Source organism: Leuciscus leuciscus (genome assembly GCF_965113295.1).
Source record: "Leuciscus leuciscus genome assembly, chromosome: 22".
NCBI classification, from domain to species: Eukaryota; Metazoa; Chordata; class Actinopteri; order Cypriniformes; family Leuciscidae; genus Leuciscus; species Leuciscus leuciscus.
Window position 1 is genome coordinate 24,147,157 of NC_138746.1, and position 246,507 is coordinate 24,393,663.

At 39.4% G+C, this 246,507-nt stretch overlaps 2 protein-coding genes across 2 annotated transcripts; both read right to left on the bottom strand.

Moving 5' to 3' along the window:
- Positions 1–5,827: 5,827 nt before the first annotated feature.
- LOC309487010 (zinc finger matrin-type protein 4) lies at positions 5,828–113,345 on the bottom strand. Its single transcript, XM_082154555.1, has 7 exons — positions 113,012–113,345; positions 85,862–85,966; positions 79,556–79,648; positions 60,938–61,097; positions 46,180–46,404; positions 36,297–36,393; positions 5,828–7,652 (listed from the first exon to the last, which is right to left on the bottom strand). The coding sequence occupies exons 2-7, from the start codon at positions 85,964–85,966 to the stop codon at positions 7,631–7,633; spliced, it is 702 nt and encodes a 233-aa protein (XP_082010681.1). The 5' UTR covers positions 113,012–113,345; the 3' UTR covers positions 5,828–7,630.
- A 99,616-nt stretch (positions 113,346–212,961) lies between these two features.
- On the bottom strand, positions 212,962–233,856 carry sfrp5 (secreted frizzled-related protein 5). Its single transcript, XM_082154912.1, has 3 exons — positions 233,052–233,856; positions 224,650–224,727; positions 212,962–215,128 (listed from the first exon to the last, which is right to left on the bottom strand). The coding sequence occupies exons 1-3, from the start codon at positions 233,575–233,577 to the stop codon at positions 214,800–214,802; spliced, it is 933 nt and encodes a 310-aa protein (XP_082011038.1). The 5' UTR covers positions 233,578–233,856; the 3' UTR covers positions 212,962–214,799.
- Positions 233,857–246,507: the final 12,651 nt, after the last annotated feature.

Genomic DNA, 246,507 nt, shown 5'->3' on the forward strand with positions numbered 1-246,507 from the left:
CCTGCACCTGTTCTGTTTTACCTTGATTACTCTCTACGGCTGAATCCGAAATGGCCCCTATACCCTCAAATATGGCATTTTTAGAGGGGACATCCATGTAGTTTGGTCCGAAAGCATAGTGGACGTTATCTAGTGCACTCATTCTATCCCACATTGCACCGCAATAACGAGTGCACAGCCGATGTACACTCAACGGCTGTCCGAATTGGGGGGCTGGGGCTGTAATAGATCTACATTACATGCAATTTTACTGTGAAATACTGTTAAATATACTGTTTTTGGATGTTAACCAAATAATGGGGTGGGGCAAGCCAAAAATGTCAAAATGTCTTAACCATGTAAATCACAAATCACTGGTCAGGAAATTAGCAAGAATTGCACAAATATAGATAAAGTAACTTAGCATGGAGTATCCTTCCCCAACTTGCAGACAGCTTTTACAGGAGAAGAGTCAGTGTTATTCCACTCAATGTTAATGGCTTCAAACAGTTAGTTTTTATACAATGTCTCCCAGTTCATTTGATTTTAATGTGAGACCAAATATTCACTATAGATGTTTTTTTCTGAAATAGCAATGGCTTTTTAAGTAGTGCATTTGCTTAAATTTTGCTAATATCCTGACCAGTAATTTGTGGTCAAACTGAAATATGAATGACACCATCCTCCACTACCAGAATGTCTCCTTTTGAAATTCTAATGGCTAGGCCTATCCCAAACCCATGGGTCAAAGCCTGCGCTGGCATTTCTTCTTTATAGGTGAAATGGAGGTGATCCCGGAAGACTAGGCTATGTCACAGCCCTGGTTGAGAAATAGAATTCTATTAATGGTGATGTCTTGTTAACATTTCCTATTCCCTCAGAAAGATGGGCACATTAGTTTGTGCCCAACCAGCAGATGCTATTTAGTAGCCTGAAACCAGTCAAGGTCAGAGAGCTGAAACTTGGGTCCAGCCACAGTGATTACAGTGACAAGGACGGTTGTGCTGACTGATCTGCAACCGCATGGATACATGCTAGTAGCCTGAAGGCTGCCCCATGCCAAGGGGGACACCAAGAATAACTAGGAGAGCAGACATATTAGGCATAAAGGAGCTGGAGACAAAGCGTTATCTTGATATGCAAGCTGATTAGTTAATCTGGACCAACACAACGACACCATTGAGGACCAAGGAAAGACATAAAGGAAACAACAGTTAATAAAGACAATAACAGTGATAGTCAGCGTGTCAGAAATAATCCACCTAAGTTCTGGACACACCTATAGACAAAACAAGAACTAGGCTTTGGACACACTTATACACTCACACGCAAACGGGAACTCAAGACACGCACATACATTTGAACATCTGACCTCTCTGACTTATTTCTTAACCTGCCAGATATGGTAGGGGTTGATCTTTGAGTACTATGATTGGATGGCCTGGACATTGTGGATGATTTTGCTTGATCTTGTGTATAAATATTACCCATTTTCCTTTAAATCTAAGAATGTTAGGGTACTACACTGTCTCTGTGTCTGCTTGATCATTCTCTCGAGATCTCGTGCTGCTTCCGCTACACATCACGGGTGTTGAGGCGCCTGTTTCCATCTGATGACTGATAGCTTTGAGGCTGCAGATAGTCTACCTGAAAATTAATTAAACAAAAGCTCAGTGTTTAGCCTTTTGGGGCTTGGCCCTTTTTTCCTCCAGCAGTGTATGTTGTTAAATGAATGTTTATTGGATAATTTTTGTAATTTGTGTCAAGTTATACAGGGATTCTTAGCCTCAATGTCTGACCAAACTTGAAAAAGGCTTCAATCATCTTCAAAGGGCGCATGGAATAACTCAAAACATTTGATTCTTCAAAAAAGCAATTTATTGAAAATCTTTCAGCAACAACTTGATCTTATTTTGCTTATTTTCAGTGCTTCAGATGTTTAGCTTAACCTATAAAGAGAAAACACAAAACATATAAAAATATATACGAGTCACTATACACATGATATAATTTAAAGATAATTAACTAATTTAAACTTCAAACAATGTGACTAGAATACTCACAAATCACATAAAGTATAGGGGAGATCGGGGCTCAACAATTTGTATTATAATGATGGTGTTTTGTATTTCTGTGCATGACACTGTGTGCAACTTCTATACCTAAGCTTATGGAAAAGTAGTCTCAGCCTCAGCCTTAACCCCCTCGGACCATTGGAAGAATGTCTGATGCACAAGCAAGCGTGCCACACAAGCCCTGAAAAGTGAAGCCAAAACGTCTCGATCGCCCCCCGGTGACTGGTCCTAGTATAGGCCATAAGCCCCGCCTCCCCGTGTTATTCAACGGGACGTGAGACCAACTAAACAATTAAATTACACTTCAAATATCTTTTTTTCAAAGGTGGTTTCTTTCATTTGCTGTCGTTTTTATCACGCTGATGTAAGTTCAAGTGTCTGTTTCAAAAATAAGTTGGTTTTTAGTTAGTTACGTGATGCGGTGGTGTAACGTCATGATTGACAGCTGTGATTGACAGGTTCTCTGAGCGAAGTAGTCACTGAAGCACCAACGGACATTTTTTCGGGATCTTCGGAGGACTGAGGAGATTGTGTTTACTTTATTTTAACAAGCCTCTTGTCGTACTGCATTAAATTTTTTAAAAAGTGTGCAGAATCCACTCTCCCTGAGTGCATTCTGCGAGAGTGAGGGCGGAGCGTTGATTTCGCGGCTTTACTTCCTGCTCACTACTGCGCAGGTCTGGTCCCGAAATCGCTACTGCGCAGACTCAAGTTCCAATATGTCAGCGCCATATCGGGACTCTGGCGGCTTCAGTTCTCATCAATGGAAGAGAGCGAAGGGGCGTCGTCCATCTTTTTTTACAGTCTATGTGCACAAGACATTCAAAATGGGAAACACTTTGAAACTTTCGAAATCATCATCTGATTGGTTGGATTCTCCAGGATTTCCAGGAGACGTGTGTGTCACATTCTTTAACAGTCCGCCTGGAAACAAAGTCGTCGTGACACCGAACCCCCTTATGGAAGAAGAAAATCATAACTGTGACAACGAGTGCTTATCAGGATCAACAAAATGCTGAATTTTCAAAAATGTTTACAGCACCATTATTGCGCAATTATCTCAGTAAACTTGCAAGACGTTCTTGAATGATTGCACACCTGTCTGTTGTTGTGGGGACATCGACTTTACATTTTCACACCCCTAAACATGAATTTGAACAAAAAAGACTGTGATTGGTTGCTTTAAATGTTGGTCAGATGTCCTCTTGGGCGGTCCTTGGCAAATTAAAGGTGCTATGACCTGCCGTCAGTCTAAAGGTCTGGCTACAAAGACTAGTGGAAAAGCTACTTGTGAGGAACTTTGATTCATCATGTGGTTTTCCCTTTACCACCAGTGTTATTATGGTGGTTGTCAGTATATGTTATGGGTACAAAACTTTTAGCAGCAGCATGGCCTTGTTACTTCAGCATTTTTCTTCACATTTTAATAAATTCTGTTCAACGAAAGAAGATAGTGACTGGGGTCAAGCCTTAAAAATTACAAAAGATGACCATAAAAGTATCATCAAACAAGTCCATATTAATCTCCGGATTCCATTCAACAGTTTTGTGACAAACTGGCAAAAATCTACATTTTGGTTTCCAAATCTCATTTTGTGATTGTCACGGCATAGTGTGACTTTGACAACGTGAAACAATGTTGGATTCTTAACCGAGAATTTAAATTTTTGTGTGAATTAATTCGATGTGCTCTCATATTATTGCTACGAGTAATTGAACTTTTTAGATCTCCAAATGCAATGTTAGTCACAGTATCTTTTAGCACTTTTTTGATAAATGTATCTTAAAATGTAGTTTTGAAAGCTCCAGTTCTGCAGGAAAAATAGACTGTGTGTACAACCTCAATAAGATCTGAACTTACAACAAAGTGCAGCTGGGGGCTAACTGCACGCAGACACATTAACTTTAATAACCCTGAAAGCTTTTACGATCAGTATGGCAACTGCTTACTGATACCCACTGGCTAAACATTTTTTTCATAATTTCCCTTTCCTCCAAAGCACCATCCTTCAGCAGCAATTCACAGCTGATGGGACACTAGTTTACAAAATAATATAATTGTGACGGTCTTGACCATTGATCAGTATCTATCTATCTATCTATCTATCTATCTATCTATCTATCTATCTATCTATCTATCTATCTATCTATCTATCTATCTATCTATCTATCTATCTATCTATCTATCTATCGATCGATCGATCGATGATGATGATGATATTCCCATGTCACAGAAAATAATACCCAGAAACTCGTTAATAGTTTGAAAGTGAAAATAGTCATTATCAAGTGTATTTACAAATGTGCACAGTACAGACTTAATTTTTCACCATTTCACAGGAAATTCACAACTCTTTCCATTTACATATATGCTTTCACACACTGTATTTAATATATGTTTTTATAATAAATATATCATTCTAGCCCACAGCATATATTGACCATAAAATATTTTGTAATCCATTTGTAGTTGAAATTGCATTCCATTTCATGGACAGCAAGACCATTTGCATTTACATGATCAGAAAAAGGCTAAAGACAGAGATGAGGTGAAACAAGAACTGATACAAACTGATACATCTTAACAGCCTGAGTTTGTTCTCGAAGATCCCGCAACTCTGTACTTCACATCAAATTACATCTCTAATGTCCTGTGTCCTGATGCTTTGTCCTGAACTTTCTGGTATTATTCACAAAACAATGTCTACAACAGGGGTCCTGTAATCCTGAGTCCTTTTATACTGTAGCAAACAGCACTGCAAAATATATTTCAGACATTTTTACTGGAAACCAAGACACAAATACTGGCATAGCATTCAAATAACAGCCATTCAGTAGTCTAGCTCACAGTAAATTAAATGTTATTCCTCTATAACTTTCAAAAGAGACATCATTGTGGTTAGACATACATACAGTGTCTTCAATGGCTGTTAACAGATGATTTGTAAAAGCCCAAGGGGTTTCAGGATTTCAGTTAAATCACATATTGATCAGAAAGCAGTACACAAAAATCTTGTCAAGTAGATGTAACCCCTCCGGTTCTACTCACACTGCTCTGAGCGGGATATGAACCGGCTCTTCCGGCGGTTGTGCTAACAAGGACACTATGACCGCAGTGTCTAGCGTCAGTCGCTAGTGCACCTCTTGAGGCCAGGGGAGAGAGGCTTACTCACACAGCTCTTACTGGCCTCCATTTAATCCACAATAATCATCCTGGACTAGCAGTTCAGGGGTAAAACAATATTGTTGTGTATAGGTTATTTACAATTTTTTTTTTTTTTTTTTTGCATTGTTTAACCATACCATTTAAAACATCTGGCTTGGTCGCTACCGTAATACTCTGATTTGCATAAATGTCACACTATTGTGACCGAGGCCTCAATTATTTAATGTACATACTGTATGATCTGATGCAAAAACTCATGGATTTAATCCTATGTTAAAAGAGTTGAACAAACTGGGATTCAATTAATAAATAAATGAGTGACAACCTTTACATTCCCAGGACTATTCTGATATGAATTAGATTTTTGGACAAACGCTAATAATGTAATTGTCAGTGTCTTATTTTTACAACCACTATAACAAAAGACCTGGAATAAGATAACATAACAGGATGTTTTAATATGTCAAGTACACATTTTTGTGAGAATATGATTTTGAATCAGATTATGAGTTGCAAGTAAACATGGTACAAGGAATGAATATAACATTGCAAGGATATTTGTGGGCGTTCTGTAGGATACAAAATGAAGCAGGATGGATTTTTGGGGGGGAATGCTTGCTTGTTAAACATATAGTAAATGCTTATTTGCTCACGTTCAGTGTGATAGCCGCTTTTCCACCATTAGGTTGAACAGTTCTATCAATGGTAAGGAGTGGTTCCAGTTCAATGCTGCGTTTACGGCATGTTGTAATTACCATAAATAAAGTTCCATATGCTTTCAAAATGCTCTCGCATTACTTTGATGTCATACACAGATCGATCTGCACAGCGGTGCTTCTAGTCAAACACACCTTGAATCTGCAGTGAATACAGCAGCCAAGTTGTAGCTCTCAGAAAATTATGAGTTTACATGTTGTAATTACAAGTTCTACAAGCACATGAAGGCTTTTTGCAGTTCAGAAACATTACGGTAATTACGACATGGAGTGAACGTCCACTTGAGCCTGGGACGGCGTTATCGTACCGAAATTATCAGCGCGGTTGGCTAGTAGGTTTAACCGTTCTGGTAGAATGCGTGTAGTGACGTCGCAACTCAGGATTGGTCACTTGTCTGTTGATTGGCTACCAGGTTTTTGTAGCTAGCCAAGCGCACTATTTGAGCGAAGTATAAACAAGTTAATAGTAAAATTTAAATAAATATCTGATCATCCTCCATTAAGTGGACGCTATTTACATCTCATATCGTCTGTAAATGCTGGTGTTAACAAGGCAACAGCTGACAAATTTGTATTACATTCCAAAGAGCTCCGTTATCAGCCCCACAGTGGAAAATGAAACCAAATCCATACTGGCTGGGCCAGATCTGCATGGAATGGAAAGGTAAAGGAAAGAGAACGGTTTGCCCCTACAGTGGAAAAGCGGCTATTCTGTGCACGGATTTATAAATGAGGCCCCAGGTCTGTTTTAGTTTTAATTTAGTAGCTACCATATTGTCTAAGATAACAAGAAAAACACCACATTTTTATTTTTTTATGCCACATCAAAACAAAAAAAAAATACAAAAAAAAAATGCATTCATACATCAAAACAGCAGGCACTGAGCTCTGATCTTACAGGCAGTCATTTTGGCATAGATTTAGATAAAGCTCAGAGCCTGGTTCACACATTTACGTCCATGTGAATCATCCATGATTAAGTCAGAGTGAAAAATGCCAACTCATTGCATCTGGATTCCTTTTTATTGATGGCATATTCCGTTTGACATCAGTGTTTAAGCAGCATCACAGCTCTGTAGGAATGTTGTGCCCTCTGCGGCACTGACTGTGGTGCGAATAAACAGGACATGTGTTTAATCTGTGGGAACAGTGCTGGAAATCGTGCTGAAACATTGTTTTTGACCATAGCTGAAAGAGATTTCACACAAAGGCAGCTAAATTGATTCCTCACTGGCAGCATTCACACACACAAGTGAGACAAAATCACTGGAATAGGGTTGATGATCTCTTTCTGTCTCCGGCATGCCAAAGCAAACGACCAAAGCAGCGGTGACTCGTTTGAAGAGCAGATAAATGACAGGCCACTGCATACAAGAGTTTGAAAGGCAAAAATAAAAGTAGCATGACCATTGCATGTCTATTCAGGCTGGTGCGCTCATGTTAGATGATGGATTTCTCTGGAGTTCATAGACATCCTTTTGCGTTACGCTCATGGAAGGACAGATATTCCCAAAGTAGATTGTGATTGTGAATAAAAAAATAAAACACTTGACATTTGAGGAAACTCAGATATTGTAGATGAACAATTCCTGTTGCCAAACAAGACATCTTTTCTTAGGAGTTCACAATTAGTTTGTGCAGTTCTGTAAATTCCTGAAACGGTCTTTGTGTTCTGTTTCGGCTGGAGTATTCCTTCATTGCTGATGTTGTTTCAAACTGAAAAAGAAAAGAAAAAAATAGTCAATATTCATATTTATATCATGGCCAGTTTCCCAATAATAATAATAATATATTTTTAGTTGAGATTTGAGTGAGGATATAGTAGAAGTGTCACAAAGAATTAGAGGAAGAGAATTCCAGAGTTTCGGAGCCACAGCACTGAATAGATCACCCATTGTTGAAAGATGAAAACGAGGTACAGCAAGCAGTTTTAAGTCAGATGACCAGAGAGAGCGAGGAGGTGAATAATAGTGCAGAAGTTCAGAAAAATAATGGGGAGCAAGTCCATGAAGAGAAGACATTTAAAAGTTAACAAGATAATGTTATACTGAATGCAGAGAGGAACAGGTAACCAATGTAGATTATAGAGCAAAGGGGTAATGCGATCAGATTTCTTGACTTGATTGATGACTCTGGCAGCAGAATTCTGAACATATTGTAGTGTAGTGATGGTTTTAGCAGGTAGCCCAATAAGAAGTGAGTTACAGTAGTCAAGACGAGAGGTTATCAAAGCATTAAAGCATTATCTTTAGTGCTGAGAGCAGGTCGCAGTCGGGCAATATTGCAAAGGTGGTAGAATGCCGTCTTTGTAATAGAACTTAAATGAGATTTAAATGTAAGCAACGAATCAAATGTTACACCCAGATTTTTAACAGTATGGAAGAGGAAGAGCAGAGACAGAGTGAAGGTATATGTAAATTTCCAAGTCATCGTGATAGCTGTGACCATGACTATGGATAATGTGACCAAGAGGTAACAAATAAATATAGAACAGAAGTGGTCCAAGAACAGAGCCTTGAGGGACACCTTGAGAGAGAGAACACAGAGAAGATTTGAAGTTATGGATAAGATAACAACATAAAGCACTACCCGTGATGCCGATAGCTGATAGTAGAGGGGTAAGTATGTGATAAGATACAGTGTCAAAAGCTACTGTTAAGTCAAGCATGATGAGAACAGTAAGACAACCAAAATCAGCAGATATTAGGAGGTCATTAGTAATTTTTACAAATGTTGTTTCAGTGCTGTGGCCTGACCGAAAGCCAGATTGATAGGGATCAAAACGTTTTTTTGCATAGAGATGAGCTTCTAACTGTGAAGCAACTACTTTTTTAAATTAGCTTAGAAACGAAAGGAAGATTTGATATAGGTCTTAAATTATTCTTAAAAGAAGAATCTAGTCCTGTTTTTTTTTTTAAATGGGAGTGACCGCAGCTGTTTTTAATGATAGCGGGACAGACCCTGTAAGAAATAGAAAAGTTGATCAAATGAGAAATTAGGAGATAAGATTACAGATAGGCAGCTTTTAAGAAGTGAGGTAGGTGCTGGATCTAACTGACAAGTAGTTTGAGCAATTTGGCCACTAACAGAGGATGGGCTGATGAGAGTAAACCTAGAGAGGATGTGCTTTATGAGCTGAGGAGGTAAGGACCAGTTAGAGGAAACTTCTGATGAGTTTGATGAAAAGGTTTCATAAATAGATTTTCTGTCAGGACCACTATCGTCGAATACGATTTACAATTAGCATACAGTTTGAATTGGGCAGTGTGATTCTATTCTGGGCAAGAACTCCCTGCGCATCCATGCAGCCTAGCATGGATAAGAGCAAGGGGAGCAGCAATAACCCCCCCTAAGGGTAAGCAGAACAGAACCAACATGAATGTATTACAGATATCATTAATTCAAGATTTTAAAGTACAACATGATTCGAGAATTTATTTTGATTCAAGGGGAATAAGAATGCCAAATCCTGACTGACGAGAGGAGGAGCTGGGGATGGAGGAGGGGAATTGGCTCCTGAGAAACATGATAGCTGCTGGTAATACTGAAGGAGCTTATATATGTATACAGTGATAGGCGTCGTATTCCTATAGGTAGAAGTGGACCAGCTGAGAGAGTCAGCTGATGCGAGCTTGACTAACGTGACCTGCCAGAACTGATGCAACACTTGATTTATTTTATTTTCAAAAAAAGTGGTATACATTTAGGTATACATTTTACTTTTAAGTACTAGTAAATTTTACTTAAACGTTCAACTGTTTTAAAAAATGTGCTCCATAAAATGACAGACAGTCTGTTTTATTTTGTTCTCTTTTATGGGAATTTTTACAGTAAATACAAATTAATGTTATGCTCACTTTTCACTTAAAGGGATAGTTCACACTCTCACAGTTCATTGGAAAGAAACCGTAGCCAAGGCGACATCTATTGTATATCTATACCCGCCCGCGCTCTCAGATCACTTGGACGTGGCTGAGTTCAAGAGGTAAAAACGATATAAAAACTGTTCGTTTTCTCACACAAACCGCTCGTTTCGTGTCTTAGGCCATCAATGTGTACTTAAGATGGGGAATTGTTTAATTTGGACGACGGGGAATTGTTTTAATTTGGACTCTGTGCATGCTGTTTGAGACAAGTGACCATCGACCTGCATTATATGACTGACAGACAAGAACGGTTTGACCTAAAAATATCAAAATTGAAACTACTGCGGAAAAAAAGACACCTACATCTTGGATGCCCTTGAGGTAAGCTAAAACATACCAAAATTTAATTTCAAAGTGAACTATCCCTTTAAATGTCCTTTTTGATGTTTGTTGTCTTTTTGTTAGTAGCTTATATAAACTACTTTTTCAGAACAGTAGTTTGATGGAAAGTTTTTTTTTACAACTTTAAATTGTGTAGCTTGTAACTTCCAAAGCTTACTCAATAATGTCTATGATTATGGAGGATTTAACACAATTAAAGTACCAGGTTTTGTTCAATATACATTTGTAAAAGCTTTTGTGACTTTCTGACTTTCATAATCAATGCAAAAAGAGGTGGAAATATTGGGTCTAAGAGATTTCTTAATTTGCATCTTGACAGTGAAAAAAAAAAATCCAATCCCCCATAAAATGCCTTCATTTGAAACTCGATAAAACCTGCCAAGCTTGAAGAAAGAGTGTGAGATTGTTTCAGGATGGATATTTATTGGCTTGCATGTAATGACACAGTGTAAATATTTACTCTCATATATCTAATCCATCACAGAAGATAAACTATTCCAATGAATATTTCCCTTTCTTTCTTCAAACATCAATTTGCACGCATGGAGATGCCTCAGGAGAAATGCAGAGTCTAAGTCAATCCACCAGGGCTGTCAGTATTGAAATCCAGAGCCTCAGCCCTTACCTCAAGCCTGTAACAGTGACACAGCTGAACACCTGGGGAAGCTTCAGTCTCTAAAGAGGTCATTCTCAGCACCCTTCTTGTGCAAATAGGACTGAAAATAAATCTGCTCATCTGCTAGCTTGCCTGTGGAATAACCTTCCCAAACATGGAGTCTGGCAAACCCTCCGGTTTTATAATCCTTATCTCAGTCGTACCGCAGAAGACTAACTGAAAATACAAGGGGGAAAATGAATTGCGCTGGCTGATAATGTTGTTTATTTGCATGCGTTGTTTTAGCAAATCCACTAAAGAGATTAGGCAAATCAGGTAATTGTGCAAACACGCCCACAAAATAAGTGCTGATAGCAATATATCCTGTCAGTACCCTCAGATGTGCAGCTTTGCACTTTCTCTTCCACTAAAATGTGCAAATTCTTATATTTTTTATTAGAATAGAGGAAACAAAAATGTAAAATGTGATTGTCACACACACACACACACACACACACACACACACACACACACACACACACACACACACACACACACACACACACACACACACACACACACACACACACACACACACACACACACACACACACACACACACACACACATATATATATAAAGAGTTCAGATGCAAAAGCCTCTAAGTGCCATCTGAAATTTTCTTATAGAATGATCATTTTTATCAAGCTTGTATATTTAAGTTCAGTAATTTCACTTAAATGATAATTAATAGGTAATCTTCATTGCCTTTTAAGTGAAGTTATTGAATTTAAATATACGAGCTTGATAAAAATGATCATTCTAGAAGAAAATTTCAGATGGCATTTAGAGGCTTTTGCATCTGAACTCTTCATATATACTGTTCAAAAGCTGGGGTCAGTGATTTTTAAAAAAACTTATTTTTTTTTAAATTAATTAATAATTTAATTCAGCAAGGATGTGTTAAATTGATAAAAAGTGATAGCCAAGATTTATATTTTTAGAAAAATTCTGAATTAATTATTATAATTATATTATAATAATTAATTAACTATTTTGAATGAATTCTGTTCTTTTTCTTTAAATAATTCTGGAAAAAAACACAGGTTCCAAAAAACTGTTTCCAACATTGATAATAAATCAGCATACAGTATTAGAATGATTTCTGAAGGATCATGTGACACTGAAGACTAGAATAATGGCTGATGAAAATTCAGGTTAACATCACATAAATAAATTATATTTTAAAGTATATTCAAATAGAAAACCATTATTTTAAATTGTAATAATATTTCACAATATTCATTTTTTCCTGTATTTTTTTATCAAACAAATGCAGGACTGATGAGCACAACAGACTTCTTTGAAAAACGTTAAAAAATGCAAAGTTCTGGCATGGAACTCTAGGTGGCGCAGGCTAATAGGTCCTTTACTCGCCTGTTCATAATCACATCATCTACAAGGCGCAGCTGATTGGTTCCTGCCGTATCAGTGGCCAATGAGCTCACTGCTCAACCTTCAAATACTTGTGTAGCATTTGCCTTACACTGGTCTGGCAGTGTGTTTTCAGAAACCTTCCACCTTCCCCAGCTCCACCTGTATAGATCTGCTACGGGTAATTCATGTACTCTATACTGTACAGCAGCAGCATGTCTTACTTGCTCACAGCAGCATGTCGTGTATGTATTAGCAAGTCCCGTACTTACTCCACAGCAGCATAGCAGATCTATTCCGCCAAGACCAAACATACAACATTGTCATACCCATTACCATGCCAATCACTCTGAGAGTTGTCATGACAGAAATAGTAATGTTTTCAAAATTTTGACCAGTACTGTATATGTTCACTTGAGGATACAAAAAGGACAACAACAAAAAAAGGTCAAATGTGATTTTTTACCACCATTCACTTGAGGACACACAAATGTAAAATGTGATTTTTGACCACTATATATATATATAGTAGAAATTAATTTGGTGATTAATTCAAGCTGGTGTTTTCACTATCATCTATCATTTGATCCTACTTTGGAATCATTATAAATTGATGCTGCTAATATCCATATAAAAATGTACAAAAACGTACACACGTGTCCCTTTTAAGATTGTTTTCCACTAGCTTTATATGGTAATAAAAATCCTTGCCACTGTTGCCTTTGGCTTGCTCAGTTGGGGATATTTTGGGGATATTTAATTTTATTTTATCAATCAATAAATTCCTCTTGAAATAAACTTTGTTGTATTATTTAAATTTAATACTGTGAAGCTGCTTTGATACAATCTGTATTGTGAAAAGCGCTATACAAATAAACTTGACTTGACTTGACTTGACTTAATAGTACAATAATGCACATGTGGTGCATTCTATAATGAGGCTTACTTGCATAGAAAGGAGGCATGTTTGGCTAAGTAATGTAATAACTTAAATAAGTTATGTAATAACTTCAATCTGCATGATGCAATGCTATACCACAAACTGTAGCGCTTGATTAAGCTGGATTGCAGGTGCCATGCATATAAAATGCAGAGATTGGTATTGAAATACTGCACGCTAAAGTAGCACAACTGTTTAGTCAATTCGCCCACACAGTTATAAAGAGAATATCAAAGCTGCTGTGAGGGAATAGAGTGACTCAGTTCATTGAGCAGACAACAGTGAATAAAATTTGCAGGATTCAGCCCCATACCTAACATAGTTTATTTGATGGCTCATAAATGAAGAATACAGATTTCAATAGAGCAAGCAATAGAAAGAACCTTTCACTACCTGCACCTTACTCCTTCAGACTTTTATGTGCTTTTTTCCTGCTTTGGATTTTTGTTTATTTCCTCAAATATAAGAAATAATTGTCAAACATCTGAGCCACGGATGCTGAGCCACAATATAAGGTGAAATCGGTGAAGGAAAGTTTCAAGACAACAAGAGAAAGAAGACAATCATTAATGCGCAACTCTGAGATTTAGCTTAACTTATACTAACAATTGCAAACAATGTTTCCCTATATACTGAAAAGACCAGCATATCACTAATGTACACATATGTTCAAAAGTTTGGGGTTAGCATGGTTTTTAATGTTCTCTCTTATGCTCACCAAGGCTGCATTTATTTGATCAAAAATATAGTTAAAACTGTGAAATATTATTACATTTTAAAATAGCTGTTTTCTCTTTTAATATATTTTCAAATGTAATTTATTTCTGTCATGGCAAAGCTTCATTTTAGCAGTCAATACTCCAGTCTTCAGTGTCAGTGTTGAAAACAATTATTGTGCTGCTTAATATTTTTGTGGAAACTGATATTTTTCAGGATTATTTGATTTATTTCAAAAGAACATTATCTGTTTTAAATATAATTTATTCAACATTATAAATGTCTTTAGTGTCACTTTTGTTCAATTTGATGCATCATTGCTGAATAAAAAATATGAATTTCTTTCTTATGAATGGAATTTTATATTATATGTAAGCTTTTTAACTAGCTAGTTAATATTAATATTAAATAATACAATATTTGCCCCATAAATCGATTTTCAGGTGCATTTTGTTTTTACTTTTATAAAGGCAATGTTTTTCGAACCCTATTAAATGTACTGTATGTCATGTTTTATGTCAAATTCTTGAAATTCCATTAATTTAATTCTTAATAATCAAATGAAATCAGTTTCAACAAAAGCCATCTTGGCCCTGCAGTGGCACAAGCTGCATCTATGTATTTACACACAGTTTAATGTGGCATGAATGCAATACAATGGCATAAATAATGTTATGAGGTAATGTTTTAAATAAATAAAAAATCAATAGAGAAAATAAATGATGGTACAAATGAAGAGCAGAGACGGAGCGAGCTGATATGTAAATGTGCAAGTCACCGGCATAACAGTGATAGCTGAGACCATCACTATGGATAATGTGACAGAGGTAACATAAATCTGAACAGAAGTGTTCTAAGAATAGAGCCTTGAGGGACACCTTGAGAGAGAGAACACAGAGAAGATTTGAAGTTATGGACAGTAAAAAAAAAAAGTGTCTATCAGTGAGATATGACATAAACCAAGATAAAGCACTGCCTGTGATGCCGATAGCTGATAGTCGAGTGGTAAGTATGTGATGAGATACAGTGTCAAAACCCAGCTGCATATATGTATTTACACACAGTTTAATAAATTTTTTTAATAAATAAATGTTCAATATGATTTTGTTCGCATACTCCCTCTGTCACCTCAGGTAACCCAGTTTGGGAACCACTAACATACTCGATTTGTGCATGTATTATCAAAAGACTTTGTGTGTTTCAATCAAAAATGCAGTAGCACATACGTATTTGTATGGTGTAGGTACATTCTGTGCGTGTTCACGGATCGTGCTGTTTGATGGATACAGCCATCACCTTGGAAACTGTGCCAACCCTGACATCCTAGGTGAAGGGGAACTGCCATCACAAACAGCCATTGCCAAAATGAGTCAGAGGTGTTTGTGTGTGAGGGTGCCAGAGGGGTCACGATCCCCCTGTATCTGCTCCAATCAGCTGGAGTGACAGCAGAAGAAAGAGGAACTGACATCAGCCTTCCCCTTCAGCATTGCTGTGAGGCCAGACGCGCTCTGGACGCTCCTGGGTCCCTATTTACATGAGCTTTAAAAAACCCTGTCAGCTGTTGACTCATCTCTTGAGATCCTGGTGAAGTATTGGTGTACCTTTGGTTCCTTTTCTCTGTCTTTGGCTGAGGTTCGACAGCTCGCTGGCCTGCACATTATCTTAAGGCCCTGACATACTGGCAACTTTTTGAGACTGTGCAGACAGGCAATTTAAGCATGTGTCAGGTGAACAGGGGCCATTTTTAGTTCAGCGATCAATATACCATTGAAACCTATTCATTATAATTTAAAAATATTGCGGTTTTATGTATTTTAACTGGTTTGCCTGTGTAGTAGTAATGGACTACGGTATATCAAACGCTATTATTACTCTAAATTACAATTAGTCATCAACACACGTTCCCATTCAATAATAACATACAACAACTGAATTATGACTGATGTCAGGGATGGGCCACTAAAATCGCTCGATTTTTGAGTCTTAGAATGACTTCTCTATTTTTGGATGCCCTTTTCATTGCACACAAAAAGTGACCAGTTTAACCTTGGTCAAGTATAGCTGTTTGATAGCATAGACATAGGGAGAGAGATGTTTGAAAGTAATTGGAGAGGAGTCTTACTGCACTATTTACTATCTCAAATTATAGTCTATCCTTCATGCTTCTCTACCAGTGCATATTTAAGTGTTGCATGCTGGGCTGAGAGAATTACAAACCCTAAGGAGGGCCCATGCGAGCTAGACCACTTTAGCTTATTTTCCTCTGTCCTCCCCTGAAGTGATAGATCCAGGTGATGATGATGATTGCAGAGTTGCACAATTGCCATAAAGCAATATCATGGAAGACAATATGACGGTACTTCTGTTAGATGCTTCCCTTGGGTTGACAGCACTTTGTTTGCTAGATATGCATTGTGCATCTTTGCCTCAAAAAGTAGCCACTCAGCCTTGACCAGAGTGAAATAGACAAATAAAGAGACACATAGTGTATCATATGTAGTCTAATGAGGATGCAATGAGCCTAGTTATTTATTTCACAACCTGGCATGGTACAAATAATTTTTGATATGGAGTCTTGCTGCACCATTTAGCACCATTCTCAAAACAACCCCTGCTTCAGCTTATGTTCTTCTTCCAATCTAGATGATTACTGAAAGGCGATATCAGGGAATGCTCTGTTAGAACCCTCCTTAGTGAGCACTAACACACACTCTCACCTTTGAAGTACATTTAAACACTAGACCTAACAAGGTGTGAAATCTGAACATAGGTGCTCAGCATCTTGAAGAATCTTTTTCGTAATCACACTGAAAAGAACCACTTCTAATATCCAGCATCCTATAAACTAACTCATGCATCATGAGTAAATGATGAAACTAAAGGAATTTGAGTTGAACTGTTAGCTAATGTGTCTCTCGAATCTATTATGAGGTTAGGAAGCACTCATCTCTCCATTACAAATATGCCAGCGATATTAAGAAGCATTATTCAGGGAAATAAGTACTAAGGGTTTACTAAGTGGGGTTTAAGAGGTAAAATTTTGAGAGTTAAAGAGCTCAGCAGAGCTATTTTTAAAGATTTAACTATACTTTAACATTATAAATGCTAGTGATGCATGCAAGCTTAAAAATTACAATATACATTCTTGTGCTCATTAATCAACATTTCTAAGATGAGAAAAATATAAAGATACTGCACTAAAAGCAACTTCTCTTGAAATGGAATAGAAAATAACAGAATAAAAAAATACAAAAAAAATTGTAACAGTAATTTAATGCATCCTTGCTGAATTATAGTATTAATTTCTGTAAAAAAAAATTAATAATCTTACTAATCCCGAACTTTTGAAAAGTAGTGTATTATTTACCATTGCATGCTGTTTTAAATGCACAGTAAAAACAGATATTTCAGGTATGGGCCACTAAAAATTATGCTCCATTATGGAGTCTCAGAATGACTTCTCTTTATTTGGATGCTAAAAACGTAACTATGCATTAACTTTATGAATGCTTGTGATGTATGTGAGCTTAAAAATGACAATTTGCAGTCTCATGCTCATTAATCACATTTCTAAGATGAAAAATAGCACAGATATTACACTACTAAAACCAACTTGTCTTTAATGCAAAGCCAGGAGTTCTGCGAGACTTTTAAGATACAGCGCGGAAGTTTGAGAGAGCTGAAACGCAATAGAGGAACGCAGTCAGATTAAAGACCCACGCTAACCCCCAATGAAGGACGGAAAGAGAAATCTGTTTTTACAGCCAGTCTCTCTTTATGCCTGTGCAGGGAACTAATCCCAATGACTGTCAGCCGAATACTCGTCACCCCACCAAAGCTCCTTACACGACTCCACGCACATCCAGCAGTGGCCACATCCGCATCAGCTGGCGTCCCGTTGTCCCCTGGAGACGGGATGGTTTAATCCCCAAAGCCACTCTTTCTCTCGACTGGCACCCGGCATCACATTAGGCAGCTCATTCCTGAGTTATATAAGAGCGAGATGAGATGAAATTTATTCTTGACTGTCCATCATGAGCAATCTTCCCTGTCAATGAGTTTCCGCTCCCCTGGAGTGAGCCAGGTGAACTCTGAGACCAGAAACAAATGCAGATGTGAGTGTATGACCAATCAAGCATGCAATCTTTCTACCTGCACGATTATTCAAAATAAATTCTACATGGCTTAGTGTGATTACTGAATCAAAGCAGCAATGTGTTCTTACATGTGAGCAGCTCATGATCTGCCGGTGTTTGCAGCGGCTCAGATGAATTCCATGAATTCCAGTTTAGGTCGCTTTAATGTGCATTTGGGAATGCAACATTCACCAACCATCTTCCTATTCTTGTAATGGGAATCGCTTTTCAACAACAGAGAAGCTTTAACCCTTTCGCACGCAAGCTTTAAATATTCTAGCTGAGCCCCCAGCGTGAATTTTTTAACCGCCGTACGGTCCCACATGTGGGACTGTTATTTCTGTGCCCCTAACATATGGAATTTTAGAATGAACAGTGACATCAAATTTTGCCAGATTCAAATTGGCTTTCAAACTAACATAGAGAGAGGCGAGCTGGATGTCATTCATATTCGCACAAACTCAAACAGTGTTTACAGGCACATGATGTGTTTATTTTATGTCACAGACACTCACATTGTCACAGAAATACCATAACAAAAGTTTATAGGGCATATAAGCACAATAATATCAATATAGGCCTATGAATGAAACGGTCAAGCGATGCGTGCAGCCATGTTTGTTTTCATTAGGTGGCTGAGCGGCTGTCATTTCCGTTCACTCAAACAGTGTTCACAGGCACAATGCTGCATATTACTATAGATAAAAATATAAACATACATGGCTTTCATAGACAGCTAGCATGGCGGTCCCCATCGAGCATTATAGTCAGCTAACATGATAATTATAAAGGTGTTTAAACGACAATATGCATTCACTTACATATATTTGAGAATCTGAATATTAGATGTTTCATGATATGGTTAACAAGTTTGTGAATATTTTTAAATAAAAATAAAGAATAAAAAGCAATACATCTGTAATACATCGCTATTGTGGCTGCGGTGTGTCACGTGACAAGCATGACGCATCATCATGGAAATAATAAGGTGAAACGTTCTAAAATAACACTTGTCTTAAGGGCTCGCTGTGATTTGCACATCCTGATTTTGCAGAGTAAGACAACATATTTAGTTGATCCTGGAACAACATTCCTGTCTAAAAATCGAATCCTAACCATATTTTAAACCTAAACCTACCCATAAGTTATCCCAAAAATCAAAGGGGAAATGATAGGTGAATAACACTGATGTAGAAGCACCTAACCCTGGTTGTAAGCCTAAACTGGACATAAACTGTCATGCCATGCCCTGCCTTTATGTTTGATCACGTTCTGTAAATAAACTGCACTTGGGTTCTCTACAAACTTGCCTTCAGTGGACCATCCTTACAACTTGCCCATTAAATATGATTAATTGGAATGTTGTTCCATTATCAACAAAGATGTTGATCCTGGAACGTTGCACTTGGTAAAATCAGGTTCTGCCTGCGGGATACCGACAAAATAAATATTTGATTTGTGGATTGAATATATTAAGACAGTCATAAATATCAGTATTTTAATTTTACATAAAATAAGATTATTTAAAAAAAATAATATACAATTCTTAGTGCTGCTGACAATCGAAACCGGTATTTATTTTTAACTTATTTACTTATTAAAATAATTAAGTAATAAATAATTATTTAAGTACGGTCACATATCTACTTAGGGCGTTTTTCCACTGGGTTCGTTTGCTGCGGTCCGAACCCGAGTGCGCTAGTTCCCGGCGCCCCCCGCAGCGTTGGTCTGGTTTCACACTCAATTAGTTGTATCGAACCCAGGTGCGTTTGCAGTGATCTTACGTCATCGCAAACGCACACGGAAAACGCATGGAGAATACAACTCGACTGAGCATAGCTGTAATTTGTCTGTTTTTTTGGTGCTATTATGCACAACATAGTGACAGACAACTACGTTTATGTTCATTACATGGTGTAATTCAGCACATATCCAGGGGACGCCGTGTTTCTGGTGCTCGCAGAAGATTTTTCACTGATGCGACAGTGATACGCATGCGCAGGATACTATACTTCCTGAACAAGCACGCACCCGAGTCCGTGTTGCTTGCACATTAACGCGAACCGCGCCACGGTTCGGGAGCAACCGAGCTCAGACCACCTCCTCCAGGTAGTCTCGGGTTCGGTACTCTAGTGCGCACCCGGGTCCGATGACAGCGTTCACATTAGCGATTTTTCATGCGAACCGTGCCCCGGTCCGCACTAAACTGCCAGTGTGAAAGCGCCCTAAGTCACGATCCTCTGCACTTCATTTCCTAGCATCCCTCCTGGTCCCCACCTGCACGTCATCTCCAATCACACACACACACACACACACACACACACACACACACACACACACACACACACACACACACACACACACACACACACACACACACACACACACACACACACACACACACACACACCTGCGTGTCATCACCCTCATCACTGCCACTACAAATGCACACTCCTCACCACAGTGCATTGTCTGACCTGACAGCAATCGCCCTGTCTCCATTAAGATTATCCTTTGGATTCCACTATCCTGCTTACCTCATCACTGCACCTTTATATTATCAATAAATCACTATTCACCATCCATCTTCCTTTCCTATGTCTGAATACTGTAACAAGTATATTATCATATTTAATATACTTAATATACATACGTTTGTCATATTTTTCAAGTTAAAAGTTTGTCTCTGGAAAAAGGGTAAAATGGTAAAGTTTTTAAAAAGTGCCTGAAGTTGCAGAAATATTCACTTGCATCATGAATTGTGTTCTGACTCTTTTTGCAATGCAACAATTGTGAAACTCCAGGTTGTTCAGCTTCTGAGTTTGCATACGTGTACAGTATAAAGTCCTCAGCATATAATGGCTTATTGCAACATCTCAGTCCGTTTTTTTACAGGCTGGAAAGGCAGTCTGATGAGCTCAACAGATAAGCTCTTTCCCACCAGAGACGGCACTGTCTACCCATCCACTGCCCCATTCCCTTGGGTTTCCTCCAATTCGGAGAGAGTGATTACACAGGTAGCGGCAGCCCAATGAGCTGGAACCTCCTTTCTTGTTCCAGGCAGCCCAAGGGATCGATAGCAGGAGGAGAGGGCCTTAACATCAGTGGAGAGGGCTCACATTACACCTCTCAGATTACATCTCTCTCATCTAATCAATCAGCAACGCCTGTTCAAGCAGCCAGCTGTCCTCCTCCTCCTTCTTCCGCAACCTCATTCTCTTGCCGTCTCCCCCCTTTTCCATTTTTGTCACAGGGTGAGACAAAGGTATCTTTACTCAGTCTCCCGTCACACCACACTGTTATCACACCCAGAAAATGGGTCACTGAGCATCCTCCCCAACCTGAGCTCTCACATGCCCCATCCTCACCGTCTGTAGTAAATAGCCACACTGTCAGCAGTCCTGCACTCGCCTGCACTAAATCACTGACTTATCCAACCGCTGGCCACGTCCTAAAAATCTCCTTAAGAGTGCTGACGAGCAAACAGAGCTCAGGTGAAAGCCCAGTCGAGTGATGTAGCGAGGCCGGAGCCGGCCTGACTGTAAGATAAAGGGTGTGTAATCACAGCAGGCCAGACCTGTGTGCTCCTGAGCGGTAAAGGAGATAAGAAAACACACTTAGTGGGAAGAAAAAAGCAGGGAGCGCTGTGTCGATGGCGCAGTATGTGTGCGGACTGGAGCGGCAGATATTTCCCCTCCTCCCTCAAAGTGTTCTGTAATCACTCCGCTCAAGCTCCATTTTAGGTTTTCCTCTCCTCGTCACAACACGTTTAAAGGTCAGAAATCTGGGTTACACTTGTCCACTATATACATTCTACTAACTATAAGTAACTTTGCAACTACATGTCAACTAACTCTCATGGAGTATTAGTAGACTGTAGTAGAGGTAGGTGTTAGGGTTAGTAGAATAAGTTGACATGTAATTGCAAAGTTACTCATAGTCAGTAGAATGTCTGTTGGGGGAGCATCAAAATAAATTGTTAGCAGATATTAAGCAGAGAGTCTACTAATACTTTAATGGCTCGTTGACATGTAGTTTCAAAGTTACCTATAGTTAGTAGAATGTCTAGCCATCGAAATAAAGTGTTACCGAAATCTGTTGCCATTTTCAAACCCCCTGGATGGAAACACTGACATAATTTTTATGCAACATTTGTATTTTTATATAATATTTAACAGACTACACACCTGAAAAGAGAGAGTATTTGGGTTTCCATCCACATATTTTTATGCTAATTCTTTTTTTAATTTAGCATAAAAAAAAAACAAGTTTTGTTTTTGTCGGTGGTTACTGCATGTAATTTATTATGTTTAATAAAAAAAAAAAAATCAATTTCCATTGCTATTTTGGACCAGATGCTATTACTTTATTAACTATCGGATTATGGCCTGTTAAATTGATATGCACAGCTGTATCAGCGCAATCCTGGAGCAACCACTTCTACATTTCCACTCTGTTCATAGACTCTATAGTGGGTGGAGATGGGATCTGGTAAAGAGGATGTGCTTTCACCACCTAAACAAGTTTAACTCTTCTTGACTTTCACCTGCAGCACAACTGGCAATCCAACAACCGAAGTTTATAGTTAGCTAGTCAGATCCATTTTCACCTACTGCTATGATGGAGAACATTAGAGGGAGGGAATGTTATAGATGAGTTGGTGTCTGCAACTGCAGGAGAAAATGAACTGAAATCGGACCGCTTAATGTCTGTTTTGCAGACCACAAGTACCTTAGGTAACATACTTAAAATGCAACTCTGAGCACAATGGATCCTGCTGGAAGGAAAATCACAAATTAGGTCTCTTTAGTGTAGCAGTTGTTTCTTATAGACACCACTGAGATTAAATAAGCAAATATGCTTTAATATCCTGCTTCTCAAAATTTCCTCTATATTTTCTAGTCTATACCAACATATATCATAAATATTAATATAATAAAATGAATATGGATATGGATATATCAATATAAAAATATGCATACTATTTTTTTTTTTTTTTTTTTGTAAAGTGTAATTCTTTAAAAAATCTTAAAAAATAAAATAATTGGAATGTATCTTTTCAATGAAGTGGAAAAAAAACTACTTTTGCCAGGAACTGAGACTACTGTACTAATACACTATTTTTCAAAGGCTTGTGGTCAATATGATTTGTGTCAGGGTTATGTTTGTTTTGCCTTTGTGTTTTTTGATTTTGTCTTCTGTGTTAGTTTGCCTTTGACCCAGTTTCCCCCCACGAATTCCATTTATTCATCCGATTCACCTGTGTCTTGTTAATCACCTCATTAATTATCTCGTTTGCTCCTCGGTTTGCCTGTGTATGTCCTCGGTTTGCCTGTGTATGTCCTCAATCTGGGTTTTTTCCTGCATTGATATGCATTTAGGTGTACGTGGTTATGCTATTCTCCTGTTCATTGTGATTGATGGTAAAATTATTTAATTTGACTTTATTCGTACACTTCCTTCTCAGCCACACACTGTGACAATTTGTCAGAGTTTTTCAGAAATATGTTTTTGAAATTAGTCTCTTATGCTCCTCGCGTTTACATTTATTTGATCAAAATTACATAAAAAAATAACAGCAATATTGTGAAATATTATTACAATAACTTCATTACAATTTTTTTAAATAACTTTTCTATTATAAAATGTTTATACTGTTTAAAAATAAATTATTATACAATTTTCAGCAGTCATTACTGAAGTCTTCACTGTCACATGATCCTTCAGAAATCATTCAATATGCTGATTTCTTATCAATGGTGAAAATATATTTTTACAGTTTTTATTCAAAGGCACACTATGCAGTTTCTGTTTTTCTCAAACAGCGACCCCTAGAGTTGCTGTGGAGTACTTGTATTTAACGTTACTGTCGTAAATACCACTCACGCAGAGCCGTCCCTGCACTCTTCCGACCGCGCTGACGTATATGACATCGTGCCGTAAAGCAAGTCATGATTCTCGCAAGATTTGGCGGGGTGCCACTCTCAAACTTGCATTGCTGGTTTTGCGGGATGATTCGCCCTACTACCAGTTCGTTTACCATCAAAATGATTTCGAAGCTGTTATATTAAGGTACAAATCTTGCATAGTGTGCCTTTAATAATATTTACAGTTGTGCTTTCTGAGATCCAGTTTGCTGTTATTCCGCTTAATTACAAATTGACCTTGCTCATTCTGTGCACACAAAAAACTGAAACATTCTAATTAGTCAAACTCAGAGCCTTCAGTAATGTGTATGGAGCTCTAATTGTCTCTTAACACTTGTCTCATCTGTTTCTATTTTTATGTCTCCTAAGAGGGAGAAATGTGTGAGTTTGAATCCATCTCTGTGTGGTCGATGCAATTTGGCTGACGTGTTCTGGTGGAGTTAAAGTTGGGGTGTGAGTGCTATGGCTCAGAAGAGTCAGTGTGACGCTACAGAAAATGATGGCCCGAGCCTCGGTGGCAGAAAGAGAGTGGCATAATGCTTTTAGAGGACGCAGTGGGAGTGGGCAGCAGATGCAAAACCAGGCAGTCTTCCTCCAGCGGTGCAGTCTTCCTCCAGCGGTGCACCCTAGAGCTCTAAAGAGGGCGACACTGGCCAGTGGCGGGTAAGCACTGCTAACACATCCTGTCAGCACAGCCTGACGTGACCCTGTACCACAAGCTCCCTGGTCACGATGCAGTGAGACTATTACTGGCCACCAACTGCGTTTCAGACACAAGTGGAGCAGACAGACTCTGGTTGGGGTAAAAGCCAGTGAATATGATTGGCTAAAACCTTCATCTCTGTAGGTATCATCTGTCTGTGGCTGATGATGATGACAACCTGTCTGCATTGGTCAGAGGTCAATACTGGGGACACTGAGTTACTGCATCATCCACTTTGGGAAATCACAGCCGGAAGGATGCGCAGACAATCACAGGGTTCCTTGAAGATATAAGAGCACAGCTTGAATCAAACTGCTACTCCTTATCGGCCATATCATTATCCCTAAATTTGGAGTGTGCTAAATGTGCACTGAACAGACACCAATTTAGACCCTAAATGTAGGTCTGGGTAGATGACCTTGTTGAGTGGCTATATTGCACTATATATAAAAAAAATGTTTTGCTTTTTATTGACGGCTAATATATTAAAAGTGAGTATTATTATACGTTCATTTCATTAAAGATTTTAGATTTTATTTATAAAATTCTATAATAATAAAATGTAAAATATTACATGTTTTATATTTTTATAAATATTACATTATTGTAATTAAAGGGTTAGTTCACCCTAAAACGAAAAAGTCTTAATTTACTCACCCTGGTTTTGTTCTAATGCCGTATGTCCTTCTTTCTTTTTCAGATCACATGAGCGTTCATCAGACTCTATCAGCGGCGCAGTTCACTCCAGCTCTCACAGAAAATGCACACAAGTTCTGAGAAATCAAGACTAAGAAAAACGCGACATATAATACAATCTATGTACCTTCTGAATATATATTGCCGTAACAAGTTGTTGTATAATTTCACATATGTCAACAGTCATTCTGACCGTCATCTGAAAGCCGGAATCCCGGTCCGGAGACATTCAATTCAGAGAAGAAAGCACACAGATGCCTTTTTTTGTGATTTCTAGCTGTTTCATGGTGTGTTCTTGTTCATCTTGATTTCTCAAAACTTGTGTGCTTTTTCTGGGCGAGACAAAGTGAACTGCTGCGCTAATAGAGTCTCAAGTTGCACAGTCGGCCAAGGTCAGGATTTGCATTAAATAATACTATACATTTCAGGGTTTTTTTTACCAAACCCTATTGTGTACCCACAGAACACTTGGGGATATATGACATGCGTTGCATGGGACCATTCTATGATACTTTTTTTTTTTTAAGTTTGATGCTGGTCGCTATTCACTGCCATTATATTGACGAGCGACAGCGGGACATTTAAAAATGTAAATAACTCAGAAAAGACGTCAATGAATGCACACGTGTCACCTCATCCACAAATGCACATCTTCTTTGTTGCATGTGCAAATTATGATACACAAATACAAAAGAAAACATTTGTATTTACAAAAACGTCTCTATTTGTACAAATTGCTACACATTCATTTCTGAATTTTGCACACGGAAGAAGGCATTTGGTTGTGGATAGTAAAACATCTGCAACATTTATCAAGTGCATGGATAATTGTGCATGCATGTGTTAATCGTTTTGAGACTAAAGTTTAACATGCATATGTTTTTAATGTATATCCTAGCAGCATTTGGACAGAAAGTAAACAGTCAGGAATCTCACAACACTCAACTAGTATCTCACAAATCTAGTGCACACCAATGTCTTCGCTCCCATTGGTAGAAGTGTTTCTTCTAATTAGCATAGGGTTAAAGTTTTTTTTGCATCCCATCAAGAGGAGCTGTCAATCATGTCACTGGAAATTGCCATCTCTCGCTGAAAATGAATGAAGTGTTGTTGCTACAGATCTCTCTGTGTGTGAACTCCCCATCAGCTGTCCTACAGTGTCACCTTGAAACCAAACTCAGAAATAACAGAGAGGCTAAATGCTGCTCATGCAGAAGAGATGCTGATATTTAAGTGCGCTGAACCGAAAATGCACCGTCTGCGTGGCCACCTGAAACCACTTGATTACTTCCATCGTGATTTGAACCAGGTAGATCAATGAGAAAAAAAAAAAAAGAAAAGAAAAAAAGCGAATTTCACTCATCACTAGATTTTAAAGGAGCTAGTTCACTCAAAAATGAAAGTTTTATCATTATGTTCTCACTGAATTTGTTTCAAGAAAATAACAAAATAACATATAGTATGATGAAAACAACTTTCCTTTTTGGATGAATTTGAATGAATTGCAGTAGTGACAGGTGAAAATGTAACATTGGATTGAGAGCTCATTCCACATACGGGCTACAGCGGGGGGTGCCTGGGTGTGTGACAGCTCTCTCCGCCCACTAAAGCAGGACGTCTCTCTGATGTTCCCTTCCTGCTCTTCAGATAGATAATTATAGCCGTCAGAGTTTGGACTGTCATTGCTGCTTTTCACGGAATGCTTGATTGTGTAATACAAGACTGAACAGTGGAAAAGATGAGGAAAGAGAGGAGAAACAGTCCTGAAGTTAGTGCATCCATCAACAAACTGCTGTCTATGCAGAGAGAAGACAGGCTGAGTGTTTAATCTGCACATTGGTGTCCAATTCCACATTTTTCACCATAAATCAAGAAGCAATAATGTCTAAATTCAGTGGGCATTTCTGGTGAAAGGACTAAAGAGAGAGAGAGAGAGAGAGAGAGAGAGAGAGAGAGAGGGAGGGAGAGGCAGGCAGGCAGGCATATCTTCGATCTTTTATTGCTCACTTGACAAATTTGCAATGAGATTTTGCAAATGATCTTAATAATTATGATAATGACTTCACAGATGAGCTTTAATTCCCTAGAGAAAGAGAGAGAGAGAGAGAGAGAGAGAGAGAGAGAGAGAGAGAGAGAGAGAGAGAGACTACAACTTTACAATACTGAATCTTTCTTTTTTTCAAGCTTTCATTGCTGAACTTAAAGCATATCTTCGATCTTTTTTTGCTCACTTGACAAATTTGCCATGCGATTTTGCAAATGATCTTAATAATTATGATAATGACTTCACAGATGAGCTTTAATTCCCTCAAGTTTCAGAGCTTTATTTAATAGACATCATTAGATATGGAGCTGCTCCTTTTCCCAATTATGAACCATTGATTATTATAGCTGTAATTTTTATTTTGTTTTAGTTTGTATCATGATTGTAGTTTTAGTTAGTTTTATGGTGCTGAAGTATGGTGCTTCCACATTTATTGACCAATTATTATTATTAATATTATTATTTGTATTCTTTTTTTTTTTGTATTTTTGAATTTGGGTTTTAGTTTTAGTTAGTTTTTATGATGCACAAGTAGTTTTTATTTATATTAAAACTACTATTTTTAGATTTTATGTAATTGAGGGTTTCCACCTTTATTGAACACTTTTTTTATTTATTTATTTTATTTATTTAAGTTTATGGCTTTTATTTTGTGTATAGTTTTTTGAAAATATTTTGTATGTCTTACTTTTGCTTTTACATTTCCGTATTACATTTCTATGACTTTTTTGAACTTTCGATTTATTTTTGATTACAGGATAATTTTTTTTTTTTAAGTTGTTAAAATAAAAGATTTTCTACTTATGATTATACAGTACACAACCTTTTTTCCCCCATGGATGCATCATGCATGACACCAAATTACCTTTTTTGAAATTCAAATTCAGTTTTAAGCATCCTGTACACGGCACCACAGCATACTGCAGTCAATGAATTGTGCTATAAATGTGCCATTGCTAAATGTTTAGCAGTTAATTGTAACTTCTGTAACTCTGGACATTTATGATTCAGCAACTTTGACTGGTTTCACTAAGGTCAGTCTCAGACAGCCCACAGAAAACAATGCTCACTGATTTACCAAAATTAACCTTTTAAGTACAAGATCGACACCAGACACAAACAGTTATGCATAATGCAGGTTTATCTTACAGTTGCATTAGTTAATTTTTTTTCTTTTTCTTTCTGACTTTGTGACTCAAATTTGTAGCTTTTAGGTTCGAAACAAAGGAAAAATTGGCATATGTTGTGCTTTTGTTTGTAATAAAGGTTAATTCATATTTCCATTTCAAATATGACCTGTTTTAATAAAAATATGGCCTTATTTAAATAAAATGTAAATAAACAAAGCATGTTAATGAAGATAGCAAGACAGACAGATGCTAAATTAGATGCTAATTGCATTTCATTGGCTGTACAATGACAATAATGTTGAATCTAATCTATTCTATATGGATAACTTTTATGGTATTTTAAAGGACCTTTTTTTGTGTGTCCTTTTGAAGCTTGGCAGTGTATATCATTGTCCACTCTTTGAATGGACATTCAGAATGTAATCTATTGTGTTCCCCAGAAAAAAGAAAATCATAAATTTTTCAAACATCATGAGGGTGAGCGAATTATGAAGAATTATGACATGTTTGGGTAAACTATGTATAAAAACTAAACTATGCGCTTTACCAAAACACTGTAACAGTTCAGACTATATGCTAATGTTCACTACTCTCCTCTGGGGACAATATCTCCCAGCATGCTGGCAATTTCAAATCAAAATGTTTTTTTGTTTTTTTGGGGGGATGTTTCTGCCCTACTGGTGTTTTAAATACACCAGAGATCATTCTCAAGAGACTGGTTCCCTTAGTAGACCATCTAACAGCGTGAGAACTTCTGCCAAATGTGTCACATTGGTTCCGGCTCACAAACAAAAAAAAAACAAAAAAAGTATATAGAATTTAGTTTGGTTCTCGTCCTCCTCATTTCAGCGGGGTTCTGCCCACTACGGTAAGCAGGCTCTGGTTTTGGAACAAGAGGTGAAAACTTTCTTGGTCAAGGGGGCCAGAGAACGTGTTGCTCCACCAGAGAGAGTCCAGGTTTTACAGACGCTATTTCATCATTACTAAGAAGGATGGGGGTTGCGTCCAATTGTGCGGTCAAAAAGCTAGAGTTCAAGATGTTAACTTCAAAGGAAATCGTGACTCAAATCAGATCCGAGGACTGGTTTGTCAGTACTTCCATATATACATCCTTCAGAATCACAGGAAGGTCCTCAGGTCTGCTTTCGGGGGCGAAGCATACCATTACCGGGTTCTTCCTTTTTACCTAGCCTGTCACCTCGCACTTTCACGAAATGCGTGGATGCTGCATTGGCTCAGCCGCATATCCACGGAATTTACGTATTAAATGACATCGATGATTGGTTGATATTAGCTCATTCAGAGTACTTGGCAATTCAGCACAGAGAACCACTTTTCATGGTGTAATATGGGATTTAACGATGATGCAGCATTGGCTGTCTCCTGCACGCATCAATTCAGTCCTCTTAGTCGTGAAAGAACTGAAGCTGGAGGGTGCCCCTTCTGCTGTTAGTGGCTCCTCGTTGTCCAACTCGAGTTTAGTTTTCGGACCTGATATCCCTCCTCGACAGCTCCCCTTGGGAGATTCCGATCAGGAGGAACCTTCTATCTCAAGCGAGGAGCTCAATATTTCATCCTCGCCCAGAGTTTGGAAGCTGTGGGTATGTGGGTCCCCAACTCATAGAGGGTGGTCTCTCAACTGAGGTTATTGAGATCATTCCTCACTCCAGAGCTCCCTCCACGAGGAGACTTTATGCTTTTAAATGAGGATTGTTCTCTTCATGGTACGATATTCGTCATTTAGACCCCGTTAACTGTTAACGTTTCTTGGCAGAGTTATTTAAAGGTGTATGTGACGGCTATAGCTGCTTACCACACTCCTTTGGGTGGTGTGTCCTTGGGGAGGGACCCATTAGTATCTCGTTTCCTCTGTGGCACTTTGAGGCTCAGGCCTACAGCTCACACAAGGGTTTCCGCATGGGATTTGGCCCTAGTACTGGAGGGCTTTTGGCTGCTCCCTTTGAGCCAATCGAGGAGGTTTCAGAAGAATTTCTGACCTTGAAGGCTTTATTTCTGTTGGCCATTACATCTCTCAAAATAATTGGAGACTTACAAGCCTTTTTGGTTTCCCCTTCATGTTTGGAGTTTGCACCTGGCATGGTAAAGGCTTGTCTTCATCCTGTGCCGTGTTATGTTCCTATGGTCCCCACTAATGTGGTGCTGTAGTGCTGCAGGCCTTATGTCCTCCGCCCCTTCATATGTCAGACCAGGAGAAATTAAATCTGCTTTGCCCAGTGAGGGCACTTGGGAGAGTTGCCATGTGGCGTAAGTCTGATCAACTCTTTGTGTGCTTTGGGTCACCCAGAAAGAGGTACCCAGCTTCTAAGTAGAGAATGAGCAAGTGGGTAATTGAGGCTATCTCTCTTGCGTATGAATCAGCTGGTCAGCCTTCACCTTTGGCAGTTCGGGCCCATTCTACTAGGAGTATGGTGGCATCAAAAGCATTGTTTTCTGGGGCTTCTCTTCATGTCGTATGTGCTGCGGTGGGCTGGTCCTCTCCGCACACATTCGTCAGGTTTTATGACCTTGACCTGGGCTCCACTCCAGGCTCCCAGGTCCTGCAATCTTAGTTGTGCTCCAAACAGGATTCATACTAGACACTAGTCAGCATGGCATAGTGGGTATTCACTTTCCCATATGGTTGTAACTTACGATGCAGCGCAAGTTCCCTTGAAAAGGAATGCCTTGGTTACGACTGTAACCTCGGTTCCCTGAAGAGGGAATCAACTTCCCTGTGATCGACTTGCTTTAGCCTATCAGAAGCTGACATTGTTTGGTTCAGGAGTGCTTTAGACCTTCCTGGTCATGCCATCACCCACATATGACGTTCCATCACACCATTGGACTCATTTCGCACCATTGGACTCATTTCACACGTGCTTCAAGACTCAATCACGCGTTCCCAAAGTGTCGTAATGACGCAGCGTCTTGTTCCCTCTTTAGGAAACCAAGGTTACAGTCATAACCGAGGCGTTTCATGACTGAACTATCCATATAAGAAGAAACTATTATAGGTACGTATACATGATAGATAGGACACTGGTTGTCTAGGATAACAGTCAGTTATACAGTTTAGAGTCATTTACACAAATATATCTGACTACAGAATGCCACGGTTGACTAATAAGAATCAAGTATTCCAGAGAGCCTTATAATAATATACTGTTTGTATTGTGTATATTGATGATGTTTACAAATAATAGCCTGTTTTAGATTTATAGTTAGGTAGTTTACATTAGTTCATCAGTTAAATGGGACCTATTAATCAAAATTCACTTTTATAAGGTGTTTGAGTGTGTGTAAACAACCAGCCTATAATGGTAAAAATCCACCCAATACATAATCCCCATATATCATCAATCTCTCAGAACAAGCTGTTTCAAATTTCCCCCTACTCCTACATAAGAGTAACCCCGCCCACAACTGGTGACGATTTGCACTAGATCCCGCCCTGAGTGAGAAGCAGCAGTCCGACATTATAACCGTAAACTAAACGATACCTGCTCTATCTCCATGCAGCATATATTTTCTGGCTCTGTGAGCATCCTAATACAGTTCACAAACAAGCACCTATACAACAGTTTATAGATTAACATGACGGTACAGGCTAGTCGATAAGATGAATCAACTCCACAACAACTAAGTTACGTAAATGTATCCACTAACCATTCAGAAATGTCCATGTACAGTCTAACAGTTGCAGCCTCTTCCTGAGTCTCTTCATTTGTGTCTGACTCTGGTTTTACTCCGCTACTGGGTATTATCGACATTTTGCCTGAGAGAAATTCAGCTGTTATGTTGTTCCTGTATCCGAAGCACATGTAAAGGATCGACTGTCTTCTGAACGGGGGCGGGGCACAGCAGCTCATTTGCATTTAAAGGGACACACACAAAAACAGAGCGTTTTCCCTCACACCCAAAAAGGGGCAACTTTGACGAGCTATAATAAAAAATCTGGGTGGTCTGTGAGCTGAAACTTCACAGACACATTCTGAGGACATCAGAGATTTATATTACATCATGTGGAAATGGGCGTAATAGATCACCTTTAAATATTCTTCTTTTGTTAAGGTCTGCATTCAGTGCTTAATGCAGGTTGGCAAAGCATGTTAACTGCTGTAGACGAAAGTGGTTAGTTTTCAACAAAGAAAGTTAATATTTATGTAGTAGGAAGCTGCTTGTGTTTGGCACGGATCAGAAACGCTGTCCTCCCACAACAGTATCCTGAGCGCTGATGTACTGCAGGGGTTACATGAAAAAACAAACAAAAAAATGCTCTCCTTTTTGCTGTCTTAATGCAAAACAGACCCTTACATAAACTCTTCCTCTCCTTCATCAGAATACGCAGGGACCCGCTGCAGCGACAAGATAGGGAAACATCCTCTTTAATCAATACTCTTCCTGGCTGTCAGTGATTCCTCGTAAGAGAGGATGTAGCTCTAATTACAATTAATGATTGTAAAATAGTAGTGATTTGGATTTCAGCTGGAGTCCTCCTGTCCAATCCAGGCTCCGTTGGCATGTTAATCAATTGGTTTATTGTGAAAAGCAATTAGGGGCTGTTGTCGACTCACGTAGCTAGCAGAAACAGGCCAGCTGCCTCGAAACGAAGACGATGAAAAAGTGCCTTCACAACAGGCTCTAAACCTGACAGTTCCACTTATGAAGTGGGGTTCATTTCTGTCAGTCGTGTGTATGATTGGTTTGGTTTGGTTCAGCTACCAAATCGGACATCAGGAGACTACAACGGACAGTCCGGACTGCAGAGAGGATTATTGGTGCCACCTTGCCAACCCTCCAGGACCTGTACTCTTCCAGAGTGAGGAAGAGAGCAGGTAAAATCATCACAGACTCCACTCACCCTGGACACCCCCTGTTTGAACTGTTACCGTCAGGACGGCGACACAGATCACTGGCCACAAGAACATCCAGGCACAGGAACAGTTTCTTTCCACAGGCCATTTCCCTTCTGAACACTTAACATGCCCCCCAATGCATATGCCTGTAAGTGCAATACTCCCACTGTCTAGTGCAATATTCTATTCTCTAAGTCAGGTGATATTTATATTTATATTATTCATACTACTCAAAATACTGTAAATATGTTCATAATCTGTAACATGCACTAGACTCCCACTGTCTAGTGTAATATTCTCTAACTCAGGTGATATTTATATTTATATTATAATTCATATTACTCAACATACTGTAAATATGTTCATAATCTGTAAATGTTTATTCAGACTAAACCCAACTGTGACCCCTTTTTTGACTTTTTATACTATTTTTATTTTTTTTATATATTTTATTCTTAGAATTTGTATTACTATGTTTCTTGTTGTATTTGTATTTGTATATGTGCACTGGAAGCTTCAGTACCAAGAAAAATTCCTTGTGGGTGCAAGCACACTTGGCAATAAAGCTCTTTCTGATTCTGATTCTGATTCTGATGATTGGACAAACAGTGGGAGCTCTATTACTTCCTCCCTCCCCCCTCTCTCTCTCTCTCTCTCTCTCTCTCTCTCTCTCTCTCTCTCTCTCTCTCTCTGCTTTCTCTTCTAATTCATTCTTATTTCATTAACAATTTGATGGGCATATCCTGCTTGAGGCAGTTGGGTGGATTTGGAGGCAAACGGGGTGGCAGATCAACTAAACAGCGATGCCTGATGCACAGAGGGATCTGCCAGACGGAAACAAGAAGTGACTTTAATTGTTTCTAAGTGCTCACAGGTGGCAATGTTTACCCACCTCTATCTGAATAGAAAACATCATGTTATTTGAACCTGGTTAAATTACCAACATGACTTTCCCTGCTGGTTCAGGCTGTTGTTTAGCCCACATGTTTACCAGCAAACATTAGCTGGTGAAGCTGGCCGACAAAAAGTCCTGCTGGATAACCCTATAACCTTATAAAGCTCACTGTTTCATATTTGATGCACATTTCGAGGGCCTCTAAATTATTAAATGAGCAAAACTTTGCTGAAAAACCTGTTGTTTACATTCTTCTACATGCTTTCTTTTGTTTGATTGATATTTCATACATTTTAGCAAGTAAAATGCCTTTCAGCATAATTGTAAAAACATCCAAATTCAGGTCGTGGTACACGTCTTTTTCCTGTGAAATCTCTACTGGTTTTTTATCAAGTATACTTTAGAATAACTTTTATATTGTTTGTATTTCAACATGAACCCTAACTGGACTGAATTGTTCCACCCAAAATTAAAATTACAGAGCTTTTGTCATAAAACTAAGCAAAACATTTTATAAAAATAAAATAAAATAATAATCCACTGGTTTTATGTCAATAACAATTAATGTATAAAATCATTGATGTGACACCATTTTTTTTTTTTTTTTTTTTGTTCTTTTGGGAACTTGACAGACATGGTTATGGAAACAACCTGGACAAATATTCTTCAGAACCTCTCCTTTAAAAAAACAAAAAAACAAAAAAAAAACAGCTTATGGGTTTTGAATGGCATGAATAATATAATTACAGCATATTTATTTTTGTGTGGACTTTAAGAAAGCAAATGGGGAAGCCAAACCATTGTTCTTAGTAGGGAGCTGTGCTCTGAGTTCAAAGAAAGACTGAGAAACTGATGTTTTAATATGGTAGTCTTAAGTGAGAGCTTTTTAATCACAGATATCCCACCGGTTAGCAGCACACGTAACGGAATCCTGCATGATTAGTCTGTGCAGTGTGGAAAGTTATGGCAGTATCTCAGTGATTTCTATTGAACAGGCAGCAGACCTGAGCGGCTGTGATAACCGAGACCAGTGATGCTCCCGCTGAGGACAGAAGCAGTAAATGGTTATGCATAAGAAATATGACTGATAAGCTGATCTCAGAGAAGACTTGAGGGATGAAAAGAGAGAGGCTGTCCACAATCGCCACCTATAATCTTAAATAGGGCCATATTTGAGGGTATAGCCATTTGTAGGAGTGTCCGAAACCATAGTGGACGTTGTCCAGAGTGCACTCTTTCAATCCCACAATGCATTGCAATAATGAGTATACAACTGATGTACGCTCAATGGCAAGAGAATAGACATAATGCACTGATGCATGATGGTCGCAGCTGAATCATCCATCCATCCATTTTCCAAACCGCTGGTCCAATGTGGCTACAGCGTAATATCATACAGGTATAAATTCCCTTTTAATTGATTATTAAATTGTTTAATTACGGTTTATACATGCTAGTTTCCATTACAGAGTTCAAGATAAATCTTCATCTTACTAGTGGAGCTGCCAGTTTGCTAAGTGTCCGAATTCACTCGTTTTCATTCACTTTTTCAAGTGGACTATATTGAATGGCAATAGTGGCAATAGTCCAATAATACCAGGCAATAGTGAATGAGGGTATAGCGGGCGACTTCGATCACCATTGCTGATTTCTAACACACACTCACTGTGTTCGGCGTGGACTTGCCACTGTCAGAGCAGAAATGAAAGCTGCTGCTCTCCGTATGTTTATCACATCCTTTTGCATTCATAAATAAATTGTGAAAGCTTATTTCGTCCATTAGATCGAAAGATCTCAAAAAGACAATACATTTATCCAGCTATAGACCCTCCCCTTGAAGTAATACGGCCAGAAGTGGTTGAAAGTGGACAAAAGAGACGGATTAAAACACCAGGTGTAAACGGGCATGTGTCTCCCACATGATTCAATCGACCAACACGCATATTAATTCCAGGTGTAAACAGGGCCTTGGAGAGATGTGAAGGAATCATTTAGGACAGAAAATAAATTTACACTCACTTGTTTTGGTGTTTGGAGCCCTGGAGATGTGCGTGATACTGCTCAATGGAGTTCAGGACCACTTTGCAAACGCTGCATGAGTAACTCCGGCGCAGGACTGCAACACAAAGCAAAAAAAAAAATGCAAACAGATTTCAACTTGAAAGCAGAACGGAAACATGTCGCTGCTGAAACGCTCTTAAAAATGTTTTGTCCCTTTTCTCGTTTTCTTTTGAGCATTATTGATTGCTTTTTGTCTTCAAGATTGCCTTGGCTGACAAAGAGCACAGAAATCTATATTTAATCCCTGTTGTTTTGCTTCTCTCGAACTGATGACGGGTTTGTTTGAAGACTCCATTCTCTGTCTGTCAGATGAAAATGCACCAGCTCGTAATATGGCATCTCATTCGGCAGTCTTCTTAGAATCAGAAGTATTTGCAATTTTAGCTTGCTTTTGTCTTGATGGCCTTTTGATTTGGGGGGTTATGCTTCATGATGGTCTTTTAGAGTGGAGGGGAGCCAAGTGCATCAGTCGGGAGGGAGTGAAGCAGATGTGAGCTAATTAAAGGCTTTGCAGGTGGTACCACAAATAACGAACAACGTCAGACCAAAAATAGACGGATGTGAATAATGGGAGAGAGACGTAGAACAGAAAAGCATAGAGGCTCGTTCATTACATGTGGAGAGACCATGTGTGCTCTTTCTGGGCAATATTTCTCTCAGACATCTGCAGAGTTATTTTTGATGACAGTGTTGTCTGTTCCTCGATCTGTTTCACACATTACGTCGCTGTCACACTTTTACATTACGAGCTCTGAAAACAGCTCTAAAACGAGCTCTAAAAACGTGCTTCTAAAGTCAGGTAAGGTGATTACATAAATGTGTAAGAATATATATGTAATTAGTATGCTAATCAGTCACGCTTCTTGATTTTTTTATGCATTGGTACATACATATAGTACTTGTATAACTCAGTTCTAATTTTTTGATGAGCTGCATACTTCAAAGATGCATACTTATGTGACTGCAAATTTTGCTGTTTAGTAATGTGGAAAGTTGCTACGTTGCTTGGAAACTGTAAACAGCTTAGAGTGACACATTTTGGCAAACGTATTAACAGTATCCATGCAGCATTATAGTAGCCTGGAAATCCAGACCTAAATCTGAAAGATTAATGCTCTGGCATCGACTAATGTAAATCGGCAAGCTCGAGGGGCGGCACCAAGCATGCATTTGAAAATCTCACCGCACGCAATTGGATAACACTACGACCAATCACAACAAGCCCCATACACTTAGCTACCAGCGGAGCTAACTGGTAGATTATACTCTTGCCGTATCCGGTCGGCAAAACAGCAAAAACGCCATTCTTGCAAAGGATCGATTCGAGCGCCGTCTTCTATTCCTCTTTTAGATAAAAAGCCAAGTCTACTTCGTTCATTGTAGCGGCCAAAGCCGTTTCAAACAACTGGTGTTCATCCATAGCCATCTTGCAATGTTTACTAATGACTTCGACATCACAGTGCTGTCGTCATCTGTTTAGCTCGCCTCTGGCCCGCCTATATCAGATAACCCGATGTAATTGGTGCAGCTCAGATACAAGGGCATATCTAATGAGCATCATTACTCGACGCCAGAGTAAACTCGCTGAGCAAATTCAACTTGTGCTCTCGCGAGAACTCTGGTTTTCCTTACTCTTTAGTCTTACCAGGTCTGAGGAAATGAGAGGAAACTGAGCAAATTCTGAGAGAACTGCTGAGAGATTCGACACCTGCTTTAATATTTGATGAATTTAAATATGTCATTTAACGTGGCTTTATCAAGGCCATCTAGACTTTATTCATATTTTTTATTGCCAGTGTTTTGTCAGCGTATTGATTTTTACCCAAAGCTAAAGGACAAAACATTATGACTTCCAGCCAAGTTTTAGTGCTTTCATTAGAAATTTATTTTGGAACTTGAAATACAAACACACACGCATGCATGCACACGCACGCACGCACACACGCACACACACACACACACGCACTTGTACGTTTTGGTTTACAGGGTCTCTCCATAGGCGTAATGGAAGTGTCCTTGTAACCCATTTTACGTTGTAATACAAGAATATACAAGAACACACACACATAGCCTACACACGTTCTAATGAGGCTTTCTGGATGCTTTCTGTGAGTTGAGAGTGATGTGATGCATGTTCAAAGACAGCTTGTGGTGTCAGTACACCAAACATATGGTGACAGCAAATATGTGTAATGAATCCAAAACACTATTCATAGCAAGCTATTGATATGAACAGGATGCATGGTATGGCATGACATGACTGACAAATATTCCAATAAAAATGTAACTGACACCATAAAACACACTTTTGCAGGCTGCTTTAGTCTAAGAACAGTTTTTTTTTCCAGCTAAACTCTTGCTACTTCACTATGTCTATTAATTAAGATTTAGCATTTAACTGAACAATTAAAGAGGTAAAACTGGTAGCTGAAGACTACACAAGCACCAGTTTCTTTCAAAGATTAAAAATGTAAAACTTGGCCTTCAGACTTCATAAGTAGCTTTACAGAATGCTTCTTTCAGTTAAAAAGCTCTGTGTGATGGGATTTTCTTTCATAGGACCCATGATGACCTCTTAGTGTGGTACTCATAAACAAGCCTTGGAAGACACTGTGATGGCTTCTAATCCCACTTAATTAAACCGACTGAGTTTCCAAAAGAACCACAGCGACAGACAGAAAGAGAGAGAGAGAGAGAAATGTGGCTCAGGGTATGAGATGAATGTTTACTGGGAGGAGATTAAAGTTTGCTTCTGTCTGCTGGCTTGTGGGAAAGAGGTCACACTTATTTCTGACAATAGGCTATCAATCAGTTTCTCGTCTCTTGCCCAGGAAATTGCTTCCAAATAATGAGGCACTTGTAAAATTCCACTAAATTATTAATTGTGCCCAACCAGACAGACAGAAATACTAGTAAGTGCTATTTTACTCCGGATTTGAGTATTAAATTAGAACTCAGCCAAAAGTGTGACCCTCTTTCATTAAAAATAAGAACACTTTGAAAAGTAGGTCAGAAAATACGTAAATATGATCTGAAGATTGCGTGCAGAAGTATTATCATTAGCTAAGCTGAACTGTGATGAATCCTGAGTCATTCTCTGCTGGAAATAACAGCTTATGTAGCAGTTGCTCATCTTAGGTAGTCTCCCAGACTGGTTAATTCTGGGAAATCAATACTTTAATTCAATACTTTAATTGTTTTTTTTGACATTTCAATCTATTTCTTTCAAATCAATGCTGTTATTTAGAATTTCCTATTCATCAAAAGATCAAGCAGCACAACGGTTTTCAACATTGATAATAATAAGAAATGTTTCTTGAGCAGCAAATCAGCACATTAGAATTAGAACTAATAGCTGCTGAAAATGCAGTTTTGCCATCACTGAAAATAAATTACATTTAAAAATTATCAAAATAGAAAATGGTTCAACTTTCTTTTTTCAAAAGCATGAAAAAAAAAGAGTTTTTACAGAGTTTCCAAACTAGCAAATCTAATGATCCCAAGATGATTCCCAAGATGATTACTGTGACAATTACACACATTTTATGGAGGATACATATCTGTCTTTGTTCATTAAACCCTATTTTTCATTAACAAGACCATATCAATTAAGTCATTAACTGCACTCAGTTCTATAATTCTATCGTTACTTTCAAGAGCAGAAGATTTCTTATAGTCACAACAATAATAATCAAGTGTGAATGTCAATTTTAATCCTGCCTGTCAAGGTGGATATAACGGAACAGGAAGGAGATGCTGGCTTGTCCTTGGCTTTTTACAGATTCTGTGAAGCACATAAACTGCTCTTGCAATTTTAAGCAGGGCAAATCGCTGCACTTTCAATATCTCCCTTCACGAAATGGCAGGAGGCTCTTCAGCACCGAGCTGGTATTTACATCCTAAAGCTTGTCACTCTCCCTGCTTTTTTTGTTTAGGGGGATATAAAAACCTGTTTGCAGCAGGAGAGGGCTGTGCTGTGCACCAATTTTCTCAGCAACACAATTTAGCCTCAGTTGGAAGGCAATTACACTGAAGTGTTCTCCACGAAAATAGCCAAGAGTCTGGGCCAGGATCCGCTAGCAGTCACCTCTCAGATGAGCCCTAACAATGGCTTCCTGTACCCGATGAGAAGCTCAACAGATAATGAATAGCTACATGTCAGTGAAAGCCATTCTGTTGCATTCATCCAATTGCCTTTTCCTTTTTTTTTAAATGGGACATGTGTGTTCATTGCATGTACCCTGTGTTCGTGGGCAGGCTACTAATGAGGATGATGAATGAGAGAGGACAGGATGAAAAAAGTCTTGACAGCTCCCTGAGGGACGACCAAACCAGAGCTGAGGAGATCGAGATGCTCAGGATTGTGGCTAAGAGGTAGGGCAGTGTTAAATACCTTGTCTTGCAAAACCTATCCCCAATTGGACCCCAAAGCGAGTCTGTCCTTATTTACTCATCCTGATGCTGTATATTTTCTAGTGGAATCTTTTCCATACACCGACAGGTCATTGTGACCTCTTGCCAAGCTAAAATAAATAAATAAATAAAAAAACAGCATAAAAGAACCAAGTCTTATGGACTACTTTTATGGCAATGTTATGGTTCTTTTTTAGTTTTCCCCTTGCCATGGTTAATATGAACGGTTGCATTGTGAAAAGATTTCTTCTTTTTGGTTACCTAGAAATAATAACAGCATACATTTTGGAATGAATTAAGAATTTTGGGAGTTTGTAAATATACATATCATATGATAGGAAACTAATTGTATTAATTTATTAGCATATGTACACAGTTAAACCACTTCAGTAGTTCACACATAAACTTTCGTGGAGCCGAGGTAAGTCCACTATAGGGCACTCCTCCCGACTCTTGTGCTATCTTATCATGGAGTACATTTCCCATAACCCATCGCCCGGACTTATGCTTGATTACAGTCTGTTAATTCTGCCTATATAAGCCCTGTGTGTCATTCTCGGTGAAGTCTTGTATTTGAGTTGTTGTATAAAGCTGCATTTGGATCCTCAACAGCGTCAGAGCAGTTCGTAACAATACCTCCTCTTGCATTAATTGGCTAAATTATCTGAACGTTCTCTTCCCAATCTTTGTTAATAAAGCATAATTTTCATAATTTTTTGTCCTTCAGTAAAAAACTATTTCAATCCTCCTGATGTTCTCTTGTAGCCTATTCTAGGTCGCTAGCACCTTTATTTGACACTGATACGTACGTGGCAGCTTTGCAGTTCATGCATTCTGCTTTACACGGATCCTGACCGAAAAGAAAACACAGGAATTTTCTCTGTAAATCCTCTGTGAATTTACATTTGGGCTTTTTTTTTTTTACACTGTTTGCTACTTACATCTTATCTCGCACTTGACCGTAAACTGAAGCATCGAGTCACGCTGCTGAAATTCTGTGAACATAAAGTCCGGCTAGGCAAATATTCTGACATTGAAGAGCAGTGACAGACCAATGAGGCTGAGATGAACACACACACACACACACACACACACACACACACACACACACACACACACACACACACACACACACACACACACACACACACACAGGTTTTCTGACGTGCTCTCTGCTTGGAGCCACTGCGGATTGAGGAACCCGCTGATTATAACAAGACGGGGCGAAGCCGAAGCCGGTTTCATATGTTTTGTGTGCAAAGGCAAGCGCCAGTCAATTTAAAGTATACGCTTAATGGTCCCATGCAAAACAGGGAAAACCGGACATTTTCATGAATTTATATATATAATTTTAAGACTTATACTATTTATACTATATATACTATTTTGAGACTTGTCTACATTGAATAAGTCAAAGTAAACAATATAAACCGTAATATTTGTCTTTCTGAATGGATGCATGATGATGCTATGGTATTGAAGCATCCACTGTAGAGCATTGCAACTCAATGTCTTCGCTTTGACATGTCATGCCCAATGATGACTATAGGTTGAACTGGAAAGAGACAGATCTGAGCGGTCTGCTCTCAATGTTTAGATCAGTGGTGTCCAATCCTGCTCCAGGAGGGCCACTTTTGGGAGTTTAGCTCCAAGCCCAATTAAACACAACTGAACCAATTAATCAAGGTCTTACTAGGCATGCAAGAAACTTCCAGGCAGGTGTGTTGAGGCAAGTTGCGGGTAGTAAAGGGTGCTTAAGGGGCTCATTGTTTACACTTTGGGGGGAAATAAACCCTAGCCTAGAAATCTAGACACACCCTAGCGGCAGCAACATTTATTTTGCAGCTAAGTCTAGCAGCTCTCCGTTGACTTTCGAGCTGGAAAAACCAAACTCAGGTCAGGCCAATCACATCGTGTATAGACTAGGCGGGGCGGGCTTAACATAATGACGACAGAGTTGCGACGGTTCCCTGCTACTTGAAAACAAAGAATGACTGCTGCTGCTGGCGAACAGCGGTCTTTCGAATCGGCTTTGGCCGCGACTTGGAGTTAAGCTTTTCTTTGAGAAAAGAGCAAAGAACAGCACTTAAGTCATTTTTAAAAAAGGAAGATGTGTTCGGAGTTTTGCCGACTGAATACGGCAAAAGTTTAATATACCAACTAGCCTTCTTCGTTGCTCTGATTGGTTGTAGCACTATCCTATTGCGTGCAGAGGGATTTTGAGAGACAACCGTTTATCCCGCCCCTCAGATTGTGCCGTGCCAATGGTGACATCTTGATGTAGGTCTGGCTTGCCAGGCTAGATAAACCCATGAATGGCATACTAATAGTAGTCAAAGAACAGTAAACTGGGTTAAGAGAATGCATTTTGACATACTTCACCTTTAACAGCAGATGTGATGTTTGCGAGTGAGGAACAGCTTTATGAGAGGCTTTTGTAATCAACAGCATTTCTGCTTATATTTCAATTGACATGACATTCACAGTGAAAAGCTCCTGACAAGAGCATCCTGCTGGGGAAAATGATCATCTCTTATGCAGAATGCAAGCGTCAATGTAATATTTTTGTTTTTGTTGCCTCCAGGCTTGAAAAAAAACATCAACAACTGCAGATTCCACAGGATTTTTATTGAAAAAGAAACACTATGTTTCTCAACACTATAAGCAGCGCAACAGGTTTGTGCCCCACCCCCCCCCACCCCCCCATTTTAAATGCATGACTTTATGATGGACTTTATGCAGGATTGTAAACAGTGGTTAAAAATAAGGCATGGCTTCCTGGCTTGTTCGTCCTCTGCATTGTGATTTGTGTGTTTCTATCTCTGGTAATGCAGAAGCTCAATTACCTGCTGAGTCTTGGGGGGTATCCACATGCTCTTTTTGGACAATATTCTTCACTGTGACTGATGTCTCATGAGCCCGAAGCTCTGATTACCCTTGGACTGGTCAGTTTGCTGGTATTTAAGGAAACATTAGGACAGTCTTTCTACCCTTACACATCGGTTATCTCTGTCTCCTTCTTAATAACTTCGGCATTGATGGCAACAGGGTTTTTTTCTGCACGGGATGTTCAAACTGTCTCACTTAAAATAATTGTTCCCCTCCAAGAGCCCAGTAACACTAGTCAATATGATGATGTTGTTATTATTGATGCATTGGAATTATCGTAAATACTAGTTTCCTGGTTAACATTTTTTTACACAAAAGCCCTCTCAAATCAAAAGTAGGACATTTCCGATAGCATGTGAAGGCAGCATAAGATATGGCAAGATTGAACAACATACAGTGCTAGAGTGAAGATACATAGTGAACAATGACTTAAAGGGATACTTCACCTCTGGAAAGATGAATGTGTATTTAAAATAGGTCATTTAAATGTGAAGAAATGTTTGAATTTGGAACTTTCTAGACTGAGAAAAGCCATAACATGTATTTTTGGCTTATGTGGATGAAAGACAACAACTCCCAGAATGCACTTGCTTCGCTGCCCTAGGAGGCCACTCCCAAGCCACGCCTACCGGTTAGAGAGCGCAGTTGAAAACAACAAGGATTAGCTACTAGTGAGTCTCCGTGACGAGTTTGCCGGGGATTTCGAGATCGCTCAAAATGTCCGGGATTCAGCTTTTGCGTTCTACAGTCGCCATTCATCATGTTTACTGTGGCGAGCAGGACGAGGCTGAGGGGCGCGGGAGAACGGCGCGAGGCCGGTGGCGTCATTACTGAGACGCATCGGTCTCCGAGGAGCGGGAATTTTCTTAGCAATGTTAAAACGCACATCAACCGATCACTTGTTTAGCGTTCATGTAAACACTACATTCAGATTCACCAATCGGAATGAATTCAGTTAGATTGAAACAAAAGGTGTGCATGTAAACAATGAATGGCGACTGCAGAAATCAAAAGCCGAAACGCGGACATTTTGGACGGCCGGACATGTCCGGGAAAAAGAGGATGTCCTACTAAAAAGAGGGGCCTCCCTAAAAAGAGGAGGCCCCTACTACTCAGCTTTCTCCTACTACTCAGCTTTCTCCACAGAACAAGAGCCTGCTATTTTAGCTTCCAAAGAAAGACGTCTGACACTGTGTGTACATTCTGTGAGTGAGATCCCACCCTCTATGGGCGGGTTGAACACATGCGGAACAGCTCCTCCTACTGGCTGTAGTCTTTAGCCTCTGGCCAGAAAATCCTCAGATGACGCAAAATGACGTTTTTTGCGTCATCGGAGGATTTTTTCCAGACAAAAAATACATAAATCTCTCGTCTAAAGGGGGATATGAGGGTGGAAAGCATGGTAATTCGAAAATACTACAGGTTTTCTACTAATACAAAGCTTAATGCTAAATCCTGAAGTATCCCTTTAAAAAACTTAGAACATAGTACATGAGTGGTGTGGACCATTTTTATTATGCTTTTATGGTGATTTTATGGATCTAGGCAGTATAAAATCACCATCCATGTTTTGAACATTATGGAAAACAGAAGCTTTTAATGGAACAGTTCACCCAAAATTGAAAATGTCAATATTTACCCATTCATGTTCCAACCGGATATTTTGAAAGTCAATGGGGTCCAAACAACATTGTGTGTGTGTAAATATATAAGTTGAGATGGCAATAACTTTGATCAGTGTTTTCAGGATATCATTTTATGGACAACAAATATCAAAATATCTTCTTTTGTATTCTTCTTTTAGGTCACTTTTTGTGTTTTTGAGTGAACTAAAATAGGTTTGTTAAAATATATATATATATATATAAAACAAATACAAATGACATACTTTGTATTAGTGTTGAAATTGTTTCAGTCTTTAATTTTCATGGTTATGCAGTAAGAATGTCACTGAGTAAGTATTTAAACAACTACTGAACAAAAAAAGCCTGAACCAGACTGACTTGTTCATTTCAGTAGCAGAATCGGAATCAAAGCGCTTTAAGTCTTAGTTCCTAAAGACAAGTGACAAGCCTTTTGCTAATTTGCCTTAGGGAAAGTAACCCTCAAGGCTTATGGATCTAGTTCTTGAGATGTATCCGAAGGCAATACTCGACTCGACCTTGTTGAAAACCCAGAGCAACCACTGCGATGTGACTCACAGTTTATTTGAACTGGCTTATGGGATCTGTCAAGACACCTGTATCACACACTGTATGACTAACATGTCTAGTGATTACATCAATGTGAAATATGCATTTGAAGAGCACAAAGTCACTGACAGGATTCATCTGTGGGAAGCAGAGGAAGGGGAGGTACTGTACTGTATGTGACCTGAAAGATTTCTGGATGTAAGAAACGTGTGCTACAAAATGCATGGACTCTGAACTGCATCCTTGTAGCTCTTTAGCCAGTTTTAGTTTAGTTATTCACTCAAGAGGAAACAAGATTTAGATTTTTTTTGTTAAAATTGAACTTGAACACTCAATTGAAGACTGACCTGTACTTTCGTTGGCATCTAGACTGCCAGCCAGCTGCTCCAACAATCGCGCCCGCGCCGCGTTTCTCTTGTGCTTCTTGCCTTCATAGTGTTGCTGTGCCATCAGTGGGTTGTTGAACCAGGCGCCACACAAGCAGCAGTACTTGCCCGCCTCTCCGTGATTGGTCAGCGGCTGCCACGTGGGAGGGGGTGTGTCTGTGGTCTGAGGGGTTGGCGGGGCCGACTCTGCACAGAACAGAATAAATTTCCATCAATATAGCATCTATGAGCCAATTCAATATCAAAACAAACAATACAGATTCTGTTGAGTGCAGCTGAAACTACCCTGCTGGCAAACACACCGATGGCTCCAAGCCTGATCTATGCAGGTCAAGAGAGGGTCAGCACATGTGGAGATGAAAATTCACCCCTGAGTTAGGTTACCTTCCTCCATCTTATGAGGAAAAAGCAAGCAAATGGATTGATCTTCCAGGTGACACTCTCAAAGAAACCATGGGGATTGTTACCATGGTTACCAACCCCAAATAGCCACAGGACATGACACTGCCGCAGGTTAGAATGAGCTAAACACACTATGATTGTTTACTGCACTTTCAGAGGCCCATTGAAGTAAAATTGCAACAGCTTTTTAAATCAATGAAGTAATGCTTAAGAGCTTTTAGGTTAAAAGTAACAGAAGTTTGCATTCTGTAAATTATCATAGCAACAATGCTTTGAAGCATACACACAACATGATACCATCTATCTATTTATGAAGAATATTACCACATTTTGATTAAAACAGATGGCAATGGTGTCATGTTGTGTGTGTATATAAAATACAAACACACACACACACACACACACACACACACACACACACACACACACACACACACACACACACACACACACATATATATATAAAAAAACACACATGGAATCTCATATTGGACACTGGTTGCTAGGAAGTTGTTCATTTAATTTAGTTGATTTGTAATACTCTTGCAACCAAGAACACCTACAGTAACTACACCTCTCTGTTCTCACCACCCACTTCTCACTCGGATGAGCATGATGATTTATATCACTGTGCATGGATCACTTAAAACCAGCTTTCAGTCTGACAAAACATGCATACAGACATTAGGGTTGGGTCAGGATGCTTGACTATGTCACAATTTGGTTTTGTTTCATGTTATTAGGCTTGTTCGACTTGAACCGACGCTGCACAGACGATCGGTTTATGACATCAAAGTACCGCGAGAGCAATTCAAAAGCATAAGGAGCCGTCTGCTCTCAATTCACTCTTGCGGTATTTTGATGTCATTCACCGATTGGTCTGTGCAGCGCCGGTTCAAGTCGAACAAGCCTCTTGTTTCATGTCTGTCATGTGATTCCATGTTCAAGTCATGTGATCCTGCCATGTGTTCTGTGTTGTCATGTTGTCATTGGTTCATTGTTTCACTGTTCACAGGTGTCCCTTGTCTAGTCATTAGTCTTGTGTGTATTTAAGCCCTAATGTTTGCCATGTGTCCTTGTCAAGTATTGACAAGTACTGTTGGTAAGCGTTCTGGTTCTGGAGTTAATGCCACGTCATGCCTTTGTTTTATGTTTGATCATGCTTTGTAAATAAACTGCACTTGGGTTCTCTACAAACTTGTCTTCAGTGGACATCCTTACAGAGTCGAATGGTGAATTTAGTGTACATGTAGTATTTTTTTAACAATGAATTTAGAGACTTCTCAAGCAGGATTTTTAGCATGCTGACAGTGTGCTACTGTTGATCTGTCAGCAAGTTAAAATCCTCTCTGAGAAGTTGCGACTCTGAATTAATCCGCTTTATCCGATACAGTCATCAAAGCACTGCTTTCGTAACAAATTCACAGCATTCAACAATACATTTCTAAATAATTATGAGGGTTTTAAAAAAGGTGTTTCAAGTTAAAAAATTGTTAATCTATCTCGAGACCCATCTCTTGTGCTCCTTTCAAAAGCAAAAAATAATGCGGTGTAAACATCCTTTCGGCATCTGATCAGGGTCTGTTGGACATCTTGAAACTCTGCATTTATGGTTATAGTGATTTTCATTGTGATTTTCCTGATTCAATATATTTTGTTGATCCAGGAACAACATTCCTGTCTAAAAATGTTGTCCTATCTCTACTCCTAAACCTACCTAACCCTTAGGTTATCCCTAAAGTCAGAGGGAAATGATAGTTGAATAACATGTGTAAAAGCACATAACTCTGGTTGTAAGCCTAAACGACAGAAACTGTAAACTTGTCACTCAAATCTGATTGGTTGTTTGGAAATTTGTTCCAGGATCAACAACGATGTTAATCCAGGAACATGTTGTACTTGATGAAATCACATTCAATATATGCCATATAAAATAATTTTGCATATCCCTAACACACACATCTATGAATTTATTCCTACAGAGCACGGCATGGTGTGCAGAGGCAAATGTTGTAGTTGAACCCCAAAGCAAAGATGGTTTTACAGCTGGAGTGACAAGAAGAGCAGAAAGAGACGGGGGTTGGACAGGTAAAAATCTCAAGGGCAACTCAATCACATCCGCTTCGACTGTCAGCACCGATCCTCGTCTGATGAGTTTTCCCAAGCGAGCAGCACTCTGGATTTTCATGAAGGTTACTTTTGACTCTAATCTTTCCTGAAACCCCCGTTCTACCACTTTCTCTTTAAATTTGTGGAAAAGTCCTTTCATTTTGGTTCGCTAATACTTTATAAAGCTGTCTACTGTGTGATCTCCATCTGAGATTCATCTGTGTCATAAAAGACAAAAAAAACGAGTCAAAAGGGAGCGAATAACCCACAGAACTCTGACTTCAGTGAACTATGATGATTCTCCCTCTCACCATTGAGAGTGTGTTATAATATCTACTGTATGGATAACCAGACACATTAGTGGAATTATTCTAGAGGGCTGTAAGAAACACTACCCTGCATAATTGAAATTATTCCCCCCTTATGACAGGAAATTAAATTCAATAGTCATTGACAGACTAAAGATAGAAACACATGCCACATATTGTCCTGATACCTGAAGTAGACATTTGTGATGTGGTTAAGATCACTTTAAAGTGAACGTAATCAAATATGGGCAAAGAGACTGAAAACATGTTAAAACAAATTTGTCTCACACAGAAAACAGCATCAAGTTTAGTGTTTATTACCGCCCACACTGGTGACTTTCCAAACTGGCAAATATCCAGTGACAAAAGCTCAAGTGATTGAAAGTGTCCATTGCGAATCAATTGTTTTTCACAGTGCAAAATCCAATTAAGGGGTGGATCTGTTCAGGGCACAATGCTGATGGAAATGCACACATCAATTCAAAGTCCCCCCCCCCCCCCCCCCCCCCCCCCCCCCCCCCAAAAAAAAAAAAAAAAAAAATATATATATATATAATAATAAATATAAATATAAATATAAATATAAATAAATATAAATGTAATACAGTGATGTTGTGAAATATTATTACAATTGGACATACTGTAAGTTTTCTATTTGAATATATTTTCAAATGTAACTTGTTCCTGTGATGGCACATCTGGATTTTCAGGATCATTACTACAGTCTTCAGTATCACATGATCCTTCAGAAATCATTAATATGCTGATTTGGTGATCAAGAAAAATTTCTTAGTATTATCAATGTTGAAAACAGTTGTTCTGCTTTATCATTTTTGCGGAAACTGTAATACTTTTTTTCATGATTCTTTGAATACGAATTTCAAAAGAACAGTATTTATTTGAAATATAAATATTTTCTAACATCGCAAATGTCATTACTATATAAAACATGTAGCAATACCAATGTTTCATTTTATTGAATTAAATGCTTCACATAATTAAGGGTACATTTACATGACAACAATGTACTAAAAACGGAAAAGACAACACTGTTGTCAAAACCATCCCCGTTCACATGGATATGTGAAAACGACAAAAAAATGGTGTATTATTCATGGAAGGCCAGTAGTTGGCGATGTCACTTTGTAAAGAAACGTGCCTACAGACTGAACACATAATATGCATATGCATGATGTGGCCATTTTCACAAACGATGTTTTATTAACAAAGTTTGGGAGAAACATGTTCAAATGTTCTATCCAATCAGCATGAGAAGAGGCCTATATACATAATATATATATATATATATATATATATATACAGTACCAGTCAAAAGTTTGGAAACGTTACTATTTTTAATGTTTTTGAGTCTCTTATGCTCATCAAGCCTGCAGTTAAAAAACAAAAACAAAAAAAACAACAACTAATATTATGAAATATTATTACAATTTAAAATAATGGTTCTCTTTTTTAATATACTTTAAAATGTAATTTATTTTTGTGATGCAAAGCTGAATTTTCATCAGCAAGTACTCCAGTCTTTGGTGTCTTATGATCCTTCAGAAATCATTCTAATATGCTGATTTATGATCAATGTTGGAAACAGTTGAGCTGCTTAATATTTTTTTTTATAACCTGAGGTACTTTTTTCAGGATTATTTGATGAATTAAAAGTTAAAAAGAACTGTATTTATTTAGAATAGAAATATTTTGTAACAATATACACTACCGTTCAAAAGTTTGGGAACAATAATTTTTTTTTTTAAAGAAATTAGTACTTTAATTCAACAAGGATGCGTTAAATTGATAAAAGGTGATGGTAATGATTTATATTGTTAGAAATGTTTTTATTTTGAATAAATGCTGTTTTAATGAATAAATGCTGTTAACGTTTTACTCATCAATGAATCCTGAAAAAAGTATTCCAAAAAAATATATTAAACAGCGTAAACTGTTTCCATCATTGATAATAACTGAGTATCAAATCATCATATTAGAATGATTTCTGAAGGATCATAAGACACCAAAGACTGGAGTACTTGCTGATGAAAATTCAGCTTTGCATCACAAACATAAATTACATTTTAAAATATATTAAAAAAGAGAACCATTATTTTAAATTGTAATAATATTTCATAATATTAGTTGTTGTTTTTTTTTTTTTTTTTTTTTTTAACTGCAGGCTTGATGAGCATAAGAGACTTCTTTCAAAAACATTAAAAATAGTAACGTTTCCAAACTTTTGACTGGTACTATATATATATAGGTGAGTGGGATACGTGTATATATATATTTCACGTAAATGGCAATGAAAATTACCTATGAATTGTCATTTAAGTGAAATGACTGAACTTAAATATACAAGCTTGATAAAAATGATCATTCTAGAAGAAAAATTCAGATGGCACTTAGAGGCTTTTGCATCTGAACTTTTCATATATAATATATATATATACGTATCCCACTCACCTATGTTCCTCTGCAGTTTTCTATATCCCTCCACCACGTTGAAAACGGTGTCATGTAAACAGCCCCTTAGACGCTTAATTTCATTATTTTTTTAATGGCTAAAAGCTATACATTATGTCACCTGAGTTTATAAAAATCTAAATAGTAATATATTTGATTCGAGCCACGTTTAAAGCCATTGGAAATTAGTTGATATACGCACACTTGTGATCAGTTGAATATTGTGATATTGCTTGGCAAGTTGGCAACCATAAGCAATCTACAGTTATGCCATGTTTAGTAGGTCGGTGGTAGAGTGGGCTGAAGGTTAGTTAGATAGGTATATGCATGGATCAATGGGCTGATATAGATGCATCAGTGGACTGGCTTGCTCTTTCTTTTTATTTACCATTTAAGCTCAATATTATTTTCGAGTTAGCCTATACATGACATTGACCCTGAGTCACACATATTCACTGCTGCCTCTGGCTCACAGCACTGAGCAACGCAGCATAGATAGAAGCTTTTGAAAGGGAACGTCTCAGGTTACTTGACTGTAACCCTGTTGCCTGAAAAAGCAGGAACGAGATGCTGTGCTATATTGCCACACTGAGGATGTGTCCATACGTCTCTTCAGACAAAGTTATAACTGAAGGCACACCTGTTGCACATCTATTGATAGCCTCTGACAAGGGTGTATTCCAATTATGTTTCAGAGGTTATCTAAGGCCAAGTCCATTGGGGTGTTTGCACACATGCTTCACAACCGGACACACACAATGGTGTTCCCATAGCGCTGAGCAACGAAGAATCTCATTCCCAATGTTTCAGGGAACAGGGTTACAGTCAAGTAACCTAAAACGTTTTAGACTATTTCAGAACTATGCGAGGATTTTTTACTAGTGGCAATGGCAATGACAATTACATTTATATAGCACTATTTACAACCAGATTTTACCAATGTGCTTTACAACAAAATGACTAAAAAACACCAATAACACAAAGATAAAAATATACAAAGCAGTTAATATTATTAATTACATTATAAACATGTGGCAAACATAAGACAAGGACAAGTGTGCTTCAACCAGAATTAAAAGCCTTATTGAACAGAGAGGTTTTTAACTTAGACTTAAAAATAGACACAGAAGAAGCCATTTCAATACAAATGGGAAAATCATGAATAAAAGCATGAATCACTTTCTCAAGGTTTTTAAAAGAAAGAAATGACTTAACTTTAGACAGAAGTCACACTTTATTTTGATGGTCCCTTTTGAACATTCTGTTGACTATAAGCAACTTTGCAACTACATGTCAACTAAACTAACTCTCACTAGATTATTAGTAGAATGTCTGCTTTATCTGAAAACTCTTTATTGTTATGGTCCCCCAACAGACATTCTGCTTACTATAAGTAACTTTGGAAGTATATGTCAACTTATTCAAACCCTAACCCTACCAATCTACTAATACTCTACTAACACTCTAATGAGAGTTAGTAGACATGTAGGTGCAACGTTACTTAGTCAACAAAATGTGTTAAAGGGACCATCAAAATAAAGTGAAACCCAACCTTTTTTTTTTTTTTTACTTTTTAATAGACATGTTTTAAAAGCATTGCTTTTTTTTTTATATATACATTTTTGTTTATTTTACAGAGAAAATACAAAAATGATCAAGACATATACTGAATATCTTCAAAAGTCTGTAAAACACACTACCGTTAGGGGTCATTTATACACAATATAGGCATTAACATTAACTGTTTTTTAACATTGATAATACTAAGAAATGTTAAGCACCAAATCAGCATATTACAATGATATGGGAACTAAAGGAAACAAAACGTCCACTTAGTGATTGTTTGCTTACTGCATCCTTATCACAGTTTTGCACATTTAACAGACTCTAGACTTAGCTACTCAACAGTGCAAAATTATTGTGGCAAGGGGGGTGTGGTTCAGCGAGGTCTGTGACGAGAGACAGAGAAAGGAAACGAACGTAAGTGGGTCAAGTGCAAATGACAAACACCTGTGTCTCGTTTCAGTAATTGGCATGAAGAGACCAGATAAAAGCCACCTGGGAGATGTGAAGCGGCAGAGAGGGACTGGCTGAGACTTGTGAACAGATCTGGTGGAAAGAGTTGGACCGTTTATAAAGCTCTGAAGAGCGCTGGTGGAAAGAGTTAAAGACTGAGTTATGACTATGAGAAGCGCCCACAGCGCGGAAGAGACCAGATAAAAGCCACCTGGGAGATGTGAAGCGGCAGAGAGGGACTGGCTGAGACTTGTGAACAGATCTGGTGGAAAGAGTTGGACCGTTTATAAAGCTCTGAAGAGCGCTGGTGGAAAGAGTTAAAGACTGAGTTATGACTATGAGAAGCGCCCACAGCGCGGATTTATGTTATTGTGTGATCTACTGTTACTGAAATTCACGAGTCTCAGACAAGCCTACCCCGTCTTCTTCCTTCACCTTTCATCTAAATCATACTACAGTGGTGCCGAAACCTGGGAAGGAAGAAGCAGCCGCCGCCATGTAATCTCCGTCAGGGACACCACTTGCAGATGTCATCTTATCCCTCACGGTCCTCCATCACGAACAGCACCAGGCCTTACTGGACATGAGGACCAACCAGGAACGTCAGTTCCAGGCCATTGTCCAGGCCCAACAGGAGGACCGCGAGAGGTTCCGGAGCTGGTTCAGGCAGAAGCCACGGCGCACCAGACCACTCCCACCCACCTGCCGTTGAATAAGATGGGGGTTCAGGACGACCCCGAAGTCTTCTGAGACCTCTTCGAGAAGACTGCAGAGGCAGGTGGGTGGCCACGGGACCAATGGCCGGTGCGCCTCATCCCCCTTCTGTCTGGTGAGGCGCAAGTGGCTGCCCAACAACTGCCTGTCCGGAACCTCCTGGTCTTCGACAACCTGAAACGGGCCATCTTACAGCGGGTCAGCCGGAGCCCAGAGCAACATTGCCAGTGGTTCCATTCCCTGGGTCTGGGCGAAAGTGGCTGACCCTTTGTGATGGCCCAACAGCTCCGGGACTCCTGCTGCAAATGGCTCTTGGCTGAGGGAAGCAACGTCGAGGGAATCATCGACCGAGTGGTACTGGAACAACTCATATCTCGCCTGCCCAGGAGGACCACAGAGTGGGTCCAGTGCCACCGCCCGACTTCGCTGGACTGATATGGTAGGATCATATGGTGGCGTGCCCCGGGGTCGGAGAACCCCTCCCAGCAGTGTCTCTCTCTCTTTCTTCTTTTTTTCTCCCTCTTCCCCTACCTCTTCCCCTCGACCCGTTCCTCTCCCCAGGTCTCGTCCTCCAGGCCCGCCGAGGATGGGGTGGGTCCGGCCTGGACTACGCTGGTGGCCCGCGAGCTCCTCCCAGGGGGTGGCCTTGAGCCACTTCCTACCACTAGAGTGGAAGGTAGGTCTAGGCCGGCCTGTTGGCGTTGCAGGGACCCGGGGCATTTCACTGACAGATGTCCGGTGATGGAGGTGGGGACAATGATCCGGGTCCCGGATGTCCCACAGGCTGCCCCCAGGTCAGGCTGGCTGGTACCAAATACCTGTAAGTATTAAGGGGGGTACCTCTCCGGCTCTGGTGGATTCAGGATGTAACCAAACCTCAATCCATCAGAGCCTGATTCACCCCGAGACATTGGATATGAGCTGCACGGTTCAGGTACGGTGTGTGCACAGGGACGTGGTGAAATATCCTATAGTGACCGCTGTTATCCATTTTAGGGGACAAAAGCATAATGTAGAGGTGGCAGTTAACCAGCACCTCCGACATCCACTAATTCTGGGAACAAATTGGCCTGCTTTTAATGAATTACTGGGGTATTTATGTGCGGATGTCTCTTGTGCAGATAAAAAGCAGGAAAGGAGCGTGGCTGTGCAGCTTGGAGAGGCGGAGCCGGGATCACTGAGATCTGATCCAGGGGAACAGAACGCCACAGAGAGGCTGATCCTCTCGGAGCGTGATGACTTTCCCCTGGAGCATTCGCAGGATGAGTCATCAAAACATGCGTTTGAACAGGTCCATTCTATCGATTCTGTTCAGTATCGCAATATTTTGCACATGCAATTATATCGATACAGTAGCGCAAAGTATTGCAATATTGAATTATAAAATTATCTGTTTTACTTTCGGGTTAAAGGGCTGTGACGGTGGGAGTTTTTTACCACCGCGGTGGGAATGGACCAACTAAAAAAAAAAGTGTTTATTTGAGCAAAAAGTGTTTATTTAAACGTTTATAATCCCCTTAAAAAATGGGTGAAACATGAGTGAAGATTTGGGAAAAGAAACAAGAGATTCCAAGCAGGGATGAGTCACGATTTTTGAATATTCGAGTAGTTTATTTAATTATAGAATATCGAATAGGTTGTGTGATTATTCTCTAAAACAGCTATTCCCAAACTGTGGTCCGCGGACCACTAGTGGTCCGTGAGGGTACTGCAGGTGGTCCGTGGAAAGGCAAAATAAAATATAAAATAATATTTTTTTTTACCTTAATTTTACCAGGAAATTCCCATAAAAAAAAAATTAAAGAATAATATGTAGGCCTATATTGATATAACATTTTAATTAAATTGTCAAGTTATTGTGGCGCAATGGATAAGACACATGCCTTTGGTGTGAGAGACCCGGGTTCGAATCCACTGTGAGACACCAATGTGTCCCTGAGCAAGACACTTAACCCCTAGTTGCTCCAGAGGCGTGCAACCTCTGACATATATAGCAATTGTAAGTCGCTTTGGATAAAAGCGTCAGCTAAATGAATAAATGTAAATGTAAATGTAAATTGTGTGATTACTAAAATAGCCTAGTGGTGTTCGGCCTTGACATTCAAGTTCAGTGCCGTTAGAACCACAACATTGGTTCGGTGGATAGCAACAGGTTCTCTGAAGAGAAAAGGGCAGAGGCAAATATGTTCTCATTATCACATCACACGCATAGCCTTTAATGGTGCGTTCACACCGGACGAAATTTCGCTTCAAACTTTTGTTTTTACGCGCGTCAATTTCGCTCTCGACGCGCGAATTGATACAAAGTGGTCAAGCGTATCACTAGACGCGGTAGGCGAGAATTTGACATATGATCCCTTTTTGAATTTGACGCGCTATTCGCGTCCGGTGTGAACGCACAGTTAGGCATAGGCAGTAACGAAATGTTTATAAATGGAATGAATAAGGCCTGTTATTATTTTAATTTCCAGTTAGTTTCTTGATCTCACGTTTCTGAAATATTTTCCAGATGTGCTGTTAAATGGACAAACTCAAGCCTAGGTACTTTTTGAGGACTTGTAAAACTAAAACTCTGAAGATTAATAATCCCCTAAAATCGCCAAAGGTTTTGAAATGTTGACTATATTCCAGTGTTCTGTATAGATTTCATACTCCATTGCTATGGAAATAAGCCTGTTGTTCAAATGAACCTGATTATGCCCTCGGGCGCTTGAGTAAATAAATAAATTAAATATGTGGCAGCCGTTGTGTGCAGTAAACTTTCTTTTAACAAGCCTGTTGTACTGATGTGATGACCAATGATAGTTTTAGAGCTAGTAAGCCTATTTAGAGGTGCAGATTAATTCAGGTAGGACTCTGTGTAGACATATTTTATTATGTGTATTATGAGGTGGTCCGCGAAAATTCTTGATTACAAATAGTGGTCCACACACACAAAAAGTTTGAAAACCCCTGCTCTAAAATAAAATCTCCATGTTTTCGGTGCTGATGCGGCGACGCGTTCATGTAACCGGAGGGTGACGCTGCCAATAACGCATATAACAGCTGTCACAAAGAACCGGCAAAAGTAATGATTATGAATGTGTCAAATATAGCAAGGAGGCATTTTAATTGTTTATTAATAAACTAGTGTTTTCTGTGTCAGTGTCGGCTGCAAAGATGAAGTTGACGATGCTTACTCATCATCTTTGCAGTGAACGCGCCTATATAGAGAGAAATGCACACTTCTTACGGATTACATAAGCAGAGATTAGGCTAGTCGGTTTCTTTTCATTTTGAATTGTTTAGTTTAAAAGTAGACAATTCAAGCTTTCTATATGGAATAACTAATGGAATATTGTTAAATTCGCTGATAATCAGGTGACCAGATCGCAAACCAGAATTCAAAGCCGACAAGCTTAAAGTTATGGGCTCACGCACAACTCTCTCATTCGTCATGAATCCAAATGTTTCCATGGCTACGATGTAACATTTATTTGCTAACCTATTTTTTTCTTTTGTAAACAAAGCTTTGTGCTTCACTCGTGTCATAATATTAACATAAAACAGCATTCACATACAAAAAAATGTGTTTTGGCGGACCACCGCCAGTGCTACTCAGCCATGGTGGTGCGGTTGTCAAGTTTACCAGCACAGCCCTATTACTATTATGTCTGCATTATGTTACTCTATTGTATTTAACAATATTTAGCAATGTATTTATATTTAGAGATAGAGATAATTACGTCCTGGCCTGTAATAAGGTCTATCCTGAATGTTCAAGGACCAAGTTTTTGCACTATACCCTTCTAAGTTTTTGCACTTCAGTTAATGTGTAGATGTGAACATTATCTAGAATTGAATCTTCTTATTTTCCTATTTTTTTGTAATGCCTTTGAATAATATGGGGGACATGAATCGCAATACATCGCAGAATCGAATCGCAATACTTGCTGTATCGCAATATGTTAAGAATCGCAATAATATTGAATCGTGGCCCAAATATCGCAATACTATCGAATCGTCACATTTTTGCCAATTCCCACCCCTAGTTGGAACCCCTCTTGTTGGAACCCCTCTTGTTTGCTGCAGGTCCCACAAGCCTCCACGGGGTGCTAGACGTCCTGAAGGAAGCTTGGGAGGAAGGACCTTCGGCAAGTCTAAATGAAATTCAGTATGTCCTGGACCGGAGAACAAAACTCCACACATTGGGGCGGCTCTCGAGCGAGAATTTTTTACAGGCCCAGGACAGACAGACCCGGCTATACAACAGGGGAACCAAACTGAGAGAATTTTCACCAGGAGATAAAGTCCTTGTATTGCTCCCTACATCGAGTTCTAAATTACTTGCGAAGTGGCAAGGGCCCTTTGAGGTCACACAGCAAGTTGGGGATCTCAATTATGAGGTAGTTCGAACGGATAGGAATGGGGCACATCAAATTTACCACCTCAACCTCCTTAAACAATAGTGTGAGGCAGAGTCAGTGATGCTAGCGACTGTAACTAGTGCGGAAGATCATCTCGGGCCAAAAGTGAATACGAAAAATCAATCTCTCGCTCATCTGTCGCCGTCCCAGATCACTGATGTAACCAGGTTGTAGGCAGAATTTGCTGACGTGTTCTCTCCCCTACCCAGTCGAACAAATCTCATTCAGCACCATATTGAGACCGAGCCGGGTATGGTGGTGCGCAGCCAGCCATATAGGTTATCGGAACACCCAAAAAAAGTGGTTCAGACTGAATTAGAGGCGATGCTCGAGATGGGGGTAATAGAAGAATCCAACATTGATTGGGCCAGCCCGATAGTTTTAGTACCTAAAACCGATGGCTCTGTTCGTTTCTGTGTGGATTACCGCAAAGTTAATGCTGTGTCGAAGTTTGACGCGTATCCAATGCCGCGGATTGACGAACTACTTGATCGGCTAGGCACCGCTCGCTTTTATTCGACACTGGATTTAACTGAAGGTTACTGGCAGATCCCCTTATCGCCTCTATCCAACGAAAAGACAGCCTTTACAACGTCTTTTGGATTACACCAATTCGTTACGCTTCCTTTCAGGTTGTTCAGGGCTCCAGACACATTTCAGTGCCTCATGGACCGAATTATCCGGCCTCATGCTGCATATGCCGCTGCCTACCAAGATGACATCGTCATTTATAGTAATGACTGGCAGCATCATATGGAGCATGTGCGCGCTGTCCTGAGAATGCTGAGACTGGCTGAGCTGACGGCCAACCCAAAGAAGTGAGCGGTTGGGCGTGTGGAGGTCAGGTATCTGGGTTTCCACTTGGGTCATGGGCAGGTGCGTCCCCAAATTGATAAGACCGCAGCAGTTGCACCTTGCCCGAGACCCAAGACCAAAAAGGAGGTGAGACAGTTCCTGGGGTTTGTGCCTAATTATTCAGACCTTGCCAGCCCGCTGATTGATCTCACTAAAAAGGAAGCACCAGATCTGGTCCAGTGGACGGAGCAGTATCAGCAGGCTTTCACTCAGGTAAAAGCTGCTCTATGGGTGGGCCACTCTTACATTTTCCTGACTTTTCTCTCCCCTTCTTGTTGCAGACTGACGCATTGGACAGGGGACTTGGAGCGGTCCTGTCTCAGGAGATAGAGGGAGAGGAGCGGCCGGTGCTGTACATTAGCCACAAGCTCTCCAAGAGAGAGACTAAGCACAGCACCATTGAAAAGGAGTGTTTAGCCATCAGATGGACGTCCTCACCCTCCGATATTATCTCCTGGGGCGGGAATTCACCCTCTGTTCGGACCATGCGCCCCTCCAGTGGCTCCACCACATGAGGGATACTAACGCACGGATCACCCGTTGGTATCTGGCATTACAGCCCATTAAGTTCCAGGTGGTCCACGGGACGGGGGCTTAGATAGCGGTGGCTGACTTTCTCTCCAGAAATGGAGGATGGCTCCCCGGCCTGAGTCAGGCGGTGGGGGTATGTGGCAAGGGGGGCGTGGTTCAGCGAGTTCTGTGACGGGAGAGAGAGAAAGGAGACGAGCGGTGCGTAAGTGGGTCAAGTGCAAATGACAAACACCTGTGTCTCGTTTCAGTAATCGGCGTCAAGAGACCGGATAAACCTGGGAGATGTGAAGCGGCAGAGAGGGACTGGCTGAGACTCGTGAACAGATCTGATGGAAAGAGTTGGACCGTTTTACAAAGCTCTGAAGAGCACTGGTGTAAAGAGTTAAAAGACTGAGTTTTGAGAAGCACCCGCAGCGCGGATTTATGTTATTGTGTGATCTACTGTTACTGAAAGTCACGAGTCTCAGAAAAGCCGACCCCGTCTTCTTCCTTCACCTTTCATCTGAATCATACTACATACAATTATGTTTCTAGATGCCTTTGTGTCTGTGGATCCGTGCAGTATTCTAGGACGCTCACTGGAGCTTGTGTAAAGCTTCATTACCACTGCACACACAGCTGGGCCGGAGGGCTTAAACAAAGCAGAACTGAACTCTAGGTTGAGTTTCGCGCTCTGGGCTTCAAGCATGAACCAGTCACTATGTTCCTTCAGCTCTGATTCATAACTGTCTGAGCACACCTCTGGGTATCTAATCCACTAATGTACAGTGTCTCTACTCTGCCATTAGTAAAAGTAAAAAAAAAAGAAAGAAAAAAAGAATATTTTATAAAGAAAAAATATTTTCTGCACGTTTTTATGAAGTAATAAAAAATGAAGATTAAATGTCGATTTAGTTTAGCTTATCTTACCTGTGGGTGTGGGCAGACTTGGCGACTCCCCCAGCACCAAGCGCACTCTCTTAGCATGCGTTTTGCCCTGGTAGTGCGACTGAGCCACGATGGCAGATGTGAAGAACATGTTACAGAGCGTACAGCATTTATTTCTGTCCACCTCATTCTCTGCACTGTCCTAAAAAAACACAGAAATACAGGACATATAGAAAATACATAATTTCCAAGGTGGAAAATCATTAACGCATCTGATGCATTTATGATAAAGTGATGATAAAGTGATGATAAAGTGATGATAAAGTATGATAAAGATGTACTCAACTATACCAGATACACAACTATAACAAAAGGTGCAAACATTTACTGATTCAATAAGATCTTGTGGGCAACATATATGTATTTCACCCCCTAGCTTTTATTGCATCATGTTATATAAATGTACATAAAAACATATCAATTCCTAATATCCCTCAGCCATAGAGTCTAGTATTCCATTACTAACTAAATAAAAATATACAAATAAAATCTATCCTGAGATCAGACATTAGTAAAAATGTGTTGGACATTTTGGAATTATTGCTCCAGTTATATATCACATATATATATATATATATATATGATTTACTCCTTTGCAAATAAGGAATATAATGATTGTGTTTGGGGAGGCAGTAACGTGAGAAGTGCTAAAATACAGCATTACAATTTATTTTATTTTTTTTACAGATGGACTTCAAGAATACAAACAAATAAAATATTCAGCCAGTGCTCTTTGGCCATCAACAACTGATCAGATGTACTTTGGATTACAGAATGTAACCACCAGAAGATGTTTTGAATATTCATATGCCAGTATAAACGAGCACAGACAGTGGCACAGACAAGCACAGTATGATTACAGCCACATTGTGTTTGCTGCAAGCTGCTGCCAGTGGCCTGAACTGTCCTTCTCGTCTCTGGAGACTGGACTGTGGATTATGGGGCCACTATCAATTCTAGCACAGACGGGGCCCTTGGCATTCTCCCAACCCCCCGCTGTGAGTCAGGTCCAGATTCAGTCCAGCAGGAAACAGGTCAGCTTTAAGTAAATCAGGCGAAAAAAGAAGCCAAGAACTGTCCCAGTTCACTGACCTGCCTTTCAAAGCAACAATCCAGCTTATCGTCTCTTATAAACACAACAAATTCAGTTACTGGAATGAGCACACCAAACACTACTTTAGAGAATTCTCAGATCAGTGATTCCCAGGCAGGGGAATGTGGACCTCAGGAGATATTTTAGCAATTCTATGCTAACCATGTCCATATCCCTAAACCTAACCCCGCCCATATGTTATCCCTAAAACCAGAGGCAAATATTAGGTAAATAACACTTGAAAGGAGTGGATTTACAATCTCTCTTTTTGTAATATAATAATGATCTGGAAATCATAGTTTTCAAAAAAAAGAAAAAAAAAGTGTACAAATCCATGTATGTTACAGGCAATTTCTGTATTTGGTATCTGAGAGGTGACTGAGGGTCTGACCCATGTCAGGAATGAAGTAACAGTGTTTTCTCATTTAGCCGGCTTACAGAGAATAAGTACTTGTTTTGTAATCAATTAATTTGCTCATGCAACCAAATTAGACATGAAGACATGAAAAGACAACTATGTTTAAGGTTCTGATGGTCAATAACGCACTGCGTGCTCTGTAGGATATTCTGTTCCAGTTAAGTCCTTGGAGGAAAATATATTGTCTGTTCTATCCAATATTAACCCGACAGGGGAACATGCATCACCACTGTCACCTTCCGTAGAGGCTTGTTAGTCCAGATGTGGGGTATTAGACCCCACATTAGTCTAAAACAAGTTATTAATCAATATTTATATTTCTAAATATTAAATTATTTGAATTACTTTTTGGCAAGCAAGTGGGGCCTAGAGCCGTGGGAAGAGAGCGAGGCCAGTGGCATGATTGCTACTGAGCCTCGATTTTCTCACAGGGGAGCTCTGGAAGGATAAAAGGAGGAGTGATGACAGTGCAGGATGAGAGAGGACCAGGCCTGGACTGTTTTTGTGGCAGTCGTCTGTGAGGGGTTGAAAGTCGTCTTTACTTTCGTTTTGATATTTGCTTATTTTATGATTAAAGTATTATGTTGAACGTTCGCCGATTCCCTCATCCTTCTTCCCTGATCCTTTAACATCATTACACTGGTGCCGAAAACCCGGGAGGAAGGAGGAACGCGCTGTCAAAGAGCCCTCACTACTGGGGCCACTCTGGCCTGTCTACTACGTGAGCAATTCACAGCAATTCAAAGCATTTACTTTACTTTTCATCTTACATCACTAGAGAATAATCATGAATATTGTCTGAACCTCTTAATGAGAGAAAGTAGGCTACATCTTATCAGTATGTTTGGGAAAGTTTTCTGATCAGAGCTAGAGCTTGACCAACTCCAACCTGGAAGAAGTTGTGTATCTGTGTGTGTGTCAGTATCCTTTTTTACAGGTCCTGGCTTCCGTGAGGCGAACAAATGGCACTCAGGGGAGATGAAATGACCATCTTTCAGACAAACTGAAGCCTAGAAACGCTGATATGTGGGTCATTTTGAGCCTAAACCAGGACCACTGTCATCCGGATAATCAAAAGAGATGTGCTTTGAACTATATGTCCATTTGTGTAGATTTCCTAAGTTTATGTCTTAACCAATCATAATCATTCAACCTGAAGTAACATAGTTTAGTGACCTGTGTTAAGGGTATAATTGTATTGAGTAATTGTAATGACGGTCTTCATTCACCATACCTGGTCCTCGGGTCTTAACTGTAAATTCCTCTACAGACTAATATAGAAGCACCTAACCCTGGTTGTAAGCCTAAACTTGACATAAACTGTAAACTCAAATTTGATTAGTTGATTGGAACATTATTCCAGGATCAACAAAGATGTTGATCCAGGAACATGCTGCACTTATAGTGAAAACAGGTTCTGCATCATTTCCACCACAACATGTTATTAAAAACGACACATAATTTGAGATGTGGTTAAAATGACACCGTTATCAACACAGTATGTAGATCCACTTTCGGACATTGTGTGTGCAAAAAGTGTAATTATGAGTCTACAGAGAAAAAGCCTTATCTGTATGTAATATATATACCTCTCTAAGATATTTAAAAAATGCTTCTATATATATCTGAAGAAAAATCAAGAGCCTCAGTTCCAACAAGATAAAATCAATAGCTGCTGAACATAATTAGAATCAAAATCTCAGTGAAGAGAGCAGGGAAAAAAAAACGTAAGACTGACTGACTGTTGGCTGTTATAACACGGAATATGGTGTTGTCTGTGTGAGAGATCTTTCCAGATTGATATCAAGGGAATAAGAAATGGAAAACCTGTGAGGGAAGTACGAGGGAAGTCACATGGAGGTTGAGTCTAAAACATTCAGTGATGTTTAAGATGATGAGTGTGTCAGGGAAAATACTGTATATCCGGTTGACAGGTTAATTTTGTGAGTCATGAGTTAAACATACTTCTTAAGTAATAGATCAGTCAAAAATTTAAAATCTAATCATATACACCGGTTCAAAAATGTGGTATTAATATATATATATATATTTTTTTTTTTAGCAAGCACACGTTATATTGATCCAAAGTGACAGTAAAGACAGTTATAATGTTACAAAAGATTTCCATTTCAAATAAAAATGGGTCTTTTGAACATTCTATTCATCAAAAAAGAAATCCCAAAAATATTAAGCAGCACAACTGATTTCAACATTGATAATAATAAGAACTATTTCTTGAAAACAGTTATTTTAAATGTTAATGCATTTTCAAAATATTACAATTTTTACTGTATTTTTTATCAAATAAATGTAGTCTTGGTAGGGATTTAAAAAATATTACTGACTTCAAACTTTTGAATGTATTCACACTCATAATGTTTAAAATCGATATAACATTCTTCTGTGGAGTACAAATGCCCAAACAGCCCAATGTTTACACTGTTCTTTTAAAGGTCCCATGACATGAAATGTTCACTTTCTGAGGTTTTTTAACATTAATATGAGTTCCCCTAGCCTGTATATGGTCCCCAAGTTCCTAAAAATTTCAATCGGTGTAAATCGAGCTTTTGCTATCTTTCTCTGCCTTTGAGAAAATGGAGGCTCATACGCGCTGATCTTGAATCTCCTCCTTATGACGTCATAAGGAGGAAATGTTACCTCCCCTGTCTCTGCTTTGCCCGCCCAGAGAATATTTTCCGCCCATGAGAAAATGCGCTAGGAAGTAGGAACGCGCGCGCGCGATTTTAGTTTGTCCACGAGAGATATCATGGCTTTTGAGCGAGCGAAGCATAACAATTGCTCAATAATTGGATGTACAAATGAACACCGAAGGGTCGATACAGAGCTGGGCTTGCTGAACGTCTGAAACTAAAGTCTGGATCACTCTCTTTGGCTCAGCTACACACCTCGGACAAGTAAGTCAACTAATGATATATAAGTGTGTTGCTTTACTGTTTATGGTTACCTAGATTTTACACGTAGAATGTTGCTGTAACATTAGCTATGCAGCTATGCAGTTTATGTGTGTGAATACACACACTGTAACGCGAGTGTTGTACACGTCTTTGTTATTTGGATAACCGTTTTCCTGTTGGTTATATGGCGCGCGCGATATCCGCATTTCAAGATCGCAGAGCTTGATGTAATTGTAATAAGATAATTAAATACAGACGTTACAGATCTCTCATGAAAAGGCAACAGTAGGTTAGCGTTAGCTACATGATAATAACTGTAAACCATCCGAATAAAGTACCGTATCCAGACATAATATTTTAAACCAACCATTCGGAAACGTCCTGCTGGAGCCGCTGAGTTGCAACTTCTTCATCCGTTGCTTCTCCATCTGGATCAGATTCTGGGTCAAACTGAAATGCTTGAAAGACTGCGTGTCTTCGTGCCATTGCTATATCCAACGTAAACATGCACGCCACGTTACCGTTGCGCAAGATGGTCAAGGCCACACCCACCATCCACCTTGCGCCGCCTTTCTCCTCCTCATTAGTATTTAAAGCTACAGACACCGAAACGGCCTGTCTGAAGGAAGCTCATTCTGGGACTGGCTTGTAGTGGCTATAATTCTGCACCGAGGCTGAATTTTTGGAAAGAGATTTCAGATACAGTACTAGGGACCACTAAGGCCTATATTAAAGCCTACAAAAAGTAGCATGTCATGGGACCTTTAAATGCAATAATACTGAGAATAGAAAAAAGGACAAAAAAGCACCATAAAAGTGGTCTTATGTATTGTACTAAGTCATCTGAAACTAGTTCTGTGTGAGGGAGAGATAAAAAAATGAAAAAGTATTTGTGTGTGTACAATTTTTTATAACAAAGAAAATGACTGAATGCGCCTTTAACATTGCACTAAACATCTCCTTTTATGTTCCATAAAAGAAAGCAGAAAAAAAAACAAAAAAAAAAAACACGACATCTGGTTTGGAACAACATGAGGATGAGTAAATGACAGATTTTTCATTTTTAGAAAAGTATTGCTGCTGATACTGCAAATAGCATCTGCTCAATCGGAATCACACATCAGACAAAAATAAAACTACCATAATTTCATTCCAGAGCAAAATTTTGGCTCAAGCATGTTGTGTCTTAAGCCAGGTTTGTATCTCCGCATTCTGCTCAAACGTCACTGCTGACATTTCTGCACTTAAATAGAGGTGCAAAGTCATGGAAAATCTGAGCTGCACTTCCACTGCAACGTGTGATGGTGAGAGTCTGTTTCTCTTTCCAGATCCATCTCTTTCTCTTTGTGGATATTCTGTCAAATGACTATCCACATCTCTCTCTCTCTCTCTCTCTCTCTCTCTCTCTCTCTCTCTCTCTCTCTCTCTCTCTCTCTCTCTCTCTCTCTCACGCACACACGCACACACACACCCTCGAGGTAACCATCTCACTGACTTCCAGTGCCCGGGAAAAAATCTTTATTGGTATTGACAGCTCTGTTCCTCCTCACCTTGTTCACTAAATTTGAAAACCCGCACATGACTCTTGACAGCATGTAGAAGCAGTGGACACCTGGCCACCACAGCAGGTTTGCCACTCTTTAACCTCTCAACTGTTTCTAATAAACAACCTAAGAGGGTAATCGAGACTTGTTCTTAATGCTCTCCAGCAAAAAAAAAATAAATAAATAAATATTGTATATATATATTCTTAATCAATGTATGTCTAATGTTCCAGTAATAATATAATACACTATACTGTTCCTATAAGGTTGGGGTCAGTAAGATTAAAGTATTTTATGCTCATCAAGGCTGCATATATTTAATAAAAAGTAAAGTAAAAATATTGTAAAATATATATAAAAAAAAAAAAAAAATTATGTTTAAAATGTCATTTTGATTAGGGCTGGGACAATAAATCAATTCATCACGATTCGTGGATAGATTCCAATATTTGTAACAGCAGATGGCGTTCTAGGCTGGTTTTTAACCGCACGCTCAAATGCTCACGAAGAAGAGCGCTCGTGCGTTCTGCTGAGTCTGGGAAATGTACTTACACCGAATGCTTTTATGACACGAGATTAATGTAAACAGCCCACTGCAAACACCCTTAATCAAACTTAACTTCAACCTTTTCAAACTTAATGATTGATTATTTCATAGAAGGTTCAAGTGGTGTGTCTAAGGCATTGGAAGCCAGCAGAGTACGGCTGTTTCTAAAGCATGCAGTGCCATCTGCTTTTAAAAACTAAGCTCAGAATCGAGTCGAGAGAGAATCGCGATGCATTCTGAAAAACTCAGAATCGATCCAGCATAATATCTCGATTCACGATGCATTTACGATCACAATTTATCGTCCCAGCCCTAATTTTGATGCAAACCCTTTTCACAAGATGTAAAATAAATATCTGATGTCCCCAGAGTGTGTATGTGACGTTTTAGCTCAAAATACCCCACAGATAATTTTAAAGTTGTCACTTTTTGAGGGTGAGCAAAAACGCCTCGTTTTGTGTCTGTCCCTTTAAATGCAAATGAACTGCTGCTCCCAGCACAGGGGCGGAGCTTCAAGAGCTTGTGTCCTTAGCAGCTTCGATTACGGCCCTGTCCCAAATGGCACACTCCGGACTTGTGGACTTCCTCAGAGTCCACACTTTGGTGACGTCATGTAGTGCAGACCTATAGGGCCCTTGGCGCGAGTCCACGAGGGCACATTGAGAGGTATTTTTGGGACAGACTCGCTCGGCATGCCGGAAATAACGGTCTGGTTGTTGTTGGACAGGAGAAATCACATTTTTGCGCTCCGACGTCTTATCTGCATGTCCACTACACAGCCTAATTTTACAGTTCTATATTTTGATATTGTGCATATCACCTGGGCATTAGACAATTGATAAATCATGCTTATTTAAATGATGTATACAGTTGTACATAATACATAATGTTCCATTTGAACTAAGATTGCAATTTTAAAACATAATTTAAACATATTTTTTTCAATTTACAGGTTTCAATATTCATACTATGTTTACATATGACTCAGTAAAGCCCTGCCATTCGGTTCTATTTATTTAATGAATCATAATGCGATCGTATTATTAAACACGCTATTATTATGTTTGAGACATCAACCACTGGTCGATGACCATAATGTTTGTATAAACTGTAGGTAACAACTGGTAAAATGTACATTTAGGTCATAAAAACAGTAATATTTTCTTCTCAGCCATGTCAACAATTATCCGTGAGTGAAATCTCCTCCCATCTGTTGTCTGATTGGCCTTTCGCAAGGATTCCTGGGTAGTTAAAGTGCGTGGAGCCTGCATCTATGCGGGCTTCGTGGAAGACCGCTTCAAGGGTACAAAGGGGGCGCTGCTGAGCACACTTCAGAGCGGTAAAATGCTGAATGGGACGGCCTACGGACTCGTAGACTCAGCGAGCACGCGCAATTCAAGTCCACGAGACCGAAAGTCCGCATGAAGTGCGCCATTTGGGACAGGGCCTACCTCACACAGACATGCACTGAAAATTAAAAAAAACCTTTAGCCTTTTATGTTCAAACCGGAGTCAGAAAGATGGAGAGACTCAAGAAGAAGTGACAACATGTAGACTATAGTCTATAAATCGTGTTCCGGGGGTGGAGTTTATGTAAATTTTAGGGTTGGTGATGTCACTAACCCGGCAGGAATGTCGTGTAGTCCCTACCAGCCGTTTGTTGTAGTCCTTAAAAAGCAATTTCTTTAAAAGCAAATATCTCCCTTTGCTTTGCACTTTGAGCGTCTTAACTTTGCAGATGTTGTTCATGCTCAAACAGCAGCATTACACACTATAAAGTTAGGAAAGTGAAATCAAAATCAACCACCCCTTTAATATTTTCATTGAAACCGTAATACTTTTTTTTCTTTGATAAATAGAAACTTCGAAAGAACAGCATTTAAAATAGATTTTTTTTTTTTTTGTAACAGTGCCACTTTTGATCAATTTAATTCATCTTTGCAGAGTAAAAGTAATTAAAAAAGACCCCAAACTTTTGAATGGTAAGTAATAATAAACATCATTAAAACTATTTTACTTTTAACTTTACAAAATTAGACTTTTCAGTCTTTTTTTCATAGAATGTATCTGTAATTAAGTTTATTTTTCTTACCCGTTGGCAAATGTTTTTTTTTTTTTTTTTTTTTTTTTTTTTTTTAAGCATACATCACACTAAATTGAGCTAGATTTATGCTTAAAATAATATATATATATATATACTGTATAAAAAAAAAAATGCCAGTGGGTTAAAAAAAAAAACTCAATTAGTCTTGTTATCTTACACAATTTTGTTTCTCAGGTAAATATTCTCAGCATTCTTAGATTATATTAAATCAATCCTAGATAAAATTTTCTAAGTGATGCTTTTCACATTTATCATATACTGAGGCTCTTTACTTTTACTGCATGACAACAAATGTCTCATTAGTTTCTATTTTTTAATTCTCTAAGGGATTTTAGGAGAAACATCTGAGACAGTAGACACTTAAAAGAAACTGAGAACTTGAGCCCTCTGAGCACTGAAAGTACAACCACTGAGCTATACAATGCTCCTCTGGGTCCTGTTCTACAATATCATTATACAAATTTAAATTAAAACAAGACCCTCAGTCACATTAAACAATACTTCTTGTAGTGTGGTTGAAGTTGATGCGTCGCAATGACAAACAGGCTGTGCTCTGCTTTCACCTTCATTAGAGTAAAATCAGTATTTCAAGGTGAGACCAGCCATATATATCCATATCCATATATACATCTATCCATATATATCCATATCCATATATACATCTAGATCTAGCCATATGTATATATATATCGTTCTTTTTGAGTAAGTGCTGATAAAAAAAATAAAATAAAATAAACTATATATCTCAGCAAAAACAGATTTTCTCTGCACTGGGACCGGTTGCATGCAGCTAAAGTATAAACAGTGATATTGTGATTTTTTTTCAATTTAAAATAACTGTTTTCTATTTTAATATATTTTATAATGTAATTTATTGATGGCAAAGCTGAATTTTCAGCTTACTCTTCCCTGATGGAGAATCATCTTGGACCAGAAACATCTCGGTTATGTATGTAACCCTCGTTCTCTGAAGAAGGAAACGGAGATGTTACGTCAGTGAATGACAAAATGAGGGTTTCGCTTAGAAGCCTATCACCTTCGAGTTCTACAAAACGAGCCAACTAATGCCATGGGTCTGCGGAATTTGCATAGCGCAACTCCGCCCCATTGCGTGGGTATAAAAGGAGCTGCGCAGCAATCTCGCATTATGTTATGCTGAGGAGCCGAGACTGAACTCCCGGCTGTTCCAGCGGTACAGCGGTTGTGGCAGGGGGACGTAACGTCTCCGTTCCCTCCTTTAGGGAACGAGGGTTACATACATAACCGAGACGTTCCCTTTCAGTATGGGGGGTTCCACGAAATGGGGGTTCCAATTCAATTACGCCACAGCGGCTGTCTACCAGTGCCCTGCGCAAGTCTGAGCTCCCTGTCGTGAGACTAGAACGGACAAAGGGCTAGGCTTAACGCAAGAATACCAATGTACACTGGGTAGCATATCCCAGGTGGAATATGTAACACAGCGCCTACCCGTAGGGAGGACTAGAAGACACATATGACCCGAGTATGGAATGCATATGGAAAAACTCAGAGGTATCCAGCCCACAGGGTGGAATGTTTCAACCTCGAGATGGCAAGAGGTCTTGCCGAGGGAAAGACACATGCTCGGTGGAGACTTACCGTGGAAATACACATGTGGGGGTTGCCCAAGCAGGGAACCATGCACATGGAAGCACCTAGCCAATCACGAGGGCTGATCAACCGAGCATGCACTCTGGTGATGGCATCGACAGTGCAGGAGGAACTCAGGGTCTAAGGAGTACTCATCTGAGTGAAATAGCGCACGTATCCAGTCTGTGGAGTGGAATGGCGCAGCAAGCGATGACACCAAGCCGGTCCTACTTACTGGCTAGTGGAAGCGAGTACATGAGAGGACACTGGTTCTAGAATAATTTCTCGAATCGAATTATAGAATCTCGCAAAAGTGTTGGGTGTTGCCCAGCCTGCAGCTCTACAGATGTCTGGATGGAGTGTGCCTTCACCCCTAGGGGGCATGGTCGACCCTGCATCTGGTAAGCCAAGATAATGGCGTTCACTATCCAGTGAGACAACCTTTGCTAGGAGAGCCTTTCCCTTCAGCTTTCCACCAAAACAGACAAAGAGCTGGTCTGAGGTCCTGAAACACTGCGTTCTGTCTACGTAAGCCAAGGCTGGGTCTGCCTCCTCCGAGGGCAGCGCTTGCAGGTTCAACACCTGATCCCTGAAAGGAGTAGTGGGAACCTTGGGCACATATCCAGGCTGGGGTCTCAAGATCACGTGAGAGTTAGCGCCCGAATTCTAGGCACGCTTGGTCAACCGAAAATGCCTGCAGGTCCCCAATGTACCCTTTAGCCACCGCCCCGTCGAGGGTAGAGAAGGCGGAAGAGGTCGCTGAACGATCACGGGAAGCCAATCGTGCCAATTACGGATCGTGCCAATCAAAAGACAATACCTGTCTACCGCACCCAGAAATACATGGGTGAGAAATCTTTAAAAAGAAGTGCCATGTGCAGCTCTTTTAGAGAGGAAAAAACTCACACACTGTTGGCAGATCACTGCACAGACCAGCAGCAGGTAATGTGATCTCGCTGGAACGTGCCGTAACACCAACAGCACTGAAGAGTCGCTTGTCTCGTAAGTGAAGAACTCAGAAAGGCTTGCAGAGGAGTGAAGAATGTTCTTGGCTCCGAAGCAAAAACATAATGCGAGATTGCCGCGCAGCTCCTTTTATACCCACGCAGTGGGGCGGAGTTGCGCTATGCAAATCCCGCAGACCCATGGCATTGTTTTGCCATTGGCTCGTTTTGTAGAACTCGAAGGTGATAGGCTTCTAAGCGAAACCCCCATTTCGTCATTCACTGACGTAACTCGTATAGTGACTGACTGAAAGGGAACAAACCAGCATCCAGATGATCAAGCCAGCTTCAGATGGATCGTGGAACATGGTAGTCCAGCTTGGACCAGCTGAAAGCCAGGTGTATGTTCCAAAACAGAGCTTAAACTGGATTCTCTAGCAAGGATTTGGAACTTAATGGACAAAAAAACAAAATATCCAAATATTGTATTATGCCAAAGCATTGTACAAAAGCATTTGTAGATTTTTATTTAAATAATGAAATAATGTGCCCACTTATACCATAGTAGACACTAGCAGATTATCTACCTGTTGATTGGTATCTACTTATGCTCACACCAGCAGGGCCTCTAAGCTATTATGCTTACATGACACTTCTATCTATCAAGATGTTCATTTTACCTAAGTATTATTCTTACAGTTTTCCTGAATTGTTCAATACCTGAATGCTCTGTCATGTTACGACATACAACTGGTGCAAACTGGCACATTAGAGTGAAATGTGAACCTGTTCTCACTGCACACAAGAGCAGACTCTCTTTTACACATCTGGACCAGAGTGGTCATCTCAGAGCTGTGGTGATGTGTGTGTGTGTGTATGTTTGTTTGTGTGTGTGTGTGTGTGTGTGTGTGTGTGTGTGTGTGTGTGTGTGTGTGTGTGTGTGTGTGTGTGTGTTAGAGGAACAGAGTGTTCTCTGTCACCTCCCTGCTGAAAGGAAACGGACAAATAAGTTCAAACTTCATGGCCTAGTTCTGTTTCCCTGAGCCTGTGACCTGATTCCAGCGAGCTGGCCAGTAGATGTGTGTGTTCTGACTGCTGTTTGCAGGAGAGGTGAGTGTGTAGTTTTCTCTCCACTCACAGATGCGTTTTCCCATCGAATCACTGCTCTGCTCATGTAAAACAGGCTGTTTGCAGTTCACTGTCACAGCTCAGGCTGCACTCATCATTGTATGCGAGTGTGTGCATCTATTATGACGTGTGTTTTAGTGCTTCATGTGATTTCTGTGCAGTGCATGCAACTCATTTCAATTTATTTTGGAAGCACAGGCACTCCACACACTGTGTAAAGCTCTCTGATAATTTTGCAAAGTCATAACTATTGTTAGGGAGATTTTTTTTGTTAAATTTATTGCTATCGAGATTGAATACAGCACCGTTAAAAAATATAAGATCAGTACGTTTTTGTTTTTTAAAGAAATTAATAATTTTATTCAGTAAGGACAATTGACCAAAGTTGACAATAAATAAATTATTTCAAATAAATAAAAAAATGTATCAAAGAATTAAAAAAAGTTTCAGATTCCAAAAAAATATTAAGCAGAACAACTATTTTCAACATTGATAATATAAGAACTGTTTCATGAGAACCAAATCAGAATATTAGAATGATTTCTGAAGGATCATGTGACACTAGAGACTGGAGTAATAATGCTAATTTGCCATGACAGGAATGATCAATTGTAATCATTTTTCACAATATTGCTGTTTTACTGTACTTTGTGATAAAATAAATGCTGGCTTGGTGAGGATAAGACTTTGATTTTTTTTAAGTCTTACTGAAACCAAATTTTTGGAACAATAGATTATATCAGTGGATATTGGATATTTACCCTTTGCCCTCAAAGTTAATCTTTAAAAACACCAATCATTTAATAACACTGGCCAATATAAACATTATCTATTTTCCATACTGTCATACAAAGTCAGGACACTGAGAAAAGTGTTGCTTTAGAGTTTGAGCAGTTTGTTTGAAATAAAGGTTTGTTTGAGTTAAACAAAATCACTCTTTTAAACCATTCCATAGACAATTGTAGGCTGAAAATGATCAGGATATACTGTCATTATTTTATTTATATCACCTGGCCCTAACAGTACAGTATATGTCCTACAAAACCATAAAGAGAATAAAAATAAAACGAAACACTTTTAAAAACCCATCAGGGTTGCAGTGGTTCCCAGCAGGGATGGAAACTGTTTGAATTTGAGATTTTAGTTGGCTTTGTCAGTTTGTTTCCTCCTACTTTTCGGTGATAATTCGATTTTTAGGGATGTGTTCAGTGGTTTTTAGATCCACAGGGCCCGTGCATAGGGATTGCTATGATGATTATGATCCCAGAACCAGGGGAAACATTCGTCCTCATGTAATCCAATAAATAACACTGGGAAAATTGAAGCAGTCAGCAACACCTAAAATAAACCAACCAACCAACCAACCAACCAACCCAGGTGAGAAAGACCAATAGACACAACATTTCTGATAGCATTTGCTGCAGAAAACGAATGCAAGTCTATTTCATATTTACTCTCAGGTTTTCATTCAAACATGCCTTTTTCTTTCTTGCCAATAACTTCACCTACACATTGTCTGAATGCATTTACATATGACCTATTTTAGGTTTGATAACAAAAGCAACGCGAGTGTGTGAGCATGTGTGAGTGAAGGTGGTGGTGTGTGAAGTTGTGAATATGTGTGAGCATGTGTGTGTGTGTGTGTGTGTGTGTGTGTGTGTGTGTGTGTGTGTGTGATGCTCTGGCAGTGTCAGGTCCTGTTCTGTTGTTAACAAAGAGCATTTAATTAGGAGTCTGTTTATCTCTCTCCTCCACTCTCTCATTCCTCTGTTACGTTGGAAAGGGTGTGAAAACAAGCTAAAAATAAGAGCCCGAAGGAGGAAAGTCACAGAAGCACATTAATTCTGCCTGTTAAAAACAGAATACAAAAATATAGATTTAGAAAAATGGAGGACACTAGAGAAGGAGACAAAAAAACTAACAAACAAACAAACACACACACACACACACACAGAGAGAGAGAGAGAGAGAAGAAGAAGAAAAAAAACATTCTTTAACATGCTTTAACTACCTGACGGAGAGACACTAAAGCAAAGAAAGATTTCTTTTTAAATATCTCCGAGCACCTTACCGACCTACTTTCCTCTTTTGTTATTCTCATGCGCATCTGTGTACTTCTGCTTGACACTTTTAAAAAGGAAAATCAAACACTCTCTCCACAGCCTCAGTGCAACTTACTTCCTTCTGATGAAGTCAACGAATCTGGAAAACAAGGCAAGTTTTAAGAGGTAACTGAAAATGAGACTGAGTGTTATTATCAGGGGTGGCTCTGCTTTTACATGCTGGGATGTCTCTGTTATGGCAGCCTGTTGTCACCCAAGTAAAAAAAAAAAAGAAAAAAAGGTAATTGTGAGACAACGTTTAAAATTAGAAATAAATGTCAACATTTGGAAGATATAAAGTCGCTGAGTCATGGAGTTGACGCTATGATCTGAAGCACGTGTGATACACACCAATTTTGATTGGCTACCGCCGTCAGGTGACATAACAGGTGCGCCAGCAGGGTATATAAGGGCACTTAGAGAGAATGTCATCAGCTTCTTTGTCTTCAGGAAGCCGTTTGTTTGTATGAAAGATTTATAACACCAGATGATACACATGAGCTGTCTGTTTAGGAGCGGAACATGCTCGGTCATCACTTGAGGCTCCCAGCTCCCACCTCGCTCTGAGGCTTCTTCCGATCTGGCAGAGAGCTTGTTGTTGGGCCGATCTAGTTCGGTGGAACCAGATATGATGGGAGTTGGGAGGAAATACGCTTGAGTGAGCCCGTCTCCTCCCTTACCCCAACATATGAGGAGCTGGTTGACGTTATGACCAGAAACATGGCCAAACTAAAGTTAGATTGGTCGGCGGAAAAGGAGAATCTGCCCCAGGTGTGATTCCTTGCAGGTCATAAGTGTCTCACTAGAGTGAACCTTCCATTTCTCCCCGATCTCCACAATGAAATGGTCAAGTCGTGAGAGAAGCCATATTCGGCTTATGTTCAAGCCCCTTCTGCAACCATGAAGGGGCTGGCTGAAAACGGGTATATAAGGATGCCCCAGATTAAAGATTCTCTCCTGGTATGGCATCTTCATGGAAGGCTCCAGCATTGCCATTTAAGCTGTGTTAGACTACATCTAGGCTTGTTGGCAAAGCTTATGTGGTGGCGTGTCAGGCTGGTGGGGCTTTGCACACTATGTCAATGTTGCAAGCCTACCAGGCCGATTTATGGAAGGATCTCGATCTGAATGAATGAGGTATTTATATAGCGCATTTCCAATGCACTACTGTACACCCAAAGCTTTTTAAAATCATGTCAGGGGTCTCTCCTTAACCACCACCAGTGTGCAGCCTCCACTTGGATGATGCGACGGCAGCCACAGTACAAAGGCGCCAGTAAGCACACCACACACCAGCTATAAATGGAGAGGAGAGAAAGTGACAGAGCCAATTCAGTTGATGGGGATTATTAGGAGGCCATGATTGATAAGGGCCAATGGAGGGAATGTTGCCAGGCCACTGGGGTTACACCCCTACTCTTTTACGAGAAGTGCCATGGGATTTTTAATGACCACAGAGAGACAGGACCTCACTTTAACGTCTCATCCAAAGGACGGTGCTTGTTACAGTATAGTGTCCCTGTCACTATACTGGGACATTAGGATCCACACAGACCACAGGGTGAGCATCTCCTGCTGTCCTCAATAACACCTCTTCAATCTGGGGAAGGAATTATCTCCAATCCTGGAGCTCTGCCATGCGACAGACCTCCGTGCTACCAAGAAGGCGGCCTGTGCCGTAGGCCGCTCGATTGCTGCTATGGTCGCCATGGAGAGGCATCTATGGCTTAACCTTTCGAGGCTCAAGGAGAAGGACAAAGCTTCCATCTTGATGCCCCGGTGCCGCCTTCCAGACTTTTTGGCACTGCTGTCGAGACAGTGGTCAAGAAGGATATATATTTTATATTGTTTTCTCTCCTGTGTGAGACGGCATTGAAAGGGCACATATTGTCTCTGACTGATTCCAGACTGATAGACGAGCAAATGTGAGAAAGATCTGCTTCAATCCATCTATTATTGACAGGAATCTGCATTGACTTGTAAATATGTGTGGAGTGGACAAAAAAGTTGTGAAAGTTTATGTCAGTGATGGTGTCCGGAATCAGTTTCTTTAGTGTTTCTACTTTCTTCAGCTATGTTCGGTTTTGATTTGAGGTCTGTCAGCTCTCAAACAGAGGGCTTGAAAGTGTCATGGCAAAGCTCTGTCTGGTCCAAGAAGAATTATTCATAAACAACCACACTAATGAGCTCTATACACGAGCACAGACTATGATTCAAACAAAAATGGTAGCTGAGAGGTTAGGTTTCTCTCAATGCTGAATGTTTCATAAATTTATAAACTAACATCTCCACCCCTCAGAGACCCTTCTGAAAGCAATTCCAAGAGCTCAAGCACTTACAAACAAGTCAAAACAATCTGTAAGAGTCAGTGGGCCCTATCTTACACCCGGCACAATGCAGCAGCAAGCGCAATGCAAGTGTTTTTTGCTAGTTTCAGTCCGACGAAATTATCATTTTATGTGTTCTGGCGCATTGTTGGCACATTGCTATTTTGAGGCAACAGAAATAGACTGCGCCATTGACCAACTGAAACCTGGTCTAAAGTCAATGGCGCAATATTATTTTTTTTGTTATTTAAAGAGCACGTTAGTAATGTGTGCCTATAGGCGGGTCCACAACGCGCGTACACTGCATATTACACACACAGGGATGCACATCAGCACACAAACATGCCAAATATTTCAAATAAAAGGATTACAAGTAAAAGATTATTATTGTGTACATAAAGATATGGTGGAATCCGGCTTGTCCCGTAGATGGTCTGCTTGCGCACTTTTACCTCGTGCACGAGCAGTTCCGTTTGCGCTCTGGAGACGGCTTCGGTCTTTCCACTATCAAATTCCATCATGTAAATAGCGAATCTGCCATGGCGCGAGCGCAACTGCCATTTAAAGGGAATGGGAGATGAGACTCTGATTGGTTTAACGCACGTAAATCCCAAAACACACCCATTACTCATAAAGAGAATAGGGACAACCCTTTTAGACCATGCGCCTGGCGTGCCAACCATTTTTCTCATCGTTAAACTAGCAAAAGTGGATTCGGACTCGCCCTAAGTGAACTTGCGCCCTGCGCTTTAGACCATACGCTTAGATCGTTAAAACAGGGCCCAGTGTGTCAAATCATCAATCAGCACAGGGATCATTATTGTATGTTAAGAGCTGTCAGAAAATAATAAAAAGCCCTAAAACTCTTCATTTAGTGGTTAATAGCCTCTTCAAGACGTCTATCTGCTTCAGTGTTAATCATGGCTTAATTCAGAGTCCATGAAGACATTAGATGACTGCTGTGCCAGTCATTTACCTTTTGGGGAAAATGAACATTAACATTCTGTCTCTGAGGAGTGAAAACAACAGAAAAATCTAAGCTCAGTGTCTGTAATCTCCCTCATTTAGCATTTCACTGCAAACAAAAATGGTTTCTGAGGTTTATAAACAAGTAAAATAGATTATTCAAAACAGTTGACATTTACAGTATGTAAAGACATTCAACTAAATGTATAGTAAGAGTATACAATTAAGGTGAAAAATTAATAGCATAGCTCCGATAATTTGATGAGAAATAGTTGAGTTCATTTTGAGATCTCAGACTTTTGATTGCAGACTTTTGTATCTTGGCAAATCTGAGCAGAAACTGAGAGGAGGGTGAGATTACTGGGGTATTTTTCTCAAGAGAAACAATTGACAGCCAGTCTATATACAGTAAATCTCTATTTGCTTTCCATTTAATCTCATTGCTATCTATAAATGATTTTCATATCTTATAGAATATCACCAGGGAAAAGGTAAATGTGAACTTAAATGTCTGACAGATAGGTTTAAAGGTGCAGTATGTATATTGACATTGTAATATTGACCCCCGCTAGAGTGAAAGAGAGAAAGAAGCCCGAAAAGCTCTTTGGGAACATACATTACATGTGTATGTAGTTCAAATATGATTCCTCAGAAAATATGGCATTTATTTTAAAGAGCATTAGCAAAAGCATACTTTTCAAGCAAAACATTTCACAAACATATATTTGTTTGTTTTTAGGTTTTAAAACAGTAGATCATTTGCAGATGCCACTTGGCTTGATATTTTATTATCTAATGCATTTAAATAACATTAAGTTTGTACAGATAATGTACATAAAGAGAGAAAGAGATAGGAAGTCTATAATCTGAAATGAAGTTTTATTTTAAAAGCTTGAGAAAATACCGGATTGTCTGGTCTCAGTCTTTTGGATGGTGGTCCTCCATCTTCTGGGTGGAGCATGTAGAACAGACGCACTTTATTGGCATGCTTCTTGCTCTGTTGTGTGAAAGAGAGAAAGAGACAGAAAGAGTGAGTGAAGTTAGCATAACAGAGATCAAAGTGTTCTCACTTTAATTAACATGAATGTAAAGAAATGACAGACACCCAGGAAATATCCATTTCTGCAATACATGACTGAGCATCCAATTTGCATAATTGAACTATATCGGGCAATCAATAGACAAGTAATTAATAACATAACATAATTTTGCTTTTAGAAAAACTAGCATCAACTGCTTTAATAATTTTGATGCATGCTGACTTTACTGAAAGTATTCAAAATAAACTTTGAGTCTTTTTTTGTGCAGAACTTTTGAGGTTTCTTGTTGCAGTATTCCCTCAACTGTCAAATGGATTTTATAAAAGAGTTTGCAGTGCTTGTAAAGATACATTGTATTGGTTTTTCAAAACTTCTGGTTTCACGTATAACTCCATTCAAACTTTTCAGCCTTAGGTTTTTATCAACTTTTAGGTTTTGTACATTAGGTTTGTTATCCTTATTTTTTAACAAAAAAATGTATGTGGATATGTACCTATATGTTTTCTTATTTCTTATCTACATTGAATATTAACTGCTGTCTTCTGTTACTCCACCCAAACATTTTTATTATTTCATAGGGATCTGAGGATACCAAAGGCGCTTCAACTTTGAAAAATGCATGTGACTGCTTAGCTTTCAAAACATTTACAGCCACGCACATATCAAATAGACAAGGTGGGCCAAGAGAGCAAAGCCCCAATGACCTTCTTTAAAAAAAAACTGCTGCCTGCTATAAGATTCAGTAATGTCCCGGCTATGAACATTTAAGTCTATGACTGACTTGTTTTAGTTTTTTTCATGCACAGCCGGCATCTCAGGTAACAGTTTTATACCTGCCCTGAATGAACCCTTTATTAGATAATAATATGAGATCTGGCCATATGAGAGAATATGAGATGTAAAGTGTATCAAGATGACAAGACTCACATTTATTCCATATTCTCTTTTTAATATAAAACTTACATCTGCTCTTCAATTTGAAGTTGGCCTGCGACAAAACGCTCCACTTCACACAGTTATGCAGAGCCGTTTCCTGAGCTCAGTCAGGGAGGACATATTTCAAAATACTGCTTTAAAATGTAATCGAAAAATGAAAGACTTGCAGTGTGACATTTCAGTTTTGGCTCTTTAAGATCACGATTCAAGAACATATTTACACAGTCAATTACAGAGATGTGCTCCTCAAGCACTTTTAGTTTAGTTTTTACAATTTGAACAGGTAAACAGAAAGTGTTTTTTTTTTTACATTTACATTTATTCATTTAGCTGACGCTTTTATACAAAGCGACTTACAATTGCTATATATGTCAGAGGTCGCACGCCTCTGGAGCAACTAGGGGTTAAGTGTCTTGCTCAGGGACAAATTGGTGTCTCACAGTGGATTCGAACCCGGGTCTCTCACACCAAAGGCATGTGTCTTATCCATTGCGCCACCCCCACCCCCACCCCCACCCCCACCCCCACCCCCTTTTTTTTTTTTGTTCCAAAACCTGAGCTAACTATATAGCATTTTAAGGCATCACAGGCACACTCCGACGTAAAGGCTGTTCCAAACAGTAACCAGCAGCATTATATATATATTTCGATATAAGAGTTAACTACTCAACCTCATTAACTGACTAATTGGTCTAGCACTGTGACCCCTCTCTAATTCAAATGACACTATATTTTTGTGGTCTATGTGTTTATTATTCTTATTTGATTATTGCACAAGTAGTTTAGTAATAAATATGGCAAACTTAGTTTTAAATCATTTGTGAGCCAAATCTCATCTTTGCTTCATGTGTCTGTTTGGTGTTGCAGTGTATAGAAACACTTGCAAGGTTCCGGATCAGGTAGCTGTATATATAGGCAGTACGCAGCAAGGCCGCTCACTAGGTTTTGGAGCGTAGCCGGCGCCGCATTTGCCTAGATAGGCAATCAGGCCTGGACAAATTGTTAATGCTCTGGGGTTTAAGATGAATAGCTTGAATTTGTAATGCAATATGCAATTTGTCTGATATTAAAAACGGGACTATGTGAGCATCTGTGGGTATTAAGCAAGTGCTTAATATAAGTTTTGATTAAGAACAGATTGCAGGTGAGTTCAGCTGGATCAGGAAATGGCTTGGATGAAAACGCTGAGCAATAGCACTGAAGAGTTTTAATATTTTCAGTGTTTATTTAAATGTAAGTTTCAATTTTAGACATTTTGATGTGCATTTGTAATTTATATTTTATTTAGCTTTAATTTGTTTTTATTTCAGTTTCAGTTTTACAGTTAAATTCAGGTTAAATTTTAGTACTGCAAACTTAAAATTGTTTTCAAATTATTTGTGGTTTTTAAAGCTTTTGATCTAATATACATTTTTATAGTTTCAGCTTTATTTCAGTTAACGATTTTTATTTTTTTAGCAGTTTTAGTTTTAGCAACACTAACAACACTGGCAAAAAGGGATAGCTGGTTTTACATTATTTTAAACAAATTATGGTTAAACAAAATTGAGTAGTCAGCGAGTTATTTGAATGATTAGTATAATAGTTACACTTTTTAATTAGTATAAAATGGTTTTCTGAAGCTCTTCGTTTGAATTAATATTTGTATGAAATGTCCATATTAAAAACGTTCCTTTAATCTGTAAGGAATGCGTAGTTTAATCTAAAACATGATTTAATCATTTAGAAAATCTTTCATCAAATGAACTGCAATGAACCGTTGGGTATTAAAAACATTGGCATCTACAGAATCTTATTAGGCTTGTGAGGACACACAAATCACAGAACAATGTGATTAGATGTTAATTAAAAAGAAAATAATAAATGAAGAAAACAAACCCTTACATTTTCAGCGCTCCCAAACCAAAACATTGTTTGAAATTTGTCATTGAATTTGTCACTGAAGACATGCTTAACAGTAGGGAACGAATTTAAAGATGAAACTTCTCAGGAAGGTTTTACTGTGCTTGACAGTCTGTCAGAACACAAAATCCCTCTCAGAATGTTAGTCTCGAAATGTATCCCCCTTTAAAGCACCAGCTAAAATATTAAATCTCTGCAAATATATCTGTCACTGTATAAATCACATACAGTAGCAAGATTTGTACTGGTGGACACATTTTTACCATTCCACAGTATATATTGGCCAGCCCAAATGAGAGTGTGTGGAAGGAGAGAGAGAGAGAGAGAGAGAGAGAGAGAGAGAGAGAGAGAGAGAGAGAGAGAGAGAGAGAGAGAGAGAGAGAGAGAGAGAGAGAGAGAGAGAGAGAGAGAGAGAGAGAGAGAGAGAGAGAGAGAGAGAGAGAGAGAGAGAGAGAGAGAGAGAGAGAGAGAGAGAGAGAGAGAGAGAGAGAGAGAGAGAGAGAGAGAGAGAGAGAGAGAATGACTCTGTTGTCTCCAAAGCAGTTAGACTGGATTACACTGGTCCAGTGAAGAGCTCAGTGCTAAGAGGGAATGAAAGGAGCCGTTGATAAAGACCAGACACTGAGGGAGCATTTGGTCTGGGAGAGATTTGATTTGAGGGTTTAAGAGGAGACAGGGTAAATGACACAGCTATTAAAAATATTGAATATTCATGCCAGTAGTGCATGAGCAGTATGATTGTACATACATGATTGTACATTTGTCTGAAAGTGGTTCAGAATTTTGCACATCTTTGACAATGGATCATTCAAACATATTTATAATATATTACTGTTTTCAGTGTCTTGTTTTTAGTAATGTAAAGTTGTTATGAAAATCTGAATATATTCTATATATTTTCATATATTAAAATGGCTTGTGAAAAATAATGTATAGATAATTAAATAAAACAGATTTTATGTGTTATTATAAAGACAAATTAAATGACTAAATACATTTTTTATTGACTTTATTTCGTGGAAAGCAGTTTGTAAAACATGTCTTGAAAACATGTCTTGATTATGAATATTTACTGTCATGAATATCTGATTAAGTTATGTATCGCCAATCAATCTTCTATCTGCTTTTTAATATAATTTTGGTCATATGGTACACCGATGGCACTTTATTTTACAGTCCTGCTCCCCATGTGCATACAGCTATGTACTTATTATAGTAATTGCAATAACTGGGTATAACTAGGCACTAACCCTTAACCTACCTCTAAACCTATCCTTAACCCATGGCTACCTTATATTACTCAATACTTTCTTATGTAAGTACACTGCAAGTACACATAAGTGCACATGCTTTAAAATAAAGTGCAACCGGTACACCTATAAGTGCCATGTGTGATATTGCAGTATGCATGTTTTTGTTTCCAGACAGGCAGAAACAGCAGGTGAAAAATGAAATAAACAGCGAGGAAAAGAAAAGCAGAATGAAGAAATGGACAGGACAAACAATGCAGTGGTAGAGGAGACAGAAGCGTCCAGTCCAGATTGTAAAGGGCAGCTGACAGGTAACGAGGTTTCTCTCCAGACATTAAACCCAAGCTTTTAGTCTATGTCCGTTAGCTATCCATCAGATTATCAGCCATGCGCGCACACACTCACACACAGCATGAGAAATTGAAAGAGGAAAAGGCCCCGAGATATCCAAAAGTCCATTAAAGTTGCTCTGACAGGTGGAGAGAGTTTGGTGTTGCTTTGTCCCAAGGGAATGGCTCTAATGTGTGCTGTGGTGCGGTGAACTCATGTTATCACATAGAACATCTCTATCTGTCTCTCTGTTTTTCTCTCATTCTCTCCCTTTCCTTCTCCTGGCCTCTCCAGGGAAATGGGCAGTTGATTCAGGGCCTGAAATGAACTGGTCATAGTGACAAGTTCATCCACTTGGAGATTCTTTTAGGACACAGCAGTCTTACTGGATACTGGGGAAACTGTTGTGTATCTGAGGTATAGGGCTGGGGAATATACCAGATAATGCTTTTATTTTTAACATAAAAAAAAAAAAATGAACCAACCAACATATTGGTTATTTTAATGCATCATTATTTGCCCATTAAGTTTCCCAAAAGATGTGGCAATAGACTAGTTTCACACTATTGAATACATTCCTAAATGAATGAGTCTTGTGAATCTTTTATTTTAAGTGAATCAGAAAATTGATTTGGATTCCCATCTCTACTATTGAGATCACTACGGACCTTCGTTTCATAAAAAAAAAAGAAGATTCAATCAAATGATAGTTAAAATTTGACAATTTGGTCTAAAACATCTCGCAACATGCCATTTTTCATGTATTAAAATGCTAATCAATAAAAAATAAATTCTAGAAAGCAAAATTAAAGCAAATTATTTATCTTATTCAATAAATGTAAAAAAAAAATATTGGGTTAAACATATTTAATTAATATCAAGCTAAAATGTAGAAAGTGATTTCTTTCTTTCAAATTTTCCTTGAATACATTAGTATAAAATTAAACTTTGAAATGTAGCTGTTTTGCACAGCTTTAACTGTGGCTCATTTAAACAGCATAGTGGAAAACATTTCTTGATTATTTTTAACTAAATTCTTGGATGAATCATTTCCAGTCTACTTGGCGACAGCTGGTTGAAATGACAGTTTCACTGACTGGCCAAAAATCCCCCATTTAAGTCATTTTTAGGGCTAATACTGTATGTAATGTAATGTATATTAAAGTAAATTAAATCCAGCCTTCGTTCACACGTAATTGAGGACATCACCCTCACGCTGTGACATCTGAGAGCGTTTACTCAAGACGAGTGATCGCAGGGATCAGTGACAGAAGAGCTGAAGTGTTACCGTAAAGCTGAATATATCTTGCTGGCTTCTCTTCGTAAACCAATCTGGCCAAACGATCCTGTTGAACAGACACGTTCCCTCAGCTACACTGATTTTGTGCAAAGGAGTTTGTCCTCATTAGCGCGCTCGTTAATCTAGTGACTGCGTACTCTGTGGTCTCAGGAACCGTGTGTGAGAGATGTAAATAATGCAGAAGGATGATTATTTAATGGTCAATCATTGGGTTACTTATGAAGGGGTTGTGGGTCTGAGGAAAGGTGCACTGCATTACAACTTTAAAAGCAGAGACTGAAAGATACATGAGAGAAGCATTTAGGTTACAAATGATTATTACATCCCTGATGATCAATTGATGAGGCCTGCTTTTAACGTAATGTGTGTCACTGGTATGTGTGTGTGTGTGTGTGTGTGTGTGTGTGTGTGTGTGTGTGTGTGTGTGTGTGTGTGTGAGTGTGAGTGATTACCTCATAGTGTGCCACACGCTGGGACTCAGAGATCAGCTGAGCGTTGCAGATGTTACAGTAGCTCTCGGTGAAGAGTCCTTCATCACCAGCTCCGGCAGACTTCATCTGAACAAATACACACAAAGTGCTGTGAAACTCACAGAACTCATTACATGGATATGTGTATAGTGGTGTAGTTGAAATAAAGGCATTATAGCTCTCACTGCTGGAAAAATGCTTAAAAATCGTATTGCTCCTAGTCAGACAAGTCAAAGATTTGTTGGTTCTAAAGGGTTTTTGGCCACTGGTTATCTGGGGTGTGTTTCCCGTATAACGATGTAACTCACTGTTTAACTACCATAGTACGATGCATCATTGCAGAAATCAACTAGTCACGACTGTTTCCCAAAACCATTTTTCTCAGTTATTTTGCGGATTCAATCATAGGCTTATTCTTACGGGCTAGAGCATGCACAAACTGCTCAAAAACGGTGCTTTAAATTGCTTTTAAATTACATTTGTATATATTTGAAATAAAATTTTGCTCAAATTTTCCTTATTTTGCTCAAGATAAGGATTTATTAAGTCCACGTCATGCAAATAAGAAACTATGCTTCTAACCACAGGTCCGAGAGCAGTTGTTCCAACAGCACAACTTTGCAATGCTTTTTGCGAATGTTCGTAGGAATTATGGTTAATGATGTTTGTTTTTTTCCGGGAAACACACCCCTGGTCAGTCTGTGAGACCAGTTGGCTGACCAGCTAAAACTGGTTTAAGTTTTTGATATTTTAGTTTTTTCCCAGAAGGCTGTTCCAAATCCTTGTGTGCTTCCTCGTCTTCAAAAGCAACATCATTTCCTAATCATCTTGGATCCTAATGTATAACATTTTACTGATTTTAATGTAGTTCAAAGTTAACAATGGCTAGTGATTCTCTTAAAAGTGCTTAACACAGCCAAATAACGAGTAAATGTCTTATTTTTACTTAGATTTTTTTAAATCTGTATTTATACTTGTTAAAAAAATCAGTTTTTTGAAAGCAAACTTGTAATTAAAATGTAAATGTTAAAAATATTAGGTTAAACATTTCATTTGTATCTCAAGTTAACATAGTAGCTTTGACAATCCCCCCCCAAAAAAAACATTTTATAAAGTTTTTAAAACTCCACTATTTTGCATATCTTTGCCCGTGGCTCATTCAAACATATTTATAAATGTATTCATGTTTTGAGTGTCTTGTTTTTATGAATATCTGAATATCTTCTACAATGTATCTTCTATAAATCGTCTGTCTTTTTGATTTCTGTAATTTGGCACACCCATAATATTTCTCTTGACTTTTTTCACTGATCTAATTGCAGTTGCTTTATCCATGAATGCTATATCTGATGCTGCCTTTGAATTTAGCTTGAGTGTGATTTTTTTAAATACTTTTTTAGAAAAACCTTTGCATCTGGACTGGAACGTGCTCACTAGGCTTGGGAACAGAGCTGAAGTGAGCAGTTTCGCATTCATTGCACTAAGGTAGTGAGGCTATTTTTCACTCTCCGCTGAGAAAAGTTGTGAATGTTTTCCAGTCGTTGGCACAGGCTACTGTTAGTGAAGAGCTACAGTATTCAATGTGTAAAATTACCTGCCTTTCTCAAGGTCAAACATACAGTACATTCAGAACGTGACCAACAGTGTACATGGGATAATTTTTACTGATTTTGACTGAGGGTTGAAAATATGTTTCACAACACATTGTTCCTGTACATCAGGGGTGTCAAAGGCTACGTTCAGACTGTCAGTCCAAATCCGATTTTTGTGCATATCCGATTGAAATCTGATCAGATTTAGTTAGTGTGAATGGCAAAAAAAAAAAAAAAAATCACATGATTTTGCGTGGTTTAAATTACTTTCTCATGCCACGTAAAACGTAAACGTCAGACGTTGTTATAGGAAAGATGCTGAAAGTCTCTGCTGAAACAAGGCCGTGTAGTTGCAAAGTGCCAGACGAGCAGAAAATGACAATATAACGGAGACATGTTTGTAAACTGACGGAGACGACACCGTGGGAAAAAGCCGACAACTCTCCATTGCAAACCCCTCCATGTTGCGGAACTTGTTTTTGGCGTATTTCTACCAACGTAATTGCCATAGAAACCAATGCAGATGTTCCGGAAAATGAAAGAGCTGCATGGACACACAAATCAGATCTGAACAGTTGTGATACACAGTGTAGACATCAATAATTTTAGATCAGATTCCAATCGGATACACAAATAATCGGATTTGGACTGACCGTGTGAACGTAGCCAAACTCAGTTTCTGGAGGGCCACTATCCAGCAAAGTGTAACTCCAACCCCAATGAAACACACCTGAACCAAATAATCAAGGTTTTCAGGGTTAAATATTTCCAGGCAGGTGTTTTGGAGCTGACACACTCCAGGAGTGGCCCTCCAGGACCAGAGTTTTACATGTGCTTTTCTAACAAATCCTGAGACTCAAAGGAAGCATTGGAATCGACCATTTATCACAGAAGAAACTACGGTAGGCTCAGGATTTCTCAAGAATGAATAAGATATTCGAGGAAACCACCCATCAAACCAAAACCTCGATCTATAATTGAAAAGCAAAGTGTCATGAGAATTCAACCATCTGTGAGTGAGGGTGATTCTGATGTGCAAAATCAATTATTCACAGTGTTGGAGACACGGCAATCTGTGGTTAGTGTTGAGGAGGTTGCACTTGTGGAATTCAACTGTGGTCTAATCTTGATTCTTGAAGAGCCTGCATGCAGAGCTGAGGAGTTCAGGTGCAGTTCGAGAGCAGGGACTGATGGGTACACATCAGCCTGACAGCATGTGTCACACCGATGACTCAAAGCACCCAATAATCTCAGATAAAGGCCAAAATAATCAGGCACTGACAGAGCATGGAGGATACAATGAGATAGATTGTCGCCATCATGACAGCTGAGAACATACTGGACCTTCTCTTCAGTATCCTTGGTGAATTAAAACAGACTGTCATTATTTGATTGATAGTATGGCGCTAATCGAGAATGTGTCACCTGTGCAATTAAGCCTTACTTATTATATGTGCTGGTATAGCATTTCACTATACATTAAATCTTATTTTTTTACTACTAATTCTTTCCATTTCTATGCAAATGAGACTACTTAAGGCTTTTTTACTGTCAAAATTAACATTGCTATTAATGGCTGAGTAAAGTGGCTGGAAATATTTTATGGAAGCACCGATATTACAGTCGGCATGAAACAGAAGTTGTGATAGTTTTTTTCTTCCCTATATTGTGACATACAGTATCTGAATGAAACAGCTTCTCAAACAAGACAAAAATGTAGGGCAGGACTTTATTTTGTCCACTGGGAATTGATTGGATCATTGTTATTTGCTATGGCTGTGATCTCGAGTGACAGCTTGTCCCGCCCTCGCGCTAGTAAACACGTCATTAAAGAAGAAATAAGATGTCACTGCAGGAGGGAGGGAAAGTTATTGAAATAATAATAATAATGTGCACAGATAAATCACTTTGTCATACCTAATCGATTGTGAATGTTCCTGGTGTTTATTATATGAGATTTCATCGTTTATCTGCGTCAAGCTTCTTGAATCTGGATTATGAAGTCAAGCCAGTGCGTGACACACTTATAATAAATACAGCAATATTCCATAAAAAAATAAGAATGCATATCAAAATTGATTTTTTAATGACATTACAATTCTGGCTAATACAGAGTGCTAATTAGCCTTTCGTCGAGCCCCGCCCTAGTTACTGTTGCTACGTCCGACAAACAAATGGTCAAACACGACCAGCGCGACAGATTGCCATGACGGGAAGAGGTATACCCGTGCGTGTCAGTGACCTTTTTTGGAGCAATACCTCAACGATATCTCCAGATCGAGGCAAAAGTGGTTACAGTATGCAGTGGAGGAATATATTCAAAATATAAAAATACGCAATGAAGGAGACACGACTACTATCGAGGCTTACCGGTCTCAAGCGAAATCTGAGAAACCCCATGACAATCGCAAAAAAATCTCTAATACCCACGCAATCGACATAAACACACTTGCAGACGGCACCTTGGAAGTTTGTGATCAACCAGCATCCGTAGGCATCGTAGACCTCTACTTCTGTCTTGATTTTCTCCGATTTGTTGCAGACAATCGCAGTTATCTGAGCTGTTAGCTATATTTTGCTAATTTTTATTAGCAAATTTGATTTAAATTTTTTTGTTCCAGTTCAGCCCTGCTAACGTTATGTGCTTTGTTCTTGGGGAAGGAAAAAAACTAACGTTAGGGTTGCCAAATGTCCCGTATTTTGGGCATAATTTATTTGTCATAATTAATAATGCATAATTTATATCTCCCTTGTCCTGTTTTTTTTTTTTTTTTTTGACTGCAAAGCTGATACAGCAGCAGTGCTGATCACGACACCTGTTATCATCCTATCAATAATAATAATAATATATAATATATTATGATATAATATATCATTATTTAGGGACAAATCATTGTTTGATTTACCGCTCCGAGCGGGACGGCGAGAGGTCAATTATGTTCATGATATGACAAATCTTTAAATGCAATAGGCCTATGTCACGAAAAAATTGAAGACCGGAAGTACGTCTTTTAGTAGGGATACGGCTCTTCCGGTTAGCTCTTTACAATGGCGGAGTTCGATAGATACCGCTGGACCAAATCTCTCCGCAACCTGCCTGAAGTCACATATGACGCTGTGGTTCGGATGGTAAATGAAAACTCTCAAGTGGAAAAGTGTGAAAGCTGAGTTATGGCTGTCTACGTCCTGACGCAGAGCAACCCGGTACACAACAACAACAGCGGCGGGCCGTTCGCCAGTTAGGTAAACGTTTCTATGGTAACAGCGAGTTGGACCAATCAGCAGACGTTGCTGCTACGCTTAGGATTTTGGGTAGTGTAGTTTTTTTTCATAAGATCGCGGATAAAACATGTTTTTCTTAAAACAAGGTTGATTTCATACGAACTACAGGAGCAAAAACCTTCGTTTCACAACCTCATAGCTCGTGGTCAGTCTACCTCGGATGGTTTAGACATTATGGCTGATAATCTAAATCCTAATGGAGAAATACTGTTGACCGGAAGTTCTGAATCCCTACTCCGCGTTCCGGAAGCAGGGAAGTGTGACATAGGCCTATAGTACTTTGTCTAAATTAAATACAAATAAAAACTAAAATCAGTCATTTTAAAGAATGCTACAAGAGAATTTAGGCATCACAGCATTATAAGGCAGCTTGAAAAATGATTATTCATCTTGAAATTTGCTCAAGTGCGTTACTAAATGATGTTTTTTGGAGATTACGTGAGTGTTGGATGATGGCAAAGGTCATCTAAATGTAAAAATAGGTAATATCAGCATGCACAATTAAATATCTAATATCTGTTCATATTTATTTATGTATTTAATTGTGCATGCTAATTTCCACTTTTCTTAGATTTAGATAACCAATTTGGAACCAATATATTGGGCATCTATAGGAATTTTATTTCAAATAGATGTTTGTGTTCAAATTATAATGAAAACTGCAGTGTTTCATCAAATGATGGAGAAGAGAATAATAACTAAACATATATCCAGACACAGTGTAGTCAAGCACATTTTGGCATGCAAAGGAGCCAATTGAGGTGTGTGGATCACAGCATTGGAACAATGATGAACTGTTGCAGTAAGTGGTCCGTTGCATTCTTTGCAACCAATAGCACTAGGAATCCGCCTGCAAGCTAGGTAAAATCCCATGCAAATTGTGATCAGCACTAATTTTGTAGGCGCCATTACCTAAATTTGCATAATTCCTTTAGTTTATCTGGTGCTAAAACAATGCTGACAATGTGCGCAAATAAACAACGTTATCAGCCAGCACAATTCATTCTTATTGGATTTCTCCCTCAAGAGTCTTGTTTCATACACTCAGTAGCAACTAAATGAGATATCCTTGAGCATATTTCACTTTTACTTTCTGATTTCATATTTACCTGTCCCTAAACGTGACATAAAAAAAAGAATATAAAGTGATTGATCACAATATATTTGGTTCAGACTCTGTAGCCTATTTCTGTGTTAATAGTTCTTAGCCAGAATAAGTTACAAAATTAATCCAATTTTGTCAGTGGTAAAACGTTTAGCTAAGGGACACTTACAGAATGACTGAACATTTGCTTTCACTCCATGGATGCTTTCCTCTACCAGTTGTTAGAATCTTGATTAAAAGAGCCTGGCAGGAAATGATCTTGTGGCAAAATAACGTTAATTTCTGATTCACTCTGTGGCCTCGTTAAAGATTTCTTTCAATCTAAGTTCCAAAAACAAGCCCTCCGTGTGCATTCAGGCTCTGAACTTGTTTCACACAATTTAATTTTCTGCTATAATAATTTTATTTTGACACATCAGTGATCTCTCACAGCACCTCGATGCAAGTATAATTTAATATGCTTGAAATCTTATTTTCATAAAATGACACAGAGAGACTTTAAAGTGTTCAGGCAGTCACAAAATACAATACATTTATCTGCGCCTTTCTATCAAGGACACTACTTACAGAAGGAATGAGCTCTATGAGATTTCTTGAGGTGTGGGATACAACTGCAAGCTATTAAAATAATGTGATTTGTAATATTAATAATGATAACTTCGTACATGTAAATCTTTGTCGCATTATTTTCTAATTAAAATCTCTTTCACAGGGGTGCAATATTGCTTTGCTTACTACCATTGAGCTGAATCTGAAACAGCAAACAGGATGCAGAAAAAAAAAAAGTTCAGGGCCTGGTTCCCCAAAACGTCCTTATCGCTAAGTAGTTCTTAACCTATTCCTTAACCTCTTATGGCACGATTCCCGACACGTTCGTACGCTAAGTATATCTTCTGTAAGTCACACTTTCGTAAGGTTGGTCTGGACCACTCTTAGCTTTACCTTATCACTGTTGCAGGACTATATGAAAATAATTCTGAAGTTTTAATACACCCAGACAGTTCATAGGCTAATTCAAGTGTTTTCATGCAAAGAATAAAATTGTCAATCACACTGATTGTTGTTAGAATTTTAATTATATTATTATTATATATTATATTATGAATTTAATAAAAGAGCGCTTTTAAAGGCCAGTGAAAGCATAGGCTACTGTCAGTTAAGTTCTATTCGGACGCTAATATTGTTTCTCATGGGCTCGTCCGGTATTTTAAACATTTACAGGGGTAAGTCGGTGATTTTAGTGCCGTCCGAATCCATAATATCAGTGTTTTTTCTCACCCAACCCACGTAAAAATCCCTGGCCAAATTAGTACCTACTGTTTTTTGACAAACAGGTCGTGTGGTAATTTAATTGCCATCTGAATCCACATCTCTGAGTTTACAAGAAGAGATTCAAAATTCACTGTTTGATCACTGCCGAGCACCGTACATAAGATGTAAACTTTTATTACTGAAATGCTGGAAAGTATTTACAAGAACAATATTTCATCGCAGCTCCACCTCAGCGAACAAAAATGGGAAAGAGATGAAAGCACGTAAAAATTTTGAAATGGTTATTGTGGCAGCAATATATGATACAATTTTAAAATATGTAGGCTAGGCTATTATAGGCTATTATAGTTTGGATTATTTTTTTATAATATCCAATAGTCCTAATAAATGTAATTTCAACTATTTCTGAAGTGCTTCTTTTATAAAGAACACCGCTTTCTCACATAAACAGCCTCTGCACGAGAGAATAATTGATTCTCGAGCCATCGATATCAACAGATTCAGCAGCATCGCCACGGACAGCACCGGGTAACGTCGCACGTAAGAAGGTATATCTTAAGCAGCTTTCTAAGGTATAGTTCGGGGAACACGACTAGTAATGGTATACCTTTAGTTAAGTTATACCTTACGAGTCTTCGTAGCGCGCTAAGAGACAACGTTATCGGGAAACCGGGCCCAGATCTCCGAACAATTAATTTCTTGTTGACATCAGATTTGAATTTCTTATTGATTTGAGCAGATTGCATGTGTTTTGGCACATGTGTGCAAAAGAGTAAGTACAATTATCTACAAATTGCACAATAACTAATTGCACATGGCTTGGCAAACCCGATAAGATGATTCTCAGTGAAATTGTCATACTCTTCACAACTTCTAAACATTCTTTCATCATGTGAGCAATCACATGCAAAATGATCCATTCGGTGATCAAAATCTGTCAGATATGCATGTATATTCCATAAATATGTGACATGCAATATTTGTAATGTCTGCAAAATTGGAAAATAGTTTGCCATTAATGAAATAGGAATCACAATCTTACTGTACAAATCAGCCAATCAAGTTTGGAATACTGTATATGGAATTTTCCCAGCACAATCACTGTCATTTTTGTACTATAGTATTGACTTTTCCCAGTAAATATTTACCTACTGTTGAAATATGTAAGCTCAGTGTGATGCACAGACAAAACTGTATAGTATATAAAAAAAGAATACAGTGCTGTGCAGACCGATCTGCGGCTGACTTGAAGCAGTACATACCGGTTAGAAATTGTGTCTGACTTGAGACATCTCTGACGACATGTGACTGTGACGTTTGCCATTAAAGTACCACAAGAGCGATTCAAGACCAGCCGGCTGAACCTCACAAATCAGCATTTTTATAACAGTAAAAGCTCTTTTCATGTATGTTCGCGATGTTATGTTGTCATGTTTATCAAAATAAAAACATTTTGCTTCTCTCATCTACACAAAGACGCAGCAGTTGCCATTTTTACAAACCATACATAATTACAAGGAAAAATATTCCACATGAGGGAAATCATTGTGGTGACCATGAAGATGTGAAAAAATAGGCATAAATCTAGCTTACACATGTACCCAAATTATGGCGCAGCCTGACATTTCGTCTACATCGAACGCACATGGCACCCTTTAGCGTCAATATGAGACGCAGATAGAAATGGGCCAGAAGGCGCCTCCTAGCGGTCTAACCCTATCCCTACACTACACCTAAACCTACCCATTACCGAACAAAGCTCTGTGCGTCTCATATTGACGCTAAAGGGTGCCATGTGCGTTCGATGTAGACGAAATGTCAAAAGCGTCAGTATTATGACGCCCAAGGATGAGAATGCGTTGGATAAACGCGCCTGCTCTTAAAGGGAATGTGAGATGACGCTCTGATTGGTTTATTTCACGTTACGCCCAAACCACACATATGAGTAATATCAACCCATTTTAGATTTGCGTCGGGCACAAGAGTCATTTATCCCGCCGACATAATAGCAACAGCGCCCAAGATCCGCCCACAAAGTTACTTGCATTTAGCGTTTGATACTTGCGTTTAGCGTTTGATACTTGCGTTTCAGATTGTTAAAATAGGGCCCATAGAGTTCTGATGTTCCAGTAAACAATTGTGACAATTGCACTTACAGTTTAGAGAATGTTCAAAGTAAAAAAAAAAAAAAAAAAAAAAGCCTTGGTGTTTGAAGGGAAATGGACGGATGGATGTTTGTAATTCATCTCATGATCTCATAATCACTCAGCCACAGGTACAAAACAGCCCACAAGATATTTCTTTCCAGACTCCATCCACGTTTGCTTGCGTAAGTGTAAACGTACCACACATCAGAGACGCGTTATTCGTGCCAATTCTAGTCTGTGGGATGTGGTGCACGTGTCTAGAGCAGTTTACTCATGAAAGTCCTCCTCCTCTTCATCATACCTCCCTCTCCCATCTGCCTCCTGCTCTCCTGACAGCTGGCCACGACTGTGTGGAGGTCATGCCATCATGACAGACATGCTGATGTTGTTCTGGTTTTTTTTTTACACAGCCCATGTGGTGAAACCACCAACAGCTTTATATTCCTCCCCTACATCTCTCCCTTTCTCGCTCCTTTCCTCTCACCTCATGCTACTGTCAGACAGAGGACTAACACACTTGTTTTCTTGATAAAGTGTGGTGTTCTACAGGGGGGAAAGGCAGTGATGGATGATGGGAGAAAGACACGGAGAGAAATGGGCTGCCCTTTCTTTGTGGATGCAGAAGTTCATGCTTTGCTTTAATCACAGCGGACGTTTGATCTTGATCATTTGATCTTCAAAAGAGCACGCAGGTCTAACACAGTAAGAACAGAGTTTAATTTATCTTCACTCCAGGTGGCTCAACTGGCTTTTTAACCACCTGGTCATGTTTGGGACACGATTATGGTCAGTTTTTAATATTTAACCTTGGATTTGTGTAGAGTTTGGCTTTGTTATAAAAAAAAAAAGTTATTTATTATTATAAATAGATCATTATTGTATATAACTGATCTCAGTTTTATAATTTAAGTTGAGTAGAATTTCCCTATAAAATTCAGTCTGTGGAAGTGTTTACTTAAATGTTTAGTTCATACAATTTTTTTTACAAATTAAGTGTTATTTTAATCCGTTTCATATTAATATTTTGAATTAACTTTCATTTTTATATTTTCAGTTTATGTTCAGTTTAATTTTAGTTTCAGTTTTAAAAATTGTGTGTTTTAATTAATAGGTTTTAAAAAAATATTTCAATCTATTTATAGTTTTATTTATTTATTTCATTTTTATTTGAGTTTTAGTTTTAGCTGATGGCACCAAAAGAACACACAGTCTAGCAAGTATCTTAAAATATGACGTGGAAATAAACAGACAAGAAAAATGTCCATTTCACACTTATAGGAGCCCTTGAATAGACTTTATATTATTACGTTTTAAATGCAAAATTTTCTATAGTACAATTACATTTGTAATTTACATGCTGCTACAGGGGAAAAAAGGCAGAATATATAGCTCATCTAGCGCATGTTGCAGGTTCAATGTATTTTATGACACAACACTTCCCCGCCATTGACAGAATTTTCCGGCAATCCATGTTTTCACTGTTATACGGTAGGGGCCACTACACATCTTCTGAAAGAGTACAGAATCCTCCAAGCAAAACATAGGCAAAGAAGCAGAAACAAGCGATAGAAGATTGCTTATGCACTTGTAAAATAGCGTAATCATCAAACATCAAACAGCATATAAATGAAAACTGCCTACATTAGGAAGTTGTGTCCCAGGAAAAGGTATAGGACTGTGCAAGCTTTGATGGACCCGATCAATCTATGTTTTGATCATCTTTGACCAAACCACGATTTTCTCAACTTTTTGCTTAAAGGTGCTCTAAGCGATGTTGGGTGACGTCACTTCTTGTTGACGTTCGAAGTATTGTCAAACAAAACGGAGGCAAGCTCGACGCTCCCTCCTTTATCATCACATCCCCTCCCACTCCCTTCGGTGCTTTTCCGATTTAAATTCGGGACTTTGCGCGTTCCTTCTCCTTTTTCCCGCTTCTTTGCTATTTCTTCATCGGAACGTCAAAATTCAAGGGAATATAATTCTAACGTTAGTCGTTGTCGTTGTCTAGGACACCTCTCCTCTAGCTAACTTTCCTCTTCATGCTTCTCTCTCCTCCACTCCCAAATCATTCTTGTCGGATATTGGCTGGAACAATGTTTGTTATGTTTCGTGGTCCAGGTTGGGCCAGTTTGTTTTTGTTGCCGTTTGTTGTCTGTCTACAGAGACCGTGTTTTTTTACAGTGTGTTCAGAGGACAGGCAGCTAGCGGATAGTGAGGAGATGTTTGCTATATATTTTAATCGGCCTAAAAAACGTGTGACATTGCTTAGAGCACCTTTAAAACATACCCACGTTCAAATGTTGATAAAAAAAAAAATCTATGGAGCTTTGTTTAAAGGCAGAGGCTCTGTTCTTTATTTTGATATTATTGTATGCTCAGATATTCATACAGAAAAATATGATATCATACAGCACAAAAATATCAATACAAAGACCCGAAGTATATCGAAAAAGAATCAGGCCTACTTAGGTCGACTCATGAGTGACCTTCAGAGCTGAACGATAGAGCAACTGCAGACATCTGCAGGCACAGTAAATGAGCTGTAGTTTCCCACCACATGATATCATTAGGCATCTTTAAATAAATGTGCTTATACGCTCTAGAATGGCAATTACAAATACTCTTTTAAAGTAGAGTGTAATGCTCACTGTGCTGCTCTATGTATCAAATGATGCAAAGCATCATGAAGCTGTGCGGTTTTGTGCTTAATATAGAGAGGATTATTTGATTGTCAGCTGCAGTGAAGAGATGCACACCGACAGTCATTCTAAACACTTTCCATGTAATCTGATAATCAGCACTATTATATGCTTTAGCACTCACACTGTAAGGATAAGGGTTACAGTATCAAATATCTTTTTTTTTTTTTTTTTTTTTTTACAGTGGCCCAAATCCACCCAGCAGACCATCAGTCTATATGGGGTAAAAACTCTGATATGAAGGTAGAAAGACATGTATATAAATGAAATTAATGTTGGCAGGCTTGAAGGCCTTAGGCTCCCACGACTGGCACTGAATCCCACAGCCACATCTCTTCAAAGCGACACTACAAAGTTGATGAGAACTTTTTTTTTTTTTTTCGCCCATCCACCAGCACGAGGGAAGCATTAAAAATACATCAGCTAAAAGACGAAAGAGATCTGGGCCTCCGTTCTCCCTTTGCGATCTCTTCCCCCACCAACCCCATCGAGAACAGGAGCAACGTCAGAAATCTCTTCATCTGCTTCGTATTTCTTGTCGCAATTAGGAACATTTCCTGTCCGATTCCATCCCACAGGTTGACTCACTGCTGATTAAAACATCTGAAAGAGAGGTTCTCCCCTTTGCAGTGACATTAAATGATGTGCAGTATTGCTGAAAACACTATCGGCCTGTTTCCATCACTCTTGTGCAGTAAAATAGCAATCACGAACGAAAGCCATGTCAAGTGTGTGAGTTATTTATCTGCCACAGACAGAAACACAAATAACACTGTCCATATACCCCTTGGGCCAGTTTCATTGGCAGAGACTATTTATGGGTGATTTTAAGAAAATAAATTATAGAATAGTTTATATAGCATAAAATGGCCAAATGTTTACCCTTTTCATTTTATTTTCTAGGGGTGTGACGAGATCTCATGCTACGAGATCTCGCGATATTAAAACGTGACGATATTTCTCGTTGAGGTGAAAAGCTGTCTCGCGATATCAAGATAATGATAGTTGAGTTTGTGGCGACCCATTATTTTCAGTCAAATAAAATACTATTCTTCCTCTAGTCATATATTTTGTCATTGAATATAAAAAAAAAAAAAATTACATATCATCTTGTCTCTTTCCCATTATCGTGTATCGTCTCGACTCGTAAACTAAGTGTATCGTCACACCCCTAGAATTTTCAGTTAGCACCAGCTAAGAAAGACTTTTTTGATAAGCTACAAGAAGATATGGTGATAATATGCAAAATTTTTGATTAGGAAAGTTTTGTGATATGTTGGTTTCTTTTGAGTTTTGTAATGAATCGAATTACTGCTGCAACTAAATCCAAATCTTTACTTCATCTCTGCAGCACCCAAAGCTAGGGATGGGACGATTACCGGTTTCACTATAAACCACGATTAAATGTACTGACGGTTAGTATTATCGTTTAAAATTTAATTATCATTAAAACCGTGTTTGATTATCGCGATTTTAATAACTCACTGTAAATCCTGTCCAGCCAGCAACAGCTCTGACGCAGGCGCAGCGCGCAATGTTGTTGTTTTTTCATTCGAGAAGGAATGACGGAAGGCAGTGACCGTGCTCGGGAGATTTTTCAGCCTTTTAAGAGGACCAAATCTGAGGTGTGGTCATATTTTGTCTTTAACAAAAGTCCTGAGTGAAACTTAATCCAGGATGGTCACTACAATGGGGGGGAAACACTTCAAATCTGCCGAGTCGTCTTGTGTGACCATCACCCACTGTTTATAGCGAACGCAAGGCAAGTTAAGTTTGACCTCAATACCAAAACTTACGTTACGTCTGGGAAATAATTGGGCACAAAATGTTGGTTTGAGTTGAAATATTTGATCTCACTCACTTGAAATAAACGTGAAGCTTCCGCGAAGAAAAGTTCGCAACAAGTGCGGCTTTGAGCCAAAGACGAACAAACAAGTTCAAACAAGACTAATAAGAGTGACATTTAAGGGATAAATGTTGTACACTTATTACACCGATTTTTTTTAACCACATAATTACAGGGACATTATTGAACTGAGATTAATGTTTTAAATCTTACCTTATAACTATATATTTTGCACAGCGTACAAAACAATCGTCCAGACAAGATGATCACAACAATATTATCAAACTCTGTAAACAATAAATCAACTCTGATTTCATTTTCAATACAATCAAAAACTGAGACGCAAGACGGCAAGTTGTATTTGAATGAAACGAGAGAGCGCGTCCGTTGTGATCCATGGATGCGCGCTGTCTTAAAATGCGTTGCTATTGACGACGGTCATTATAAGGAAGGAAATGCCACAACATTTTTGCTTAAAAAATTGCATAGAGCTGCTTGTATTATTTGTTGTTTGTTGATTTTCAAATATAAAACTGTTTTCAGTGTGAGCATCAGTTCTTTTTGAACACTTTCATCTCATTTGAACAAAACCGTGATAATATTGATAATCACGATAATTTTGGTCACTATAATCGTGATATGAAATTTTCATATCGTCCCATCCCTACCCAAAGCTGACCCCATGGGATATTTATAAATGGATCATATATATATGAAGAGTTCAGATGCAAAAGCCTCTAAGTGCCATCTGAAATTTTCTTCTAGAATGATCATTTTTATCAAGCTTGTATATTTAAGTTCAGTAATTTCACTTAAATGACAATTCATAGGTAATTTTCATAGCCATTTAAGTGAAATTACTGAACTTAAATATACAAGCTTGATAAAAATGATCATTCTAGAAGAAAATTTCAGATGGCACTTAGAGGCTTTTGCATCTGAACTCTTCATATATATATATATATATATATATATATATATATATATATATATATATATATATATATATATGTGTGTATTGTGTAATATAAATGGTTTTTATTTATTTATTTTACATTTTGTGTGAATTTCATTTGATTATCATTCAAATATAGAAAGAATGCACAGAGAAAATGTTTTTTTTTTTTTTTTTTTTTTTACATTTCCAACTGACTTTTATTAGGATCTTAAATCTTGAATGGCAAACAAGCAGCGAAATTAGACATTGTAGATTCATAATCGTAGCCATATGCTACAGTATATGGTTATCTTAATCGTAGTTATTGGCTCATGCATGTTTTTTCATAGAGGTATATATTTTTTTTCATTTTAGTATAACTGCGTATAATAAATGCTTTTATTTTTATTTTCCTGAAACCAGCAAACTCTATCAGAAAGCAGTGACATTTAAATTTCAAATCGAGCCGCAAATACGGTGTGCTGACCCACCTGGTCATTAAGGCTATTTGAAAAGGCCACCCAGTCAGTGAGCAAATATAGATTATTTCTCACTATTTGCATAGTCAGATACTGTGCTGTATTAACTGAGGACTCCAGTGAGCTACTGTAAGCTTTCATTTCAGAGGGTAATGGACCAGAACATTAGCATCACAAGCTCACTAACAGACTACATACACCCCAGAAGAACGCCTCAGATGGACAGAAACATCATTAAGACCCCAAGACACATAAACAACATTCATTACATCAAAAACACACATTTATGGAAAATGTGCTGTGTTGTGTTCATTAATGAATAATAGGTTAAAGATGCAATGAACTGCAGTAAATCATGCCCCCTGACCCGAAGGTTCATTTTGTAAAGAAAGAAATAGTAAGGAATTAAACAACTGCAAATTAATTAAAATAGTTATTTTGAGGAAACACTATATTAGGACAAAAGATATGCAATTTCATTCCCAAATATGATGCAATACATTTATTTCAATAATAAACGTACACATTTTTTTGTGAAAGGTGAGTTTACATATACTTTTAAAACAAAAATGTGGTTACATATTTTATTCATTTTTATAAAATATCCTACTACTGACAAAACTCATTATGTGTGCCTTTAACTACTCATCATCATTAACCTTAAATACAGTAAGCTTTTAGATGTACAGTATGCATTTGATTCACTAAAAAGATTCAGTTCATAACCGAGTCGGACTACACTGGTAGCATAAGGTTTTTGATTCACATGTTGATTCACGTTTCATTTGACTCAATTGCTCGGGAAACAGACTATCCAAGTCATGCTGTATGTTTTTGATCTGCTAAAAAGAACCGTTTCATTCGACTCAATCGCTTGGTCACGCTTTAGGTTTTTGATTTACTAAAAAAAATCACACACAAAACAGTCGTAGCACTGTTGCGGTGCTGGAAACGGAATTTGTCAGTGTTTTGTCCTAAAGAAGGCTATCACATGTGACAACCATTAACAGAATCAGCCGAAAATCAAAAATGTCTCAAACATCATAATGCTGGGTTCTCGAGACTAGACAGCAACTTGGTTCAGGATTTAAAAAATGCGATGCGATGATCATGGAAGTGTGACTCCTAAAGCCATTTTTTTAAAATGTCCATTCAATGCTTTACTCATCTGTCTCAAAAATCTATATTATTATTTGAATTTGGGAACTTTTCTCAACAAGCAATGACATTTGCCATTATTTGCGATTAATTAATCGGTAGGCTATATTACGTAAATGTACATATGGCTGAAAATAGATTAGAAAAATCTGTTGACAGTCCTAGTAAAAATGCAGAAATATCATGTGACTGATGTGAATGGTTTGAATAACTAGTATTTTGATGTGCCTGTATAAATACAATGTGAATGTAAATTATTATAGGCTATTAACATTATGGGAATAATTACTTTTTTATAGTGCAAGATAAGTTATGTTCCTTATAAACTCTGTAGACATCAAATGGAGCTGAAACATTACATTTTATTGGACTGTACTAAAGCCCAAATCCAGAAAGGGACATAGCCTCTTCATTTTTAGAAGTCTCCCACTCATCACTACTATAGACAGTCCCGAGTCTTTGACCTTCGGGAGCATTCCACTGTCTTTATACCTGCCAAATTCATCATGCACATCAGTGGAAGCTCTCTATGAGATTGGCCATATCTAGCAAAGATGAGAGATGAGAGATGAGAGATGGGGATGGCACAGCAACAAAAGCCTTCAAGCTGGATGAACAACCCCCCACCACAGAGCTACAGCATGTCAGTCCAAATAGGAATCAGAGCCACGAGAAACCCTCTTTCAAGCAGAGAAAGACACCAAAGAGCTAATGTCCCTCTGTTAAACTTGCAGCTTAATGTTTTGTGTAGGCTGTTAGTGTGTAGCGCAGATATATTTTCCACGATCTCGTCCATTATTCAGTTTGTGTGCGAGCTATTGCACAAACACCTCCGCTCTCCAGGGTTTTTTTGGTTCATTTCACAATGCCCTGGATACGGTCTGGGGCTAAATGTGGGCTGCAGCTGATATCGGAGCTTCCAAGAAAGGCTTTGAATAAATGCCTATTTACCCCACTTTCAAGATGACAGAGGATTAGCCCTGCTTGCTAAACCCTCTCTAGGAATGATGGGAAGCACACATCAGCTGTATATTTGATACATGCTCTCAAACGATAACGCTGAAAGTCTGTTTATTCATGTATTTCCTAAAGGGAAACCATTAGCACTTTGGCCGAAGGGTTTGTTCATTATTCTGATATATTAATGTCAAAATGAAAAAACTGAGACAGGTGCTTCTGAGAGGGTCATGCAACCTCAAACCTCGAGATATTACCAATATTGATTTCCATACTCCACACTGACTTCTGTTCACCAAGAGCTGGACGCTCTAAAATGCCACGCTCTTTCTACCACGTCTCTTGAGACGCAACCTTCAAATCTACGCGCAAGTCAATGTAAGCTGCTTTCGCTAACTTCCACCGACTTGGTCACTGAATTAGACCACCCTCCCTTAACAATCCACCCTCCAAAACACAAATCAACAAAACCGAACGCTCAGAATGACTGACATGCAGAGGCTGTCTCCAAATCTTCTGGCTGGCTGAACAACAGCATCATGAAGTATTTTTTTTGACGATGACAGGTGTGATATCTCAGGGCACCAATTTCAGTGATATCTGTCAGGGCATATTTTCTGTGTGATATTCCAGAAGAAAATCACAGCACCTTTGACTATATATTAAAGCTTCGTATTGGGGGGGGTGGTGGTGGCGCAGTGGATAAGACACATGCCTTTGGTGTGAGAGACCCGGGTTCGAATCCACTGTGAGACACCAATGTGTCCCTGAGCAAGACACTTAACCCCTAGTTGCTCCAGAGGCGTGCGACCTCTGACATATATAGCAATTGTAAGTCGCTCTGGATAAAAGCGTCAGCTAAATGAATAAATGTAAATGTAAATGTAAATGTATTGTTATCCTGTGCATTATGAATATGTGTCCTTTTGAGACTCCAGGAGCGCTGTTTACTTCCAACAAAATCTTTTCTGCTTCATATTCCTTAATGTCTTAGGCGCTTTAAAGTGCTCAGTTTAATTTAAAATGACAACTGAGTTTTATTCAAAGTCGCACTCACATCACACTCCTTACAGACAAAATTCCCCAAAACTATTATTTATGAGTGTTGCGGTCGTCAGGGACGAGGTGAGGCGAGGATCTAATTTCAGCAGTTTTTATTTAACAAACACACAACAAAGATAATCCAAAGAAGGCAGAAATCCAAACAAGACTGAAATCCAAACAAGAAACACAAATCCAGACAAGGCAGAGGGTGAAAAATGGGTAAAAACAGCTTACAACTGGGATGTAAAGACCACAACCAACAACATACAACTGAGACAACAAGGGTCTAACAAGGAACAGGTGAAGGTAATCAATCGCTACGGAAAATAAAAGTAATTAACCACCAAACAGGGGAAACGAGACAAGAATTGTGACAATTAGAGTTGTTTTGTATTTACTTAATATTTTTTTACATGCAATAATTTAATCATTCATTTACATGTTGCATGTTGCATTTACATGTTGCATTTATTTACATCTATTTAATCATCTCATCAACTGCTTTATGTATTGATTGTCAAGCATTGCTGATAGAAAGTAAAATGCACAGTGAGTTTCATCAGCAAACCAGCGCTGATGTGGTGTTGTATCTATGCAGAACCAATGCCTGAAACCTTTTTAGACTATACTTTTGCTGCATTGCAAGAACTTCAGGAAATGCAAACTATACACTTTTTATTATCTGCCTGGTACAGGCTTGGATAGATAAAAAAATATATTAAAAAAAATAAGAATGGTCAGTTATCGTTAAGGATTTATCTTAATTAGGATTAAAGCAAGATCATACTTAGTTCATATTTGTTTAGCCATAATTAAAGAACAATTAAGACCACTCGTTTTCACACATACAGTACCTTGTAAAGAGGTCATTACATTAGGCTGTTATTTTAGAAAGATCTTACACATCTTAATTGAATGTGCTATAATACTAAAATGTCATGAGAATATGGCCTCAGTCAGCAATAAGACCAAAAATAGCCATGAAGCAATAACTGCAAAGATGCATTGCAGTAAAAAAACTTCATTCATTTTCTGCTCTTTACTGAAGCACCTTGCCATGCCCTTGTTTGTAAACCTGTCAATCACAGTATTCATTTTTCCTTCCTCTTTTCACCCCACAAAGCCAAATATACGACTGCCAGATGCCTGTAAAACCCACAGTCATGTGCGTCACTTCCTGCTGGGCATTTTGTGAATTTGAGTTTTCCTCATATGCAATTCTTGGAAAGGCATATGGGGATGAACCAGCTATGCCTACAGGACACCAGCATTTGAGGACAGATTCCATGATGTAGTGACAGCAGAAAGACTGCGTCGCCCGCTGGGGTGCTGGCACATTGGGCTCCTCATGTGCCAGGAAACATGGAGCAGCCCTGAAGCCCCACGTCACTGGCTTTTGCACCCTCATGGTTACCCTTTTCTCATAGGTTAAAGAGAAAATTCACCCACAAATTACTGTACCATTACGGTCACACTTTAGATTATGGTCCAATTCTCACTATTAACTATGACTTTTGCCTCAATAAACTCCTAATTACTACTTATTAATAGTTAGTAAGGTAGTTAAGTTTAGGAATTGGGTAGGATTAAGGGATGTAGAATATGGTCATGCAGAATAAGGCATGTGCTTTATAAGTTCTAATAAACAGCCAATAAAATATGCATGCTAATAAGCAACTAGTTAAAAGTAAGAATTGGACCCTTAAGTCATTCCAAATCCACATGAATCTCTTTCTTTCCTGGAATAAAAGTCCTAATGGAACTCTATTATTATACCCTCATAAACTACAACATCGACACAGTCGTTGAACTTAAATGAATCAACACTGACTGAACTGTCTTGAGCGGAATGATGAAATCTTCATTAGAGCTGCTTTATACACTCTCAGAACAAAAGATAGGAGAAAATGTCCCCATCCAGAAGAACACATGTGTACTAACATACACTCTTCAGGGGTAAATATTGTACAAAAGCATACCTTTTGAACAGTGAAAGCTGTTGTACCTTTTTTCTGAGAGTGTAGTTGAACTGAGTTAGCTTCATAGCTAATGGACTTTACAACATTTACACATTTATTGAACTAATGAATAATGACACTTTTGTCTTTTTAGAGCTGCTTAGAGCTGGAATTGTATTAGTTTCATAATTTCATCATAAACTTTGAAAACATTAATACTATTATTTTCTTGTGTACTACAGTTAAGCTGTCTTGAAACAATCTGTATTGTATAAAGTGCTAAATAAAAAACTCAATACAAATGTATTAATATAACACTTTTACAACTATAAAAATGGACCAAAGTGCAGTATACAAAATAGCATAAAAATCTAGCTGCATTTATTTACAAGCATAAAATAACAACTTAAACAACAACAAAAGTCATATCATCCATCACATAAGTAAATGTGACTTGACTCGACAATACATTTATGTTTTTGTTTTGTTTTTTGTCGTTTTGAAGTTCAGATTGCTGTTCATTATTAATAATTGAAAAAAAAAATGGCTTGTACATTCTGCTGCATTACTCCTTTTGTTTTGCAAAGTCATTTGAAACAACATAAGGATGAGTAAATAATAACATCATTTTATTTATTGAGTTATTCCCATGCGTTCGGCCGTTTCAAAGAGATAAATCAGGGCTTTTTCTTCATTTTTCATTCCCTTTTTAGTGTTTGCTACTCAAATTTCTAGAAGAACAAAGCGATGTCCTTTCCTCCAGCAGCGGTGGTGTGGCTTACCTTGAGGTAATATCATTAAAAGCGTAAACAAAACATTAGAGAGAGAGAGATATGGAAAGAGAACAAACAAAATCCTGTAACAAAGGCAGACTCGCATTCCTTTCATCCAGTTGGTGCGTTCACACCAGAGCATGCGGTCTATGACTCAAAGCAGTATGAGCTGCAGCTCTCATTGGACATCTGAAGCATGAGTGACGAAAGACAGATAACATACAGAGCCGTCACCCCAGTCGCACGAGGGAGATCACAGCCAAAGCATGAGTATCTGAAGACTCAAACTCAAAAATACTAGTTGTGCGCTTTTACTTTCCTACTGTGTGAGGCTATGCATTATTCTGTATCATTTATATCGCAGTGCAATTCATTTTATACAAAAGTGTCACTAGCTATGTTTCCATCCAATGTTGCGCATTTAACTTTTGCGCAAAATGAGAATATTGCATAAAACATTTGCGAATAAAGCACCGTTTCCATCCAGTGAGGCAAAGAGAACAAAATCGCCACTTCTTGATAAACTGGCTCTAAATTTCAACGCAGATGAAATGCAATAAATGCGATCATGTTATCTTGCTTTTGGATGCCTGCTCTTTGGGAACGCGTAAGACAGTTCTGACAGGTAATTAAACCAAACCACTTTGATGCGCATTGAGGAATTTACTTGGTAAATGTGTTTCCATCGTAGTTCATGCACGTTTTCTTATCAGATAAAAAATGTATCCGGCTCAATTGAGCAAACAAGTTTTTATGCGCATTTTTAGAATTTATGCACATCTAGGCGTTTTCATCCAGCGTTTTTTATGCGACGGAAACTGGTGGAATGGTGGAAATTCAGCACATCACATCACATCCATATGCTGGTGGATACTGACAGGTGCTTTAGTGTAGATAGCTTCTTTGATTATAATGGGAGTGAATTCATTTTGGCTGTTGTGGCCAGTGTAGACACAATGTAACTGTATGTTGTTTATGCCTTCCTAGCAACATTTAACTTTGTGCAATAATGGCGCCAATAGCCTTGTGGGGAGCACACCGACATATAGCGTAGTTGTACCATCGTCGACTCCACCCCATGCTTCCTGTCTCATCTGCACTGTCCTATCTAATAAAGGCACAAAAACATAACTTACAAAAAAAAAAGTATAATATAGAACTTATGTGTATATAGAAACACGCAACCATCTTTAGAAGTTTGTTTGAATTGTATATTTCTATGGCATTGCTCTCGAAGAGTAATTAGTTGGTGATGTGGATTTACTTATTGTAGAGTTAATGACAGTTATCATGAGCATTGTAATGTTTGAAGCAGATGTCATAACAAATGTCATAAAAAGTGTGGTTCATGCAAATATAAATAGGAAGATATGGGTGCTCAAAAGGGGCGGGGCTACACAAGGTCTTTAGAATTCAACTGATGTAAGGTCAGACCGACATAAATCTTTGCATGCATTGGCTATTTTATAGTGGCTTCAATTTGTGGCTCTTCCAGTCATATATTTTTTTTCACTGTTTTTAATATTTTTAACTTTTGTTTTAGCACTGATACTAGACGTATTATTCATCACTTGTAAATAATCTTACATTTTGGTTTACATCCTTGAAGTTTAAAAATAAGTCAAATAACAATGTCGCTTTAATTTTTGAAGTGTTTAATTCACTAACTACATTATCATTAATTGGTTTGGAAAAATGCCATACCGTTCAGAAGTTTGGGATCAGATTAATGTTTTTGAAAGAAGCCTCTTATACTCACCAGGGCTGCATTTATTTGATAAAAAATGCAGTCAAAACTGCAAATATGGGAAATATTATGAACATTTTAAAATAACTGTTTTCTATTTGATTAAATTTAAATGTAATTTATTCCTGTGATGACAAAGCTGAATTACTCCATCTTCAGTGTCACGTGATCCTTCAGAAATCATTATAATATTATGAGTTGCTGCTCAATAAACATTTCTTATTATTATCAATGTTGAAAACAATTGAGTTGCTATTTTTTGGACACCATGATACATTTTTTGAGAATTATTTGATGTATAGACAGTTCAGAAGAACAGCATTAATTTGAAATAGATTTATTTTGTTATTTTTTTACATTATAAATGTCTTTAATTCATCCTTGCTGAAATAAGAATATTAGTTTCTTTCCAAATAATTAATCAATTAATAAATAATAATCTTGCTGACCCCAAACTTTTGAACAGTAGTATATATATATATACACACACAGTATGTTGTTACCATGCTAAAATCACTTACACCATGATAGATGTTGGTTATACCGCCCCTAGTGGACAAAATGGGTAAACAAATCTCAATGAATTTCAAGGAGGATATCAGAGAATATGATAGAGACTTGAAGATGGACTTTTTTGGGGATCGGTAGGCATTGCCGAGTAACATTTACATTTTCGACAGAAAATTTGACATAAAATATATGTAAAATAGAAAATAGAAAGCACAGAAAACATGCTTGATGAGCAAGAAAATGTTCACCACAGAACTCTGTGTCACCTCTCAAAGCTCTTGACACACTGGCTCACATTTTCAGCTTATATTCCTGTTATCCAGCTTACATGCACACACACACACACACAGATACAAATGTTACAGTATCTACATCTTAGTTACCAAAGGAACTTCCAGCTGAAGCAGGGACAGACTATGTTATATGTCTCTGGTTAACAGGACATTGTCAGAAACCACAAAAAAGCTCTTCAGCATTATATGATAGCATTAGTTTTAAAATAGACGTTGTTTTATATGCAAGCTCGGATTGCACACTCAAGAAGAAAAATCAGATCTATCATTTGCACTGGCAACCTTCAGGATTTACAGGCTTTTATTTTCAAATGTCTTTTCATTACATCTATAACAACATATCTCATAACTGTGACATGGGGGGTTTGCATATGATTAGTGTGAAAAATAATTAATGCAGTTCAGGAGATGTACCAAAGATGCGTGCTTTTGGATCGTCATGCCTGTTGCCATGGAGCAGTGTTGAGAAACTAGAGTACATGGTCAGAAGAGCAGCCTGTCTTTGACAAAACAAAAAGAAAGAAAGAAAGAAAGAAAGAAAGAAAGAAAGAAAGAAAGAAAGAAAGAAAGAAAGAAAGAAAGAAAGAAAGAAAGAAAGAAAGAAAGAAAGAGAAAAGAAAGGAAGAGGCACATAATTATAAATCCCTCTGAGAAGGAACAATTATGTTGATTAGGCAAAAATATGGTATTTAAAGGAGGCCTCATGGGTTTTGACACCAAGCGCATTAAGGATAATTAGGGATACTCATATTGCTGCTATATCTTAACTTCACTTTTAGCACACAGGGATGGGTCATAGTGGTCATTTTCATAAAACAACCGAATAACAGCCTAATTATCCTTTAACCTACTACAGTAGTTGATATAGAAAACATGTCGTTGTGCACATCCTCACATGCTGCGGGTTTGCGTACACGCATTTCACACACACATATTAAAAGTCTATTTTAGGTCTGTTGTTATTTCTTGCATTGAGTCTCAGCAGGAGAGTCAGTGGCTCACGTATTGCATGGTACAGCAAATCATTTGCTCCATAAACTTCCCCCTGCGCACCAGCACCATATCTATCATTTACCGCTGACGGGTGTCACAGCTGCGAGAGAATCCCTGTTCACCATAGATAAAGCACAGAGGGCACAGGACAAATATATCTTCCTTATTGAAAGCCCAATGCACCTGCCATCCAGAGGTGTAAAGTATTAAACAATACAGTCAAACCCAGAAAAAAAAACTAAGCAGATTTCAGAAGAATGGACTGTTGAACAAAGCATACGGGATGAACCCTACTGTAAATTCTAGTATTGAAATGATACATGATTTCAAGGGATTGTTTACCTACTCATGAAAAAAAAAAAAGTCATTTCAAAATATATTTTTGGTAAATCACAGAGCTTTGGAGGAGGTGAAAATTCAGTGAATACTTAAAATGTCAGTGTGTTCCTCATAAAAAAGTTATTGTTTGACTGATCACTTGCAATATAGCGAACGGATCACATATACTATTTTATGGTGTTTGTTCGTGTTTTTTGGAGCTTGACTGTGACCTTGTAAAACTTCTTGAAAAGTAGTCCTTCAGTTCTCCTTTTGTGTTTCACAGAAGAAAGAAAAATAGCATTAAGGTGAGAAAATAATGACAGAATTTTCATTTTTAGGTGACCTCTCCCTTTAACAAATAGAGCTACTCTCATGCATTTTATATATGATCTATCGTTGCATGCTGTTTTCTTTCACAAATTAGCAGAAAAGGCCAAACCCTTACTCAGCACAATGACACGAAAGACGGGAAACATATTTATGAAGAAACTGGATTAAGAAGTCAAAGAATGTTCAATTGTAAGTGCATTATTGCTCACATGTTCAACCAATCAGAATTCCGGAACGTAGTGTTTGATAATGTTGTGATTATATATATAAAATGATGGGATACAGTTAGTGTACAGTTGAATATTTAAGCATCTGCAAAATTTAAATATAAGTCAATTCATGCCTTACTATTAAGCTGCCCTGCCCGTTTTGAATACTAAATAGCACAAAAGTGTATGGAAATATATCATAGATGAGCATCAGACAGCAGGTCTTACAGCACTGTAACAAATTTTTGACCCGAACCAAACAAAACACCCACACTTCTAATAAATGGCAGTTTAATAGCAAAAGACAAGGCTGCAGAAACAGGAGTGTTCGAGTTAAAGTATGTAGTGTGTTGTAAATAACACTGTGCATGAAGTGTTGGTAGTATAGTGCATTCTGCGGACATTATGAATCAAGGTGGCAGAGGTTGAAGATGTCAGCATGGTTCTATTCTTTCAGTTAGTTTCAAACGGTCATAAAACAGACTTTACAGCACTCTGTCTACATCCGTGATAAATGGTAATGCTCACTTCTTGCTCATTTCAATCAACGGCGGATGAGACATATTCTGAATCTTGTTAACATGAACATGTTCTCAAGATTCTGCAGTAACATGACACTGACAGGCAGTTCTTCTGCGGATGCGCTTATAAGAGTCTTAATGGATAAAGATCAATGTAATTTAAACTTTGACACTCTCAGGTTTCTCAACCGCTCAGAGTGTGTACACTACTTCAACTTCAGTTTACTGCAGAGTCTGGCACTCAGACACACTGGCCTGACACTAGTTTGAAGAAAAACATTTGAAGAAGATGCAAATGATACAATGAGGAGTGAAAAGTTTGATCTGAAAAATATCTGAAAACCTACTTGTTTTCTCTTGCAGTGGTTAAGTATATTGGTTTCAAACACCAAGTTCAAAACAGTTGTAAATAAGAATATTTGAACTAAATTCAACAAAGATTTTAACTGAAAAGTTAACTGTGTTTGCCAAATCATTAGTTTAATATCTCCATTGTATGCTTTTTCGTTATTTTTGTGTCACATATTGTACTGTTTAAATGTTGCTATACAGTTAATACTAATATGTTAATTGTGGAAGATGCCCTTTAAAAAAAAAAAAAATAAAGATATTTTTTCTCCAATCAGAGTCGAGAAAGAGTAGATTCCCATGGTGGCAAGTTAGTGTGACAACATGCCCCGCTGTCAATGTGCGTTCAACGATCTGTATCGCGTTTTTCCTGTGTATAGTGAACATGTTAAATAGCTTTTTGTATCCAAGACTCTGAGGTATGAGTAAATACAGATGTTTTCCACATCGATCCAACCCTGAGGAATATTTGCTGAAGTAAAAAGTGTGACAACTAGTCCCATTCTTTCCTATTTCTGTAAATAGCATCACTGTGAGGATCTCCTGCACTGAGTAGCTAAACTCTAACCGGCATCACCATCATCATTATACTAGTGTGTATCTGAGCATACCTTGAGCTAGATCTGATATGATCTACTGGAATCCGGCGGTCCAGATCCGTGACTGTGATCATCAGCTGGAGTTAGAGAGAGATCGCACCTGTATCCAGCAAACTTCTTCTATTATCTCTCGCGGCTCGGTTCGGAGCTCAAGCGGAGATACAGTTTCCACAGAACACTTTGGAGAAAATGTTGTAGAACCAATCCCGACAGTGTTTTATCATAATATGTGATCCTCGCCGTTAATAAATAAGTGATGGTCGAAGAACGCAGAGAGGAGCGCGCGGCGACGCCATCAAACTGCGCGTAAAGCGAGAGCGAATAGATATAAGAGCGCGGGCACACACGTCAGTAATCCAGAGATACTACTTGCAGAGATATGGATTACACACACACGCACACACACACGCGCGCGCGCGGGGGTATCATTCTCGCAGCTCATTTGCTATATCCTGGGCTCCCCTGTTGAGAAGAAACTGTTGGCTAACTAGCCTAGATACTTTTATATGGTATACTAGATATAGGCCTATATACCTACCATGTTTGTTTTTGTATACCTTGGTAAAGTACATGGTAGCCTACTCCAAAGAATATAATGCCATAAATCATATAGGACCATGGTACGTTTTGTAAGTCACAATTACCATATTTATAGGCAAATGATTCACTTTTTTTTTTAAATGAATATATATATATATATATATATATATATATATATATATATTGGACACTGCTATATCTGGAAATACTGGAGATACTTTATCTGGCCTTTTTTATTTATTTTTTTGAAACCTAGGTTTTGTTGTTGTTGTTTTAATAAACTAGCCCTCCTTGCTACAAAAATGTGATACTTAAATATCTAGAATTGTCACAACTTGTAATATCAAATATCACCCAGAAATATCATTGTTTGGATATGTACGGATACATGAACATTTGCCAGATGTTGTGTTGAGATATCTAAAAACTTCAATATTAGTTTATTCATGGCATGACACTTAGTTCTGGAATCAATTGCTGCGTTTCTGGTCATATTAATACAATCAACGATTTGTGGAAGTGATTTGCATTAATTATTGAGGTTTATTTATAAGAGTTTTTTTTTAAATAAAAATTCCATTTGCTTTTCTATGGTGTTTGCTGAGATTATTTAGATGGTGAAGCTTGACCACCACCATCTTAATAATGTCAAGCAAAAACATGATTGAAACATGATGATTTTATATGATTGTCTCCTGATATTTAAATGGCAATTTATCATTAAACCCCTGTTTTACCTGATGTCCCACTTTTACTGAACTCACCCTATACTATTTATAGACCGTACAGCTATTATAACCTTACATTCACAGGTATCTCCCTCTCTAATTCAGACTCCAAATAAGAAGTGTGACTGCTTCTAAATAAAACTTATTATACAGGCATAAATATGTTTCTGTCTTCACAGTTTATTAACTCCATATTGAGCCGTCACTGTTTAATCACACAAAATCTGTTCGTGAAATTGTCACGTTTTTTTTCCTGAGCACAAAAGCCTGCGCTGAATCTTAGAAATGAATGTCCTATTATAGTGTCTCAGCAGAAATGACAGCTGCTTTTGTAGAGCATCCAAACATTTCCATCCCATCACAATGCAAGCCAACTCATCCGAGGCGCCTGGTAATCGGTGATGCCGCTGTTCATTTGTCTCAAGTGTCATGTGTAGGACCATATTCTGGCACTGGCAGATGCTCTTCATTGTTTTACTTTTTAACGTTGAACTCTGTACATTTGCTCTTCCAGACTCATTTTTAATGTCAAACTGCATGAGATTAGATACAAAATATGGGGGTGTATATTATTTTATAAGACAGGTTTTGGTTGTCAGACATTAATATTGAGTTTGAAGTCTATGTAGGGTATAAAATACAGTCATCTGGTCATTATTGCAAAATAATCCATGACAGGGTGATCAGAACCCTAACGTGAAGCAATTGCAACTCAAATATTGATTTACGTTGTAAAAAGAAAGAAATAAAGTGCTATAAGGCACATGCAAATAAACTGCAGAAAGCAGTTGCTGGGGACAACAATAAGTTATTCAGTTTAGCAGTCAATATGCAAATATATTTCACTATTGAAACCTGCTGAAAAAAAAAGTAAATAAAATCAAAAACAAGGCTCATATGTTGGTTTGCTGATCTCTCCCAGCCCGGTTTATTGATTTTAAAGGAATTGTGGACACTTTTTAGCTAGTTAAACTGCAATCAACTATAGCTGACCAGTTAACAGCATTTCGTTTGGGCAGGCTTGAGACCAGCAGATCAGCTTAAACCATCTTAGCTAAGCTGTTTATAAATATATATTTCTATTAGTGGCGACATTTGATTTGATTTGATTTGATTTGATGCAACAGTCTCTGTTTGTCACTAAAGATTGAGTTTCCACCAATGATCCTGATTAGGCTGGTGCATCACCAGAAATGAAGCTTCAGCATAAGTTCTGCCAGGAAGACTTAATTACTACGTCACTTATTACCTTCACATCTATCCAATCATGTCCTTATACTTGCTGTATAAAAGATCGGTTCTTACACATGTTTGAGTTTGCAGATGCTGACGCAACAATCACCTCCACCCTCCCCACCACCAGGATGGTCCTGTCAATACCTTCCGGGGGGTCGGCTGCGCCCCTGCCTTCGTCTTCAGGCAGGATATGCAGATCCGCTACCCTCGGATTATGCACTACGGACGGGGCCTACGCCAAATAACTTTATAAATAATTGCTTGCTGGGCTGTCAATAAATGTATGCTTTGTTACATTATTTCTCCCGAGACTTTCTGGTAGAACTCGATATTGAAGTTGCTCAATATAAGCATCATAACAGCGAAAACTGCTATAACTGCTGTTATTGATGATAACTTTTTTATATTTACTGAATAAGTAAACTTCATTACAACAAACTTCTAAGTGTCTTTTCTTAACTGAGACCACAATAATGTTTGTAGGCCAAATCCCGGACGGTAGTTCCATCATCAACCTAGACAATGTTTTATTTTTTTTTAAATTGGGCTTTTGGTTAAATACTTGAAATAATGTCTGTGGTAAACACAAGCTCAAGATTTTTACACGTTTTATTCTACGTTATAACATACGTTAATAATACACTCTTGTGGTTGTTTTTTTTAAAGCTTTACTTGTCTTGTAAAAGGCAGTTGCTAACAAGTGGCTTAATGGGACTACAGCCACTACAGCCTTTTCACTAGTTCGCTTTCACAGTTTATAATCACACTCTTGCAAACTATTAGAACTTGAACTTTCAGGGAAATATAAGACTGAAAGAGATGTTGGAAGCTTACTGTGGCAAGCATGGCAGGCTGCGAGGGAACAGAGCGAGGTCTGAAAGGACAAAAGAAGTGACTACAGTGAAGGTCAAGAGAGGACCAGGTCTGGACTTTATGTTGGTGTTTTGTTTTAATTTATGGAGCAGTTGTCCGTGAGGGGCTGGTGCTTTACTTTTGTTTTGTTGTTTATGTTTATTTCATTATTAAAGTTATGTTTACCGTTCAGCGGTTTCCGCCTCATCCTTCTCTGAACTTGAACATTGTTACAGTAGTGCTGAAACCTTGGAGGAAAAAAGAGGAACGCACTATCAAAGAGCCCTCGCCGGTAGGGGTGTAACGATACCCTCATAACACGATTCGATACATATCCCGATACTGAACTCACGATACGATATTACTGCGATACTCCAAGACATATGGTAAAAGGTTAACAAAACTGTGGATTAAAATGCTACATTTGGTGTTACATTGTGGGTGTAAATGAATAGGCTTAGATGTGGTGCTGGTAATCCAATGCCCCAGACAATGATGACAACAAAATAAAAATATTCATTATTCTGAAGCTGAAAATACAGAATTATTTTAGACGAATATGCTTGCACTCTCTGTCACTGACTAGATATACTTAAAATAATGTAGGCCACTTTTTACTGGTAACATAAGACATTTGGCATTATCAGGACCCACAGATATTCCCACATTGCATTATTATACATTATATTCAACATTATAGTAGTTTAATGTAGCTGACACTAAAACTCTGTAAATGTGAATTTTTTTCTCACTCAGTAATTTGTATTTTGAGTGAACTATCCACAATACATATTGTTGCATTTTTGTGTTGCGATATATTGTGACATGAGAGTCTTGGGAACTGAGCGAGGCCTGTGGCATGCGTGTTAATGAATCACCTATGCGCCTCACCGGTCGAGTCCCACAGAGGAGCTCCGGAAGGATCGTTTTGTTGTTTATTTTTATTTTATATTAAAGTTATGTTTAATATTTGTCGGTTCCCGCCTCCTTCCTCCCTGAACTTGAACATTGTTACCCTTACTGATGGTGATATTGAAGTCATGCGACTGTGGTATAGTTTGTTTATAACCTGGTTAGCTTTTGACTTCTGCCGATTGCATTTACGCTTCAAAATTCATAAAAGTTGTGTTCATTTGTAAAGATTATCACAATGAACAAAATGTGTACAAATCATGTGTACAGTGTCTGCAATAATTCAAAAGCCAATGGAAAAATCCTAATGGGTTTCTATTGAGGGAACCAGGGTGATGCTATCTTCTGAGTTGGCCTACAAAAATATGTTATCCTTTCACCACTCTATTATGCTTGTAGTCCGAAGGCTTCATGAACTATATTTAAATTTTTTCTTTGCAATTTCTTGTGTTTGGGTTCAAAAGGAGGGCAAGGTAACAGGTTAAAGTGTGTAATTTTTGTGCCTGTAGGGTCACCTAAAATAATTGGTTTCACTTTATTTTGATGGTTCCTTTAACACATTCGGTTGACTATAAGTAATGTTGCACCTACATGTCTACCATTAGAGTGTTAGTAGATTACTAGTAGACTGGGTTAAGGTTAGAATAAGTTGACATGTGCAGTTGCAAAGATATTTATAGTCAGTAGAATGTATGTTGGAGGACCATCACAATAAAGAGTTAGCAGATATTAAGCAGACAGTGTACTGGTACTCTAATGAGAGTTAGTTGACATGTAGTTGTAAAGTTATTTATAGTTAGTAGAATGTTCAAAAGGGACCATCAACATAAAGTGTTACCAAATAATTATTATGACGGTTTCCCAAGCAATCCATTGAGATGGATACGGTAGAAATATATAACATACAGTTCAGCTTTAAAGCATTATAGTTCTTTGCAAGTATGTGTCTGTACACGCATGTTAGTTTGCACCCAGAAATGTCCTTGGCATTTACTCTCTCTGTGTCTCTGAATCAGCAGGGAAGAGGCCGTGTGTCTCTCACATGCTTGTGCTGCAGGACAGAGTCAGAGGTGGAAGCCAGTCTGTCTGGACAGTGGTTGAAATCCGATGACAGCCGCTGAGAGCAGGTGCTGCCAAACGCCGGCCCGCTGCCGAGACGAGGTCAAACAGGACTCGTTACGCGCTGCTTGTATCCCGCCTTACGTTCCTTAGATCTGATGAGACAAGGATCCAGAAACAGCTCATTAGACTGCAGGAGAGAGATTGAGTTCCAATCCGCTCTCGTTTGGCTTCTAAAACAGTGATCCAGCGTGCTTAATGGACTGAGTGTAATAGCTGCAGGGCTGAAGCACACTACTGTCAAATGCACATATATTTTCATTTTTAGAAGTTTTAGCAAATTACCTCAGTTGATGGCACTTACACCATGGTGCTTCTGTGGCTCAGCTGTTTGTTTATTTTCTGTAGCTGTTATACATTAGTTTAGATTGTTATTTTCAGTGTTGGGGAAAGTTACTTTTAAAACGAATGGATATTGCGTTACTCCCTAAAAAAGTAACTTATTGAAAGTAATGTGTTAGCATTGCTTTTTCTCATCTAGGCTGGGCTTACTTGCTTGTTTTTTTAATAACAACACCCCCCCCCCCAAAAAAAAAAAAAAGTTAAAATGGCCCATCAAAAGTGAAATGAATAAGCCTCAGGCTGAAGGAAATAAATTTCCTTAATAAATTCACGCCTGTACAGTAGATGGCGCAGCTCAAACAATCCTTTCAGCTGTGCTGTCATTCTGGATTGCAAAATAAATTGAATAGGGCGCAGGAGAACACTCTTACTTCAGAAATAAACAAAATAAAATGTCATAAAATGTCAGCAGCAAAGACATTGGTTAATAAAGTGAGATTAAATACATAAAGGATATTTGTGATATTTAAATATAGCCGGTTTTCATAATATTCTGAATTTGTATTTCACTGTTTGTATTCATTTTGAGGAATACTGAATCTGTTTTTGCACGAGTGAGATGAGTAAATCCATGCCCATATTAGTCTAGAACTACAATGCCGCTGCACCTTTACTCCTGATTTCTCTACATTTTTAAAGTAATGTGTGACTTAACTAGTTACCTGAAAAAAGTAATCTGATTACATAACTCGCGTTACTTGTAATGCATTACCCACCAATTCATTTTCTTTTTTCATAAAGACTTTTGCATGTCAGTGTAATTCACTGTAAATCGGTAACTGAAATTGCACATCCTAGCAACTTTCGAAGGTTCTTCTAAAAATTTTTATAAATAAATAAACAAAGTAGTTTCTCATTTTTTAATGTGTAGCCTATGTGTTTAGTTTAATTCACAGAAGGTGAAATTCTGTGTTTGTCGAACAGACCTAAAAGAGGATCCCGTTTACAAATAAATGTGAATTTCCTTCGGTGCCTATTTCTATGTCACTATTGAGGCTATTGAAGTGGAGTACAGTGGAGGGTGATGACATTGCATATTAATTACAGACCAACACTTTCATCTGTCTGTAAGTTTGAAATGTCATAGGTTTATGTTAGTAATCCTTGACACATCTAGTCCAAGACTGAATGTCTTTCATAGTGTGGTCATTGAGAGCTATGATAAATCTAATGCATTTATCTCCAACAGCTGTTTGGGTTTACAGCTCTTGGCTACAAGCATGGAGAATGCCCCACTTCAACAGACACCTGATATAGGAATGAGACCTGTCAATCACCTGTCTGCATGTAAATTACCTGAGCTCTGAGATATGATGCTGTGCTGTGTGTATGTGTGTGTGTGTGTGTGTGTGTACTGAAGAAGCTTGATATTTTATTCAAGCTTCAGGCCCTCATCAAAACGTTTCATTAAGTTTTCTTCCCTCACACTGAGAGGTAAACATGTGGAGAGGAGAGAAATTAACAAGATTTCAACTCACGCTGTGAGTTTCACTGTAATGCATAAGTCTTCTGATTCCAGTTACACTCATTAGTGTGAAACATTAATTTTCAGTCAAAGGCATGTATTGTCTATTAACTCTTTCAGTGACCCGGGGTTTGAACAAACCTAACATCAAGTAAAGATATTTCATTTATCATACACTAGGCATGCTGGGCATTAAAATGATTATAATTTTATTTATTTATTTAAATCAATTGCATTTGAACTCGACAGCCAGAGATCTCTATTCATTTTCTTTTTTGGAAAAGAGCAACTTTGATATTTTGATAAGAACTTCTATTGTGTTCCAAGTATAAATAAATAAATAAATAAACAATAATAATAATAATAAATAATAATTAATAATACATAATAATAACAATTTGTAAACAACATGAGAGTCGACGACTTCTCCCCGCAGAGGAGTCTAAAGGTCAAGTTTACCCTCAGGAGTATCTCAGTTCAGTAGATCAGTGGTTTTAAAGTTTTGAATGTTATTTTGTATTATTGCTTCAACAATTGTTATATTAACACTAACAGGCATTGCAAATATTAGTACTTTACTGGATTTCTGCAATGCTGGTGATTAAGCACTGGTGTCTTCTGCCATCTAGTGGATAGATAAAGATACTGCAATCCCATATTACAGCTAATTACTTTAGTCTATGCGATAAAAAGTCTTAATATATTATGTAGTTTACCTCAAGTAATTTTCTCTTGTTTATAGATGTTTATAGATGTTATAGAGGTTTTTTTTTATTTATTTACTGGATACTAAATACATTTTTGCAGTGCATTGAGAGTCTATTTAGGAGGGCCTTCAAACCGGCTAAAATGGGACACAAGGAATGAAACTCACACATCTTTGCATTTCCCTCTCTTTTCCTCCTTTCCTGACTTAAAGTCAGCATGAAACGGAAGTTGCGATAGTCTTTACCATTAAACCTTTCCTTTAGCTCAGTGGTAAGAGCATTGCGTTAACAACGCAAGGTTGTGGGTTTGATCCCAGGGGATTGCACATACTTATGTATAAAAATGTATAGGATGATGTAAGTCGCTTTGGATAAAAGCGTCTGCCAAATGTAAATGTCTTTTCTTCCCTATTCTGACGTATATCAACCGAGTAGAACATTGTTACCGCTAGGGGTCAGCCGCAACAGGAAAAGGAAGAGAGTCACACTACCAGAGAGATGACGTGTAACATGATTTTTATTGACCAGGAAGGGTTAGCGTCAGGGGCAGACAAGGCCAAAATAACAAACAAAACAATCTTTTTTTAGGATCTAAATGACCTTAAACAAAAGAAAGAAATGAAAATACAATTCAACTTACCTAACTCCCTTACCCATAAACAAAGTGAAAAAGCAATACAAATAAAATGGCGTCTAACCCCCTACATCCCTTAATCTGGTAACAATGTTTATACAAGAACATTTACACGCTTATTTTAAAAAGTATCAGGTTGACAAGTTAGAATCGGAATCCAAGGAGTGGTCAAACAGGCAATAGTCAGATATAGGAGAAAACCAGAAGTAGTTACATTTAACAAACACTCAGTTTCACTAAACACTATCTCTTTGGCATGACACTTCAATCACAGTTTCACTAAACACTATCTCTCTGGCACGACACTCTTACTCAATAAAATAATGGTGGAACGAACAAAGTTGAAGAGAAGCACAATCAATGGTACAAACGCAAAGCACAAAGTCAACGAGGCTCAAAGGCAACCATGGTGTGTCAGGGCCGGTCCTTATATCCAGGTCAGGTGCGTAGCTGGTCCAATCACAGTCCTCCACAGATTACCAGAGGTAACGCCCATCTGAAACACAAACTTGTGTACACACAGAGAGAGAGAGCGAGCAAGACACACCCACACACAAGGACAATTGATACAAACACACAAAATATCTCAGGATCCTAACAAACATACATTTTTTTTTTTTTAAAGGCCTGGAATTTATTTTGTCCATTTGGAATTGATTGAATTAATTGAATTTGCTTTTGATGCAATCTCATGTGAGTGACAGGTTGTCATGCTCTCGCCCGAAAAAAACACATCTTCAATCAAAGAGATGTCATTGCAAGAGTATAGACTACTATAAGCAACTTATTTTGATTAAAGATTACGATTTGCTGCCAGATGGTATAGTTACAGAATCTACCAACAGGTTCATACTAACCAGACAAATCCTGGAACTTTTGCTTACCAATGGTAAAAAGACAAATTTGCAGTTAACTTTTCTATTCACCGGGGGGAACTAGAGAGCTTTGCACAAAATTCAGCTCATTGACATATGTAAAAATCCTGAGACAGAACAGCAGTCTGGCGTTTCACTGAGTTCTATCATTAATAATTTTCTGATCTGCTACAGTCAGTCAAATATTTCCACCCTTCATGAAACAGACTTCCACCAAAAATCCCAACTCAAATCCCACCCAATTATTAAAAATGCAGTGTGTACGTGAGCCAAGGTTTGCTCATAAACATCCCTTGAAGAATCTTTGCCATTCCAGATGATTTAACCTACAGTACTACGAAACACAACATATTTGCTATTCAGATGTTTTAGGAACAAGTAATGATATTTCAAGTTTTGTCATTGCCTAATGAGATGCTTGATAGGCTGCTTTCAGTGTTTCACAAAGGAGTGCTTGCTGCTGTCCTGACTTAAGGTCAAACTCGTTGCCTAAGTTCTTCCATGGCCGGATAGACTCTAGTTTCTAACCGTTAGAGTCTGCTGGATGATGAAGTAATGAGCCGATATATCTGGAAGCAGTGGCACAGATCTCAGAATGGACCTGTGGAACAGTAAAAGGTGAAGTGAAAGTATAGTTTTACAGATATTTTATGGTCCTCTTGAGTGCATCATTTGACTGGCGTCTTTCATTTCTTCTATTCTGATTTTATTGTATCTATTCTGAACTCTTTGCTGCATTGTTTCTGGGAACATTTCAGACATCCCCAATGACCCCAGGAGGACTTTCTATAAAACCAGTCTATAAAAAAAAAAAAACTGAATAATGAAAAGGGGACAAAAACATGCAGTTTGTCACCCCTGGTCCCCAATATCTCAGGATCCTAACACCCCCATCCATAAAATAAAACATTCTGTTTTACTGGTTGACACGGGACAGTGAGTCAGCAATGACATTTTCGATACCTTTTTTATGACAAATTTTCATATTGTAGCTCTGACAAATCAGAGACCATCGCATTAACCGATGATTGCTATTAGACATTTGTTGGAGAAACGTAAGAGGATTATGATCAGTGAAAATGGTAACAGGTTGTACACTCGAACCAATATACACTTCAAAGTGTTGCAAGGCGAGAATTAATGCAAGGGCCTCTTTCTCTATCGTACTGTAGTTCATTTGATGTTTGAGAAACTTTTTCGAAAAGAAACTGATCGGATGATTCAAATAATCTTCACCGGTCTGCAATAAAACCGCACCGACACCAGAACCACTAGCATCAACTTCTATCAGGAACGGTTTTTCAAAACGGGGGGCAACAAGTACAGGAGAACTACAGAGCAGAGTTTTTAACGCTTCAAAAGCGGATTGACACTCTGAAGTCCACTTGAAAGAGACTGCTTTACGCAGTAATTCCGTAAGAGGATAGGCTACAGATGAGAAGTTCTTACAAAAGCAACGATAATAACCCGTCATTCCGAGAAATCGACGGAGATCTCTTCTATTTTTCGGGATGGGAAAATCAAGAACAGCTTGAATCTTTGAGCTCAAAGGACAAATCTGACCACTACCGACCTCCTTACCCAAATATGTGACCGTAGCACAACCGAATTCGCATTTTGCTAGATTTAAGGTAAGATTAGCATCTCTAAGACGTTTGAAGACTTCCTCTAAAATTTTAAGATGTTCTTCCCAAGTGCTAGCATGACACACAACATCATCTAAATAAACCTCACAATTAGATATGTTGGATAACACAATAGACATTAACCGCTGAAAGGTGGCTCCAGCATTTCGAAGGCCAAAAGGCATGACCCGATATTGTAGAAATGCTTCAGGGGTGGCGAAGGCAGAAATTTCAGACGCTCGCTCTGTGAGCGGCACCTGCCAATAACCTTTTAGCAGGTCGAGTTTAGTCACAAATTTGGCATTACCCACACGATCTACACAATCTTCCATTCGCGGAAGTGGAAAGGAGTCAGCCTTAGTTAACGCATTAACTTTTCTGTAATCTGTACAGAACCTTGAAGTACCATCCGGCTTGGGGACGAGAAGACATGGTGAACACCATGGACTAGAACTAGGGGCTGCCAAGTTGTGTTTAAGTAAATACTGAGTTTCTTGCTTCATCAGTTCTTTCTTAAGTGGATTTACTCGATAAGCACTTTGTTTAACGGGCGCATGTGAACCAACATCAATGTCATGTTTTAGCACGTGTGTAGTTGTAGGCGAGTCACTGAACAAAGTCGGATACGTCTTTACCAAATCTAGGATATCAGCCTGGGCAGATATGGACAAGTGCGACAATTTTGTTGCAAAGTTTAATAGAGTTTCTGAATTGGACAACCGAGCGGTTGAGAACGCAGCACTGTTCATCTTCAAACCATCAATTTCTGGTGAATATTCTGAGGGTGATACATTTACTGGAGCAACAGTGACAACAGGGATCTTATTCTCAGAGTTAGAGCGCGACACATATGCCTTCAGCATATTGATATGACAGACGCGTGACTTTTTCTTACGATTTGGGGTGTCAACAACATAATCAGTGACACTCAGTTTCTCTTTAATATCATAAGGTCCAGTAAATTTAGCTTTAAGTGCCGAACCAGGCACAGGAAGTAAAACAAGAACTTTCTCTCCAATTTGGAATGAGCGCTGTACAGCTTTTTGATCGTATCGAGTTTTCATTTGGTCTTGGGCAGAATCAAGAGAGCGTTTTGCCAGCTTCCACACTTTATGAAGTCGCTCACGGAATGAGCTAATATAATCTAGGACGTTCGTTGTTGGAGACGGACGATTGGAAGAAAGGATCTGCTCCTGCAAAATTTTCAAGGGTCCACGCACGGTGTGCCCAAAGATCAATTCAGCAGGACTGAATCCGAGAGAAGCTTGAGTCGTGGTACGAATTGCGAACAACAATAGTGGGATTTCCTCATCCCATTCTTTCTGTTGATCAACGCAGAAAGTTCGGAGCATGGACTTGAGAGTTTGATGAAATCTTTCGATTGCCCCCTGTGACTGAGGATGATAGGCGCTAGATACCTGATGTTTGATGTTTAATTTTTTTATTACTTTGGTGAACACTTTAGACATAAAATTGGTTCCTTGATCGGACTGAATGTATTTCGGTACTCCAAAAGTGGTGCAGAATTTAACGATTGCTTTGACAACTCCATGAGCTTTAAGAGAGCGTAGTGGTATCGCTTCAGGATACCTGGTCGATGTACACATTAATGTCAACAAGTAGGAATTTCCAGATTTTGTTTTGGGTAGTGGCCCAACACAATCAATCAATATACGCTCGAATGGTTCGCCAAGCACGGGTATCGGCCTCAATGGGGCTGGAGGAATGACTTGATTGGGTTTACCGGATAACTGACACGCATGACAAGATTTACAGAATTTAGAAACGTCTGATTTCATGGAAGGCCAAAAGAAATGTTTCAACAGATTATCATACGTTTTTCGAACTCCTACATGACCAGAAAGCTCATGGTCATGTGCCACACTCAACACTTGTTCTCGGTAGGGTTTTGGAATGACAACTTGAACAACAGTGCCCCAGTCATCCTTAACATGACCTGGAGACCACTTACGCATGAGAACGCCGTCTTCAAAGTAGTAACCCACTGGACACTCTGGCAAAACGCTCGGCTCAACAACAGCTGCAACACAGTGACACAGAGTTTGATCGGCACGTTGTGCCTCAATTAACATGTTTTTTCCAAATGGGAAGTCAACATTGGGAAGTGCACACATTTTTAACTCAACTGCATCAACTTTTTCCTCTGTCTCACCACAATTATCAGCACACAAAAAGGTTTTTGACAGATCCACAGAGTCTTTAAATTTATGAGCTTGAGCTCGAGTCACTACACACGTACTAAATACATTGGGAAATTCTTTATGCAATGCATCTTCATTGTGCGCATCAGGAACATCTATCACTTCTGGCAAACAGAAAACTTTATCACCTGCCAGATCGTTTCCTAGAATGAGCGATACACCTTTAACCGGTAATTCAGCCCGAACTGCCAGTTTAACGTTCCCTGAAATAATCCCAGAGCGTAAATAAACATTGTGCAAAGGAACTTTAACTACAGTGAGATCAATGCCTTGCACTAGCACACTGGAACCGCAGTTTGAATGTTCAGAAAATGGCAACACACTCTCTATAATAAAGGATTGCGCGGCGCCAGTATCACGGAGCATGCAAACACGTTTTGTTTCCGAGTCTGCTTCGTTAAACGACACAACACCATCAAAAATGAACGGCTTAAAAGCAGATTCAGCGGCTGTATCCAGAGATACCGGCTCAGGGGAAAAGATAGGTCGCTCAACTAACGCAACGCTTTTGGAAGTGTTAGCTTTCTTACCAGCTTTACGTTTCAGAACAGGGCAGGCGGAAATGAGATGTCCCACCTCATGACAGTAAAAACATTCACGGTTTTCAGTGAAGTCTGCCCTCAAAACATTCTTAGGAACCACAGAGGCATCCTTAGAACTGCGAACACAATCAGGGAAATTACGTTTTGTGGGTGAAAACACTACTCTGTGCGTAAGTACAAACTCATCTGAAAAAACTGCAGCAGCAGAAAGAGAGGACACTTTCTGCTCATTTAAGTAAACCACGATTTTCTCGGGTAAACAATTCTTAAACTCCTCCAAAAGTATTAGTTCTTTAAGCTGCTCAAACGTGACTATTTTGTTTGCGGCGCACCACTTCTCAAACAAACTTGCTTTGTCTCTAGCAAACTCAACATATGTTTGACTAGGGGTTTTCACATGATTACGGAACTTTTGCCGATATGCTTCGGGGACTAATTCATACGCACGCAAAACGGCGTTTTTCATTACTTCATAGTCCAAGCTCTGTTCAAGCGTTAACGCTGAACAGACTTCTTGGGCTTTACCCACGAGTTTACATTGTAACAACAGCGGCCAAACATTCCGCGGCCATTTCAACGTGCTGGCGATTCTCTCAAATACGGTGAAATAAGTGTCAACCTCGGTCTCTCGAAAAAGTGGGACTAGTGATATTTGACGACTAATATCAAATTCAGGTTGACTTACTTGTGGGTTGCGTCGAGGTGCAGGAATAGGACTCGGAGTGGAAGCAATCATGGGTGACGGTAGATTCACGTTCATGCCAAGCGCATCAACAGCTGAGGGGTGAACAGGTGATTTAGTTTTGAGCTCCAGCTCCAGCTCCTTGAGCTTGATATCTCGCTTGGTTTCAAGCTCAACTGTGCGTACATGCAACAGCTGACTCTCATAACGCTGTCTGCCCAGCTCCACCTCTAACTCTTTCAATCTGATCGCCAGTAAAGGATCTCGCGGAGAAGTTAGATCGACAGGATCTATGCTGGCCAGCTCCTCAGGTTTGGGTTGCTCACCCTCACCTGCGAAAACCGGCAACTGAAATGCAACACCCGCCGACTCACTCCGCTCTGGCAAAACTCCGCGCTCCATCAAATGTTTATGAATTACCTCCTTAATCTCCTGTTTAACTGCACCACGAGGAACTGTGATTTGATAAAAATCCGCAATCGTGAACAGATCATTTTTACGGCAAATATCTAACTGTTCAGACGTAGGCTGAATCGCAAATTTTTCTAGTGCAAACTTTAAAGACATTCCAAATTCCCTCCCCCTCAAAGTGAAAACCACTAGCCAAGCAACAATATACAAAGCAAATTTCATGAGTTTTTTTTTTTTTTTTTTTTTTTTTTTTTTTCTAACACGCAGTGACGAAACTCCAATTGGTTTTGCAATAAAATTATTTTTAAGACGAGCCCCCAATTTCTGTTACGACCGCTAGGGGTCAGCCGCAACAGGAAAAGGAAGAGAGTCACACTACCAGAGAGATGACGTGTAACATGATTTTTATTGACCAGGAAGGGTTAGCGTCAGGGGCAGACAAGGCCAAAATAACAAACAAAACAATCTTTTTTTAGGATCTAAATGACCTTAAACAAAAGAAAGAAATGAAAATACAATTCAACTTACCTAACTCCCTTACCCATAAACAAAGTGAAAAAGCAATACAAATAAAATGGCGTCTAACCCCCTACATCCCTTAATCTGGTAACAATGTTTATACAAGAACATTTACACGCTTATTTTAAAAAGTATCAGGTTGACAAGTTAGAATCGGAATCCAAGGAGTGGTCAAACAGGCAATAGTCAGATATAGGAGAAAACCAGAAGTAGTTACATTTAACAAACACTCAGTTTCACTAAACACTATCTCTTTGGCATGACACTTCAATCACAGTTTCACTAAACACTATCTCTCTGGCACGACACTCTTACTCAATAAAATAATGGTGGAACGAACAAAGTTGAAGAGAAGCACAATCAATGGTACAAACGCAAAGCACAAAGTCAACGAGGCTCAAAGGCAACCATGGTGTGTCAGGGCCGGTCCTTATATCCAGGTCAGGTGCGTAGCTGGTCCAATCACAGTCCTCCACAGATTACCAGAGGTAACGCCCATCTGAAACACAAACTTGTGTACACACAGAGAGAGAGAGCGAGCAAGACACACCCACACACAAGGACAATTGATACAAACACACAAAATATCTCAGGATCCTAACAAACATACATTTTTTTTTTTTTAAAGGCCTGGAATTTATTTTGTCCATTTGGAATTGATTGAATTAATTGAATTTGCTTTTGATGCAATCTCATGTGAGTGACAGGTTGTCATGCTCTCGCCCGAAAAAAACACATCTTCAATCAAAGAGATGTCATTGCAAGAGTATAGACTACTATAAGCAACTTATTTTGATTAAAGATTACGATTTGCTGCCAGATGGTATAGTTACAGAATCTACCAACAGGTTCATACTAACCAGACAAATCCTGGAACTTTTGCTTACCAATGGTAAAAAGACAAATTTGCAGTTAACTTTTCTATTCACCGGGGGGAACTAGAGAGCTTTGCACAAAATTCAGCTCATTGACATATGTAAAAATCCTGAGACAGAACAGCAGTCTGGCGTTTCACTGAGTTCTATCATTAATAATTTTCTGATCTGCTACAGTCAGTCAAATATTTCCACCCTTCATGAAACAGACTTCCACCAAAAATCCCAACTCAAATCCCACCCAATTATTAAAAATGCAGTGTGTACGTGAGCCAAGGTTTGCTCATAAACATCCCTTGAAGAATCTTTGCCATTCCAGATGATTTAACCTACAGTACTACGAAACACAACATATTTGCTATTCAGATGTTTTAGGAACAAGTAATGATATTTCAAGTTTTGTCATTGCCTAATGAGATGCTTGATAGGCTGCTTTCAGTGTTTCACAAAGGAGTGCTTGCTGCTGTCCTGACTTAAGGTCAAACTCGTTGCCTAAGTTCTTCCATGGCCGGATAGACTCTAGTTTCTAACCGTTAGAGTCTGCTGGATGATGAAGTAATGAGCCGATATATCTGGAAGCAGTGGCACAGATCTCAGAATGGACCTGTGGAACAGTAAAAGGTGAAGTGAAAGTATAGTTTTACAGATATTTTATGGTCCTCTTGAGTGCATCATTTGACTGGCGTCTTTCATTTCTTCTATTCTGATTTTATTGTATCTATTCTGAACTCTTTGCTGCATTGTTTCTGGGAACATTTCAGACATCCCCAATGACCCCAGGAGGACTTTCTATAAAACCAGTCTATAAAAAAAAAAAAACTGAATAATGAAAAGGGGACAAAAACATGCAGTTTGTCACCCCTGGCTTTCCGTCCAGTTGAGCAAATGGTTCATTTTACAAATCATAAATTGTTATTCTGTGGTTGGAGAGAGACAGACATTTATGTGGGTTCTTTATAGTGTTACATATATTGTTGCTCACGCTAGCTTAGCTATGTTGGCATGGATGTTTGGACATGGCCTTAACACCTCGATGTTTGGAAGCGACTCTAATTGCATTAGTGGTTAGGGGAAGCGGATTCCCTGGGGTTGATGTTTGGGTCAACAGCTCTATGGTTAGAGGTGAAGGCCTTAAATGCTTCAGCAGGATGCTGCTCAGTTTGGTTGGTAAAACCATTAAACTTGATTAGCGCTGAGTGCTAAGAGCGTTATCCTCCTAATTCAATAGCTATCATTTTCAGAGAACATTTTACAGGGATTTCCTTGCATGGAGATGATCGAACATTTTTAGATTTGTGTATCTGTGTTTTCTCTCTGGTAATGTAGGTTGAATTACGTATGTGCTTTAATAATGTTAGATGATGGTGCATCCAAAAACAATTCTTGTTGGCTTAGCATTAACACTGTAAATCTGTGTCAATGTTTTTGAGTGATGGAGTGTTAAAAGTGCAGTCTGTAAGAATGACAACTAGTGGTTGAAATAGGTACTGCAGTCCAATTCAAAATATCGGAGATCGGCCCTGTCCCAAATGGCACACTCTGGACTTGTCACACTTTGGTGACGTCATGTGCAGAACTATAGGGCCCTTGGCACGAGTCCATGAGGGTGCATTGAGAGGTGTTTTTTGGACAGACTGGAAATAGGAAGACGGTCTGGTTGTTTTTGGACAGGAGCTGCAGGTTCGGGTTGTTGTTGTTGTTTTTACCATTGTGTTTGCGAGATGGCTTGCCATGCAGAGAAATGGAAGACAAGATTATTTTTCGTGCATACAAATGCTCATGTTATGCATGGAGGAAAGGGTAAGGAAATACAAGTTAGTGGGTGCTTCTCAATATCCCTCCTCGTCTCCTCGCTCCTCCGTCCTCCATCCTATGACCCGGAAACCGATCGAGCTCAGCCATCTTGAAGGACATCTCAATTCTCTAATTGCACCGCGAGGAGGCGAGGATCGAGGAGCGAGGAGGCTTCCTGAGGAGTCATGAGCGAGGATACACAGGTGTATCCTATGCGGAAGAGTTTTATCGACTAAACGTGACGCACTTATAAATTCTCCTCCCCCTTCACATTGGTCACAATAATTTAGATTTATACTTTACCTTTGCAGTTTATATAAATCACACATCTCACATATTTCAACAGGTTATCTTGCTTTATTCATATTTATTATGAATTTCTTAAATAAACAAACTTCAACAACATAAGGGCTGATCCTTTGAGCGCTGCTGATGACGCGATGAAGTGACGCTCGAGTGATCAAGCTTCCAATGTATAAAAAAAAGCTTTCATTCGATCCCTCCGTCCTCGCGTCTTTTCCTTGCAGCCTTCCCTCGCATCCTACAGGGGGTGGAGCTGAGATGCGAGGAAAGGAAGCGAGGAAAGGAAACGAGGATGCACAAATAAGAATTGAGAAGCACCCATTGACTTTGTAGCTAAACGTTACAACTTGTCAAACGTCATTAGTGCATGAAGTCATTTTATTATTTGATTAACAGGTCAGCCATATGATTCGATAAACGGGATTAAACCGAGCTATGCCGGTGCTTCACATTTATTTTGATGCAGAACGAGACACGCGTCCTTACTACCATCTCAACAGACAATCAATCAATGATCTTATTCAGATTGTTCTGGAAATGACACAGCAGGACCATGGATTGGGACAGCACTTGGAAGTGCTTGTTTTTGTGTACTGGCTTGCACACGCATTGTCCTACAGAGTTACATTACGGACATTTTATATTCCAAAATCAACTGTGTGCAGAGTTGTGCATAAAATTGCCTGTCAAATGAAGAATGTAGTGGCAGCAGGCAGGGTCATTTGCTATCCTCTCCCAGGCCAACTTTATGGAGTTGGCCATGGATTTGCGCAACTGGCACGGCATCCTGCGTTCCAAAAGGCTGGAGCAATTGATGGCTGCCACATCAGGATCAAGCCACCAGGACGCAAAAAAGAGGATTATTTTAATTACAAACAGTTTTATAGCATACAACTGCAGGCTGTTTGTGATTCAACGGGTCGTTTTCTGAATATTTTTGTTGGCTACCCAGGATCTGTTCATGACACACGTGTTTTTAAAAACAGTCCACTTTACTACAATGCTGAGTATCCTCCACCTGGTTATTTTCTTCTTGGTGATGGTGGGTATCTGTATGTATTGATACGCCCATTTGCGTTGTCACACCATTTAAGATGCCCTTACAAGGACCAGTGCGGGTGAGGTTCAACCAGTGCCATTCACGAGGCCTCACATTTATTGAGCGAGCTTTCGGAATGATGAAAGCAAGATGGAGGAGAACATTGTTCTCAGCTTTGGAGGTGAAAGTGGGCTTCTGCACTGAAGTAGTGATTGCATGTGCATTCCTGCATAATGTCTGTTTAACGCATGGTGATGTGTTTGAGCCTGAGGATGCAGAGGATGCTGACCTTCTCCAGTTTTTGTGGATAGGTCTGGAGTCCAGTTAAGGGACAGGCTGGCTGCACGGGTTTCTGCTCCTGTTGGTGTCCAGCTTCCACTTATGGAGCATGATTACACTCTGTGATTGAGCAGAACAGATGCTATTCTTTGATGTCCTTGTTGGAGAGTTTATTTAATTTTAGTTGTAATTTTTATATATATTTGAAAAGTACTGTTGAGAAAGAAAATATTTTGTATACATGTAACTCATTTTTTTATTGTACATAATTGTATTTTTATTTCTTTTTATTGCACTTACAAAACTGAAGAACTTTATTTTAACTGGTGACACAGTGACTGAGCAAAAAAGATTGTATTATTTGTTTTACAATTACTATAATTATTGTGTTATCTTGAAGTGCCTTTTTATTTTTTTATTTTTTTTTTATTACAGGGATAGTGCATAAACATTTATGTCAATATGCCAGAATTAGCCATAAGGCTATTTTTCATCTGCAGTCCCTAAACAGATGGTAAAAAGTCACCCTAAAAGGGAGTAAAATTACATATTTACATAACAATATAAAAATTACAATATATTTAGTAAGAAATACTATTATGTTAAAATATACAATCGAAACACAGCAAACCAACAAACAAACGAACATCAGACAAAAACATGACACATACACACACACACATTATTTTGATTATTGCCTTTGAATAGTTGAAAAAGAAAACATTTTGTGTACATATACCTCAGTTTGTATTGTACATGTTGAAAAACATTTAATATTGTGCACTTTATAAAATTGTATAACTTTATTTTCCTTTACTTGGTGGCAGTTACATTTGTTTCACTTTATTAATTTGTAAGGTTTCTTATTTTTGTAAAGATTTTTTGGTAACGCTTTAGATTACAGCCCGGAAAGTACTACGTAATTAAATTGAAAGTACAGTGTAACTTTCGGTAATTACAGTGTACCTATAAAGTACTTACGTGTAAGTATAGGGGAACAATACGTAAAGTCTTGGGAATAAAGGTATAACAACCAGGAAAATACTGCATAATTAAAACGAAATTACAGTGTAACTTTTGGTAATTACAGTGTACCTATAAAGTACATAAGTGTAAGTATAGGGGAATAATATGTAAAGTTTTGGGAATAAAGGGGTAACAACCAGGAAAATAACAAATTATTTAGGCAAATTATTTAGACTGTAAGTATTCCATGTAGTTACAGGGTAAGTATAACATTGCGGGCTGTAAATTAAAGTGGTGCTTCTTACCCTCTTGTTTCATGTAGTTACAGGGTAAGTACAATAAAAACACATGTAGGCCTACACACACAATCTGACATCACTTGGAAAACCTTTATTTGAAAAACAACTTATTTCAAAACAGATTTACAACATATTACACTTCTTATTCTTTTTTTTTTTCTTTTTTTTTTAATCAACTTTTCATTTCAAATTCTAAAGTCCTGATAGAAAGTAGCATGTTTTGTCCTGTTTTGTTTCTCTTGCATGGCTTCCTCCTCCTCTTGGTCCTCCTCTTCTTTTTCTATCGTTCCACTGATTTGCCTAATCATAAGAAGGAGTATTTTTCTATTCTGTATTATGTATTAAAAGAAAATACAGTACAACCAGAAATGTTCTCATAATTTACTCATCTTTTCGCTACCGACCAACTGTCACCAGCGAGTGCATGAGAGTCGGCTTGAATGGCTTCGCGTTTGGTGAAGCTTTAAGCGTCCATTGCATCCTCGCGGGAGTTTGATGTGAAACTCGCGCGAAAACTGGTGTCTCTGTTCTTCTGCATGTTTTGTTTTTCATTAGTATTATCTGTTATTGTTTGTATTTTGTTGTGAGCAATAATAAAAACATAAAAAAAAATAATAATTCGACATTCGGTTTTTCGGTGCGCTTACGTCAAGCTTTAAATTTTCAAGCGTAAACTAACTCAACCCCCTCATGAACGCGCAGGTGACAGTTGGTCGGAAGCAATAGTCTACAGTTTAAAATGTTTAAATATTTGGTATTTTTCTTAAAAACGTTTATCGTTTCACTTCAGAAGACATTGATTCATCCATTGGGGTCGTATGGATTACTGTAGTTATTGTTGTATGTGCTGTTGTCAACTTTTAGGAACACATGAGCTTGCATTATATGCATTTACAGAGATTATTTATTTTTCTAAAAACTTTTGTTTGTGTTAATCTGAAGAAGGAAATTTGTATACATCTCAGATGACATCAGGGTAAAAGATGAGTAAATGGTGAGGACATTTCTGTAGCCTACTGTAGGCTATTTTCTTTTAACACATAATACAGAATAGCAAGAGACATGTCATGGGATTCCTTCTTAAGATTCATCAGTGGAAAGAAAGAAAAAGAAGAGGAACAAGAGGAGGAGGAAACCAAGCAAGCGAAAGTGCTGTAAATCCGTTTTTAAATAAGTTTTTTTTTTTTAAATAAAGTTTTCCGAGTGATATCAGATTGTGTGTGTGTACATGTGTTTTTATTGTACTTACCCTGTAACTACATGAAACAAGAGGGTAAGAAACACCACTTTAATTTACAGCCCGCAATGTCATACTTACCCTGTAAACTACATGAAACAAGGGGGTAAGAAGCATCACTTTAATTTACAGCCCGCAATGTCATACTTACCCTGTAACTACATGGAACAAGAGGGTAAGAAACACCACTTTAATTTACAGCCCGCAATGTCATACTTACCCTGTAACTACATGGAATACTTACAGTCTAAATAATTTGCCTAAATAATTTGTTATTTTCCTGGTTGTTACCCCTTTATTCCCAAAACTTTACATATTATTCCCCTATACTTACACGTACGTACTTTATAGGTACACTGTAATTACCGAAAGTTACACTGTAATTTCGTTTTAATGACGCAGTATTTTCCTGGTTGTTACACCTTTATTCCCAAGACTTTACGTATTGTTCCCCTATACTTACACGTAAGTACTTTATAGGTACACTGTAATTACCGAACGTTACACTGTACTTTCATTTTAATTACGCAGTACTTTCCGGGCTGTAATCTAAAGCGTTACCGATTTTTTTTATACAGTTCCCTTTGCTCCTTGATTTTAAGTCACCTAAATAAATTACACAATTCAGTGACACGGTCAGTGTTAATATGCACACTGTAAAAAATAATCCTGTAAAAAAACGGTAAACTACTGGCAGCTGTGGTTGCCAGCATCATACCATATGTTCATACGGTATGTTACTGTTTTAGAAATTAACAGCTAAATACCGTTTTGTCAGCTACAGTATAAAACTGTAATTTAACAGCGTATAGCTGTTTAAACATTAACAGTAACACGCTGTATTCTTTCGGTATGATGCTGGCAACCACAGCTGCCAGTAGTTTACAGTTTTTTTTTTGCAGGATTATTTTTTACAGTGACTAATGCAGATATAGCTGTTCTTAGATGTGAATTATCATCATCCAAACAACTGATTATAGAACAGGGGACTATCAAACCTTTAAACAAAACTTACCACAAAATGTTTTAAAAGACGGACAGTTTTCTTGGACATTTGCAATGTGAAAATAGGACATTTACTTTGTTAACAAATGTGTCTGTACCATTACATGTAGAATAGTTTCTAACCTTACCAAGGATATATATAAATATTGTTCTGCTTTTTCAAAAGTAAGGTGGACACAATAAAAGCTAATTATAATTTTACCCTTTCCTCCACTTGGCCTGGCAGATGGTCTGGGAATCTCTTCTGCTACTGGACCTACACTTTCTTCATCCCCTGATGACCCTGGTTTTACTGCATCCTGCACTGCTGGTTCTGAATAAGAAGGGGTAAAGGGAGGCTGCAGGCAGTCTGAAACTACAGCACTTGAGGGACCTGCCATATCTGATGGGGAAATTTGTGCACTGGGACCAGAAGAAAAGCTGGCCACAGGCAGCACGCTTGGTCTTTGGCCAATGGCTGAATGCATGGCCTCAAAAAAAGGCCATGATGCTGCTGTCACCTCCCCTTCATCTGTTCCAGATCCTGGGATTGTAGGCACAATCCTACAGCAGTATTAATATTAATATTAATATGAACAAATATGTTTATAGAAAAACATTGTTCTCTGTAAATATTACAGCTTAAACTTGTATATTTTGGCCTCAAATCTGTAACAGTTACATAGTTGTGTTTGTAGTGGGTGTATTGAAAATACCTTATATTTTCTTTTAAGGTTTTCCTTTTTTTCCCACTTTTTTATTTTTTGGCTTGCTGGGGATTGAGTTGGCCTTGCAGTCCCATATCCTTAATAATCTCCCTAACAGATATAACAATTCACACTTACACAAACACTTGAGCAGATGTGTTCTTAATGCCTGTGAAAGCCTTATCCCTCTCCATACGGAGCCGAATAAAGCGAAAGGTCATCTCATCAGTCCCTTTATTAGATAAATATCACATATTAGATAAATATCACAAATATTATATACAAATATTATACTACTTAGCATCAAGAAGAGGATTTTTTTTTTCTTTTCCCAAATCTTATCTCCATGTCAACTACACAGCCTGCTTTTGCTTATGCCACCTGGGCATTAGACAATAGATACATGACGATGTATACAGTTGTAATAATACATAATGTTCCATTTGAACTAATATTACAATTTTAACACATAATGAACATGTGTGTGAGTTTCAGATGAATTTACAGGTTTAAATATTCATCGGAACAAACTGAATTATTAATCCAGGACTGAATGTAGGTTAATTGTTAAAGCTACACTGTGTAATTTTTTTAGTTGATTCTTAGCAAAAAACACTTAGTTCTTTCAAAAATATATGTGCTCATTAATGTATATTTACTTCTTTCAAGTAAGAAAGTATTCTCGTAAGTTTATAATCTGCCATTGAAAGTACATACGGGTGAGGGGTTCGAATGCCGGTCGCCATGTTGCCCCTCCATCTTGAAACTACATTAGCCAAAGAGGGACATACCTGTAAAGTCAAGCTTTGCCTTTCGCGCTTTACACTCAGTGACACAGAGACGAATGTGAGGGGGAGATTACTCGCGACTGCCGGCAGATTTGAAAGATTGCTGATGGAGGATCACACCTGTTTTCGAGGACATGTAGCAGAGTCGCCAAGGAAGCGAAAGAGAGAATTAAAACGTCAACGCGACAGGCAAATCAGCAAGACCAAAGTCAATACTGGAGTAATTTTTCCCAGATGGAAAGAGCTCATGAGGAGCAAAGATTTTAAAACGGACGCCGAAATTGCCTGCTTTCTTCTCGACAGGTAATTCAGCCTATTTGTGTAAATTCGAAGTTTTATAGTTGCTTGTCTAACCATAGCATGGTTGTGCATAACGCCAGAACGACCTCTAGTATAACTTGCGTTACTTTTCCTCACGTCAATGGTGAAAAAGTATTGTTTACCTTGTAACATAAATCTGTGCTGCGACGGATCACAGGTGATAGTTTTAAAGGAGCAATTGGACGAAGTCGAACTGGAAGCCATGTTAAACTTGGAATAATACGGCCACCGTAGGAGTTAAAATTGAAAGGAACAGAAACTAATATTCACTGGGTAGTCATATACAATTTCACCGCTAGATGGGGGAAAATATCACACAGTGTAGCTTTAAGTGACATGTGCTCAATATTGTAATGAGATGATGTTCTAACCTGTGTAGTAGTAGTAGTAGCCTACTGATAAATAGTAATAAGTAATTATTGATGAATAAGTAATTATTTACATAAATGTGATGCTTTCCTAGTTTCTCTCATGCAAAAAAGTTAATTTTACAACATTCTAAATCACATGATTTTAAACCTAAATGTGATGTATTTAATGCATGTATACAGAACATTTTAAAATAAAGCCATTTTATTTTATTCAGGTCATATTTGCTGTTGAGTGGAAGCAAAAATGAGTCAAGTAATTGTCTCTGTAATTTTAATCCTAGAGGTAGGCCTACAATACAGTACGGTCTGTAAACAACTTAAAATACCAGTAGCCTACACATTCAAGGGAAAATGCAAAAATAATAACAGCATCAAGAAACTAAATCTTGTCAGAAAAAAAAGTGCTTAATGATATTTTGCCTGGTAAGAGTTCCTTCTTTAATGGCTATACAAATTTTTCCACAGTGATCTGTAATGTTACATAAGGTTCCTCTTGCACCCGTCACTTGAAATACGGAATCGTCCCATATTTACAAGTAAGATGACGCGTCCAGTATCAAATCAATAAGGGACGGGATTTGTCCCGTATTTTTCCTTAGGCCCACACATAGTTGAATAAAAACATAAGGATTTTGCAGTATGGATAATACTAATAGCAAATATAAAGAAATCAATTTCATAATAAGTAGTAGAGAAGTTCATTGCATGATTGCATTTTAACGTCTTTGTTTCTATAGCGACGGCGTTTTATGTAACTTGTTACATACATGCCATGATGTACATACATAAAAAAAATAAAAATAAAAATAAAAACTGAATTTAAGTTTAATATACAAACTGATCACAGCAGTCAGATCACGCAGTTGTCACTCAAGTGATAATTTATATTTAATTTATTTCGGGGTTTTTTTATTAAATTTTTTTTGTACAGACCAAAACACACCACCGCGCATGCGCATCCAGTACGTATGGGATCATCCAGCTACGTCATCGTGCTACAGGCTGCAGCGAGGACTTCTTGAAAATATATGGAATATACTGCAAATTATAATGCGATATATTACATAACGTTATGAATTCTCTTGAATAAAGACCCTGACCTTGGTCCAAATCTTTCAGCAGATCAGATTTAACCAGGCCAGTTTCTTAGCGAAATTTTTCTGAAATATTTTAGTGGGACAAAACGTTCTTTGAATATATATTTTTTAAGCCAATTAGCCATGAACTCACTTGCGCTGTCTGACACACACCCGAAAACACACACACAATCCTAAATAGAGTTCTGTATTGCGTTTGCATGGTCAAATACTGACAAAATTGTGTCAAAATGGCTGTTGTGACCAGTATTCATGTAAACAGAGTCGGTTAAGTTATGTCTTTAATAAGACATTGCTGTATTTAATAAAATCAATGTTTATTTAAATATATTATATTTCATAAAAAATGTATGTGAAATATATTTTAAGACATGATGGCTCATATGACCTTTACCATTGCCAGAACTGTGCCAAATGAGGCCTGGAAATGTATGCTCTCTTTTTAATAAAAGATCAAATAAAAGAAAAAAAAAATCATTATCGTGAAATAAAATGATTATTACTTAATATTGTGAAAAAAATGTTGGTCACCGCCAAGGGACATTTATGCAGGTATTATGCAGAAACAGGGCGTCGTCAGGCGGATAGCTTGGAAATATTTGCATTACTTTGGATTTGTGACATTAAAGATAAGAATTTAACAGTAAAATGGAAGTTATATCATTGTTAAATATGAGGTCAGAGATGTTTCTAAATGTTTTTTTCTTTTTTTCAGAAAAACCTACAAAACATAAGAAGAGGGAAAGAATTTGTTCGTTCATCAGGAACTTGTGGAGGAGTCTGTCCCGCTGCTGTTCTGACAGTAAAGCTGTGGATGTTGTGGAGCGTTTCGTTCCTCCACTAGATCTGGACTGAAATCATGGTAAATCTGCAGTCATTATTGTTTTAAACAGTATTATCGTCTTGTTTTCCACTAAAGATATCTTGAGGCTTGTTTTCAGAGACTATTAATATAATTTTTTCGACCTGCACTGATATTTCTAATATAAAACAAAGGATCTAGCAAGCTCATATAGTTCTCATATTTACCTGTTTGTTTTTCAGACTCCTTTGAGTCTCGGGAGAGATGATTGGATCCAGAGAATTCAGAAGAGTGTTCGAGGGAACATGCAAATTTGATGGCAAAAAGGTTTTTGCTGATTTTGTTGAATTGTATAAACATTTTGCTCTTGCACGCATCAAAACATATTTAATACACATGGTTTAATACTTAGAAGTAGGGGTGTAACGGTTCACAAAATTCACGGTTCGGTTCGAGACGATACACTTGTGTCACGGTTCGGTACGGTTCGGTTCGGTACGTTTTCCATAGGCTACAGCAAAAATAAATAAATGCCAGAGAAATTTCCTTGAATTTTTTTTATTTTTATTATTATTTTATTTAATGAAATCATAAAGTATGATTTTTTTTATTTTTGTTGCTTTTTTTACTGAGCAATAATGGAGCTATACTTGACTCTTCTTATGAGCATATAAAACAAAACAGCTCCTTGGAGAAAATGAAATGTAATATTGTAGTTGTAGGCTAGATATAAACAAAGGTTTATTTTAGTTCAGATTAACATTTGAGGGCAGCAATTGTATTCATAATGTCAAAATAAAACACACGTAATGTTACTTGAAAGCATTATAGCCCACTATTCCTGACAAACTTCCATACCTTGCAGTTAGTGTTACTACAGCATATCCATTCCACAGTGAATGTTGCTGATCTGCACCGGCCAGTTCATTCATGGCACGATGTTTCTTCCTGGTTTCCACGTCAGCGCTGTTTGATCCGTTAATAACAGATAAATGTGAATGTTTCTCACTAGATCTCGCAGCGATGTTATTACTTCAGTGGCGAATTCAAAAAGCATTTGAAATTCAAATGCTTTCTTTACTGGTCTGGATCTCTTAGCGCTGTGTGGTGTTGCTTGATCAGGCTCGCGCATAGGGCTCGCGAGTCCCGCTTCACAGGTCAAAACTGATAAACGGTCAACACAAACACAATAAGAGTAGCTCAGTTTCGTTCCTTACATTGCATTTGCCAGTTGATGTTGTGGTCGCGCCAGCCTCTATGAGCGCGCTTGCCACCCGCGATGCGCCTTCATTTGAAATAACGAATTTTTGGTCGGCAGAAAAAATGGTCCAACGAACCGTTCGGTACGTAATGCGTACCGAAAACCGAACCGAAAGCCTCGTACCGAACGGTTCGATACGAATACGCGTATCGTTACACCCCTACTTAGAAGCTCAAATCGTAAATGTTATGTGCAAGGTCAGGCGCTTGAATGCTGTTACTGTTATTGAATACCGTTTCTTTTTTTCATTTTTAAAGACTTGCAACGATCTTTATCTTGCTATTATTGTAAGTTGGCCAAAAGCTGAATGTGTATTAGTGTTGTCACGATACTAGAATTTCTAACTTCGATACGATACCTTGAAAAATATCGATATTCGATACCATTTTCGATACCACGGAGAAAAAAACTGCCACAATATTAAGTTTTTTTTAAATTATTTAAAGCTAAATATAACAAGTCTAGAACATGACAATGAGGGATATTTTACATGAACAAAAATGTCCTGAAGTAGTGCACTTGTTCAAAAGCATTAATGCTGGTTAATACATTAACGTTATTTGATGAACAGATTTAAACACAAACGTGTGTGCATTATACGCGAAAACAATACTATTAGTGCTTTTAACAATACAGATTGTGTCAAAGCACTTAACAGTATCAAATTGGAGGATATAGTGTCAGTAATGTATAATAATAAGATAAAACATTACATTTTCAGTTAAAGGCATTTCATTATTGAATTCAAAGATGTCATTCAATAGCTCAGTTTAGTTTAATTAGTATCTGTGTAATCAAATTGATGAAAAGATATGAAGGCAAATTGCAGAATTAAATACAAATTTTTGAATAAAGTTAAATAAGCAAAAGTTAATTTACATTTGACCACAGTTAAAATATTTAACGTTACTTGTCTAAGATTTCTCAGTCAGATTATATTAACTTTAAGAATTACGGTGAAAAAACGAGACAACACACACTCATATCAACAACAATACTAGGTCATCTTGGTTAATGTTTCAGAAATGTTAAAATGAGAAGAGTTACCAACCTCTCGAAATTATTTATATAGATCCCGGTGTCGGTCTTTCAGGTGCTTAGCTATATTAGGCCCCGATCACACTAACGCGTTTTTCAGGTTCGAAAACGCGAGGCACACAGCACTCATCACACAGAACGAGCAGTGTGCTGCGTTTGTTATGTTGCTCGGCAACCACTGAAACAGCTGTCCTGTCAGTCAAGTAAACGTCAAATCAGCCTTTTATTAACTTTATTTACTTTCTGTTAACATTGTGGTAGTTACGGTTCGTGAAGTCGTTAAGCTCCTGGTAACCCGCGAGAGCACCATAAGTTTATCCTCCATCATCGCACTCTCCGGGCGTTCAAGGAACTAGCTTTCATCATTAAAACGGAAGGCCCGCGAGGCGCAGCAGGCACATAAACAGCGCGCAGAACGCTCGCTGGAAACGCTCACTGCAAAAAAACGCGTCAAGTGTGATCGGCCCCATTCACTTCACTTTTGCTATTTAACCAGAGCGAATGAGACGAGTGCGCGTGTGGTGTTTATCAACGCGCCTTTGGAGAGAAGTGAAAGTGACAGCTCGGCTAGTATCGATACTTCAGGAAATTAGTATTGGTACCGTTCAGATATTTCAGTATCGATATTTATCGAAATATCGATATTTTTGACAACACTAATGTGTATTTAGTTGTTTAAGTGCTGATTACTGTAGTCAATACACCTGTAGGAAGCATTAGGTGTATATGTAATAGACAAATAAGTCTGGAAAGGCTCTGTTGATCGTATCTACAAAGATCAAAGAAAAGTACCTTTAAAAATGAAGTTTTCTTCTGATTTTTACCCAGCTAATCTTCTGTCTTCTTTTCTTTTCTCTAGCCTGGGCGTTCCGAACCTCTCATTACAGAAGTGGCTCTGCTGCTAACGAATGGAGTATCCCGAACCCTGCGAGAGCTTGCTGGACTTTATCAATCGGAATCCTCAACTGGACGAAACAACCGCACGGGTCATCATGCGACAAGGCTGTTCTGGCAGTGCAACACTGCACTGATCATGACGTTTTTCACAATGATGTTCATGCACACAATTTCCTGTTGAAGAAGGATGTAATGACTTGCTGAATATTTGACACTTTGAAAAAATTGCTCAACAATGCACAAATGTCTTTCTTACAGGAGTACTGGATTACTGCCCTCCTGAAGTCTTCACAGAACCTCGATTTCACGCCGTCCCAGCAAATGTCTGAGCTCTAGGAGTGTTGCTGTACGAGATGGTGAACGCATGTCCTCCTTTTCACAATCCAACGGAAATCAAAGAAGCCAAAGTTACATTTCAGAACACCAGCTTATCCAACGGTGAGTGAATAATATTGATATCATTAATAAACACACACATAAAGCAAAAGGCTAGTTAAATACTATAAGAAATGTCACAGAAGTGAAAGCCAAAATTCACTGCATTTATACTTTCGGAGATTAAACAGGTAATGAACTCGTCAAAGTGAACAGATTGTGATGCTACACGCTATAAAGCATGCTTTAATACCATACAGCATCATCATGCATCCGTTCAGAAAGACCAATGTTCATAAAGACAAATGCAACACAGCTAAAAGTATTTCTAATATGTTGGACCTGAAACATGCCTTCACAAGAACCAGTAAGAGCTGCGTTTGTGATGTTTGAGTTGGGGATGACGTGATGACGTGGTTTTTTAAAATATGCTTTATTTTGTAATTTCGCAATGTGCCACTAGTGCAGAAGAAAATACATACTTCACCTTTAAAGTAAAGATAAAGAACACTTTACCTTATATTAATCATGTTTCAGATGCTGTTTTCATAGATGCCAACATTAGTGTCACATGGTCATGACTAACCAGCTCTCTCCTTGATAAAATGTGTACAGAATGCAGTGATCTGATTAGCCAGTGCCTAACCCTGGATCCAACTAAACGCCCGACGTTAGAGCAGATCTTACAACATAAGTGGATTAGAAATGATCTACTGTAGGATGGAGAACTTCAGGAGATTCACTGGATCAGTGATTTCAGGTGTGAGGAAGAGTAACAGACAGTAGGATTATTAGCATTTGTCTTCAATTCTGGATTATTTGTAATGAGGTTTTCAAATTTGTGTTCATTGTAATGTTCTTTTTATAGTCAAGTCACCTTCATTTATATACATATACATACAGGGCTTGACATTAACTTTTTTGCAGTTACTAGCCACACAGCATTTTTACTAGCCACATTTTTGTTGTTGTGAAATTACCTGATAAAAGTTGACTATGGCGTGCTAAAATTTACTTGAACTAGATTTACAACCCTTTTAAATGCAAAACCACTGTACACACCCAAATCAAGACTACATAAATGTATAACAATACAGGTGATTATCATTAGCTCAGTCTGATAAGGTTGTGTGTAAAGCTCCTTTTTTAAAATAAAACTGACCATTTACTCTTAAGCTTCAGGCATCTTGCCTCAGGCTTTTACTAGAGCGAAGTTAAGCACGCATGGCGTTTTGAAGGGAGTTCCCATAGCGTAAGCTACTTACGCAATAGGAGAGATCTCTCGAAAGGGAACGTTTCGGTTACTAACGTAACCTCGGTTCCCTGAGATGAGGGAACGAGTATTGCGTAACTTGCCGTACTTGTGCTTTGGTCAAGGATCGCTTGACTTGACGTACGATGGGCTCAATTTATAGCCTCTGGCCACGCCCATCTTGGCGGGCTCTGACATGTCAGGGCGCGAGTTGCCCTGATTGGACTATGTGTCTGAGCCGCCCCGTCATAGGTTCATGCAGTTGCCGCAGCACAGCCAATGACCGTGCTCGCCGCTCATCTGTGTGTGCTGTGCAGCTACACTGTGTTTTTAAAAAATGGCTTCAATATTCTTGAGAAAAGGAGTTTTCCTTAATACTGAATTGTATTAAGACTACAATTATTCAACCCGCCAAAGTGGCTAGTTGGAGTGACTGTGTTACCCGCCACGAGCAAACTCCACCCGCATTTGGCGAGTTGGCGGGTGTTAATGTCAAGCCAAATATATATATATATATATATATATATATATATATATATATATATATATATGTATATTGCGCTTTAAACAATACAGATAGTTTCAAAGCGGCTTCATGGTAATTAATAAACAGAAAAATAACAGAATCAGTGATGCAATTGCAAGAATTCAATTCTGTTGTGTAAATCAGCTTTTTTTTTTTTTTTTTTTTTTTTTTTTACAAACAAAAAAACATTCATGAGTTGACTTGCTTATATAATCTTTGTATTGGACAGGAAATAACATACTTGCTGTCCTTGGTGGAGGGCTCGAGCTCGAGACTTGACCTGAAGCCTGAAGTCCAATCCCATCCTGATAGGAACTCAAGCCGCCACACTAGAGATCAGAGCCTGTCCACGTCTGAGCCAGAACATGAGAGACTGAAGACTGGAAAGATGTTTTTGTATATAGTGCTTTATAAATGACCAATCTGTATATATGACCCCTTTGAATAAATGCTTTCAATGAATACAAAAGAAGAAATGCTTTTAAAAAGTCTCAACCTATGAGAAAACTTTGAAGTGAAAAGGCTAAAGCCTATTTTGTGCTTTCCCGAAATAAAACGGTTTAAAATCTCTATCTACTGTCCATGGTTGCAAACTTACACAGCCTGTCTAAAACATAACCCTACAATAAATGAGACTAGAGTCTGTGGGCAATAATAATAATAATAATAATACAATTTGTTGCCTGACACCCCCATTGGTTATTTAAGTTAAAGATGCTATTTTTGTATTATTAGAAAGATTTAGGTCAATCTTGAAGCGTATAGGAATAGTTCCCCAAAAACAAATGAAAAGTAATGTCATGAAACAGGCTGATTGGTCCATCATTTTCTGTAGGGCACAGCTGATTGGTTCCTGCTGAATCAGTAGCCAATGAGCTTGCGTGCTCAACCTTCAAATACTTTGTCAGCATTTGTTGTAGTTGCAGCTTTCAGAAACACTACACCTTTCCCAGCTCCACCTGTATTAACCCCATCTGGGCTTCTTCGTAAATGGGTTACACTTAGCTTTCTTTCGGTTAAAAAAGGCCGAAGCCTTAAAATTTTACTTTTTCCCACCCAGGAAAACCAATGAAATATATTTTTGTTCAATAATATTTTTTTATTATTATTTAGAATTTTTAAAGATTTTTATGATACTTTGCATTAATTATATAATTGTTATGAGCAATTTTTTCCATTAGAATTAATATACTTTTAAAATTTTTATTTTTTAAATTTTTTTTTTATAAATGCAACATTTCACATCAAAATAGAGTGCAGGCCTAAAAAAAAAATTGTTTTCAAGTGAGAAGAGCGCCATCTAGTGGCTTTAAAAATATATAAATGTGTGTAATGTCCATAGACAGTATATAAACGGTAATGTCCTGTAACCGCCTATAGGCTGCCTATAGCTTTTTTATTCATTTATTTTATTTTATTTGTTTGATTCCCATTCGGAAATAAAATAAAAACAAATTACTAAGCAACGACTGAATGGAACAACACAAAATATATATCATTTTAAAGCTTAGGATCTCAGCTTTTTAATGCATCTAATCACATTTATTTACTCCTAACAAGACGTGCTGAGTAATCCCTCTAAAACCGAGTGTACCGCCAGCAGGCGAAAATATTCATTACCATATTTTTCAAAAATTTTGCCTTGATTTACACAAAGTTGATGTCATTTGAAAGCTTAGAGTCTGAACTTTACAGTGAATGTATCCACTTTAAAAAAATCTTAACATGGAAAAGATACCTTTTATCGCGCGTTGCGTCGTCGCGTGTAGTTCCCTTTCAAGGGAACTCCCGTTGCGTCAAGAAATGACGCTATGGGGAACGCTTTGCGTGATGACGTCTTGAAGCACATGTAAAATCAGTCCAATGGTGTGGCGGAACGTCAGAGGCGGGTGACGTCACGTACCAGGAAACTATAAAAGCCGGCCCAAAACAGAAAACGAAAGCTTTCTGAGTCTTCAGTTGCGCTCTGTGTTGAAATCTGTCCTTGTTATTTGGTGTTGTCTGTCTTTATATATATATATATTGATTCAGTCATGGCGAGCAAGCAGCAGTATCGAGTGTGTGTCCATCCCTGCCCGCGTTATTTAACGGGAGGTGACACACACACTCTTTGTGTTGTTTGTTTGGGAGAGGAGCATGCCCAGTCAGCACTCGAGGGTGGTGACTGTGAGCATTGCTGTGCGCTTCCATTGCGTACGCTCCGATCCCGTTTGGCTCGGTTCAATCCCGACCACGTTCCCCAGGGCTCGGGTCCCGCCGCGGCTGAGGCTCGGCGGCGATCTCAGACCTGGGGTTCGCAAATGGATCTGTCAGTGGATGTTGAGACGGGCTCTGCCTTATCTCAGCCTCAATCTGACAGATCCAGTGCCTCTCATCAGGGTGTGGAAGCACGCGCTGCGGTTTCTTCCCCCCTGATAGAGGCACCAATACTGCAATTGTCCAGCTCTGAGGAGTTGGATGTTGTGAGTATTGAAGCTGAGTCTGAGGATTCGCCACCTCAGTCTCACGCGTTTGAGGAACTGCTCGATGTTATCACTAGAGCAGTTGACAGACTTTCTATTGAGTGGCCAGAGGATAGGCAGGACGTTCGCTCAAAAAGCAAGCTTGACGAACGCTTCCTGCCATCTCGTGCGCAGCCCCAGCGCAGGAGTCTTCCGTTTTTCCCCGATCTCCACACCGAGGTGTCGAGATCGTGGGGAAAACCAGTGTCATACAGAGTATTTTCACCACACACATCCCACTACTCTTCCATTTATAAATATAAAGAGCATGGTTATGGGGAGATGCCGAAGGTGGAAGAGACGCTTGCGAGCTATCTCTCTCCAGCAACGGCATCTTCCCTGAAGACTCCTACACTTCCATCTAAACCAGTTAAAACAACATCTTCCCTGGTTCATAAATCGTATGCAGCCGCTGGTCAAGCGGCAGCGTGTCTGCATACGATGTCTATTATGCAAGCCTATCAGGCTGAACTGCTGGGTGATTTAGAGGAGGGCGGGGGTATTGGTCCCGACACTGTGGCTGAACTACGCAGAGCCACAGATCTGTCTCTCAGGGCCACCAAGGAGACCGCCAGATCAATTGGGCGGTCTATGGCAGCCCTGGTGGCCACTGAGAGGCATCTGTGGCTCAATCTGAGCGACATTAAAGACAAAGAAAAAATGTTCTCTTAGATGCTCCGGTCTCCACGGTTGGTTTATTTGGCGATGCAGTTAATAGTGCAGTAGCAAAATCACAAGAAGCTGCCAAACAAGCAGCTGCTCTCCAAAGACTTCTCCCCCGCCATTCTTTCTATGAGGCTGCTGAGCGGGAGCAGCCTCACTCCTCTAAAAAGAGCGCTGAGCACCGTGCCACTCAGAAACAGAGCGTTTCCTCCCGTGCTCCCCCACAAAAACCTCGGGGACACGGAGGGCGCGCTCAAACCCAGCAGTCTTCGAGGGGTAAAACGGATCTGCGGACCGTTATTACTGCCAAGAAGGCTGCTGGGAAGAAGTCCTGACGTCCGAGGACCCAGGACAAATGAGGGTAGTCCCCCCCGAAGCAGAGCGGTTAACACCTCATTTTACGGTGCCCGTCTCTCTTCGGTGCCCTCAGGGGACCGTTCTGCCAACCCTGCCACCTCTGGTGTTACAGGGCGCAGCGGTCTCCGGCGAGCACATATCTCAAGGTCCACCCGGAAACGTAGTGGCCTCGGGATGCCCGCCCCCTCCGAGGAGGGTGCTAGAGCAGTCTGTTCGGTCGTTCCCTGCCGGTTCGCCGTTACAGGGCGTCGAACCGACTACTCAACAGCAACAAAATCCAGAAACCAGTCTCGAGAGGCTGGTACCTCTAGTAGAATCTTTGACAGCGTGGAAGCTACTGTCAAATGTTTCTCGTTGGGTCCTGCAGACCGTGGAAAAAGGGTATCAGATACAATTCAAGAAACGCCCACCTCGGTTTATGGGGGTCCTGCCCACAGTGGTGGGCCCCGAGCAGGTTCTGGTTATGGAACAGGAAGTGAACACTCTGTTAGAGAAAGGGGCCATAGAATATGTACCTCCCTCCAGCAGGGAAACCGGGTTTTACAGCCGGTACTTCATAGTTCCAAAAAAGGACGGGGGATTGCGTCCCATTTTAGATCTTCGAGTTCTGAACGAGTCAGTCATGCAGCTCAAGTTCAAAATGTTAACATTGAGGCAGATCGTGCCACAGATCAGGTCCGAGGACTGGTTTGTCACGATAGACCTCAAGGACGCATATTTCCATATATCCATCTGTCCGTGTCATTGGAAGTTCCTGAGGTTTGCTTTCGGGGGCAAAGCATACCAATATCGAGTTCTTCCATTCGGCCTAGCTTTATCACCCCGCACTTTCACCAAATGCATGGATGCAGCTCTGGCGCCACTGCGCCTCCAGGGTATTCGCATTATGAACTACATCGACGATTGGTTGATTTTAGCTCATTCGCATCAGATGGCGGTTCAACATCGAGATGTTGTTCTCGCCCACATGAAAGAGTTGGGGTTACGGCTGAACGCCAAGAAGAGTGTGCTTTCTCCACTACAGAGGACCACTTTTCTAGGCGTGGTTTGGGATTCTGTGTCGATGCAGGCGCGCCTGTCACCGCCACGGATAGATTCCATCCTTGCAGCTGTGAAAAGTGTAAAGCTAGGCCAGCTACTCACTGTCAAACAGTTCCAGAGACTGTTGGGTCTCATGGCAGCAGCTTCCAACGTGATACCTTTTGGACTGCTACACATGAGGCCCCTGCAGTGGTGGCTCAGGACCAGGGGGTTTTCCCCGAGGGGCAACCCATTTCGCACAATCAAGGTCACGCGGCGATGCCTACGTGCCTTGGTTATGTGGAAGAAGCCTTGGTTCCTGTCCCAGGGCCCAGTGTTGGGAGCTCCTTGTCGTCGCAAATTGCTAACGACGGATGCTTCCCTCACGGGCTGGGGAGCGATCCTGGAGGGTCGCTCGTCTCAAGGTCTGTGGGAAGACCATCATCGTTCCTGGCATATCAATCGCCTAGAGATGTTAGCTGTCTTCCGGGCTCTGAGGAGCTTTATCACAGATCTCAGGGGGCACCATGTGCTAGTACATACGGACAACACATCGGTAGTCGCCTATATCAACCACCAAGGGGGTTTGCGCTCGCGCCCGTTATCCAACTTGGCACGCCATATCCTCTTGTGGTCCCAGGGGAAGTTACTGTCACTCAGGGCAGCTTACATCCCCGGGGTCCAGAATATAGGAGCAGACACTCTGTCGAGGCAGGGGCCGAGGCCCGGGGAATGGAGGCTCCACCCCGAGGTGGTGGAGCTGATATGGAGGGAGTTTGGCCAAGCACAAGTGGATCTGTTTGCGTCTCGAGAGACGTCTCACTGTCCACTTTGGTTCTCCCTCACGCATCCAGCTCCTCTGGGACTGGATGCTATGGTACAGACGTGGCCGAGGCTACGTCTGTACGCCTTTCCCCCAGTTGCTCTGCTCCCGTGAGTTCTGGAAAGAGTTCGCAGGGACCGGGTCCATCTACTTCTTATAGCCCCGCGCTGGCCGGGCAGAGTATGGTTTCCCGATCCTGTGTCCCTCCTCGACGGGCATCCTCTGGAGTTACCCGTCAGGAGGGACCTTCTGTCCCAGGCAGAGGGCTCGATATTTCACCCTCGGCCAGAACTGTGGAACCTGTGGGCTTGGCCTCTGAGGGGGCCCAGCTCATAGAGTCAGGTCTCTCAACCGAGGTTGTTGAGACCATTCTACAGTCCAGAGCTCCCTCCACGAGGAAACTTTATGCCCTGAAGTGGAGAGTATTCACTTCTTGGTGTAGTGACCGTCGGTTGGACCCAGTCCACTGCCCAATTGGTACAGTGCTGGAGTTCCTGCAGGAACGGTTCACTGCAGGTCTGACCCCGTCCACTTTAAAGGTCTATGTGGCGGCCATAGGTGCTTACCACATTCCTTTGGGTGGAATGTCTGTGGGGAAAGACCCCTTGGTATCTCGTTTCCTTCGTGGCACTTGGAGGCTGAGGCCTGCAGTTCGCTCTAGGGTGCCACCTTGGGATTTGTCCTTTGTGCTACAAGGCTTATCCCAGGCCCCCTTTGAGCCCATTGAGGAGGTTCCTGAGAAGTTTCTTACTCTGAAAGCTCTTTTCCTTCTGGCTATTTCTTCTCTCAAGAGAATAGGGGATCTTCAAGCATTGTCGGTTGCTCCGTCATGCTTAGAGTTTGCTCCGGGTATGGTTAAAGCGTTCCTTCATCCGAGACCGGGTTATATCCCCAAGGTCCCCACTAATGTGGTCAGACCTGTTGTTCTGCAGGCCTTCTGTCCTCCTCCCTTTCAAAATGCTGACCAGGAGGCTAATAATTTGCTTTGCCCTGTGCGGGCGTTAGACGTTAGACAATAATTGATCACGTAAAAGTGATCAATTATTTGTGTGCTTTGGGTCCCCTAACAAAGGGGGCCCGGTGTCTAAGCAAAGGATGAGCAAGTGGGTGGTCGAGGCTATCTCACTTGCTTATGAGGCGGCTGGGCAGCCTTCTCCTTTGGCTGTCCGGTCGCACTCGACGAGGAGTATGGCGGCCTCTAAGGCCCTTATTTCAGGAGTTTCATTACAGGACGTCTGTGATGCGGCAGGCTGGTCCTCACCGCACACTTTCGTCAGGTTTTACTCTCTGGATCTAGACTCTGCTCCAGGGTCTCATGTTTTGTCTTCCTAGTGCTGCTCTACGGATTTCACACAGGACAGACATTTGTAGCTATGGAGCGTTGGTATAGACGTTCCCCATAGCGTCATTTCTCGACGCAACGGGAGTTCCCTTGAAAGGGAACGCCTCGGTTACGACTGTAACCTCGGTTCCATGAAGAGGGAACGAGCGTTGCGTCGCCCTGCCATATCTCCTTCATGCCTGTCAGCTCGACTTCAGACTTTTACGAAGCTTTCGTTTTCTGTTTTGGGCCGGCTTTTATAGTTTCCTGGTACGTGACGTCACCCGCCTCTGACGTTCCGCCACACCATTGGACTGATTTTACATGTGCTTCAAGACGTCATCACGCAAAGCGTTCCCCATAGCGTCATTTCTTGACGCAACGCTCGTTCCCTCTTCAGGGAACCGAGGTTACAGTCGTAACCGAGGCGTTAGGACACGGTGTCATCCACCTGTGTCTAGTTAGTTCCCTCGTTTACCTTGTGTTTATATTCTCCCCGTTCAGTTCAGTCCCTTGTTGGTTATTGTTTATGTCTTCATGTTTATGTTTACACGCTGTTACATTCTGTTCATCTGCTTGTTACATTAAATCTTGACAGTATTGTGTCTATGAATGGGTATAGCTAGTCATGCAGAGCCGAAGCACAACCAAAACAATGTTCTTCCGCAAAATTAATGCTGTTTTGTTTTTTAACTACTAGAGGGCCAAAAAGTTACTTTAAATGTGAAATACTCATGCATGGCATCAAACAAAAATTCATAAATGGTAAGTTTCCCAAAATATTTTATACATGTAAATTGTGGTCTGGTTTTTTGTGTGTTATTTTATGCATTGTATTTTTATACAATCACATCTGTTTGTCAGTTTGTAATTTATTGTATTGCAAGCAATATAAATAATATTAAGCAATATTTGCAAGCAATATAAATCACATAATTTTCATTGCGGACAAAAGAAAAGAGTAACAGTCAGCTCTGCACCTGTTCAGTTCTGCTTTTTCTTTTTACAGCTCAATGAGTTCGACACCTTCAGTGCTCTTTGATTTCTCCTGCCTGTGCTGTCAGCAGTCTCATTAGAGCTGCGTATATATGGCACGCTCTCCATCCTCGACAACAATAGAGCTCTTTCTGTGAGGGATTTTGTGTTTTTATAGCAGTAAATGTGTTGGCCTTCTATTCCACCGTACAGAGGGGTTTCTTCCCCTGTCTCAATCATCACTGTCCCTGCTCTGAGGATAAGACCATCATTAGGTTGAACGAGTCAAATAATTATTCCAGTAAGGTGGCAAAGTGTCTCAATGCTGTCCTTACATGCTTGATCTATTTGCTGGGGCCTCATGGCTCTATAAGCCCTAGCTGGAGTCAATGGCCCTCTGAAGCCACATAAAAGCAATAGGATTTGGACCTCGGTGCCGCAGCAGGCAGGCAAAGTATGATTTTGATTTTTTCCAACGAGCCCCAAGTCCATCATAAAGCACAGCCTCTAGTGTTAATAGCTTTGATAAGCCTGGACTTTGGACTCACACCCTTTTAAAAGAGTCCATTTGGTCCTGCTTAGTTGACCCAGGTTCTCCTTAGGCCTTGAGCGAATTATAATGTTGACCTCAGATCTCTTCTTGTTGTGCACAATCCCGAACAAGACATTTATGAAGACCACAATCTGAATGCAGTATTGCTGACATGACATGAAAGCACAATTAAGTGCTTAAGAATTAAGTTTCTTGAATTTTCATGTTAAGTTTCCTGCTTTCTGTTTACCGACTATTGAGGCTATACTGCCTGTCTTTCATTAACAGGCCTCGCACAGTTTTCCTCTTCTGGATTTGGTTTAACCCGATATGTTTAGTTGTTTAGACCACCACACAAAGCAACTTTCTTCACAATTCAGGCTTCTTGTGCCCAGTTGTGGTGGAACATGTTAAAAGTTCAGCAAACATGTGAGTTTTACATCCACAACCGTAAAATAAAGCCAACAGTAAAAACAATAAGTCATGTGGACAGGGGTCCACAGTACCCATAATTCTCTCTTTCTGGAAAAAAAGTGAGGGTAGAATAATTAGACACGATAAACAGCTCAAACGGCATGAAAATACCAGAACGTCAAATGACAAAATTCACTCCATCCATCTGTCTCTTGATTATTGGGAGTTGTTCTTTTGGAGCTCATTTTTAGCACTTGTTTCACAGAGAAATTTCTCCTTGTGTTGCATGTCTTTCTAATGACCCAGCAGTAAATCTTGCTCTGGTTTCTGTGTTTGAATTGGCTCTTTGGGGGTCATATGTAAGCTAATGATTAATGGCGTTCAATAAAGTGGATGAAAGGAAAATGTCTGCGTTTCCTCGCCCTCTCTTTTGGGGCTTTAAGTCACAAGTGTTTTAAATATTTTCCTATATTTCCACGACTCAGCCATTTCTTGACATTAGAGAAAGCTGTCGTCTTTCGTGTGAACTACAAAAAGAAACGTTTAAGTAAGTGATTAGGACAGATATATAAATAAAGTATTAAGAAGTTGCATATTTATCATATCAAACAGTATCATTCAATTTCTTACAACAATGTTAATATGTTACAGCTATAAATGTTTTGTATTCTTTTTAAGTCAAATAAAAATACTGTTTAAAAAATAAATAGAAATAGAAAAATAAAATGTTGCATAGAAAATAAAATGTCTCATAATGTATAGTTTGAGCTTAAGGTTTCTGAAGATTAAGCACTTGTTTTCACCCACCTATTAATTTATCAACAAAATTCATCATGTTAAGTTACTGGAGCTGAAATTTATCAATGGTTTTATTTCATTTTGTGTGCTTGAAGGCTGGCATACACTATGACTTTTGTACAGATTTTTGCCTTGAATTGCATTCTGAACAAATCACTGCTGGTTGCCGAGTCTGCAGATTCTGGGCAGTCAGAGTTGACATTTTACACAGAATATTGCATAGTGTAAGTTAGTAAAATTTTAATAGTATATCACGATACTAACCACACACACACACACACACACACACACACACACACACACACACACACACACACACACACACACACACACACACACACACACATTAAGATATAAATAAAAACCAGTGTGTATGACAACCCTGTTAAGCCAGAGTAATATTTTAGATCAGCATACTACTTAGCTCTTACATGACAGTCTGGTAGAATACAATGACTTGCAGCATTCATCTCTCAGAAACACAGATCTGGTGTTTTGTATTTCATCTGCCCGTGGGTTTGTTCTGTGTCTCACGCTGTGCTGTGAATTAGCCTCTGGGCAGTCGCTGCACTCCTCTCTGAAGCACTGAGCATGCTGGGTCAATACAGCGGGCAGGTAATGACTTTCCCAGCTGGACCCAAAGGTGTGAGTGGAGAGGATGGGTGGAAAGTTGCTGCAGACACTGAACCCACCACATAGTGAGTTATTGTTGATTTGTTGACTTCATAGATGTTACCATGGAAATTGGATGCAATGATTGGTGTCATCCAGTGTGAACGGAAAAAAATCAAATGAAGTGGGACTTTTATGCATCCATTTTGAGCTACATTCATACGTGGTTTGAAATCCTATTCAAATCACATTTCTAGGAATCTGTTTTAGTCTGACCGCTCTAATCAGCAGATTAGAATAATCTTATAATCAGAGTTTGCGTGGTTTATGTCATCGAATTCTCTAATAATCGGAATTTGCGTGGTTTATATCATCACATGGTTTATGGTTTGTTGTTTTTGGCGTTTGACTAGCACAACGTCTTCGCCATAAACTAATTCATTTATTCTGAAAAACGAATGAGCGCCACGGGACCCACAGATCAGGTCCGAACACTTGCGATACACAGTGTGGACAGTTAAGGAATCATTTTCAGCAAATTCCAATCGGATACACAAATAATCGGATTTGGACTGACAGTGTGAACACAGACTTATTGCTCATGCTCGCACTCGTGCACATGGACAACAGATGTTTGTTATGATTCAATGCCCCGTTTTTTTTAGCTTAAAGTCAAAAGCAGTTGGAAATACCTTTGCGGAGAAATGCTGAACGAACATCCCGCTGCCGTCCACACTGCTGAGAGCGAATTTTAGATGAATAGGAGGCTACATAAATATATGCTGCAATGTCAATAACATTCTTTCCTCTCAATAATAAAATAAACACCACAGCATCTGATATATCGATCTTAATAGGCCTATGTTTGGACCAGCTCAACAGCATCATGTCGACAGATGAGGTAATTAAAATTACGCTGTTATTATAGTTTGATTGTAAAGTATATTTGAGACTGTAGTTTGAATTAATCCATTTTCTTTGCATAACACATTGGCATTACAGTATATTTTGCTCTTTCGGCATTACATTGCATTCATTTTATGTATCATTGAACGGAAGAGAGAGGCTCAGGAATTAATTTCCCCCGCATAAACGTCCCAAGTTCTTCACATATAAATCAGTCTACAGGCTTTCATGGACAACCTAGGAAGTCGGGGAAGGTCTCGGTTTCTAAGTTTTGTTACAAGCTGTTCGCACATTGGCAATAAAAAAGCTATTAATAGATGCACATTCTTACATCCCCTCTAAAAGCAGAAAATAAAATGCACAAGTCTAGAGAAGAATGCTCTCCATCCTGATGAATTGCACACACACACACTTCCATTTGAAACTGTACCGCTCCAATTGTAGTTGAACATTCCACAACAGTCCTGGAAAAAAGGGCCACCTGGTTTCTTTCTTGTTTTTAAATAGGTATCAGTGATATTATGGTTGTGCAAGTAGTGACTTGAAATGGAGCAAAAGTGATGTGGATGAATACAGATTGCAAAACTGGCCCGAAACTTTGTCAAGCCCCAAGAGATGCTTCTGAGCATCTGAAGCAGCATGAAACAGCAGCAAAAATATGATTTTACATTTTAGTTAATTGCATTTTGGGACACAGTATTCCGTGCAGTGTGCTTTGTTGTAGACTAGACAATTTGGCTAATTTCAGTTCATTTCATCCTGAGGTGTACTAAACTCTCAGATAGAGTCCTCGCTGAGAGTCTTATGAAAGCAGAGCATTTCAAGATCAGCAACATATTTTCTCCCTTTTCCCCATATCATTTTGCTTATAAATGATCCAAAGATTACTTAAGCCAAAAAAATATCAAGGCAGTGTCTGCGGCCAGTAGAGGACAGTCACGTTTAGGGTAAAATTCAGTGGACATCATCCCTGCGGCCTACAGGTATGTTTAAGGAGGGAATTGATAGCATTGTTTATTTGCACACATTGACAGCAAACTCAAGGTATTATGCAAATCCAGTAATGGCACAAACTAGAGCTGAAGCCTTGTCCAAGTATTTCAGTGCCATTGTTGTGTCTCAAGATGCACACCAGTAATGTTTTGGTTTTTTTCTTTCTCTAATGCATCTTTCTAAAAGCTACTTAAATGTCCTAATTGAACTAAGGCCTAATCCTGGCTTAATCTAAGCCCTGTCTTTGAAACCAGGGGCTAGTTGCATAAACTTAGCCACTATGTTAAGACTGTGTCTTAAGAACTAATTTGACCAACTAGAAATTAGTCAAGAGGTAATCAGTGTTATTTTCTGATTCAAATTAGACCAATATACCTTTTATGTAACTGACTTTAAAAAGTTAGCACCAGTCTGGAATAAAAAAATAAAAATGAAATAAAAAACTAGTCTAAGCAGTTTATGCAACCGGCCCCAGTGAAAGAACCTAATACTTTTATTTAGAAATTATGCATTAGATTAATCAAAAGCGACATTAAAGAATTCAGACTTTTTTTTTACCAAGGTTTCCACACAAATATTAAGCAGCACAACTGTTTCCGATATTAATGTTTCTTGAGCACCAAATCCGCATATTAGAATGCTTTCTGAAAGATCATGTGACACTGATGACTGGAGTATGATGATGTAAATTTAGCTTTGCCATAACAGGAATAAATTAGGGATGCACCGAAATGAAAATTCTTGGCTGAAGCCAAAACAGAATATAATGAAACACTTGGCCGAAGGCTGAATACCGAACGCGTATTTTTGCATTTTTTCCCATTTATTTTTTAATAATTTTTCACCATTGCATAAATTAAATAGTCAAAATGTGCTTTTTATTATTTTGTCTTGCTTTTCAAAGAAAAAATCAATTATAAAACTACAATTGAAAAATATTTATTTAATATTGAACATTTAAAAGTATTTATTTAACACAAAATATTTTTTTTACATTCCAGCAGGCATTATACCAACACAGCACAATGGTCAAATATGTTCTGTGCTCGTCTGTGCAGCCAACGACAGAACAGTTTGCATGTTTTTCTCGAAATTTTGCCATTGCGTTAGAACTGGTTACACTGTTGTCATTTGCGAAAACCAAATGGCGGCACTGTGGGTGCAAACATGCAGATTAGGGCGGTAATATTATAATAATATCCCCTTCCTAAATCAGAAGGGGAGGGAAATCTGATCTGAAATATTTTATGACATGCTTGCAGAGAAAGGCTTAACAAAACAAAGTTACTGGGTTGTCACTTTTTCACATTTTCTGGGTTGGTAGATGCACTGGGGACCCAATTATAGCACTTAAACACAGAAAAAGTCAGATTTTCATGTCTCCGAGCCGAATGCTTGGATCTACCGGTAATACAGTATAGACTACTGACACATATCCGGTTTTCACCGAGCGGTTAAGCCATAACCGACTGTATTTACATGAGATACTCCACATGATGGTCATTTTGACAACTGTGTCTGTATTTGACCATTCAGGTGCAAACAGAAGTGAATTCGGGATTGTGCGTTGTCCAAGCAAGTGCTTCTGGTGTTTTTAAAGAAATAAATATTTTTCAATTGTAGTTTTGAATTAGATTTTTTCTTACCACTGTGAGTTATTTTTTCTCAACTTACTGTGCATAATAACTCGATAAACTCTTTTTTAAGATTATCGTTAAATGTACACATACACTTCTTTGACATCTTCGCGTCTGACTTGACTTTGCTTGGTTTTTTCCCCAAACCAGTTCAGTGGAAATCCCGCCCTGCAGCCGTTTCTAAAGATTTCACTGGTCATGTCAATCACTGTACTGATTGCCTACACCAAACACTGATCCTTAAACCTACCCATCACTGTAACCTTAACCAATGAAATTAGCTGCAGGGTGGGATTTCTGCTGAACTGGCGCTGACTTGAATTACATTTGTAGAGCTGTACGTTTTTGCAGATGCACCCCTTGACAATTCAGCAGAACAGTGGTCTTTTTGCGTCTTTCTCAGACACTTTAAAATGCTTCCACACTGACGACATGTTTTCTGGATTCATAAAGCGTGTGTGCCTCTCTCTCTACGCTGGTTGCCATTTGATTGCGTCATCAAAAACGTCATTGTTCGGTAAAATGTATTCAGTCTTTTCACTTATCCGGCTGAACACCGAAAGTGCCTTTTTTGCCATTTTCGGCCGAAGATTCGGTGCATTCCTAGAATAAATTAAGTTTTAAAATATATTGAAATAAAAAACAATTGTTTTTTATTTTAATAACAATTAACAATATTACTGTTTTACTGTGTTTGATCAAATTGTTTTATTGTTATGCTCAAAATTCACTGAAGACGAAGATGAAGATAATAATCAAGGTTTATTAAACAAGAACTTACAAAAAGAGCCAACAACACAAAACAGTGTGCTAAGCACAAACAATACCGGGCACTGAACTGAAGTCAAGCAGAAACTAAATGCACAAATGCACTAGGGCACAGGAGGAGCACAAAGAGCAGACAGAGGGCAGGAGGGACCAGGGCGGGGCAGATGGTGCAGGCGGCCAGGGTGAAGCAGGCTGCCAGGGCGGAGACGACGGAGGGAGGAGCCATGGTGGAGGCAGGGCTGATGACTCCAGGGGCCCGACTGACGGGGCCGGAGCAGGTGGGAGAGGAGACCAGGTTGGAGCCGGAGAGCCGATGAGCCCAGGCAACGCTGAGGATCTGGCGGGACATGGCGGCGCTGCTGGCTCTGGCGACTGAGGTGCAGGCGGGGACACAGAAGGGCACGGTGGAGACAGAGGGAGTGAGGACCAAGGAGGAACAGAAGGGAGTGAGGAGTCCAATGGAGCAGGGGGGACGAAGTGTAGCCAGAGGAGTGCAGTCCAGAGGTGAGGGTAGGTCGACGAGCGTCCAAGGTGGATCCGGGTGGACGAGGGAGCCTGGAGGAACTGATGACCTGATGGGCCTGATTCAGACATCGATTCTGGCTCGGGGACAGACTCAGGTTCGGAGACAGACTCAGGGTCGCGGACAGAAGACTCAGCAGGACCGACATGAACAGTCGCCGACTCGGCAGGCATGACGTGAGCAGTCTCTGGCTCGACAGGCATGGCGGCGACCATCTTGGCTGAGGGCTCAAGTGGTGAGGCGGCGGCCATCTTAGCCGAGGATTCAGGCGGTGAGGCGGCGGCCATCTTTGCCGAAGACACAGGCACGGTAGTTATGACGTGAAGGAGCTCAGACTGGTCAGGCATGACGTGAGGAAGCTCCGGAAGGATGGTCTCGGCGGGACAAGATTCTGGACATGTAGTCTTGGCGGGACGAGACTCCGGACGGGCGGTCTCGGCGGGACGAGACTCTGGATTGGGCGTGATAACAAGACAATGACAGACATGGTGTCCATGGTGATAGATGACGTGCAGGTGATAGTTGATCAGGTGATGGCTGATAGTGTGCAGGTGGGAAACATGAGGGATGCTGGGAAGTGTAGTGCCATTGAGGTGTGAGACATTTATATTTATTTGCAAAGTAATATTCAGTGTTTTCTTTTGCCATATTTATGTAATCTGTTTTATAGAAGCTTTTCTAAGCAAATTTTTATGTTATTATTTGAGATAAATTTGATTAAATTATCAGCATAAGTAAATCATTTGTATAAAATCAAATTGGCAACCTAGTAAATGATTGTGAATAAATTACAAGGTTTTGTGTTGAAATATTGCATGCAACTATATGCAACTCATCTTCTCATGTCTTCCCAGTTTGGTTAGAATCATGTGACACTTCCTCAGTTGACCTCCAGTCTTCTGGCTCCCCCGTCACCCTGATGCATTGCCAAAGGGATTTACACCCTCAGAACTGGAAGCGGTCAATCAACACATTGTTTGAAAGCCTCTAATATCTCTCCAGACCCTGAGGTGTGCTGTTACCCACCTCCTTCATGTTAGTATACTGTAATCTGGTTTGGGCAGATAGCTGGAGGTCTCTAGCGACCAGCGTTATGAATGCCATTCCATGTCAGAATGTTTGTGATCTGGGATGCTCTGTTTTTGATGGACTATAATATGTAGTTATGTAATAATGTTCTAACTTTAAAAATATATTATAAATTTACTGTGCTCAACTCCTCATCAGTTGCAGTGGGAGATATGACAAAGCCATGGAATTTCAGGGACATGGAAAAAACGTGCTTGCCTTCAGCTCCCAACCACATTCCAGGAAACGCTGGGGTTAAGAATACAGTCCTCTGTGGCCTTTGAACAATCATCAGCACTGTGTATCCGCTAAGTGTCTGTGATTTTAACTTTGGTTCTCAACAGCTCAGTGGCAGCGCCACGCAGGTGTCCGTCCAATAACCTTGTGTGAGTGGGAAATGCAGACTCATTGAGAACGTTGGCATGGTCTCATCAACACTGCCTTTGTTCTTTGACTTCACAAATTAGACTAGATTATTTTGCCAATACTTTCTGAAAGCAGCCAGCAACACTTACAGGAATGGAGGCGATTTGATTTCAATTTATTTGACACTCAGTTTATCCGTGCATTGCAATAGCGGAACATTTTCAGATATCCGAACCATTAAAGTAATTTTTTGGATTTCCTTAACAAGATGAATTAGCAAATGCTCAGAGGTCTTTGCTTCTGTAGAGGGCCACCAAACATACATTTTTCCCCTCAGCTTAAAGGTATGACTTTCATCCACAGCTAGCTCAAAAAATGAATTTTCCTCCTCCTGTGTAGACGTGGGCCCTTTCAGAGATTATTTCTCATCGTGCCTAATATTGAAAAGATTAATCATAGCTGAGAGAGGCACAAAGAGGATTAAAATTCCTGTTTCTCTTGCACCAGGCCTCACAGAGTCCTTGATAAAGGCTATAATGGCATAGAGGCATCATGATTTAAAGTGCCCCTATTATACTTTTTCGAATATTACCCTTCATGCAGTGTGTAGTATAGCTGTTTGTGAATGTTTTAAAGATTAAAGTGCACAACAAATACAGGTATTGTCTCCTAAACGAAAGAATCTGAGCTGCTGAAATATCTCACTTCTGCTTAACAATGTAACTAATTTGCATAATGCCAGCCTATGGTCTTCACTGGCTGTCCACAAATGGCGTCTACATTGATCCACCCTCAAACTCTATAGTTGGCGCTGAGGCTTGAAAGAGTTTGGCTTGTGTTGTCGACTTGTCGCGAAGACACTGTCTTTTTCACTGCAAATCCACTTTGCATGCTCTACAAAAGGATGAGGACTCGTGCTGGAATTGATACAGAAAAACCGACACCATCCTTTGTATCACTCTGTATGAAGCGCTGAGGAAGCCTCCGGAGCTGAAATTCAGATATGGCAATAGGAATTTTGTTTCTGGCATGAGCTGTAAGCGGTAGACATGTAGCAACTGACTGGGCCTTCTGATCAATCAGAGCAGAGGAGGGTCACAGAAAGGAGGGTTTTAGAGAGACTGAGCGACACAAGTGTTTTTTGCTAGTTTCAGCCCAACCCAGTTATCATTTTCCGCCCTGCACCACGTTGTTTAAATAGCAAATGCATTTTGCGCCAATGAGCGTGCTGGTCTGAAAACAAGGTGTGTTCAGGAGCATTGTTGGCGCATTGCTATTTTGAGGCAACTGAAATAGACTGTGCCAATGACCAACCTGGTCTAAAGTCAATGGGTCAATATTTATTTAGTTATTTAAAGAGTGCGTTAGTAATGTGCACCTATAGGCGAGTCCATAACACGCGTACACTTTGTCCTGTAGATTAGTTTTCTAGCTGAAGAAGCGTTCAGTTTTTACGCTTGCAAATTCCGCCATGTAAATAGCGAATGAGCCATGGCGCGAGCCCAACTGGCTTTTAAAGGGAATGGGAGATGAGACTCTGATTGGTTTATTGCACGTTACACGCAAAACACACCCATTACTCATTAAGAGAATAGGGACAAACCTTTTAGACCATGTGCCGGGTGCGCAGACCCTTTTTCCCGTCATTAAACTAGTTAAAGTGGGTTCGGACATGCCCTAAGTGCACTTGCGCCGTGCGCTTTAGACCATGTGCTTAGATCGTTAAAATAGGGCCCAATATTTTCAAACAAACCGTTTCAGACTCTTTGAGAAAGGAGGTAATGTGCAAAGTATATTATGAGAAAATTAAAGTGTTAATTTTAAACACCCTGCAGCATGGATGCATGTAAACCTATTGTAGGAGACCTCCAAAACAAAGTTAGGCCCCTTTAAAATATCATGATAGGGCACCATTTAAAGGAGTCATATCATGATAAATATTTTTTATATATATATATATATATATTTTTTTTTTTAAATCTTTTTTTAAGAGATTTCAATACCATGAAAACATACCACAACTTGAAACTTCCTTCCCAATCCAAAGCTGCAAAAATGCTTATTTGGCACATTCTGTGTTAGATGAATGCTTTAATTGTGAAGTTCTTTTAATTGTGATTTCTGCTTTAAAAGCACAAGGGAAAAAAGAAAAGAAAAAAAAGTGTGCGTCTTTCTAAGGGTCAGATACAAAACTAAATGATGCAGAAAAAATAAGGGGGGTGGGGGGGTAGTAAGATATGGAAATGGCTGAATATATGCACTGTACTGTGACTCTTTTTATGGTTGATTTTACACATATGATCAGACACATGGCTGCTATTTCTCTCGCATAGATCAATAAGCTTCATACAGCCTGCATTCTATATGAGGTGCATACTGGTGCATGGAGTTAATGAGTTTGCACAGAGATTAGTGTGGTTATCACAGTCTCAGCAGTGTGCTTACTCCATTGCTGCTCTAAATCTCCATGTAATCGCACTGCGATATCAGCCTTGCAGATTTTAAAGACCAGCAATACTTGAGCCGTATTGCTTGAGATAGGCTAAACGGTGTTTATCTGCGATCATGCAAATCACATAAAATTGCATAGAGCAGACTGCATACAATTTTATTTTGGGGTGAACTATTTCTTAAAGGTTTCCAGTTAAATTGATCGGTTGGTGCTCCATTTTTAACATATAACTATATCATTATTCGCTTGAAAATCCCTTCATACAATCAAGAGGTCAACTTGTCAAGGTGAGCCATTCACTGTATGTCTCTTTAGCTCAAAGTACTTTCTGATCAATTCCTGCCATTGATTAACCTCAGGACAGTGTCGTCACTGACACAAAGTGTAATTAAAGGATCTGAATGTCTCATAACACAAAAAACATACTGACATGTGTACACATCACTAGTCATGTAGAGATGGTGCTTTTACAGATATCTTATCTACTGGTTACTTCGGAAATAAATAAATCCAGCTCTAAGGCTCTGGCCCTTGACAGGAAAACAATAAAGCCATAATTTTGTTTTAGTGAATAAGTCAATGATTACTGCAAACCTGGCTCTCCTTGAGGCCCCTTCATCCCGAAAGCTGTTGGAAAGTATGTTGGCTTTCACAGGGCCTGGTCGTTACTCAATGGCATCTTGATAAATGAGTCAATGACTGCCTCTTCCTTAACTTGAGCAGTAAAACAATTAGGAAACTGTCGAATGTGTTTGTCATTGATACATCCACTAAACCCCTTCGACCTGTGGGATGTGCATGCACGTGTGTTTATGGATACAGGTGGTGTTCACATCGTTGTTTCTCTCTGAGCCTGTTCATCATCTCCATCCATAATATGAGGTACATACTTGAAACTCTCACAGGACTGAAGTGAGGGAAAGTGAGGCAGGAAAGACAGAAGAAGAGAAAGTTAGTGTAAATATTTGTACATTTAATTAGACTCTTTTGGCATGTTGTAAATTGAAAAAATAAAATAAATATGAAATAAAAAACAGGCCACCAAAAATTCTTTCCAAGTAATTTTTTATTTTTTTTTAAGGAATAACCAAGCATGCAGAACATATTGATGAGTCTGTGATGCATATTTCATAAAGCGTTTAGTCGTTTAGTTGAAATGGCAAATTTTGCAACAACTAACGACTATTTTGTTTCCCTGAGGTCCACTTATAATGATAAAGTTTGCTTTTGCACCAGAAAGTCATAATTTAGACCATTTCCCACTCTGTCTATGACCTTTAGTTATGAAACAGGCTGTTTTTGCTGCTGTAGACTTTTATGTAAACACCCTCTTTGCATGCGAAATAAGATACAGTGCTGTGCTGCCCTAATTCATGAGGTGTTTGCTGTCCAATATAGTTTAAACATTGGACTGTTTTGAATAATGGTGCAGTTAAAAACTGTATTGGATCTCTTTTTTCAAAGCTGCATTACATTGTGAATAGTAATTAGTAATAGTAATGGTGTCAATTATTTTGGTGGTTATTTGTTGAAATGTATTCATCTGTATGATGTCAGCATGTTTCGAGAGTAGGAATTTCAGTTCTGAAGTAACAAAATGTTAGTTTTGACATAGTACTATTATTTTAGCCTAATAATATCATTTTTTTCTCTCAAAATCAATGAAAATATAATTCCTCATGACATGCTCTTTAGTATTTATTTTGCAGACATACTATGTCATTAGTCTTTGAGTGTGAGGTCTGAAAAATATTGCTGCATGGTGGCAGAGTTCAGACATATTTGTCAATCATCCTGAGTTATGAGATGCATATTCATATTATTTAGTCATCTAGACAAAATGGCAAAAATGTTGCAGCAAATAAGGTTGTGTAACTTAATATGTTTAATCCACTGAAAATGTGCAGGAATGTAAATGCAGATCAAAATAATTGGATCAAACGTTGGGTCATTATTTCATAAGAGCGGTTCATAAAGATTAGCCATGCATTGGATGTTGCACACTACAGAGAAACACCTCATTTCTTTTTTAGAGGGGCAATTTACTGGTGACAGACAACAGCACAAAAGGAGAGATACCAAAGACAGACAGTCAGTAATCAGCCGGAGAAAACAAACCCCTTGAGGCAGAACAAAAACCATCACTGGAATTACTATCTTGATTGAACTGTGCTAGAAAACCAGGAACTTTTTTTGAACACGTACTGTCTGGACTATATTAAAGACAGTCTTTGATGTTATAAAAACTGTACATGGTAATGTATATGGCAGAATAGGCCTGCTACACTACTTCTGCTGCTGATATTGTACAGGGACTTGCTACTGCCAATACAAACACTGTTTACGTTGCTGTGGCATGCAAGACATGCTACTGCACAAATAGCATATACAACGTTACCTGTTGCAGATCTATACAGGTGGAGCTGGGGAAGATGGAGGGTTTCAGAGGAACTCTGAAGTGTGGTGCAAACTGCTATAGAAAATTCTAACCAGCTATTTAAATGTGGAGCAGCAAGCAACTAATCAGCTTGTGCCATGTATAAACAATGTAAATGTCACCAGGTTACGTTAAGGACCCACCCAATCTACAGCGGATGCTGACCAGAGCATTGAGGAAGCGCTTTTCCTCCAAGATGGGAGAAAGAACACTACGGAAAGCACATCCTACCCGAAAGGGAGGTAAGTATGTGGAGAATACATAACATGGACTTACACCCGGGTAGTACCACACATGGAAAAAGTCCCTACGGTAGGCCCTACTACTACAAATGCAGGGCTTTGCCTAGAGGAAGACACAGGTTTACCCTCAGGGAAACCATATCATGGACATCAATACATCATACAGTACTGTATGTGATTACCATCAGGGAATTACTACATATGGGCACCTAACCCCAGTATACGGGCTGACCAAAAGTGCATGCATCAAGAGTACTGGGCCTGGCATCGAATTCCTCAGACGAATTCGACTGCCACAGGGTGCAGAAAGTAAGATAGACAGGGTTCGCCGGACTCTGGAACAAACGTGGACAAAAAGTGAATTTTATTGTCTCAGGGACCCGGCCAGTTGCCCGCAGTTTACCTGCTCGTACCTGACAACACACTCGTATTTCGTGTTGTACCTGAAATTGGCTCAAACCGGATATTGTAAAATCTTGCCAAGGTATTAGGTGTCACCCAGCCCGCCGCTCTGCAGATGTCTGTTAGAGAGGCGCCATTGGCTAGCACCAAGTAGGATGCAACACTCCTCATGGACGTTTCCCTGTGCATGATATGCCAAGCCAAAAGCATCCATGATACAGTGGTCCAACCTCTCTTTGGAGACAGCCTTCCCCTTCTGCTGTCTCCAAAACAGACAGAAAAAACGTATCATAGTCTCTAAAGCTCTGTGAGCAGTCCAAGTAAATATGCAGGGCACATACTGGACTTAGTACTGGGTCTGCCTTGTCTTGAGGCAGAGCTTACAAGTTCACCACTTGATCCCTAAAAGGGGTAGTTCAGTCGGAGTCTCAGGGTTACATGAAAGTATGCCAGACCAATCTCAAGGCTCTAAAAGAGAACAGAGCGCCATCTTCAATGAGAGGGCAGTTAGCTCGACTGACTCCAGCAGCTCAAAAGGAGCTCTATGTAGTCCCAGCAAGACAACAGAGAGATCTCATGTGGGAATAAGTCATGGCCTAGGAGGTTTCAAACGCCTGTCGCCTCGAGGGAACCTGGTGATCAGAGCGTGCTTCCCTAAAGACTTACCATCCACTGCATCTAGATGTACTTTCACATATACTTTCAGAGTGGAGAGGGACAGACGACCCTCCAACCTCACCTGCAGGACGGAATGCACTGACCCAACTGTGCCACTCAAGTCTCACACATGCCACCAGGGGCCAGAGGTATGAGCAGGGGTGCAAAATGATGCCCATCCCTGAGAAAGGAGGTCCTTCCTCAGAGAGATCCGTCAGGGCGGGGCTGTCGTCAGGAGCATGAGATCAGAGTGCTAAGTCCGGGTGCGCTGCATGATTGAGCTCGCCTGGGATGTGAGCAGGTTTTATCAGTTGACAATTATCAACAATAAAAAAAAAAAAACATTATAGGCACAAATACAAATTTACTTTTAGAAATGGTGTTTTTGAAAAAAAAAATATTTTAAAATACATTTTACTGTGCAATTCCTTTCTAATTCATTTGAGTTAGACCGAACTTTTATTTTGGTGGGTTGTAGACATTTGAGTTTCTGTGTGTTTTAATAAACTATTATTATTATTATTATTATTATTAGGCCTGAAGTATACTCTGTGCAATAGTAATATATTTCTGTTATAATTTCTTCAAGTTATACAGAACTTTTATTTTGACAGGTTGTCGTAAAGACATAACAGTTCCCTTTCGAAAGGGAACTCTACACTACGTCAGAATGACGCTATGGGGAACGCCTCAGGCGTGACAGGTGTCTGAAATCAAGTATCAACTCACGTCAATCATGTTGACCGGCGACAGCCCGTGAATCATCAGCTTGAATGATTAACGCGCGACCTGGATGTATAAAGGGGAGCCTTGCACACATGACAACATCTTTTCGTCTTCAGGGACTGCTTTGTTTGAAAAGAGTATTTTCTCGAGTGCAATCAAAGAAAATGAAACGTACAGAGAAGCAGAGGAATACCTTCCGCAAGTGTGCCGACCCGTGTCCCAGATTTCTGACACCGGAGGATTCACACGATCTGTGCGTGTTCTGCCTGGGTGAAGAGCACGCGCGGGGAGCTCTCGAGGGAGCTTCCTGCGCAAACTGCGAGCGTTTTTCTTTGAGAACGCTCCGCTCTCGTCTGTCTCACTTCTCGAGGGAAGTGAGCGCGGCATCTGAACCCCGCGGTTTTGGTCCCGCTCGGGCTGAGGCTCAGCGGCGCTTGAGTTTGTGGGGCTCTCAGATGGAGCTGGCAGATCAGCTGGAGAGGGGCGTTAACCTCACGGATGATCTGCCAGCTGACGAGGGTGAGTTACAGGTCGATGTGGAAGATGTTTTGTCTCTCTCTGATGGATCTGTAACTGGTTCTCTTCGGGCCGGGCAGGAGTTGGCTGCTGATGATGTCAGTCTGGTTGAGACTGAACCACTTCAGCCCTCCTGCCCAGTGTACGCTGAGCTGGTGGACGTTATGGGGCGCGCCACCAACAGACTGCAGCTGCAGTGGAGGCGCGTCCGGGAGGAACCTGTTCGTGGTGTGTTGGACGATCGGTTCCTCCCCACCCGTAGGCCACCGGCTCGGACGAGCCTTCCATTCCTTCCCGATCTCCACTCTGAGATCGAGAAGGCATGGAAGAACCCGTTCTCTGCGCGCCTTCATCTGCGTCAGCGGGCCAGTTTCGCTGCTGTGGAGGGGGCCGCAGAGCACGGGTATGTGTCGATGCCGCCAGTAGACGAGACGTTGGCTAACTATCTCGCCTCTGGTCGGCCATCGTCACTGGGAGCTCCGACCCTGCCATCCAAGCCGCTGAAAACAACATCACGCTTGAATGGCAGAGCGTACACGGCAGCAGGTCAGGCAGGTGCGGTCCTGCACACCCTTGCGGTCCTTCAGGCCTACCAGGCCGACCTGCTGCGGGACCTCGATCAGGGGGCCGGCCTGCCCCCTGACGCGATGGCAGAGCTGCGGCGCACCACGGATTTGGCTCTCCGGGCCACCAAACAGTCAGCCGTTTCCGTCGGTCGTGCGATGGCGGCTATGGTGACCACGGAGAGGCATCTGTGGCTTAACCAGGCCGACATCGGGGAGAAAGAAAAGACCTTTCTCCTCGATTCGCCGGTTTCGCCTTCTGAGCTTTTCGGGCCTTCCGTTGAGACGGTGGTCGATAAGTTCAGGGAGGCGAGGGCGCGCTCTGCGGCATTTAAGAGCTTTATACCGCGGAGGTCCTCGACTCAGCCCAGGCAGGCGGGAGAGCCTGGTCCGTCGTGGTCTGAGGATCACAGGCAGACCCAGAGGGCCAGTGTCGCTTCCCGTGCACCCCCTCCTCCTAATAGAGGGAGCAGGGCGCGCAGGAGGCGTAACTCCCGCAGGAGGCAGGATCTCAGGGAGGTGATCCAGAATAAACGTTCTCAGACTGAACGCTAGACATCACCTCCCTGGATCTTGCCCCCTAACCACCATCGTTCCCAGGCTCCTCCTACATCAGGCCTGGGGCAGGGCCCATGATGAGTTCAAGAATTCTCTGATGGCCCGCTTCAGCTTGGTTGATAGGAGCGCCTTCCAACCAGGCTGGTGAAACAGTAGAACTTAGGTTTTTCTGAGTTTCTGAGTCCTGGCGTGCTTCATTCCAAGCACGCCACAGGTTTTATATTGAGTGAAAATGTTTTGTGCGCAAATAACATTTTTTCTTCTCTTCTTTTTCAGAACTCGTCTCCTGTACAGAGCCTGGGACATATTTGGTAGGCAGGTAATGTATTGTAAGTGAGCTGAGCTCCCACATACTGTGGGTATCAGGTTACAGGCCTCATCCGGCCTTCCTGGTTATGAGCTCCCACGTACTGGGTTTCAGGTTACAGGCCTTACTAGGCCTTCCTGAATATGAGCTCCCACTCATGGTGGTCGCCAGGTTACAGGCCTCACCAGGCCTTCCTGAATATGAGCTCCCACATACTGTGGTCGCCAGGTTACAGGCCTCACCCGGCCTTCCTGAATGTGAGCTCCTACATAAGGTGGTTATCAGGTTACAGGCCTCATCCGGCCTTCCTGGTTATGAGCTCCTACATACTGTGGTTGAATAGGAGCTCCCACATACTGTGGTTGTCAAGTTATAGGCCTCACCAGGCCTTCTTGAATATAGCCCCCACATATTGTGGTTATCAGGGTACAGGCCTCACCCGGCCTTCCTGAATATGAGCTTCCACACACTGTGGTCGCCAGGTTACAGGCTTCACTGCCTTCCTGAGTATTAAGCTCCCACATTCAGTGATCACCAGGCTCTAGGCCTCCTCGGCCTTCCTGGTGATGAGCTTCTACATGTCAGGTTACAGGCCTCATCCGGCCTTCCCGAATGTGAGCTCCCACACACCGTGGTCGCAGGTCTTCCTAGTTATGAGCTTCCTCATGTCAGGTTACAGGCCTCATCCGGCCTTCCTGAATGTGAGTTCCCACATACTGTGGTCACCAGGTTTCAGGCCTCATAGGCCTTCCTGAGTATGAGCTCCCACATTCAGTGGTCACCAGGCTTCAGGCCTCCTAGGCCTTCCTGGTTATGAGTTTTCACATGTCAGGTTACAGGCCTCATCCGGCCTTCCTGAATGTGAACTCCCATTCACTGTGGTCGCTAGGGTATAGGCCTCGCTGGTGGTGAGCTTCCACATGTCAGGATGCAGGCTCATCAGGCCTTCCTGAATGTGAGCTCCCACGCATTGTGAAATCCCACATGCTGGGGTCACCAGGTTAGAGGCCTCACCAGGCCTTCCTGGATTTAGGATGGCTAAGTACACGCACTTTCGTTTCGTGCACTTTCTAAAAAAACATATTTATGGTAAGGGTTATGCGCAGTACGCTTCGTTCCCTTTTTTATGTGGTTCAGACTTCGGTTCTTCACCTCTGGTCCCACTCTAGATGCGTCTTGCTGTCGCAAAGTATTACGACAGGCGCCTCCCTTTCAGGCTATCTCCCACATTTTGTGGTAACAGGCCTCGTTAGGCCTTTCTGAAGGTAGCCCCACGTTTTGTGGCTGTCAGGTTACAGGCCTCTCCGGCCTTCCTGAATACAAGCTCCCACTTACTGTGGTCGCCAGGTTTTAGGCCTCACAGGCCTTCCTGAGTATGAGCTCCCACATACTGTGGTCGCCAGGTTAGAGGCCTCACCAGGCCTTCCTGGATTCAGACTGGCATAAGTACACGCACTTTCGTTTCATGTACTTTCTTGAATCCATATTTATGGTAAGGGTAATGCGCTTCCGCTTCATTCCCTTTTTTACGTGGCTCAGACTCCGGTTCTTCACCTCGAGTCCCACTCTAAATGCGTCTTGTTGTCACCATGTTTTACGACAGACGCCTACCTTTTAAGCTATCTCCCACATTCTGTGGTTACAGGCCGTGTTAGGCCTTTCTGAAGGTAGCTCCACATTGTGTGGCTGTCAGGTTACAGGCCTCTCCGGCCTTCCTGAATACGAGCTCCCACTTACTGTGGTCACCAGGTTACAGGCCTCTCCGGCCTTCCTGAATACGAGCTCCCACTTACTGTGGTCGCCGGGTTACAGGCCTCACCGGCCTTCCTGATATGAGCCCTCATGTACTGGAGCTCTCCATATGAGGAGGTCATCAGGTCTTAGGTCTCAGTAGACCTTCCTGGTTTGAACCCTCTCTTACTTCACCAGTGTTCGGAGCGAGCACTGGGTAGACCCGTGGATTGAGTGGACGACTTCCGTCGTTTCTTGAGGTTGAGTCACACTCTCCGGGAGATCCCGTCTCTGTGTTCCGGAACTGAATGGTTTCTGCCAGCTTCGCAGGCCTTTGGTTTCTGGATGCCTTATCCAAGGCAACTTCCAGAGGCTCTGTCTCGGACAGACAGGCTATGGCCAGACTGTGTGTCTTAGTATAGATCACCAGGCCAGCCTGGTGGTATTTCAGGTGGCACGCTCCCCTGAATAGTGACTGGCTGGGGGTCCCTTGGGTCCCCTAGCCACACTCCCTAGAAGTGACCCCTTCTATTGGAAGCTGTGGTCCTAAGCCTTTGAGCTGGCCCAGATATACCCCCCATTAACTGTGTTCTGGCGGTCTCTTGGGTCATTAGCTTGGGCTATGACCGGTAGGGAGTGCTGTCACTGACAGCCCGATGTGACCTAGGGGTGAGTGGTTCCAGTGTTTTCTGAATTACTGGTTCGGACAGTTGTCACTGCCTTTTGGCATGCACTCCCCTCAGCATGGTGGAGTTGGTATATCGTTCCCCATAGCGTCATTCTGACGTAGTGTAGAGTTCCCTTTCGAAAGGGAACGTCTCAGGTTACGACTGTAACCTATGTTCCCTGAGAACAGGGAACGAGACACTACGTCTCCCTGCCATGCCTCGGGGCCTGCCTGCAACAGTCCCTTCAGACGATAGGATGTTGTCATGTGTGCAAGGCTCCCCTTTATACATCCAGGTCGCGCGTTAATCATTCAAGCTGATGATTCACGGGCTGTCGCCGGTCAACATGATTGATGTGAGTTGATACTTGATTTCAGACACCTGTCACGCCTGAGGCGTTCCCCATAGCGTCATTCTGACGTAGTGTCTCGTTCCCTGTTCTCAGGGAACATAGGTTACAGTCGTAACCTGAGACGTTTCTGTGTGTATATGAAACGAATGAATGACGATAGTTTTATCAAATGAAATGGTGAAATTCTCATCAAGTGACTCTCATAGCAGCTCTGCAATGAAATGCACATGTGTAGCCTACATCATGTCTCAATACAGTGAAACGCTGAAAACACCACGAGCGTGAGTCACGCGTGCTTCTGTGTGTGTGTGTGTGTGTGTGTAGTGGAGCACACTGAGCGCTCATTCCCAGAGACGCGTAGAACAATTGCAGTCTCTTTTAGCTTTAATATTCATAGACACTAGTCCATATCGAGATTTGATTCATTGTACAGCAGCTACTTTTGATTTATTCATTCAAAAATAGCCTAATTCCGTGACGTTCTGCTTTATATAGCAAGTTCCATTTGTGACTGGATTCCGCGATTCGATCCGTCGCTTCGCAAACACAGACGGGGTGAATTTATGAATGAAAGTGTGAAAGTTCTGACACAAAACGAAGTTGATACGTATCCTCACGCTTTTTTTAAGTGGGTATACGCAAATCCTTGGCCTTTTCTAGTGGGTATACGGCGTATACCTGCGTATCACGTAGACTACACCACTGGATGTGAGTGGACCGCAGTGACTCTAGAGGACGAGATGCGAGTTGCGACATGTGCGAATGAAATTACATATATATATATATATATTAGTGCTGTAGAAATCTACGTGTTAAAGCATGCAATTACTTTTTTTCAGTTTAACGTGTTAAAATTTTGAACGCAATTAACACAGTATTCATTTCCCCCCCTCATCCTTTGGCTAGAGTTATAATTACTACTGTCAGCGTTAACATGTTAATGGTTGCGATACATTTTTTTCACTTTAACGCGTCAAAATTATTTAACGCAATTAACGCAGCATCTGTTTTTTCCTGTCATCCTTAGGCTGGCGTTTCATTATATGATCACGCTCTTCATGCTGGTCTTCATAAACCATTCAAGCGCAGAAAGACAAAAGAGAACGAGCTGTCTATGAATGTCCTGATACACACAGGGGCGCTAGCATCGTGCGCGCGCCAGAATCGAGTTTTCTTTTGCACTTGAACGAACAATAACAGTTATGCCAAAATGTCCGTTTTATCGTGTATCCTCATAAGAGCAGTCTTAAATGAGTTAAATAAAGTCTTAAATGAACATAAAGAGTTGTGAGAGAATGAGACTCGTGTGAGATCCATGTCTCTGTCAGCAGCGTTAGGTCTTAAAGTAACATCCACTAATACTGTAAGTAAAGTTAATGAAAGAACAAAGGCAACTGAGAAAATGACTCAATGCTCTTGACTAAATAACTTTTGTAGCTTTAATAAGCATTATAATCATTTTCATGAGACATCAGTATCTGTATCAGTATTCAGTGATACAGGCCTTCATTCATAAAAAGCCATTAAACAAGTATTTGAAATATATTGTCTCTACGTTAATTTGGAGATCAACTATGAAATTATTACATTACAAAATATATAAAAAACTAAAGTGTTTTAATTGCGATTAATCTCGATTAATCACAGAAAAAATGTGTGATTAATCTAGTTAATTTTTTTAATCAATTGATAGCACTATAGTTACAATATGATCCCACTCTTATTCAAGTAAATGCTTAACCATTCACGCGCGATAAGACACAAAAGAATAGAAATATAATTGAACAAAATTAATGTGTTAGTTTGATGGCCCTAATGTTAAGCTCATTCAATACCATTAAAAAAACTTTTGAGATGAGTGCAACACCAGCAGAAGTTCAGCATCAGCAGAAAGTCTCCAGGCGTCTGTGCTGTCTATGTGCCTTTCACAACTCTTGTTTTTATGTGTATGTTTTCATATTTGGCTTGGCTGACGAGTATCTGAAAACATATTTTTAGCTTGCATAGAATTGAAACTGTTCTCTCTCTCTCTCTCTCTCTCTCTGTGTGTGTGTGTGTGTGTGTGTGTGTGTTCTGTCTCTATGTGTGTGAGAGTTTCGAGTGTGTGAGGATGAAAGCATGCTGGCTTGTACACATATTTTTGGCGGTGTAGTCAGCGTTCACAGGAAACAGCGGATTTGTTTACATGTACCTCTCCATCAACAGATCTGTTGAGTTTTCACTCTGAGATGATGAACTAGACGACACGATTAAATCGCTGTCAACTACACGTTTAGTCCAGCCAGCAGTCAGCAGGCACAAGAGGGCCATACACTGATGGAGGTCTAGCTCTCGACTAATGGATTCAAAAGCATCAGTGTGAATCACATGCACAAAAAAGAAAGAAATTTAGTCACATATACACAGTCTTTGCATAAATATACATTTGGTACTTTCCATGAATACTTGTACAGTAAAATCTTGTTAAAATTGCGTTTTATTATATAAATTAATAATAAGTCCATAAGGTACTTGTTTATTTATTTATTTATTAACATATCTTTATTGCGAGGATTAACCCCTTGAGTTAATCTCGAGGGAACTACATCTCGTACATCTCGTTTTCATGTAAACAAAACATTTTAATACATTTTTGTTTAAATAGTTTTATTTTATTTATTTATTTTTGTAATCACTATTTTGTAAAGATTCAGATTATTTTTTGTTTTTTCAAACATCATTGTTATTTTGCAATTTATTTATATATTTTTTTTATTAAAGGCAGATGCAGCCCCTGGACATTTCAGTTTTACACTAAATATGGATTGAAAACTTACAACTGTGAATGCATCAAACTGGAAGTTCTAGAAATGTAACCACATAAACACATCTTTGTATAAATATAAATTTGGTACTTTCCATGAATACTTGCAGTAAAATGTTGTTCAAATTGTTGTTTATTAATAGAAATGAATAGTCAAAATGTATCAATGTCTTTGCAGGCCTTGGACATTTCAGTTTTACACTAATATGAATTGAAAATGTGTAGCTGCATGCATTCAGCAGAAAGTTAATTTTTAATTTAGTCCTGACGGTGTTCCTGTATGATTTAGTCAATCCCAGTTCCTGATGGTGTCATCATCTTTGAATCTTAGATTCCCTTTGCTGTCTAACCCAACAGGCACACCTCATTTCTCTTCCTGTTATATCTCTCCAGAATATTTAACTTTCATGATGAATGTTCATGTATTAGCCTGTCAGCCAGATAGTTACACATGGGCAGCAGAAGTCTGTAATCTCTCTCTCTCTCTCTCTCTCTCTCTCTCTCTCAGTCCAATTCGCCCCTGCCGCTGAAGTCTCTGTGAAGCCTCTGAGTCCAGGTCATCAGAGAGATAGGCAACAGAGACATGGAGCAGAAGATTTAAAGCCCTGAGGTGAGAGCAGGTGAGACAAAAGGGAGCATTTTTCAGTTGCTGCTATGCCAGTCATCAGCGGGTCAGAACTCATTAGCCGTCTGATTTATGGAGACAGGGGTCAACGAGCTGAGGGACTGGTGATTTAATGGTGATAGTGGAAGCGTCATGGAATGCAGAATATCAGGGCTCTTAAGTTTTATCAAAAGTTTGGAGTGAGATCTGTTAGGGGAGGAGGCACCCAAATATTTGCAGTAAAATTTTGCCTATTGTTCATAATTGACCAGCACAATAATTTTGTTTCGTAAGTGTTTTTTGTACATTTTGATGCCAGGGGTAGAGGGGCTCCCACTTAAAGCACTGTGGCTCAAGGCCAGCCATTTTCACAGTCATGATGGATAGTGTTCCATCCAGAGCCAGACTGTTCCTAGTTTTGGTGTTGTTCTAACCCACCATGGAGAACACTCTCTCTGCATCTGCATGCGAGTGGGGAAGAACTAAAACCATTTTGGCAATCGTAGAAAGCCTTCCAGATCTGCTCAAACCGGTCACCTTCAAAGGGGTCATCGGATGCCCATTTTCCACAAGTTGGTATGATCCTTTAGGGTAAAGTTTGTAACATACTTTGGTTAAAATCCCTCAATGGTTGTGTAAAACAACTCCTCCTCAAAAACAGCTCTGTTCACAGGGACCCATTTCGGTGCATGTCTCTTTAAATGTTAATGAGCAACTGCTCAGTCCGTCAGCACTCGTGGGCGGAGCATGAGCAATATTACATCATATTGCTCAGAAAATCCAAACGCTTGATTATTGAGAGTGTTTAGGCTTTTTGAGGATAAAAAAAAGTGAATGGATTTTTTTCATTGTGTGGTGGTTGTGTCCACACACTGCAAAGACACATTTATATGCAAACACCATATAACACCATGCCTAGTAACGAACGTGCTTTACCCAGAAACAACTAATTCTAATTTCTGATTGACTAGTAGGTGGCATTTAACTCTGTATAACTCAATACAGCAGCTATGAACTCGGTAGAGAACTTCCCTCCATTTGCCTGCGCCACGTCCATTATTTGTATTGTGGGACGAGTTATCCCTTACTCCTCAGTGTGAAAAATACAAGGTGTGGTGTGTGAGCGTGTGAACTGGTTGAAATGCTTGTGTCTCACGGTGAGTTTGTTTCTTTGATTGGACTGATTTATCTGTGCTCTGACCTTTTGCCTGTCTTTTACTATGATTGTGGATTACCCTTTCATTAAAAACACTGCATTTGGATCCTCAACCATCGTGTATTGGAGCAGTTCGTCACAGAAGACTTCGCCTCAATGGATCCAGCAGTACGTCTCATCCGCCTTCGTCAAGGAACTCGTTCGCTCGAGGACCACATTCAGGACTTTTTAGGTATTGCTAATTTCACTAAAGTCCCAGACTATGCTCTCATTGACTTATTTTGTTATGGACTCAACAACACTTTACAATCCACACTAATCTGTGATGGTCCTCGAGGATCACTGAGCGAGTTCCTAGGTTATACCCTTCATTTGACTGGTTCCTCCTTTACCGTTGGGGAGGATGAGGAGGACATGTCCCCTAAATGTTTTTGGGGGAGGGGCACCACACTCCAAGATCCAGTGGCCACGGAGCTTGGCCCACCACAGTCACCAGCATGCCCAGGTCTGATGATTGCTAGTCCTATGTTTTATGTACCTCCCTATCCTTTGGTTCCCACACCAGAGCCTCTTCACGTCATGCCTGCCGCGCCTGAGTTTCTTCACGTCATGCCTGCCGAGCCTGAGCTTATTCACGCCATGCCTGCCGAGTCTGAGCTTTTTCCAGTCAAGGTCGCCCTTCCAGAGTCCTCGGACAAGATGGCCGACTCTACGTCTGTGTCTTCGGACAAGATGGCAGCCTCTACGCCTGTGTCTTCGGACAAGATGGCAGCCTCTACGCCCGTGTCTTCGGACAAGATGGCAGCCTCTACGCCTGTGTCTTCGGACAAGATGGCAGCTTCTACACCCTTGTCTTCGGCCAAGATGGCAGCCTCTACGCCCGTGTCTTCGGACAAGATGGCAGCCTCTACGCCTGTGTCTTCGGACAAGATGGCCGACTCTACGCCTGTGTCTACACCAGTGTCTTCAGACAAGATGGTCGCCTCTGTGCCTGTGCCTGGCGCCGCCCTGGCCCCCTCCCCAAACGTCTGGAAGCCACTCCTTTGAGGGAGGGGCTTTGTCACAATCATCAGTGAGAGTGCCTGTCATTACCACCAGAGGGCACTCCACCCCGGACTATTGTCATTCCCTCATGAAACTACATTTCCCATAATCCTTTGCCCAGACCATCATCCATTATCACATTCACCTGTGTCTCATTATCTTGTTTACTCACTATATATAAGCCTGGCTCTTTCTGTCATTCCCTGTGAAGTTTTGTACGTGTAACACTGCATTTCTGAGCGTTTCCACTGTTTTCTATGTTCCTGTGTCCTGGTTTTACCATTCCTGTCTCACCCTCTGGATTTGTTTGTTTGATTGGACTGATTTATCTGTGCTCTGAGCTTCTGCCTGTCTTTTACTATGGTTGTGGATTACCCTTTCATTAAAAACACTGCATTTGGATCCTCAACATTCGTGTCTCGGAGCAGTTCGTGACAATTATAAACCCATCCAACATGTGCACCAGGTGCATTTTTGACATAACGCGACTCCCAGCATACCCGGTTAAAAAAGTCACCGTTTGCCACTGATATATATTTGAACTGAATATATATATATATATATATTCAGTTCAAAATTGTTGTAGATGAAAAGTTTCTGTCTTAGATATTAATTAAAGCCAGTAAAGGTGATTTTTGTGCATTCTCAAACATTCCACAACAGAGAGCCAGGCCTGAGCGTAGATAACACAGTGAATCAGTTACTCCCTGCCTGGACATACTGTCTCCGGATCTGGACATGTCTCCACTCACCCCTGCACTTTGACTCAGGGCTCATGTGTTACAAACTGAGCCCGGGATGAGGGAATGTGGTTATTGTGATGGAATTCAACATGTTCCATGTTTCCTGGAAATGATGGCTCTTCTGCCGCCCACCAGTTCCCCCAGGTGTGATCCAGAAACAAACTTCCAAAAGAGACACTGCTGTCACATTCAGCAATGAGCTGATTTCTCTAAGGAATTACATCACCTGGTGAACTCGCTTGTCTATAAACTCCTTCTGGGATGAGCTCAATACAAATGCATGTTTGACTTCGTCCTTGGCTCTAAGTCCACATCTGATCCCCTACATGTGGACTCATAAATGACTCATGGTTGACTTTACCTGTATGTGACATCCACGTGCAGACAGGAGTTTAGCCGGGGGACTGATGAACTGCTTTGAGCAAATAAAGAGGCCATCAGCTCACCGGCTTCTGCCTGCCAGCACAATATCGCTCTCACTTTATATGAAGGTGTTGAGTGCTGGAGACAAAGCGAAGAGCCGGTGATTCAAGATCCAGGGAACAGAGACAGCGCTATCTATGCAGCAGACCTACAAACAGGGTTTCGGCAAAAAAAAAAAAAAAAAAAAAAAAAAAGAACTCGTTCATGACAGATGCTTTGGTATAAATTAAGATGAATCACCTCTGGTTCCAGTGCAGTGGTGAATTTCAGATAACCCTTTTAAAAGGCTTAGGGTGTTCCTGGATCACAGAGAAAATTCCAAGCGGTTCAGATCCATTTTTTTTTTTTTAGGGTGAAGTGTGTAATTTTTCATTGTTAAAATTCTATATTCTACTATTTCAATCTCAAATGATGTAAGTTTGGGCCGGGACTATATGATTTGTGCAGCCATTGAAAGACAGGAGGAGTGAACAGGAAACCTGTTTGGACAATTGTCATTATTTTTGCAAATGAACAATTCTTGTTTTTTCAAATGGAATATTGCAGTGTTTATTATAAATTATTTTTACGTGCACATCATTATTTATTTATTTTTTAATTCATATGCTCTCATAATCTGTAATAAAAATAACTTCCCCTACCTTGCAGTGACTTCTCTTCTCTTCTCTTCTCTTCTCTTCTCTTCTCTTCTCTTCTCTTCTCTTCTCTTCTCTTCTCTTCTCTTCTCTTCTCTTCTTTGATGATTTGTTTACTGGCGTGAGGGTGGGACAACCTGTCATTCACATGACATCACAGCAATAGCAAACCACAACCATCCAATCAATTCCAGATGAACAAAATCAAGTGCTGCCCTATATTTCTTCTTATTCGAGAAGCAGCTTCACTTGGATATACATCACAATAAGGAATTAAAGACTATCACAACTTAGAATAATTCATTCAAAAAAATTTAAACTCACCTTCATGTTATTCCAAAACTGCACACTTTTGACACCACAATTGACAACATCTATCTTGTTGATCAATTTAAAGTTGTCGTGTTTATAGCTAGCTACTTTAATAATAACATATGCAGTTTAATGCCAAAAATATAAAGGTAACTCTATCACTACCTTGAGGTTTGCCTTAATGTCACATCAATACAGGACTGCATGTTAATTAATGGTCAACATATATTTCAGAACCTCAATAAAGCCTTTTCCCTCTCTGCCTTCAGAAAGCATTTGAAAACTCATCTTTTGTATTCCGAAAGCATCAGATTAATGATTCCTCTCCCATCTGATTTGAAATATTCTGATTCTTCAATTTTTATTTTCCTGATTTTCTTGACAGATCTGCATCAAGTTTCCCTCTGAGTCATATTGTTCCCTTTCTGTATCCAATTTTTTTTTTTTCAATTTGTCCTGTTTTCTGTAATTAATAGCTCTTCATGCTGTTTCCTTTATTATTACGTATTATTATTTATTATATTATGTTTTTATTTGTTTTTGTTTTTTTATTACGATCTGTGAAGCAGCCTTGGCTTCTAAGCTGGATTTCTGAAAATGGATTGCTGTGAACTGTAGGCCAGTGATAGGATTATGTTCAATCATATTGAAATACAGTAAAACAACAGAAATATTAAATAAAACAATATGCTAAATGAATATATGATATGAAAAAAAAAAAAGATATATATATATATATATATATATATATATTGACATATTAAGCCACTTTCTGTATAAGGACTTTTCTCAGCAATTATTTATATTATGCAATTAATTTTAATGAATTTGATTGATCAGTGCATCATGTTATTCATTTGATTAGAAAATGTTATCATTTGGCAGCCCCAATGTTTATATGAACAGTCATGCATAGGCCTATTACAGATGTAAGTATTATAATCTAAATTAAGGTTATGTATTCACTAGACAGGGGCCACTGTAAGTTATGTTCAGAACGTTCATTTTTCGAAATGTTTGTAGTATGACATCACAGTCACATGATGCAATACTGCTACACACAGAGAGCTTTTCAGACCACACAGTACATGGGACTTCATTATGAATCCAATTACTGTGTTGTTTTCTATTTTCATTTGTTGTTTATTTTGTTTATATGTTATTTATATATTTATGTTGTCAGTCATATACGTATATATATATATATATATATATATATATATATACGTATATATATATATATATATATATATATATATGAAATCTGCGGGCCATTCTTCAGAATTGGTTCAAAGTCAGAGTTGGAAACGTCTTGAAATGTTTTTTTGTTTTTTTTCCACAAATTTTGTATGTATACAAATTGTATAATATCCAAGATACACATTTCTAGTAATTGTGCAGTTAATTATCATATTGTATTTTCAGAAAGTCTTGGTATATTTTTCCTCTCCCCAAATGTGTCACTACCGAAACACAATAATAAATAATTTAATACGAAGGCTTATATTGACCTATTAATATTTTGTTTACATTTACCTTGTAAATATATTTTTTGATATTTAAAAAAAAAAAGTTTTCAAAGGTTAATCAATAACTATTACAATTTTAACAATATTTCAAGTATAATTTATAAGATTTGTTGTATTTTGAATCTAATCTTTCTTTGTAAAAGGCATTAAGTTAATCATACTGATTTCAAAGTTAAGGATTCATTAGTTTGAATATACATGAACCAAACACTATAATAACATCTTAGTTGATAATTCAAGATACTTTATTTTAGACAAAACATCCATGTTTCGGTCTTGACAGCACATTTTTGGTAGTGACAGTAATGCTTTGGTAGCAACCACATCACATTACAGAATTTTAACTCACATACTAAAACATACTAAGATACTAATGATTTGCATAACTGTACTAAAATCTTGTTTATTTCTCCCAAATAAATTATTTTGTGTTCCCTTTAGTCACTACCAAAACAACGATTTCGGTAGTGACAATATTAGATACTTTTGAGCCTAACTCAAAGTGACTAATCAGCACATGGTTAACTAGCACAGTTCGGAACAGTTGTACACACACAAAAACTAAATTTTATCGAATAATCTCAAAAAATGATGTCACAACCGAAACTTCAGCACATGTTTCGGTAGTGACTGTTTCGGTAGTGACAATTTAAGATACTTTTGAGCCTAGTTCAAAGATGATAATCAGCACAAAACCTAGCACAGTTCTGAACAGTTGTACACACACACACACACACACACACACACACACACACACACACACACACACACACACACACACACACACACACACACACACACACACACACACACACACATCTATATACAGTATGGATGTGAGATGGATATATTTACTTAAACAAATAGCTCATCCTGGTTTGACGTATTCCTGTATACAGGCCTGAAACTGCTTCTTTCTTTCTTTTCTTTTTTTTTTAAGTGCTATTTGTTAATCAAAGTGAATGGATCAAATGTGCTTTGTTGTCTTTGCATTTACTTGATCTATTAGACAACATCCAGTGCTGAGAACGCAGACTAATTAAAACATTTCAAGTAAACATTGGACTCCCAAGTTAATTAAACGTAAGAGTCTATGGTTGCACTTTATTTGCTTACCAAGAAAGTACTGGATAATATAAGGTTACTACATAGGTATACTGATATACACCTATACTGATGTAGGTATAGATATATACCTATACTGATGTAGGTATAGGGGTAGGTTCAGGATTAGTACCTAGTTATTACCCAGTTATAGTAATTACTGCATTAAGTATACAGTATGTACATGCGAAACAGGACTGTAAAATAAAGTGCTACCGAGTTCATTAGTCTTCTACAGAATTCATAAAACTTTGAAACTTTTGTTTATGTTTCAGAATTTATTTGATTATCATTAGCAGAAGCTCATCATTACTCATGAAAACACCTTTGTTTACCCTGTTCCTGAATATCCAAGAGAGCTAATTTGTTATGAACATGTGACTTTTCAGTAGGCCTAAGTATCTTATTAAATAAAGAAAATATGTTTATCAACCATATTATGAGGTCCTCTTAAAGGAATGTTCTGAGTTCAACACAAGTTTAACTGCAGCATTTGAGACAAGTTGTTGATTACCACAGAAAGCAATTCTCTTAATGCACTGCGAGGAAGCAAAGAATGAGAAGTGCATTTAGAGAATTGATATATATTTTTCATGATGGCAGACTTTTTTATTGATTTTTGTATCATGGGCTGCTGGGGGAAAGAGGAGCAAGAAAACCAGGATGCATCAGTTACAGTATTGAGATGTACTCAAAGAGAATTAATGATATAGAATTGTATGATTATAATTTTTTTGCACTGAAATAATGTGAACAAAAGTAAAGAAATGTCAGCCCCTTTATACTTCAGGACATAGGCCAAAGCACATAATCTAAAACAGATTTTATATCTTTTCGTAATGTAGGGTGGACTAAAATGTTATGTTGAGTACAGGATTCACTCATCAGCGTTTAGAAACCATGATTTGTCTGTGACTGATGTGGTGAGCAGGTCATTTTGTGTTTGTGTGTGTGTATGTGTGTGTGTGTGTGTGTGTGTGCATAAATGATAGGAATAGGAATAAAATATGTATTATTTTTCATTGTAGTGCTACACATGACTGAATGTCCACCATACCGCCAACCCATTCTCTGCACTCCAATGCATGACAGTCAAAAATATGTGTTGAGAAAGAAAGGCTCTCTGGCTTGTTTTGTGCCAACTGCTCATTAGATCGAGCACCAAGAACTTTAGGGCTGATATCTATCACAGTGCTGTTTTGCCAGGGAGATCGGCTAAACCTCAGATCTTTCAGATCTGGCTTGGGTTGCTGCTGTGAACAGCTCTCTTGGCACTTAAAATGTGTCGCATGATTTCTCGCCTGCCTCATAAACAGAGGGCCACACTGAAGTTGTGATAAGCCCTTCTGATTCCTTTGAAGTGCATGACCGCTCATCTTGGAAAGAGATCATGGCATGTATGAATTGTTTCTCAAATTCACAATTTGCATAGAGAGAGTTGAGTGTATGTTGTCACAGAGAGTGGTTGGGGTACTGGACTTCCAAACCTCTGAAAGTTGAGCAGGAAAAGAAAAGAAAAGAGAACAACATAGTCACTCATAAATAATTTCAGTCTGTGACTTAGCTCTTTGTACAAACACAAGAGCTCAATATTTGTCCCTCATTTTTTCTTTCTCTTTCAAAATGATGTTCTGTCCTATTGCTTTAATGCCACTGAATTAGACATGACCACAACAGTAGCCTACAAGCCAAGTGGTTTCCAAATCCATCTTTCTCTCCTACGGTTCTAAAGTAAAGCATTAGAAGGGACAATACTGTAACAGGGAGATTAAAATCATATTATAATCATTAAACTTCATCACAACAATACAACAAATAAAAACCTAAAATGCACTATAATTCTGTCAGGACCACTATCGTCAAATACGATTGACAATTAGCATACAATGTATTGCAGATATGATTAATTCAATATTTGAAAGTACAACATCATTTGAGAATTTATTCTGATTCAAAGGGCAATCAGAATGGCAAACCTGACTGACGAGAGGAGGAGCTGGGGATGGAGGAGGGGAATTGGCTCCTGAGAAACACGATAGCTTCTGATAATACTGATGGAGCTTATATATACAGTGATAGGCGTCGTATTCCTATAGGTAGACGTGTATCAGCTGAGAGTCAGCTGATGCGAGCTTGACTAACGTGACCTGCCAGAACTGACGCTACGCTTAATTTTAACTGAGCAAAAAAAAAACGCAATGATCTAAAATTAACGCTATACGAAAATATTTAAAATGTAGAATGTGAATGTCATATTAATTATTTTTTTTTATTGGATTTTACAATTCTACATATCATAGAGAATCATTTAGAATGAATCGACTCAATAGAATGATTCAGTGTTTACAACACTATTCATGAGTTCACATTTACATATAATCAGATATCGGGATGGCAGAAAGTGGCACCCTTTTTATTTGATTTATTTTACAAAAGCACAATGTTTTGTTTTTATTGTGAGCATACACAAATAAAAATATATCCTTTACAGTTCCGATGTCTTACTCTTATCTGTATGACCATAAACTGAGTATGTTAAGTTGTTTCTGCTGTTATAATGAGACAAAATCATTTGGCTTTGTGCCAATTTGTGTCGTGGAATTCTCACTACAGTCCAGAATATGCGTGTCCTGTAACTGGGAAGCATCAGGTGCCGCTTCAAGTGAGAGGGAGATATTATGGCTGTGATTGAGTGCTTAATGAAAGGTTGTGAATCATACGAACCTGTTCTTCCCATCTTACCAGGCTGGTTTGCCAGCAAATTTGGGCTGCAGGATTCCTCCAGGTGGAGGCCCTGATTCAGCACAAAGACCCTCTGAAATGTGCAAATATTGTACATGTGGTCTGCATGTTGTGATTTAGTGAAAATCCTTGGTTTAATATGAATGATGCTAAATACATGTTTTTAATGCTACTTTTGTATGTTATTGTTATTTAGTTTGAAATGACATACAACAATTTAAAATAATTAATACTATATACTTTTTAAGATAATTCTAAATATTAGGCAATATACAGTATACATGTATACTGCACATTATTGCAGTTCACTAATATGTTTATTGTTTGTACTATAATATAAAGTATGAAATAATTTTCAGTAATGGGAATTTTAGTATGAAGGAATATTCTACTCTATGTATCGCCTGATCCCCCCACACCTGGGGAGTGGAAGACGGCACAGGGCTTACACAGAGAAGGTCGATCACTGCTGTTCCTTCTGACCCATACAGTGAGACTATTGGATAACGCTGGGAAAGCGTGCCTATTTCAATTGGAAAGGGACGCTACGGAGACCACACCCTGCCCGTAGGGAGGTAGCATGTGGAGTTACACATATGGACTGGCCAGAGGGTAGTGCTACATATGGAGGGTCCCTGCGGAGGATCCAACCTGGCTACGGTGGAAGCAACACCGACAGGGACAGCAAAGAGGGCTTTGCCAAGGGAAAGACACGGGCTCGCCAACCGGGAAGCCTTACCATAGAAGAATACACATAGGGGAATCGCAACATATAGGCACCTAATCTAGCACAGGGGCTGACCACCGGGCATGCGTCTGACTGCAGCAGGTGCTGGAGGAACTATAAGCAGGGTTCACCAGTTGGGGAACTCGCCTGAGGAGCAAGATAAGCGCACTAATTCTGTCCTAGGAAGGGAATGGAGCTGAAAGTGGGACACCGAGCCAGCCCACCCGTACATCACCTATTCGCAGACAACAAACGGGAAGAAAAGGGCTCTACTCTGTGGTTGTAGAACCTCCCGAATGTATGAGGTGTCACCCAGCCCGCAGCTCTGAGATGTTTGCCTCTGCCAGCGGGGCGCCGTGCACCAATACTCAGGAGGAGGCAACACTACGAGTGGAATGATCCCTCACCCCCAGGGGGTACGGTTTGCCTCGGGATTGGTACGCCAAGACGATGGCATCCAGTATCCAGTGGGCCAACCTCTGCTTAGAGACAGCCTTTCCTTTTTGCTGGCCTCCATAACAGAGAAAAGCTGATCTGTGGTCTTGAAACTCTGTGTGCGGTCTACATAGAGACGTAGAGCACGCACCGGGCACAGAGACGCTAGGGCTAGGTCTTCCTTCTCCGGGGCAGTGCTTGCAAGTTCACCAACCAGGGCTGCGTTTCCCAAAAGCATCGTAAGCCTAAGTTGATCGTAAAAACGATCGTACGACTGATCTTAATATTACGGTCTGTTTCCCAAAAGCATCGTAGCTTAAGTAGCACTTGAAAATCTTCGTAGATCTACGAGTGCTCTGGAGTAATCGTACATCACCAAGTTCATCGTAAGAAGACAGATTTATGAGGACACCTGCAGGACAACCGACAGATTACACCTTTAACTTTATTCAAATGCAATGTGATTATAATATAAGGTTTGATTGTACTTTATTGTACACTTTATTACTCTTTTTTTGTTGTTGGTTAAATTAATGTATAAATTAAATAATTAAAAAGGTCAGAAAACAAAACAAAAAATAGAAATAATTTAATCTAATAATTTTAATCAAAATTAAAAGAATGAACAAAAAATAAATAAAAGAAATCATTTTAATCTGTTAAAAATTACATCTTTGTTTCACTCTATCTCCTCTAAAAGGACATTAATTTCATCTTTTTGAAAGGAATCTTTATTTTTTATTTTATTTTTTAGCTATTTTGTCAGTGCCTCCGCCTGTAGGTGCTTTATATAGACTTGTCTTGATTGCTAATCCACAACAGATGACAATTATTAGGTTAAACGTTCCATATAAGGTTATGTTTCAGCACTTCACGAATGGACAGCGACTCTTAAGTAGCACGTAGAGCGCATTCTCGCGCGTTCATGTTAAGTGCATTTTTGGGAAACGCTCGTGGAATTGCTGCGAGCGTTCGTAACCTTGCACGTAGAAAGCGCTCTTAAGAGCTAAGATACATCGTTATCGGGAAACCCGGCCCTGGTCCTTGAAAGGAGGGGTGGGAACTTTGGTCACATATCCAGGCCGGAGTCTCAGGATCAACGTGAGAGTAGGCCAGCCTGAATTTCAGGCACACTTCGTTGACCAAAAATGCACTTTAGGAAATCAGATCAACAATTTTTGTTGAAATGTAGGTGTCCCCAACCAAGCAAGGTGACAGTGGCAAGGAAAAAAACTCCATCCAATGGACAGAAAAAACCTTGGTAGAACCCAGTAAGGGGGCCAGTTCTCCTGTGGCCAACAAACAACACAGTGTTCGTCATGATTCAGGCTGACTCTGATTGGGCATTTATGGGGTTCTTCTCAGTGATAGGAACCTTCAACGAACAGGCTCCACTTCAAACTGTAAGCGCACCCCGAGAGGGGGCTCTTGCTGAAGTGATTGTGTCAACTACCACTGGAGGTAGGGCACTTAAGTCCTCCGCGTCCCATCCAGAGACCACACATGGAGGTTCCAGGGGTCTGGACGTGGGTGCCATGTGGTGCCCCAGAAATGCCCAAACAGTGCAACATTAGCTTCATATAGGCTGAAGTAAGTCGCTGACATTCACGTAGGGGATATGGCAGGGCGACACAGCGTCTCATTCCCTCTTCGGGGAACTAAGGGTACAGTCGTAACTGAGGTGTTCCCTTTCTAGGGAACTCGCGCTGTGTCGATTGACGCTATGGGAACATTTATACAAACGCCACCATAAAGAAAAGTGTCTGTCCAGTATGAAAATGTGTAGAGCAGCACTAGGACGAGAGCACATGGAAACCTGGTGTAGAGTTCAGGTTCAAAGAGTAAAACCTCACGAAAGTGTGTGGAGAGGACCAGCCTGCCGCATCACAAATGTCTTGAAGAGAAACTCCTGACACAAGAGCCTTAGAGGCCTCATCCTCTGCTTTGATGCTGGAAACCCTTTGTTAGGGGGTCCAAAACAAATAAACAGTTGTTCAGATTTATACCACAGGGCAGCTCTGTGGACATACGAATCTAGTGCCCTAACTGGACACAGCAGATTATTCTTTTCTTGGTCTGAATCAAGGAAAGGAGGACATTAGGCCTGCAGCACTATAGATCTAGCCACATTGGTGGGGACCTTGAAAACATAGCCTGGCCTAGGGTGAAGGAATAATAATAATAATAATAATTTGTTACATTTATATAGCGCTTTTTCTGAGACCTCAAAGCGCTTTACATAGAAGGGGGGAATCTCCTCAACCACCATGGAATGCTTTGACCATGCCAGGTGCAAATTCCAGGCACGAAGGTGAAACCAACAAATCTCATATTATTTTAAGAGAAGTGATAGTGAGAAGGAACAAAGCTTCCAAGGTCTAAAACATGACCAGAACCTCCTCAATAGGCTCAAAGGGAGGCAGGGATGGGCCTTGAAGCACAATGGTCAAATCCCAGGTCGGCACCCAGGTGCGGGTTGCAGGCCTCAGCCTCAAAGTACCACAGAGGAAACACATTACCAAAGGGTCTCTCCCTAAAGACATTCCACCTAAAGGAATGTGGTAAGCAGCTATGGCTGCCACATAAACCTTTAAAGTGGGCGGAGATAGACCTACAGTGAACCACTCTTGCAGGAACTCCAGCACTGCACCAACAGGGTCCAGCTGATGATCACTGCACCAATAAGTGAAAACTCTCCACTTCAGGGCATACAGTTTCCTCGTGGAGGGAGCTTTGGAGTGAAGTATGGAGTCTACGAGCTGGGCCCCCTCAGATGTCAAGCCCACAGATTCTACAATTCAGGACGGGGGATAAGAATTGAGCCCCCTGCCTGGGACAGAAGGTCCCTCCAGATGGGTAACTCCCAAAGAGGCCCGTTGAGAAGAGACACCATATCTAAAAACCATACTCGGCCTGGCCACCGCAGGGCTATCAAAAGCAGGCGAACTTGGTCCTGGCGAACTTGGTTCTTGAACCTTGGTCTTGCGAACTTGGTCCAGCAGAGCAATGTACCATGGTATCCAGTCTAAGAGTAGCTGGATGCGTGAGGGAGAACCAGAGTGTACAGTGAGATGTCTCTCGAGATGCAAACAGATCCACTTAGGCATGGCAGAACACTCTCCATATCTGCTCCTCCACCTCGGGGTGGAGTCTCCATTCCCCGGGCCTCAGCCCCAGCCTCGACAGGATGTCTGCTACTATGTTTTGGCTCCCAGGGATGTAAGCTGCCCTGAGTGAAAGCAGCTTCCCCTGGGACCACAGGAGGATTTGGTGCGCCAGTTTGCAGAGTAGATGCGAGCGCAAACCCCCCTGTTGATTTATGTAGGCGACCACTAATGTGTTGTCTGTACAGACAAGCACATGATGGCCCCTGAGGTCTGGGAGGAAAAAGAGTTATTGAGAGCAAAAAAAACAAAAACAAAAACAGCTATCATCTCCAGGCAGTTGATGTGCCAAAAGATATGATGACCCCTCCACAGACTTTGAGTCAGGCGACCATCTATTATCGCTCCCCAGCCCATGAGAGAAGCATCCATTGTTAGCATCTTGCGACGACAAGGAGCTCCTAACATGGGACCTTGGGATACGAACCAGGGTTTCTTCCACATAACCAGGGCACGTAAGCATTGCCGCGTGACCTGGATCATGCTAAAAGGGTTGCCCATTCAGGAAAAGATCCTGGTCCTAAGCCACCACTGTAAGGGTCTCATGTACAGCAATGTAACGACTGAGACAAGTCAGACACAAGTATTTGTTATAGTTTAACAAATTATATTTAGAACTCACTCTGGGATCTGTGTCCCCATCCCCCCAAACAGGGCAAGAAGGTCTTAGTTACCATGACCACGATCAGATAAGTTGGTTTTATGACTCTTAGCAATGTGAACAGGGGCCTCTGCCACAAGACCTACAGATATTAGAACAGACTCTCCTGCATTCATTTATCGATGAACTGATTAACATGAAATTAACATGCATCCCAGAACTTTTTGTGAATGATTTACTGTCTATATAATTATTATTAATTACTATGTATTTTATTATAGAACCAACGGTCAATGTAACCTCACCCATACCATGTTTGGTCTCTATAAATTGGTACTTTGAAGATTGAAATGATTGTGTACATGATATGCCGATGGCCGCGCAACATATTAGTATTACAAGAATCTTTCTTAGTTTCGTCATCAGAAACCAATCCAGCTGCCATTGCAAATGAGCACGCTTAGAACAAAGATTCATAAATCAACCACAGAGGAATCTTCCCGCTTGGAAATTCCACCCTTCTCATTGGTCAAGCAAATCCAGAGAGGTGGGGACTTTCTCAGGCTTTATTAGAGACAAATCCACAGTGACCCTCCTCTCTCTTCTCTTCTGGCCTCAACTGCTGCTTCTTCAGGTTGATCCTGTGGGGACTCCCCCCCACGGGGGCCCAAGGGCCCCAGCAGGCCATGACCATCGCCTGCTATCTTTTCACTCTTCCAAAGGAGTCAGACTGTCTTTCCTTCAATTCAACTCAGAAGAAAATTGTAACCGTACCATCACTGAACGGACAACAATCAACTCTTGGCCTTCTCAGGGTTCAGGGTGCTGTGCTGTCCAGCGTGGCCTCAGCACGCCCCATGGCAGCAGGCCTCGACTCACAAACAGCCATGTGCTCATCCGGAGAGAGGGGACTCTCTCTCCACCACAACAGAATCAAGGACAACCTCAGGAGTTCAACGACTTCATTCAATGCAGAAGAAATCCATCGCAACTCCCACCATTTGCTCTGCTTGTCCTCTCCGGCCCAGGGCTGGCAGGCCACAATCTGCACTCCAGCCATCTGAACAGCATCAAACTAACCATGCAAGTTCATCATACCTTCTCCATCCGGCGGAGAAGAAAACGATTGCAACTTGTACAGTAACATTTGACACTCACGGACCCATCAACAATCTAAATTTTCAACCTCTTCAATAATTTTGTCCACTGCACAGACCATGCAAGTATTAATTTAATGAGGTGCTCTGAAAATGATAAGCTGATGGTTATTTTCATAGTTAAATAGATATTTTCCATAGTTCCATTTCCTGCTTCCGGTTCCATATCACTCACCATTTTACCTATGCATGTATGTATGTATGTATGTATCTATGTTTGTTTAGTTTAGTTATGTTTGTGATTTAGTTAATAAAACTTGTGCACAATACAGTATGTATTTGGTTCTGATTCTCTGCTTGCAACAAAGTCCATTTTACGATCTTGATCTTGTTACATTCTCTAAGCGCTGTACAGGCTAAGAAATAATAATTTTTTGGTGGCCATGAAAGATACGCTTTTCTTAGAATAAATGAATAATCAAAAGAGTTTGTTTGCAACTGATTAATTGATTGTAATATTCATTTAGCTACCTCAAGTTAATCCAATTAAATGACCCAAATATTAATAATTAATCATAATCGATAATTATGAGTTCTCTTACGAGAGGTCTCTCGTACTGCGTAAGTATCTAACGCTAGGGAAAAATCCCTTTTCCGCGAGATATTGAAGCCAAAAAATTATCCTTAATTTTGTATTATTGTAAAACGCGTTGCGGCAGCATACAGACATAGGCAAGACGAGCCGTGTGCCTATTGGCTGTTCTGCGGCAACTGCAGCAGCCTATCGAGCGAGGCCTAGCGTGACGTCAGACCCAATGAGGGTGCTTCACGCCCACTGCGTCACGTCCCGCAGAAACGGGCATGGCTTAGGCCTATAAATACAGCTCGCAGGCAGCTGATATCTGATTTTTCATCTCTTCATCGCTGGATCCGGAGAGAAGCTGCGCCGTCTGAGGAAGCACTTGCAGCGGGATGAGTCGTCACTGAAGTCGCTGGCCGCGCCGCCTTCAATCGCCTTCCTGCTGCGCTATCCGGCGCCTATATCCTTTACACTCTCTGTTGTGTGTGTGTTCGCCGCCGCGACACACACTATCTAAAAGAGCTTGCGTCTTTTTAAAGATGCCTTCCTGCGGCTCGTGCAGAGCCACACTCAGCGACGGGGACCGCCACGTTATCTGCGTTTCCTGCCTGGGTGAGGATCATGCAGCTCTCGCGCTCGCTGACGGCGGCTGCCATCACTGCGAGCTACTGCCTATTCGGTTGTTAAGTCGTGACGTAACCACTCTCCGATAATACTCTTTCCGGGTCCAAAGTCCAGGTCCTCTCTACCTACCTACCGCTTTCGCTAGTGTTTTGGTTATTATTGAGTGTTTTTACAAATGCCGCAGTGCTGTGTCCCGTGTCCCGAGCTAACTCACTTCAACCTCGTAAATCTTCTTTTTCATTGATGCCTGGACTCTACCCTTAATTATGCCACCTGAGTGATGAGCTACACTAACCACTCTGTTGGTGTTAAAGGAATTTAAACACTTTTTGACCGCCAAGGGTGCCTCACTAAGAAGGACGTGATCGTAAATAAATTTACAGGTTCCACCATTGTTATTTCTGGACGAGAGGAGCGCTTGGACCCGGAAAAGGATAAACGCGTGACTAAATTGCGTGACGTCAGACTTAACAATCGGATGGCGACTCTGAGGACTCGCCTGGCATATTTCACTGAGACTGCACCTCCGCCCGCTGTAGTGCCGCGCCGTAAAAAGCGCCGTGCTCAGCGGGTCCCGGAACCTTCCCCCACCCGCCAAAGCTCGCCGGTTCGCCCGCCAGCTTCACCGGCTTCGTCAGTGTCTCTTCCTGACGGACAGCGGCCACCGTCTACCACCGCTTCCGTCGATGACGCTGATGAAAAAGCCGCATTGGGAGAGGATGATTCCTGCTCTCTCCTGGTATCGGGCAGTGAGGATTGGGCGATCTCTGTGGATCTCGCGCCCTCTGTCCGCGCATCGTCAGGCAAAAGAGCTAGCATCGAGTCAGAGCTGATGAGCATACTCGCACAGGCCGCGGCGAGCCTCGGCCTCGAGTGGTCGACGCCTGAACAGCCTGCTCACAACCGGCTGGATGGATATTTTCTTCCCGGGGAGCACGCTTCGCCTGCGTCCAGACCAGCGCCCTTTCTTCCTGAGTTACATGAAGAAGTCGGTAAGTCTTGGAACACCCCCTTCTCAGCTAGAATGCACTCTTCTGTTTCGCTAGCATTCTCCGCTGTTGACGATGCTAAAAACAGAGGTTACCATTCGCTGCCGCCGGTCGAAGAAGCGATAGCAGCCCACCTTTGCCCGCCCTCCGCTGGACTGCGCGCTAAGCTGGCTCTGCCTTCAAAAGCTTGCTGCATGACGTCAACCCTGCTCGGTCGTGCTTTCTCCACCGCTGGGCAGGCTGCGTCAGCGCTGCATACTATGGCCACACTGCAAATTTTCCAGGCCAATCTCCTCCGAAAGCTGGACGAGAATGGACCAGATGCAATTTGCGTGCCAGACTTGAGAAGTGCTACGGACCTCGCTCTCCGCGCTACTAAGTCTGCTGCACAGGCCATAGGACGGAGCATGGCCTCTCTCACTGTGACTGAGAGACACCTATGGCTAACGCTCTCTGAGATGTCTGAGTCTGAGCTTTCTCCCACTGGCCTCTTCGGAACTTCCGTCAAAGATTTCGCGGAAAGATTCGCCGAGGTACAGAAAGCGTCACAGGCTATGAAGCACTTCCTGCCGAAGCGCTCCAGTTCTGCAGCAGGCCGTGCGAAACCGTCTGCTCAGAGCTCACAGCCTCAGCCTCAGCCTCCGCCCACCGCCGCCACTTCGCAGTGCCGACAGGCCCGAAGCACGAGGCCGCGCTCTCGCTCATCTGGCCGCCGCCCCGCCCCGCGTGGGCCGCGGCCCAGGATTGCGGTAAAGCCCGAGGCCCCGAAGTCGTCCTAGCACGCCTAGGGAAACGCCGGTGTCCAAGTCCCGCTGCGGCCGGACTTCCACCAAAACTCATCGCTCGTTCAGTTCCAAGAAATGTGACTGTTCCAGTGTATTTTGCAGTCAACAAGCCGGTTCCACTGCCCGCTTGCCTGCACACAAATGCCGTTTTTACGGCTACCCAAATAAATCCCATAAAGAGTGTATTTTCTGGTGTCCCGGCCACGGCCGATGGTGTTATGAGTGTAGACAAAATGCCCACTGCCCAGTGCCCATTCCTACACACAAGCACAGCCCGTCACACAGGGCTCGCGCACATAAAATCGACCCAGTTCGATTGCGCATTAAACGTAGCAGATGTGCCCACTGCCCAGTGCTCACAATCACTACGTCCTGCATGTCTCGAGGTTTCTGTAAAAACGAAACCAACGTGCATTTGCTCTGCTCAGGCGGACAATGCTCTCGGTGTGGTAAATGTGCCCGCTATCCCGCGCCCACATCCACACACAGACATGACAAGTCCTACGGGACTCGCCCAGCCCTCCCCCTCTCGGTTAACCATCGCAGAGGAGCCGAGCGCGGGCAATCTGCCCGCTGTTATCAGCGCGCCCTCTGCCTCGAATGTCATAAGCGCGACGCTTGTGTTACAGCACACCGAAGCCCCTCTGTCGCTGAGCGACCAGAGCGCGCTTCGCATTCAACCCCTAGCCATTCATGCAGATGCATGGGCGAGGCTACCCGGGGTTTCGAAGTGGGTGCTAGACATTATAAAAAGAGGCTATTCGCTACAGTTTCGCCGGCGCCCTCGTCGCTATGCGGACCATGGTAAAAACAGAAGTAGCACACCTACTTCGAGCCGAAATTTTGAAACTATTGAGCAAAGGGGCCATAGAGCCGTTATCTCTAGCTCAGAGCGAAGGAGGGCTATACAGCAGATACTTCCTGGTACCGAAAAAAGACGGGGGTCTCAGACCCATACTAGATCAAAGGCAACTGAACAGAGTGCTTGCAAAGCGACAGTTCAGAATGCTCACGGCCAGAAAAATCCTCGCGCAGATTCGCAGAGGAGATTGGTTTGTGTCAATAGATCTGAAACACGCGTATTTTCAAATATAAATAGCGTCACGTCACAGGCGATATTTGAGATTTGCGTTCGAGGGCCAGGCATATCAGTACACAGTCCTACCGTTCGGCTTGTCCCTGGCACCCCGTACATTTACGATGTGCATGGACGCAGCGCTCGCACCCCTCAGGCTACAGGGCATGCGAGAATTGAACTACTTGGACGATTGGCTGATTCTAGCTCAATCTCACTCGATGCTCATAGAGCACAGGACCATTTTACTCGATCACCTCGAGAATCTGGGTCTCAGAGTCAATTGGGCGAAGAGTTCTCTGTCCCCCAGACAGATAATATCTTTTCTGGGCACAGAACTGAACTCACTGTCTATGATTGCGCGACTGTCACCACAGTGCGTGCTAGACATTCAGTGCGCAGCGAGCTCTTTCCGCTGCGGCGCATCTGTCCACCTCAAGAAATTTCAGAGGATGCTAGGTCTCATGGCCTCAGCATCATCAGTTCTTCAGCTGGGCTTGCTTCGCATGCGCCCGCTACAGTTCTGGCTGAAAGCGCGAGTGCCGCGCAGAGCGTGGGCTTCCCGTCTGCTTCGTCTCAAGGTCAATCAGAAATGCATCGCAGCTCTGAAACCTTGGAAAGCAAACGACTGGTACCAATCAGGTGTAAGCCTGGGGACTTCCTCGAGTGTGAAGGTGGTGTCTACGGACGCATCCACCTCGGGATGGGGAGCGCTGCTCGAGGGCAGACCGTTCTTCGGCCAATGGTCAGAACGGGAGAAGCTTCAGCACATAAACTGCCTCGAAATGCTGGCAGTAGACAACGCGCTGACGCGTTTTTGTCCCCAAATACGAGGACACCACGTCCTGGTCCGTTCGGACAACATGTCAGTGGTGTCCTACATAAATCGCCAGGGCGGCCTCAGGTCCCGAAACCTGCACAGGCTGACAGAACGCCTCCTGGTGTGGGCTCAGCGCTACCTGCTCTCGCTGAGAGCAGCGCATGTGCCAGGGCTCCTAAACGTAGGACCGGACAGACTGTCCAGGAACAATGTTCCGACAGGCGAGTGGTCTCTACACTCACAGACAGTCCAGCTGCTGTGGAAGAAATTCGGCAGAGCGGAAGTAGACCTGTCCGCGTCTCAAGAAAACGCTCACTGTCTGGAATTTTTCTCAAAGAGCAGGGACGCGCTGGCTCATGTATGGCCCCGCCGCCCGCTCTATGCCTTTCCTCCAGTCTCTCCTCTGCCTCAGGTGATAGAGTGGATCAGGGAAGAAGGATGCTCAGTGCTACTCGTAGCGCCGTTCTGGAAAAACCAACCCTGGTTCCCAGTTCTGATGCAGCTAGCGAGGACTGCCCCATGACCAGTGCCAGTGAGGAGGGACCTCCTCTCTCAGGCCAAGGGCTCGATTTGGCATCCGCGCCCAGAGCTGTGGTCCCTTCATGTTTGGGCCATCAATGGGTACCCGCTGACCTCCCAAGCGGAGTGTTAAACACGATCACGCAGGCTAGAGCTCCGTCTACGCGACGTCTCTATTCCTCGAAATGGTCAGTGTTCTCCAGCTGGTGCACAGCTCGTGGCGTGTCGCCCCCAGACTGTGGGGTGACGGAGGTTCTCTCCTTCCTACAAGAGCTGTTGGACAAGGGCAGGTCCCCTTCCACGCTCAAAGTTTATGTGGCGGCCATAGCAGCGTTCTCAAAAACAACGCTTGGTCAGTCAATAGGAAGGAACGATTTAGTCATCCGCTTCCTTAGAGGAGCTAAGAGACTGAATCCTCCCAGACCTCCCTCAGTCCCTGTATGGGACCTTTCTGTGGTACTGGAGGCCATGAAAGGTGACCCATTCGAGCCTTTACAGACGATTGATCTTAAACACCTGTCTTTCAAGACAGTGTTTCTTCTGGCTCTCGCTTCGGTGAAGCGCAAAGGGGACTTACGCTCTCAGTAAGAGCGACGTGCATGGAGTTTGGGCCTAATGACTCAAGAGTTATACTCAAACCTAAGCACGGTTATGTTCCAAAATCCCTCAACACACTGTTTAGGGCGCAGGTCATTTCCCTGTCAGCCCTACCGGTCTCTGACGAGGAAGGAGACGCGAGCTTCCTTTGTCCAGTCAGGGCATTAAGAGCTTATGTGTCTCGCTCATCTGTCTTCAGACAGACGGAGCAGCTCTTCGTTTCGTTCAGCGGACGTTCCAAGGGACTAGCCGTGTCGAAACAGAGCCTATCCAGATGGATAGTTGACGCCATTGCGCTGGCGTACACTTCCAAGGGTATGCAGTGCCCGTTGGGTGTCAGAGCACACTCCACGAGAAGCATGGCTTCGTCGTGGGCCTGGTCAAGTGGGATTGCCTTGCAAGATATATGTATGGCGGCAGGCTGGGCCTCCCCGTCTACATTTATAAGGTTTTATAACCTAGAGGTTCCCGCCTTACAGGCCAGGCTGTTGTCGGTCTAAATATACCAGTACTGTCTGTTCTGATGCTATCGGTTCAGAATACTGTGTCTGCTGAGCACTGCTCGATGAGCACTGCCCGCTGATCGACCGCAAAATGCTTATGGGCAAATAAATAAGACCCACAATTTTCCATCAGCTCAGGCCGTACTCCGCCCTGTCTGTATGATGTAATTTGCGTCTAAGGGACGCTGCTAGATGTGGAAGAGCGCGGCTCCGCCCCTTCCTCTTCCCGGACTCCCTGTGAGTTCCCCTGGTGATTATGCACTATATGAACCCCGGGCTTTCGCCCTTGGGTCTTTGGTGTCAGATCCCAGCACGCACAGCGTTTTACATTGGGTCCCCTAGCGTAAGATACTTACGCAGTATGAGAGACCTCTCGTAAGAGAACGTACTCGGTTACTAACGTAACCTCGGTTCTCTCTAGAAGAGGGAACGAGTACTGCGTATCTTGCCGTGCATGCACACGCTCTGGTTAGCTTCGGCGATGAAAAACCAGATATCAGCTGCCTGCGAGCTGTATTTATAGGCCTAAGCCACGCCCGTTTCGGCGGGACGTGACGCAGTGGGCGCGAAGCACCCTCATTGGGTCTGACGTCACGCTAGGCCTCGCTCGATAGGCTGCTGCAGTTGCCGCAGAACGGCCAATAGGCACACGAGCCGTCTTGCCTATGGCTGCCGCAACGCGTTTTACAATAATGCAAAATTAAGGAAAATTTTTTGGCTTCAATATCTCGCGGAAAAGGGATTTTCCCCTAGCGTAAGATACTTACGCAGTACTCGTTCCCTCTTCTAGAGAGAACCGAGGTTACGTTAGTAACCGAGTACGTTATTATTAATATTTCCCCTTTGAGCTAACTTGTTACAGCAGGCAAAAAGGTATCACGTTGGACACTGCTGCCATCAAACCCAACAGTCTCTGAAACTGTTTCACAGTGAGTGACTGGCCTAGCTTTAATATCTTTACGGCAGATAGGATTGACTCGAAGCGTGCAGGGAAGAGACGTGCTTGCAATGAGACCAGATCCCACGGCGAGAACGTCATCTTGATGCCAGTTGATGCGACTGAGCTAGTATCAACCAATCATCGATTTAGTTCATGATGTGAATACCCTGAAGGCACAGGTTAACATTTTTAATTTTAGTTGCATAACTGACTGGTTCAGAACTCGCAGATCCAAAATGGGACGTAACCCCCCATCCTTCTTCAGAACGATACAATATCAGCTGTAGAACACGGCTTCTCTGTTGGGGGAGGTACATCTTCTATGGCCCATTTCCTCAGCAGAGTTATTATCTCTTGTTTCATAACCAGAGCCTGCTCGGGGCCCACCACAGTGGGCAGGACCCCCATAAATCTGGGGTTGGCAAGACCTGAACTGTATTAGATAACCCTTTTCGATAGAATGCAGGACCCAACAAGACACATTTGGCAGTGACTTTCACGCTGTCAAATATTCTACTAGGGGAATCAGCTTCTCGAGACTCGCCTCTGGTGTTTGTTGAGTAACCAATTCGGTGCCCTGTTGTTCTGCCCAACCTGCTGAAGCAAAACACCATCCCATACAGGTAAGAAAGCTGTTGCTATAGTATTCTAAACTTACCATCATACTGTTTAAATAGTAGACAAAGTATGATACAATTTTCAGTGATAATACAATACCATTACAACAACTGTTTTGTTAATAACCCTCTGTCGATCCGACTATCAGTGAGTATAATCTGTATTTTACACAAAAGCCCTGGATTTGTCAAAAAACTTGAATTTCTTGGTAACATCGAGTACGAGTAAACATTCATTTACATACTACCGATATTGTAACAATACAAAGCTGGTTGAAAAAGTTTCTCTTTAAAGGAAAAGTCAGTAAACTTAATGGATAATGTCCTGACAGAAAATTACCAGTACTTTTTATCTCTCTTTTTTTTATATATATTTTTTTTATGGGCCACATACACACTGTAATGTTTCAGGAAGCACAGCCTCATTTAAATTGGGAATGATTGACACAGTGGAATATAGCAACGTTCTGCAGTATGGCATTCACTATATTCACCAAAGCTATATTACAGTGACAAAAGACTTGTTATGTTCTGCCATTTAAAATAAACCACCATCTACAGAGGTGCTGTGTTTTTTATGTTTGTAAGGCTGCTTCACGGAGTGCTCTCTTGCTGTGCCATGTCCACGTTTTATAACCGTTTTTGGGCTGGTTTGGCCCAAGCGGCAACCTTCCTGTCTCTCTCTTGAAACCAACACGGAAGTGACTTAAACTGCAATTAATCGACTGGCCGCTACAGACAGGCTGCAAAAGAGAGTCAATCCCATAGACCCCAAAAATGCCCAACTTTACAGAAAAAAAAAAAAAAGTGTTTACTGCCTGGTGCAAAAAGTGAGTTTGGTCTATATAGCTAATTTTGCCCTTCATGACAACTGTGAGGGGGTGAATTGTTTTATAACTCATTCGTTTAAATTATATTAAGCCTTAAAGTTCTGCATAATTAAGGGCGTGGCCACTTGAGTGACAGGTGGATTGCCGCTGCTGTCACTATTAGCCGTTTGTCTGCTGTCTGTTAGCCGTCACGTTATCTCAGCTTATCCTGCTGTTTTACCCATTTTCGTTTATTCTGGAGTGACGCGCGGTGACATGCTACCAAGATGGCGACGGCCGGTTCCGCCCACTTTGGGCTTCAAAAATGCTCTTCAGAAACCTACGGGTGACGTCACAGACACTATGTCCATATTTTTTTTTTACAGTCTATATGGTTTGGCCTTGGCTCAAGGCCCTGTTTACAGTTGGTATTAAGATGTGTTTTGGTTGATTGTATAGAAATTGGACGACACTTAATGCAGGTGTAAACGGGTCTAAAAACGTTTTGAGCTTGTCCACTTTCGATAATTTCCAGAGGTAGTAGAAAATGCATTCGACCGGATTGCTGAGCTCTCTTTGTTTTTCTGTTGTCTCTGGGCATGTTCATATGTAAATTGCGCAAGCTTATTTTGTCCATTAGATCAAAAGATCTTAAAAAACAAACAAAAAAACATACATTTACCCACCCATGCCCTTCCCTCGATGAAATCCGGACAGACGTGGTTGAAAATTGACAAAAGAGACAGATTAAAACACCAGGTGTAAACGGGTTTGAGTCTACTTGTGATCCGATCGACCAAAACGCATATTAAGGTCTAAACAGGGCCGAAGTTATTAAAGGGGCAGGTGCGTGTCGCAATATTCCGGTCTTATTTTCAATTGAAAGCATTTGGATTTATTTCAGTTTACTATGGGCTTGTTTATGTTCGCTAACAGATCTGGCAACGCGAGTAAGTAAACACTTGTACCTCTTTCCCTGTGATTTCTTGCACCACAAAAAGAGAGACATGTCCCTGATGCACGTTAAAATACGTCATAACAACTAGTTGTTCAGTTCGGCTCTGTACGCACTGCTTAGAACTTTTGTAAACTTTTGTAAAATGCTGTGTGTACATGGCCATATTGTAGTTTGCCTCAATGAAAAGTTCTTTAAAGCCCTCTTCGTGTTTGTCAACCTGTTTCTTGTGAGCATGGGCAACCTGAGCTCTGTGCTACAGATGGAGTCCAGGGAAACACCCACAGTATGTTAAGTGTGGAATGACAGCATTATGGCTGTTCTGTTATGTTCAGCTCTGCTCTTGAATGCAGGCATTGAGGAGTGTTTTTGGGTGAGAGCCAGGTGGATGTGCTTTCCTCTCTCTGGGGTGAGTGGACAGATCCATGCTGGTCCCACAGAACCAGGTGCTCACAGAGAATCTCATGGAAATCCTTTAATCCTTTAATACATTAGACAATTGTTGGCATATGGTAAGAGTATAGAGCTATAAAATTAAAGTCACGCTGTTCGCAAGGGATTTTCCTTACGTAATCTGATGTTTTTTTGAGTAAAAAAAAAAAAAAGAAGAAAAGTAGGCTGAGACTTTGGTCCATTGCCAATTGATTGGACTGTTAAACATGGTCGTTATATGCTGGAATAGAGGTAGGCGGTTTAAGGGAATGGGTTGAAAAAGTAAGAGACATTCATGTAATTATGTCTACAATACACAGAAAAATATATAAATTAGTGAGTGGTTGACCCAGATGTGGTTTTCAATGGCCAATTTTTTTTTTTTTTTTTTTTTTTTAAATTGCATTGGGTGACTTTTTATTTCGGTAACACTTTATTTTGATGCTTCCTTTAGAACATTCTGTTGACATTAAGTAACTTTGCAAGAACATGTCAACTAACTCTCAGTAGATTATTAGTAGACTCTCTGCTTAATATCTGTTAACTCTGTATTGTGATGATTCCACAACAGACATTCTACTGCCTATCAGTAACTTTGCAACTACATGTCAACTTATTCAAACCCTAACCCTACCAGTCTATTACTAACACTCTAATGCGAGTTAGTAGACATGTAGGTGCAACGTTACTTATAGTCAACAAAATGTGTTAAATCATCAAAATAAAGTGAAAACTTTTTATCAGTCTTTTGTATCTCTCAATTTGAGCCATACTTGTGGAGACTCATTAGGGTCATTATATTGTTCGCAGGGCCGGCCCGCGGCATAGGCGGTATAGGCAAATGCTAGGGGCGCCACTCATCCATAGGGGCGCCAGAATGAGTGAACGAGTGAATTTTTTTTTTTTTTTTTTTTACTTTTTTTTTAATATATATATATATATATATATATATATATATATATATATATATATATATATAATACTATTTTAAAACCATTAATTAGAAATACTACCCCAAAAAAAAAAAAAAAGTCCGGCTCACCAATCGTCCCCCGCCCATCGAGTGCTTGAAGTGCGTCAGAAACAGAGCGCGCGCGCGATCAGTTGTTGGTAATTTGTTGTGAAGCGTGCGCGACTCCGCATCCAATGTAGACAGCACTGCTTTTGTTAACACACAGCTCGTAGAAACGGGCCTGGCAGCTCGCGCCAGTTCCAGACGCGGTGAAAGTTTCCTGATTGTGACGGAAGGCCGAATTTACATGACACATTATAAATGAGCATAGTCTGCGATAGATACAGTACCAAAAAGAAGAGAAGAGGATAAAAGGGGATAAAGACAGAGGTAAAGTGATGTAGTGAATGAACAATTTATGGCATAGGAGTAAGATACTATAATTTCATGGCAGTTATTTTTACCTTAAACTTAATGTTAGCAGTTGTTCTGAGTTCTCCAGAGTCCCCAGACTGTGTGGTTTTGTAACAATCATGTCAGTTTTAAGACGCATTTTTTATTATCACTTTTTTATTAATGTTTTACTCTACAGTTGTGCAGTTGTGGGGATACAGTGCAGGCCAAAAGTTTGGAAACATTACTATTTTTAATGTTTTTGAAAAAAGTTTCTTCTGCTCATCAAGCCTGCATTTATTTGATCAAAAATACAGAAAAAATAATAAATATTGTGATATATTATTACAATTTAAAATAATTGGTTTTCAATTTATTATACTTTAAATTATCATTTATTTCTGTGATGCAAAGCTGAATTTTCAGCATCATTACTCCAGTCTTCAGTGTCACATGTGACATCCAGTCTATCACATGATCCTTTAGAAATCATTTTAATATTCTAAATTATTATGAGTGTTGGAAACAGTTCTGCTGCCTAATATATTTGATGAATAAAATGTTAAAAAGAACTGCATTTATTTAAAATAAAATAAAAATATTTTCTAATTATATAAATCATCTTTACAATCACTTTTTTATCAATTTAACACATCCTTGCTGAATAAAAGTATTGATTTATTTCAACCAAAAAACAAAAACAAAAAAACAACTGACCCCAAATTACTGACCAGTAGTGTATATTGTTGTTACAAAAGATTTCTATTTCTTAAAACATTAAAAAAAAATTTTTTTTTACTATTTATTTATCAAAGTATCCTAAAAAAGTATCACAGGTTATGAAAAAATATTAAGCAGCAGAACTGTTTCCAACTTTGATAATGAATCATCATATTAGAATGATTTCTAAAGTAGATGTGATAAGTACTACTAAAGTAAATGTGATAGACCGGATGTCACATGTGACACTGAAGACTGGAGTAATGATGCTGAAAATTCAGCTTTGCATCACAGAAATAAATGATAATTTAAAGTATAATAAATTGAAAACCAATTATTTTAAATTGTAATAATATATCACAATATTACATTTTTTTCTGTATTTTTGATCAAATAAATGCAGGCTTGATGAGCAGAAGAAATTTCTTTCAAAAACATTAAAAATAGTAATGTTTTGGCCTGTACATTTTATGGCATAGTAATGATATTTATTTACAGGTTTATTCAAAATAGCAAAGTTCACATTAAATCTTTATTGTAAATCGTGCTATAAAAGATAATGGGGACTTGACTTGAATGCTATGTAATGCTCTTGGTATTTGTGTTTAGGCTGTAATGTGTGTGTGTGTGTGTATATAGGCCTATATATATATATGCTAAATCATGAACACAATGACGGGGTGAAATGGGCTGTGATGCATGGGGCGCCAGGTAAAATCTTGCCTAGGGCAGCAAATTGGTCAGGGCCGGCCCTGATTGTTCTCAGGAGAAAATCCCAATAATCTCATTACTGTCTAGCAGAAATATATTTTAACAGACCTCATTTGTGATTTGTCTTTTCTGGAAGACAGTAATAATAAAAAAAATAAAAAAAAATAAAAAATGTGTATCTTCTATTTCCATTTATGAAGATAGTATCACTCTCATGTTCATCGTAATTTTTCCACAGATTAAATGTGTTGTCTGGCTAAACTAGACCATCTGTTTGAATCATTGCCAATCCTCAGTATGTTCCTTTTGATTTTCTTTGACATTGGATTCATGGTTCAGACAGCAGGCATAGATTACAGTGCCAGCCAGTGTTGGGCAAGCTACTCAAAAAAGTAAAGCTAACTATGCTAACAAATACATTACAGGAAGAAGAAAAAAATCTAGAAAGTATTTAATTACAATGTGAGGCTGGTAAACTGGTAAGCTACTTCATATTTTTGTTGAGAATCTTCACCTGAAGCGCTCAATCAAAAGTTTTACATGCAGATGGTCATTTTCATAACAATCTTTGTCGCTGGCTAGTAATAAGATATCCAAGGTTGGTTTTAATCGTAGGTACAGATCCATGCATCAACTTTATATTTTTATTTTTTATTTTTTTATTTTCATTTTAAATGTTGTTGTTTTTTCTCGCAGGGATCAACCTGATTCAAAAGTTTTAAATAAATGAATACTTTTATTCAGCAATGTCGCATTAAATTGAACAAAAGTAACAGCAAAGACTTTTACAATGCAAAAAAAAAAAAAAAAAAAAAAATCTATTTTAAGTAAACACAGTTCTTTTGAACTCTCTATTTATCAAATAATCCTGAAAAAAGATGCACTGTATCACTGTTTCCACAAAAATATTCAGTTGCACAACTGTTTTCAACACTGATAACCATAAGAAATGTTTTTTTTTTTAAAGCACCACATCAGCAAATTAGAATAATAATTGAAGGATCATGTGACACTGAAGACTGAAGTAATGATGTTGAAAATTCAGCTTTGCCAGCAAAATTTTATTTTAAAATGTGCAAACATAGAAACTGTTATTTTAAATTGTAATAATATTTCACACACTGTTTTACCTTGGTTTTGATCAAATAAATGCAGCCTTAGTGAGACCTCAAACTTCTGAACAGTAATGTAATGAAATTTGAAAGGAAGTTAATTTTAAAATGACTATAATAATTTAAACTCCTGCATCTTTGGGCTCTTTGAGATCCCAAACATAATCAACCTCAAAAGAGCATGAGGGTTAAAAAATAGTGATGATACCAATTTACCACTAAGAAACACAGTTAATCTAATCGCTTTTGTGTTTGTAGTGATGCTACTGCCCAACACTGGTTCCAGCATAGTGGTTTAGTCCAATAGCCCATCATATACATGCTGTTCGACAGTTGTGAGTGACAGATTGATTGGCAGGTCATCAGTGGCTGAGCTCCCCAGCAGCTTTTCACAAGACACTTATGCATATGAATGAGAGACCTCTGGAGGAAAGAGGGTGGGCTCGACTACAGCAATGAGGGAGGTAAAGGTTAGTGAGGGGGTGGCACAACCCTAATGACCCCAATTCTACCACCCTGATAGAAACCCGTATTTCTCCTGCTAAAGGGGCTTTGTGCTTTCCCTCCACTTGCCTCATGGGAACTTACTTTGAGTGTGTGCTTTAAGGAGTGGGTCGCAAGAGCCAGACATGGCAGTTGGCCATTCCCAATGAACAATGCCAGAGAATAGCTTTATTTGTCAAGGTTTCTTCAAGCCGTATATAGAAGAGCTTTTGGAAAAGCTGAATAGCTTCAGACCGCTGGCCCACTTTCACCCTCCACTGTCTCAGCTCTATTGATTAACCCACCCACTCGACTGAGAAACGGGGGCAGATACTGGAGTTTACAGATTATGTCAATTAGCAAGAGATGGAGGTCCTCGTTTAACTCTTGCCTGTGCGGCCCTCCCAGGCTAGGGCTCTCAGGGCCCAGAGGTCAAAGTTTGTGACCCCTCTGCCAAAACACTGAGGTTTGTCGCTCCATATGACCTTTCCAACAACATTGACCCCTCAGGGGCCCCCGCGTTGGTTCCTCTCACAAAGCGGTGACAGAGGAGTCGATTTGCAGGGGAAATGGATTTATTTATCAGATTCTGTTGTTTTTTCCATAGTGGCATAAATCTCCCCGGTGGACGTGTTTGTTCTGCGAGGCAGTTGTTGGGACTGCAGCGGCATGATGGACTTTACAGATGCTGTGCTCTTAAATTATGAGCTCCCGTGCTCACAATTAATTCTTCGCTGCTGATGAGAGTCGACCGATGGTCTGCCTCAAATGATTTTTCAAGTCAGAAGCCATGAGCGCTTACACTGCGGAGGGTCTCGCTGTATCCTGTGGAACAGAGCTCCCATTAACACCCATCTCTCAAAGCAGAGCTGTCTCACCGCACATCCCGTTTGTCCAGGAATGCAGACATGCTCATGTCTCTATAGTGTAGTAATGAAAGGTCCTGCCTTCTCTGTAGTATGTATCAAGTATTCATAAATATATATATAAATTAAGAAACATAGTATTTCATGTGATTTTTATTTTCCCATTAAGTTTCCTAAAACAGGTGTCATTATACTAATTCAGATTCAAAAGTATAAAAGTTGACGAGTGTGATTAATTTACGTGAATCAGTTCAAACTGTCAATTTAAGTGAATCAGTTCAGAAATCTTGAGTGAATTATTTGTTTGCAAAATCAAAAATTTTCACTAAAGTCTTTTTTTTGTATCTGCATGTTTTCACCAACATTGTGCAATGCTTTTTATTAATTATATGTAAGTGAAAACGGCATATTTAATGTTTAATATTTCAAATGGTCGTATGTCATATGATTTTATCAGGTGACGTCCAGTTATCTTCTTAGAAATAAAAACGCATTTTTATTCAATTTTGTGTAAATATGTCTTAACATAATGTGTAAAAATGTAATATGCAATATAAAAAAATATAAAAAAATGTTGGCTGATTTTAATTCTGGTTCGTTCATCACACTGTTACGTGAAGTGACAGTGTATGCATGCCAAACAGTGTGAAAACCAGTACACTGCATTCATGCTGCTGGAAAAAGTTAGTAGTATTGCTTGTTTTTGTTTTGTTTTGTTTTTTTGTTTTTAACTCCCCAATACTGAACAAATATTGCTTTGAGGGATGTTTCTAGCTTTATGCAATAGATTAACTTTCTTTGAACCTCCTATGAAGACATTTTAGCTTTGCCAGATGGTAAATTATGACTTTTTTAGAGATAGTCAAACAGGCTGTGTTGAAACGTTTGACTGAAAGAACAGTCTGATCTCAGTGTTTCTTGAGCTGTTTTCAGCTTAAATCAGCTGCCAGAATTCAAAAGCATCCTGTCTGTAATTCCTTGTCTTACTTGTAATCATCAGGCCTCATTCATGAAACACGAGCAGAACGAATTTATGTGCAAATCATCTAAAAACATTATTACATAAATTGTTGCATTCAATAATTTATGTAAGAATGGATTTATGAACAATTTGCAAGGAAATTAGTTCTGCTTGTGTTTCATGAATGAGGCTCAATGTGTGTGTGCTGCATAGGCTATTTAAGCATATTTAATTCATTACTAAATCTGTCATTCAGAACCTGATGTTGACCTGTTTGTTTGGTCATGTTTTTTCTTTTTTTTTCTTCCAGAAGCAAGTCAGACGATTGGATGAATCTCATGGAACAACCGTCTTTATTGAGGCATACTTTATTTTGTCATCTGGCTCCTACAGTAAATGTTTCACTCTAGTCTTTTTTTGTCATTTTCTTAATAAGAGCATGCGAGCAAAAACAGGGGTGCGTTTCCCAAAGTCAGCTATGATCGCATGTTCCGTCGTTACCAATAGAGTTCAATGGAAATTGCGATCATAGTTGGCCAGCGATGCATTTGCGCATTAGCTCAACATAGACATAAACAGAAAAAGGCCTCTATCTAAATTTTGCAACTGCAAAAATGCACCTTTACATTCAATTTACTGCGATTTCCAACTGAAATGAACAGTAAATTACAATAAAACAATGTTTATCCCTTTTCAGTCTTTGACTCATTTGGTAGCAATCACATCATTATCTACTTGGCACAGCTGATTGTTTGCGGTTTCATCAGCCTCCAATGAGCTGCGGCTCAACATTCAAACAAATACCGGGGTGCTCTATTAGCATACCAATCTCCCGAGAGTTGTCATGACAGAAATGCGGTACTACGTTATGAACTCCAAACACTTTTACCATAGCTCATGATCTGTAAACTAATACATTTTGATGTTTACATCACATATCCAGCTCCATTTGTATGGCTTTTCTGACGTAAACTTTCTTGGTAGCTCAATGTTGCAAAGCACTAAGTACGAATCCTGTGAAACACGAGTCACGATAAAAGAGCTCGATGGCATGGTTACTTCAGCAAATGCATTTATATCTCACGTTTGCTTTTTTTCACACTATTGTTTAGGTTTAGGTTAGGGTTTGGTGAAGGTGGTACGTTATTTTCAAACATTATAGAAGATTAACCATTTAGCATCACTCACTGGACATCACTCACTGTCACAATGTTTCATATAAAGCTGAACTTGCTTTTAGCACAACTCACTGTACATTTCACTTTAAAAGTGTTGCAAAATGTTCAAGAAGCAATGTAATTTTTCAGAACTGTCGCCTCAGGAAAGTGTTTCCAGTGAGCCTGGGTTGCATTTAGTGCCTGGTTTCAAAATGATTGTGGAGGGTTAGTGATTAAAACGTAGGGTTTTGCACTCTGAATTACCCAAAAAGTGGCACAACAGGTCCGGTGAATTCGTCCCTCCATGTCTACATAGACACTGGAGGGTCTGCTGGTCTCTCAGCCAGTTTTTAATCAACCTACTACAACGCGCCTGCAAGCACAGTAGCAGCAATTGAACAACACAAAGGCGCCATTCTCCATCCCTGCTGATGGATCCGAGGTTACTGGGGTGAGATAAAACCAGAGAGAGTGAGGGGTTGGGGGCCGCTCTTGGCTGGACCCTGCATTCCCCGTGATATTAACCTTTCAGGGAAATCAGTATGACACAGAAGCTGACAGAGGGTCGAAATTATCTTTTGATTGCTGGTGTGGTGGGCTGTTTATATCACCGGTCATCTGGCACAAAGCGGAGCCCTGTTCCCCCTGTCTGCGGCCGTCAGGCCTTTTTTAATCACGGTAAGTGACCTTTGCGGTGATGCTGACAGAACGATGAGAAGGAGGGGCCAGGACTGTCCGTCTGATAAGCTTCTATGAGAAGACTCTTTCTCTTCTGGTGTCCTCTCTCTTTCTCCAGCACTGTTATCTCATGTTCATGTCTCACTGAATCTTTCCTCTCCTCCTCTCCAGAGTAATTGAGCATGTGTCCGTTACTTTCAAATTTGTACATAGTTTGTATAATCTGATTCAATGTTGTATGCAGCTGTTTAAAAAAAAAAAAAAAAAAAAAAAAGTTAGTTTGGACCAAATTTTTTATTCTGTAATTTAAATTGATCTTTTTTTTTTTCTTTAAAAAACAAACAAAAAAACATTAAAATTAAAGTGGATGGGGACTGTGACTAGATCGGGGTAAGGCAACGTCTGTCCTAGAGAGCCATTGTCCTCCAGAATTTAGCTCTAACCATATTCAAACACACTTGAACAAGCTAATCAATGTCTTCAGGATTACTAAGTTGTTTTCAGGGTTGGAGGACAGTGGTTCTCCAGGACCGACGTTGTCTACCCCTTGACTAGATCAAGCTTCAAAATGACAAGAACACAACTTGTGTTCTATATTCCAAGTCTTATAAAGGCATCTTATAAATTTATGTGAGCGACACAATTTAAGGTCTTTCACTAGAAAATCTTGATATTCACCAAGCTGGATTTTGGCCATTGCAATCAAAATGGAGACAAATGAACATGAGCTTACGCGGTTGGAGTTTAAGCGGATTAAATAATTCGAGAAGTCCTGCATACGTCACCAGAGAGACATTTTATGAAATAATACGAGGTCAAAACAATGAAAAAAAAAATTTAACGCAAGCATGTCTGAATTCTTCACAATATGATATATTACATGCATAAAAAAATAAATAAAAATAAAAAATATATATATATATATAGAATGGGATTGAATCTTCAGTTCATGCCAATTTAATTTATTTTAAAATGTTGTAGAATATGCATAGCAGATGTAGCCAAACTATGTAAAAGCATGTTGTGTAAATGTACATATTTCTATATCATCCTTGAGTGTTAAACCAGAAATAAAAGTACATGTATAAATGGGAACCTAATTAAAGACAGTGTGTGAAAGGCAGTGTGTGAGTTGCGTGTTGGTGAACATCCTGTAATTGGACAGCAGACATCTGTCTGTAACACCTATGGTGATCAGCTGATGTTTGAGATGGAACTGTGAGACTATAGAACCTGTGAGAGAGGCCAGATCAGACTGTGATGCTTGGATCTGTCTGATGTAAGCTGTGTGGAGAGTGTTTGAATGTGAGAGTGGGGGTGGCATGAGCTGGCAGATCCCTGTAGACAATAGGCCAGTAATGAGGGGTTGCTTATCCATGATCCACAATGCCAGCATCTACAGGAAGAGAGGCATTTGCTCCTTGATCTCAGATAAATTCCACTGCTTTTTTCATATTCACATTTACAGAGATTGGCACTGAATTGGTAATTTGCTCTTTTGGTCTTTTCTTTTCTTGTTTAAACAGGTTGGTACATAGATTTGTTCTTAAGAGTAACTGTTGTCAAGTGGAAACACATGTACAGTAGAGTCAGTCTTGATATGATTTTGGTGATTTAGATATCTGATAAATATGTCCTGTTTTAGACTTAGCTCATAGCATCTCCATTTGTGGTTTTGGTATGTTGTGCAGTGTCATTATTTTAAATGAATAGTTCCTTGCCTTATAGGGTTAGTTCAGCCAAAAAAATTAATACAAATAATTGTCAACATTTACTCACCATTATGTAATTCCAAACTTGTATTTGTTTCTTTCTTCTGTGGAATGCTCTGTTTCATTCAATGGTGTAAATATGCTGTCAAACTCCAAACATGACCATAAGGCACCAAAAACAATCATTAAAGTGGTTTGTACAAATGTTATACTATATTCAAAGTCTTCTAAAGCCAGACAGGACCAGTTGTGGCTGCTGGGTTTTAAAATAAAGGAGGCTCACTAAATTGTAGCAGTCTGGGGATGCTTTCCCAAGGCTTTTCACAATTGATTGATTGATTGATTGATTGATTGATTGATTTTTTGATTTTTTGCTTAACTTCTTTAAAATGGCTTTTTTTGTTGTTGTCACTTTTAGACAGAAAATTTACAGCAATACAATATAAATATAATTTCACTCACCTAGCCCATCACTTGAAAAAAATCCATCCTTCCGTCCCTTTAAATGTCCGTGATAAAAGAGCACGTCCCGCCATTTAGTGAAGCTGATTGCCAACTTATATGCGGGCTTCTTTTATTTTTAATCTGCAGTTCGAATTGTGTCTGTAAATTTGTTGGCGATCAAATATTTTCTTATCAATATCTCTACTCTCTATAATTAAGGTAGTTAGTACATTATCAGCATTAGCAGTTGAAACTAATATCACATAATTGATGTCTCTACGATGATTGGTTGATACACCAAGGGAAGCTAGACTTCTCTGCGATGTATTTTTTTTTATCAACACTCTAACCGCTGAAAGAGAAATTAGTGATTTTGATAGTGATTAGCTTTCTTTCTTTTCTTTTTTTTACCAATGGAGGCAAAAGTCTTCGGCTATGGATTTTGCCTCTCCTTGCCCTTCTGTATCCCCTCAAGTTAGAACAGTTTTCTGAACAGTTGTAACATCACCAGATTTGGAGAAGAGGTAGTTCTGACCTCAGTAATATTTTATGGTGTTAAAGTAGTGAAATTACAAACAAGAAATACAAATTATGAGACTGAATGAAAACTGGGGATATTATTAACACTAAACCGTCCTTCTCCCATTTTTACCTAAACATTTTGGATAGGCTGTGCCTCCCCTGACGAGCCGCCACAGGACAGAACCAAAATGTAATATGTTTTCTGAAAGAAATATCCTATTGCGTTCCACAGAAGAAAGACATTCATAGAGGTTTAAAATGACAAGAAAGCTTTTTTGGCTGAACTATTGTTAATTCCTGAAGATAAATAACACACTTATGAAATTCTTGTGATGTGTTCATTATCATTAAAAGGTGATGGCTGATTAAACAGAACTAGCACAGTTAGATTTTAACTTTTATTACAGTGAGATGTAAAGTCGGAAGGCTCTTTCCATACCATGTCTGCATATTTGTAGCAATATATAATACTTTTAGTAAAAAATTATGTTGCATACTGTATAGAAAGCATGAAAAACACCTCACCAACCAAAATTACTGAACGATTCCAGAGTCTGTCATAAGCTTAGCTGAAATGATGTGTGCTCTTAGAGCAGAGAAACGGTCCAGGCTGCGGTTGACGGATCTGGGCCGCCATCCTGACCAACACTTTTCAATCCATCAGTTTTCTTACCTCCCAAGTTTCAAGCCCTAACTGGAGTCGTGTCGCATTCTGGTGCTAATGATCACGATTGTATCTTCGTAGTACATAATAAAAACTTTTTATTCCTTATCTACAAAATGAAAGATACAAATAAAAACCAGTTGGCACTATGCTTGTTCTGTTTCGTTTGCTTGTGGAATCTCGCCATTGAAATCAAATATGAGTGCACTTTTTAAAGCTCTTGTTCACAATTCTCTTTTTCTCACATTGATTGAAAGGGTTGTCAGTGTCTTTCCGAAAAGTCTCATAGCTTGTGCTCTGAATGAGGGAACCAGGAAAATTTCACTAAAATATGCATGAGCATCATAAGTGTGCTGATTGCTTCATAAACAATACATTTGTAGATACAGTCGCCAACAAAATGTAGCTGTACTTGATGATGAATTAAGTCCTAAGCAGTTTCCAAAAGCCATTTCTTGAGTAATAAAATACATCTGTACTAATGGTTGGAATTAGGCATGGATACGGTCTCTGAAAGAGTTATTGGAAGACGCAGACAGAAGAGTCATTGATCACTGGAAGACAGTGTGATAGGTGGGACACTGATGAGATTTCATGTATTTAATGGCAAACTTGAGTTCCTTGCTCTTTTTGTCCCACTTGTGGATGGACATGAGCAGTAACTGTTGGTCCACTTTGCGGCCCATGATGAGGAAGTTGCTCCCGAGATTGTCCAGTTGTGAGCATGGACAGTTTGCTCCATTCTTGATGTATAGTGTGAGCTTCTTTAGGTCTTTCTTCCTCAGTATTCCCATCTTCAGAACCTTCTTCTTCTTCTGTGCTGCGATAAGCTTGCGGTCACCTTTTTCCTTTTTCACCTCTTTAATCTTCATCTTGATTGCTGTAGATAAAATATAGAAAGAAAGAAACTTAGAGCAGGAATTCCCAAAATAAATTTGTTCAGCCACAATTTGACGTAAAATACTTACTTGAAATACCCCTTGAGATTTTTAGTTCACGTTTCAATAGTTCATATAACTCAACACATCCACTTGTTTATTTATGTATTTATGTTTGTTATGTATTTTTATAATTTTTTATTAATTATTAGCTTTTCATCAACTCACAAACCCCCTGCAATACCTTTGTGAACTCCCAGAGGTTTGCGAAACCCAAAATGTTCACCCAAAATGTCATTATACATTTTAATATTTATTAGTGTCAGATCATTTAAATTTAAAAAATAAAATAAAATTGCAGAACAACTAACACGGGTTTGGAAAGACATGAGGGTTAGTAAATAATGACAGAATTTTCATTTACGAGTGAACTATCTCTTTAAAAACACCAAGGAAAGACCAGAAAGACCCTTTGGAAAAAAGGTCTGGGTACTATGTGTTGTCATTTAACTTTATCCATTGGAAAAAATGGGAAATCTTCTCATGGGACCCTTGGTCACACTCCGGTTCTCCCATATATTTTTGCTGTCTCAAGCAACAAGACCTTTCACAACGAGCACACAGGAAGAACCAAGGCTATCCAGAGCGCTGGAATAGTTTACACCTCCCCGGAGGAGCATCATTTAAACATGGACGGCACTAATTGCTCTCACCCGGGAGAGGACGGAGAGTGGAACGGAAAGTTTTAAAGACAGATGTGAAAAGTGAACACACCTTCGGTAGCCTGTCCACAAAAGCCACTAAACCATCCTCTTTTGAACGTTTTTTGAAATTTTCATATTACATATTTTTTTAAGAATTATTTTTTTTTTTTTGTGTGTGTGTGTGGAGAATTTCAACAAGTTTCAACAAGTTTACCCTGAGACCTCATTTCAGATGAATGCATTAACCAAAAAACTACACAAAAGCATAAAAGAGGTCAAAATGACCCATACTGGAATTAATGTTTTTCTTAAATGTATTATTATTATTTTCATCCTATGACCACAAAATCTGAAATTTTAATTCATGGAATATCAAATAAAAAAATATTTTTTATTGATAATATATATATATATATGTAATTTTTTATTACAGAATGCAGGGTAAATTTGACCCCCGCATACTCTGTGCCACTCTTTTATGGTTGTGTCTTTTCTCATCTGGGTTTTTATTTTTTATATATAATTTTATATTTATACAAATTATATATATTTTTTAAATGTCATGTCTTTTTTTGTTACTTACTGTATAAGGCTGTCAACTGATTAAAACAGTAATCAAATTATTTGATAAACAGGATGCTCAAATTAATTCAATTATGCATAAATATTCTCATATATCCCTCTATGGTACGGTGTTGCCTCCAGGCAACATAGTCTATTTTAGCTTTTTTTTATAAAAACAAAATAAAATGTAATTGTTCAATGCTCTCTAAGGGGAGGGGAACTCAAATACTAACCAAAGAAAATGCAAAAGAGTGGTCACATGACCCACAGGGGTACATTTAGTTCCCTCTTTCAACACATGTGCACATGTCACATGGCTCCATATTTTCTCCACTGAAAAGGGCATTTTTCACTAATTTCTGTCCAAATAATCAGCCACAAAAAATCAGAGTCACCTTCATTGGTAAGTAAAGAAGTATTTTCAAAAAACTTTACATTATATATCATAAAATTTATCATAGGAAATGACATAAAACTGCTTGTTGCCTCGAGGCAACATTGTACCATAATGGAATCACATAAGGCCATGCCAGGCATACTACGTATGAATACAATTATATTTTATTTGTAAGGAAAAGAGTTTGAATTATCTAAATGTATCTGTATTTTTGCTAACTGAAAACTTGGCATGGTTCGACGGGACATTTGGCCACTATAGTGGGTAATCGGACAAATAGTGGGTTTGTGGGAAAGGGGCGTGGCTTGGGAGTGGTCAGCGGGGGTCGATGGGGTATTTGGCCTCTATAGTGGGTAATCGGACAAATAGTGGGTTTGTGGGACAGGGGCGTGGCTTGGGACTGGTCAGGGGGGTCAACGGGACATGTGCCTACTATAGTGGGCAATCGGACAAATAGTGGGTTAGTGGGACGGGGGCGTGGCTTGAGACAAGTCAGGGAGGGTCAACGGGACATTTGGCCACTACAGTGGGCAATCGGACAAATAGTGGGTTAGTGGGACGGGGGCGTGGCTTGAGACCGGCGGTGGGGTCAACAGGACATTTGTCTACTATAGTGGGCAATCGGACAAATAGAGGGTTAGTGGGACTTGTAGGGGTCTCGTATTTCGGGGGGTTCCCGACGGGCCCCTGGAGGACCCCACACGGGTCATTAGGTCGGCCGGGGAGGTCTTCCAAATGTTTGATCTTGCTGTTGTTGAGGCCTGGCCTTCATATTAGGATAATGTTATAGTGATTGTAAATGTTTTACCTTGACACAGCATGCTTTGATGTTTTTTAATGTTTTGATATGATAACTTGATGATATAATGGTTTGTAGTACTTGCGTTCCACGATGGTACAATGTTGCCTGAGGGCAACAGCTGGATAATAAATGTTACTTTTTATTAAATATGAAATGTGTAATTCAATAAAAACTTGATAAATCTGTTTGTTCAAGTGTTTAGTTAAATAAATTGATGTTTTCAATAAATATATTATTTTTTTTCTTCATGAAAATGTCAAATGTTTAAATTTGTCCATTGTGGTACAATGTTGCCTTGAGGCAACAAACTTATAATTAATTAAAAAATTACAAAATTATGATAATGTTTATTGATATTGCTATAGTGTCAAATTTTAAGCAGGAAAAACATAACAAATATTTTTTTTCTCACTGATATCATAATGCGTACCATTTATGCATGCTTAGGAAATACCTATATGCACTTTTCACATCTGTCTTTAAATATATATATCCTAGCCATTACATTATTGTGTTTTTTTGGTTGTGTATGACTAAATTTCACCACTGACAGTTTTCTTCCTGAATCTGCACTGCTCTTGTTCAGAAATTTCAGCTTCAATTTATGTTTGGATCAGGTCTGTTTTTTTTTTCCTTTAGAAACCATAAAGAAGCAAGCCTGCTTAAAAAAAAGAAAGAAAAAAAGACTGTCAAAGTTATCCACATTCCCAGGTTCTCTTGTTTCTAAGTTACATTTGAAACTTAGCGGGTAAAATCTGTAATTGATGCTATGAAACAGAACTTATCCAAACGTGCTGAGAGCACATTAATCAATGACAACATTTGTCCTGCATCTTCAGTGTGAGCTAGGCTCCTTGTCTACTATCATAAACATTCATGCATCTCTGGAAGGGCAGGAATGTATGTTTAATGGTTTCACTGATAACGGTTTCAGCTCACTTGCTTGGGGATATTTGGTGTTGGCATAAATATTAATTGAGATCCTATAAGATTTCTTACTGGAAGAATCAAATATCAGAAAAAAAATCAAATTAAAAAGAGTGTGTATGATTAATGTGTAATCCCACAGTCACTGAAAAATGAATAGGCCTATACTCAATCTGAGAGAATGAGGGAAGGAAAGATCGGAAGAAAATGTGAGAATGCCACAAATATAAGAAGGTTTTAATTTAATGAATGTGGTAGCTAGGCCAATGCAATATGGTTGCAGATATATTGTGGGTAGTTGCTTGGGGGTTTGGGATGATTGATAGGGCATTGCTTGGTGGTTGCTTAGTGGTCCAAGTCAAAAGTGCCAAGTCTATAAATGTGATGCGATCTGGGAAAACCCATCACATGGTGAAATTTTACCTATTACATGTTTTATGTTTTGATGCCATATTAAAGCTGGTTTCAAGCCCTTTCCAAATCTGTTTTTATTTCTTTCATTGTTTGTGGGTAACAAAAGTTATGGTTATCTGAAGTCGGCTGATCGCTATGATTTTCAGGAACGGAAATTTGAGAAAAACAGGTTTAATTAACTGTCACTTCCTGCTAGTGGGACGATTGGCGCCCTTTTTTTTATTGTCTTTTTTTCATATCACATATTTGAGTAATCATCATATATTAGATATCATTCGAAAGCTTTCAAACTCAAAAGTCATCATGTGAAAACCATTTTGAAATTGGACGATTGAGAGGCTAGCAAGATCTTTTTAGCGAGCAGTTACTTCAGACTCCATTGTTCTCTTTTGCTCTGCTCCGCATCTCACGATAACGTTGGATAAAATAAAAAAATTAAAAAAATAATACAAATTTGCGTGCAGTTGTAGTTCACACAGGACTGGCAGGAAATGCGCATTGATACCTTTATTCTAGAGGTTATGTGGTTTATTTTGATAGGTGAACTTGTAGTGTCTTTGTAGTGTTAAGAGAAGGTTTTTTTTGGGGTTTTTTTCACATCCGTCATGCGTGTTTTTAAAGAGAAAGACACAGTCTTTTCAGCTTGCCACTATAAATCACTATTTTTCTGCACTAAACTACTGAATTTTGCCAAGATATATTCAGAGACAAGATGTTATAGAATGTTAATTTAATGAAAACCCAATTTGGAAAAAAATTGACCTGAATTGACCTTAAACCGTACCAGCACGACATCCGACGGGTTTCCCAGATCGCATCACAAATAATTTCTAAATTGTGGCGTGGGTACCTTGTTTAAGTCCATGTGAAGTCTTGTTGCTTAAAATATAGTGTTACTGTGTCAGGACAAAATTCTGAAGGCTCTCAGTGCCACAGTGTTTATTTACGCTTTTTGGGGAAATCAGCTTTCATATGACATTGTCTCTCTTTACATATCAGATAGATTGAATATTTTTTAAGAGATTTTGCAAAACTACAAAACCATACAGCTAACATACCTAACTGTAGTTCAGCTACACATGGGGTTTTTCTCTCTGATTCAGGTGATCGCTCATGACCCATAATGCTTGTGAGGAGTGAGCACGCCTGGGCAATATCGTGGTGACAAGCCAAAGCCACAAGAGCTGCTTTAAATTGCTGGCAGTAGGTCTGACAGCAGATGAAGTAAGGCAATGAGGAAAAGTGTCGCCCCGAGTATTTGCAGCCTTCTTTCAGTAATTTCTGTAAACAAAACTTATATGTCCATAAAGCTTTGGAAGTTTTTATCAATTGAGCATGTTGTGTTGAAAATATTCTGAATGGCAAGTAGCATCAAAAACAACAATGGACATTATGATTTTACACTAATTTCTATTCTATTTTATAATTGAACTGCATCAACTTTTTAGCCTAGCCAGTGAAAACTATTAATATGGCAAACCAACATACACACTGAAATAATTCTGGAATATACACTGTTTATATAATTAGCCAATCCATGGTAATGCTGTGATTATTGTTGGATTATGTTAAACTCAAAACTTCAAACTGCAGAGCTACGATGAATCTTTAAAGAAAAGAGTCTCTATTGCTGAACTTTACCCTAATCGGCCTTCCTTATATAATGGTGATTAAAGATCATTCAGGCTGCTCAAAATCACAATTAGAAGGAGGAAAAAAGTGAGTCTCAACCCATGAGGTCAATTTTTTCTCTTTGTCTTTGATCCTGTAAAATGAAAATAGTTTTGCCAACACTGATGCTGAAAATTGGAAAGAAGATAAAAAAAAAAAAAAAAAAAATATATATATATATATATATATATATATATATATATATATACTAATAAAATGGTGTATTGTGTATTTGTTTGTTTTTTGTGTGTGTTTTTTTTTTTACTTTAATTTTCTTCCAATGATGATTGCCTAAACTGGACAACAAATTACTTTGAACTGACCTTCAAGAGACAGTTCACCCCAAAATGTAAAATTCTGTAAAAATTTTGTTCTTAACCTGACCTGTATGACTTTCTTTCTTTTTATCACACATTTTATTTTAAATATATTTTTCTTGTTTCCCAGAGAAGAAATAAAAATCATTCAATATTTCCATCCACCTATTTTTATGAGCATAATCGGGATATTGCATAAAAAAATGCTTGAAAAGGCCAAGATGCACATGAATTCTATAAATGTGCATTAAAAAAAACATATGCGGTCCATTGAGGCAGATACATTTTTTTTCAATCCGATAAGAAGACATAAACTACGATGGCAACACATTTACCGAATAAATCCCTCAATGCGCAACAAAAAACTCACATGACTTTGCAGTGGACCAATGTCTGTCATAAAACTTATTTGCTTTAATTCCCTCCCAGAAGAGTCTCATATGATTGTGTTCCCAAAAGGTTCTTCAAAACGGAGAATGACAAATCAGATATAAACAAAACTAAGCCATTTAAAATCCCAAAACCAAACTTAAAAACAATGGATTTCCTTAGCGCTACATAAAATATTAAAATGAACTGTATTCAGAGCCAGTGAATAGACTCTAATGCAGAGGTTTCTCGGCAGTGGTCTGCACATGCACAAACCTTAAATCATTTGATATGTGTGCTGCTGTCCAGTATGTGTTGAATACACTGATTACTGTTAGATTGTGGAAACTGGCCGTAACATCCAAGATTAATGGAGCACACTATTAAACTTACTATCACAATAAACTGTACAGCACTAGTTAACAAACAACAAGTCATGTGATCAGGTACCAGTAAAATGGAGATCAGGGGAAGAAATTAATCAAGCGGTAATATCCTGTCATGCATTGTGCTTTCAGTATGTGGAGTATCTCAAAAGCCACAACTAGACAAAATAACACAAAAAACCCATTATAACTCTCTTTGTGATGTCTGCACTTCATTTTCTGACTTTAATGTGTAAAATGTAGAACATACACTCAGGCTACTACTAACAATATTTTCTAGTGTCATCTGTCAAAGTTATCAAGGAAAATACATGCAAATCCAAAAGAAACAGGCCTCACAGCCAAAGATAAGTCAGGCGTATGTGTGACTCTACAGTGCTATAATCCTCGGCCCTCTATAGGGAAGGCTTTTCAAATGACTTTTAACCTTGAAACTCTTTTATTCAATGCCAGAGACTCATTCTAGAGATTCACATTTGACAGATCAATGGACCTCTAGTCAGAATACATCACTTTTATACGAACCATAAAAAATCCCAAACTATTAGAACAGGAATCCTCCAGCACCATTTAAAACTGGATGTAAATTCCATATGAACTCATGTACGTGACCCATGCATTGAAAACAGGTCACTTTGCTGCATGTTTGTGGTGTTTTGCGACTCGCTCATATGTATTCTAAATGGCAGATTCTACATTTACGAGAATACTTGATTAGTCGGTAGAAGTAATTACACATTAAGGCGAGACACGGCAGGCAAAAACATCGGGTTTTTTTTACTGGTCAATTTTGAGATTTTTGGATATTTATCTTCAATAACATGTCTTCTTTCAGATTGTGGTGAAAAAAAAGTCCGAAATACAAATTTAGGTCTTTATTTTATTACACTTTTTCTGTTTGCGTCAGTAGATTTCGCGTAAATTCAACAAAAGTTGTCGTTGTAAATCATCCCGCCGATCCACGATCTCTGTCTGCTCTCTGTCATCACAGGCACCGCTGGAAAGCTCTCTCTTCACTGTACAATGCTGTCGGATCCAAATATGGTCATTTCCTTTTTATCAGCAACCAATAGTTAAAGTAAAAGGGCTGAATGCGCAATCTCATTGGCTGATGATAAATCTTTAAAGCCCGTTTTCTCAAAATGACCTTTCTCTCATACTCCAAGTTCGAAATCTCCACTTCAGTAGTACCTATATACACCAAACTTTCCAGTCTTGTACCTAGTTATATTATGAAGACATTTACAGAGGGATTTGTAAATATATTATTCCTAGCCTGATATACATAACATTTTATTCCAAAAAACATGGCGAAAATCTTTTTTTTAAGGCTATTGACAGTATATTCTGATTTACAGGATAACAAAAGTAGATATCCATAAATCCCTCTGTAATTTTTTCCCCATCTAATATGTGAACACAATGAAAAAATATTTTTTAACCTGGCTTTATCTAATACTCGGATTTCGTTTTTTTTATATATATACAAATTAGCGCATATTTAATTAGATTTTTCCTAATTTGCACATTTGTGATGCGATCTGGGAAAACCCACCACATGGTGAAATTTTACCTATTACAGGTTTTGATATTATATGGAAGCTGGTATCAAGCCCTTTCCAAATCTGTTTTTATTTTTTATCATAGCTTGTTGGTAGCAAAAGTTATGTTTATCTGAAGTCGGCCGATCGCTATGATTTTCTGGAACGGAATTTTGAGAAAAACAGGTCTAATAACGGTAACCGTCGGGACGCTTGGCACTCTTTTTTTTAAACAGGATTGGCGCGAAATGCGCACTAATACACATTCACTGTACAAGTTATGTGGTTTATTCACCTCTGCCGGGCGTTAGAGAAAATGGTCGCATATAGAATGCATTAGAGAAAGAGAGTATTTTCAGCTTGATACTATCGCTGTTTTTCTGCACTAAACAAGGGAATTTTGCCAATATATTTTCAGAGATAAGAGAAAAGATGTTATAGAATAATAATTTAATGAAAATAAAAAAAAATTGACAAAAAACTGACATTCAAACTACTTTGGAATTTACTGAAAACGGCCCAGCACGACATCCGACGGGTTTTCCCAGATCGCATCACATTTAAACATTAAATTACAGAAAACTTGTAGTAAATTTTTTTTCTCATCTTAATGTAGGTAATCAACTGGGAAAGTTTCATGGTGATATCTGCTAGTTACATTTTTCTCCCTATTCACCTGTAGTGTCTCTCCTTAATGAGCACATATCATTTTGAAAGAACAAAGTGTTTTTTGCTAAGAATCAACTTAAAAAATTACACAGTGTAGCTTTAATGATAAAGCACGATGGGATGTTTAACAAAAGTAAAGTCAACTCTTGTATGATGGAAGCATGAAATGTTGTATATTGTCTATAATTTATCATTTATATTGTCTTTTGATGCAGTTTGTGAGCACTGTTGTGGATATACTGCTGCCTGTTGGGAACTACTAAATTATGAAATTAATGACAAATATTAACATTGAATTAATAAAAAATGTACATAAGTTTCCTGAGCTAGTTTATTTCATGTCTATGGTATTTAGTATTGATACTGAGTTACCTGAGGCTGGTTTTGTACAACCTTAGTCTAACTAGATCTGGGCATCACCCACTAAAAACATAAAAACACAAAAAATTATATATATATATATGCCCATATCTACACACACAAACACATCAATATGTAAATGCATTGAGTTGCTATATACATATTTGCACAGTATATTTAATGCGATGCATAGCAGAGCAACCTCATATTGTATCTGCTTTTTCTCATGATGTCACATTTATGTTCACCCTAAATATTACAGTGGCCGCTTTCCCATAAAAGCAAACCGCAGGCTTTCTCATCAATTTTTTCATTACAATTTTTTACCATTATGAAGAGATCACAACTCTAGAGTTATTTAAGTTGTCAAATTTGATGTCTTAATAAAAGTTAATATCTTACCAAAATCACTGGCGCAGTAGTGCTCCATTATGGTGTCTGCTTTCAATTCGTTGTCACAGGGTGGACACACTTTTGAAACTACAGGGTAAAGGAAGGAAAGATGGTTAAAAATGAGTGTCTCATAAAGAACCATTAAACATAAAATGTAGCCATTAACAATAAGTAGACCCTTTTTGATATTTAAAGTAGACAAATTCATTTTTAGGTAATCTATAAATACTGTATGCTTCAGATGGTAACTTAAAAAACAACTGGTTTTATTCTGGTCAGAAATATAATGTACCTGTATTGTGATTAAATGAACCTGACTCCATGTATTTTTGTCAGCCATTGGTCTAACAAACAGATAGCCCCGCCCCCAAAGTTGGTCAGTCAGTGCTGCTGTGTCATATTGGCTGAGATTTTATTGGAGTTAATTGATGAGATAAACTGTTATCTGAGGTCAGTAGCAATGATACAGTAAGTTCAGTGAAAGATTCAGTGCAGTCAGTTAATCACAGAAGACTCAAACAAACAAATACAGGGTGGGAATGTTTCACATTTACTAAAATGATTGGTTTGAAAAAATGAAACTCTCATGTGATTGTTTATGCTAACAGCTCTAATATGGTGTTTGGTTTAGTGCAGAGAGTATAACTCTGTTTCATTGCAATGCTGGACTCATGTAGGGGCAGCAAGCCAGTGCTAATGGACCTTAATCCACAGCGTTTGAAGCCATGAGAGGGAGAGGTTTGGCAGCTGCTAGTTTTATTTCCTCACAGAGGAAAGGGAAACACGATTAAAACTCTCAGTGGTTCATCACTGTGAAATCACATCCCTTCAGATAGTGTGTGTGTGTCCTGCATATACCTGGACTATAGTCTAAGGGGAAAATATTTTTGACCTCTCCACAACAGGATTTCAATGTCAACCAGAATATTTTACACTTGTTGCAAACGTACGAAGACAAATGCAGGGGTGAGCTTTTAATAGGACACTGTGAAAACATTCTTCTCAGCAGTTTGACAGTGAAAATATTCACTGGAACATGCAAACAGCTTTACATGACCTTCTTGGGGCTGATAGTTATTTGCTTTTCTTATTTTTTAACTGTAGATATACAGATGTCTATCGTGCCACCTGCTGGGGTACTGGGTTTCTGTTTAGTGGGCTTGAATTACTGTATAACACACATACTGTACATGCTCATATGGGAAAATTAATGTAGTTTTAAACTTAGTTAAAGGGGATCTATTTTTTCCATTTTTACAAGATGTAATATAAATCTCAGGTGTCCCCAGAACGTGTCTGTAAAGTTTTAGCTCAAAATAGCACACAGATCATTATAGCTTGTAGAAAATGGTAAGGCAAAAAGATGCTGTTTTCGTGCATGTATCTTTAAATGCAAATGAGTTGCTGACACATTTTAAAGGTCATCAGAATTATATAAAAAACAAAAGCGGTAAAATTTGTTTTAATCAGGTAAAATTATTAAAAAAACGATGTCATCTGACTAAAACATGTTTTTTTCCTCTCGTGATAAGTCATTCCGAAAATCATGCCAGCGGATGTTGGTAAGTTTACCTATATCGCATTCACCGCACACACTAGCTATTATTTTTAATCGAAGGAGACGGAAGTGTGTTATCCAAAGATTAATGGCTAGGAAATCCCTTACACTTGGGAGCAGTCACGTACTGTATGAGGTGTTTCTCCCTCCTATCTGCTTCGAGGCCTTGATAAATTGTGGTATTTCTTTGTTGTTTAGAATCCAGTATTCCCGTTATACTTTTCTTTTATGAGTTTAATTAAGAGCTGTCTCGTCTTCTGTCCAAACATACAGCGCCATCTTTAAAGAATGATCGACTTTTACGTATGCCAGGTGACCTGAAAATGCAACAAAAAAAAAGAAGCAAAATATTCCTTTTTAAATTGCCTGAAAAACCACCTTGTGCGAGCTTAATTATTATTATTATTATTTGTTTCAATATATGGGAGGGAAATTGACATGTCTCCATTGGGCATATTTTCAATTCGCAATTTGAAACACAGCTAATCTCTCTCTCTCTCTTTTGAAAGTTTTTGAAAGTTGTGAAAACACTATTGTGGAGTTTTTCTTTTGCTATTTGAGCAAATGGGAACACGAAAAATAAATTTAATGTAGTCTCTCATTCACCACTATAGAAGTTTACCCAACTACAGTATAACGACTTCAGCTTCTGAGAAACCCGGAAAAGTGAAAAAGGTTAATTGTATCCAGCTGCAGCCCCGCAGCACCACATGTTTCAGGACACACAAGTCAGGCCACACGTCTCAGGCCGGAAGTGAAGGCGAACCATATATGGTTTAGAGCGGGTCTTATTAGAATTTTGTGTGTGTGTGTAATTTTCTTCAGTTTGAAGTAATACGAGCTATTTTTGCATGGATTTGATAGGATTGATACACAATATTTAATAACAATACCTCTAATTATTAAAAATACATGATTTGATTATTTATTGAACATTCTTTTCTAGGCTTAAGATTTTGATGAAAGGATCTCAAGCTGACTAGTTGAAGACATTGCTGTAGCTACACCCATTAATAGACAAGGTACTTCCTTTAAAAATAAAGTAATAAGAATGCAATGTCCACATCACTTCAAACCCATCAATTCTTGCCATCTACAAAAATCCAAGCCAATGTTTATTCTCGTTTTATTACGAGCTCTGTCGTGTTCTCTTTTTGCTGGCAGAGTGTCATCTGTTCTGCGTTTTTTTTTTTTTTTTTTTTTTACAGGTAATTCCCTGGAGATTGGAGATTTATAGCAGCTCCATGTCAGCCTTTCTCGCTCGTTGTAACAACTAACCTCTGCCACTACCACACCATACACACGTCAAAGTAGCCGGAGCAACTTTTCTCTATTTACAGATATGACGACACACACATGGTTGAGTGATGCAAGTACGCAGTTTCCCGCGAAAACCATCCCGACAGGTCTAAAATATAAACACTTATAATAGGCTTACCGTATTGAATCAGGGTAAGATGAACACGTTTAGGAAGAAGGATTGCTCTTGAATTGACTCATTATTTAAATCAGAATTTTGTTTTGGTTGTAAGTATTTTAAAGGATGTAATTTTTTTTTTTATAAAAGTCTTTTATTCAGCAACTATGTATTAAATTGAGCAGAAATTACAGTAAAGAAATTTACATTATTTAAAAAAATCTATTTCAAATAAATGCTATTCTTTTTAACTTTATATTCATAAAAGAATGCTGAAAAATGTATCACGAAATTAGCATATTAGACAGATTTCTGAAGGATCATGTGACACTGATGACTTGAGTAATTTGGAGTTATAATAATGTTTTACAATATTACTGTATTACTGTTTTAAAAAAAAATGCAGCCTTGGTGAGCACGTACGACTTCTTTCAGAATTATGAAAACATCTTAGACCCAAAAAGACCCCAAACGTTTAAGCAGTAGAATATATAATGATTTTTGTAAAGGTTTTATTATTATTATTATTAATTTTTTTTACGAAAATGTTACCCCATCTCTTCTTTGATGTCTGATAATGGTTCTTTTGACATTCGGGTATAAGTGTCAGGTGTATTGTCCATTTCCAAACTTCTGGGCTTCTATCACATCATCAATCTGCTTAACCGAGGGAGAATGCTGGATGTGGCATGTGACAATTTGGAAAAGTCATTCATTTGTACAGCTAAAAATATAGAAAGCTCTGTTCGATCTCTGTGGGGTGGGTCTGACGGAATAAACCATGACCAGATTGGCTAAAGCTTGAAGTTCTCCACTGAAATCAACCACACAATGAAGTTTGTTATATCTGATCTCTGAGGTGACGAATATGATTTTGTCATTTATTTAGCACAGGTTCTCCCTTGAGCTCACAAAACAAAAGCATCTGTTAACAAGAGCTTACATGGCTCGTCTCCAGACTCCCCCTTCCAGGTTAAAAACCAAGGGTCAGAGTTTATCACCCCAGCCTCAAGCACAGACATAGCGGTAGATAATGAGGGGAGGGGTCAAAGTTCACCAGGCTTCAGTGCACAGGTCGTGGGGAGTTGAACCCCTCTGTACATTTTAACCGTCATTTGGTCCCTGAGCAGAAATTCCCATACATTCAGCATTCAGCGGGACGGAGACGTGACGTGGACGGCGACTTGTACACACTGAGCGTGCTGTGGAGGAAACTTTTGTTTCGCACTCGCAGGCCGTCGTGAGCTGCATTCTTGAAGCTGAAATGTCTTATTTGCACAGCAGAGCGATTTATTCTGTTTTGCAGGGTGGCTCGCTGGCAGGATGCCTGGTAGAAACTGAGCCAAAGCATGTGTCAGGAGACTGAGCGAGGGTAATTCTGCAAACCGAGTTTCTGCAAGAAGCGCCAATTCAGAGATTGAGTGATATCAGAGCAATACTTTTTTTGTAATGTATTCCCTTAAATTTCCTGTTGGATACTCTCTTGTGTTCGCTGAAACGTGTAAGGACTCAACAGAACCGCTTCTGAAAGAAATGTTTTTAATAAGCAAGAGTGCTTTAGTTCTAAAGAAGTTTCTGCATTGTAAATCTTTTTGTCTGGTAACCTAAAAATGTGGTTCATTTGGTAACATCAGTTGTTGTTTTTTCAAGTGTACTGACCAAAAAATGATGACCTAAAAGTTATGTAACTTACTGTACTCAGGTTGATATTATTTTTTTAATAAAGCCAGTTAAGTTATTGGTTGTAGGGTCAAATTGTCTGTCTGTCTGTCTGTCTGTCTGTCTGTCTGTCTGTCTGTCTGTCTGTCTGTCTGTCTGTCTGTCTGTCTGTCTGTCTGTCTCAGTTTTTTTGATTTAGAAAAAAAAAAAAAAAAAAAAAAAAAATTCTAGTGGCCGCACAAGGAAGTTGTCACAAAGGCTGTATCTCAAACCACACATTCATGTAAGAGTCAATGATTCAATGAAAGTATATTTTGAAACTGGAAAGCCTGAACTGTGTTTTCACAACAAGAGTACGTTTCATAAATGATTACCTAAAATGATTATTTATGCTACATTTTAAGTTGTTCACACCACACTACGCTGTTTATGAAATTGTTTTACAGGTTAAATTTGACACAAAACCTATAATGTATGACTGTCAGGTTTCGTTGTGAGTATACACACTCTATATAGTGTGACAACATGCCCCACTATGCTGTCACAAAAATAACTGATTTTTTTTTATTAAAAAAAAAAAAAAAATTATGGTTGTCTACCTATACAGAAATTAATGTTTAAAAATATACCCAAATTTAGAGTTTTTCGTGAATTGAGACAATTAGAACCAGTCAACCCTATTATTCATTTAAAGTACTTGAGTAAAATCTCATATTTAGTAAGAAAAAAAAACCTTAAGTGATGCAATCTGTCACTAAGACCTTCCCACAGTTTATCATCATGGATATAAATGTAGTTTTTTAAGTCCTCACAGTTTCCTCAGAGAGCCTACAGGTATTTCTGAGTCCGAGTGATTTCTGCATCGCTGACTTTCTGTATCACAGTTTATGGGGGAAATGCTCTGTTTAAACTATGCACAGGTCATAATTTTATGGGTCATTTGGACCCATGAAGTTATGAGCAGCAACACTTTGGACATAAAACATTAATCAGGATGAAAAACTGCTGTGATTTATGTCTGTTTAAATTTGCAGTGAGCGGAGACAGAGACAGGTTTACATGTCTCCCCAAGCCGTCCCTCAGGCAGCAGCGCCTCTGGATTTAACAGAACCCTGCAAACAATGGAATGCACATTCACCCTAATCTGAGCTGGTAGATTTTTTTTTTATCTTGTACATTTCTATGTTTAACCTAATTAATTGTCTCTGTTCTGTTCTTTTAATAAAAGGAGACCCTAAAAAAAATCTAGAGCAGCAAAACGTATGATTTTCAAACAGGTTTCAAAGACACGCCCTCATCTGTCATTGGTCAGCTAATAAATAGCCCCGCCTCACTGCTGAACCAATGCAGAAGTGATTTCACCATCAACATCCTTGTTGATCCTGGAACAACATTCCAATCAACCAATCAGATTAGAGGGATAGGTTTACAGTTAATGTCAAGTTTAGGCTTAAAACAAGATTTAAGGGCTTCTCCACGATTTATATTCACATATCATTTCCCTCTGATTTTAGGGATGTTATGGGTAGGGTTAGGTTTAGGGGTAGGGATAGGGTTTGGACTATGTTTTTGGACAGGAATGTTGTTCCCGGTTCAACAAATGATGTTATCTTATTTGGCAAAATCATGATGACCACATAGTTGTCTCTGCATATTAAACTGGGATGAGAGAAAATGTTTTAACAATTAAAGTGGTTGAAATTCAGGTTGAGATTCATTTGAACTTCATAATCACAGATTTTAAGCGGTAAATATGTCATAAAACAGGATGTATGCTGGATTTTTCAGAGGAGCCAATAAAAATGGTTCTTGTTTTGGCTATTTGTAGAATGAACAATATTGTTTAAAGAGGCTTTTTTGTTGCACTGTCCAATGTGATTTACTGGAATGCATCTCCAGAAACAGCCCGTCAAACATGTCTGTGGCTCTGGCTGTGAACGGGCCCCGTCCCAGGACTTCACCTCAAACCACAGGGGAAAAAACAGCTCTTCATGTCCCTGTGTGCCGGAGCTGACGGCTGCAGGCTGGAGCGACTTGCCGTGTCAAACGAGGGTTTGTGCTGTCATGTTATCTCTAGAGTCCTGTTTCACGTCGATGTGCACGCTCACCAAAACACACATCGCTGTAAACGCTTGCCCGTGAGCTACTTTCCCATCCAGCTGCGATGCAGAGAGCTTTTTGCTTAGTTCTGCTAGTTTTCAAACTCTCAGTATCATGTAATTTCAGAGCAGCTATGGCTGTAATTGATATTGTCTCGAAGGTCCCACTCTTACTCTGCTTGCTCTTGAGTTTGCTGCAATTTTAAGGAGCTTATTTTTCTAACAGAAGCCAAGCTACTTAATTCTGAAGTATGAAAACAGTATTGTGGAGTCACATTTTTTCAAAAGCCTCTTTTTTTCCTTCTTTGAGAACATTGTAATCCATCAAATCTTAGCAGTGAAAAGAGAATTTGTGAGCATGTTTACTACTGTAAATGGAGAATTATATATATATATATATATATATATATATATATATATATATATATATATATATATATATATATATAAAGCTAATTATGACTACAGACTAACCCAAACATCTCATCTTACCCCTATAAGAAAATGTGACTTTTTTTTATTTTTTTTTTATAAAAAAATCATTGTTTGACTCAGTTTTACATTTCAGGATGTCCTCAGATGTTCCCAAAAGTAGATTAATTAAATATATGTTTTCTATTCCACCCAACTTTTTTGAATGAAAAGTATCATGAGATACCATTTGGTAATAGTCCAAGTGTTATGTTAGTTTTTATTTATATATTATATTTAAATAATAGGAAATCTGTATTGTACAGTAAATGTGATTCATTTTTAACACAGCATACAGTAATGCATTCATTTCTTAATGTTCTGTATAGGGACTTGTCATTTGTGCTTCACTTGTTGCATTTTTGCATTAATTTTTACAAATGGTTGAGAAAATGAATGCATATTTTTTTTTTGGCACCACATGTTTTTATTAAAAAAATAAAATAATCTTTTGATAATCTATTGTCCTATATGGTTTAACACCATCCTCAAACTGAGCATTAACTACACTCCTGGCTATTTCTCTTCACTTGTCCTTCCTCTTTCTATTACAATAGTCCTTCTCGTTTCAGTCAGACAAAGTAATGTACAACTTTTCCGACTAATTAGTGATCCAAAGGGTTTGGCTGCCTGGCTAATTGGAAACCTAAATGCACGATTAAACAAAGAGAGGCAGGGCGCAGCAGGAACGCTCCTCTCCACATTCCACATGAGATGTTTGCTTTAGATAGTGAAAGGTTTTTGTCCTTCCAAGAGCTTTTCCTAATTTTACTTTCTCTAGAGCTCTAGGCTAAACAAAGCAAGAGAAAATCCACCAATGGGCCTTATTGTATAGATCTATGGAGACTTGGTGATTATAATTTTTGTACTTTTTAAGCAAAAAGGGGAGGTTTTAAAATCAGCAAATACTGATGCTTATTATAGGTTATCAAAATGTTTAAGAAACAATACTTATACAAATACAAAACATATAGTTCTGTTTTTTAAAATAAATACATTTTTCATGCATCTCTCGTGATTTTATTTATTTATTTATTTTGTTGTAAAATTAGATTTTTAGTCTTTTGCCAAAATTTTGTTTACCGGTACAGGATTGTCACATCTGTGTTGCATTCATTTCCTATGTAAATTCATTTTTGATTTTCACTGAATGAATCAATAACAGTCATCTTTATATCTAAAACCACAGTGTTCTTGCAGGTCCTACCTGGAGTCTGAGTGGCGTGAGCCGGCGAGAACTGCATGGGAATGCACAGATCGTTGTCGATGGGGAACTTCTCGCACTGTAGCATCTCTGGCCAGGGAAAGCCGTAGGTCTCCATGACCGGGGCGCAGCTGTCCCGCACCGCCTCGCACAGAGACCTGCAGGGGTAGATGGGCCTGTCCAGGCATACTGGAGCAAAAAGGGAGCAGAGGAACACCTGCGTGTCAGCGTGGCATCGCTTTGCCAGTAGTGGCACCCAGCTGCCCGCCTGCTGCTTGACCTCAGGCATGGTCTCGTGGTCCAGTAGGTTTGGCAGACGCATCTTTTTGTAGCCCACGTTGTAGCAGAGCCGTAGGTCGGCTGGGATATCCACACACTGTGGCTGCTTGGCATAGAAGCGGCCGTTGTGGAAATTGTCCGATTGCCAGCTGTAGTAGTCGTACTCCTCTGCCGAAGCAGCTGAGGTGAGCAGAACCAACGCCAGGGTCACAGCCTGGGTCAGAGACACCTGCCTCTTCTGCTCTGCCATCCTCCTAAAGCTCTGCTGTAATTCAGAAGGGGAATGGGGGGAAGCAGATCAAAAAGAAGAATTTTAATCCTTTTTGTTGTGTTTGAGAAGAAAAAAAAAGACTGGGTTTGTGCTGGGTTTTCCCTCCTTCTTGTTTCTGGTTGCCCTGCAGTTTATTAGAAACTCCTGGTAGCAGGCAATAGTGGAAGATCTCAGAGCTGAGCTCTTTTCTAGCTTGACTCAAGTGCACCTAGTGCATAAAAAGACAGTGGACTCAGGGCCCTATGAGCTGACAACCCCTGAGTAAGCTTGCCCACCCACCTCCCACTGGTTTCCCCTGTCCACCATAAGCCCCGCCCCCTCCCAGCAACAGCCAACTGCTGCACAGTGGGCGGCACCCCTGTAGCCCACCCCCCTCGCAGACACTTCTACAGGCAGACCACGCGCTGTCCTGCAAGCACAATGCATGCGTGGAGTGTGCTGGGCTCATTCAATTTCTCTTTAGCTCTGAGGACACACAGATTTTCCACACATATCATCAGCCCCGGCCTTTCACATTCTACTTTATTAGGAAATAATCAGAATGCAGAAAAAAAGATTCATCTACAGGTGGTCAGGGCATTTGGGATGTGCTGTTTGAGATATGCTAATGTTGCCGCTGGATGTGAATAGAAACTGGATTTCTCTCTGTCTCCTTATATCATTTGCTGTCACACCGTGGGGCCCAAAATTCAACCCATAACAGTCACCCAGCAGCAGGGGGCCGCACTGCTATATTACAGCCGCCCAAATTGAGAAGCCTTCCTGACAGATCTGTTAGCACTTATCAAGATTTATACATATTAGTGAGGGCACATTTTGTTTTGCTTTTCTTTTTGTATGACAAATGTATTAAAATTATTTATATTATATAAATATATATATATATATATATATATATATATATATATATATATATATTATTGCCCTGAAAGTACATTTTGGAATATATTTTGGAATTTAAAGGATTAAACTAAATATATTTTCAATTTAGCCAGGTTTCAATGAGTTATCTTTAGTGCAGTGGAGAGAAAAAGGAAACAGGCCAAGAATAGTCCATCAGAGAGGCGGTATACAAATGACATAGCAAACGGTGGTTACAGTAAATCTAAAAAGCTAACAGAATGCGGTTAGCAGGCTCTTTGAATGTTTACTTCTTGGAGTTTTACAAGCTGGCAGAGGATTTCACACCATTGCATACATACTGCAAAAAATTACAGAAATCCTTATTTTTGTAGAAAGTCTGTTGAAATGTTATCACAGAGGCCTCCGTGTTGTTGGTTCTTTACAAAGTTCATAACATTTTTCAGCCAGGACTGATCTCTGTGGGACTGAACAATAATCTCTCTTTCTCTCTCTCTCTCTTCTGTGTCAAAGACTGAAAGAGGCACAATTTTACGCTCCTAAAAAATCAATAATCTCCACAGCGGATAGAAATGAGATTAAAGTGACGATGAGGAATGTTATTGGGGCAAATATTCGGATGATATTTTCTTTCCTTTATTTATTTTGTCTCCATGAGGCATTTCAGAGAATCAGCACATAAAACTGCTACCAAGAGATACCTAAAAAAGTTGACTTGGAAAGTGCTTTAAGCAATTTTATATATATTTTAGTTTTTCATTTTGGGCATTTTAATGCTGTATTTATTTATTTACATACATGCATTTGAGGGCATTTTTTAGATTTGCATATGCAAGGAATTAGGATTATTTTAATTAATTAGTAGCACTTTAATCAACTGCCATTTATTTTCTTTCTCCATTTTTGGGGTCAATGAGGTATTTTGTAAAACATCAATGAACATTTTATGGCCTTGATTTGATTCCAATATAATAATAAATAATGAGGACTAGTGGAATATAGATCCTTACTCTCAGATGTAGGTATTGGTAACTGCTTTGTGAGCAGGTTCTCATTAGATGGACAAGCTTTTCATTTTAGTTCAGTAAAAGACAAACTCCTCCTTCAGGCTTCATCAGCATGCAGGGCTGTGTTAATTGGCTATTCAACTCTACACTTCAACTTTCTCCAATTTTGTGATTGGCTCAGCATTTAGAGATTAAGTTCAAGCACCGCTGGAAGTGAACTTTCAGCCAAATGCTTAAAGAAAGGATTTGAAGTGACTAATAAAAGGGTTTCAGGGTTCTGGAGAGGTGGCCCTCTGCCCAGATATGCTCAGTAAATTCCTGATAAGCCGGGCAAGGAAACCCTGAAGAATAGAGAGAATGCTTTGGTCAAATGAGGGCACGGGATGTTTATTTCTTCATAGTAAATGTTATTTTAAAAGAATATGTAAATGTTAACACAATGCACAATAGAAATATGTGTACAAACAGGGCTGAATTTAGGATGGGAACAATAATATCCATGGAGATTGTTTTTCTGTTTTAGAGGGAATTTCTTTGCTCTTGGACAGAGTTATAATCTCATTTGGTTTCGATGGGCACACAGTCCTGGCAGAATGACAGTGATAGCTGAATGTTTCTTCACATCTGCCAATAAAAGCATTAACTTATGGAGCACTTCAGATGCCACATGCATTACTGCTCTAACAAGAGACTTTATCGTTTGGTTTGTCTTCACATTCTTTACAAACTGATGTAACATACTGTATGCATATATATTTTACAAAGGATGCAATGTGTTTTATGGATATCAAAGAATTGTAAATATTTTCAGACGTAGATAACCATAACATGTGTATACATCTGAAAACTATAGGAGTTTCGGGATTGAACAGGGGGTCCACAGTTGGGTCCACTTTAAAAATCTGGGATTCGAAATCTAATTTAAGCATGTAAATAAACATTTTTGTGTTGTGCTTTTGACTAATTAAAAACATAAAAAAAAAATAGATTTAAAAGATCCACCATAGGCCTCTTGGTTTTACAATTTCCGTTTAAAGTTAAAGAACTGAATCACAAAATGCATGTCCAATGACACTGTATTTCAAGGGAAGTTTGTTATAAAATCACACAGTCGCTGAAATGTGATGAAATACAGGGGTACATTTCTTACCGCAGATTTGACTCGGGATAGAACCAAAATAAGTACTTTCGCTGGCAAATGAGTTCCACAAAAACCACTTGGACACACCGGTCTGTGAAACAATTTATTTATTATCCCTGGAAATGCAAGATCACATTTTCACTGTATTGGGTTTTCTCTGCCTGGCACGGCTGAAGGGACGCCACACTTGCAAGGCAGCCTTGGAGTCAGGCATGCTTGCGGGAAACGCACTTCAGTTTGGATTGCGCTTCCCCCAATCACAGGCGGGTCTTTAAGAGACCCTTGAAAAGATTGTGGTCATGGAGAAGAATTCAAAGGGACAGATCAGAGAATAAAGGGCCCTCAAAGCCAGGTTCTACAGAGGACGGAGGGGTCCGGGAGTCCTGGGGGTCTGCACATGCAGGCGATGATGTGAAACTTCCACTGACATGCCCGAGCTGCCACATGAGAAACAAAACAATGAAAGAGATGAAAATGAAGTATAGAATCCTGTGTATTTTTAAGTTTTATATGCCAAAGGAATTAATAATAAAAAGGCTTAGTGGACTCGCACAAGGAGTTTTTCTGGAATATCTCCTGAATAGAATAAATATGCCACTATTCAGCTTGGCATCTGTTTTACTTTGTCGGCACTTATAGTGGAAGAATTGGAGTACTGTACTAAATCACAATATTTTCTGTGCACATTTAGCATTTATGTAATATTCTCTTAATTAAATGGGGTTTCCAAATGACATATCATAAGATATTTAGGAAACACACACACACAGTCCCAACAGATCAATCCATCACTCTTTAACACTAGTTTGCATGTTGGTTTTGCTTATAAAAGCAAACTAACTATTGGAAAACAAATGGCAGTTTGTGTTGGGTAAAATCTCTAATATCTAATAGTCTAGCATGTGCCAATCGATTAATGTGTAATTATGAATGTCTCAGCCTTATTTTCACATGGCAACTGTCAGCAGTGTTGAAACAAAACGGGTATTCAGACAATTTCAGACTTTCCTCAACTGTCTCGCTGGCAAAATGTGGCTTTTGAACACGCTGACTCAAATTCCCTCCAGAGGATTTTCTTAATCATCTTATATGCCCTGCAAGGATGCCCGTGGCTCAGCTGCCATAACAGTCCATTACAGCAGGGGAACGAAGGGGGCTTTAAAGGTGGTGTAAGCGATGTTAGCTATTCAGGAACTCCACCAAAAGACTTTAACACTACTCTCTTCACTTCCTTAAACATGTGAATGTGGGAGACAAGAAATGCAAGTACATGCGGAAAAGCTTTGACTTCTGCTGTATACTAATGTTTGGTAAACTCTGACTTTATACAGCCAAATGAGAATTTACATAAATGTCACAGACTGATCTCTAGGCTCAATAGACTGCAGCAGGAATGAGTCCTAAAACTCGGAAATGAGAATGTGTTTTTTTGTTGTTGTTTATTTTACCTCAAGTTCCATCTTCATGAAGTCCAAGGGTTTTTGGAAAAAAAAATTTTTTTTGTTCAAAGTCTAAAATACTTAGCCTCAAAATATGTTCACGCTTTATTCTAAAACATAAAACCATCAGTAGTACAACACTCGTAAAATTTTTAAGCTTTTACGTGTCTAATAAATGGTGAAATCTGAGTCTGAGTCTGAACGTCACGGGTTGCCATTTTGTAATTACAGATTTTGTTGCCGAATTGAAATATGTCATTTAATTGTGAGTTTGGCAAGCAGGTTTTGAGATTTCAGGATTACCTCATTCAAATAGATAGAACTTGGTCTTGGAATGCCCGGAATAGATGACCGGAGGCATCGCAAATATGGCCGCCAAGTCAACAGACCTTCTTTGAAAGGGAAATTATTGAAACTATCTTCACATCCTGATAGCAATCAATAATAGAAGTGGTCTAAATATTAAAACATGTACATATATCTTCTGTGGAAGTCTCAGGACCAAAAAATGTCCGTCCAATTATTGAATTCAGTCCGAAAATAGTCCTATTACCTATTACTATATTACCGAATATAGAACCTCCGCGCACCATGCTCGCACAGACATCACACATCATCAGTGCGCTCCGTAATGCTATGCAGAATTGTAGACAGACAGTCACGAGAGCTGCAAACAAACAGCAGCCCCCTTTTACAGTTCATCCTGAACCAAAACAATAAGCGTATGCTGCGTTCATACCATGTCATAACCCTCATTACAAGATGGCAACCCGTGATGTTCTACATGGAGCTGTTCACATCCTCAGACTCGGATTTATGAGTTTCTATATCAACACTCTCAATGCCGAAATGAGTCTGCTGCAGTCAGTTGGTAAAACTAGAGATTGAGACATGAAATAATTTTACTGTGTGCCTTCATGTGTTTTGGAGGAGGCGTGGCTTTAGAGACAAACTGAAGGGAGAGTGGGATCTTATGCTTTCAGACCTAGCTTGCTATTGTTACCCTTACGAAAAAGAAGTATTCTTCAAGTTAATTTGATGAAGTATACTTAAGTAATGTTCAAATATATTTTTAAGTATACTTTATGTATTAAGTATACTAATATCAATGTGTACTTGTAGTAAACTTGTAAGTGTACTATTTTAATACTGCTTGGGACTAAATTGGCCCACTTTTATATAGAAGTATACATTTAAGTGTACTATAAGTGTAAGAGTGGTAAACTTTAAGTACACAACTAGGTTTCTCATCTGTAATGCATCTGTACTACAAGTGAACTTTAGTAGTTTACTATTTTAATACAAGTAGTACATTTTTTAGTTTATGAAAGTACACACTGAAGTGTGCTCTCAGTAAACTACTAGTTTAGTAGTTTATACTGCAAGTATACTTGTAAGTTTTCTTTAAGTGAACATAACATTATACTTATAGTTTACTATTTATATATTACTTTTGCACTTGCAGTATACTACTATGGTCAAATGTAGGTATTGTTTTTTATACTTTATTTTTATTAAATACCTTTAACTGTACTTTAATTTTAAAAAACATTTTATTAGCTTCATGCATCCTTTTTTATCAACACTTGAATGTCGGTAAGTTTCATAAAGAAAGGCAACATTTTAAACAAAAAAGTTGAGAAAATCACATTTTTGTCAAAGACTACACCTTGATCAGATTCAGAACGATGATCAAAACACAGATGGAGTAGATCGAGTCCAACACCCCCAAAGCTTCACAGTCGTTTTCTCTTCATGGGTTAAGCTTCATTTCATTTGGTAATATTAAGCAGTTTTGATTTTCACGCTGTTTAATGTTTGATGATCACATTATTTTACATTTTGAGTGAGCAATCTTCTATCACTTGTTTCAGCTTCTTCTTCTTCTGTGTTTTGATCCGGAGATTCTGTACTAGAAGATGTGTCATAGCGCCCCCTACCATATAACAGTGAAAACATGGATACCTGGAAAATTCAGTCAATGGTGGGGAAAAGTAGAATTAGAGTAAATTCCTATACACTACCAGTGGACTAGCCTACACAAAAATTCAGATACGCAGACTTAGAAACGTATCTGTTTTATATCAATATTCTAAGCAATATTTTTAAACAAAGTAAGTTTCATAAGACTGCATATGAAAAACTATGTAAAAAAAGTATATTCAATAGGCTACTCGATCAAAAGAGTTAACACAACTACAAGCCAAGTATACTTTGAATACTTAATTATACTTTTATGTACAGGCCAAATATACTTGGACTTTTCTCTCAGTAGGCCTATACGTCAAGTACACTTAAGTGTAATTTTAAGTATATTTCTGAGAAGTACATATACTATATTTTTTAGAAGTATATAAAATGTAGACTGAAAGTATACTTTCTTATTTTTAGTTTAAAAGGAGTATACTAATAGAACACTTGAATTAACTTCTTTTTCATAAGGGTAGCCTAATAGCTATTTTTCCTTGCCACTGTAACCTTTGGCTTGCTTAAGGTAATATTCAGTAATATTATTTATTAGTGTACGCTCCTCAGAGTATAAAAAAACTGTTTTTGGTAACACACATATATATATATATTTTTTTTAACTGTTCATGCTCAAAAGTATGTGGCCTATATTATGTCACAATACATATAAACTGTTGTACATAAATAGGCTAACCATTAGCAGAGGATCTAATATTTTCAGAGTCGCTTTAACACAAAACAGGAAACTATTTTTGTGTCTTCGAAAACCTCAGACACCGAATATTTCAGAACAGCAGTTTCTGTAGCCTATATGAGCTGGTCTGTTAACGCACAAGATGATTGACAGGCAGAACGCGCCTCTCTGACTGGCTGAACAAAGAATATGTCAAATCGCTGTCACAGGGACAGGTGTGATATTTCAGCAAACCTTATTCAATATGTCAGGTAATATGTAGATTTCTCTGCTATTTCTCTGTGCTATTACATAAAATATGCATACAGAATAGTTTTTATTCAATTAAGGTAAATTATATCAAATGTATATGAAAATTTTAAAAAGCAAAGAGAGGGAGAGTAAGTCAGTAACTTTTGAATGGTTCTAGTCTTGTTTTGGGCATTTGGCTAAGCTGCTCTGCTATTGCTTTATCCATTCAGTTTTCTTCATTTTCTTCTTCTCTTTCCGCATGTAGTCTTCATGTGACCTTATACAGCATTCAATATCTTTAGATCAGCAGCTAGCTTCTTCTCTGTTTGCATTTGCTCAGTATGTGGTGTTACCCATGTGGAGAAACGACTCCACGAGGTGTTAAGGAACTTGGCGACTGGTCTTCATGAATCTCCTCAAGATTCTTCTCATATGACTCATAGTTTTCCTAAGAGTATGCCAGCACACAAGAGTGCAAACCATGTGAATTATTTACTCTGTGTGTAACCTATGTGTCCTATATCCATACTGATCCACACTGACCACTTTCACACGTTCCTCTATTCCAGCGGGCAGATTATAAAATGACGTTCAGGAGAGGTAAACTTTTCTCAAAGAGCAAACTTGAGGTTCATATCTCACTTCTTTGAGGCAACTGTCACATTCAGTCAAACATGAGTCACATGGCTAAAGTAAAATAACTGTAAAAGAAGAACATGAGTATTTTATAGAATCATTTTAATGAAATGATTACATTTTATGATGTAGCATTAAACCACTAATCATGATGCATTGTTTTTTTTTTGACAATTGTTGAAACTTTAAAGCTAACGTTCAAAGTTATTATGGGAAACAGCAGCAGAAGTCATTCTGCAAAATAACTAATTTTGTGTTCCACCAAAGACATAATAAGTCATATCAAACTGGAAGTATATGAACAAATTACTTTATTTTTGTGTATATCTATTTTTTATTTATTAAAGAGACATCAGAACTCTCCAACTCCCCAATAATTTGCATCATTGTTTATTTCCCTGCAGCCTGCTGATGGTGTCACATTTAGTTGAGGAATAAGGAATATGAATGATTGAGAATACTTCAAATAGACTTTAAACAGGACAAATACGACACTTAATCCGAGACAATAAACGACAAAGGACTGAACAGAACTCCCTGTATATATACATATTAAATGAGGGAACTAAACAGGAACAGATGGACAAAGATTAAATTAAAAAGGCAAGGCAAGCTTATTTATATAGCACATTTCATATACAATTCAAAGAGGCTTTACAGAAAAGGAATTATCATACATTAAAATAATCATACATGGATAAGAAATAAAAAAAATAACAATTGTATTTAACCCCCATCTGGAGTGGAATAAATAGATAGTCAGGTTTTCAATTTTACACTATACATGCCCCTTCTAGTGTCTCTTCATTTTTGTGGGACTTACCAAAGGTGACAAACTAGGAAATCAGGAGAAGACACAGAGCAAACTGAAAAAGTCCCCAACAGAAACTCAAAACAGAACATGATCATGACATGTGAATGTGAGTGGAAAACAATTATTTTCTATGTAGTTTTTGGATTTTTTAAATATTATTTGCATACAGAATTCACATGTCCTTGTTCGAAGGGTGTTGAGCATTTACAACATTTTTAGGGAGACATGCTCATTCTTTGCTGTCATATTCAATTAAGCGCTCTAATACAATTAAACCTCCCTGTTTGCTGAACAATTATGCCCAGAGGTCTGTCAGATCTCATCTGTTGTCTTTCATTCTATTGTATTACTAATGTCACCCTCGTCTTTTTCTCTCTCATTTTTCGTGCAGTGTTTCGGGTTCCTGTAGCTGCCAGGTGAAACAAGATCAAGCGGTTGCCTGTGGCGTGAGGAGCCAGAAAGCAGCTGTGAGGAAGATTTCAAACTGCACTTTCATTTTAAGTCATAAACATGCACTCAACACAAGAACAAATAGACTCGGCCCCAGACAGAAAAACCCACAAGTGTGTTCACTAACCATATTCTGCATATTATTTTTTTTACAGAAAACTGGCAAGAAGTATCTGGAAATATGCAGTTACAATTTAATTTGCTGGCATCTATGCAATTTCTGGTAATTGAGGTCCAGTCTGCCTGGAAAAGCAATGCTAACAAGTTATACAATAAGTGCTTTTTGATAAGTTTGCCAGACTATTAGCATAAAATGTTTGACCAATATTTAGTTTTGAGGCACTTAGTAGCAAGTTAACACTATGTAAAATCCACTTATGTCTGTGAAATAATCTGTACTTTTGGGCAGACATAAAATCTGATCACAAAGGTTTCACTCTGTTTTTTGTTTCGTTTTTGTTTTTTGGTGCAATTGACTACGGAATGACTCCACTGTGCAGTTATTTGAATGTTTTTTTCCCCATGCTGGTCTATTGTGGTATCAACAATTTTAGATAAACCTGCCCCTAAATTGCACTGAAAACAAAGTGAACTGTGATTGGTTGCTCTACATGTTGGTAATTCTTATGTAAATTTGCATTTCTTGGACAGGAAAGGGCCTGTCCTAATAGTCCTTAATGAATACGTATCCCATCTTTCCTCATGTTCAGGAACTTATGTGCCCCGATTTCATGACATGTAAAACGTAAATTGTTGCACATTTTATTGATGCAGAGACTGTAGAGATTATATGTTTTTTTGTAAAACGAAGCACCACAATGACTAAAATGTGTTGTCTATTAATTTAAGTGTCCAATTGAGAAAACAAAAGTCTTAAACACTTGCAATCTTCTCACCAACTTGAACACTTTGACAAAAATATGTCATGTAGAAGTAGACAAGTGGTCGCAAAGACCACAAGTGGCCCAATAGCATCCAATTTGGACAAAACATTGTGCCATTCGTCACACGTCTAGCCATGTGTGATTATCAAACACGTGTCCCAACCACAAGAGAGGGTCAACAGTATTCAGGCAAACAGGATGGATATTGCAGGCCTTTCTTGACATTACTAAGAGACGGCTGCTCCTTATGGCAAGGTTCATGTGCTGGGCAGATATTTTGCTTAAGTTGAAATTGAATTTTGTCAGGCTCCAGAGCAGGTTACTGCATATGAAGTCATAAACTTCTACTGAATCTATTATGTCCCAAGACTGACTAAAGCCAGTTTGACATAATCCAGGGGTGTGCAACAGGATCTGTCCCCTTGAACATTAATATAGGAACTCTGACGTATAATTACCTAATATGCTTTCATACGGCATTTGATCAGTCACAGCTGCTGTGTAATCATGTGTGCCGAGAGCCAGTGTTCGGTGTAGTTTTTCTTCAACACCAGCAGGAAACTGGACTCAAACCAAACCAGACTGTTTTAATGGCTGTTCTACGCTCCATTCTAACAGCTTCTGTTCAGAAGACACAGGACCTTATTGATGAAAATGTGAATGTTCTTTTATTTTTCCCTTTGCTTGGCTAAACTGGCAACCTTCAGGAAGATGTTTTTGTCTTCAGGATGTGTGGCCTTGTGTTTCGTTGTGTTTCAATGATCCGTTTCCTTTTCAAAATGCAGCACTTTCCAAGAGCAGCAACTGCGGAGGTTGATGTATGGACCTTTAGAGGAGAATACCCTGAGCAATATTTAAAACACAGGCATGCTTTATGATCTGTAAACATGTAAAATCAAATACTTTTTTAGTGGACATTATACAAAGAAGGATGCTTTTAAGCTATTGCTATGTGCTAGTCAGCTTTGAATGTGCTACTCAAAATATGTAGCTAGTTGTTCCACTACATAAAAGCTAAGCTAAAGGTTATATTTTTTTAGAGAAAGTAAGTACTTACACAACAAGCTATATATATATATATATATATATATATATATATATATATATATAACAGGGTTGTGTGCCATTCAGAACTTATTTGAGATTTCCTTTTAATTTACAGTAAAACAAAATTCTATTCCAAACAGAATGCATTATAGTAATTTGAATGTAAGGAATAATTCAAATGAACTGAAATTCAAAGAAATTGTTATACTGTCATTTTTTTATTCATTTTGGAAAGTTGATTTTTGATAATTTAAGTGCTTTTGTGTAGTTTTGTGTTTTAGTTTTCTTTATATTCACAGTATTGTTCACTAGTTGCACATGCAAGTGTTCTTCATTGCTGGCAGCCATAGATCTTCTTTCAGGGATTGTAATATCCTGTTACTGATTTACTGAGTAAGAAACCTCTCTAGATCATGAACCGATTAAGAATGTTCTGCTAAACCTATTTGACCAATTAACTGAAAAGAACTGACTCACAGATTCAGAAAAAAAAAGAAAAAAAAGAACACATTTAGCTTTGTTTCTGAGAAATGCAGTTAAAATAATATCATTTGAATTTGTTTGTAGTTCTGTTTTGGACCCTAAATATGTTAAAGTATTTTGTCGACAGATTGTTAGATCTACAAGATGAAATTTAGTGTCACATTTGGAATTCTAGCCTGAGCTAGTCTCTGGGCTGAGGCCTTGTACTCGTCACAATAACATGGTTATTCCATACTGCTCGGTCTGAGGTCTTTCTTATCTGATGAAATTTAAAAAATATTCCCAACAGAATGAAGCATTTCTGGGATCTGAAACTGTAATGTAATCTCTTATTGTTGAGTGAGAGCATCAGTCAATGTCTCGTATCTCAGCAGGACCATGACTGAGACGGAGTTCTAATTTAGAGCTCTTCATGAAAAAAATTACTTGAGCACTGCAATATAAGCTAAACACACTTCCCCCATCAGAGCTGGATCTGTGCCCAACATTGTAATCATATAGAAGTTCATGTTTGGGAAGTATGCTTATCTTATCAAAGATCTCTCTCTCTCTGACCTGTGGGAATGGACACATAGTCCATAAAATGTCCTTCTTAAATCCTGTGAAGGCCATGAGATATCTTGAGATAAAGAATTAACCCAGAGGCAGCAAAGATCATGCAATGTCATTGTTGACACTCTCAGAAGTTTTTTTTTGTTTTTTTGTTTTTGTTTTTTTACTTGAGATTTGTGTGCTGATGGGTTAAAAAAGGTCAAAAGTTTGGAATAGTTAGTCTTTTACAAAAACTAAGGATACATTTATTTGTTGAAAAAACCCTGAAAAATATTCATATAATAATTCATAATTTGACTGTTTTCTATTTTAATATCTTTAAAATATAATGTATTAATGTGATGGCAAAGCTGAATTTTCAGCATCATTACTCCAGTCTTCAGTGTCACATGATTCTTCAGAAATCACACTAAAATGCTGATTTGGTGCTCATTTCTTATTATTATCAATGATGAAAACAGTTGTGCTGCTTAACTTTATAGAAACCATGATACACTATAATTTAGAAAATGTTGGTATTTTTTTTTTTTACTGGTAATTTGTAATTACTTTTAAAGTAATATTTAAAAATACGCATGGATTCATAAAATTAATCAAAAGTAATAATAAAGCCATTTTTGTAATGTTACAAAATATTTCTAATAAATGTTGTTCTATTGAACTGTCTATTCATTAAAGAATCCTGAAAGAAGTACTAATTTA

What these genes read in the sequence shown, in the direction of transcription:
- LOC309487010 (XM_082154555.1), bottom strand. Translation starts at nt 85,966, where the DNA reads ATGAAGTCTGCCGGAGCTGGTGATGAAGGACTCTTCACCGAGAGCTAC. An exon ending in GACTGAGACCAGACAATCCG is followed by an intron (nt 61,098 to 79,555) that starts GTATTTTCTCAA and finishes GTGTTTTTTTAG; the next exon opens with GACAGTGCAGAGAATGAGGT. An exon ending in AGATGCCAACGAAAGTACAG is followed by an intron (nt 36,394 to 46,179) that starts GTCAGTCTTCAA and finishes TTTGTGTTGCAG; the next exon opens with TCCTGCGCCGGAGTTACTCA.
- sfrp5 (XM_082154912.1), bottom strand. Translation starts at nt 233,577, where the DNA reads ATGGCAGAGCAGAAGAGGCAGGTGTCTCTGACCCAGGCTGTGACCCTG. An exon ending in TCACGCCACTCAGACTCCAG is followed by an intron (nt 224,728 to 233,051) that starts GTAGGACCTGCA and finishes TTTACCCTGTAG; the next exon opens with TTTCAAAAGTGTGTCCACCC. An exon ending in CTACTGCGCCAGTGATTTTG is followed by an intron (nt 215,129 to 224,649) that starts GTAAGATATTAA and finishes TTTTATCTACAG; the next exon opens with CAATCAAGATGAAGATTAAA.